The sequence below is a fragment of the Oncorhynchus clarkii genome, chromosome 6 (assembly GCF_045791955.1).
Source record: "Oncorhynchus clarkii lewisi isolate Uvic-CL-2024 chromosome 6, UVic_Ocla_1.0, whole genome shotgun sequence".
NCBI lineage: Eukaryota > Metazoa > Chordata > Actinopteri > Salmoniformes > Salmonidae > Oncorhynchus > Oncorhynchus clarkii.
The window spans coordinates 62,999,497-63,272,026 of NC_092152.1; the positions used below are offsets into that span (position 1 = coordinate 62,999,497).

Below are 272,530 nucleotides of genomic sequence, written 5' to 3' on the forward strand. Positions count from 1 at the left end.
TCTGAGAAATGAAGGCTATTCCATGCAAGAAATTGTCAAGAAACTGAAGATCTCGTACAACGCTGTGTACTGCTCCCTTCACAGAACAGCGCAAACTGTCTCTAACCACAATAGAAGGAGGAGTGGTGAGGCCCCGGTGCACAACTGAGCAAGAGGACAAGTAAATTAGAGTGTCTAGTTTGAGAAATAGATGCCTCACAAGTCCTCAACTGGTAGCTTCATTAAATAGTACCCGCAAAACATCAGTCTCATCATCAACAGTGAACAGTGAAGAGGTGACCCCGGGACCCCTGTTCTTCTAGGCAGATATGCAAAGAAAAAGTCATATCTCAGACTAGCCAATAAAAATAAAAGATTTAGATGGGCAAAAGAACACAGACACTGGACAGAGGAACTCTGCCTAGAAGGCCAGCATCCCGGAGTCACCTCTTCACATTGAGACTGGTGTTCTGCAGGTACTATTTAATGAAGCTGCCAGTTTAGGACTTGTAAGGCATCTGTTTCTCAAACTAGACACTCTAATGTACTTGTCCACTTGCAAAGTTGTGCACTATGGCCTCCCACCAGAGCCAGTTTGCCTCCAGACGTGACGCTTGGCATTCAGACCAAATTGTTTTTATTTAACTAGGCAAGTCAGTTATTTACAATGACAGCCTACCCCGGGCGACACTGGGCGACACTGGGCCAATTGTGCACTGCCCTATGTGACTCATAATCACAGCCAGATGTGATACAGCCTGGATTTGAACCAGGGACTGTAGAGACACCTCTTGCACTGAGCTGCAGTGCCTTAGGCCACTTCGCCACTCGGGAGCCCTAAGAGTTCAATCTTGGTTTCATCAGACCAGAGAATCTTGTTTCTCATGGTCTGTGAGTTTTTAGGTGGCTTTTGGCAAACTCCAAGGGGACTGTCATGTGCCTTTTTCTGAGGAATGGCTTCCGTCTGGCCACTCTACCTTAAAATGCCTGATTGGTGGAGTGCTGCAGAGGTGGTTGTCCTTCTGGAAGGTTCTCCCATCTCCACATAGGAACTCTTGAGCTCTCTCAGAGTGACCATCTGGTTCTTGCTCACAGCCCCGATTGCTCAATTTGGCCAGGTGGCCAGTTCTAGGAAGAGTCTTGTTGGTTCCAAACTTCTTTAATTTAAGAATGATGGAGGCCACTGTGTTCTTGGGGACCGTCAATGCTGCAGAAATGTATTGGTACCCTTCCCCAGATCTGTGCCTCAACACAAACCTGTCCCAGAGCTCTACGGACAATTTCTTCGACCTCATGGCTTGGTTTTTGCTCTGACATGCACTGTGAACTGTGGAACCTTATATAGACATTTCCAAATAACGTCCAATCAATTGAATTTACCACAGGTGGACTCCAATCAAGTTGTAAAAACATCTCAAGAATGATCAGTGGAAAAAGGACGCACCTGAGCTCAATTTTGAGTTTCATAGCAAAGGGTCTGAAAACTTACAGTGGGGCAAAAAAGTATTTAGTCAGCCACCAATTGTGCAGGTTCTTCCACTTAAAAAGATGAGAGAGGCCTGTAATTTTCATCATAGGTACACTTCAACTATGACAGATAAAATGAGGAAAATAAATCCAGAAAATCACATTGTAGGATTTTTAATGAATTTATTTGCAAATTATGGTGGAAAATAAGTATTTGGTCGCCTACAAACAAGCAAGAGTTCTGGTTCTCACAGACCTGTAACTTCTTCTTTAAGAGGCTCCTCTGTCCACTCCAATCGTTACCTGTATTAATGGAACCTGTTTGAACTTGTTATCAGTATAAAAGACACCTGTCCACAACCTCAAACAGTCACACTCCAAACTCCACTATGGCCAAGACCAAAGAGCTGCAAAGGACACCAGAAACAAAATTGTAGACCTGCACCAGGCTGGGAAGACTGAATCTGCAATAGGTAAGCCGCTTGGTTTGAAGAAATCAACTGTGGGAGCAATTATTAGGAAATGGAAGACATACAAGACCACTGATAATCTCCCTCGATCTGGGGCTCCACGCAAGATCTCACCCCGTGGGGTCAAAATGATCACAAGAACGGTGAGCAAAAATCCCAGAACCACACGGGGGGACCTAGTGAGTGACCTGCAGAGAGCTGGGACCAAAGTAACAAAGCCTACCATCAGTAACACACTACGCCGTCAGGGACTCAAATACTGCAGTGCCAGACGTGTCCCCCTGCTTAAGCCAGTACATGTCCAGGCCCGTCTGAAGTTTGCTAGAGAGCATTTGGATGATCCAGAAGAAGATTGGGAGAATGTCATATGGTCAGATGAAACCAAAATATATTTTTGGTAAAAACTCACCTCGTCGTGTTTGGAGGACAAAGAATGCTGAGTTGCATCCAAAGAACACCATACCTACTGTGAAGCATGGGGGTGGAAACATCATGCTTTGGGGCTGTTTTTCTGCAAAGGGACCAGGACGACTGATCCGTGTAAAGGAAAGATTGAATGGGGCCATGTATCGTGAGATTTTGAGTGAAAACCTCCTTCCATCAGCAAGGGCATTGAAGATGAAACGTGGCTGGGTCTTTCAGCATGACAATGATCCCAAACACACCGCCCGGGCAACGAAGGAGTGGCTTCGTAAGAAGCATTTCAAGGTCCTGGAGTGGCCTAGCCAGTCTCCAGATCTCAACCCCATAGAAAATCTTTGGAGGGAGTTGAAAGTCCGTGTTGCCCAGCAACAGCCTCAAAACATCACTGCTATAGAGAAGATCTGCATGGAGGAATGGGCCAAAATACCAGCAACAGTGTGTGAAAACCTTGTGAAGACTTACAGAAAACGTTTGACCTCTGTCATTGCCAACAAAGGGCATATAACAAAGTATTGAGAAACCTTTGTTATTGACCAAATACTTATTTTCCACCATCATTTGCAAAATAAATTCACTAAAAATCCTACAATGTGATTTTCTGGATTTTTTTTCTTCTCATTTTGTCTGTCATAGTTGAAGTGTACCGATGATGAAAATTACAGGCCTCTCTCATCTTTTTAAGTGGGAGAACATGCACAATTGGTGGCTGACTAAATACTTTTTTGCCCCACTGTATGGAAATAAGGTATTTCTGTTTTTAAATTTTTAATGAATTTGCAAAAATGTCAAAAAACCTGTTTTCGCTTTGTCATTATGGGGTATTATGTGTAGATTGGTGAAGATTTTTTATTTTTTTAATCAATTTTAGAATAAGGCTATAACGCAACAAAATATATTTGAATAGGTAATTGGCATTTTCTGAGAACTTTCCTTTTTCAAGGTATCATTTCTTTTGGAAAAGACAACAGCACTGAAAACAAATGGGCAAGATGCGGGATGACACTAGAGGCAAATGGTTTGAGGTTTGACAGCCCTGTGGCAATTTGTCAGTGTCATTTTCCACAAGTGTCTCTATGCTGTCCCCACAAACATTTCATACAGGAAATAATTCATCTGCATCCAGAAGAAAGGGCGAGAGAGCGCCATCGCTGAATTAGCTATGAGATATCTCCTCAATAACTTCTAATCAGACTGCTGCCGTTTCCTCCACTGTAAACAAAAGTAATTACAGTAGATGTGATGGAGGGAGAGAAGGAGACAGCTTCTGCATGCTCAGGACCAGTGTCGAGCTAGCTAGCTAGCTGGCACTGTAGAGCGGAACACTTTAATTAGGGCCAGACTAGCCCAGCACTACTGAATGAGCCTGACAATAGCACACGCTTCACTTTCTTAAATAAGGCCTGCTGTGCTGCAGTTGCTACTTTTTTTCTCATTTTGTCGCCCACCAATATTGGTCTTGAGATTCACTTCAACGAAAATGCAGAAACGCTGTTTGAGGAAAATCCTGTATCTTACCTGGTTTCATGTGATCATGATTAAGGTGAACTCAAAAAAAGAAATGTCCTCTCACTGTCAACTGCATTTCTTTTCAGCAAACTTAACATGTGTAAATATTTGTACGAACATAACAAGATTCAACAACTGAGACATAAACTGAACAAGTTCCACAGACATGTGACTAAGAGAAATGGACTAATGTGTTCCTGAACAGGGGTCAAAATCAAAAGTAGGAAATCACGCACAGAAAGAGCAGTATGGCTGGTGGCATTGTCATGCTGGAGGGTCATGTCAGGATGAGCCTGCAGGAAGGGTACCACATGAGGGAGGAGGATGTCTTCCCTGTAACACACAGCGTTAAGATTGCCTGCAATGACAACAAACTCAGTCCGATGATGCTGTGACACACCGCCCCCAGACCACAACGGACCCTCCACCTCCAAATCGATCCCGCTCCAGAGTACAGGGCTCAGTGTAACGGTCATTCCTTTGACGATAAACTTGAATCCAAACATCACCACTGGTGAGACAAAACAGCGACTCGTCAGTGAAGAGCACTTTTTGCCAGTCCTATCTGGTCCAGCGACGGTGGGTTTGTGCCCATAGGCGATGTTGTTGCCGGTGATGTCTGGTGAGGACCTGTCTTACAACAGGCCTACAAGCCCTCAGTCCAGCCTCTCTCAGCCTATTGCGGTCAGTCTGAGCACTGATGGAGGGTTTAAGTGTGCCTGGTGTAACTCGGGCAGTTGTTGTTGCCATTCTGTACCTGTCCCACAGGTGTGATGTTCGGATGTACCGATCCTGTGCAGGTGTTGTTACTGTGGTCTGCCACTGCGAGGACGATCAGCTGTCCGTCCTGTCTCCCAGTAGCGCTGTCTTAGGCGTCTCATAGTACGGACATTGCAATTTACTGCCCTGGCCATATCTGCAGTCCTCATGCCTCCTTGGAGCATGCTTAAGGCACGTTCACGCAGATGAGCAGGGACCCTGGGCATCTTTCTTTTGGTGTTTTTCAGAGTCATTAGAAAGGCCTCTTTAGTGTCCTAAATTTTCATAACTGTGACATTAATTGCCCTCCGTCTGTAAGCTGTTAGTGTCTTAACGACCGTTTGTAACGCTCGTCCTCTTCTTCTGACGAGGAGTCGCAAGGATCGGACCAAAGCGTTGCGTGGCACGTGTTCATGACGATATTTATTCAACTCAGAACACTAAAACAAAAATAACAACGAGAATGAAACGAAACAGTCCTGTCTGGTGACATACACAAAGACAGAAAATAAACACCCAAGAAACACAAGTGGGAAAAGGCTACCTAAGTATGATTCTCAATCAGAGACAACTAACGACACCTGCCTCTGATTGAGAACCATACCGGGCCAAACGCAAAAACAACATAGAAAACATAGACAACCCACCCAACTCACGGCCTGACCATACTAAAACAAAGACATAAATAAAATAACTAAGGTCAGAACGTGACAGTACCTACCACCCCAAAACCTAAACCTATAGGGGAGGGTCTGGCTGGGTGTCTGTCCGTGGTGGCGGCTCTGGCGTGGGACGTGGACCCCACTCCACCATAGTCCTTCTCCGCCTCTTTACCCGCCTCCGTGGCCTCTTTAACGCGGCAATCCTCACCGCCGACCTCGGACTGGGGACCCAAGCCACGGGTCCCGAATGGACGGGAGATTCTGGCATCACCGGACGGACGGGAGATTCCTGCAGCACCGGACAGGAGGGAGGCTCCGGCAGCTCCGGAGTGAAGGGCGATTCTGGCAGTTCCTGGCTGACGGACGGCTCTGGCAGCTCCTGGCTGACTGACGGCTCTGGCAGCTCCTGGCTGACTGACGGCTCTGGCAGCTCTGGCTGACTGGCGGCTCTGGCAGCTCCTGGCTGACTGCCGGCTCTGGCAGCTCAGGACAGACGGGCGACTCTGGCAGCTCAGGACAGACGGGAGACTCTGGCAGCTCAGGACAGACGGGCGACTCTGGCAGCTCAGGACAGACGGGAGATTCTGGCAGCTCAGGACAGGCGGGAGACTCTGGCAGCTCAGGACAGATGGGAGACTCTGGCAGCTCAGGACAGATGGGAGACTCTGGCAGCTCAGGACAGACGGGTGACTCTGGCAGCTCAGGACAGATGGGAGACTCTTGCAGCGCTGAGCAGGCGGGAGCACCTGTAGGAAGGAGATGGAGAGACAGCCTGGTGCGGGGGGCTGCCACCGGAGGGCTGGTGCGTGGAGGTGGCACCGGATAGACCGGACCGTGAAGGCGCACTGGAGCTCTCGAGCACCGAGCCTGCCCAACCTTACCTGGTTGAATGCTCCCCGTAGCCAGGCCAGTGCGGTGAGGTGGAATAGCCCGCACTGGGCTGTGCTGGTGAACCGGGGACACCTGGCATAAGGCTGGTGCCATGTACCCCGGCCCCAGGAGACGCACTGGAGACCAGATGCGCTGAGCCGGCTTCATGGTACCTGGCTCGATGCCCACTCTAGCCCGGCCGATACGAGGCGCTGCTATGCATCGCACCGGGCTATGCCTGCGCACCGGAGACACCGTGCGCCTCACGGCATAACACGGTGCCTGCCCGGTCCCTCTCTCTCCATGGTAAGCACGGGGAGTTGGCGCAGGTCTCCTACCTGACTTCGCCACACTCCCCGTGTGCCTCCCCCCAATAAATGTTTGGGGCTGCCTCTCGGGCTTCCAGCCGCGCTGCCGTGCTGCCTCCTCATAACGCCGCCTCTCAGCTTTCGCTGCCTCCAGCTCTGCCTTGGGGCGGCGATATTCTCCCGGCTGTACCCAGGGTCCCTTGCCATCCAAGATCTCCTCCCAAGTCCAGGAGTCTTGAACCCGCTGCTCCTGGGTACCACGCATCTTGGTCCGGTTGTGGTGGGTGTTTCTGTAACGCTCGTCCTCTTCTTCTGACGAGGAGTCGCAAGGATCGGACCAAAGCGCAGCGTGGTACGTGTTCATGACGATATTTATTCAACTCAGAACACTAAAGCAAAAATAACAACGAGAATGATACGAAATGAAACAGTCCTGTCTGGTGACATACACAAAGACAGAAAATAAACACCCACGAAACACAAGTAGGAAAAGGCTACCTAAGTATGATTCTCAATCAGAGACAACTAAGGACACCTGCCTCTGATTGAGAACCATACCAGGCCAAACGCAAACACAACATAGAAAACGGAACATAGACAACCCACCCAACTCACGCCCTGACCATACTAAAACAAAGACATAAATAAAATAACTAAGGTCAGAACGTGACATCGTTCCACATGTTCATTAATTGTTTATGGTTCATTGAACAAGGATGGGAAACAGTGTTTAACTCTTTTGGGATATGGGGCAGCATTTTCACTATTGAATGAATAGTGTTCCCAGAGTGAACTGCCTCCTACTCTGTCCCAGATGCTAATATATATGCATATTATTATTAGTATTGGATATAAAATACTCTGAAGTTTCTAAAACTGTTTGAATGATCTCTGTGAGCATAACAGAACTCATATGGCATGCAAAAACCTGAGAAGATTCCAACCAGGAAGTGGGACATCTGAGGTTTGTAGTTTTTCAAAGCCTGGCCAACCGAATACACATTGAGATATGGATAAAGTTGCACTTCCTATGGCTTCCACTAGATGTTATCCGTCTTTAGAAGCTTGAATGAGGATTCTACTATAAAGGAGGGGCTCATGAGACCTCTTTGAGTCAGTGGTATGGCAGAGAGCTTCGGTCTCCTGATGCGCGCTCCCGACAGAGTTACCTCTCGTTCCAATGCTTTTCTGAAGACAAAGGAATTCTCCGGTTGGAAAATGATTTATGTTTTATGTTAAAAACATCCTAACGATTGATTCCATACATCGTTTGACATGTTTCTAAAGGACTGTAACGGAACTTTTCGAGTTTTTGTCTGGATGAAATGCTTGCGCCTCATGAAGATGGATTACTGGGCTGAACACGCTAACAACAAGTATTGTCGAACTGGGATTCCTGGGGGTGCCTTCTGATGAAGATCATCAAAGGTAAGTTAATATTTATGGTGTAATTTCAAACTTGGTTGATTCCAAAATGGCGGATATTCCTCTGGCTGTTTTGGGCTTTGTGCGCCGTTCTCAGATTATGCTTTTTCCTTAAGGTTTTTTAAAAATTTGACACAGCGGTTGCAAAATCACTGGATGTTTTGGAATCAAAAAAAAAGGCGCCAATGTAAACTGAGATTTTTGGATATAAATATGCACATTATCGAACAAAACATACATGTATTGTGTAACATGATGTCCTATGAGTGTCATCTGATGAAGAACATCAAAGGTTAGTGATTAATTTATCTATATTTCTGCTTTTTGTGACTCCTATCTTTGGCTGGAAAAATGGCTGTGTTTTTTTGACTTGGCTATAACCTAACATAATCATATGTTGTGCTTTCACTGTAAAGCATTTTTTAAATCGAACATAATGGGTAGATTAACAAGATGTTTATCTTTCATTTGCTGTATTGGACTTGTTAATGTGTGAAAGTTACATATTTCAAAACATTTTTTTTGAATTTCATGCACTGCCTTTTCAGCGGAATGTTGTCGAGCCTGTGCTAGAAAGGTTAACAATTGACCACAGTGGGTAACCAATGTGTACAGCTTTCCCGACGCTCTGTCTAACTGCATCTAACCGTGTCTAATCACCTGGAAGTGCAATACAATTTCGGGAACATCGAAAAGTCTACTTTCATGTCACTGCAATGCACTTCCAGAGCTAATAGAAACTTGCGAGGGAACAAAAAAAACCTGTGGGCTCGAAGTTGTTACACAAAAAAACATTGGTGGAAATCTGTGGTAAAACAGCTAACAGTAAGTCTATCTTTTGTATTTGGAAAGTTATTTTTGGATGATTAATTAAGTTAGGTTGAGTGTTCAAGGTTTCCAAAAACGTATCACAATTAATGATCAATTCTTTATAGATAGAGCATTTCAAACTTGAATGATCACATCAGGTACTCAAAAAGGATGTAGAATGACTCCAATGCGGTATAATTTGGAGATATGAGAAGGCACTAGCCACTTATGCTTACTTTCACGTTAAATAGTCAGTCAGACAGGTAATGGAACAGCTAGACAGGCCTAAAATCCCAAGTAGACTTATTTGTAGACTGGCTAGTTGTTTTCCAAACACAATGTATAGGAGTCATAATGGACTGAACATTTTGATCTATTGCAATGGCTTCTTTTCTCCATTTCAGGATGTATTGCATCATTCTCAGTGATGCTGTGACTCCACTAAAGATCTTAGTAACACAAAGAAATTGGTCTCTGAATAGGATGTGTGTTGTATTCATCTTCAGCTGAGTACTCCCTACTCACACTGTAGCCATCTGTTCACTCTCCACCTCTAAACTGGTTCAACTACAGTAGCCACAAGTCAACTTCAACTCACTGGTCCTCCCTATTTGAACAATGAACAATCATATTGTTCCTAATTCAACTTGCTTTTTGTTTGTAAATGTTCTGTTTTGTTATTTTATTGTTGTTTGAACTGAATTAGTAAGTAATAGTAATTAGTACCAACTAAACTTAGCAAAAAAACAAACGTCCCTTTTTCAGGACCCTGTCTTTCAAAGATAATTCGTAAAAATCCAAATATGTCACGACTTCCGCTGAAGTTGGTGCCTCTCCTAGTTCGTTCGGCGGTCGTCGTCACCGGCTTTCTAGCTACCAATGATCCACGTTTCTTTTTCCATTTGTAATGTATTGATTGTACACACTTGGTTCCCATTACATTATTATTATTTCCCTATTTAACCCTCTGGTTCTCATTATGTTTTGTGCGTGATTGTTCCCGGTTCTGTGTTAGGCTGTTGTGTTAGGGTTCGTGATCCCTGCGTGGATTTATTTTTCTCAGATTATTTTTCCTGAGTAAAAGTACGTTATTTTACTCAGTTTTGTGTCCTGCGCCTGACTCCGTTCTCACCTCTGCACAACTAACACATGCCAAAATAACTTCAGATCTTCATTGTAAAGGGTTTAACCTTTTCATTGTAAAGCGGAACCCCTGCACAACATTCCGCTGAAAAGGCAGTGAGCGAAATACAAAAATATTTTTTAGAATGATGTAACTTTCACACATTAACTACAAACCTCAGATGTCCCACTTCCTGGTTGGATTTTTCTCAGGTTTTCGCCTGCCATATGAGTTCTGTTATACTCACAGACATAATTCAAACAGTTTTAGAAACTTCAGAGTGTTTTCTATCCAATACTAATAATAATATGCATATAATAGCATCTGGGACAGAGTAGGAGGCAGTTCACTCTGGGCACGCTATTCATCCAAAAGTGAAAATGCTGCCCCCTATCCCAAAAAGGTTCAACTGAGAACTCTATGGTTATATGGTTGTGTTCTCAAGAGCTGGCATGTTCCTAAGAAGACAGCCTACTTACCAGGATCCAGGGCGAGCTCTGTCCTGACTCTCTAGTCCATCAGCCCAAGCAGGTTGCAATGTTCCTAGATGGTGACCAAAATAATATTAATATACACAAAATAAAACAAAAAGGAAATCCATAGCAAAAAGGTATCAAACAAATAAGGTAAGACCCTGTTGGGCCAGAAGGCTCCTCAATCCACCTCTCCCTCAGCCATCACCTGCCAATCCCTACTCTCTCTAGACAGATGTGCCTCCCACAATGTACCAATCTTCCGGTTTGCATGTCACTGCCTACGTCACTGATTTATCCGCTTGTTGCCCACATCCCCAGAACACAAAATAGTAGCTATGAAGATGAAGATCACAGAGGTTATTTTTAATGAGTGAATTCTGCAAATGTCTGGTTTGCATCATCTACCTTCACTAAAACAATGCAAAGAACGCCTGCGAACTTTGGTTGTGAATTGCAGTGTTCTGGCATGTCTGCCTCGTGATTTGTTGGGGAAGTTGTCTGTCTGAAGAGGACCTCCCCCTGATTTTTTTTTGCCCCCTTCAAAGTTACCAAGAGTCTGTCTTTAATCCCAGACCCTAGTCACTGCTGTTGCCTAGGGTCTGGATTTCAGAGACTTGCCAATCCCCAACACATGAACAATCATTAAGTCCTGGATATCAAATCAAATCAAATTGTATTTGTCACATGCGCCAAATACAACATGTGTAGTAGACCTTACAGTGAAATGCTTACTTACATGCCCTTAACCAACAATGCAGTTTTAAGAAAATACCCCCCAAAAAGTAAAAGATAAGAATAACAAATATTTAAAGAGCAGAAGTAAATAACAATAGTGAGGCTATATACAGGGGGTACTGGTACAGAGTCAATGTGTCAATGTGCGGAGGCACCAGTGTCGAGGTAATTGAGGTAATTACATACATGTAGGTAGAGTTATTAAAATGGCTATGCATAGATATAATAGAGAATAGCAGCAGCGTGGTGGGGGGGGGGGGGGGCAATGCAAATAGTTTGGGTAGCCATTTGATTAGCTGTTCAGGAGTCTTATGGCTTGGGGGTTTAGAAGCCTCTTGGACGTAGACATGGCACTCCGGTACTGCTTGCCGTGCGGTAGCAGAGAGAACAGTCTAAGAATGGGGTGGCTGGAGTCTTTGACAATTTTTAGCGCCTTTCTCTGACACCTCCATGGTTTCTGGTTGTGGTATGTACTTACTGTCACTGTGGGGACGATGTCCATGATGCACTTATTGATAAAGCCAGTGACTGATGTGGTGTACTCCTCAATGCCATCGAAAGAATCCCGGAACATATTCCAGTCTGGAATAGCAAAATTCCTGCAGTTTAGCTTCTGCTTCATCTGACCACTTTTTTATAGACCGAGTCACGGGTGCTTCCTGCTTTAATTTTTGCTTGTAAGCAGGAATCAGGAGGATAGAGTTATGGTCAGATTTTCCAAATGGAGGGCGAGGGAGAGCTTTGTACGCGTCTCTGTGTGGGGAGTAAAGGTGGTCTAGAATTTGTTTCCCTCTGGTTGCACATTTAACATAGTGATAGAAATTAGGTAAAACTGATTTAACTTTCCCTGCATAAAAGTCCCCGGCCACTAAGGGGCGCCACCTCTGGATGAGCGTTTTCCTGTTTGCTTATGGCGGAATACAGCTCATTGAGTGCAGTTTTAGTTCCAGCCTCGGTCTGTGGTGGTATGTAGACAGCTACGAAAAGTACAGATGAAAACTCTCTAGGTAGATAGTGTGGTCTACAGCTTATCATGAGATACCTCAGGCAAGCAAAACCTTGAGACTACCTTAGATATTGTGCACCAGCTATTGTTTATTAATTTGCATAGGCCCCCGACCCATGTCTTACCAGATGCTGATGTTCTGTCCTGCTGATAAAGTGTATAACCCTCCAGCTGTATGTTCTTAATGTCGTTGTTCAGCCACGACTCGGTGAAACATAAGATATCACAATTTTTTATGTCCCGTTAGTAGGATATAGAGTATGTGATTTCAGTTCGTCCCATTTATTTTCCAGCGATTGAACGTTAGCTAGCAGAACGGAAGGCAAGGGCAGATTAGCCACTCGTCGCCTGATCCTCACAAGTCATCCTGATCTCTTTCCGCAAAACCTACGTTTCCTTTTCCTGCAAATCACGGGGATCTGGGCCTGGTCGGGTGTCTGTAGTATATCCCCCGCTTCCGACTGAACTCCTCGTCTAATTTGAGTTGAGTAATCCCAGTTCTGATGTCCATAAGCTCTTTTCGGTCATAAGAGACGGTAGCAGCAACATTATGTACATAACAAGTTTAGAAAATTGTGAAAAAACTAACAAAATAGCATGGCTGGTTAAGAACCAATAAGACGGCAGCCCTCACCTCTGCCGCCATCTTGTACAGTCTCTCTAGACAGATGTCTCAGCACCTGACCTGGTAGCTGCTGCCCCCTAGGGATGGGAGGTGTTCAGTGGTCTACTTAGGGTCTTCAATACTTACTGCATCTCTATCTCCGTGTGGTGTGAATAACCCAGTTTTATCAGGATCAACCATCCTTTAATATCTTACATAAAGACTTAGAAACAGTCACAGAATGTCTGGTATGGTTCTGGCATTGTGAAACTGATGAAGTTGTTGTTGGACATAGTGACAAGTAAACAAAGGCATCAAATAAAACAAAAGCTTTTGATCTTTACATTTACTGTTATTGAGAGGGACAGTAAAAACGCATGACATAAAATCATACACTTAAAAGGATATCCCATGGGTGTACTGCTTGGCAGCTAGAGTCAAGTGAAAGTAATACATTATTTTGATGCCAGATGAAATTGTATGCTTGACTCAATTATGATATGACATATCAACAGTAAAACATCTAGGAAAAGCTTTGATGCATTTATAAAAATGGGGGGAAAAAGATACATCAAAGGGATATAAAGACAAGCAAATCATCCTATGAGTGACAACTCTGCATTCCTTATGCTTACTTTATCCATGACACGCAATGAGCATTGATAAGGAGTCAAAGTTGCCGTATGTCGGCCTTTATAAATATGACTTTGTGTCCCTGGTCGGGCCCCTAATGTGACATATCTACAAACCTTTATGTCGATACATGAGTAAGCTCTTATTTCATTAGAAGCCAAACATGCTCAATGGAACATGGGCATATTTTACAAATTAGCTGATGCAATTGTTTGAAGTTCAAATATATATGAGGGTTTTTAAATGTAGAAAAAACACGTATGCATGAGTACAGATTCAGAACAAGTGAGACACATTTCATATGAACCGATATTTAGTGGCCAACTGGAAACAGTATAACGCTGAAATCTGTCACTGAACTCCCTCTCAGAATGGCTATCTTTACAGAGACAAAGCCTCTGGAACATGAATGCCACAACAAATCGGGACATTATTACGATTCCACATCTTTGTCAGAGAGCAAATGCTGCATTTCACAATACTCTCAGATCAAAATGCCAATTCAAATTAAATAATGGCAGTTTAGCCTCTTTTTATAATTGTAATCTCTGTGCCACTTCTTCCTTCCATCCCTGTCCTCTAAAAGCGAGGCTCTGTCATCTGTCTTCTGTAAAGCCTCGTGTCAACAGTACACGTCCAGTAAGCCTGCTTACCATTCAGAGGGGAACAGAGTAGTGTTAGCGATTCACAGGTGCTTTCAAACTTTTTTTCCTTCCCAGCATGATTACATACTGATGAGGAATATTTATCTGAGCCTCTATTGAAACTGTTTTGTCCTTCAAGATATACCGGCCCGGAGGTAAAACACTATGAAAGAACAAACTTTCCCTTTTGAAAATGGAAGCCTCTCTTCTCTGTGAGCATTTGGTAAACTGTGGAGTACCAATCTCTCCCTTGTGTGACCTGATCACCTTTCAAATGACAACAACATTGATCTACTCTGACAGTACAATTCAGGGGGAAGCGTTGCAACATAAACGTGCTTTCAAACCTTGTTTTCATGTTTTGATTGATGAGCAGCGTGTTCGATTCTGTATTTTTGCCCATCTCTTCCTCAGATCTGTCAATGTCTTGACAATCCTGACCATTTTCTCCATGTTTACTTATTTCCTAAAAAATGTAGAGGTCCAAAGGATGTTGATGGGTACTGTTTTCCCTTTTAAATTCCCATTACAACGTTTTAATAAATGTGCCTCTCTGTCATGAATAATTACCCAGAAAATCAAAAGTATCAAATCAAATTAAATCATAACTATTAAGTCAGTTCAAAAACTATGCTGGATAGTCAAGATTGGCTTTTGGAAATGAATCTTCACAAATAGTTGAATCGTGTGTTTTTCTCTGTCTAGCGGTGGGTATAACACCCTGGAGCATGGCTGCTACCAGTAGTTCTTCATCTATTATTGACTATATTGCGCTTTTTAAGCACCATGTGCTAAAGTTTCAAAGACACTTCTCTCGTCCCTTGGTTACCAACAGCTGTTTTATTGATTGCTTTCTTTCTCCATACTAAATACACAACTCAATCCCCCTGGTGAGAGGAGAACTATACAGTTTCAAATGTCGGCTGTGAGTTTTTCTCCATTGCTCAACAAACTGTGACATTCAGGTTAACTTTCCACTTATTCCAAACAACACAATAGAACAAAAAATCTGGCTACAGACTCCGGACTCTAGAAAAGCATTTAATGCAAATATGTTTACAGTGAGTAATCTTGATTTGAAAGTGTCTCTACAGTACAGTACCCACTGGGCACAGACATCCGTTCAATGTCTAACTTTGATTTGCATTTTGTTGAGTTGTTAACTAACGGGAATTCAGTGTGAAATCAACAACAACAAAAAATGTCATTCTATTTAGGTAAAAAATTGGGTTATGTGATGACTTTTTGCTAATCTAATTAGTTTTCCACGTTGATTCAACGTCATCAGATGGATTATTTTTTTTAGGTTGAAATGACATGGAAACAACGTTGATTCAACCAGTGTTTGCCCTGTGGGGTAGCTTCTCTGTTGGCACATTCAAAGAAACCTACTTCCCAATGAAAAGAGGCCAGACTCTGACATGATGAGTTATATACTTGAGGAGTGACTGGGAATCTACATCAATATGAAGGGAAGTGGATAATTTATAGGGCTAACAAGCCATTCTGATTTGCCAAAAATCACAGAACCTACAGAGTGGAAGTGAAAGTGATTTGAAATTACAGCATTGTGCTATGTGTGACAGTCTTCCAAATGAATGAGGGCTCGGCGTTTGGTCCACTTGTCTCGCTAGAATGATTTTTCAATCTCAAGGTGCAACAACAGTGTCTAAAGAAGCACTCAGTGACAGGACCAGTCATTGAGTCTGGTGTAGAGTTCATGCTCCATCTCAGCTTGATGGAATTGATGGGAGAAGGCCAAACTTACAGAGACATTGAAGTCTGAAGACGTTTGTATGAAATAAATAAATAAAAATGTATGAGTTTGGTTTCCGTTTCCCCTGTTCGTTACTCATTCTAGCACAGTAATCACCACATTCTATCTGCCCCCTATTCCTCACCTGTAAGATTTAGAACTCCTTGGAGACATCCTGAATTTAGGGAGGCCAGGCAACATATAGACTTTGAAGTAGAAACTGTTTCAAGGCTGGCATTTTCTTTCTTAAATCCCATGACATTTCCTCCCTGCTCCTGAATGGGAGAATGAGAGTGACACAGAGAGGGGGCAACCAAATAAACCCTTCCAAGGAGCTGAAGCCACTAATCTGTAATTTAATTTCAAGCGGGTGTCTGGGCCATGAGGACACATGGCAAGGTCAAGGGCTACTGTACAGAGAGCGAGAGAGAGATGTGGATTTGGAAGCACAGCCTTCAGTTTGATCAACAGCTTCATCCAGCTTAGAAGGAATAGTGATGGGTTGGGGGGGGGGGGGGGGTAACCCTTCCTTTCCTACCTCTCAGAGACAGCCAGCCTGTCTGTTCCACCAGCCCAACCGCAGCCACTTATTTCACACACGGCAGTAGCAAATACTCCTGGCGGAAATTCATTATTCAAACAACTAAGATGTTTGGGATGAATAAGCATCTGCAAGTCCCTAAGAACGTGAGAGCGTAACTGGCAATTTAACACGTCCGGCTAGATCCACATGTAAATTAAAGATTTGTATTACTTTTCACCATTATTCTTGTTTTCCTCATTATGTAGAGGAGTGTAGTCTGCAGATAAATCAGCTCTAATGGAGAAGTGGAGGTATGAATTGTGAGCAGTGTGGCTAATCCCATGGGTAAGGAGATATGTGTAATAGAGTGGACCTTGTTCTCCATGAACACACATGCAGTGGCCCTGGAAATGGACGCAATAATTACCAGTGACCGCTCGGGAACATTTTCACCATGTCTCTTTAATGCGAATCGGCACTGGGTTCTTTTATGGACGGCTTTGGCATTCATACGCACATTGACATTTGGCACAAGGACCTGCTCGAGTACCTGTATACTGTAACAGAACTTATACAATCACCCACCCACCCTCCATCTTGAATTCATAAAACATTCCACCTTGGCAGTCAAGAGTAGCTGAGAAGAGTCCATGTTCATTAAAAACCTTACATATAACGCTGCTGTCAGGTCACTGAGAGAACCAGGGTGTATCCCATGCACCATTTGCAGTTTGTTCGAGCTTAGCTGGCATTCAATTTCAATTCCCCCAAGTTATTGAATATACGAGAGCGGTAGACACTGACAGGTACAAGTTACTCCACGGGCAACCATTAATTAGTGAGTCGAGGAGTAAATGGAGAGTTACACAGCTACACTCTGTCTCTGGCAGGTAGGCAGCTAGGGAGACGCTGATGGCAGCCTCAGCTTGGTCATCTCTTAAGCTGTTCACTTCCTATTAGAAATGAGATTCTGGGCCTCTCAAACTTCCTACCCCGATACATAGTGAAGAGAAAATGTTGTCCAGGTTCGAGACAGGGAGCCTGTCAAATCCAATGGCCTTCAAGTGGAGCTTCTCTTTAGCCTATTGCATAGAAATGAATACGACTCCACACCCGCGTTCATATACTTTGTTAATTGAAGGAGTAGCAGGGGAAGGGAAATGTAGAGTGCTGTAATAGGATATGATGGGTTTATGTCTTTTTGGAAGCCCAGGAGGAAGTGGTCCTGTAGGGATGGGTATGATGGACTCATTGTCAGCTCAGTAAGGACTGGAAACTGTGTGGGTAGGAGCCAGTGGAACCAGTCTCTCCGTTGATGGATGGGTGTAGTGGGATTAAATATAAGACTCATCGCTGTCTCACCGTCTGCCTCCTCACTGCTGAAAAAATAAAATAAAAAAATATTGTGTTAGAGAGAGGGAGGTTGTCAGACCAAAACCTTATAGGGATTTGTGCTGTGGAGAAAAAACATTACCGAGACACTTTCTTATTCCAACAGGACAATATTACGGTTTGTTCCTTTTGATGACTGCAACATCCCAGTCTTTATCCACTTTACGTTGTTTTCCATATTACAGGTAACTCTTCTAAACTTTTAATGTATTTTACCCACTTCGGTCCCAATAGACCCCTCCACACCACTGCTAATGCTACCACAGCAAATTAAACTGCTCTCCCTGAATCATTAAACTGGTTCGAGAATTAACTCAGACACACAGGGTTTAGAATGGGGCGGCAGGTAGCCTAGCGGTTAGAGCGTTGGGCCAGTAATCGAAAGGTTGCTAGATTGAATCCCTGAGCTGACAAGGTAAAAATATGTCGTTCTGCCCCTGAACAAGGTAGTTGACCCACTGTTCCTAGGCCGTCGTTGTAAATAAGTATTTGTTCATAACTGACTTGCCTAGCTAAATAAAGGATAAATAAATAAAATAATGTCACACGTGAAGCTCTCCTAGTTTCAGATTTTAAAAAGCAATATAGCAGGGTATAACCGCAGAGGTTCAGTTTAGATATGTAAATAGAGTGGATTACCCAAAACTACCTGAAACATACTGCTCTGGATTTCCAATTGAAAAGAAAAGATTTCAAAAAAATTATAATTTGTTTACATTTTTCAGTAAAATTATAATTTAAAGATGTACATGAAAGGAAATATATATATATAAAAAAACAAAGTTTGAGGAAGAGGAATACTTAATGCATTATGACATTTTGCAGTAGCCTACATGCTCTTTGTTCCAGAAAGGCCTCATCTCTACTTCCTGTCCAAACCTGTCATGCTTATAAAGCTCCTTTTGATTCTGATCTGTCTGGAAGGACTGAGATTGCAGACCATCAGCAGATGTAATACTCTTACGCTGGTGGTGTATGCTGTCTTGGTTACTTTGGCTGGAAAAATGGCTGCTGCCACTGTTTGGAAACCTCTCTATCACTTCTTAATCATTACATATTTTCCTGTATCTGTGGCACGTGATATATCTCTATGAAGTGGCGAAACTGTAAATAAAACAACAGAGACGACTTGATGAATTATACAAGTCAAAGGATGTCAGACTGTTGACATCTGAGTCCTGCCAGTTTCCTAGAGGTCTCTGTAAACTCGGTGGCTCTGGATATCCATATATATTAAATAGCAGCTCTCCATTTGAAAACTCACTCCAGTTCCCACTTTCCTTGCCTCCTCTCAGAGGGCAGTGCAGCTTGCCTCCTCTCAGAGGGCAGTGCAGCTTGCCTCCTCACAAAGGGCAGTGCAGCTTGCCTCCTCACAAAGGGCAGTGCAGCTTGCCTCCTCACAAAGGGCAGTGCAGCTTGCATCCTCTCAGAGGGCAGTGCAGCTTGCCTCCTCTCAGAGGGCAGTGCAGCTTGCCTCCTCTCAGAGGGCAGTGCAGCTTGCCTCCTCTCAGAGGGCAGTGCAGCTTTCCTCCTCACAAAGGGCAGTGCAGCTTGCCTCCTCTCAGAGGGTAGTGCAGCTTGCCTCCTCTCAGAGGGCAGTGCAGCTTTCCTCCTCACAAAGGGCAGTGCAGCTTGCCTCCTCTCAGAGGGCAGTGCAGCTTGCCTCCTCTCAGAGGGCAGTGCAGCTTGCCTCCTCTCAGAGGGCAGTGCAGCTTGCCTCCTCTCAGAGGGCAGTGCAGCTTGCCTCCTCTCAGAGGGCAGTGCAGCTTGCCTCCACTCAGAGGGCAGTGCAGCTTGCCTCCTCTCAGAGGGCAGTGCAGCTTGCCTCCTCTCAGAGGGCAGTGCAGCTTTCCTCCTCACAAAGGGCAGTGCGGCTTGCCTCCTCTCAGAGGGTAGTGCAGCTTGCCTCCTCTCAGAGGGCAGTGCAGCTTTCCTCCTCACAAAGGGCAGTGCAGCTTGCCTCCTCTCAGAGGGCAGTGCAGCTTGCCTCCTCTCAGAGGGCAGTGCAGCTTGCCTCCTCTCAGAGGGCAGTGCAGCTTGCCTCCTCTCAGAGGGCAGTGCAGCTTGCCTCTTAATCCATCATAAAAATGAACACAACACAATATTTTCACACCTGCATGTTCTCATCGGATTCAAATCTACTTTCAGATATTCCCCCTTTGGAAATGCATGATGTGTGTGTTCAAACAGGGGGTCATTCTTATAGAGTCCAGGACAGCAGCATCCTGAAATGAATTTCAGAAATGAAAGACCACCCCAGACCTTTACCAAAGGCTATAGAGATTGTTTGGCTGTATATGCGACACGAGCATACACTAAAAAACTCTCATATCTTCACGTCAGACTCCTGACTGAATAGACTGGGAAGTTAACACAGACTATCCAAACTTGAAGAAAACTTTCTCTCTATCCAAGAGCTCCAGCAGACAGACATCAGGAGGACAGAACCATCCTATCCCACTTCTTCTTAGCAGGTTGAGACGCTGCATGCTGACGGACAGTTTCATTTACAGCCAGTGCAGGGGATTGCACACTAATTTACTCAGGCTATAGGAGACTGTTCACTTAAAGCAGCAGCGTGCTGGGTCCATTCTAATGAACCACTGTAAATCCACACTGCACTCATTTCAGTCCTCATTTGCATTGAAATGGAAGTGCCATATTTCATTCTCTTCCTTGGTAACCTTCCACCACTTATTTATATATTTGGAGAACCCTGTACAGGGAGCCACGGGCACGCTGTTTTCAGACATTGATGTAAATGACAACAATCTGAGTCATTATCAGAGAACAACTCCAGCTGGGGGGTTCTGACATAAACACAGACGTTTCCAGAAGTCAATATGCAGCTTTGGAGAGATCTTACAACGGTCAAGGTAAGACAGGTTGTCCATAAGGCATTATGAAATACACAGTGTCCTTATAAAAATGTATTGAACACTTCATTTGTATACTTTGTATACATTTGTATAATTTGTAAAAATGCATGTGGTTTATGCATTGTAACACTGCTGGTGGTAAGCACACCACAATGAAATATTACAGACATGACAATGATAAACAATGCTCAGAGTAAACCGTTCCGTCATACATACCCTCCAAGACGTCGCAGTCACAGCTTCACTGACTGTCACCTCAACGCAGCCTCACACATCGCACACACGCCAAATAAACGTCATATGTGCCCTTCCCCGTATTTTTATTATGTTGTGTGATTTCCACCCTCCAATTTCCTCCAAGCCCCCCCTGGTGTTAATTACCAGGCTTCTTTCCCCTAGAGCAGCACAGAGCTGTGGAAGTGCATTAATCTTGATTCTACACTCCAGTACAAAGCCTTGTTTGAAGAGACTCCTGTGGTAAGCCCCAAAGGCGGAGTGATTCAGAGTCAGAAGAAGAGAGAGGAGAGGGAGAAAGAAAAGAGTCGCAGATCGCTCTGTGTTTACACTGGGAAACCTGGCCGCCTGGCAAAGCAGCATGCAAACCATTTGTCCCCTTCTTCCTCAGTGTTATAATCATCATCTGTATGATGAATATCAAGCTGTGCGTCTGTGATGACATCAGAAGGGACCATGGGCTGTTATGGTTTATTGATTTGGTCTGTGGTGGAGTAATGAGGTCACTTTCATGTCATCATCCCATTCCCACTCAGTGGACTGATGGCTGCTGAGTGGACCTGTCGGTGTTCTGGGGACTAACTAGGAGCTCTACAATTAAATCTGACCCATTTCTATGTTCCAAAATTGTCTCTCCAGCCATGTAATTTAATGGTCTGCTCGCATTGCTTTAGTGTAATTACAAGGTTTTGAAAAACATGTTCCTTCGTTAAAAATGTAGTATATAGTGAGCCTTGTCCATGGATCCTGTGTAGTTAGTAATTGGCGGCGAATCAATGTTAGTGAATTTTTGAGGCTACTATACTGTTCTGTAGCTGCTGGTCTGCTGCTGGCTGGTCACTCTGCTCGCTCTCATCTAATATGTTATCCACATCATTGCACAGATACAGACAGAAGCACACTCTCTGACAGACACGTCTACCGCCCTCACCTAGGATTTTATTTTGAATTAACACAGGTCATTCCAGATATTTCCACCAATGGAAAGACAGAGATTGTATTACGATTTCCATTTCAGGAAGTTGTTTTAAGCCTGTGTCGGGTCAAATAATCATTAATTGCACTGTCATCACTGTGGCTGAGTGACAGAATTCATGAGAGCTCATTCATTTAAACAATCACAGTGTCTAGGTTGAGGAAGGTGATCATTTTTAAACCTTCTAGAACTGGAATTCAGAGGGCTTTTAATGGCAAAAAATGTTATGCCCTTGATTTCTTGTAAATCGTTAGTCCTCAGTTCTAGAATAGATTCTCATTATGAAATATAGTTCTACAGTATTGAAGCACTAAGCCAAGTTTGCCAACACAGTGATACACCTTTCAGCTCTGACGCCTTTCATTTGGAGCCATGCATTTTCTCCCTGAGATTTATAACACTGACTCACATAAAAATATATCTTAGGCTGCATTTACACAGGCAACCCAATTCAGATTTTTTTTCTCACTAATTGGTATTTTGACCAGTCAGATCAGCTCTGGAAAAAGATCTGATGTGAAAAGATCTGATGTGATTGGTCAAAAGACCAATTAGTGGAAATAATATCAGAATTGGGCTGACTGTAAACGCAGCCTCACAGTCTACAAATCCAGCATATTTGTGCCTATTCCCATTTGGGTATGCTAACTACTCTATTTACATTTCTGCCTTCTGTAATTCTCTTGATGTTGTCAACACACACCTTTCCTTTGCTGACAATAGTTTAGCAGTATGTATTTCATTTAGCCAATTTAAAAGAACAGTGTTTCAACACAATTATACCAGCTCATATTTGAGATTACATTTGTAAAAGCTGTAAAAATGTCTGAGGGTGTGTGCTACTGTGTACTGTATGCCAGTGGAGGCCTCTATAAAAGTCCCAACCCCAGTAGGACACCTCATGTGGCCAATGAGAGAAGAGACAACAGTGCAGGTGCCAGGCTCCCGGCCCTCTGCCCCGGCGGGGGTGATGGAGGACGTGATGAATGCTCTGGAGGAGTATCTCTCCATCCATGTAATGCAAGGGGGATTGGACAGTCAGGCCAGGGGCATCAGGACAGCAGCAGCGACCAAAGACCCTGAGCCAGGTATATTAAGTGTTGCTGACAGCCAGGTGACACCAGAGCTCTGTGTTTTGTTGACTGCACACGACTCAGTACCATGTCACCATGATGGAGAGATAAACAGCCTTCAGGATCCATAGATCACCTGAGACACTCCATATGTAATGTATATATGTACCTCTGCATGCATACCGCAGCCCACCGCACTGCACTGTCACGGGGCCCCAAGGCATAGAGTTGTAGTGAGGGAGGAGGGAAGGTGAGTGGTCTCCATGCTGTGTATTACATACCCAGGATGTAATTATGAGTAATCTGTGCTAGTTAATTGAGCCCAGAGGCAGTTGGTTTCAATGAAGGCTCCTGTATTTTTTTGGGGTGCAAAATAGAAGAAAAATATCTCTCAGAGGAGCGGGGCTCTCTGTCGAGAGGCAAACAGAGCAGAACTCCTGCCGTGTTCATTAGCTGTCATTGATCAGTGATTCAGTCCCCACACTCCCGCTGCCTGCCACTGCACACTGATATTACGAGTTCCTTGTCATGAAAATCGTTATTAAGGTCCAAAAAAAGTACAGCCAGCCCAGCAACTTTGGTCCTTGTATTTTATTTTTCACTGCACTATTATCTCCACTATTCTGATGCGTATGGCTCCGCGCCAATCCTCCCCAAGCAAAGCTACAAAATACTATGCAGTCAGTGATATTCTGAGCAGCACAACTATCCATCCTAGACCATCCTCCAATATCAATATGATGCAGTTTTCTGCACATCTCTTTATTGGCTTTTCCTCAGTGGTCATCATCAGGTATCTGGTGCTTGTCACTTGGAGAAATGTACAGTACAGTATTATACGCTTGTAGAGTCATTATCCTGATAAATGGCTGAGACAATAAGCTAAATAATGCACAGATGTGAGGATGAGGAGAGCGAGTCGGAGAGGGTGATTCCATAGCCAACACCTCCCAGGAGAGCTCTAGCCCAGCGTAAGTGTCCTGTCTGACATCATCAACATCAGACGAGCCTCGCCGCGGCGCTGAGACAACAGTAACCTGAGGAGCCGCGTCGCCTGGCGCCTGCCCTCTCCCCAGAAACACCCAAAGGTCACACCGACACGCCAAGCGAAGCTTATTCCTCACCTCACGCCAGCTCTCTTGCTCTCGCTGTCTCTCTCACTCTCAACGACGAGCCACGGCACAGCAGCTATACTTGAAATGCTCCAGGAACCATTTCCCATTTTTATATCTCACTTTATTTCTTCGCCTCGTTATCTCTTCCTCATTCTTATAAAAAAAGAGAAGAGTGCGGCTCCTCAAAGTGATGTGTCGTCTCTGCTCCCTAAAACAGGACAGAGACAGAATAAGCCCCTTGGCCAACACTGTAAAACATAACAATGAGATAGATTCTTAGAGTGACAGTCCAGAGTTTAAGTAGATATACAGGGGAGAATTAAATCAATATTTTAGAGCTCTAGTAGAAAAGAAGGTTGAGAGGGCCATTATCTAGAGCTAATTGTACCTATAGGGCCTGTCTTATTAGACATATTAATATCTACTCTCTCATTGGAATTCATTTGTGGTAGTCTACTGGCTGTTGCTGGATGACTAGGCCATATCTGCCTCTCTGCCTCCTCTCGCACATTCACACTCACAGGATTTTCTTTATTCACTTTATGTCTGGCCTTGACAATTCATCCTCCTTCCATTGGAAAATATAATATCAGGGCATGTGTGCTGCACCTCCCAGTACAATGGGACTCTGAAGTTCTCTATGCATGACTCATTTGGAGTGATATGTCCTCCTGATTAACATGGATCATTAAATTGTGTCAAACGTACACGTTTATACTGCATATCTCACCATGCTATAGCCGATAACAAACGCAATCAGGCTGTCTATTAGCATTTTCTGGTAAAAGCCTACTAGCAGACAAGGTGAGAGTCTCCACAATGAATGACACTTCCCTCAAGGACACACAGTCCTCTGTGAGGAATTACAGGAGATGCTTCACCATTGTTCAATGTTTCAGGGAGCACTCACTACGGCTAATTACTAACCATGGCAACAGCTCTCGATGTGAACACAGTATGGACACGCAAGGTGAGTGAATTCCATACCCAGTGGCCTGCAGTTGTTGTATGAAATATAAGAATGAAGCATAGAAAATAATAATGAATCACATACAAACAGATATATCAAGAAGGTGGTAAAAGGTTTTATGAAAACAAAAATGTCCCATGACACTAAAGCAAGATAATCAGATGCACTGAACTTACGTTATTTAATAAGACATGCTGCACTATGCATAAATGAGATAATCTATAAAAAAAATGTCCACAGAAATATTAAAATAATTGATTGGTGGTAATTCAGCAGGAGAATGTGGTTTACAGGATATTGGCCTGCGACAGTGATAGGACTGAACGTGAAGGTCACCCTATCCCCTATATAGTAATGTCAGATAACCTCACAGACAGTGGCGCAAATAGCACCCTATCCCCTATATAGTGCACTACTTTTTAGCAGGGCTTATAGGATTCTATAGGAAATAGGGTGCCCTTTTGGACTGAGAGTGACTCTTGGTGCCTCTACATTATTTGGGGAAGTTAGAGGAAACGAGTTCCTCTGCCCTCTGTCATCATGGTTGGCTGTCACAGCCGTCAAAAGAAGTAGACCAAAGTGCAGCGTGGTGAGCGTATATTTTCCTTTTATTTAAAATGTCGCCAACAAAACAACAAACAAAGAAACAACCGTGAAGCTTACAGGGCTAAACCTGAACCTATAGGGGAGGGTCTGGGTGGGCATCTATCCACGGTGGTGGCTCTGGTGCGGGACGTAGACCCCGCTCCACCTCTGGCTCACCCCACTTTGGTGGCGCCTCTGGTGTGAGGACCCTCTCTGCGGGCCCCGGACTGGGGACACTCTCTGTGGGCCCCGGACTGGGGACCCTCGTTGCAGGCCTCAGACTGGGGACCCTCGTTGCGGGCCTCAGACTGGGGACCCTCGTTGCGGGCCTCAGACTGGGGACCCTCGTTGCGGGCCTCAGACTGGGGACCCTCGTTGCAGGCCTCAGACTGGGGACCCTCGTTGCAGGCCTCAGACTGGGGACCCTCGTTGCGGGCCCCAGACTGGGCACCCTCGTTGCGGGCCCCAGACTGGGCGCCCATGGAGCAGGCACCGGACTGGCCCGTGGAGCAGGCAACGGACTGGGCACCCTCGCTGCGGGCCCCGGACTGGGCACCCTTGCCGTGGAGCAGGCACCGGACTCAAACCTACTGGAGGCCTGGTCCGTGGAGGAGACACGGGATGAACCAGGCTGGGGAGACCTACTGGAGGCCTGGTCCGTGGAGGAGTCACAGGATAGACCAGGCTGGGGAGACCTACTGGAGGCCTGGTCCGTGGAGGAGGCACAGGATAGACCGGGCTGTGGGGGGAGCACTGGAGATCTGGTGCGTAGCCTTGGCACCACTCTTGTGTCAGCACAGTTCTCATTATAGCTTCATGGTCGTTATTTGTTTATTGTTTTTGTATAGTTTGTATTCAGTGTTCAGTGCTTTCTTTTATTTAAAAAATCATCATGAACACATACCACGCTGCATTTTGGTCCGCTTCATACGACGATCGTGACATATACGCACAATAAAGATATTGATATCACTGTCTTGACACCAAATAACTTTGCTTTGCGTTTTTACAGCAAGAGAAACATCTGCATTATTTGCATAGTAACATAATATGTGTGCATTGACAAAGCGTGTGTCAGCTGAAATGCAGTGTCAGCTCCTTCACTCCAGCTGGCCCTTGTGATTATTCTCCAAATGTGATGAATATAATTATAGGGAAACTATCCCATCGTCTTATTAACAGATCCATGTCTTGAACCCCTAAACCTGCCCTATGAAATCTGGATGGAAGGAAAATAAAGAGGAAGCTCTCACACTGCATTCATTGCTTCCTTTAATGTGACAGGTTCAATCTTAGTTGGGTCAAAATTGATGGAAAGCTTCTGAAACGCCTCTAAAAATATCCACGAGCAATATCAAACATGCTCGTCATAATGAAAGAGGAAAATATAGATTTCACAGAAAACGCTGTTGTAACAAAAATGTGCTTGGCATTCATAACCTCCCTCTGTTAGCTAGTGAAGCTTTCCTAAAATAGTCAGAACACGGTACCCAAGCTGGGATTCCTGGCCTGGGCAGTCCTCTCCTTCAGGCCTAGGCAGGAAGAGTAGGACCAGGGGAGTGAGGTGGAGCCTGACACAGTCTCCCAATGCTTGGCCTGCCGATGGGCCAGCCCATCCCTCTCTAAAGACAGGCAGCAGACCAGGGGCCACACAGGCCAGGCTCCAGTCACTGGGTGATGGATGAGGCCTCACAGTCTGCCACTGCATTACTGGTGTGATCTGTGGATTGTCCACCTGACCCTCACTACAGAGAGACAGGCAGACAGACAGATAGATAGACAGAGAGTATACTGCACTGGGCTGTTCTGTTCTGGGAGAGGAAATACACCACACCACACCATCCAGACACTCCATAAGTCTCTCTAGACAGTGTTGTTACAGCTGCATGGTAGGTAACCATACTGTACATCCTTTTCAGATACCAAGCTGAATACTATAAACTGAACATCAGAGATATTTCTCCAATAGTTAGATAGCTAGCTATTTAGCGGCTTGCTTTTTGAGGAGTGTGTATGTCTACATGGCAGGCAGGGTTGGGTAGGTTACTTTCTAAATGTAATCCGTTACTGTTACTATTTACCTGTCCAAAATTGTAATCAGTAAAGTACATTTTGGATTACCCAAACTCAGTAGTATAATCGGATTACTTTCAGTTACTTTTGGATTACTTTCCCCTTAAGAGACATTACAAGAAGACAAACAGGATCCATAAAACGCATTTGGTGTGTCCTCATAGTGGCCTCTGGCTTGTGGTCAGAGAAAAAAATTAAACTTGCGTCTTTTCTCAATACTGAATTGAATGTCATAAAATAGAAAGGTGTCATAATGTATTTTTATTTATTTTCGCAAGATCCTTTCTGGATTTCAACATAATCCAATAAGTAATTATCTAGTTTTTCAAAAGTATCTATAATCTAATTACTGTTTAGAGTAACAGTTTTTTTGTGTAATCAGATTACATGTAACTGATTACATGTAATCATCAGTTACTCCCCAGCCCTGAAGGTAGTGTACTGTACTATAGATTGGTGGGCTGAGCCGACAAGCATCATCCCTCTAAATGATTTAAGCAGTCAAATTCCTCTCACTTTTTTTTAACGTGTTAGATAAATACAGTGAGCAAAAGATTGGCATAGTCGAATTCACTGAAGGGAGCAAATAAACTGTAAGAAACAGGTTATAAATAGGCTGACTTGTTGAGGTCACGAAGACTATTATCAACACCTACGTGTCTGTCTGGCTGGGAGAGAGAGAGAGAACGAGCGAGAGAACGAGAGACAGAGAGAAAGTTGATGCTTCTCACTTTACAACCAGCATTTCTATTTTTAACCTCCTCCTGTATTCTTGTGTCACTCACGTCTCCCACAGAGACACACAAACACACCTGGTGCTGGCAGGTTAATGAGTCATCGCTACAATGGTTATAGGTCCAATGCGGCCTCAATCTCAATATCAAATCATAACATGCTATAATTGAGGAAAATCACGTGTTTCACATTAATTGGGCTTTAAGGGGGGTTAGGAACGAGCTGGAATATTCAAAACCCACTTCTAATGACATTGCACAGAAATACATTTGTCATGGCAACCAATGACCCTGTGATTTTGAGAATCAAAATATCAAGACTTTTCCCAAATTCCTGATTGTCCTTCACAGAATGAATGCAGCCTGGGGCTCATTACAGAAGCAGTTACCCACAGCCTCTGCAGACCTTGGGGCCTCGAGAGCACGTACTGCCTCCTGAAAATACATTGCAATCGCTGGAGGGGGGAAATTAAATGCAAAGACAACCTGATATGACACACACACACACACACACACACACACACACACATGAAGGGTGTGTAATGACGTTGTCGTATGTGATTCTTACCTGTGTTCTTTTGTCTTTAGCTTTTCAGGGGGGTCATGGCTGAAAGACAGAACAACAGAGGAATATGAGCTTCGTAATGCCAGTAAGACAATTAGGATGATAGAACAATACAACATTGTACAGTAGAACTGTTGGCTATTAGCAGCAGAAAGTGGTTCCCAGTAGCATGGGATGTGAACATGTATGTAGCCAGCCTTCATACCTTCTTTGTAATCTGTGGGTAGGGCTGTTGTGGTGCCTGTATTACTGCCACACATGAGCCATGTGACTGTTGAGTCACGGTAATCTCCTTTTATGCACTCTGGACATGCACTAGTAGTACCCAACTTGCTAACGACCATCAGGTCGCTAATGGCCTGGTACTCAGGGCTCTATTGTCCCTCTAACCACTCTGACATTAATGCAAATTAAATAGAAAATCCCATCAAACACATCATCAAAACAGAACGTGCTTTTAAAACCTCACCTCACAATCACCTCACTGTGATTGATCAATTTGAAGAAAGAAGTTCAACAACAGGTTGAAACTGAGTGGAAAACATGGTCATTGTGGATGTTGTTTCAAAGCCTAACACAATTAAATGGGCAGTGCTTTGTAAGATGATGATTAATTCAAAACACCAATATGCATATTAGAGTTTATGCATACGCATAGGCCTGTGAGCCGAACCCAGACCCGCCCTCCAAAAAAACGGAATTAAAAGAATGATTGTGCCGTTTCTAGTCATCGCCTTCAAGTGTGGACAGTATTAAATCAAATCAAATCAAATTTTATTTGTCACATACACATGGTTAGCAGATGTTAATGTGAGTGTAGCGAAATGCTTGTGCTTCTAGTTCCGACAATGCAGTAATAACCAACAAGTAATCTAACTAACAATTCCAAAACTACTGTCTTGTACACAGTGTAAGGGGATAAAGAATATGTACATAAGGATATATGAATGAGTGATGGTACAGAGCAGCATAGGCAAGATACAGTAGATGGTATCGAGTACAGTATATACATACGAGATGAGTATGTAAACAGAGTGGCATAGTTAGTGGTTAGTGATACATGTATTACATAAGGATACAGTCGATGATATAGAGTACAGTATATACATACGTATGCATATGAGATGAATAATGTAGGGTAAGTAACATTATATAAGGTAGCATTGTTTAAAGTGGCTAGTGATATATTTACATAATTTCCCATCAATTCCCATTATTAAAGTGGCTGGAGTTGAGTCAGTGTCAGTGTGTTGGCAGCAGCCACTCAATGTTAGTGGTGGCTGTTTAACAGTCTGATGGCCTTGAGATAGAAGCTGTTTTTCAGTCTCTCGGTCCCAGCTTTGATGCACCTGTACTGACCTCGCCTTCTGGATGATAGCGGGGTGAACAGGCAGTGGCTCGGGTGGTTGATGTCCTTGATGATCTTTATGGCCTTCCTGTGACATCGGGTGGTGTAGGTGTCCTGGAGGGCAGGTAGTTTGCCCCCGGTGATGCGTTGTGCAGACCTCACTACCATCTGGAGAGCCTTACGGTTGAGGGCGGAGCAGTTGCCGTACCAGGCGGTGATACAGCCCGACAGGATGCTCTCGATTGTGCATCTGTAGAAGTTTGTGAGTGCTTTTGGTGACAAGCCGAATTTCTTCAGCCTCCTGAGGTTGAAGAGGCGCTGCTGCGCCTTCTTCACAATGCTGTCTGTGTGAGTGGACCAATTCAGTTTGTCTGTGATGTGTATGCCGAGGAACTTAAAACTTGCTACCCTCTCCACTACTGTTCCATCGATGTGGATAGGGGGGTGTTCCCTCTGCTGTTTCCTGAAGTCCACAATCATCTCCTTAGTTTTGTTGACGTTGAGTGTGAGGTTATTTTCCTGACACCACACTCCGAGGGCCCTCACCTCCTCCCTGTAGGCCGTCTCGTCGTTGTTGGTAATCAAGCCTACCACTGTTGTGTCGTCCGCAAACTTGATGATTGAGTTGGAGGCGTGCGTGGCCACGCAGTCGTGGGTGAACAGGGAGTACAGGAGAGGGCTCAGAACGCACCCTTGTGGGGCCCCAGTGTTGAGGATCAGCGGGGAGGAGATGTTGTTGCCTACCCTCACCACCTGGGGGCGGCCCGTCAGGAAGTCCAGTACCCAGTTGCACAGGGCGGGGTCGAGACCAAGGGTCTCGAGCTTCATGACGAGCTTGGAGGGTACTATGGTGTTGAATGCCGAGCTGTAGTCAATGAACAGCATTCTCACATAGGTATTCCTCTTGTCCAGATGGGTTAGGGCAGTGTGCAGTGTGGTTGAGATTGCATCGTCTGTGGACCTATTTGGGCGGTAAGCAAATTGGAGTGGGTCTAGGGTGTCAGGTAGGGTGGAGGTGATATGGTCCTTGACTAGTCTCTCAAAGCACTTCATGATGACGGAAGTGAGTGCTACGGGGCGGTAGTCGTTTAGCTCAGTTACCTTAGCTTTCTTGGGAACAGGAACAATGGTGGCCCTCTTGAAGCATGTGGGAACAGCAGACTGGTATAGGGATTGATTGAATATGTCCGTAAACACACCGGCCAGCTGGTCTGCGCATGCTCTGAGGGCGCGTGTTTTCGTTGCAGGCCGTGTCAGTGGCACTGTATTGTCCTCAAAGCGGGCAAAAAAGTTATTTAGTCTGCCTGGGAGCAGGACATCCTGGTCCGTGACTGGGCTGGATTTCTTCCTGTAGTCCGTGATTGACTGTAGACCCTGCCACATGCCTCTTGTGTCTGAGCCGTTGAATTGAGATTCTACTTTGTCTCTGTACTGACGCTTAGCTTGTTTGATAGCCTTGCGGAGGGAATAGCTGCACTGTTTGTATTCGGTCATGTTACCAGACACCTTGCCCTGATTAAAAGCAGTGGTTCGCGCTTTCAGTTTCACGCGAATGCTGCCATCAATCCACGGTTTCTGGTTAGGGAATGTTTTAATCGTTGCTATGGGAACGACATCTTCAACGCACGTTCTAATGAACTCGCACACCGAATCAGCGTATTCGTCAATGTTGTTGTCTGACGCAATACGAAACATGTCCCAGTCCACGTGATGGAAGCAGTCTTGGAGTGTGGAGTCAGCTTGGTCGGACCAGCGTTGGACAGACCTCAGCGTGGGAGCCTCTTGTTTTAGTTTCTGTCTGTAGGCAGGGATCAACAAAATGGAGTCGTGGTCAGCTTTTCCGAAAGGGGGACGGGGCAGGGCCTTATATGCGTCGCGGAAGTTAAAGTAACAATGATCCAAGGTCTTTCCACCCCTGGTTGCGCAATCGACATGCTGATAAAATTTAGGGAGTCTTGTTTTCAGATTAGCCTTGTTAAAATCCCCAGCTACAATGAGTGCAGCATCCGGATAAATTGTTTCCAGTTTGCAAAGAGTCAAATAAAGTTCATTCAGAGCCATCGATGTGTCTGCTTGGGGGGGGGATATATACGGCTGTGATTATAATCGAAGATAATTATCTTGGTAGATAATGCGGTCTACATTTGATTGTGAGGAATTCTAAATCAGGTGAACAGAAGGATTTGAGTTCCTGTATGTTTCTTTCATCACACCATGTCACGTTAGCCATAAGGCATACGCCCCCGCCCCTCTTCTTACCAGAAAGATGTTTGTTTCTGTCTGCGCGATGCGTGGAGAAACCCGTTGGCTGCACCGCCTCGGATAGCGTCTCTCCAGTGAGCCACGTTTCCGTGAAGCAAAGAACGTTACAGTCTCTGATGTCCCTCTGGAATGCTACCCTTGCTCGGATTTCATCAACCTTGTTGTCAATAGACTGGACATTGGCAAGAAGAATGCTAGGGAGTGGTGCACGGTGTGCCCGTCTCCGGAGTCTGACCAGAAGACCGCCTCGTTTCCCTCTTTTTCTGAGTCGTTTTTTTGGGTCGCTGCATGGGATCCACTCTGTTGTCCTGTTTGTAAGGCAGAACACAGGATCCGCGTCGCGAAAAACATATTCTTGGTCGTACTGATGGTGAGTTGACGCTGATCTTATATTCAGTAGTTCTTCTCGACTGTATGTAATGAAACCTAAGATGACCTGGGGTACTAATGTAAGAAATAACACGTAAAAAAACAAAAAACTGCATAGTTTCCTAGGAACGCGAAGCGAGGCGGCCATCTCTGTCGGCGGCGGAAGTATTTCTATGCATACTGGATGAACTAGTTACCTTATGCTAAGCACCAAACTTTCTATTCATGAATCAGGGAGAGAACGTACAGGCCTAGGCGACGCTGTTGGTTAATTGATTGTGCAGGACGGCTTACAGAGTTAGCCTACAATTAGGGTGAATTTGTATTCGATTTTGAATAGCCTAGTAATAGGGCATTTTTACTATCTAATTAATAGGCTTTACTTTTAGCTACAGAATAACTCACCACCGTGCATTTCCACCTCCTCTTCTCTCTCCTTCATTCCTTTATCCATCACGCAGAGAGAGGGGCTGTCAACAGTTTAATGAAATAAGTTTTGGTGTGAATACATGTTATTATCGATGTTCCTGATCCGATTTCACTAGGTTTCCCAAATGAAACACTTGGTAGCTGTAGGAACAGGGTTGGAGAGAGCATGGCATACAGAGTTTGGGCAGAATATCACCTGTCGCACAGCGAGAGGCTGCATGCTCCTCAAACAGTGTGTTGATGCATGGAGTGAAATTACCAGAGTAGCCTGAAAAACGAACCAGCGGGAAAACAGACTCCATTTGCTATTAAAACCTTTTGTGACTAGGGGGCAGTATTTTCATTTTTGGAAAAATAACGTTCCCATAGTAAACGGGATATTTTGTCAGGACAAGATGCTAGAATGTGCATATAATTGACAGTTTAGGATAGAAAACACTCTAAAGTTTCAAAAACTGTAAAAATATTGTCTGTGAGTATAACAGAACTGATATTGCAAGCGAAAGCCTGAGAAAAATCCAATCCGGAAGTGACTCATCTTTTGAAAGCTCTGCGTTCCAATGTGTCCCTATTGAGCAGTGAATGGGCTATCAACCAGATTACTGTCTACAGCATTGTGACGTAGTTTTACGCATTTACGTTGAAGAATACCCGTAAGCGGCTACATTGCGCAACTGGTCACCTGATGGCTCCCAGAGTGATTCTCGCGTAAAATACAGGAGGTAGCCATTATTCCAATCGGTCCTACTGAAAAACCAATTGTCCCGGTGGATATATTATCGAATAGATATTTGAAAAACACCTTGAGGATTGATTATAAACAACGTTTGCCATGTTTCTGTCGATATTATGGAGCTAATTTGAAATATTTTTTGGCGTTTTCGTGACTGCAATTTCCGGGCGATTTCTCAGCCAAACGTGAAGAACAAACGGAGCTATTTCGCCTACAAAAATAATATTTTTGGAAAAAAGGAACATTGGCTATCTAACTGGGAGTCTCGTGAGTGAAAACATCCGAAGCTCATCAAAGGTAAACGATTTAATTTGATTGCTTTTCTGATTTCCGTGACCAAGTTACCTGCTGCTAGCTGGACAAAATGCTATGCTAGGCTATCGATAAACTTACACAAATGCTTGTCTAGCTTTGGCTGTAAAGCATATTTTGAAAATCTGAGATGACAGGGTGATTAACAAAAGGCTAAGCTGTGTCTCAATATATTTCACTTGTGATTTTCATGAATAGGAATATTTATGTCCGTTGCGTTATGCTAATTAGTGTCAGTCGATGATTACGCTCCCGCATCAGGGATGGGGAGTCACTAGAGGTTAAAGTGCATATGGATGACCTGAACAGAGCGCAAGCCTTCTTTGCTACTTTCTCAAACATCAATAGCCTATAGTCAGTCGTATAATGCAGCGCCATATTTGATTTGATTTCTAAGACATTCTAAGGTTTGTATCATTCACAACTAAAGTTGCCAAATAACTCTAAATCTAGTGTATCTGACCTGTTTCAAATCACTTTTATGCTCAACATAGCCACTTCATATGCGCACACTCGCTCCAGAATGGGAAAAATATCCTTTCTATTTTATTCAGTTAAGTGAAATTATATTATTCTTTGTCACGCCCTGGTCTTTATATTTTGTGTTTTCTTTATTATTTTGGTCAGGCCAGGGTGTGACATGGGTTTATTTATGTGGTGTGTTTTGTCTTGGGGTTTTCATAGGTATTGGGATTGTGGCTTAGTGGGGTTCTCTAGCAAAGTCTATGGCTGTCTGGAGTGGTTCTCAATCAGAGGCAGGTGTTTATCGTTGTCTCTGATTGGGAACCATATTTAGGCAGCCATATTCTTTGAGTGTTTCGTGGGTGATTGTTCCTGTCTCTGTGTTAGTTTGCACCAGATAGGCTGTATAGGTTTTCACGGTACGTTTGTTGTTTTTGTATTGTTTGTTTTTTCGTCTTCATTAAACATGTTTCAAGAATACCATGCTGCATTTTGGTCCGACTCTCCTTCACCTAAAGAAAACCGTAACATTCTTACTATAAAAATATATAAAATAATGGCACAGGACTTATCAGCATATCTTGTCTGCTAGCCAGATAACATACAGTAGTCCAACTGTTCACAGTGTTTCTTTAGACCTGCCTAAATAATGGATTTATTGTGATGGTGTATATTCAATTTATTTTAGATTTGTTTTCATGAAGATGTTCCAAGAGCCACATCAGTGGCTGAGATGCATGGAGGCCTGGAGATGGTAAAAGTGTTTGTTAATTAGCGGTCAATTACCATGAGACCAGCAGACTTTTGCATGACAATAACCGGCAGACAAAATGTCATGAACGCCACAGTCCTATCTGTGGGGTTATAGGTCCAAAACATCAGACCACTCTGGAGGCTCTCACATTACTTTAGAGTATTTAGCCAACCTTATCATGACTCTCCCTAATGAACGAATGAGGAGGGATTACAATATAACGGTTGTCTCTCTCTTTAACCCCCCCGTCCCGGGCCACCGTCCCTCCCTCTCTCCTCTCCTCTCCTGTGTGTGTGTGTGTGCACCAACCTTGCCCAAGCTAACAGGAAGCAGAGGGCACAGTGCTTTATTTAATTAGCCACTGCAGCGGAGTGCTCATGTGGAACCGACGCGTGGCGCACTCTGGATCACTAAGGGGAGGCAGATCAGGGGAGTGAGATGGATTGACGACACGTCGCCCCCCCCCATGGGCGCTTCACTGGGCTGCAGGGGTATGGGTCACATGACAGGGAAGGGCCAGATGGCGTCTGTGGACAGGAATTCATCCTGGGAATGCTTGTTGCTGTCCCCTAAACCCTGCTTTACTAATGTAGAGCCCTGCCCCTTGATGTACTGTACACCTCTCTTCTCTTCTCCCAAAGACACATCCGATCTAGCACGCTCTATGAAATGACTTTAATATTACCCTAATATTCGGATCAGCGCTACATGCCCTCAATGGGCCTCCATGTTGTTGTGATGCAGAATGCTGCTGACTGCTTTCATTAGGTCTGACAGCGCTCATTATTCCATATGATTTAGGAGCAGCTATCCCTCCGTTATCTCTCTCATAGTGTGACAATGGCCTTCTCTTCCCGGACCAACAGATAACCCTTGAGAAGAGGCTAAACCCTGCTCAGTACGCAAAACACACACCATTAATAGTTCAAAGAGGAGAGAGGGAAATCCTCTAGCAACACACTACCTAACAGGATCTGGCCCAGTAGCACGGTAATATATGAAAAGACAATGAAACATCCAACACTGTAGGGACACAATTAGCAGAGTCAGGTGCTGGTCTTCTCAAGTGTTTTGATTATAGGAAAGGTCCCACCCACAAATTATTATTTGATCTTTATTTAACTAGGCAAGTCAGTTCAGAACAAATTCTGGGAACAGTTGGTCAACTGCCTTGTTCAGGGGCAGAACGACAGATTTTTACTTTGTCAGCTCAGAGATTTGATCCAGCAACCTTTCGGGTACTAACCCAAACGCTCTAACCACTAGGCTACCTGTTGCCCCAATTATGAATGAAAGTAGGACAGAATATTACAGTCCTCATTCCGATGCAATCGTCTTTTGACACCAAAACCCTATTCCCAGGATGCAGGTTGATAGTGTTGAAGTAAGCACCCTCTTGAGGAAGGAGTGTACTGTACTGTATTAAACCAGTGAGGAACACAAGCAGAAGCACACAAGTTATGCAGAGGAACACTTAGCCGTAGAGCACAGGGACGTCTGTTAATTAGCTCTCCTGAAGTTCTTCTGTGGCCCACATCCACTAATGAAGGAATCATAACGACTGTATTTACATATCTTTAAGCAGTAATATGTGACCACTGGGACAGCACATGAGAAGAGGAGCACCACAGACTACACTGGCTGCAGTGGATGTTTAAAGAGAGGCCTGTCGGGTTTGACTGGGGCTGGGGAGAGAGGCTGGGTCTGGGTCTGGGGAGAAAAGTGGGGACTGGGGAGAGAGACTTAGGCTGGGGAGAGAAGCGTGAGCTGGGGAGAGAGGCTGGGACTTGGGAGAGAAGCTGGGGCTGTGGAGAGAGACTTAGGCTGGGGAGAGAAGTGTGAGCTGGGAAGAGAGGGTGGGGCTGGGGAGAGAGGCTGGGGCTGGGGAGAGAGCCTTAGGCTGGGGAGAGAAGTGTGAGCTGGGGAGAGAGGCTGGGGCTGGGTAGAGAGGTTGGGGCTGGGGAGAGAGGGTGGGACTGGGGAGAGAGGCTGGGGAGAGAGGCTGGGGCTGGGGAAAGAGGATGAGGCTGGGGAGAGACTTAGGCTGGGGAGAGAAGCGGAGGCTGGGGAGAGAGGGTGGGGCTGGGGAGAGAGGCTGGGACTGGGGAGAGAGGCTGGGACTGGGGAGAAAGGGTGGGGCTGGGGAGAGAGGATGGGACTGGGGAGAGAGGGTGGGGCTGGGGAAAGAGGGTGGGGCTGGGGAGAGAGGGTGGGGCTGGGGAGAGAGGGTGGGGCTGGGGAGAGAGGGTGGGGCTGGGGAGAGAGGGTGGGGCTGGGGAGATTGGGTGGGGCTGGGGAGAGAGGGGGGGGCTGGCTCTCCTCTAGACTCCTCTCACCTTCTCCTCATCAGTATTACTGAGTAGATCAGTGAGGATTGCAGCTGGACTCCAGGGTTGAGCTGATGTGTGTTATAGGATACAGGGCTTCATTTTCATGACTTTGTCGTTCTCCTAATACCCATGGTCATGGGAATATGACTATTTCATGAAAGGACACAAAACAATGTGCAATCTTGGTTCCCTGAGGAAAGGGAGGGAGATGTAAGCCTAACGTGAGAGATGGAGATGTGAGAGTTTCTCTAGAAATCTCGTGTTCATGCCTTTTCCCTTTCGGAACGTGGTCGTTGAAGTTAACTTTTCAGGTTTGTCATGGTTGAAGAGATTAAACAGCTATCCCACTGAATTGTGGAGGCTCTTACAAACACTGCTATGGGAATACACCAACTCTGATGTGACTGAGTCTGAGGCAGCTGCCCTAGCCGTTTCCTGTGCAGTGTATTAAAATCATCAAGATATTTAGGTTGACGAGCTATTGCACCTGACGATTCAAGCGACCTAATGCGATTCAAGCGACTGTCATCCATCTTTCAGCTGTTGCCTTGGAGGATGCGTGACGTGGTCTCACTCCATGGTATCAGCATTATGGAGCATAACATTAGCTTGTCTTCAACCTTGACGGCAGGTAGACTAGCGGTTAGAGGGTTGGGCCAGAACCGAAAGGTTGCTGAATCGAATCCTCGAGCTGACAAGGTAAAAATCTTTCGTTCTGCCTCTGAACAAGGCAGTTAACCCACTGTTCCCCGGTAGGCCGTCAATGTAAATAAGAATTTGTTCTGAACTGACTTGCCTAGTTAAAATAAAAGGTTAAATTGACAGCACCTTGTCTCAGCAAGCCAGGTAGGAAGGTTAATTCACCTCACAAACCAGAGACCATTTTCACATCTCTCAGCCTCTTTCTGATGATGCTTCCCTCATGAAAGAACTGGGTCACGACGACGCACACTCTGCCAGTGCCCTGTTGCTAGGGCCTAGGCTAACTCCACAGAGCGCAGGATGCAGAGAGAGCAGAGCAGAGAGACAGACAGGAGCTAGTGGTGCAAAGAGAGAGATTGCAGCCCACTCCGAACAGTGTGCTGCTCTGGGATTACTGCAGCTAACTCTAAACTGCGCATCACGCTGAGATTACAAAACTAATTTCAGAAAAGAGGTGGGGGTTGGGGAATGTGTGTGTGTGTGTGTGTGTGTGTGTGTGTGTGTGTGTGTGTGTGTGTGTGTGTGTGTGTGTGTGTGTGTGTGTGTGTGTGTGTGTGTGTGTACTGTATGTGTGTGTGGAAGTAGAGGAGGGGGAATGGGTGTTGTTGGCTCTTCCAGCTGCAAGCATATCAAGGATTTCAGGCCAAGCATCTTGTTTGTAAAGCGGTACCCTGCTAGCTAGCTGCTCTAACACCGGTGAGGGGAACGCCTCGCCTTCCAAACGCAGAAGCCCAGGATGAGTCCAGGCTCCCAGTTATCACTGGTTATTGTTCCAATCAGGCTGGCTTTGAAAAGGGAGGCATGCTCTCCTCCGGACAGCTCATTAAGATAACACACAAATGCAGCTCCCCCATCATCCTGCATTTATTAAAGTGGCCTTCATTTCAGCTCCTTTGTCTCACACAGGAACCTCTCCCTTTGTCAGCACAATTGGAGCCAGATGGCAAAACAAAGCCACTGTCTGGAGTGTTTTAAAGAGGTACCTCAGACAACAGAAGAATGAGCTGCTGAGCCCCTCTTCAGCTCACGCCCACCACCGCACGCATGGTGCACCACCGCCCGCACAGGTGTGGCTTTTGAGGAAAAGAGAAAGGTGAGGGGGTTGTTGAGGGGTCAGGACAAAACAGTGGGTTGAGGTGGAGGGTCTTGGAGATCTTCCTGCTCCTAGCCAGTAAGGCAGCTGTAGGTATGGTGACCCTTCCAATGGCTGCAGAGTTCACTTTGAAACATTCATGAGACATGCATTAGGAAAAGGAGCCATTGTCTCCCTCCACTCTGCCCAGAGACCTTCCTTCATCTCTCAGCTTATTAAAATCACATAGTATTAACTGTGGCGTTCACAGGGAGGCTAAATAATTCAATCACACTAAAGAAGGAGTCAAATGAATAACTTTAAAGACATTATCGCTGGAGGGAGAGTCGTTCAGACCTGTGCCTGGTATCCACCATGGCCTTGACTCAGAGCACAGAACTTGCCCTGCTTGCTAATTAAAACATTTATTCAGGACACAATAATAAATATTATCTCACTACTGTGCTGAAAAACGTGCTTGGTGCTCAAACATTAGTACTGCATTTAGATATTGCACCGGAAGAAGCAGAAATCCATTCCATGTACGTTCTTGGCAATTTCTGAATTGAATTAGAATGGGGTATGCAGGAGTAATTAGCGTCTATGTGTATGGTGTAAAAATGTGGGGATGGTTGTTCCAGATGTGCCTTGGCTGACCTGTCTTAGACTGCTCCTCTTCCTGCAGCTCTTTGGCCTCTTCAAGCTCCTTGGCTGTGGAGAGAGAAGCCATCAGACCATTAAACACACAGATACACACACCAGGGAAAACATGCAGGCACGCAATGCACTGTTCCTCTGGCTTTCACAAGGCAGCAGCTCATTTAAACCTATGGTGTGCTCATCCTTCACGGCTCAGTCGGAGGCTGAGGCTGCATGGGGCACTGGACCACAGCTGCCCCCCTGGCCTGGCCCACTCACAAAGACAGTAATCACATTAAGCTATGGCCACTGGCTCTTCTCTCTGGAAACATACTGTCAACTGGGCCAGGCTGACAGGAAGCACAGTGATGATGGGCACACGGACGCAGACACAAACGTGCTCACACGCACACACACATACACACAAGCACACCTACACACATGCAGACACACTATAAAATAGACCAGAAACAGAGGAACCAGAGGACGGCTGATTTGAATTTTCTGACACCATCCTCAGCTCCATTGTGTTTGAGAGAGAGATGGCATTTTGTGTCAGACACTTACTGCATGACCCAGATTCAACTGATCATTGGTTCAAATTAAACACGAAGGCAACAATATTGTCTCTGAGTTTTTTTTGTACGTCTGCTGCAATTTACAAGACTGACGGAGAGAGAAAATCCTTGAAAAATCACAAAATCCCCATAATTGCAGCAGTAAAAAGATTGCCATGTTTCATTTAAATATATATGCTGCTTCTATTGTAATGTCCACAGTCCTTCATACATCGCACTATTCCATTTCCGTTCCACATTCCTTCAAGTCTATTTTGTATTCACATTTTGAAAACACCACACTCAGACAGTATGTGTATGCCCACAGGTTATAATTTCTCAGAGTGATTCATTCAAATCTCCAGCTTTTCAAGTGAGTTGTTTTCCCCCTTTCTTCGCATGGCACAGCTACCTATTTCTGGATCCCTCCTCAGAATGATTATCTGGGAGGATTTCACAGGAATCCATTTGAGAAGGTCACATATTTGAGCAGCTGCCCTCCTCTAAATTCTGGTGCCAAGAGGACATTTAGTTTAAACAAACATTCACTAGAAACTTTTACAGCATTTGTGTTTTTTATGATGAAGACAGAGGGAATAGAATCACCGACCTCCCTCTCTCTCTCTCTCTCTCTCTCTCTCTCTCTCTCTCAGCACTATGTCATCACACTCTAGCTCTAAAAGTTGGTTAGAAAATATCAAAAATGAATGTGGAGTGTAAATGTTCTGTGAGAGACCTTGAGCCGCCTCTCCTCAGTTAACGGCCAACACTTCCTGTCCTGACGGAACAACCTCTGACACTATGGGAAGAGCAGCCTCAAGGGACACTTCTACAGTACCAGGATGAAACAGGCCTTTCAGAGACGCCTCTATGTCAAAGTTAAAATGGTGGCTGCCATCCACTGAGTTTGAGTGAAATTTGCTCTGGCAAGGGGAAGCGGCCATCGTAAAACACTGAGATGGATTTCAGAGTTTAGGTCCAATATAAGAAGGTTATTTAAGTGATTAGTTACATCCCATACGCATGCAGGGATAAAAACAAGTTGAGTGCAGCAGCTGGATGAAGCACCTGGAAGATGGAAGCTCACAGAGGACAGATATCCCCTGTTCCCAGGGGAGTGAAATGTCCCCACGATGACCTTCATCTATCACAGAGGGCCATTCGTCCCATGTCACCGACACATAGCACACTCCACATAGCACACTCCACATAACACACTCCGAGGGTATGTCTGATTAAATCTCACGCTCATTTGAATGTAAAATGAGCTTCAGGAATATGGTACACTGGTCCATTTACAGCATATGTTGGACATGTATGGTATACACATTCATTATGCAAGAAAGGAAGGAAGGAAGGAAGGAAGGAAGGAAAAAGGAAGGCTGAAAGATGTGTACTGCAACAAATACTAGAATAAATTGAGCTTTCATCTCCCAGACTCCAATCCCACTTGCTGCTCTGCCCGGTTAGGATACACATCCACTGCTCCATATACATTATGACAGGGAAGAAAAATGACTTACTATGTTTTGGACTATTTTTGACCCCTCTACCCTCACTACCCAGAGTTTCAGAGGAGAGCGTCAACTTAAATCTGGCCAAACCCAAGAACACCATTAAAAGATAAGACAGCCTCAATTAGGTTGCGCTTTCCTTCTTCCTGCAGTTCCAGCAGCTGTGAATGTGCACTTCAACACATCTCCACATCTGTATTCATAAGGTATCAATTTATCTGGGTGTGTGAGTCTGCGTGCTACGTGAAGAAGTCCGTGTATGTTACTCTTCAACTTGGCAAACAGGGATCATGAAGAACTTGGAAACATCCACAGACAGGGAACAGAATGAGTCTTAACCTCTCATTTAGTTGAGTGGTGCACCGCCAGTTTATCAACGCTCTCTCTCTACTACTACTGGAGTAGCAGCCTGCTCCTCCTGGTTACTGGAGAACAGGTCTGCGACCCCACAAGACCTTTTGCTCATGGTATGGAATCAGTGTTTCCCCTAGGATTCTTTTCAGCAGCAGAGTGGTGGGTGGGTGGGGGTGGTGGGGGGGGGGTAGCGGCCATGAAATGAATATCAGGGAAACACTGGGAATGTATTGTAATACTCTCTCCCTCTCTCTTTCCGTTTCATTTTGATTTCATATGTTCCATCAAGCTATAATTATTCTTGCCTCTGAGTGTGAGTCAGTTCCAGATGTATTTTTAAACCCCAGGGACCAGTGCAGACACTGGCTGACCTTTATTTAAACGTCTCCTTCACTGGGGGCACATCTCATTACAGCCAGGCCACCGGCTCCCCACCATACATTCTCTCAGTCAGTCCCTGCTCTGCCTGCAAGCCGTCCCCAGCTATTCAGTAGCGCTAATTATCAGACTCTTCTAAATGAACTTCCTGCAGACAGACGGGGTCACAGCATCCCTCCACAGCAGCAGATTATCTCATATACATACAAACACTGTCTGGGTGTTAAGGTTCTGAACCAGTTGTCCAAGACACTGGCACCTCATGTTAACATGTCATCCCTGGTAACCACCACCATCCTCCCGCTGTCATCCCTGGTAACCACCACTCTCCTCCCGCTGTCATCCCTGGTAACCACCACTCTCCTCCCGCTGTCATCCCTGGTAACCACCACTCTCCTCCCGCTGTCATCCCTGGTAACCACCACTCTCCTCCCGCTGTCATCCCTGGTAACCACCACTCTCCTCCCGCTGTCATCCCTGTTAACCACCACTCTCCTCCCGCTGTCATCCCTGGTAACCACCACTTTCCTCCCGCTGTCATCCCTGGTAACCACCACTCTCCTCCCGCTGTCATCCCTGGTAACCATCACTCTCCTCCTGCTGTCATCCCTGGTAACCACCACTGTCCTCCCGCTGTCATCCCTGGTAACCACCACTCTCCTCCCGCTGTCATCCCTGGTAACCACCACTCTCCTCCCGCTGTCATCCCTGGTAACCACCACTCTCCTCCCACTGTCATCCCTGGTAACCACCACTCTCCTCCCGCTGTCATCCCTGGTAACCACCACACTCCTCCCGCTGTGTCTTCCACATAATCTGGGCGCCAGTTTCACTATTATATAGGTCTACTCTGTGAGGGTTTGGGAAAATCATTGGGACAGTCATTTTGCATTTGAACTAGTGTCCTCAGAAGGGTCTGAAAGCAGGACGGGTCTGTACATTATTCACCTCATCAACTCTACACACAATAGAACAATAAAAAAATAAAAAAATCTATAATAATCTCTATTTTAATGTCCAGGGGTATTATATCATCAATGTTTCTCTCTCACTTTCATCACTTTTGGCTCTAATAAAGTTCTCTCTAATCTTTATACTGTTATGCTTGTGCAAAGACGAAAGAAAGCACCCAATCACACCCTTCTTTAACCTTGGAAGATTCATGTGAGGCCGCCCAACTATCTCCATTGAAATGGGTGTTCAAGCGTAGTCTCTGCGTGTGTTTATGGAACGGCTCAGTGTGTGTTGCTGTGAAAAGTGTTGTTCAGAAAGACAACAGAGCGGTGCTGTTGAGACAGACTGCAGAGTTGAGTGGGCCTGCTCTGTCCACCTCACAGTTGTTCAGACAGACAGACATACATACAGACAGGTACCTGCTCTGTCCTCCTCACAGCTCTCCTTGATCTTCCTACGGCAGACTGCAGCCAGGGCGATGAGCAGACCCAGCAGACACACAGCCAGGCCCACCGTCACCCACAAAGCCACCGGGGGAAACACCATGTTCTGACCTGGGAGAGGGGGAGCGAGAGAGCGAGAAATGGGGAGGGAGGGAGATAGAGAAAAGGAGACTGTTACAGTTAGTAGAGAGGAAGGCACACAACATGGTCATCACCATGACTACCACCACCATCATCTTCACCAGTGCTATGGCTGCCTATCACCATCCCAATAACCATCACCATCATACAGTGCCTTGCGAAAGTATTCGGCCCCCTTGAACTTTGCGACCTTTTGCCACATTTCAGGCTTCAAACATAAAGATATAAAACTGTATTTTTTTGTGAAGAATCAACAACAAGTGGGACACAATCATGAAGTGGAACAACATTTATTGGATATTTCAAACTTTTTTAACAAATCAAAAACTGAAAAATTGGGCGTGCAAAATGATTCAGCCCCTTTCCTTTCAGTGCAGCAAACTCTCTCCAGAAGTTCAGTGAGGATCTCTGAATGATCCAATGTTGACCTAAATGACTAATGATGATAAATACAATCCACCTGTGTGTAATCAAGTCTCCGTATAAATGCACCTGCACTGTGATAGTCTCAGAGGTCCGTTAAAAGCGCAGAGAGCATCATGAAGAACAAGGAACACACCAGGCAGGTCCGAGATACTGTTGTGAAGAAGTTTAAAGCCGGATTTGGATACAAAAAGATTTCCCAAGCTTTAAACATCCCAAGGAGCACTGAGCGATAATATTGAAATGGAAGGAGTATCAGACCACTGCAAATCTACCAAGACCTGGCCGTCCCTCTAAACTTTCAGCTCATACAAGGAGAAGACTGATCAGAGATGCAGCCAAGAGGCCCATGATCACTCTGGATGAACTGCAGAGATCTACAGCTGAGGTGGGAGACTCTGTCCATAGAACAACAATCAGTCGTATATTGCACAAATCTGGCCTTTATGGAAGAGTGGCAAGAAGAAAGCCATTTCTTAAAGATATCCATAAAAAGTGTCAGTTAAAGTTTGCCACAAGCCACCTGGGAGACACACCAAACATGTGGAAGAAGGTGCTCTGATCAGATGAAACCAAAATTGAACTTTTTGGCAACAATGCAAAACGTTATATTTGGCGTAAAAGCAACACAGCTCATCACCCTGAACACACCATCCCCACTGTCAAACATGGTGGTGGCAGCATCATGGTTTGGGCCTGCTTTTCTTCAGCAGGGACAGGGAAGATGGTTAAAATTGATGGGAAGATGGATGGAGCCAAATACAGGACCATTCTGGAAGAAAACCTGATGGAGTCTGCAAAAGACCTGAGACTGGGACGGAGATTTGTCTTCCAACAAGACAATGATCCAAAACATAAAGCAAAATCTACAATGGAATGGTTCAAAAATAAACATATCCAGGTGTTAGAATGGCAATTTTGCAGTTTTTGATTTGTTAAAAAAGTTTGAAATATCCAATAAATGTCGTTCCACTTCATGATTGTGTCCCACTTGTTGTTGATTCTTCACAAAAAAATACAGTTTTATATCTTTATGTTTGAAGCCTGAAATGTGGCAAAAGGTCGCAAAGTTCAAGGGGGCCGAATACTTTCGCAAGGCACTGTATGTGCCCTAACCACATCATTATTGTCACTATATTACAGATTATTATCATCATCATCATCATCACCCTCCTTATATCATGTCTGTATCCTCTGTGCTTCAGGGAACATTTTCTGTATTTGAAATGAACAAGATGTGGTGATTCATCAAGATCCCTTTAACAAACACTGGAGTGTTAAAAACATGGCCAGATGGCAGAGATATCTCAGCAGTACTTTGTGTTGTCTTTTTTTTGCCCACCTCCTCTCTCTCTCTACCCAACAGCCTTGGCACTGCGAAAGAGGATGTGGGCACTAGGTATCCTCATGCCTTCTGCTGCATTCACTATCTGTCATCTGGAGTAATGATGCCCAATGACATCACTCAGTTTTATCCTGTTAATCATGTTACATTTGTATAATTCTGATGTTACACTGCCAACGTAAAAAGAAAAACAGAGGCGGAGCATTTCTCTGACGGTTGCGAGGATGACTGTCTATCAGACAGCTTAGCGCATAATTCACTCTAGAGAGACAATTAAATATCAAAGTGAGAGACAGCATCTTGACAAGATAAAACCGACAACAAACTGGTCAGCAAGACAAAGATATTGTAGACATCCCCACATTTCCCCAGGGCATTCCAATGTAACGGAATAAAGTTGAGATGGAAAAACAGCTTGAGACACTAAATAGCTTGAAGGCTGGCTATAATACAAACTGGCCTCCTTCAGAGAACCCACTCTGGGAAAATAATTGTAAAAAGTGTTGAAATTGACTAGCGTTGGGATGGAGAAATGAACAAGCATCTGTAAGGACTTGGCACAGGACAGACGGAGAGGACAGAGACACACTATTGCACAGCCAAGATGGAGGTCAATAGGAAGCCTCCTTCCTATTGAGAGAGAGAGAGAGAGAGAGAGAGAGAGAGAGAGAGAGAGAGAGAGAGAGAGAGAGAGAGAGAGAGAGAGACTGCTGTCCATTGCAGTGGATGAGGAGGGCCAGGAATGTGTCATAATGGTAGATGAGACAGGATGCAGTGAAATGGAGAGCTCTAGGGGTGGCATTCTCTGAGTAAGACAGAAAAGGTTATTTTTACTGAATTTCACCTCCTATCTGTTTGTTTACCTTTATTTGGCCAAGTAAGTTGAGTGTTTGAATCAAAACACGTTTTACCAGTATGTGGCCATGAGAGCCTTCATAAGTATGTGATTATTGGAACACATTATGGGAAGCAAGATTATGCTTAACCACGTAATCCTATTTATGATTAACCATATTACATGGCTATTGTATGACATGCCATGAAGAATCATAGGATATACACAATATATATTTTTGGCATATATTTATATATATGATGCATTCCGGGTGCAATATCCAATCCAAAACAATCAGAGTGACTGATATTGTTTAATATAAGGATGTTTGGGTGGACCATAATCATCGTTGAAATTTGACGTAAATGACTTTGCTGGATGTATTACTACAGATTGGCTTCTAATATCCTCTGTTCCAGTCCAAACCCATATCAACAGCAACATGTCATATAGAGAAAGGAGAAAACCTAGATAGTCCATCTTGTCATTTTGAAAAAGCAGTATATAGTTCCTTGGGCCAACCATGACTGATGGACTCCACTGCCTCTCTGTAGAGCTCTTTGCTCTGTGCTATTTAAAAGATGACCACTGTATCCATGTTAATACCAAATGCAAAGGCCAAATTACAGATGAATGCTAGGTAGTACCGTGCTCTGCTCGCTGTACTCTCTGATTCGTGCATGAAGTGTCCACATAGAGCTATAATAAGACAGAGAAGTAATGAACGTGTCTGGCACTTTGAAGCAGAGCGGAGCTGTGCTCTCAGCTTCTCCCTCTCTCTCACCCCTCGCTCCATTCTCTCAATCCCTAAGGGCAGGCTGATCAAGACAAATGTCGTAGTCGGCTATCATTTCAGCGCTGGGGCCCCAAAGGGCTGAGGGATCATATTTTTATTTTTCTCTTGTTTGATGATGTGATTTTGTTTTCTTCAGAAAGAGATTTGTCCCTAATGGCTCTGTTTACCTATCGTCTTCTTCCCCTCCTCCCATTCCTTCTCTGCTGGGGTGAGGATGGAGTGTTTTGGGCTGCCTGTCACATCATTGAATGTCGGGAGATTGCACAGCTGCAGTAATAGGGCCACAGAGGTGCAACTTCTGGGCTCTGCATTGAACTCAACACATACAGTTTATAGAAGCAAAACACAAGTCTATTTATGTAAACATCACTTTATAGCAATTACAGTGAGATGAGACTTGGAGTTTGGACCGGACTACAGCCCTTAAATATGATCAGGTAGGTCGACTTGGGTGTAGGTGTCGAAAGGAAGTGAAGGCATAAGGTAAAAATATATATATTTTTATGGGAGTGAATGGTAGTATGATTAAACACCACCTAGATATGGACTCTTAATAGAGGGCCTGTATGACCAAAAAATACATTTAAATCCCCATTCATTCTATAAGACACACAGGGGGCCTCACGCAGGCCAAGCTGAAGGTAAAAGCCCAGATTGACATTCATTTTCCTGGAGCCAGAGTGTTTTAAGTTCAGCCAGTGCCTACGGTGGAATAAAGTGCTCAGTCCTGGCCTGTCGTCTCAGATTGTCTCAGTTCTACAACGTCATGACAGACGAAGGATCAAAGCTGCTTTCTCTATCTGCGGGTGTCAGCTGAGTTTTACATGCTCAGGACAAAAAACACCTCCTTAACTGGGACCGAAGGAGAATAATGTCCCCTGACAGACAGACAGACAGACAGACAGACAGACAGACAGACAGACAGATAGACACCCCACCACAGGCTAACAGGAGCCCCAGGGCTCATTCCAGGCAGGCTGGGGAATGAGGAGGAGCATAGAGGGGGTCAATAAGCTTGCTCTTTCATTGTGAGGCTAAACCAAAGGCCTGGCAGCCCTGGCCTTCAGAGCTGCTCAGGGTTGGTGTGATGTGTGAGGATCAGGGGGCTGCAGACAGACAGTGGTTCAATGGGGATCACAGGGAGGCAGGGTGGACTGGGGGATAGCCCTAGGGTGGAGGGACACTGAGACCCACCCCTGCTGGAGGGCCTAAATACCCCAAGGGCCCAAAAAAAGAAGTCAAGGCCACACTACAGAGAGGAAGAGCAGGCATGAGAGGATGGAAAGAGAGCGCGAGAGAGAGAGAGCTCCACAGGACTGTTAAAAAGCATTCTGCATCTCTACAATGATGAGTGATGAGTCAGTTAAAGGGGCAGGAGAAATTCATTGCGTGATTACACAGTATAACACAAGAGACAATGAAGCCGTTGAAACGAACGCACGTAAAACCCATTGGGACAATAGCAGCTAGTCGACCTAAATCACATTCACAACCCAGTCTGCTGTGAATAATGTTCACACCTCGCTGGGAACAACAGCTCTGCAGTCACCAATCTACAATCAATCCATCAACAATAAGCTGTCTGGTGATTTAAAGCTTTATTTCCTTCCCTACATTTAGAAGTTGTGAGATCTGGGAGGACTGTGATAGACTGGCAGTCATAATAACAACACTGAAGGAAACAAGGAGCCTGAGCAGTGTCAGAGGTCAAGGCTCGGCCAGACTAGAAGACAGACAGAGAGAAGACAACATGATTTCCTTTTTTATATTATTTGGGGGAATAATTTAATTTAATGGCCGACTTTGAGTTTGTTTCAGACTCACACCCATTGTCACAGTTCATCACGGTCAGAGAAGGTGATCAAAACATTGCCATTACAGAATGAAAGGGCTAGCTGCTAGAGGTAGCGCTGCCTCTCTGCCGTCTGTCCTCTGACTGTCCCCGGGTGCATATCTCATAGAAAGGGAGGACAAGGAGGAGCTCACCTCACCTCACCGGGAGAGGAAAAACTTGGCAAACTGAGATGGATGAGCACAGCTTTCTGTCCTGTCAGCATCTTTGCACTGAGCATTCTCCCCCTTTTTTTTGAATTTCAATGAATTGCTTTTCGGGCTAGATACCACAGAGCTGTCTTATTGGCATGCAGGGAGGGTAACCACCCCCTCTCTAGAACAACCCAGCTCACATTTACTGACACAATTTGTCTGACATTATTGCCCTGATTTGATGCCGTGGTCTTATGGAAAAAACAAAAATATGACGCGCACACGGAGGCGCATTTTGGAAGAATGCTTTCTAACACCACTGGAGGTGTCGGGCGGTGTGTCGTGTGTGTGTGTGCACGTGTGTATGTGTATGCCTCTGTGTATGTGCGTTTGTTGTGTGTGTGTGTGCACGTGTGTATGTGTATGCCTCTGTGTATGTGCGTTTGTTGTGTGTGTGTGTGCACGTGTGTATGTGTATGCCTCTGTGCATGTGCGTTTGTTGTGTGTGTGTGTGCACGTGTGTATGTGTATGCCTCTGTGTATGTGCGTTTGTTGTGTGTGTGTGTGCACGTGTGTATGTGTATGCCTCTGTGTATGTGCGTTTGTTGTGTGTGTGTGTGCACGTGTGTATGTGTATGCCTCTGTGTATGTGCGTTTGTTGTGTGTGTGTGTGCACGTGTGTATGTGTATGCCTCTGTGTATGTGCGTTTGTTGTGTGTGTGTGTGCACGTGTGTATGTGTATGCCTCTGTGTATGTGCGTTTGTTGTGTGTGTGTGTGCACGTGTGTATGTGTATGCCTCTGTGTATGTGCGTTTGTTGTGTGTGTGTGTGCACGTGTGTATGTGTATGCCTCTGTGTATGTGCGTTTGTTGTGTGTGTGTGTGCACGTGTGTATGTGTATGCCTCTGTGTATGTGCGTTTGTTGTGTGTGTGTGTGCACGTGTGTATGTGTATGCCTCTGTGTATGTGCGTTTGTTGTGTGTGTGTGTGCACGTGTGTATGTGTATGCCTCTGTGTATGTGCGTTTGTTGTGTGTGTGTGTGCACGTGTGTATGTGTATGCCTCTGTGTATGTGCGTTTGTTGTGTGTGTGTGTGCACGTGTGTATGTGTATGCCTCTGTGTATGTGCGTTTGTTGTGTGTGTGTGTGCACGTGTGTATGTGTATGCCTCTGTGTATGTGCGTTTGTTGTGTGTGTGTGTGCACGTGTGTATGTGTATGCCTCTGTGTATGTGCGTTTGTTGTGTGTGTGTGTGCACGTGTGTATGTGTATGCCTCTGTGTATGTGCGTTTGTTGTGTGTGTGTGTGCACGTGTGTATGTGTATGCCTCTGTGTATGTGCGTTTGTTGTGTGTGTGTGTGCACGTGTGTATGTGTATGCCTCTGTGTATGTGCGTTTGTTGTGTGTGTGTGTGCACGTGTGTATGTGTATGCCTCTGTGTATGTGCGTTTGTTGTGTGTGTGTGTGCACGTGTGTATGTGTATGCCTCTGTGCATGTGCGTTTGTTGTGTGTGTGTGTGCACGTGTGTATGTGTATGCCTCTGTGTATGTGCGTTTGTTGTGTGTGTGTGTGCACGTGTGTATGTGTACGCCTCTGTGTATGTGCGTTTGTTGTGTGTGTGTGTGCACGTGTGTATGTGTATGCCTCTGTGCATGTGCGTTTGTTGTGTGTGTGTGTGCACGTGTGTATGTGTATGCCTCTGTGTATGTGCGTTTGTTGTGTGTGTGTGTGCACGTGTGTATGTGTATGCCTCTGTGTATGTGCGTTTGTTGTGTGTGTGTGTGCACGTGTGTATGTGTATGCCTCTGTGCATGTGCGTTTGTTGTGTGTGGTGGGTGTGAGTGACTGGGCTGGAATAGGAATAGGAATAAGGCCTGCATGCAGTACCATTAGCCCACTCTCAAACTCTAAGCTGTCTTTCATGCACATCAGGAAGTAGCTTGTGACCTTTCTCCTGGGATGGATGCTTGGCTCTAGGTTCCCTGCCTTTACTTCACCATTTAGCACAACTCGGCAGAGAGTTTAGAATAGTGAGTTGCAGTGGGAGGTCACATCCTCGCCGCAATGAGTTTGACTACTGATGTGATCGATCCAGAAGTGAATACCAGTCCAGTGGCCCTCCGACCCTCCCTGCAGCCTTGCACCTCAATGGTCATATTCCCTTGAGTCAGCCTGGATTGAACATGGAATGGCTGTGTTTGGGTTACAATTGTCTGATATTGCCTGTACTGAGCTAGACCTAGTCTCCACGTGTAGGCAAGTCACACATATTGAGACATTGTCCCTATGGGCCTCTAGATTAACTTCTCACTAAGACACTAGTGGCTCACCCTGCATAAAGACTAACCTACAGACAGAGTCAGAGCACTCATAATAATGAAAATGTACTTTCATCTCCCATCCGTTTCACTATAATTCAATACAATCTCTTTAAAAAATCCCTCCAGATAAATATCCAAAATGTCTGACTGTGCTATAAAACATTGCTTACAAATATAAAAAATAGGGCCATAAAGAAATTCCCAATCTTATCTAGCGCCTAGTGAAAACAAACTGTCGGCAACAGAGGTTTTGGTTTAATACTATGCTCTCACAGCTAGGAATAATTTTCAGTGTAACACATCCATATAAATACTGGTTTGGCCGTCCATTTAATCAGTGCGTGGGGAATCTAATCCCCAGGTAAATTCAGTGGGGTGATTTAAAATCTCATTCCAGCAAGGTTAACATGATTTTATCATTTACCGTGTACCAGAATCAGACTATATACCCAGTAGGATGGCTAATGAAGCATATTGGCATCCTAAGCATGTTCCAGACTGAGGGAGGGAGTGAATGTGTGGCGGTGGAGTTGACAAACACTAGCCTAGTATGAGAAGAACTGGGTCGACCAGCCCTAGCTCCTCACAGGTAGCCTAGCGGTTAGAGCGTTGGGTCAGTAACCGAAAGGTTGCTAGACCGAATCCCCGAGCTGCCAAGGTAAAAAATATATATATATGTCGTTCTGCCCCTGAACAAGGCAGTTAACCCACTGTTCCTAGGCTGTCATTGTAAATAAGAATTTGTTCTGAACTGGCTTGCCTAGCTAAATAAAGGTAAAATATAAACAGCTCCTCGCTGCTTGTCAGCTCTGCCGAGACCTCCATTAAAAACTCCTCTGACATCTCCTGCAGCTGACAGACTCCATCACTTCAGCATGCCCTCCTCTCAGGAGAGACTGGCATTAAGATGTCGGAAGAGGCAGAGTGGACTATCGATTTCTCACCACTTCCATTTCGTGCCTCCTTCGACCGTAACAGCTGAGGCAAACTTTAGGTTGCAATAATCAGTTTAACAAGTCTTGTTCTCTACATTTTTAATTTGTTTTTCAAACAAGGGTCTGACTACAAGAGGGCGGAAGATGTGTAGGAGGGAATCACTAGTGACAGCTATCAGCACCTCTGCCGACAATCTGCCGGGCTGATCGTGTCTGATATGAGTGGATAGGCTGAGAGCAAATAGACAAGGCCGCACTGCAGAGAGGAAGAGGAGGCAGGAGAGAGAGAGGGAGACCATTTGAATGGCTACTGTCAAGTACAGCCCTACTCCTAACCCTATAGCCTCAATGTTTTGCGGGAATAAACACTACCAAAAGCCACTCTGATTGGCTCTTCGGGCATGCAAGTTCTTTACCAGGATTTATTTAAAGGTGTGAGAGTTAACACACGACAGAGTTGACACCCCAGAGAATATCATCATCATCACAGACTCCACTATCTGATATAGTATAGCATGAAAGGTTGATGTGTTTACCCCCCCCCGCCACTCAGCAATATCAACATTTGTAGACACCCACAACATTAAAGATGTTCTTGCATCCATCCTAAACCCTCAGTTGAGTGAGTTTGTTCTTTAGTATGCCTTCTCCTCTCTGCAGTATCACTAGGAGAATATATAATGACAGGATTTCTTAAAAAGACATGCCTCTGTATATCTTTGCCTAAGGCTCTCATTATAAAACAACATTTCTCATTTTGCTCTGCTGCAGTCTTTGGTGGTTACTGAAGAGATGAATATTCTCAGAGCACTCAGGAGTAGCTAGCTACGGCCCTGCCACTGCCTCTGTATCAGGCCAGCTCTGTCTCCACCAACCACACAGCTGCACATCTTTAGGAAACAGCTACTTATTCTCACATTCACAATAAAAATAGTCTTAATAAGAATGATTTGAACCCAAACATAGTGGTGCAATCGGTTGTTTCTTGTTTCCATAGAAATGCAAAGCAATGCTTTGGAGTAAAACATGCTAATTGGTGACTTCTTCTACTGCATGACTAATTTCCTAGTCTTAAATACAGATTTTTGGGTGGGTGGTGATAATATGGATGTTTTCCTGAGCTGACAGGGACATAAGGTCCAAAAAAGGTAGATAACAGAAGCCTTAGTTTGTCAAATGTACTTAAATTCAATTTGTATGTGCGTATGAGAGAGAGAGAGAAAGAGAGAGAGAGAGAGAGAGAGAGAGAGAGAGGGGGAGAGGTAGAGGGAGAGAGGAAGAGAGAGGGAGAGAGACTTGAACTTCTTGGCAATTGACATGCAGTTTGGCTGTGGATGTGACTTCCTGGAGCCTCCGCTCCACTTAGATGGCAGAGTAAGGTGGAGGAGGTCTGTAACCTCCACGTCCACTCAGAGCATTACTACACTCACTTCTTCCTTCACCCTTCACTTAAAGAGCATGATGCTCCTGGCTGCTGCTTTAGAAGAGACCACAGTATGAATACCAACGTCAAGCTAAATGTATTTTAACACTCTCCAACATTTCAACTTTAAGACTGTATGCCATGAGACTACCCTGGTTTAAATCGTGTAAAAATGTCGTCAGTCAGCGGGTCCACCAGCGGGTGGTCTCTAAAACACAGCGTGCCGAACGATTGGCAGACGAACACCAGATCAACATATGGTGCAATGTGTGCGAGCCTTAATGAGGCCTTTTTCTCTGTCATACTGAACAAGAACCAATACTTTAATTCGAGAACAGACATTAGTAGCATACGGAAATATGGCAATGTGAAATCTGCTCAACACATAATCCCATTGACCATTATATTATGACCATAATGGTGAATTCTTGATTAATTCATGCTGATAAGTATGCCAATAAAAGGAGTAATCCTAACCTAACTGTTCAGACTGATGCTGTTCTGAAATGTTTTTCAGGGCCATAACAACCAATCATATTGCTGAGGCTTACAATGTATGGGCTAATCTTAAATAGTGTGTTACTGCTATTTTTCAGCGCCATTACCACAGTGTCTGATCATTAAGCTACTGTACGGCTTCTGGGAATCAGGGCCCCAGGCCTTTGAAGCCACTGGGAGGCGTTTTTTGTTCTCTCTCTCTCTCTCTGCACTTCTCTAAATAGAAATTAACTGTGTCTTATGCGATGTTCCATCTTAAACACATGCCCTCCAAATCCTTCATTAGCTATATAAATAGCACACTGCTCCTTACTGTTGCATTAACTACAAAATATACAAGTATGATCTATTACCATATCCAGGGGCGCAACTTTCACTGGGGATGGGGGGTCATGTCCCGCCTTCATTCCGAATTTTGGACTGTGGACACCACAGAGTGGGCTAACAGGCTGTGTGAAAGTAAAGCTTCTGGAAGGCTGGCTGGCTGGACCAGCACGGGAGAGTTGAGCATAGTTCAGTGTGTATGTGTTGTGCTGTTTCATCGAGTTGTAAAAGCAAGCAGAGTAGAAACAGGCTACTCTTTAGTGTACTGATGGGCTGGCAAGGTAAACTGAATACCATGCACTCATAAATGTAATTCCTCTGCTGGAGTTGTAAAACACAAAAAGGGACAGATTTGCCTATGTGTTTGTCTTGTGAAGGCTGGCTAATTTCTGGTATGTACTTTTATTTCAGCATGTCTACAGATTCTCCCTTCACTCCTGTTTTTGTTTGCTTGTAAATGTTGATACTGGTGACTAATATCTGGAGAAACTGTGTAACGAAGCTGTGTGGCTCAGTTGGTAGAGCATGGTACGTGCAACGCCAGGGTTGATGATTTGATTCCCATGGAGAACCAGTACAGAGAAGAAAGAAAACAAGTATGAAAATGTATTCACTTGCTACTTACTGTAAGTCGCTCTGGATAAGAGTGTCTATAAAACATGTATAGCTGCTAAGAAATTCATTGGGAGGTTGGTTATCCTCCCACGATGTCAAGTTATCTATCACCAGATTTGATTTATTACAAGATTAAAGGTATACTGGGCAACTCTCATAAGGTCGGGATGCCTTATATGGAACACAATATGACTAAAGGAGTCTGTATTGAAAACATGCCCACGTCTGAGGAGATACTTATTTAGGCAATCCTTAGCTACTGGGTTGCTCAGTCCTGGCCCTCAGGGTCTGCCGTCCTGGGAGTTGTCATTCTGGCCTTTTACGTAACACACACAAAACCAATCAATTAATGTTTCACTAATATCCAAAAGCTGAGTGGGGTGTGTTGGTTTGGGGTGCTGCAGGGCCGTAGACCCCAAGGGACAGGACGGGGGGACCCAGCTATATTGTTTGCAAGTAAAAAGAGCTTTACAGTACCATTAGGCCCATGATATTAATTATATGGAGGATTTGCGGTTTCTGTGTGTTAATGTATATTTGAGGTGTACAGTATGTGTTTTTTTGTTGATTCCAAACCTTTCCCTTGGGAATTAAAAAAAAATAAAGGTGGGAACTGGGAAGGAAATTGTGTTGGGAGAGAGTTGAGTTATTGACTAGACTGGTGGTGTCGGGCGTGCAGGTGGCTGGGCTGGCTGGTCGGTCTGGTAGAAATTTGATATAGTGGATGTTAATAAAGACAATCAAAAGTCTTAGTTTTGTTAGGCTATTGGTTAAAGGTGGAACACAATATGTATTATTGAATTAACTTTGATCTAGTTCAAGCTTATTAATCATTTAAACATATTTAATAATGTTCTCTTACCTAGTTTGTGTAAAAATGCAGGAAATGAGCTTTAGATGCACCAAAAAATTCTGGGGGAGGACCCCAGATCCCCCGCCAGGTTATGTCCCTTCCCCCACTTCTAAAACCAAAGTGGCCCCCCTGACCATATCCCTCAAGTAATTTTGAATCAAAAGGACATGGAAACATTTCCAAGTTAGTATAGCACAGCCATACTATAACTATCACAGTCTCAGGCAATATCATGGTTGCAGACGCATGACATGATGCATTTGACTCCTGAAGGAAGAAGTGTATCACCACTGCAGCCAGGACCTTCACCAAGACCACACTGAGTGCAAAAAACATTAAGAACAACTGCTCTTTCCATGACAAATACTTACCAGGTGAATCCAGGTGAAAGCTTTGATCCCTTATTGGTGTCACTTGTTAAATCCACTTCAATCAGGGAGGAGACAGGTTAAAGAAGGATTTTTAGCCTTAAAACAATTGACATGGATTGTGTATGTGTGCCATTCAGAGGGTGAACGGGCAAGACAAAAGATTGAAGTGCCTTTGAACGGAGTATGGTAGTAGGTGCCAGGTGCACCGGTTTGTGTCAAGAACTGCAACACTGCTCTTTTTTAGTTTTTTACACAACAGTTTCCTGTGTGTATCAAGAATGGTCCTCTACCCAAAGGACATTCAGCTTACTTGACACAACTGTGGGAAGCATTGGGTATCAACATGGGCCAGCATCCCTGTGGAACGCTTTCGACACCTTGTAGAGTCCATGCCCCGAAATGTAGGCTTTTCTGAGGGCAAAGGGGGGGATACAACTCAATATTAGGAAGGCGTTCCTAATGTTTGGTATACTCAGTATATGTGGCCATAATGTTGTATGTGCTTCCATGTGCTGTGACATAATGAACAGAGGGCCTCAGTCTTTACCTAGAAGTAATTTAGCAGAGGTGTAACTAATCACTACCAGTCATTTATCTCATCCCCATCTCTATAGCCAGCCAGCCAGCAGGCCAGCCAGGAGTCTAACAGAAGGCACAGCCTATGGCTAAAGCGCAGAGGACTTGACTTGGTTAGCATTTATCTCAGTTGGCATAGGGCTCAGATATATACTGGTTGCTCTGGAAAGTCTATCCGGAAATTGTCATGCTCTCTGTGTCTAATGTAGGATCATGCTGGAGCAGCAGTTTGAAATTCAAATGAAGTTGCATTAGTCCTTAAGCCTTGGGTTGGTTATTTTTCGTTACCAAAGATATTAAACTATCTTATTATGGATTTCAATATCATTTCGCTAGAATCGCTTTAATTTTATCTTGATATTTCTCTCAAAGCCATTTCTGCTACGGATGCCCGCGGTAATGTTTTTAAGGCAAACATAATGGAATTGCATCTTATTTGATAACGAGGGACGTCTACCGTACACGGTTGAGGCCCCAAATAACCACAGACGTAACAGAGCCATTGGAGGCAACAATGACACTAACAATGGCATCAGAAACCTTCACTACCGCAGTAGACTACAGCTTTGCTGCTCATCCCCCAGCAGTACAGTAAATGGCTGGAAGTAGGCAGACAGATACATTATAGATATGACAGGCAGTATAAGTCGTCATTTCCCTGTGGACAGTTTCTCTGTAATGAGGTGCAGGTTGTCATGCAGGCGTTTAGAGGCGTGGGGTTGGGGAGGGAGTCAGAGACAAAGGCAGGCATGGCTAAAGAAGACCAGCCAGACCAGCAGGAAGGAGATGTTAATGTGACCTGAAGGCGATCCTAGCCCTCACAGCTTCCCTCTTTCCACACCGGTCACATTTGGCTATGTCAAAGATGGCTGCCATGTTCTAATCAATGCTTCCATCACAAATGTAGGACCATAATATTTGGTTTCGAGAGTTAAAGGGCTGTGATGACACTGTCCCTGCAGATTAAGGCAGATGACTGCAGTACTAAATGTTGAGTCTACTCGAGTCATTTCAGTCACATTTACAGACAGTAAACAAACACTTTTGAGTCGTTTAAGTCCATGCTGCAGGGAGGGAAGTAAGAAAAGTCCTGGGCCAGTAACACACCTCTACAGGGAGACGGACACACTAGCTCCATGCTTAACTTTCATTCATTTCACACTTTGTAATCAATTACTGGTCTCTAGAGCTATCAGTGAGGTGAGCTACCTTTTCCAGGAACGGGCCCAAGTCTCTCAGCGCCTCCTAATTCAAAAGACATTACAACGCTAGACAATACTCTTTGTGTAGGGGTGGCCATTGATTTGGACTGTTTCAAGGCACCAGAACAAAGCGATTTACGGAGGTTGCAAAACATATTTTGTGGGACAACAATGCATGGTCTGATCTGGTGTAGAGTTTAAGCATAAAATAAATGGATATGAATAATTAAACGACCAAGCCTTTGAAGGTATGCCCAACCGTTTTCTCTGGGCTATTCTCTGCCCAATGTCTCTCAAAAGGCTGCACCTAATATGATTTGAAATCGTAAAGCAGAGGCTGACGCCAGGCCTCCAGAAACCAATCCCTCTTACAGGATAAAACAGCAACTGTGTGAAATGTACACTGCAGGCCCCTTGGCTCAACCCCACTGATAGTCAGTCCCCCCTCACTGTGACTCTGGGAGGGAAAATAAAAAATGAGCCTGATCAATGACAAAATAGGGCTTTTGCCCTTTTACTGCAGCCATAAATATCATCTGTCTTGAAGAAGAAAGAAAGCAGGAGAGGAGTACAGGGCGTAAAGAGACAGGTTCCCTTCAGGCTCTGGGCAGGCATAAAGATGTCACAGTACTCCACAGTGTGGAAAGGAGAGGAGAGGAGAGGAGAGGAGAGGAGAGGAGAGGAGAGGAGAGGAGAGGAGAGGAGAGGAGAGGAGGACGTGCCCAATGTCATGCCATGGTGGCCTGGGACTGGGGCCGTGGACACTTATAGAGTCATGTACTGGTGATGGCTCCCCTGTGGTGAGGGGGAGGACAGGACAGGACCACACAGCAGGCCCAAGCCCACACACGCACACAGACTACCAGACAGCCACTCACAGCAGAGGTAGTCAGGCCGCAACGCTCCAACATTGTATTTTCAACTGCAGACATAAAATACATTTTGACATTCAGCCATCGCATAGACCTTTTATGTCAAAAGGAGACAGTGAAGACGAAAACAGTGAACAGGAACAGGAAGGCATAAATCCCCAACACAATGAGAGGGAGCTCATTTTATCTCTGTGATTGTTGAGATGCTACAAGAGCAATGCAGTGAGCAGGAACTGGCCCGGCCCTAATCCCTCATTCAACCCAACAATCCCTCAGAGCTGCAAACGACAAGACTGAGAGCATGCCAAATAATACTGTGAATCCATAATACAGGGATAAAACGTCCCCATGTTGAAGGCAAGGGAGGGAGGAAAACATTCAAACAACTTAACAACTCAACATGGCAGTGACAGGAGCAAGTGGCCCCTGTTCATAATCCTGAGAGGAAATAATGTGCTTACAAAGATTGCCATTGGCCTACCTGAATTTGTTTTAGACTGCTCCCTCCATTACTCCATCTCTCTATTTGGTTGTTGTTGTGCTAGGGGGTCGTGATAAGATAGTGTGTATTCAGGGAGGGAGGGAGGTAAAGATAGAGAGGGAGAGAGAGGTAGAGAGAGAGAGAGAGAGAGAGAGAGAGAGAGAGAGAGAGAGAGAGAGAGAGAGAGAGAGAGAGAGAGAGAGACCCGTCTGTGCGTTTGGACAGTAATTAATACAGTGTTCCCCTCGCTGCTCTGCTGACAACGGATTCATTCATACTGCTGTTTTCCTCCTTTTCCAAAGGCTTCGTTAATTGCATTTAAATTAGCCCTGTAAAAAAGTTGAGTTGAGAACAAGGAGTAATACAGTGTTTTGTTTTTAGCTTGCTTTCGTTTGCTTACTTGTTTTTTTGGGCTTGCGTAAGCTTGGCAAGCAGGGCACTGGCAGGTACCAATTTAGACGACAACATATGTCAGGAACAAGCACCCAGAACAGGTAATAACACAGTCAGGGAAAAAGGGAAGAGGCTAGCACAAACGTAATGAAGGAAAAACACAGCAAAGCTTTATGCTGTCTGCTGCAAATGGAAAGGCTGTGCTAGGACTGCCCATTAGCACCTGTGTGACACTGTCTCTTCTGCCTATTAAGAGTCATGTTGGAGTGTGCATGGAGCTATTGAGGCGTGGATGTGAGTGTGAAAGGGAGCGAGGTGTAAAGTGTGTGTTTGAGAAAGAGGAAGAGAGAGAAACAGGGAGAGAGAGAAAACGTGAGGGATAAACAGGGAGAGAGAAACAGTGAGAGAGAGAGAGGCTGAGAGAGAGGGAGAGGCTGTGAGAGACAGAAACATGGAGAGAGAAACAGTGAGAGAGAGAGAGAGAGAGGCTGAGAGAGAGGGAGAAGCTGTGAGAGAGAGAAACATGGAGAGCGAGAGAGAGCGAAACAGTGGGGGAGGGAGCGATAGAGAGAGAGGCCGAGAGAGAGAGAGCGAGAGAGAGAAACATGGAGAGCGAGAGAGAGAGAGAGTATTGTACTGTAATTCTGGTGGAGAGTTGGTTCTTTCAGGAGCCGTGGATGAGGCCTCCCATGAAGTTGATGGAGCTGGCCAATCCTCTGGAGAGCAGAGCAAAGCAGATTGGACGAGCTCAGCAGCACAGCTTGGGCGATCTCCCTCTCTCCCTCCGTCTCCCTCCCTTCACCCATTTACATTACATTTACATTTTAGTCATTTAGCAGACGTTCCTATGCAGAGCAACTTGGAGTAAGTGCATTCATCTTAAGATAGCTAGGTGGGATAACCACATATCTCAGTCATAGTAAGTCAGTTTCTTCTCAATAAAGTAGCTATCAGCAAAGTCAGAGCTAGTAGGGGGAAAAAAGTCAAGTGAGTGTGTTTGTCCCTCCCTCCCTCCCTGTCAGTGACTCCATCTCCCTGCCTGCCTGTCAGGCCCTGGTGCCACGGCTCAGAGCTTAGCAAACACTCTCTGCTCTCGTCTCCATCTCCCTCTCTGTCATCAGCCCAAACCTCACTCCCCCTCTCTCCTCCCCTCTCTATCTCGATCTTATCCTGCTGCTGGGAGCTGCGGAGAGACAATGGTGCTCTCATCCGCTGAGCAGAGACAGAGGGCTTGGGCAGTGACAGGCCTAAACCCCCCACCGCCACCACAGCCATACTGCCATCTCTCAGCTCCCACAGTAGGGATACATATCTAAAGCTCTGCGTTCTGCCAGCGGCGCTAAAAATGATATTAGTCAGACAGCATGTCCATAAAGCTCAAAGGGCATTATTCTTTTTTGAGGACAGCAAAGTGGCAGAGAGGGTGGGCAGGGAGGGGGAGCAGAGGTGGGTTTAGTCTGTCTTAGACTGAGCTGCTCAAACTGCCTCTGCTGCTTTCAGCCAGGAGGATGGTAGTATAGCCGAGCAGGCTGGGGAGGCAGGGGAGGGAGAGGAGGCTGAGGAGGGAGAGAGGAGGCTGAGGAGGGAGAGAGGAGGCTGAGGAGGGAGATGAGGGAGAGGAGGCTTAGGAGGGAGACAGGAGGCTGAGGAGGGAGATGAGGGAGAGGAGGCTTAGGAGGGAGACAGGAGGCTGAGGAGGGAGATGAGGGAGAGGAGGCTGAGGAGGCAGAGAGGAGGCTGAGGAGGGAGGCAGCCTGCCAGCCTGCCTGGGTTCATACAAGGACTGCTGCAGCTGCTGCCTCTTGTCTTGTCCATGGACGTTGGATGCCAGGCATCTCTTTGTGTCTGTTCCAAGTTGGATCCTACTGTATCCTGCTGCTACATCCATCAATATCCTACTACCAACACACATTGTGGTCTCTCTCCCAACAGCTGTTGAACCAACACATGATACGGTCAGTCAGGGCTCAAGCGGGACATGACCTCTTCTAACCTGCATCGAGATAGTTCAGTTGTAAATGGCAGTATTGTGTATGCAGTATTTAGCCAGGCATGTGTTATGTCATGGGGGAGGTACTACTATTGACAGTGGTGCTAATGATGATGGCGTGGTTCACAAGCATAACTTCTTAACCCATACCGTCTCAACACATGGCTTCACACACACCCCACACACTGTTCTGTACAGTTAGAGGTTCATTGTCTCCAAATTAACCTTGTCAAACTATTTCTTTTCCCAGGGGAGAGTTGTATTACTATTGTAATTTTTCAATCAGAGATTGAGGAAAGTGTGAAATTTTCATGTGCTTGTTCTCCCTCCCTCCCTCCCTCCCTCCCTCCCTCCCTCCCTCCCTCCCTCCCTCCCTCTCTCTCCTATTGGGTGGGGAATAGTCCATTTGGAATCTTAAGGAGATTTCACCCCTCCCTATAATAGGATTCTCAGCCTGCCTCAGTCTGGTGTGCGGTGGGTGCAGTGCTGTGATTATCCAGTATATTTACTATATAAACTCTGCTCAGCACACACTCCAGAAGAGTTCTGCTAGGTCAAAATTAATTACAGAAGTTGTTAAGCATACAGCAGCTGTTGTAAACAAATGCAAATACATTTTCATATCAAACAAGCCCCTTGTATCCCGGCACACCAAAAATAAATCTGCCACTTGTTTACTAACAAGTTAGGCCATCATCAAGCTGTGCTGGTTAGAGTGAGATAAATGAATATTCTCCAACTAGCCCCAGAGCGCTCAGATCCTGGCCACTCCATGGCTTTAATCAAAAGCTTTGCAGCTTTGTCTCTGGGTTTGTTCCATCCTTTCTCTCTTTCGATCTCTCATTCTCTCTCTCATCCCTCGGTCTCTCTTTCTTCTTGGCTGGTCTATTCCCTTTCATAGGTTGGCTGTGTTATTCTCCGTAGCCTTGCCTGGTTTTTCTCTAGGACAGCTTCAGAGCGTGGGTAATTCCTTCCTTTCCACTGAGCTGAACAGATCACTTTTCGTTATCAGCAGGTTTCTGCGCTCGACACAAACTGCCTCTCTGTGGAGAACAAAGGCTTTCCACTAGTCTAACAGAACAGGTGCTCTGCTGGGTTTCGGGTTGGATGAGGAACAACTGCTCAGTCTGAGAGGAACTCTTCCTTGACACACCGACTGACGAAGATCACAACCATACCTAGTTCTCAGTCCTTTCATACTGCTTCAGATCATCGCTCCTATGTCCATTTCCTCCTCTGCTCTGTCAGGATTCACCTCTATCTTCCCCATCAACTCTATAGATCTGGACCACTGATATAACTCTATGATCTGAAACAGTTCACCGCCTGAGGCAACGTCTAGAATGCTTTAGACAGGCACCTAATCAGCCTTACGTTCTCTTTCAACAGAGAGAGCCTTTCTATGCATATCTATGTCCTTTACTAAAACTACAAGATGCAATAGTCTCCAGTAGTTCCATTTCTCGAAAGTCTACTGCAACATGTAAACAGTAATCATACTATGGTCTTAACGGCCATAGTTGTTGACTTGTTTGTTGTTGACTTGTTGACTTCTTCATGTCATGTCTCTTCCTACTGTGGATTTAGCAACATTGTAATACCCCGGAGGCCTTGTCATGACTGTAGAGTGTGGAGCTGTGGAATAGGCCATCAGGCTCAGGGCCCTGCTGGCCCCAGCAGCACGGAAACAGCAGTCATTTCCCAGCCCAGCGGAGCGGCACTTACTGACCTGACACACACAGCACACACACTCCCTGACCTGGGCGTAGGGTGTCCTCCCCCTCCCCAGCTCTGCTCCAGCCCAGAGAGCAGGTCCCGACCACCTCTTCTTATTTATGAGCCATTTCACACAGCACTGCTCCCATTAGAGAGCCAGCCTTGGCTGGTCAGACACACACTAAACACTCCAAACGCTAAACATTACGTACACCAGTAAGGCAGCCTGGGGACAGGGGGACAGGGACTGGGGATGGGACAGAGAAGATCCCAGGGCCACCACACAAAGCCACCACTCACACAGTCCAGGAAGAGAATACACCACTCACCCCAAAAGAGCAATGTAAACATATTGACCCACTTCCTGGTTGGCAGACCTTGTCTGTAGCTTCAGCTGAGAGACAGGCTAGAGCTGGGAGTCTGCTCTGTAGGCTGTACAGCTGCTGCACCACCATTACTTCCATTTAGCTCTAATATTATTGTATATCCTTTATCACCTTCTAGCATTACCAAATGTCAGATGAGTAGTTATTTTTGTTTCATAGGAATCATCTGGGAAATAATTACCCACTGATGTGATTTAACGATGTGTGGAAACTGATGGTTAGGCTTATTGGAGCATAATTGAACATTTCATTATTTCCCTTCAGTTCTGTGGCGCTCTGAACAGCTAGCTGAAAATTCAAGGCATAACATTTGACTGACGGATTGATTTACAAATGCATACAAGACTTTAATAGGCAGCTGTGCTCCTGTGTGACTGAAAACAAGATTATCCTGAACTGGCAACATTAAAACACTGTGGGAAGTCTCTGAATGTTAGCTTGTTAACTTTCCAGAAAGTAGGCTAGGGCCTTTGTTTGGGGAAGACAGACAGCAATGGGACACACAGACACACAGATACACATAGACACACTAACACACACACCTGTGATGGTGACGGAGGCGTGGCCGTCCTCGCCCAATAATGGGTTGGTCAGTCTGCAGCTGTAAGTGCTATTGGGCTCCAGGGTGACAGTCAGGACACTGAGCATGCTGAACAGCCCCTCCTCATTGGCCACCAGGGAGGTGGTGACGTTGTCTGTCAGGTTGTGCCCGCCCCCGTCCTGCCACAGTACGTCAGCCTCAGGGTAGCCACCGTACGCCACGCAGGTCAGCGCCACCTCGTCACCCGGCCGCAGGTTGGAGTCTGGCTCCAGGGTCACCAGAGGCTTGGAGTAGGGGGCTGAGGGGGGATAGAAAAGGGGACAAGAACAGACACACACAGAGTTTTAAGCCAAGTCGCCAGAAGCTTGGAGTAGGGGGCTGGATGGGGAGGGGGAGCAGAGACATACAGAGTTTTAGCCAGATTATCACCAGTGAGGGACACCCAGGGAACTGTTTGACATGATTCCCATTAAATTGTTAATTACATTTAGGGAGCTTAGCATAACATCGAGCTTAAGATCCCAGAGACATCATTTGCAGCATATCCTGGTGCTCCCTTCTGTCCTCCTTCATCTCCTCCCTGAAGAGAGCCACGGCTCTGAGCCAAGCCGCCTCACAATACAACGCAACCACCACAGCCTGGCCCGGCCCGGATGGCGAGCCTGGGGGAAATAGGCACGGCTCCGAGAATCTGGGACTGCTGTGCTCTGTTCAGGGGTTTGGCAGGAGGGGGCGGGCGGTGAGGAGGTGAGGGGGGTGAATCCTCAGCCTGGAATGAATTCACGGCTCTCCAATCCCCTGAGCTAAAACACAACCAGAGAGGCGGCGGGCAGAGAGAGGAGGCTGTATTCCCTGAGCCAATCAAAACACAGCAAACAATGGGGAGGACAGGGAGGGAGAAGAAGGAGATTAAATAACTTCATGCGAGTTGCCTTTTGAAAAGTGGACTCTCTCGCTCTCTCTCTCTCTCAGCACTAAGACGGAATGTCAGCCTGCCACTAACCTCCCTGGCTATCCATTTGACTGACAGGCAGATTTCCACAGAGACCCATCATTTTCTCAGAGCACTGTGGGAAGGGAGCTCTATGATGTTGACTGTAAATGCCAGCTAAAAATAATACATCTACGAATCGAATGCATGAAAAGGGGACAATTTGTCACTGTTTGAGCTACTGTGTCATTGTTTATCTTTTCTCTACCCAGACTAGCCAGCCAAAAGGAAACCTGTTGAACGTTAACACTGCTTAATGCACATAAATCCTTAGAGGAAAGGACCAATTTAACAACAAAACTTGGAAATTAGTGGTGAGGGAGGGAGGAGTTCACCAACACTGCGTGTGAAGCCATGAAGAATAATTATAAATAAAAGTGCAATCAGTTGTGATGATGGTCCTCTGATGGAACAACCACCTTCATCACCGAGCTGTTAGTAACAATCAATCTTGGCAGGAACTAATAATCAAAGCCAGTGATTGACCACAGCCAGAGGACCACAATCAGGAAGTATCGACCAATCATGTTATCGTGCATCCCTGACGGAACTAAGTGTTTCATGACCAATTTCTGTGTTGTGTTAGGCATCGATCCTAAAGGTCTCACATGATTACCAAAGAAGGGCCTGTGATGTGTGATCAAATTGCCCTCTAGTGGCCTCATGGATGGAATTATTTAATCATTTAATAATTGATAAACAGGAATAAAAAATAAAAAAAATAAAACGAAAATCCGGTGTTTCTATGTCAAACGGTTTTGTTATAATTCAGTCTTCTGTGACGTAAACTCAGCAAAAAAACAAAAGTCCCTTTTTCATCCCCTAACTTCACAGATCTTCATTGTAAAGGGTTTAGACACTGTTTCCCATGCTTGGTCAATGAACCATAAACAATTAATGGACATGCACCGGTGGAACAGTCGTTAAGACACTAACAGCTTACAGACGGTAGACAATTAAGGTCGCAGTTATGAAAACTTAAGGACACTAAAGAGGACTTTCTACTGACTCTGAAAAACACCAAAAGAAAGATGCCCAGGGTCCCTTCTCATCTGCGTGAACGTGCCTTAGGCATGCTGCAAGGAGGCATGAGGACTGCAGATGTGGCCAGGGCAATAAATTGCAATGTCCGTAATGTAAGACGCCTAAAACAGTGCTACTGGGAGACAGGACGGACAGCTGGTCGTCCTCGCAGTGGCAAACCACGTGTAACAACATCTGCATAGGATAGGTACTTCCGAACATCACACCTGCGGGACAGGCACAGGATGGCAACAACAACTGCCCGAGTTACACCAGGAACACATTATCCCTCCATCAGTGCCCAGACTGTCCGCAATAGGCTGAGAGAGGCTAGACTGAGGGCTTGTAGGCCTGTTGTAAGGCAGGTTCTCACCAGACATCAACGGCAACAACGTCACCTATGGGCACAAACCCACCATCGCTGGACCAGACAGGACTGGCAAAAAGTGCTCTTCACTGATGAGTCACGGTTTTGTCTCACCATGGGTGATGGTCGGATTTGCGTTTATCTTCAAAGGAATGAGCGTTACACCGAGGCCTGTACTCTGGAGCGGGATCGATTTGGAGGTGGAGGGTCCGTCCGGGTCTGGGGCGTTGTGTCACAGCATCCTTGGATTGAGCTTGTTGTCATTGCAGGCAATTTCAACGCTGTGCGTTACAGGGAAGACATCCTCCTCCCTCATGTGGTACCCTCCTGCAGGCTCATCCTGACATGACCCTCCAGCATGACAATGCCACCAGCCATACTGCTCATTCTGTGTGTAATTTCCTGCAAGACAGGAATGTCAGTGTTCTGCCATGGCCATGGCCAATTCCATTGAGCACGTCTGGGACATGTTGGATCGGAGGGTGAGGGCTAGGGCCATTCCCCCCCAGAAATGTTCGGGAACTTGCAGGTGCCTTGGTGGAAGAGTGAGGTGACATCTCACAGCAAGAACTGGCAAATCTGGTGCAGTCCATGAGGAGGAGATGCACTGCAGTACTTAATGCAGCTGGTGGCCACACCAGATACTGACTGTAACTTTTGATTTTGACCCCCCTATGTTCAGGGACACATTATACAATTTCTGTTTGTCACATGTCTGTGGAACTTGTTCAGTTTATGTCTCAGTTGTTGAATCTTGTTATGTTCATACAAATATTTACACATGTTAAGTTTGCTGAAAATAAACGCAGTTGACAGTGAGAGGACGTTTATTTTTTGCTGAGTTTAAATAAAGTGTAATATTGGGATGCAAACTAAAAATGGAATACATTTCAACTCTATATCTGACATGGTACAAGTGTCTTCTTTTTTTTGTTGTTGCCGATAACCATGTGTGAGAGGTGTATACTTTTGTTTCAAAGTAGATTTGTTTAAGACTTACCAAGAAACACTGTGTGACCCTGATTTATCCCACTGCAGTAAAAGGTTAAAGAGGGGACTCTACTTCCTGTATGTGAAGCCCTTGAGGTGTCTCCTTCTCCTCACCTTCTTTTCAACCGTATTGGAGGAGACGATCCAAGGTCCTCATCCTCTGACCTTCTTCTCCAATGTGTTTTGAGACAGGATTCGAGGAAAGATGTATCGAGAAAGATGTGGTAGCTATAGGCCAAGCATTGGTCCGGCTTTACCAGTCAGAGGTCGTTATTGTAAAACTTAAAAGAGAATGTGTTCTCAATGACTTACCTTGTTAAATAAAGGTAATAAATGAACAGACTCACCTGCTACCTGGAGCAGTAGGGCTGCACTGCCGTAGTCCTTCACCCTGACGAAGCAGGTGTAGCTACCCTCATCGGCCACCCGGACCCCTCTCAAGAGGAGCGAAGCGTTGCCCGCGCCCAGCTGAGAGGGGTACAGGCTGGTGCGGTTGGCGTAGCGCTCTCCCTGGTCTGCCAGCTGGTCCTGGCTAGCCCAGTAGCTGTGCACACTGCGCTTGGTGTCCGTCAGCTGCCAGAAGACACTGAGGTCAGACAGGTTGAAGGGAGAGGCGTGGCTGAAGGAACAGTTGAGGGTGGTGTCCATGCCATACAGCGCCACCACTGGCAGCTCTGGGACATACACTTCCAGGACAGCTAGATAGGAGAGAGAGGAGAGAGAGCGAGTATGTCAACAACAGCAAACATAGACCTGTGTGTTTAGCCATGTAGTGGAGAGAGATGTCTAAATAAGCTTTAGGGGGATGAATGAACTGCAATAAAGATGTAGCTCCTAAATATCCACTTGGAGACAGTGGTGAGTTAATAATCTAGATAGTGGTCTGTCTGAAAGAACACTCTCCATCTCTCTCCAGAGTGTTGTGTCTCCCTCAACAGAACACTGGGCTAAGTTGCTCAATGTTGAGTGTGATTTGTTTTGTTTTAAAGCGGAAACCCTCCTTAAGGCATCTGATCTCTAGACTGTCTAGACTGGACGCTTCTGTTCTCTCCTCTTCTCTCTTCTTCTGTTCTCTCCTCTTCTCTTCTCTCCTCCTCTCCTCTTCTCTCCTCCTCTCCCTTCCCCTCCCCTGTCCTCTCTGCAGCCAAGAGCAGGCTCTGCATAATCATTCTGGCTTAGTAGCCATCTCAGACACCACAGAGAGAGGCTACAGCTAAACTATTCTCAATTTATTCCTGTCTCCACTTCTACAGGTCTGATTGTGTGATGAACATCAGGACAGAAAAAGCCATTCCAACCCCTGAAATCCCCCTGAATCTAGTGTGATGCAGCCTGTACTTGACTGCTGCTATTCTTTATGAGAATCGCTTCTGTACTCATGTCTTTCAGATTTAATAACAATCACACACTTTTGCATGAAATAGTTGTGATTGAGGTGTAACAATTGATTTCCCCATTATCAACAAACAACAATTTCCTCCGAGTGCAATCCGTGGATGAGGATGCTCAGTCAAGGCAAAGATATTTTGGTAGACACCAAACCTCACAGGAGAGAGACCCCACATTCACCAATATCCCCCTGCACATCTATAGGCACACTGCCACCTGCTGGATCCTCATGTAACTACAGGCCAAAGGAAAACTTGGCAAACCATCCACCACATCCAGAAAACCATGGATACAGAAGAACAACAATCCCCAGTAACTAACTAATACAAGAATGTCATTCTAGGTGATGCACTACAGTTCCTCCCAACCCCTGTGAAAATCACAAAGCAGCTTTTAATTGACTGACATTAACACAGTGGTGTGATGTTTTTCTATAGCCCCATAATGTGACTACACTTCCTCTGCCGTGCCACAGCACAGTCGACAATCCAATCCAGTAATCATGACATACCATTACAGTAGCAGGGTTTATTGTAGGGCGGTATGGCTGTCTACCAGACTAACGTTCTAGTAGTTTGTGTGTGTGTGTGTTTTTGTAGTGCTTTCTGGGTAATGAATAGGCAACAGGCACTTTGGTAGGACTGTAGTGGAAGTGACGGCCCCCACAGAGGCATGCACACAGAGGAGGGAGGAGACACAGCAATTAGATCACTCCCGGAGCAGACCGGAATGACTCACTCCAATGGGTTCACAGAGGAGGAGAGAGAGGTGAGAGGGAGGTAGGGGGAGAGAATTGGAGAGGGGGAGAGAGGGAAGAGAGGGGGGAAATGATGGAATAGAGGGGAGAGGAAGGAGAGTGAGAGGGCAGCTTTGAGCGTGCACTTAAAGATAATATCAGGAAACAAGCCAGGAGGGGAGAGCACTGCAGCCCATCGCTAATCCCCTAACTCATGACAGGGCCCAAGTCAGGGAAGAGATAGGTACTCATCCCTCTCTCCTTCAATCTCTTTCTCCCTCTAACCAGTGACCCTTTTTCTGGTGCCGGTCTGGTAAGGGTGCAGCAGGACACTGGGGCAGCATGTTAACACACTGACAGACATTCACAGACAGACTGAGAGCAGCAGGAGAGCACAGCGTTTCACACCCACTTCACTGCACCCAGGGGGGAGGGGCTTTTAGCTCTGACGTCATGGAAACTGTGAGTAAGCATCTGATGTCCTATTCCTTCAGAGGTGAAACACGGGTTGGGAAAACTGGTATTGTTTCTGCTTTTAACTTCTAGAAATCTCCAACAAACACAAAACAGTTAGCACAAATACTGTAGTATTTGTGATAACTGCTTTGGGGGCGGCAGGCAGCCTAGTGGTTAGAGCGTTAGGCCAGTAACTAAAAGGACGCTGGATCAAATCCCAGAGCTGACAAGGTAAAAATCTGTTGTTCTGCCCCCGAACAAGGCAGTTAACCCACTGTTCCCCGGTTAGGCCGTCATTGTAAATAACAATTTGTTCTTAACTAACTTGCCTAGTTAAATAAAACATTTGGTCTAGGAGGTTGTGGTTGAAAAAGTGTATTGTGAGAGGTGGTGTCTCCCTATTTGAGGGAGGAGGGTTAAGGGCTCTCCCCGGCCCCCTGAGAGGTGATAAAGAGATGCTCAGAGCAGAGAGTGGTGGAGGGAGGGGACGGCAGGGCAGATTTACACCCTACTCTTTGTGTTTATGGGCCCGGCTCTGTTTGAGTGCCTGTGAGAGAGACAGAGCCGTGCACTTTCACAGCCGACATGAAATAAACTCATTAAAGCCCCGTGAGCGCTGGCTGGCACTCTTCCCTCAGAGCGGAGTGCCAGACATGCAGGCAGGGAGAAAGGAGGGCAGACATACAGGCAGGGAGGAAGAGGCAGGTAGGCAGGCAAGCTACAGTGGGGAGAACAAGTATTTGATACACTGCTGATTTTGCAGGATTTCCTACTTACAAAGCATGTAGAGGTCTGTAATTTTTATCATAGGTACACTTCAACTGTGAGAGACAATACAGAAAATCTCATTGTATGATTTTTAAGTAATTAATTAGCATTTTATTGCATGACATACTGTAAGTACAGTGCCTTGCGAAAGTATTCGGCCGCCTTGAACTTTGCGACCATTTGCCACATTTCAGGCTTCAGGCTTCAAACATAAAGATATATATATGTTATATAAGATATAACATATAAGATATAAGATATGTATTTTTTTGTGAAGAATCAACAACAAGTGGGACACAATCATGAAGTGGAACGACATTTATTGGATATTTCAAACTTTTTTAACAAATCAAAAACTGAAAAATTGGGCGTGCAAAATTATTCAGCCCCCTTAAGTTAATACTTTGTAGCGCCACCTTTTGCTGCGATTACAGCTGTAAGTCGCTTGGGGTATGTCTCTATCAGTTTTGCACATCGAGAGACTGACATTTTTCCCATTCCTCCTTGCAAAACAGCTCGAGCTCAGTGAGGTTGGATGGAGAGCATTTGTGAACAGCAGTTTTCAGTTCTTTCCACAGATTCTCGATTGGATTCAGGTCTGGACTTTGACTTGGCCATTCTAACACCTGGATATGTTTATTTTTGAACCATTCCATTGTAGATTTTGCTTTATGTTTTGGATCATTGTCTTGTTGGAAGACAAATCTCCGTCCCAGTCTCAGGTCTTTTGCAGACTCCATCAGGTTTTCTTCCAGAATGGTCCTGTATTTGGCTCCATCCATCTTCCCATCAATTTTAACCATCTTCCCTGTCCCTGCTGAAGAAAAGCAGGCCCAAACCATGATGCTGCCACCACCATGTTTGACAGTGGGGATGGTGTGTTCAGGGTGATGAGCTGTGTTGCTTTTACGCCAAACATAACGTTTTGCATTGTTGCCAAAAAGTTCAATTTTGGTTTCATCTGATCAGAGCACCTTCTTCCACATGTTTGGTGTGTCTCCCAGGTGGCTTGTGGCAAACTTTAAACAACACTTTTTATGGATATCTTTAAGAAATGGCTTTCTTCTTGCCACTCTTTCATAAAGGCCAGATTTGTGCAATATACGACTGATTGTTGTCCTATGGACAGAGTCTCCCACTTCAGCTGTAGATCTCTGCAGTTCATCCAGAGTGATCATGGGCCTCTTGGCTGCATCTCTGATCAGTCTTCTCCTTGTATGAGCTGAAAGTTTAGAGGGACGGCCAGGTCTTGGTAGATTTGCAGTGGTCTGATACTCCTTCCATTTCAATATTATCGCTTGCACAGTGCTCCTTGGGATGTTTAAAGCTTGGGAAATCTTTTTGTATCCAAATCCGGCTTTAAACTTCTTCACAACAGTATCTCGGACCTGCCTGGTGTGTTCCTTGTTCTTCATGATGCTCTCTGCGCTTTTGACGGACCTCTGAGACTATCACAGTGCAGGTGCATTTATACGGAGACTTGATTACACACAGGTGGATTGTATTTATCATCATTAGTCATTTAGGTCAACATTGGATCATTCAGAGATCCTCACTGAACTTCTGGAGAGAGTTTGCTGCACTGAAAGTAAAGGGGCTGAATAATTTTGCACGCCCAATTTTTCAGTTTTTGATTTGTTAAAAAAGTTTGAAATATCCAGTAAATGTCGTTCCGCTTCATGATTGTGTCCCACTTGTTGTTGATTCTTCACAAAAAAATACAGTTTTATATCTTTATGTTTGAAGCCTGAAATGTGGCAAAAGGTCGCAAAGTTCAAGGGGGCCGAATACTTTCGCAAGGCACTGTATTTGATATCCTCCCAACCAGTAAGAATTCCGACTCTCACAGACCTGTTAGTTTTTCTTTAAGAAGCCCTCCTGTTCTCCACTCATTACCTGTATTAACTGCACCTGTTTGAACTCGTTACCTGTATAAAAGACACACACACAATCAAACAGACTCCAACCTCTCCACAATGGCCAAGACCAGAGAGCTGTGTAAGGACATCAGAGATAAAATTGTAGACCTGCACAAGGCTGGGATGGACTACAGGACAATAGGCAAGCAGCTTGGTGAGAAGGCAACAACTGTTGGCGCAATTATTAGAAAATTGAAGAAATTCAAGATGACGGTCAATCCCCCTCGGTCTGGGGCTCCATGCAAGATCTCACCTCGTGGGCCATCAATGATCATGAAGAAGGTGAGGGATCAGCCGAGAACTACACGACAGGACCTGGTCAATGACCTAAAGAGAGCTGGGACCACAGTGTCAAAGAAAATCATTAGTAACATACTACGCCGTCATGGATTAAAATCCTGCAGCGCACGCAAGGTCCCCCTGCTCAAGCCAGCGCATGTCCAGGTCCGTCTGAAGTTTGCCAATGACCATCTGGATGATCCAGCGGAGGAATGGGAGAAGGTCATGTGTTCTGATGAGACAAAAATAGAGCTTTTTGGTCTAAACTCCACTCGCCGTGTTTGGAGGAAGAAGAAGGATGAGTACAACCCCAAGAACACCATCCCAACCGTGAAGCATAGAGGTGGAAACATCATTCTTTGGGGATGCTTTTCTGCAAAGGGGACAGGACGACTGCACCATATTGAGGGGAGGATGGATGGGGCCATGTATCACGAGATCTTGGCCAACAACCTCCTTCACTCAGTAAGAGCATTGAAGATGGGTCGTGGCTGGGTCTTCCAGCATGACAACGACCCGAAACACACAGCCAGGGCAACTAAGGAGTGGCTCCGTAAGAAGCATCTCAAGGTCCTGGAGTGGCCTAGCCAGTCTCCAGACCTGAACCCAATAGATAATCTTTGGAGAGAGCTGAAAGACCGTATTGCCCAGCGACAGCCCTGAAACCTGAAGGATCTGGAGAAGGTCTGTATGAAGGAGTGGGCCAAAATCCCTGTTGCAGTGTGTGTAAATCTGGTCAAGAACTACAGGAAACGTATGATCTCTGTAATTGCAAATAAAGGTTTCTGTACCAAATATTAAATTCTGCTTTTCTGATGTATCAAATACTTATGTCATGCAATAAAATGCAAATTAATTACTTAATCATACAATGTGATTTTCTGGATTTTTGTTTTAGATTCCGTCTCTCACAGTTGAAGTGTACCTATGATAAAAAATTACAGACCTCTACATGCTTTGTAAGTAGGAAAACCTGCAAAAACGGCAGTGTATCAAATACTCCCCACTGTAGCAATGGCCCTGTTGGATATTTACATCGCTCACTCCTCTCATCCCCTCCGCTCCCCTCATCCGTTCCCCTCATCCCCTCCGCTCCCATAATCCCTGGGCTGTCTCTTCAACCCCTACCTCAGCTCAAAATAACAGTGATGCTGTCACTGGGCCCTGGCTAGCCTAGTGCTAAGCTCACCAGTACAGATGCAGCCTCAAGAGTAGTGATGGGGTAACAGTTCACACAGTTCCATATCAGGATAGTAGTGTTTTCAGCACTTTTATTTCAAAACTATTTTTCACATGGTTCTCTCTCATACCTCTGCAGCAGACATGTGGTGAGCAATATGATTGGACCATGGAATCACAAAATCCCAGTATTGAATCGCAAAACATATAGAATCGTGAGAATCGCAATGCATATCGTATCGGCACCTAAGTATCGAGATAATATCGTATCGTGAGGTCCTTGGCAATTCCCAGACCTACTCGAGAGCCACCCGGAACTTGTGAGCTTAGATGAATGGTTCGCTGCACGGATATCCCTGCTAGTTCAGATTAGCCCCGGCTAGTGCTAAACTAAGCTATACAGATGAGTGGAGAAGAGGGGCTGAGGGGCCTGCTGAGTGTGAAGCAGCATGGCAGGCATGGCAGGCAGCAGGCTGACAGGGGCCGGAAGGAGAACCACAGGCTTCATACATAGGCAGCTGACAAGGTGACACAACATGGCTCTTGGTAAACAAATTCCTTAGCCACAGCGGCAGTGACATTTCACCTCCGTCCTCCAGATGCAGGCAGGTGCACACAAACACACACACACAGCCAGGCATACGCACACACACACACACACACATCCACAAGCAGAGGGCATTGTTATTCAGCTCAGTCCTGGCTCCTGACAGCTCCACAGCACTGTGAGAGTCAGTCTTAGACACAGGGCATTCTGACACTACAATATTCACTGTCATAGTACTGCTCCACAACAGACAGGTCCCAATCACCATGTTCAGTGACACCCACATACACACCTATACGCAGGCACACACAAACACATTAACATCTCACTCTGCTTGCGATCACTAAAATTGAATTCACTTGGTTCCATATAATGTACCCCCATATCCACATCTAGTAGAATGCAATACATAGCCTACACATTCAGTGTTGATGTTCCATTGCCATTCAGCTGACCCTGGTCAATGGAACACAACCCTAAACAGAAATACCTAAACCTGTAATAACCGGATCCCTTTAATAACCTGGGCTGTTAAACACAAGGGCTTCAATAAGACCACAACTTCCATCTCCCTCCAGCTTCTGATGCAATAACCCACACTGTTTAATAACCCTGGTTCATAACTGCTTCGCCAATAAAGGGGCGGCAGGTAGCCTAGTGGTTAGAACATTAGGCCAGTAACTGAAAGGACGCTGGATCAAATCCCAGAGCTGACAAGGTAAAAATCTGTTGTTCTGCCCCCGAACAAGGCAGTTAACCCACTGTTCCCTAGTAGGCTGTCATTGTAAATAAAAATGTGTTCTTAACTGACTTGCCTAGTTAAATTAAAAAAATAAAAAGACACAGTAGAACTCAGGGTCAAGTGAACTGTGCTTAATAACATTGAACAGCACATAGGTTATTACCTACTAGGCCAATAGGCACCTTACACAGAGGTTAAATTACCCCTGCTTGATAACAAATGGCAGAGCTACCAGTACTACTGTTCATTAGAAGATGTTAGGTGCACATGTTCAGAGATATGGTAAAGCCTCTTTGTCGAACACGGCATAAAGGAACAGCCATGATAAGAGTGCACAGACATACATACACTGGAAGGCAAATGGTGGCGGTAATATTGACTTAACTAAGTAAACACACACAGGCAGTGTAGTTAGTGTTCTGTCTGGCTGAGTAGTGAGCTGCTTAAAAAGCTGTGGCAATAATGCCCCCATTGGGTGGTAAACAGTACTGCAGCTACAGACATGTTGGTCTTTACACGAATGGCCCACCTGAATATCTAACGAACAGGAAGTTCACAGATGCTTATAGTGCCCTTTCACAACAGCTCTTCTTTCAGTAAATGCCGTTGTTCAAACATGCCAACTGAAGCCTTTCTTCAAAGCGTTTCTAAATCACACTGTCCAAAACCTTTCAAATACGTCCAGGGGAACACAAATAAAAACCAACATCTGGAATACATTGAGAAATGTAGTAGTATTTTAGACATGGTAAGCTTAACACTGCTCGGAATTAGCCCTCACGACACATAGGGAATCTATTCTAAAGCTGAGCCTTTCCTCCCCTCCTGAAAGAGAGACACAAAATGGAGGGGATTATGTAGGTCTCTGAGCCTTGAATAATGGGGTCACTCATGACATTTACCAATTTAACACTGTCTCCCCATATCTGGGCTACAGTCATCATAGTGTGAAAGCCATCTCTGTCTGTGAGAGATATATGAGGTGCAGATAGCTAGTGGAGCAGACAGGAGCTCAGGTTGCTTATTTTCAGCAACGTAATAAATCAAGATGCACCACACTTCCTTTCTCCTGACTCTGTCTGTCTATCTCTCGTTCTCCCTCTCTCTCTTGTCGTTTATGCTCTCTCCATCTTCTTCTCTCCACAGACAGGGCGGGTGGGTGCTTTATCAGGGGGAGCTGGTCTCATATCCTGTCAATAAGCTGTTAATGGGCTCTGACAGGCAGATAATGGGGGGCCAGTTGCAGAGGAGCTGCCTGGGAGATAAGGACAAGCCTAACCTTCTTCCACCACCTGCCTGAGAGAGAAGAGAGAGAACACAACCTTGGATGAGTATGAGGAGCGAGCCATAGGAGCAAATCCATCCCAGTAGGAGAGGGGGTGGGGTGGATTTGAGTTTGTGCAGCTTAATCCAAATGACTGGGGTTAAGGTGAGCCTATACGCTATGCATACGAGCCCAGCTAAGTTGATCAGAAAGCAAAACTGTATTATTGTAGGGGTGGCAAAGGTTTGGGTTCTAATCCCTCAGATAGACAAGTGTTTGACACCTACTGGCCCTGGTAATAACCAAAGCCATGTCTGGGAGGGCAGAGTCCTTGCTCAAATCTCAGGCTGCAATTTTGTTTTGCCTTATGAAGAGGTCGGGCAGCAGTGGATGTCTACATTAATGCAGGGGGTTAAGAGGTTAAAGGCTCAGTGGCTGGGGCTGTGTGTCTGGATGTTAACCTGAGCCCGTCTCCTCCTGAGACATAGTGACCTCACTCAGGGCCCTGTAACCATGGCAACACCTGACCCTGCCTCTCCTGAGACAGTGACCTCACTCAAGGCCCGGTAACCATGGCAACACCTGACCCCGCCTCTCCTGAGACACAGTGACCTCACTCATGGCCCTGTAACCATAGAAGCACCCGGTAACTGTGGTAACAACCTGTAGGTAAGTGTCTCCTCTCTCTGTGTGTCAGGTAAGGAAGCTTCTTACTCAGTCCCAGGAAATGATGCTGCTTTCCAGGCACAGATCAGAGCGGTGGTGGTGGGTCATTCATCCTGTTCATCACAGCCCACTAAACACAAAGATATTTGGCTCCAGGCCCCAGCAGCCCCGAGGCCCAGCTCAGCGCTCACTACGCAGAACTGCAATCTCCACACGTTACCCGCATCAATGTTTAAGCGATCCCACAAGATAGCTTTTTTAGGACTTGTTCAAATAATCATGAGGTGCTTGATGGGTAATGCACTCTGTTTAAATGGCTAGGCTACAGTGCAGAGTGAGCGGGGAGAGAGAGGGAGGGGCGAGCAGCTCAGTGCAGGAGCCAACCTGCTAGTAGACTGACTGGGCATTATGTATGCATCGCAGCGGAAGCAATCTTTGTCGAGCCTGTCCTCGATTGTTTTTAAAAGGATACTTCACTGGCCACAATCAAATTAGCAAGAACATCACTGATACGGGGTAATAACCCGAAATTGAATTTCTGCGCGGGCCAAAGAGTCCCCTCTCTACAGAATCAATTGCTGTGAAGAGAAAAGGAGGACAGGGAGAGGGCATTCCTAGTTAGCAGACCTCAAAGGGTACACCAGAGATGCGGGCGTGAGCAGGCTATTTACACGCTTCAGGGCCTTGCCATAACGTCTGCCGCTCTCTGACTGCCACACTAGATGTGATCTATTCAATTATGCTAATTCATTAGAATTTCCTCCTAGCTCTCGTCATTAAAACTGAATCCGGGTCAGCTTGCCATTTTAGCATTTGCATGAATACAATTTCCCTTTTAATGTGGAGATGCTAAGAGCGGGCAGGTGGGCGCGAGCAGCAGCAAATGGCAGAGGCCTGGCAGGCTGGTGGCACTGCTGACAGAACACAGAGCATGACAACAAGCAATTAGCCAGACAGCATCCTGTTAATGCTTCTGCTTTACACTACTGGCTCTACTGCCTCTCAGCTGCTAATGCTGCTTATGGAGCCTGGATGCTAGGCCTACTTACTGTCCTGGTGCTACTGCTGGTGCTTGCCTGTTACCTCAGAACAACCCCACTGAGAGTACTACTACTAGTCTAGTGCAATTCAGGGTTATTAACGGCCTCCAACTCAATCATCAAGTTTGCAGATGACAGTGGTAGGCTTGATAACCAACAATGACGCCCTCGGAGTGTGGTTCAGGAAAATAACCTCTCACTCAATGTCAGCAAAACAAAAGAGATGATCGTGGACTTCAGGAAACAGCAAAGGGAGCACCCCTCATCCACATCGACGGGACAGCAGTGGAGGTGGAAAGTTTTAAGTTCCTCTGTGTATATATCACCGACAAACTGAAATGGTACATGCACACAGACAGTGTAGTGAAGAAGGCACAACAGCGCCTCTTCAACCTCCTGAGGCTGCAAAAATGTGGCTTGTCACCGAAAACCCTCACTAAGTTTTACAGGTGCACAATCGAGAGCATCCTGTCGGACTGTTTCACCGCCTGGTACGGCAACTGCACCGCCCACAACCGCATGGCTCTCCAAAGGGTGGTGCAGTCTGCGCAACGCACCACCGGGGGCAAACTACCTGCCTTCCAGGACACCTACAACACCCAATGTCACAGGAAGGCCCAAGCCACTGCCTGTTCACCCCGCTTCCATCCAGAAGGTGAGGTCAGTACAGGTGCATCAAAGCTGGGACAGAGAGATTGAAAAACAGCTTCTATCTCAAGGCCATCAGATTGGTGAACAGCCACCACTAGCACAGCGAGATGGCTGCCTACCTACAGACTTGATATCATTGGCCACTTTAATAAATGGAACTCTTGTCACTTTAATAATGCCACTTTAAGAATGTTTACATAACTCGCATTACTGATCTCATATGTCTATACAGTATACTGTATCCTTCACTATCTATTCTATACTATCTTTTGCATCTTAGCAGCTCTGTCACTGTTAGATATTAGGTTTTGTTGTGGAATTGTTAGATATTACCTGTTAGATACTGCATCACTGTCGGATCTAGAAGCATAAGCATTCCGCTACACTCGCAATAACATCTGCTAACCATGTGTATGTGACCAATAAAAGTTGATTTTATTTGTATTAAAAGTACACTAAGTATAGCAAACATTAGGGACACCTTGTTTCCCAAATCGTCGGGGCATCGACTCTACAAGGTGTCGAAAGTGCTCCACAGGGATACTGGCCCATGTTGACTCCAATGCGTCCCACAGTTGTGTCAAGTTGGCTGGATGTCCTTTGGGTGGTGGACCATTCTTGATACACACGGGAAACCCAGAAGCATTGCAGTTCTTGACACAAACCGGTGCGCCCGGGCACCTACTACCATATCCCGTTCAAAGGCACTTGCATTTTGTGTCTTGCCCGTTCACCCTCTGAATGGCACACATACACAATATATTTCTCAATTGTCTCAAGGCTTAAAAATCCTTCTTTAACCTGTCTCCACCCCTTCATCTACACTGATTGATATGGATTTAACAAGTGACATCAATAAGGGATCATAGCTTTCACCTGGTCAGTTTATGTCATGTATACTCAGTGCATATGTATACTGAAACAAAGAAGCCTGTCACCGCCACATAAAGCAACAATTCCACTGGGGACGAGTACCTCTGCAGAAGAACTGACAACAGCTGTGCTAAGCAACATTTTCTTATTTTACGCACCAAGACAATGTTACACACCAACAGCTTAGACGGGGACTACCTCTGTACTCAACTAGAGGTTGTCTTGGGAGAGTGCATCGGCAGTGTGGCAGCCTCAGAGTGTAATCCTGTGTGGAGATAGGGGTATTTAATGGTGCAGCACAGGAGTGACACTGATACGGTTATTTAATGGCGAAGTAGAGGAGAGACACTGTAGAAGACAAGTGGGATTAGCAAGGACCTATAATCCTAATCAGAGACCTACTGGAGACAACAGGCCCAGAGGACCACAGGTCTCACACACAGATGCAGACACACACACATCAGCACATACACACGTGCACACCCACTCACTATTTCCACATGACAGTCTGTCTCTATCGAGAGATCCTTAATTCAACAGTAAATTCCAGTAAGTAAATAAAGGACAATCATATAGTTTGTGAGGCAAAAACATTATGAACTACAACTTAAAGAGATCAGTCCGAGACGCCTCCTTCCCTCCCTCCCAGTGAGAGGGCCGAGGCAGCCGCCACAGCCAGTAATGAGCAGGCCAGAGACCCATTAAGCTGGAACAGTACTAGGCCCTAATGAAGCCCTGCTCCTAGCTCTCTCACTCTCAGAGTCTCCGTCTAGCTGCTGACTCCAGCACACTGCCCTGAGCACTACAACAACCCTGCTGCCTAGTGCCCAGGCTACACCAACCACAACTCCCCCTTCTTACTGGAACATGAGAGGCTGACTCCCCCACCACACTCTCTGACTCACTGGAGAAAAACTACACTCGTTGCAAGTCTCTTCTCAGGCAGGACCTCACCCTACTAACTACCCCAGGGCTTCATTATAGCTCTGGCTAGAAAAGGACAAACCCAACCAATGTTCCTGTCCGTTAAGTCACAACGTTCTCAATGTTCCCATTCTGTAAGGTTTTCATTGTCTTCATTTTTTTTTGCACTGTTAAGGATATTCATTTGAGCTGTTGTTTTGTCTTCCTTGTCATTTATTTGAAGGGAATGACTAAAACCCCTGTTGAGCATATTGTTTAGATGGCGGTAGAATTACACTTGGTGGTAGCTTTGATCTCTGGGTAATGGTGAGCTGTGGAGGGGGACAGGGGGACACCACCCACCGAGAGCTTGCACAGCAAGCAGAGTGGGCAGCAGGAGGGACAGCATGGTCTTCCTGAGGGTCTCGGCAGCACGGGTCAGCCTCGTCAGACACAGCACTGTGGAAACAAACACAGAGGCATGATCCGATTCACTCTGGCCCAATTCATTTAAATATTACATTTCAGACAAGAAATCATCAAAAGAAAGACAGGGGAGTGCAAACAGCTACCGCTCATGTCAACTAAATCAAATGTCAACATTAAACCAGCGGTTGTGCTGTGGGAAATCCTGCAAGAGAGAGGGAAAGAGAGAGAGAGAGACAGAGAGAGAAAGATAAATAAAAGAGAGTGGGGAGAGTGAGGGAGAGAGAGAAAGGCAGAGAGAGAGAGAGAGAAAGAGAGAGAGAGATAGATTGTGACCTGTTGCCACAAGAAAAGTGCAACCATTGAAGAACAAATACCATTGTAAATACAACCCATATTTATTTTCTCCTTTGTACTTGAACTATTTGCACATAATATGACATTTGAAATGTGTTTATTATTTTCGAACTTTTGTGAGTGTAATGTTGGCAATGTTAACATCTGTTTCCCATGCCAATAAAGCCCTTAAATTGAAATTGAATTGATAGAGAGGGACAGATAGGGAGAGAGATAGGGAAGAGCGAGAGAGAGAGAGAGAGAGAGAGAGAGAGAGTAAGAGAGCAGTACACAGTACTAGGCATTTCTTTCAGGTCATTAGAGCTGAGTGAAGGGAACTTCCATTCTGACAGGAAACAGCCAAGTTATTCGTCTAGTGGCTTCAGGACGCCCACCAGTGGGAAAGCATTAGAACTCTACTGACTCCTACCACACAAAACTGTCTCCTGTCTTCCACCACTCTATTAGTGGGAGACGGCAGAGACACTGTGTGTGTGTGTGTGTGTGTGTGTGTGTGTGTGTGTGTGTGTGTGTGTGTGTGTGTCAGGGTTTCCGTTAGCCAGTAATAGCTGGCTTTTGGCCTTAAAAAAATAGAAAAGCCGAAAAAAAAAATATTTTTTATTTCTTCATCTTTGAAATGCAAGAGAAAGGCCATCATATAATATTGCAGTTTAGGAGCAATTTAGATTTTGTCCACTAGATGGCAGACGTGTGTGTGCAAAGTTTTAGAATGATCCAGTGAAGCATTGCAATACTAGACAATATTTTGTTTCAATTCCGCCAAATTGGTCAATTGATGATATGGTAATACAACCTTTAAGTTTACACACTCCCAGGAATGTCATACATGATGGAGCATTAGCTTATACAGTTCACTAACTTTCACACATCTAGATGGCCGGGCAGAGTGGGTATATTTAGTATTTGCTATTTTATTAGGAACCCCATTAGCTGTTGCTAAAGCAGCAGCTACTCTTCCTGGAGCCAGAGACAGCAGAGGTTCAAACTGTAGAACCCAGTTCCTACATTTGAATATAAAACTTGATTTTATCAAACAAAACTACACTACATTTTATCTCTGGGACCCTATGGATGAAAAATCAGAGCAAGATTACTGAATGTAAGTACATTATTTACCTTCAGAGGTGAATGTATATCAAAATAGTTGCCGTGATAAAAGTTTGTTGTTATTGTGCACTTTCCTCAAACAATAGCATGGTCTTTTATCACTGTAATAGCTACTGTAAATTGGACAGTGCAGTTAGTTGTTACTTACAACGTCATGCTAATCACATTAGCGCACGTTAGCTCAACCGTCCCGGTATAGGGACACCCGTAGTTAACATTCTGTTTTTGGACAATCATTTCTTCCTCCAGTTTAGATGGACGTCATAGTCTATTTGTGTCTCTGATTCTCATAGGCCAATTTTATGGACAACGTCACTTTTATTGATATGTTTGTCGGTGTCAGCAGAGTAGGCTACCCTGTAATTTGTCGTATTAAAAAAGATTCTGCTAATGTCTCCAGTCATATACATTAAAGTGTAGAAGAAATGCATTAAAAAAAAACGTTTTCACAACGGAAACCCTGGATTGTGTGTGTGTGTGTGTGTGCACTAACAATGACCCACATAAAATTGGGTAAGGAAAATGAGAAAAAACACTATAAAATGACAGCAGGGGCACAACAATCATGTGAATATAAACGTTTGGGGATACTGTACATAGACGGGACAGGTGGACACTGACCAACTAGTGAAATACTCCCATAAAGCCCCTGAAAGTACATGCAATATTAAAATGAAATACTACAACTATCCAGTATACTATAATAGCACAGACCTCACAGACTGGACAATACTGATTATGATTAAAAGGATACTGTCTACAAAAATTGAATTATGTGTATAGTTATTCTATTGCATATTGTTCCAGGTAAACAGAGATCTGTTTCCGCTCTGTTATTTAACTCCTCATTTCCCTTTGGCATATAGTATATCCTGTACTGTATTCTCCCTCAACACTCATGCCCTCTCCTGCCCGCTATTCTATCTACCTCCCTTCCTGAATCCTGACACAGCTAGCATACCCTGCTGACAATCCCCAGAGAGAGAGAGAGAGAGGCTGTGAGGGGAGAATAAGGACTATAAGGGGTAATGCCAACTGGGTTCAACATGACGGCATGGTATCAGGTGGCTTGTGGGTAGGCAGGCTACAACATAAGCAGACAGCACAAAAGGGAATGGTACACTAAGAGGTATGGTTAATGCAGCCTTCACCTATGGTGACCAGATTTGTCTGTCCACAAAGATGAAAAGTAGAAGCCTCTGACACTCACTTCGGTTTGTACTGCTATTAACAACGTTACTGAGATAGAACAAAACGAATCCCCACCAAATACTCCATCATAACCAATGTAAACATAGCCTACCTCTTACAGTTAGAGAGCTAAATGCATTTGTAATAAATTAATTACAAACAGTTTCCAACTATCCAGGTTTGTGCATTGCCAAATGTTCCGATTCACATCAACAGTGCTATGGTCACCAGCTTAATTCCTTGGCTTAGATGAAAACCTATGATTAAAGACTTTCCATGAAGTCTCCAGATGAGCTCAGCAGAAAGAAAGGATGTGGGAAGCAAGGTAACTTCCACACAAAGCTACTTCCATAATAGGACTGTTCCCTGGACCCTGGCTGTCTGTCAGTCTCTCTCTGGTCTGGACAGCTGTCCAGCAGGCAGCAGCAGCCAGCCCATAATTAATTTAGCACACTAGGACTAGGGAGCTCACCATCTAGAAATATTTGTCCTGTATGTGTCATAACATACACTCATGGCATGCATAGAAAACATTACAACAAACAGATGACATACCTAAGAGCTTTTCATAGTCACAAGTCAGATTTCCTGACACATTGTTCAGTTCCTGTATAATTCAGCCCATATGAACTCAGACATTCTTGAGTATGACTGGTACACAGTGTGAAAGACACTGTCTGTCGAGGCTGTCTGGTATTCCCATTTTTTGTATTGAATTACTCAACGTTATTTCCTTTCCCCTTGTCTACCTTCTACACCAGGACTGGTAAATTCCCCTTTTTCCTCACTCCCTGCACTACCCAGCTTATTTTGGCCAGCTTAATGTCAGAGGTCAGACAGATCAAACTAATTTGACCACACCTGCAGCATGAGACATGCATAAGGCAGGAATTATTTCAGCACACTAACGAGTGCAATAAATCTGTACTCTATCTTCACTCAGCAGATCCATTTACATTTGTTGTGGATATATAGGTTGTGGTATCACATACACAAATGGTATTACCTAAACTTAAGGTGTTTGCTGGAAAAGTCTGATATTGCTCATACTTTTCCCTCCATTTTAAGTATCAAGTATTTCTCTTGTCTTTCCCCAACGTCAGTTATCATTTCCTCTGTAGCCAGCTTAGTATCAAATATTATCGTATCTCTCCAGGATGCTGTACCTGCCAAGAAAGCCCAGCTGCTCTGCTCTGACAGTCATATGATAGACATCATCAGACCAGTGGTTCTGAAGCCCAGTCCTCTAACGCAGCATTGAACCACTGGTCTGATGATAACTCTATCCTCAAGGAGAAATGAAAAGCAAAGCCTTATATAGAAGTTTAGACATTGCGATATGAGTAAAGAAATTATAATTGCATTGTAACCCTCTGTAAAACAACAATGACATTACATCGGCTTGGTGAATGAACTTTTATTTGATAAAACCGATTCGAAGTGGGGAGAAAGTGACAAAGTAAAAGTACAAATTGTTGCTACAGGGAAATGAATGATAGGGTAGGTACAGTATGTCCTTGTTTGGGAGTCACTGAAAGTCCTAGACATCCAGGCAGATTGTGTCATTCTTGGTGGTGTTTACCTGTCATATTCTAGAACAGGGGTTCCCAAACCTTTTCACTCAGGCAGACCCCCCTTCCAGAATGTGGGAACACCCCTATTTGATCTGGACATTTCTAACAAGTTATAAATAGCTCTCTAAGGTCTGCAATGACTGACATGACAAGAGGAAAACTGATGATGCACTACCCAATTTCGAAATTGCACCTTGTATTTTCTACTATTAAAACAATCAGGAATAAGTTGAAAGCCGGACTAAGTTCATTAAACGCTCCACAGTTAAAGAACCTCTGTTCTAGAAGACCTTATCATATTTTATAATCCCCCAGGTTGTTTGCCCTATGTTGCCCTGGGCCTGAACCTTTTCCCCCCCTCCCATCTCTGTGATGGGGTAATGCTGCTGTGTGTTCCAAGTTCCAACCACAACGGTCCCAACAAATAGGAGACCACCCACTGGGCACAGATGTCAAATCAAATCAAATTTGATCAGTCACATGCTCCAAATACAACAGGTGTAGTAGACCTTACAGTGAGCCCCTAACCAACAATGCAGTTAAAAAAAAATACTGATAAAAGTAACAAGTAATTAAAGAGCAGCAGTAAAAGAACAATAGCGAGACTATATAGAGGGGGGCACCGATACAGAGTCAATGTGCGGGGGCACCAGTTAGTTGAGGTAGTATGTACATGTAGGTAGTAGAGATGAAACGGTATGAACATTTCATTTCACGATTATAGTGACCAAAATTATCACGGTTATCAGTATTATCCAGGTGTTGTTAAAATGTGCTGGAAATTGTCAAAAAGTACTGATGCACACACTGAAATCAAGTTTTATACTGAAATCCAACAAACAACAAATAAAATTATTAGCACTATGCACTTTTTGTGTGCATAAACATTAAAATAATAGCATAAACATTAAAGATGGCACCATGTGGCCATGGGAGGTAAAAGTTTCCCTAGTGCAGCTTTAAATGAATACAACCTTAAGTAAGCAAATCAAATAAACAAACAGCACGGCAACCTTCCTCAGCCGCAGAAAGCCAGGCCTCTCAACAATTTGAAATGGCATCATGTCCTTTGCGATGTAATATGAAAGGGTTGCAGTGAGGTCTTGAGCATTTTTTGATGTGGGCGCATAAATGCTGCCTTTTTAAATGCTTGATCGAGTGTGTCACAACTGTAGATGAGGAGCGACCAGTAGCATCACTGGGTTTGCCTGCTGCACGCCCACTCTGTAAACAAGGGAATAGCAAATGTATTATTATTATTATTATTATTATTAGTGTTGTTACATTATAATTATAATTATTCACTTACACACACACAGTCTATCTTCTGTGTTGCATTGAGTATATGCAATGACCCCATGCATAAATACAAATGAGTCTTAAGAAGGCAGTGATAGTAATTGCAACGAGCCCAACAATTGACATTAATAGAGGAGTCTTGAATAGGAGTCTATAGTGTTTCTCCTGTTGGAACACTTTAAACACCATGTCGACGTCTACCGGATTTGAATTGAACATAATATTTAGCTAGGGTGACTAAACTACATAACGTGGTATTGTGTGCTCTGGGCGAAGAGTCCGCAGACTCACAACGCATACATCAGCAGAATAACGTGCAGTGTTTTTACAAGAGTAGGTAACACTGAAAGCTTCAGTTTACATTATTGACAAGCTATTAGCAAGTTAAACAGACAAACCATGACATTTTCCCCCATTCCAAAGTCCCCACATCATGCATTGAGCTAAAAGTGAACTTACCTTGCATTCACTATAAAGTAGTGCGTGGTGGTCACGAAGCTGACTCAAGAGATTTGAAGTGTTGCCCACTTTCGCAGTGATTTTTTTTTGCATGTTCTGCAGACAGGGTGACCATCTTCAATTAAGTTTCCCTCAGCACTCTTGTAAAACCCAAAATACGACCACACTTCCGATTTGGTCCTCTTAGAAGGCTGAAAAAACTCCCGAGCACTGTCAATGCCCTCTGTTGTGTTTTCACAGTAATACGGTAATACTAATCGCTGGGAATTTGACTGTGGTTTATCGTGAAACCGGTAACCGTTTCATCCCTAGTAGGTAGAGTTATTAAAGTGACTATGCATAGATGACAACAGAGTAGCAGTGGTGTAAAGAGGGAGATGCATATAGTCTAGGTAATTGACTAAATGTTCAGGAGTCTTATGGCTTGGGGGTAGAAGCTGTTTAGAAGCCTCTTGGACCTAGACCTGGAGCTCCGTTACCACTTGCCGTGCGGTAGCAGAGAGAACAGTCTATGAATAGGGTGGCTGGAGTCTTTGACACATTTTAGGGCCTTCCTCTGGTCCTGGATGGTAGGAAGCTTGGCCCCAGTGATGTACTGGGCCACTCACACTACCCTTTGTTGTGCCTTGCGGTCGGAAGACGAGCAGTTGCCATACCAGGCAGTGATGCAACCAGGATGCTCTCGATGGTGCAGCTATAGAACCTTTTGAGGATCTCAGGACCCATGGCAAATCTTTTTAGTTTCCTGGGGGGGGTAAGGATTTGTTGTGCCCTCTTCACGACTGTCTTGGTGTTTTTGGACCATTCTAGTTTGTTGGTGATGTGGACACCAAGGAACTTGAAGCTCTCAACCTGCTCCACTACAGCCCTGTCGATGAGAATGGGGGCGTGCTCGGTCCTCCTTTTCCTGTAGTCCACAATCATTTCCTTAGTCTTGGTTAAATTGAGGGATAGGTTGTTATTCTGGCACCACACGGCCAGGTCTCTGACCTCTTCCCTATAGGCTGTCTCATTGTTGTCTGTGATCAGGCCTACCTTGTGTTGTCTGCAAACTTAATGGAGTCGTGCCTGGCCATGCAGTCGTGGGTGAATAGGGAGTACAGGAGGGGCCTGAGCACGCACCCCTGTGGAGCTCCAGTGTTGAGGATCAGTGTGGCAGATGTGTTGCGACCTACCCTCAGCACCTGGGGGCGGCCCATCAGGAAGTCCAGGATCAAATTGCAGAGGGAGGTGTTTAGTCCCAGGGTCCTTAACTTAGTGATGAGCTTTGAGGGTACTATGGTGTTGAACGCTGAGCTGTAGTCAATGAATAGCATTCTCTCATAAGTGTTCGTTTTGTCCAGGTGGGAAAGTGCAGTGTGTAGTGCAATAGAGATTGCGTCATCTGTGGATCTGTTTGGGCGGTATGCAAATTGGAGTGGGTCTAGGGTTTCTGGGATAATGGTGTTGATGTGAGCCATTACCAACCTTTCAACGCACTTTATGGCTACGGACGTGAGTACTATGGGTCTGTAGTCATTTAGGCAGGTTGCCTTTGTGTTCTTGGGCACAGGGATTATAGTGGTCTGCTTGAAACATGTTGGTCTTACAGACTCAATCAGGGACATCTTGAAAATGGCAGTGAAGACACCTGCCAGTTGGTCAGCACATGCCCGGAGCACACGCCATGGTAATCCGTCTGGCCCCGCAGCCTTGTGTATGTTGACCTGTTTAAAGGTCTTACTCACGTCGGCTACGGAGAGCGTGATCACACAGTCGTCCGGAACAGCTGATGCTCTCGTGCATACTTCAGTGTTGCTTGTCTCGAAGCGAACATAGAAGTGATCTAGCTCGTCTGGTAGGCACGTGTCACTGGGCAGCTCGCAGCTGTGCTTCCCTTTGTAGTCTGTAATAGTTTGCAAGCCCTGCCACATAAGACGAGCGTCGGAGTCGGTGTCGTATGATTCAATCTTAGCCCTGTATTGACGCTTTGTCTGTTTGATGGTTCGTCGCAAGGCATAGCAGGATTTCTTGTAAGCTTCCGGGTTAGAGTCCCGTACCTTGAAAGCAGCAGCTCTACCCTTTAACTCAGTGTGAATGTTTCCTGTAATCCATGACTTCTGGTTGGGGTATGTACATACAGTCACTCGATGCACTTATTGATAAAGCCAGTGACTGGTGTACTCCTCAATGCCATCGGAAGAATCCCAGAACATGTTCCAGTCTGTGGTAGCAAAACAGTCCTGTAGTTTAGCATCTGCTTCATCTGACCACTTTTTTATAGCCACTGGTGCTTCCTGCTTTAATTTTTGGTTGTTAGCAGGAATCAGGAGGATAGAGTTTTGGTCGGATTTACCAAATGGAGGCCGAGGGAGAGCTTTGTACGCGTCTCTGTGTGGGGGGTACAGGTGATCTAGATTTTTTTTCCCTCTGGTTGCACATTTAATATGTTGATTGAAATCTGGTAGAACTGATTTAAGTTTACCTTAATTAAAGTGTCTGGCCACTACGAGCGCCGCCTCTGGGTGAGTGGTTTTCTGTTTGCTTATTTCCTTATACAGCTGACTGAGTGCGGTCTTAGTGCCAGCATCTGTCTTTGGTGGTAAATAAACAGCCACGAAAAGTATAGCTGTAAACTCTCTAGGCAAGTAGTGTGGCCTGCAATTTATCACAATATACTCTACTTCAGGCGAGCAAAATCTAGAGACTTCCTTAGATTTCGTGCACCAGCTGTTGTTTACAAATATGCACAGACCGCCCCCCTCGTCTGCTATTCTGTCTTGCCGGTGCAGCATATATCCCACTAGCTGAATATCCATGTTGTCATTCAGCCACAATTCCGTGAAACATATGATATTACAGTTTTTGATGTCCTGTTGGTAGGATATTTGTGATCGTACCCCGTCTAATTTATTGCCCAATGATTGCACGTTGGCGAGTAGTATTTACGGTAACGGCAGCTTTCCCAGTCGCCTTCTCTAGGTCCTCTGTCCTCTGTACCTGCATCGCTTTCTCTTGCAAATAACGGGGATGTCAGTCCTGTGGTGTGTTTGGAGAAAATCTTGTGCGTCGTCTCTGTTGTAGAAAAAATCTTTGTCTAATCCGAGGTGAGTGATCGCTGTCCTGAAATCCAGAAGCTCTTTTTTGCCGTAAGATACGGTTGCAGAAACATTATGTACAAAATAAGTTACAAATAACGCGTAAAAAAACCCACATATAATAGCACAATTGGTTGGGCGCCCGTAAAACTGCTGCCATTTCTTCTGGCGCCAGTTTCAAGCTTTACAGTCCATAATTACGTTTGGAGCAGTGGGTGCTCCTCAGAGGAGGAAGGGGAGGTCCATCCTACTCAGTGAATTTCAGATAAATAAAATAGTGAAACATTAAAAAGTTATTATTTTTTAGATACAACTATACTAAATATATTCAAGTTACCAAATTACTGATGAAAAACACAATGAAGGTCTACAATAGCCTCATAAGCACTCTCAGGGGTAGCACCACGGTGTAGCCGTAGGACAGCTATTTCCTCCTACTCTGGGTACATTGACTTCAGTACAAAACCTAGGAGGCTTAAGGTTCTCACCACCTTCTATAGACTTACAGGACAGAGTAGAGGTCGGAAATCTGTATTTTTGGACACCGATTTGGCCGATATTTTTTATTTTTTTACACCTTTATTTAACTTGGCAAGTCAGTTAAGAACACATTCTTATTTTCAATGACGGACTAGGAACAGTGGGTTAACTGCCTGTTCAGGGGCAAAACGACAGATTTTAACCTTGTCAGCTCCGGGATTCAATCATGCAATCTTACAGTTAACTAGTCCAACTCTCTAACTACCTGCCTCTCATTGCACTCCACGAGGAGCCTGCCTGTTACACGAATGCAGTAAGGAGCCAAGGTAAGTTGCTAGCTAGCATTAAACTTATCTTATAATCAATCAATCAATCATAATCACTAGTTAACAACACATGGATGATGATATTACTAGTTTATCTAGCTTATCCTGCATTGCATATAATCGATGCAATGCAGGGGGATGATTTAACAAAAGTGCATTTGTGAAAAAAGCACAATCGTTGCATGACTGTACCTAACCATAAACACCATTGCCTTTCTCAAAATCAATACACAGAAGAATATATTTTTTAACCTGCATATTTAGCTAAAAGAAATCCAGTTTGCAGGCAATATTCGCCAGGTGAAATTGTGTCACTTCTCTTGCAGAGTCACGCAGAGTCAGGGTATATGCAACAGTTTGGGCAGCCTGGCTCATTGCGAACTAATTTGCCAGAATATTACGTAATTATGACATAACATTGAAAGTTGTGCAATGTAACAGGAATATTTAGACTTATGGATGCCAACCGTTAGATAAAATACCAAACAGTTCCGTATTTCACTGAAATAATAAACGTTTTGTTTTCTAAATGAGAGTTTCATGCATTATTGCATTATTTAAACCAAATTGAACATGTTTCATTATTTATTTGAGGCTAAATTGATTTTTATTGATGTATTATATTAAGTTAAAATAAGTGTTCATTCAGTATTGTTGTAATTGTCATTATTACAAATAAATAAATAAAAATTGTCCGATTAATCGGAATCGGCTTTTTTTGGTCCTCCAATAATCGGTATCGGAATCAGCGTTGAAAAATCATAATCGGTCGACCTCTAGTACACAGTTATTATGACAACTTGCGGAGAATGTCCTTCAACCTATCAGAGCTCTTGCAGCATGAACTGACCTGTTGTCCACTCAATCAAAGAATCAGAAAATGAATCTAGTACTGAAATCATAAGGTACCGCTAGCTAGCAGTGCAGTGAAAAAAATGTGGTGAGTAGTTGACTCAAAGAGAGCAATAAAGACAATAGTTGAACAGTTTTGACCAAATTAATTTCTTAAAAAATTAAGAAAGAGCATCAGAGAGAGATACCTATATTTCGTTGTATTTTTTCACCTGCACTTTCACTTACTTAGCTAGCTAATACAGCTAGCTAGTTTAGCCTACTCAAACACCCGGCTCTAACAGAGCAATGGTATTTATGTTACCTAGCTAGCTATGGCTATCCAACACTGGAACTCTTCCAAGTCAAGGTATGCTTTCGGTTTTGCGGGTTTACTAGTAGCTATGTTGACTATGACGTTAGCTAATATGGTGACAACGAAGTAGGCTGTGTGTAGCGGTTAGCGGTTATGGTTTGGCTTGGAAAGGTTTTATTGCCTGGTCACAGACAGCTGTTGTGTTGTGCACGGAAGTCCACAAGCAAAGGGAAAAGATGAGAGGAGGAGAGTGGGTAGATGCGAGAAGGAATTATACAATGAGCAAAGTAATGATGCTGTTTGTATGTGGCTGCTATGAAAGTGAACTGTGTGTGTGGGTGATGAGAGGTGTACTCATTCCGCCAATTAAGTTGAAAAACATTTCTTAAACGGAAGCAAGTTGAACGAAATGGGGATAAATCTACCTGAATTTGTCTGTTTCATTTAAGAAGAGATGCTTTGGTAAGTGCTTTGGTAAAATGTGATATACAAAACCGCCATTGGGACATTAACTTACTGAGACTTAAATCAAAGTTACTTAACAGTGTATTAATTGTTAATGAGTTTCTTAAACGAGTCTATTGTCTTTTGTTCGAATAAGATACAGTAGTAGTCATATATCCAATCATGCGGCGTTTCTGCTTCATTCACTCCAGCTGTTGCTTACATCTATCTGCAAGCACAACGAAATGTTCGTGGCTCATTCTCAAAATCAACAGAAAATCGAAACGAGGCGTTATTACATGGTTACTACACCACGTTTCACTTAATTTTCTCTGACTAATGTAAATAAAAAAATTGTGTGAAAACTTACCATGTTAGGGGAACGCAACTTATGAATCACCAACCATCCAGCGGCAGTGATTTGTTCGACAAAATAAGCGCTAATAGTGTTCCCTTAAACCTTTTTGACTTGACAAAGTAATAGTTCGGCTACAGGAATTGAAAAACCTTACATTCAGCAGGATTCATTCGATTCTAAAAAACCACTCCCATACGGTGCTTTGTCCAGTATGATGTCACGCGTACGACAAAAGTGTTTGCCCCCCGACCCCCACCACGGGTAATGTTAACCCTTTATTTAAATGTTGTATTATTTAACCTTTATTTAACCCTTTAAGTTGAAGGCAAGCATACAGTATATTAAACACCTGTGGTGCTCGTCAATTTTCGTATTCTATAATATTTTGTACATCTCAAATTCTTCATACACAACTATATCGTTTTGAATATACTAAGGCTAATAATAATACGTGTGATACCTTGATTACACATTTTTGTCTGGTGAAGGGTCATATGCTTTGATGAAAATAAACTGGATAGGCAATAGTGTTGTATGAACTAGATGCCATTGTTGAACTGGACGTTTGCAATAAATGTCACTACAACAAAGAGAGCTGGTTTTACACTGCAAGAATATTCACTCTTTGTCCCAGACATGAAGGCTGGATAGCTGTGTTGGAAAGAACATCCTGAGCCAATGCATTCAGCAGGAAAAGTAATCTGGGTATTTTGAGACATTAAGGTTTCCTGTTTTTCTCCTCAACAGCTCCTCTGTTATTATTACGTTTTGATACTCCAAGAACACATTAGACACTATCACTTCAAAGGATGTTATTTCGCTACACCCGCAATAACATCTGCTAAATATGTGTATGTGACCAATAAAATTTGATATGATTTGATTTTGATTTGATGGGCTCTGCTGATCTCAGCTGTTTGAGAAATGATGCTGGATGCAAATAATGAACCCTTCTGCACCTAAATGAATAACACAATCTTACATCTGAATCCTGTCTGACTCCTGATGCTTCACACCTTCCTGACAAGACCTTACAAATTGTTACTTTCGTTTTCAATATCACATTTAATTGTTATTTCCTAACAACAACAAGGAACATTTTTATTTCAAATTATGTTTTGATAAAAGCCTAAAAATCATTCAGTTTTTTTGTTTAATCTTGGGGGCAAAATGACTCCAGCTGGTAATAATCATGTAAAATATGTTGGAAGTTTGAGGGTTGAAATAATTTGATAATGGCATAGAAAAGTTGGAAAGTTTGGAAGTAGGATTTGCGGCCCAATAACGGACCTAATGTGCAACAAGGGGTGTGGAGGGTCTTGAAATTGCTGTAGAAAATGTATAGTAAGTTAGAATTGCTACATCTACATTGCAGTTGTTGCATTTTGCTTCAGAAAGGACCGTGATAGCAGATAAATTATACATTCGCCATCAGATTTGCCACCAATGCTCCTTATGGGACACATCACTGCACTCTATACTCCACTGTAATCTGGTCATCTCTGTGTACCTGTCACAAGACACACTGTTTGATGCTTATTTATACAAATCCTCTTAGGCCTCACTCCCCCATATCTGAGATATCTGCTGTAGCCTTCATCCTCCACACACAACACCCGTTCTGCCAGTCACATTCTGTTAAAGGTTCCCAAAGCACACACATCCCTGGGTCGCTCTGCAACAAACAAGCTGCAACAACAAACGAGCTGCGACAAACACTCAAACTAGGCGGTTTTATCTCAATCTCTTCATTCAATCATGGTCAGTTGACAGCTGTGGCTGCTTTGTATGATGTATTGTTATCTCTACCTTCTTGCCCTTTGTGCTATTGTCTCTTCCCAATAATGTGTGTACCATGTTTTGTGCTGCTATCATGTTGGGTTGCTACCATGTTGTTGTTATGTTGTGTTGCTACCATGCTGTGTTGTCATGTGTTGCTGCCTTGCTATGTTGTTACCATAGGTCTCTCTTTATGTAGTGTTGTGTTGTCTCTCTTGTTGTGATGCGTGTTTTGTCCTATATTTATATTGTATTCATTTTTTATTTTAAATCCCAGGCCCGTCCCCGCAGGAGGTCGTCATTGTAAATAAGAATTTGTAAATAAGAATCTTAACTGACTTGCCTAGTTAAATAAAGGTTCCATAAAATAAAAAATACATTTGTTGCCATCATGTATATTCCATTACTTCCGCTTTGGTCAGCTTGATTGTGGACCACGTGAATAACACGGAAGCAGATCGTGTCAACAAAGCAAATCGTGAGTCTGCAGTACAATTTTGCAATGAGTTTCATGTAAATCCATTCGTGGATTTCATACGTTTTAGTGGATGCCATACGAACGTTATTTTTAAAAACTTAATCCAAACGGTCTTTACTTGCTAAAAATGTTCATGCCTAATGTTAGTGGCATTATAGAAGCGATAGCTAGCTTGCTAGCTTAATGGCTAATAGCTAACGTTAGCTGTGCATATCAGAAGATTAGACATTACTTATCCAAACTTTAGCTAGTTTTAGATTCGTGAATGTGGTGCTGACTTCACTATGTTACCAATGTAGATTGTCGTTGTTCCTGTCTAGCAACAACTCATGATGTCGGAGTGGCACCTGTCATTGAAGCTGGTGGATCAGCCCAAATCCACCTTCCACTTCCCTGAGACGATGCCTGGAGACGTGTCTCCCGGCGGGTACCGAGTCTCTACTCTGAAACAGCTCGTTGCAGCACAGCTTCCTGATTCCCTACCGGACCCCGAACTCATAGGTTTGCATTGCATAAGTGAACAACTCACATGTCAACTAACTTAGCTAACTTCTGTTCTGTATTTATGATTTGTGTCTAAAAGTGTTTTATTTATTTAATATGTCAGAGCTGGTACACTGTGGTCGCAAGTTGAAGGACGACCTGACTTTAGACTCCTGTGGGATCCAGCCTGGATCCACCCTGCACATCCTCAAAAGGACCTGGCCTGAACCAGAAATCAATCCAGGTGGGTTTTGGCAGACTAACTCTAACCCTCTTAGAAGCGCCATGTCACTAGACATTTTCATGTATAAGGTTACTTCTATAAAGAACCATAGTCATTTATCTATCCTGTCTTTCTCCCTTTGTCTGTAGAGCCAGTGAACAGGACGACTGCAGCCAGGGAGTTCCGTGTGCTGCAGGCAGCCCTCCACTCCAACTCCACCTATAGAGACTCGGTAATAACATTGTTATGGTGTTGCGAATGAAAATGTTGGGTCCAAAACGATTGACAACCTTGATAAAGATGAGCAATAATGAATTTATAAAATACACTGAACAAAAATATAAACACAACATGTAAAGTGTTGGTTTCATGAGCTGAAATAAAAGATCCCAGAAATGTTCCATATGCACAAAAAGCTTATTCCTCAAATGTTGTGAACAAATTTGTTTACATCCCTGTTAGTGAGCATTTCTCCTTTGCCAAGATAATCCATCCACCTGACAGGTGTGGCATGGCAAGAAGCTGATTAAACAGCAAGATCATTACACAGGTGCACCTTGTGCTGGGGACAATAAATGGCCACTCTAAAATGTGCAGTTGTCACACAACCCAATCCGACATAATGCTCTGCCCCATGTCGCAAGGATCTGTACACAATTCCTGAAAGCTGAAAATGTCCCAGTTCTTTCATGGCCTGCATACTCACCTTGCATACTCACCAGACATGTCACCCATTGAGCGTGTTTGGGATACTCTCGATCGACGTGTAAGACAGTGTGTTCCAGTTCCCGCCAATATCCAGCAACTTCGCACAATCATTGAAGAGGAGTGAGACAACATTCCACAAGCCACAATCAACAACCTGATCAACTCTGTGTTATGCTGCATGAGGCAAATGGTGGTTACAACAGATAGTGACTGGTTTTCTGAGCCAAGCCCCTACCTTTTTTTAAGATATCTGTGACCAACAGATGCATATCTGTATTCCCAGTCATATGAAATCCATAAACTCATTAGGCTCTGATCTATTTCAATTGACTAATGTCCTTATATGAACTGTAACTCAGTAAAATATTTGAAATTGTTGAGTGTTGGGTTTATATTTTTGTTCAGTATAAATAATTAAAATACTGAGCTATATTTTATGCTCAAAAGAATGGGAAAGTTATTATTTTATACAAATACAATTGGTCAGAGAAAGATAGTTTGTTGAATTAGTAATACTTTTTTTCTCAAAAGGTAGTGTTCAAAATTATTGACACCCCTAAAAATTTTTATAAATAAAGTAGTCAAAGGTGTAGTATTTGGTCCCATATTCCTAGCTCGCAATGACTATATCAAGCTTGTGACTATACACACGTGTTTAATGCATTTGCAGTTTGTTTTGGTTGTGTTTTAGAGTATTTTGTGCCCATTTGCAATGAATGGTAAATAATGTATTGTGTCATTATGGAGTCACTTTTTTATTGTAAATAAGAATAGAATATGTTTCTAAACACCTCTACATTAATGTGGATTATACCATGATTACCGATAATCCTGAATGAATTGTGAATAGTTATGAGTGAGAAAGTTACACAGGGTCAAAGATCATACCCCCAGGACATGCTAACCTTCACCATTGCCAATAACAGTGGAGGTTAGCATGTCTTGGGGGTAAGATCTTTGACCCTCTGTAACTTTCTCACTCATAACTATTCACAATTCATTCAGGATTACCCGTAATCATGATGATCCGTAATCATCTCATCATTATTCATGATTGTTACTTGTTAAATAAGAATATATTTATCTAGGCAATTGTATTAGTATAAAACAATATAATTTCAGCATTTTTTATTTAGCATACAATATAGCTCAGTATTTGAATGATTTACTTTATACGGTCATTATTGCTCTTCTTCATCAAGGGTGTCAATAATTTCGGACCCCACTGTATATAACGTCATTTGCTTCCCCAGGTGTTTAAGATGCTGACTAATAAGGAGTCTCTAGATCAGATCATTGTGGCCACGCCAGGGCTGAGATCTGACCCGGTAGCGCTAGGCAAGTACTGATTAGCTCTGCCCGTTATGACATCATCCCTAACCATGTCACCAAGGAGGTTATGTCTTACAATGCTATTCTTCTGAATCTTGCAGGAGTGCTCCAAGACAAAGATCTATTTGTGCAATTCACAGACCCGAACATGCTGGATGTGTAAGTGTTTTTGTTCCATATACTGTAGAATGACTGTCATACCATGTTGTGAATGAGTAACTATACTGTGGATTTGTAACATTAGGGATAATACAAAGTATTAAATGTTTTGCCTTGCAGGTTGATCAGTTCTCACCCAGCCTTGGTCAATGCCATCATCCTGGTACTCCACTCAGTGGCTGGCAGCATGCCTGCTCAGTCCAGCGCCGGCTCCTCCCGCAACGTCTCCTCCAGCTCATACAGTGACATGCCAGGTGAGTATCACATTGGTGGACACTACAGGGTCGTGTTCAATAGGGCAGACCGTAAAAAAAAATGGTTTGCAACGGGAAACAAAAATCTCTGATCTTATTGGACAAGGTTCAGGTAGCACCTATCTGTTTCATTCTTTTTCAAAACGTTTAGTCCCTACTGAACACGACACAGTAATGGCCACATCGGTCTGTCACTCACCATCACAAAGACTGGAACATGTATGACATTCGCTTTGTCTTGTCTGCAGGAGGGTTTATGTTTGAGGGCATGTCTGATGACGATGAAGATTTCCAATCGGTGAGTCAATCTAGCTGGATTGAGATTTCAAATGTAAATATAGATGGAGTATAGCTAACACCATTGCTATGCGTGTAACTAGGGAAATCCGGCAGGCCCATCCAACCGAACCGGGGGCCCAGCAGGAATGCGGCCTGTGTCCCTTGGCCATAGTGGAGCTACAGGCCCTCGACCCATAACACAGAGTGAGCTGGCCACTGCCCTGGCCCTGGCCAGTACTCCTGAGAGCAGTGCTGTTACTCCCACTGCAGGGGCTCAGGTAAAGAATGGCCCATAATCCTCCCTCAACACATACAAACACACTCCTCTACCAGTGACACAGAGCAGACACTTTCGCTTCTAGCTGCGTGCCCTTTGTTCTGTGTTGCAGCAGGACCCCTCATCTGGAGTGCCTCCCATGCCAGCAGGGACTCCTGTCAGCAATGACCTTTTCAGCCAGGCACTGCAACAGGCTCTACAGGCCTCCAGCATGTCCGGCATGTCCTCTCTGCAGGTCAGTCTCTTCTCCTTTCCCCCTCTCCTCTACTCTCTCATTCTCTCCTTTCCCTCTCCTCTCACTGTGCTACAGGAGCCGCGAGGACAGACCAGATCCACAGGTCTCGACCTTTAAAGGACAACACTGTGGATAGAAGCTGTGCTGTTAATCATAATGCCTGGAGCAATGGCACTTGCTGCGTTTCTATTTGGTCTCTCTCTAGCTGGAGTAATGACGGCCTAAACCTCAATGTCTCTGACTGTCTGTTTGCCAGTAGTTTTAAGGCTAGCTTTGTTCTACTGTCTTATAGGGGCGTTGGCAGTCCCAGCTGCAGCAGCTGAGAGACATGGGGATCCAGGATGAGGAGCTGATGTTACGGGCGCTGCAGGCTACAGACGGGGACATCCAGTCAGCTCTGGAGCTCATCTTCGCTGGAGGTCCAGGACTCTGAGCCAAGCCAGGGCCCTGAGAGAGGAGAGTGCAGGGGGAAATGTCTCTACACAGACCCAAGCTGATGGCTCTGGTCATTCTGCCATTAGGCTGTGATATGGATACTTATATGGACACAATGCTTCAGACATGAAGACCTCATTACTACTCCTCTACCCTTTCATACACAGCCTAAATGTAACAACCTTTAAATGGCTGGCAAAACATTTCTTATTTTTGTTTTGGACTTGTAATAAAGATAAACATGTACCTTATCTACCCCTGAATCTGACTGACTCATAAAGGAGGGTTTGTGTTAGCCCCTGAAGGCCTTAATCTCATCGCGGTGTGAATACATACATAATCAAAGAGGGCTGTGTTCTACCAGAAATCTTTGTTTTGTTTTAGATACTAACATTGACTCAGATCTGCTATAAAATATGCATTGGAAGAAAGCAGTGTTGCGACTACCCCTTGAGTCTAACTGTAATTCATACAGTTGTACACTAGGTGGCAATGTATAACCACTTACCATAGTTCCTTTAAAATTCCATTCAATAGAGAAATAAGGAGTAGAAATTTGACAAATATGGCTAGCTAATGTTTGAACTGATTCTGAAACTGTTTCAGTTGGTCTGCCAGATCAATAAACACATAATACAAATACTACTATTTGACTTTTGTGGTTTTATATAATTCTAAGCTCATCCAACAGTTATAAGATTTATTAAATGTTTACCAGCTGACATTATGCAAACATTGTACTGTAGAAGGATGTTATTGTGTCTGAGCTGAACATGGTCTCTACAAGCAAATGGGTTTGCTCTTTAAATGACCAGACCCATTTTGTGAACTGGTTTGTCTCATTGTCTCCCATTGGGGTGCTGTGGAAGAAGATGACAAATTGTGTGCCCCCTCACCCTACCATTCTCAATCTTCAGTAATTGCCCTGCTTAGTTTTAGAACTGCATCTTGGTGCATGCGGCTGCTCAATCAGTGAACGGCCCTTTCATGAGCGCAGCACCCAAACAGTGCTTTGTGTCTTTCCCGTCCCAATTACCATTTTACATGCAATGCACACCTGCTGGCAATTTCCCTCTGAATATCTCCTACAGAGTTTCAAAAGTGAGGTCTCTCCCTGGACTCTTCAGAACTACTTCAAATTATGTTGAGTCTTCAATTGGTTAATACAACATTTGATTGCCTTTCAAGCTAATTTAAGTAAATAATGATGCACCATAGGAATTGATTTACTGTAGGCTTATTAGACAATATATTGGTGTTCTTTGTTTGATAGATCACGTTAAAAGCATTGCAGTAATGGTAGAGGTATTGTGATTATAAAACAGAAACCGTTTATTCTGCTGGTCGTTGCCATGTCAGACCTATCCTCTTAACTGCAGCAAGCATCACATCCTCAAACCTCCAACAATATACCGTCACAACATCCAGGGAAGTTGCCATGGAGATGCATTTATCTGATTCAGATGTGCAATGTGATTACACATCCCCATCTTCACACAATGCTGTCATTGCCCTACATTTAGGTTACAAACATTCTTTCTCTTTTTTTTCTCCACTCGGAGGACAATGCAAAGAAGATGAAACGCCTTCCTCATCTGCCCCCTGTGCTGCTGACATCAAAATGGAGGTGGAAGAAGGTGCTGTCCAGACAGATCTGTTCAGTTTGTACCTGTGGCTGTATAGTGACCTCTCTCCCCCTTCTGTCCATGCAGACAGGCTTGTGTGGGACCTAGGGACCCTAGGGACCCTGCAAATAGGGTGTTATTTGTGGATGAAGGCAATGTCTTGTCTGGGTAGGAAACTGCACTTAATCAGTAGAGTCACTAATGTTTGACAAACTGTAGAGGGACAGAATAAATGCAGGGAAATAGGGGAGGACAGTCCTTCCTCTCCCCATTACCCCTGTCCCCCAGAGTCTTAGGTCATTATAGCTCCTCTTCTCTCATGTATTCTGCTGCTCTGTGAATGCCTGACTATATGCAGACTGCAGACACAGCGACTCAACCCAGGTTCATTGCGGGTTCACATGACCCTGAGAAGAAAAGTACCTTTCATGAGTACAGCAGCTCCAAGCTCTGCACCACTCTGCTCCAGCTCTCTTTCATCTAAACCACTGTTACGACAACATAGTTGGTTGGAAGAAGCTGTAATTCAAAAAGGAGGACAATAAATTACATAGAAAAACCCAGCCACCAGTCTCTGAGTATAGTGGCTTTGCTCTGCAGCAGACAGAACTATCCACATTGTCCAGCACAACTATCCACATTGTCCAACACAACTATCCACATTGTCCAGCACAACTATCCACATTGTCCAGCACAACTATCCACATTGTCCAACACAACTATCCACATTGTCCAACACAACTATCCACATTGTCCAGCACAACTATCCACATTGTCCAGCACAACTATCCACATTGTCCAGCACAACTATCCACATTGTCCAGCACAATTATCCACATTGTCCAGCACAACTATCCACATTGTCCAACACAACTATCCACATTGTCCAGCACAACTATCCACATTGTCCAACACAACTATCCACATTGTCCAACACAACTATCCACATTGTCCAGCACAACTATCCACATTGTCCAACACAACTATCCACATTGTCCAGCACAACTATCCACATTGTCCAACACAACTATCCACATTGTCCAGCACAACTATCCACATTGTCCAACACAACTATCCACATTGTCCAGCACAACTATCCACATTGTCCAGCACAACTATCCACATTGTCCAGCACAACTATCCACATTGTCCAGCACAACTATCCACATTGTCCAGCACAACTATCCACATTGTCCAACACAACTATCCACATTGTCCAGCACAACTATCCACATTGTCCAACACAACTATCCACATTGTCCAGCACAACTATCCACATTGTCCAGCACAACTATCCACATTGTCCAGCACAACTATCCACATTGTCCAGCACAACTATCCACATTGTCCAACACAACTATCCACATTGTCCAACACAACTATCCACATTGTCCAGCACAACTATCCACATTGTCCAGCACAACTATCCACATTGTCCAGCACAACTATCCACATTGTCCAGCACAACTATCCACATTGTCCAACAAAACATTGACCTGTAGATTCAGGGATGGATTAGGACAGTCCTACTTAATTATACTCTATGATTACACAGTGGAAAACTCTGCAGCCATAATAGACCATTTAAAGCAGAGTAAAAGCTAAATTAATCTAACTGCCAGAGACTGCAGAATAATAACAGGTTTCACTTCGGGTCACCTCCTCACACGTGTCAGAAGGGAATTGGAGGGGAGTTGCTTTATTGTCTCCCCATTTTGTTTTTGTCTTTTTAAATGATGCAGTTCATGTGTTATTAGCATCAAGTCTGTTTACCTGAGCTTGCTTTCTGTCAGGCATGACTGGGCTGAATATGAAATGAGTTGGTGATGGACAAGGGCCATTTTTTCTATCCGTCTGCGTTCATTGCTGCTTTCAAGCCATGTCTTTCAGGCCTGTGGATGCTCTTTTGTCCACCAAAGGACGCTTTGATGCATTTCCTCTCAGGTGTTTTAACCCTTGGTGGGTGTTTTAACCCTTGGTGGGTTTCTAATCCCTGGGAGAGGGTGATATCGCAGCAGTGGGAGAAAGGTTAGAAATGACACATCTCTCCAGAGCAGCTGGAAGGACCACCATGAAGCTGCTGTGTGGTAGCGAACGATAAGAGTGTCTGAATAAGATTTAGACGTTCATCTAAACAAAACAGCAATACCCTAAATCACCTTGGATGGATTCTCAGGAGAGTATATGAACACACTTCTGTTCAAGTATCAACAAACTAGTTCATTGCAGTTATGTCAACTTTGCGTGGAAAATATTTCTCCACACTTTCACGAAAGAGGTGGATCACACATTCCCTGCCTTCTCTTTATTGCTTTTGGTTGTCGGTGGTAACATCCATCTGTCTGTCCTCTGTCTCTTCATACAAGCTGTGTGTAATAGGAAACACTGCAGACTTTATAGGCCAGCTTGGCTCCATTGTGAGGCTCTGAAAGGATGTTTACACATTGATCTAGCCTCACCTACTAACAGAAGGCAACAGGAGGAGAGCTGGGGAGAGGAGCATGCTAACACTGCTTCCCTTTCAGGAGCAGAAACACTGAGCATTCAGACAGACATATATGGGCCTGTGTTCTCCAACAGTAGAGCATCAAAGCCACGTGGCCCGAATCCCCAGGCCGTCTGGTCTGCTTGTTAAAGCCACGCTGTGCGCTTGTGTTTAAATGAAGGATTCTCTAGCACCATCACCATCAAAGCCCAGGGTGTGTTCTCTGTAATCTCAACCGCTGTTCTCTGTCTCTCAGAGCTCTCCTGTAGTTGTTTATTCATACATGAATTAAGTATGCTCTCGAAGAAAGACGCTAGAGACCGACTCAGACCGTGTTTGGCATACACAGCAATTAATACATTTCCTCTGTACAGATCTTGGGTTAGTTAATTAAATCAAATAAATTGAAATTTCACCAGTCACATGCGCCGAATACAGTGAAATGCTTACTTACGAGCCCCTAACCAACAATGCAGTTTAAAAAAAAATATGGGTTTAGAATAATAAATAAAAGTAACAAATAATTAAAGAAAAGCAGTAAAATAACAATAGTGGGACTATATACAGGGGGGTACCGGTACAGAGTCAATGTGCGGGGACACCGGTTAGTTGAGGTAATATGTACACTACCATTCAAAATTTTGGGTTCACTTAGAAAGGCCATATCTCAGACTGGCCAATAAAAAGAAAAGATTAAGATGGGCAAAAGAACACAGACACTGGACAGATGAACTCTGCCTAGAAGGCCAGCACCCCGGAGTCACCTCTTCACTGTTGACGTTGAGACTGATATTTTGCGGGTACTATTTAATGAAGCTGCCAGTTGGGGACTTGTGAGGCGTCTGTTTCTCAAACTAGACACTCTAATGTACTTGTCCTCTTGCTCAGTTGTGCACCGGGGCCTCACACTCCTCTTTCTATTCTGGTTAGAACCAGTTTGCACTGTTCTGTGAAGGGAGTAGTACACAGTGTTGTATGAAATCTTCAGTTTCTTGGCAATTTCTCGCATGGAATAGCCTTAATTTCTGAGAACAAGAATAGACTGACGAGTTTCAGAAGAAAGAGTTCTTTATTTCTGACCATTTTGAGCCTATAATCGAACCTACAAATGCTCCAGATACTCAACTAGTCTAAAGAAGGCCAGTTTTATTGTTTCTTTGATCAGCACAACCGTTTTCAGTTGTGCTAACATAATTGCAAAAGGGTTTTCTAATTATTAATTAGCCTTTTAAAATGATAAACTTGGATTAGCTAACACAACGTGCCATTGGAACACAGGAGTGATGGGTGCTGATAATGGGCCTCTGTACGCCTATGTAGATATTCCATTAAAAATCAGCCGTTTCCAGCAATGTCTACACTCTATTTCTGATCAATTTGATGTCACTTTAATGGACAAAAAAAAAAGTACATTTCTAAGTGACCCCAATCTTTTGAATGGTAGTGTACATGTAGGTAGTTATTAAAGTGGCTATGCATAGATGATAACATGGAGTATCAGCTGTGTAAAAGAGGAGGGGGGGATGAAAATAGTCTGGGTAGCCATTTGATTAGAAGATATCACTATAATATCACGGCCGGCCGGTGTGCAGTGAGAACTGGGTTGGGATCGTGTGGTGGAGCAGATGACCATTCACTACTAGGTTGACGGCAGTGACTTTATCCTCTTTTACTATTCTTGCAATACCCCATCCTTGACTCAACCAACAGAGAGAGGCTCTATGGCACTTACCATTGAATAGACCTTTAACATGGTAACTGGTAATCACAACGGTATTGAGTTATTTACCAAATACCGTTTGGATGCAACTTTTTTGGGTGACATTTTTGTCGCAGCATCAAGAAAGAGACAAAAGACTGAGGGTTTGGACTCAAACTCTACTTTATTTAGGTTGAAACTTGATGCCTCTATGTCCCCATACAATACATTCAGTATATACATTTGGCAATGAGGGACTGTACAGATATGTTATAGTAGTGAATACATACACGGGAAGAAAATGTACACAAAAGCATTAAAACCACTTGACCTCAGTGGCTAGAGAGACACCGAGTAAGTCTATGGCTGATGGCAACACGCACACACTTCTCTGAGGGTGAGAAGGACTATTCCAGGTTCCCAGAGAGACATAATGTGAAGAGTGAGTCTGCTGATTGAGACAAAGCTCCTTCTCTGCCTTCCAGAATCACCTCCCTTCCTCCCTCCTAGTCAGGCGAGGGGACTTCCTCCGTGCAGCGTGGACAACGTACGTGGGACCTTGCCTACAGTAACATGCATCTGTCAGCAGCCCTGAATAAAGATCCTCCTCTTCTTTATGTTTCATCTCTGCCACACAGGAACATTAAGACATATAGTGCATTCGTAAAGTATTTAGACCACTTGACTTTTTCCAAATTTTGTTACATTATAGCCTTATTCTAAACTGGATTAAATCGTTTTTTTCCCTCATCAAATTTACACACAATACCCCATAACGACAAAGCAAAAACAAATTTAGACATTTTTGCAAATTAAAAAAACATGAAAATATCACATTTACATAAGTATTCTGACGCGCCACTCGGAACTTTGTTGAAGAACCTTGGCAGAGAATAGTCTTGAGTCTTCTTGGGTATGACACTACAAGCTTGGTACACCTGTATTTAGGGAGTTTCTCCCATTTTTTTATGAAGATCCTCTCAAGCTCTGTTAGGTTAGATGGGGGGCGTCGCTGCACAGTCATTTTCAGGTCTCTCCAGAGATGTCTGATCAGCCACTCAAGGACATTCAGAGACTTGTCCCGAAGCCACTCCTGCGTTGTCTTGGCTGTGTGAGTCTTCGCCAAAGAGTTCAATGTTGGGTTTATCAGACCAAAGAATCTTGTTTCTTACGGTCTGAGAGTCTTTGGGTGCCTTTTGGCAAACTCCAAACGGGCTGTCATGTGCCTTTTACTGAGGAGTGGCTTCAGTCTGGCCACTCTATCACAAAGGCCTGATTGGTTGAGTACTGTGTAGATGGTTGTCCTTCTGTAAGGTTCTCCCATCTCCACAGATTAACTCTGGAGCTCTTTCAGAGTGACCATCGGGTTCTTGGTCACCTCCCTGACCAAGGCTCTTCTCCACCGATTGCTCAGTTTGGCTGGGCGGCCCAGCTCTAGGAAGAGTCTTGGTTGTTTCAAACTTGTTCCATTTAAGAATGATGGAGGCCACTGTGTTCTTGGGGACCTTCAACGCTACAGAATTTTTTTGGTATCCTTCCCTCTGTGCCTTGACACAATCCTGTTTCATAGCTCTATGGACAATTCCTTCAACCTCATGGCTTGGTGTTTGCTCTGAAATACACTGTCAACTATGGGACCTTACATAGACCTGTGTGTGCCTTGCCAAATCATGTCCAAACAATTTAATTTACCACAAATGGACTCCAATCAAGGTGTTGAAACATCAAGGATGATCAATGGAAACAGGCTGCACCTGAGCTCAATTTCGAGTCTCAAAGCAAAGGGTCTGAAAACTTATAAGACCTTATAAGGTCTGTTAATTTTTTATAAATGTGCAAAAATGAAAAAACTTTTCACTTTGTCATTATGGGGTATTGTGTGTAGATTGTTATGAATAAATTATTTAATCCGTTTTAGAACAAGGCTGTAACGTAACAATTTTTAACAAAGGGGTCTGAATACACACACACACACACACACACACACACACACACTCGTGGCCAAAAGTTTTGAGAATGACACAAATACACATTTCCAAAAAGTTTGCTTCTTCAGTGTCTAGATATATTTGTCAGATGTTACTATGGAATACTGAAGTATAATTACAAGCATTTCATAAGTGTCAAAGGCTTTTATTGACAATTACATGAAGTTGATGCAAAGAGTCAATATTTGCAGTGTTGACCCTTCTTTTTAAAGACCTCTGCAATCCGCCCTGGCATCTGTCAATTAACTTCTGGGCCACATCCTGACTGATGGCAGCCCATTCTTGCATAATCAATGCTTGGAGTTTGTCAGAAATTGTGGGTTTTTGTTTGTCCACCCGCCTCTTGAGGATTGACCACAAGTTCTCAAAGTGATTAAGGTCTGGGGAGTTTCCTGGCCATGGACACAAAATATTGATGTTTTGTTCCCTGAGTCACTTCGTTATCACTTTTGCCTTATGGCAAGGTGCTCCATCATGCTGGAAAAGGCATTGTTCGATACCAAACTGTGGATGGTTGGGAGAAGTTTCTCTCGGAGGATGTGTTGGTACCATTCTTTATTCATGGCTGTGTTCTTAGGCAAAATTGTGAGTGAGCCCACTCCCTTGGCTGAGAAGTAACCCCGCACATGAATGGTCTCAGGATGGTTTACTGTTGGCATGACACAGGACTGATGGTAGCGCTCACCTTGTCTTCTCCGGACAAGCTTTTTTCTGGATGCCCCAAACAATCAGAAAGGGGATTCATCAGAGAAAATGACTTTACCCCAGTCCTCAGCAGTCCAATCCCTGTACCTTTTGCAGAATATCAGTCTGTCCCTGATGTTTTTCCTGGAGAGAAGTGGCTTCTTTGCTGCCCTTCTTGACACCAGTCCATCCTCCAAAAGTCTTCACCTCACTGTGCGTGCAGATGCACTCACACCTGCCTGCTGCCATTCCTGAGAAAGCTCTGTACTGGTGGTGCCCCGAGCCCGCAGCTGAATCAACTTTATGAGACAGTCCTGGCGCTCGCTGGACTTTCTTGGGTGCCCTGAAGCCTGCAGAAATGCAGTGGAATTTTTTTGGGGGGGATTTGCATGGCAAATAGGGACTTTGCAATTAATTGCAATTCATCTGATCACTCTTCATAACATTCTGAAGTATATGCAAATTGCCATCATCCAAACTGAGGCAGCAGACTTTGTGAAAATTAATATTTGTCATTCTCAAAACTTTTGGCCACGACTGTGTGTGTGTGTAATTATATATATATATATATATATATATACACACACACACACACACACACACAGTCAAAAGTTTGGACACACCTACTCATTCAAGGATTTTTCTTTATTTTTACTATTTTCTACATTGTAGAATAATAGTGAAGACATCAAAACTATGAAATAACACATATGGAATCACGAAATAACCAAAAAAAGTGTTAAACAAATCAAAATATATTTTATATTTGAGATTCTTCAAATAGCCACCCTTTGCCTTAATGACAGCTTTGCACATGCTTGGCATTCTCTCAACCAGCTTCATGAAGTAGTCACCTGGAATGCATTTCAATTAATAGGTCTGCCTTAATTTGTGGAATTTCTTTCCTTCTTAATGCGTTTGAGCCAATCAGTTGTGTTGTGACAAGGTAGGGGTGGTATACAGAAGATGGTCTTTCACCAAATAGGGTCCATATTATGGCAAGAACATCTCAAATAAGCAAAGAGAAATGACAGTCCATTATTACTTTACGACATGAAGGTCAGTCAATGCAGAACTTTTCAAGAACTTTGAAAGTTTCTTCAAGTGCAGTCGCAACAACCATCAAGCGGTATGATGAAACTGGTTCTCATGAGGACCGCCACAGGAATGAAAGACCAGAGTTACCTCTGCTGCAGTGGATAAATTCATTAAAGTTAACTGCACATCAGATTGCAGCCCAAATAAATGCTTCACAGAGTTCAAGTAACAGACACAACTCAACATCAACTGTTCAGAGGAGACTGTGTGAATCAGGCCCTCATGGTCGAATTGCTGCAAAGTAACCACTACTAAAGGACACAAATAAGAAGAATAGACTTGCTTGGGTCAAGAAACACGAGCAATGGACATTAGACCGGTAGAAATCTGTCCTTTGGTTTGATGAGTTCAAATTTGAGACTTTTGGTTCCAACAGCTGTCTCTTTGAGAGACCCAGAGTAGGTGAATGGATGATCTTCACATGTGTGGATCCCACCGTGAAGCATGGAGGAGGATGTGTGATGCTTTGCTGGTGACCCTGTCTGTGATTTATTTAGAATTCAAGGCACACTTAACAAGCATGGCTACCACAACATTCTGCAGCGATACGTCATCTGGTTTGCACTTAGTGGGACAATAATTTGTTATTCAACAGGACAATGACCTAAAACACACCTCCAAGCTGTGTAAGGACTACTTGACCAAGAAGGAGAGTGATGGCGTACTGAATCACCTGACCTCAGCCCAATTGAGATGGTTTGAGTTGGACCACAGAGTGAAGGAAAAGCATCCAACAAGTGCTCAGCATATGTGGGAACTACTTCAAGACTGTTGAAAAAGCATTCCTCATGAAGCTGGTTGAGAGAATGCCAAGAGTGTGCAAAGCTGTCAAGGCAAAGGGTGGCTACTTTGAAGAATCTCAAATATATTTAGATTTGTTTAACACTTTTTTGGTTACTACATAATTCTATATGTGTCATTTCATAGTTGATGTCTTCACTATTATTCTACAATGTAGAAAAGAGTAAAAAATAAAGAAAAACCCTTGAATGAGTAGGTGTGTCCAAACTTTTGACTGGTACTGATATATTTATTTAATTAATAAAATGTGAGCAGAATTTCCCTCCATTACATACAATGGCCCTCTTCGTCAACATCAGTTACCTCATGAAGGTGTGGGATAGTCTAATCATGACATTGACAAACTCCTAAACCTGCCATGAAGAGTCATATACTGTATGCCAGTGGTTCACAACCATGGGTACTAGGACCCCTGGAGGGTACTTGGTCTATCCACAGGGGGTACCTTGAGAAGACTCATGAGACCATAGACCATAGGGTACTTCAGGTGTACTCCGGGCAGAGTAAAATTCAGTTGGTGGTACGGTAACCAAAAAAGTTTGGGAACCATTGCTGCTGTATGCAACCCTACTTGACTTGTTCCCTTATCTTACCAACAGAATCAATTCACCTCCAGCAAACACTCATAATTCCCTGGAAATGCCAATTGGAGGACATACTTTGATTTTCACATCTGCAATGATGCCACCTACTGGCTATGGGATTGCATAGCATGCTTCAGCACTCTCCTTATTAACATTTAGATGTTAAAGGACACGTCAGTCCCTCTGGTTCAGGGGAGAAGTCAAGGTGTGTATTAAATAATTCCAACAAATAGATGGGTTATGACAGACTGGAGGTCTGAGTTCATCCAGGAAAATGGAATCCTCCGATTGGTCCATGGGGCTTCTACAGACAGTCTTTATGTGAGGCTGGACAATCCCATTGGTCACGAGACACCATTACTCATCAGTGTCTCAGAGTCAAGAGTCAGGCCACAGAGGCAGTTGGACACATGAAGCAGAACTGCCTAAAACACAAATCGAAGCACCACAATATATGAGACCAGGTCCGGGGTGTTCAAGCTCTTGCCAAACACGATCACATGGCAGAGAATAGTGAGGGCTGGATGCCACGAGGCAGGCCTTCACAGAGAGGAGTAACATCTGTAATAAGAAGAATTACCCCAGAATAAATTACAGTCACAGAACAATCGTTGAAAGAAGCAGAACTCTAGAAATCAACGGATCTAATCCGACTGATTCAACCCATGCATTATAAGGCATTAACCAAACATTTGTTACGGACATCACACAATTTCATAGTGACTATACATACAAATGCTGATCTGTAAAATGTAGTTTTTAAAAAATAAACAAAAACATTATCTGATTGACTGGTTTATGCAAAAACATATTCTTAAACCATAGATGCAATTTGTTGGGAATCGGAGTTGCATGGTGGGGGTTGGATCAATATCTGCAATCCCATTGTACCTATTGATCTGCAGATTCACGAATGAAATTGATTTTCTGAGGTAGACAATGCAGGCATATTCCATTCTACCCATACAAAGATGATGGCAGATTGGGAAGGTAATTTAGCCCATTTTGAGACTAGGCACCCATCTCTGGCTCATTTAGCCAATGGTGCTACTGCTGTGTAACATAGTTATCCATCTATCAGTCTGCTGACTGTCAAACCAGAGCTGTACTTACACTGTCCTACCAATGGGACACCCGTGGTGAAGGATATCAGAAATTACAGTCCCGGGAATAGACAGAGACGTCAGTCTGTAGACCTTATAGCACTTAAACACTAAACTGTTGTTGCACTGATGGGGAAAGTATTCACACAGGGCAGGTTTATTGAGTTTGCCGGCCACTGTAGAGTGCCCATATATAACCCAACTCCAATACATTAATGTGCCTTCCCCACTTCCTTTATAAAGGACATTACAATCTTTAGCTTCCCCTCACTAAATAAACACTTTCAGCATAACATGGAGCCAAATCCAATACGAACAGGTCTTGTGTGGAGGAGATTGGTACAGAGTGGTACTGTTGAGGAAGCAGCTGTGGGATCAGTGAAACAATGCTCGTCAGCAGATAATGTGTCAGTCAATGATGCAATGATAATGTTGTAGCAAGTACAAACAAAAAGTTAATAGCTGGTCTGGGATCAGGTGGGTGATGACAGGTGAGCTGTGTTATCATCATCATCATCATCATCCCTGCCTCTTCCGCCAACTTGAACTCTGTCCTTCAGACCAATCAGACAGAAGGAGAAAGGCAGAGCGACAGGATTTCCCATGGGAGGTGGCAGGAGAGGGCATCTGACCCCTGACCCCTGTGTGACCTTTGGGGAAGGACGTGTCACTATAGTGTCCTGATGGCCACGGGGTAGAGCAGGGACATGTGCTCGGCCCCCTTGATGGGCAGCTTGCGGCTGGAGTAGAAGTGGATGATCTCGGGGACACTGTCGAAGGGACAGCTGTTCTGACCCAGGATGTACTTGTTCTCCTTCGTCCTCGACAGCTTCATGTGCATGAAGCCCTGGCTGCTCCTAGAAGGAGAGAGAAAACATTATTTCAGCTCCAAAAACGATGAATGCTTTATCTCCCAGCGGTACAGTGTGACAGATCATTCCCAGCCAATGCAGTACAGTAGGGCTGGTTTAGAACCCAGGTCACATACTGCGTGCTCATACGTACAGTAAGTAGAGAGTGCTACAAGTCTAATGAGCAGCCAGGAAGAATCACTTAGGCTACACCAGTTAATAAATGCAGAGCAAATGAAAAGCTCCCTGGGCTGTGCTCCCTTCGGTATTTCTAGGGCTGAGCCGGAGCCTTGGATCTGTGTGCTTTACAGCTCTTAAGTAATCTCCTGCTCTGGAGCCTTGTCTTAATGAGAAATGTGGCTGTATAAAACCCATTATGCTGCACTAGACAGAAGCTGCAGGGAGAAGGGCAGTGACACAGGCCTTTGATCACATAGAAGGAGAAGGAGAGGAGGAGTGGAGAAGAGGAAGAGAGAGGGATGAGAGAGAGAGAGAGAGAGAGAGAGAGAGAGAGAAGGAGAGTGAGAGAAAGAGGGACATGATGAGGTAGAGGGGAGAAAGAGAGAGAGGAAGAGGGGGAGAGGAGGAAAAGGGAGAGAGAGAAGAAGAGGTAGATGGTGAGGTAGAGGGGGAGAGTGGGTAGCGGAAAAGTCCTCAGGAGACCATTTATCAGAAAACTTTTTTTTTCTTTTTTTTCTTTCTTTTTTTTAAACACAGATTCATGGTCCCAGAGAAAGTTTTTTTTTCTGTTTGCATTGTGCAATGCCAAAGATACTGCAGAATCAGCTCACCCGGAGGATTTACACAGTTAGGAAAAATATACAATATTTAGCAGAGCAGGTGTCACCTCTCCTGTCAACAGAAGAAAAAAAAAACTGTGGAATAAAGGCGAGACAGTGATGGACTGCAATGACTTCCTTTTCCCATAAGAGGGGAGTGGCATTCAAAGATGGAAATATGTTTTCTTATCCATTCTGTCTCTGCTGGTTGGTGTATGCGTGTGCATTATCAGCAGAAAGCACAAATTGCTGGGCATCTTAAATGAGATGTCCATACTTCCCTTATCTTATAAATTAATATGGCTTCAGGCTTTCCAAATTTATCTCACTAAGACACCAGCAGAAACAAAGCCATGAAGAGAACTTTAGGATCAAGGGGAAATTTAACAGGTTCAATTACAGGACAATAACCATTAAAAATGACATTTCTCAAAACATCAGAGGCAAATACTTACTGTAAGTCAAATCTTTCATCAGTTCATGAACCAAGAGACAAAACCTTAGTGTGACACGGTGAAACTAGTAAGGACCAATGCAGATGAAGGACAGTCAACAAGAATTCTCTCATATCTTCTCTTCAACACATTGCTGCTGTAAGACTGGCAAGTCACAGCCTTGACATGTATAGTTTCTGCACTAAAAGTATGGTTAGAGAGGGGGAGATCGAAGGAGAGAGGAGTCGGAGAGGGGGGGGGACAGAGACCCTAAAAGAAACGAGGGAGATTGAGAGCATCTAGCGTGAGGAGAGGTGGATGATCGTTTTATAAGAGAGCTGAGGGAGACTGCAGGGTTTCTCTGCTGCTATAAAAGTGAAGTAAATACAGCTAGTTTCAGCCTCCTCCATCACTGAGCCTGATCAGCCAGCCAGCTCCTCCAGTTGAATACGTCTCTGTCATTACTAGGATGTTCATCAAATCAAAGTTTATTGGTTGGAGTAGATGAGGACAGATATCTCTAGTCACACAGCCTGTTCACTGCCTACATACCAAAATACACCCTGTTCCCCATTTAGGGCTTAGGCCAAAAGTAGTGCACTATATAGGGAATTAGGGTGCCAATTTGGGATGCAGTCACTGTGTTGCTGCTTCTTAAGCTGGGCCAGGAGAGGAGAGGCCACTCTGAAGGCAAAGTGTATTTGATTTATCAACAGCTTGAGGAGATAGGCCTTGGGTTACATGAGCACACCACTTAAAAAGCTAAACACATCAATAGGAACATTTTAAAAATCCCCCTAAGATTTTCTTCCCCGTCAGCGTTTAGCTACGCTTATCGCGTTTCAGCTCCGTGGAGACTCAGAGACAATGGCGCAATAGACCACTACTCACTGCTGTCTGATAACAGAAATGTAGGGCTATTTTTGACAAGACTGGGCCTTTTGTGTTTGTTATCGTATCCTATTTAGTTGTGCACTTTTATTGTCTAATCGGGATTAATTTCCCTCTGGAGGTCTGGTGTCCTGTTCACCGGGGTCTATGACTTTCACTTGAACCCTCTCATCCTCACAGCAGAGAAATAGGCTGACAGCCATCATCGTTTATCTCTACCTACCTCTCTACAAATATTAGACTGCACCACGAATGATGCTTCAATGTAATAAATCCATGGCTTCAGAGAAGCCAAAACTAACCCAACAGAAGATAATGATCCAGAAAGAAAGCCATGACCTTATGAAGCATTGTGGGACAGGAAATGTCCTGAATAGCTATTCTTCTGGTTTAATACATACTGTGGCAGCCACAAACACAGCTTGTCTGACTGGAAGGATTACAGACATGATCAGGACATGACCACACCTGTTCCTCATGACCACACCTGTTCCTCGTGGTTGAGAGTGACTATAGAAACAAGAATGTGGTTGGTTCTGATCATTATAGGTCAACTATAATGTACATAACACAAAGCTGTGTTGTTGTCGTGTTTCATTTGGGAACCGTTCCAATTGGGGTAATATCCAGGAAGAAAACAAGCATTAATAAAACGCACTGAACTGTGCACTGAACTGCACGCACACTGAACTGCACACTCCACAACAAACTGGGAGAAACTGTCTCTCACAAGAAAGACAAAGAGACGTATGGCCCCATGAATATCTCTCACGAGAAAGACAAAGAGAAGACACTTTCCTGAGACACTTTTGCCTCTCCTGACATGAGTTCAACTGCCAACACGGAGAGCTTTTGTTGTTCTTTCTACAACTCCAAGGCTTTCTAGTTTCTCATGTGTTGTAGCATCAACACATTTTGTTGCATAAATCTTTGTTTTCCTCTTTCATCAACGGTTTATTTTCTACCTCAGTCAGCCCGTAAACCCGGCTGTGTAAAAACCCTCCCTGGGGGAGGAGGGAGAGCTACGGCTCTCAGAGACCAGTGAAAGGCTAAATGTGTTTTATGCACCTAGAAGACCACTCATCTTCAGCGAGAGGAGGAGAGAGAGAGAGAGAGAGAGGAAGAGAGACAAACAAGGTACCCTCTCTCCCTGTCAAAAGGCTCTCAGGACTTGTGGTTAGTGAAAGTCTGGGCCTTCATCAATGATGCAAAGCACAAACGTGTCGCCAAATTGGCCCCATGAATATTTCAGCAGCTCCAGACATGGAGTATCTAAACACAGGGTCTTCTAGCCTCTGCCACAGAGGTTTCAGCATCTGCCAACATGGAGTATCTGGCCTACACATTGGGTTTCCAGCCTCTGCCACAGAGGTTTCAGCATCTGCCAACATGGAGTATCTGGCCTACACATTGGGTTTCCAGCCTCTGCCACAGAGGTTTCAGCAACTGAACTCTATGTCACCCCCTCCCCACTGCCGGCTCCATGAATCAACCCGCTGATTGTTCACTGGGTTGATCTGAATGACCCTACAACCTCCTCTGCTTCCTACCAGTACTGCACAACTAACACAGTCACGCTGGCAGGACACAGGCACATGATCCACCACACACACCAGAGCGGTTTAGAAATATCTGCCTTCCTGCCTTTGCCCTCTGTCCTGTGTGGATGACATCTCCACTGATCTGTGCAGGAGGTCCAACAAAGAGTGTGTTGTAAACAGCCTTTTACACAACTATGATGTATGGTTCAAAAGCACACAGACATTCTGGGATTGACATTGGTGGTCCTAGACACACTCAGAAGTCTACGTGTTTGACCTTTGAACTCAGAGTCAATATGACTTTCTACTACAGTGACTGGCCATGGAGGCAGCCGGACTGACAGGGTCAGAGGTTCAGTGCTGCTGGCTGAGGGGTCACAGTTCGTGGGCTCTAGCTGAGAAGGAAAGCTGCTACTGGAGATCAACAACACTCCTCTCCTCCACCCCCTCAGACACAGCATGGGACGTGTCCTAGTGACCTTCCGAGTGACACAGCGGTCTGAGGCACTGCATCTCAGTGCAAGAGGCATCACTACAGTCCCTGGTTCGAATCTAGGATGTATCACATCCGGCCATGATTGGCAGTCTCATAGGTTTCCGCACAATTGGCCCAGCGTCGTCCGGGTGTGGCCGGGATAGGCCGTCATTGTAAATAAGAATTTGTTCTTAACTGACTTGCCTAGTTAAATAAAGTCACCCCAAACAACCCCAGCCCCGTCTATCCAATAAGGCCTACCAGCCTACTGCACCAGACAGTCCAGCCAATGGCCCAGCACTGTCTGTCCAATCAAGCCCACCAGTCTAATTCCCTGTGTGTGTCCCCTGGCAGGGCAGAGCAGAGTCCCAGAGTTCTGGTAATGAAATGAGCAGTCAGTCAGTGTGAGAAGCAGTGGAGCAGCTCTGGACAGCATCATCTCCTCCTGCCAGCAGAGATGAGCCTAAAGCAGACGGACGAGGAGCATCCTCGGGCCCAGCAACGGTTTTTCCTCCTGCTGCAACGTATCTAATCTATCGCTGACTTTATCGACAGATATGTGCTTTATTGTGAATAACAAAAGAGCACAAATGTCAGTTTCTATCTGAAGAAAGGTGACAATAATACTGTACAACTGTCTTCCATGGCCATAACTCGAGCGGTTATCCTCTCTGCGGCTCATATCAGAGGCACTTTCTCTGCCCCTGTGGTGAAATGTTTTTCTCAGCCAGGTATTGCTGTGTGCTGGTGAAATGGCAGCCCGCTGACACTCATCAGTTGGCTGGCTCCCTGCGGTAGTGTGAGCCCTCAGAGCCTTCGGAGTCGATGGGATGTGACTGCCCTGTGGAGGTGAATGCCAGCTGTGCAGCGAGACCCTTTAAGCTACCCTCCAGCTAAATGTCAGACCAGACTAAACCAACCAGGGCCTGTCCCCTGGATCCTCCGCTGGCCTGGAGACAGGTCACAGTCAGGGGGCAGAGGTCAGCTAGGGGGGCATTATGAATTCAGTTCTGGGCAATTCCGCGGGGCTAGAGATGTTACCTGGTGGAGGTGGGAGGGCATCATGTAGGAAGGACAGGATTCTTAAAGAAGACTCCTGGAGGCAGAATAATGGTGCTGTACTGTGTGTTGACCTGGTACTCTATCTATTGAACTCTACTCTATGATAACCTGTGAACACGCACACTTCACTGAGGGTGTGTGTGTGTGTGTGTGTGTCATACTGTATATAGTGCCTTCAGAAAGTATTCATACCCCTCGACTTATTCCACATTTTGTCGTGTTACAGCCTGAATTCAAAATGGATTAAGTCGATTTTTTTTCTCACCCATCTACACATAATACCCCATAATGACAAAGTCAAAACATGTTTTTAGAAATGCACATTTATTGAAAATGAAACCTCTAATTTACATAAAGTCAATACTTTGTAGAAGCACCTTTCATCTTTCCACAGATTTTCAATGTGATTCAAGTCTCGGCCTTGGCTGGGCCACTCAAGGACTTTCACATTCTTGTTCTGAAACCATTCCACCGTTGCTTTGGTTGTATGCTTGTGGTCATTGTACTGTTAGAATGTCATTTTTTTGCGTTTTTGCAAATTCTAGGTGTGCTGTCATGTGCCTTTTTCTCAGTAGCGGCTTCCGTCTGACCACGCTACCATAAAACCCAGATTGGTGAAGTACTGTAGAGACTTTTGTCCCTCTGACAGGTTCTCCCATCTCAGCCAAGAAACTCTGAAGTTCACTGACAGAACTTCAGAGTTTCTTGGCTGAGATAGGAGAACCTGTCAGAAGGACAACAGTCTCCACAGTACTTCACCAATCTTGGTCACCTCCCTGACCAAGGTCCATGTTGCCCGGTTGCTCAGTTCGGTCGGACAGTCAGCTCTAGGCAGAGTCTGGGTAGTGCCATATTTTTTCAATTTCCCGATGATGGAGACCACTGTGCTATTGGAAACCTTCAACACTAGAAATTGTTTTATACCCTTCCCCAGATATATACCTCATCACAATTCGATCTCGGAGATCTATGGACAGCTCTGACACGCACTGTCAACTGTGGGACCTTATACAGAGAGGTGTGTTACCTTCTAAATTATGTCCAAACAATTGAATTGGCCACAGGTGGACTCCAATCAAGTTGTAGCGACAGCTCAAGGATGATCAAAGGAAATTGGATGCACCTGAGCTCAATTTGGAGTGTCATAGCGCAGGGGTATGAATACTTATGTAAATGAGATATTTCCGTATTTCATGTTCAATAAGTTTGCAAACGTTTAAAAAAACATGTTTTCACTTTGTTATTATGGGATATTATGTGGATTAAATCAAAATGGATTAAATCTAAATAATAAATGTTGAATTCAGGCTGTAACAACAAAATATGGAATAAGTCAAAAGAGGTATGAATACTTCGGAAGTCACAGCAGGTGCTGGATATTCTCTAGTGTGTGTGAGGGTGTCATCAACTGTACACAGATTACTTGTGTGTAGTGGACAGTATGTATGGGAAGGGTCTTACTTAAGTGAGAGGGAGAAGTCGTTCTTGCTGGTCTCACTGTTCCTCACCAGGTAGCTGGCCTCTTTACACAGCCTCAGCAGAGACTCCGCATCTGTCCTGCTGATCGCTCCATGGTACCAGCTACAGGGTGGAGAGAAGAGGGAGGATATAGCAGAGTTTCAAGTGGAGAAGGTGTCTTATCTAACATCAAAAGACAATCAAATATCTCCACAGCTCTACCTCAGAAGCACCAACACAAAATAACCAAATCCATAGAGAGAATCACAGGAATAGAATGACTAGTCATTATAATTCTGTGGATAGAAAGACGATAGGGGAGGATAACTTACAATTGGCTCTCCAGGGACATGGAGGGGTCAATGCGTTCCCCCAGAGCAGCACTGCAGTGGTCCAGAGAGCTCATCTTGGTGTTGACCAGACAGCAACTGGAGTGGATGCGGGGCGGACGCCCTCCTTTACCCTCCCTGGTGGGCGACATTCTGGACTTCTCCGCCCCTTCAAACTGGACTTTAAATGAAGGAGACACAGCCAGATATGAGCATCACAATGCAACAGCATCTCAATTAGAGGCCTTCCTGGAGACATTTCAAATATCAGCCTTGGAACACTGGACACCCCGCCTCCGTTTTTGTATAAAGCTAAGGGACGGGCCTCGAGAAATGTAACCACTCAAATTCATAGAGCTATGGATGCAAGGACAGACCATCTATGATATCATAATTACAGTTTTAACCATGTTTTGAGGCTATTCAGTGTTTGTTTACATAGTTTGTAAACCGAGTAAAAAACAAGCTGATATTTTGAAGACTGATGGGGCACGACAGTTGAACTAAGCTCATGACACATTTACAAGTTATATTGTTCAAGAATCAATGGGTATATCTCATGACATTATAAGTCTAAAATGGAAGTAGCAACTAAGGACTCTAGCTTCAACAATCTGACCATTGAAATCCATCTTGTGTTTCCTGCACTCATCAATTATAAGCAATGCAATTAAAGTGGCGTTGAGTTCAGAGAAGCATGTGTTCAAAACATCAGGCATATCTGTGAAACACTGGGCTGCTGTGACTTCATTTTCATGATTCCTCCTGGTCTTTCCCGGCTTGTATGCGCTGTCCTGCAGTGAGACGTGTTAATGAGAGGAGACAGCCATGCCTCAGTGTTTAAACACACACCGCACCACTCTGCACAACACATCCCCCTCAAGGAACTTCACAGATGAAGGCAGAGCGAGACAGAAATCAATCCAGCCACACTGTGTACACAATGCCAGACGGGAGGGAAAACACAACATGCACAAACTAGTCCAGGTTAATCATTGAGCCAGGCCTTGAAAAGTGCCCAGGTCACCAACTAGAGAATAGACAGGCTCCTTTTGAAGTTGGCACTTCTCAGGGCTTTTCTGTTCGGCCTGATGGGGGATCGGAGGTGATCCATCCAAATCGTGACACGACCCTGACAGAGTTAGAGGTCAGAGATGTGCTTTTAGACCAAACAGAAACAAGCTACTCAATCTCCCTATTTACACAGTCTGATGTGAGATCAGAGGGTGGGAGGGGACCAGGAGTAGAAGTTGAAACCTCAGAACTTCCTGGTAGTGGTCAGTGGTCAGAGACACTGACACAGGAGAGTGAGCTGTTTTACTCCACAGGTCATTTCTGTAGTTGATGTCACACCATCCTTTGGAAAGAGCCCCATTTCCAGTTGCCTTGGCTTGCTACCCCCAGCAATAAACTGAGGTCACCCTTTAACATCAAACACATTACCAGTCTGTCACTGACAGAATGTTGAAGACCGCTTTAGGGCTTCAAGAGGAGTGGAGCAACATCAAATGTTGAGCCTCTGATGGAAGCAGTTCATTTAGCATACTCTTAGTTGTGATTGCATGCCCCCCGCCACCACTCATCTCAAGGGCTAATCTCACTCCAGGCCTGGGTTTAACTTCACTGAGTGGACATAGCTCCTCCAGACAGACAGACAAGAGCCGCTGGAATCACAACATATCAATGGAGAGGGGTGGAATAAGCTTGTCTAGTCTAGACCACACCTCCCGTCAAAGGCTAGCGTTTCACTATATATATTCACAGCTATTGTAACATTGAGAGTCCTTACAGTCCTTCCACCATTATACACTGAACAAATGTATCAAACGCAACATGTAAAGTGCTGTTCCCATGTTTCATGAGCTGAAATAAAAGATCCCAGAAATGTTCCATATGCACAAAAAGCTTATTTCTCTCAAATGTTGAGCACAAATTTGTTTACATCCCTGTTAGTGGCCATTTCTCCTTTGCCAAGATAATCCATCCACCTGACAAGTGTGGCATATCAAGAAGCTGATTGAACAGCATGATCATTACACAGGTACACCTTGTGCTGGGGGCAATAAAAGGCTACTGTGCAGTTTTGTCACACAGCAAAAGTCTCAAGTTTTGAGAGACTGTGCAATTGGCATGCTGACTGCAGGAATGTCCACCAGAGCTGTTTCCAGTGAATTTAATGTTAATTTCTCTACAACAAGCCACCTCCTATTTCATTTTAGAGAATTTGGCAGTACGTTCAACCGGCCTCACAACCACAGACCACGTGCAATCACGCCAGTCCAGGACCTCCACATGTGGCTTCTTCACCTGCGGGATCGTCTGAGACCAACCACCTGGACAGCTGATTAAACTGTGGGTTTGCACAACCAAATAATTTCTGAAAAAACTTTCAGAAACCGTCTCAAGGAAGCTCATCTCATCATCCTCACCAGGGTCTTGACTTGACTGCAGTTCGCTGTCGTAACCGACTTCAGTGGACAACTGCTCACATTCGATGGCCACTGGCACGCTTCATGGCTGAATCCCAGTTTCAACTTTACCAGGCACATGACCGACCGCGTTTATGGCGTTGTGTGGGCGTTGTGTGGGCCAGCGGTTTGCTGATATCAACGTTGTGAACAGAGTGCCCCATAGTGGGAGTGGGGTTATGGTATGGGCGACGCACAACAAACAATTGTATTTTATCGATGTCAATTTGAATGCTCAGAGATACCGTGACGAGATCCTGAGGCCTATTGTCGTGCCATTCATCCGCCGCTATCACTTCATGTTTCAACATGACAATGCACAGACCCATGTCGTAAGAATCTGTACATCATTTCTGGAAGCTGAAAATGTCCCAGTTCTTCCATGGTCTGCATATTCACAAGACATTGGCACGTTTGGGATGCTCTGGATCGACGTGCACGACAGCATGCTCCAGTTCCCGCCAATATCCAGCAATTTCGCACAGCCATTGAAGAGGAGTGGGACAACATTCCATAGGCCACAATCAACAGCCTGATCAACTCTATGCAAATTAGATGTGTCGCGCTGCATGTGGCAAATGGTGTTCACACCAGACACTGACTGGTTTCCTGATCCATGACCCTACTTTTATTTTAGGTGTCTTTGACCAACTGATGCATATCTGCATTCCCAGTCATGTGAAATCCATAGATAAGGGCCTAATGAATGTATTTAATTTGACTGATTTCCTTATATGATCTGTAACTCAGTAAAATCGTTGAAATTGTTGCATGTTGCATTTGTTTATATTTTATGAATCAATAAATGTAGATGTCTTCTAGAAAACAACCTCATGTAAATGCCTGACATGCACAACTAGAAGCAATTAACTCTGTCTGATGCTAAGCTACATACTGAACAGCAGAAACCTATTCTGAGCATCCCTGAAGCATGCACAGCATGTGCTTACCACTGGAAAAAGCTACATCATACATAAATGATCATGTTGTTCCACCAGTGACCACCAGGGGCTCCCCTTAACTTAATTTCTATTGTTCATGTGAATAAGTATTTATTTTATTTAATTAAACTAAGGCTTCGTTTACACAGGCAGCTCAATTCTCATGTTTTGCCCAGATAATTGGCTAAAGATCTGACTGGTCAAAATACCAATTTGTGCCAAAAAATAATAATAATCTGAATTGGGCTGCCTGTGTAAACACAGTTCCATGGCTTGGCTATACAAAATGATAATGATACAGTTTATAGCACTAATACATAGTTGAGTCTAAAGGTGACACACATTGTACAGTATAAATGAGGCTAAATGATTTGCTTTGCTATTCTCCGTTGTTAAATAAAAGTCAAATATGGAGGATACATTCTCACAAATCGGTTTCAGTAAACCGTACAAGTCTGATCCATATATGTTTAATGTATGTGAGAGAGATAGGGTTTCCATGGAGACTGACCGGGTGGGAAAAGATGCGTGTTTGCAGCCCCTCACCCTGTCAGCCAGGACACAGCCAATCTGTAGCTCTGCAGCAAACCTTCCCCTGAGTGTACGTCTGTGCAATAATGTCACAGGAGGAGACAGCAGGAGAGGGACTGCTGTAGTCTATATATTGTATTTCCTCTTTAATGAAACAAAACCCTATCTCTATTAAAAAAAATAACAATGTCCGCTGTATCTCTGAAACAGTGGAGGCTACAGAGGGGAGGATGGCTCATAATAAATGGCCGGAACGGCATCAAACACCTGGAAGCCATGTGTTTGATACCATTCCACTAATTCCGCTCCAGGCTTTACCATGAGCCCACCCTCCCCAATTAAGGTGCCACCAGCCTCCTGTGCTCTGAACGTATAAGTGTGTGTGTTGGTGTGTGCTATATGAGTGCGTCAGTATGTGTTTGTGAATGTGAGAGTATTATCAGAACACGAGGAGTTCCCATTTGAGGAAACTTTCAGTCAGCTATTTGTCATCACTGTGGCAGACAGAACACGTTCTTGATGCTATCAGCTATCACATACCAGTACATGACATTGGCAAATGTCTGTCTCCATTCCAGGTCTACGGCTATGAAGGAATATGAACCAACACTAAAGTCTGTTATTATTGGTTTGATGGTGATAGTTTAGACTGACGTTCACCTGAGCCCTATTCAGAGCTCGCAATCCCACTGTAATTATGCCTAATACTAATTCCTAAACACCTCAATTAAACTCTGACATCTACAGTAACATCAGATCCACAAGGAACCAGCTCAGTGTGATTAAACAATTGTTCTTCTTGCTTTAGACTCCACCTAGGCAGAGTGAATGGCTATCCTCAGCGGCGTTCACCACTCAACCTCTACCGTCAGAACAGGCCTTTTCAGAGGCAACGCAGATAGCTTCAAAGAGGCATTACTAAGGAGTGAGCCACTAACGACAACAAAAAAAGCGACCATTTTATTTGTTTGAGGGTGAAGAGCCTGTGTCTTCTATGATTGCCAACCGTCTCCCCCACAATAGCTGGAGCTGCAGTGGTATTATAGTTTGGCTGATTCCTGGCAATACGTAGCCCAAACTCATTCCCTTTCATTCTCCACCGCTCACACTCAGGACAGACAAGAGGGGATTGAAGAGAGGATTGGCACACAGGTAATGAGCCCTGGGGGGCAGTTAGAGTGATGGAAGGACCCACGCGGACGCACACACACGCCATTCTGTGTGTGTGTCTGCCAGCCTGTCTACACGACCTGTATTGTGGCGTGTAAAGCAGAGCAAATGGAATCTCGGTATCAGATTGAACCGTCAGTCAGACGGTGATGGATGGTTGAAGGGCCCACCCTCTCCAGCCTTCCACCTATCTCTACAGGCTCCCAACAAAACACAGGCTGCAGGGATGGAGGGAGGGGGATGGAGGTATAGAGGGAGCTGATTGGCCACAAAGGGTCAAAGGGACATCTAGAGGACCAGAACATGCCTAGAGAAAAGCCGAGCAGAGAGAGAGCGACAAAGGAATCCAGCAAGCTGAAAACCACTCACTACTGCCTCCTCTCACTGAGACAACCACCCACCTTCCACACAGCACATTTACTAATTAAGCCAGCTAATTAATTCTCATTTACTAATGGTACTTCCATCAAAAGAGTGAGTTCACTGGTCAGTGGGGAAAGCTGGAGATCTACTGCTGTATTATAGGGTTACAATTAAGATTTCCAGCTTGACGTGTGAAATGATTAACAGGTTTGAAGGCTCATTGAAATGCATGGCACATTGTGAGCATCAAACCATAAAACCATACAAGGCCATGGGAGAGAACGAGCAGCTTGTAAAACCACTGCTTTCTGTTGACATCCAGGGGAAGTCGAATAGGATCTGCTGAAAGGATTATATAGAAACACATTTGCTGAGCCCACTGGTCTTATTCTCTGACGAGTTCAACATCAAGGCACGTTATTTTTCTATGTAATCCCAAAACGTATTCCGACGAGTTTTCCCAAAAACAAAGGAACAATCCTCCAAAGGCTTAAAAGCCCGCAGATTCCTTGAACAAAAATGAAATCTGGATATCTTTTAATTACATTGTTTTGTATTCCAGTGAGACAAAGGGACGAGAAGGTAAGAGAATGGCCTGAACACCCAGAAAATCAATTCACATCATAAAACAAAGGCAAAAGCTCTTCATTACATCCAGACAAAGGACTGTCTTCTATTTATATGCAGATGTAATATCTTTACTGTCACGGCTGTCAGACAATATTTAAATATGATAATGATGTTGAACTGGTGAGACATTGGTTCTGTTCGGCTGTACTGGGCACTGTTCCATCCAGGTCCATAATCACACAGCTAATCATAATGGCCCTGGTAACACTTGTAACCTGGAGACCTGGTTACGGCCAGGAGGAGCAATGGCTTTTGCCCCTAACAACAGTTCTAGGATCAGATGAATTACCCTACACTCAACTTGAACCATTAGGAGGATGTCAAAACATCCGACCCTGTGGCAGTGGTAAGGAACAACTTCTACCTACTCTGTCCTCCTGTTTGAGTGGAGGCCTGCCTGTAGCCAGAGGCGACAGGAGGTGAGAGGCCTGCAATTGTACTCACAGGAAGGTCAGAGAGCCCTCCACCCCCAGTCTCTATATCCAACATCTGACCCATGTGATGTGGTGGGAGTTCAGACAGAGAGAGGATCCTCTTTCAGCCAGACGCCACACTAAAACCCACTCATATCCCATGCATGGGGGAAGTGGAGCCATTCCCAAGGCATTATGGGGCATAAATCAGACATCTGCCCTGTCCTCGCCCTCAGAACACAGCCAGCTCATTTTACAGGCACGCTCTCTGGTGGAGGATGGCTCATTGTACTGGTTGGAATGGATAGAACAGTATGAAGGACAAACACATTTCCAATTTAAACCCCAGTCTCCATTGGTCTCTCTACAGTAGTACACCCCCTCTACACTACCAGGGGAGTACAGAGCCTCAGCCTGAGTATAAGTTCTGCTACACATGGCCCCTCTCCTCTCTCTCTCCCTGGATAATTAGTTACTGATTGTAGAGCTGTGGAAAAGCTGCAAACATTGGCAAACACACAGAGGCTTCATAATAGGAAATGGACCAAGACACTATTAACGGAATCACAAGCAAGTCTCAAGTCACAAGGTCCATGTCTCAAGTGAGTCTCAAGTAGAATGGGTCGAGTCTCGAGTCAAGCCCAAGTCGTGCATTCTAAGAGGAAGTCAAGTTGACACGTTTAAAAAAAAAGTCAAGTTAAAAATGCATCTATACATGCAATGACTGCAAATCTTTGTTTATTAACGGAGGCTACCAGGCAGCCCTTTTAATAAATTTGTCTACAACACATGATGTAATTGTAAAATAGGGATCTTGTAGCAGTCGTCAGGGCGTGACATCAGCAGAATGCAAGGCAGGTTGACGTGCTCAGAGGGTAGATTTATTTTACAGGTCTCAGCGTTCCAATGGTGAAAGCCCATATCATACAAATACACAAGTAGAGTTACCAAATATACACAGTCCAAAAGGAAATAGCTTCTGTATGAGGCATAAGCTGTCCTATCTGAACGAACATAGGTAGCGGGCAAGACAGTACAGCCTCCCCTTGAGAAACCAAATCGAATCCATCTAACAGGAGCTCAAACAGGTAAGCACTTGACCACTCCCAGGACCACACAATTACCCAATTGGCAATTACAACCAATAAACTGGTTCTACAATGTAAAAAGCAATTTCCACACCCATTCTAACATTTGTACATTTGTTTTAATCAGACTTGATGATTATTAATTTCATCACCATTCATACATGAGAAAATAATGCATCTTATTCAACGTACTGTCTCCATAGCTTGGCGCGCAGGCCACGTAGCCTTTTCCATGCGCACTGGGGCACGCTCCTATTGCACACAACCAGAATGGACAGAGACATACAGTAGGACACACACGGAACTCGGACATAACGCAAGAAATATGAACAAAAGAATCCATACATTGAATTAAATAAACAGAACTTCTACCACAGGAGTCTTGCGAACGTTCATGTGCACAATAAACATTGCGCCCACTCAGAGGGTAAGAAATGGTTTGACAAATGAAAATGGCTCGTATCAAACAAGTGTAGAAATAAACAGTACAAGACGGAATGATGAAACGCCAGCAAACACAGTAGGATTATATTTGAAATACAGATTTAGCACATATGCATTTAAACGTGTGAAAGCAAGAAAACAATGGAGAGCTCAAGTGGAGAGACTATAGTGTATCCTCGCCACAGTAATCATTTTTTTAACAAATTACAAATGCAAGCTTGAAAAGTAAAATTATCAATGTCAAGCAATTTTGACATAACCAAATGGCCAGTAGGCCTATACTAGTCGGTCTAATTGTTGCCCGATGCCCCATTCCTGGTGCGCTTGCAAAGTAAACAGTCAATATTCTTGATCACCAAACAATTTATTATGGCAATCCTCTTTCTACAATTTGATGTTTGTGCTGCACTCGATTTTATAGCTGTACAGCAAATCAGAAATATGTTCACTAGTGCACCCGACCTGTGTTGATTGACAGTTTGCTGGTCCAATCAGAGGGCCAAGTGTGCGTTTCACTAGACAATCTGTTGCACGTTTTTTTTTTTTTGCAAGGCCGATGCTGCGGTTACTGTCTCTTGCTGAGTGTTGCCATAAAATGAGTGACAACACGTTACAAAACCTGGCCAGATCATTTCAAGTCATCAGTCTCAAGTCAAAGTCGAGTCCCGAGTCATGTGACTCAAGTCCAGAAGTCTGGAAATGGGGTTGTTATTTGGTCACAGAGCATTAGAAGAACAAGGTCAGACACTTTGTGCTACATGGAGGTTCTCACCAACAGTAGTAAACTTTGGGATTTGAATGGGTTCTTAATCAAGGGTTTGAGAGAATGATCTATAAAGAGCAGTGGGCAAGGGGATGCTTACCTTGGAACAGTTATGCCTATGTTGACAGAGGCATTATGGTTCACCTACACTTCCAATTACCCATTCAGAAGGCAATTCAGCACCATTAAAAGTAATGAGCCTTCGTCCACACAACCTGGCTAGTAATAGTGATTTTCTGCCCTATGTAATCCAGATGGAAAAGGGCAGTTATTACAGAGATAATGTGAACCGTCAAACTGATTTAAAGATACTGTAGAGCTGATCAATCACTTCCTCCTCACTCGATGAGGTCACACAGTAAACTGGCTGTTACTGTCTTCATATGTTGTCATAGTGAATGGAATGCTGTCTTACAACTGTATGGTATGTTGTCGCCCATGCAATTTCTCTACTTTGACAGACAATGACAGTTCACCAGTACAGTACCCTATCAGGGAACAGGAGGAAGAGGAGGATGAGCCATGGAAATTAGATATGGTTATGGATATGGCAAGAGAGAGAGGCAAGGGGACATTGTTGATGAGGGGTAAGGGGCGCTGGGTGAGCCTCTCTGAGGGTGGTGCGATGGACAGACAGGACAGGGACAACAAAACCCACCATGGTGGTGCTGGTCACAGGCAGTGTGTCCAGGGGAGTGCTGGGCTGGCTGGGGGGGCAGAGCGGGGGGTGGCTCCACCCCCTCCAGCAGGACCAGGGCAGGACTGTGGTTGAGCTGACCGACAGGAGGGGGCCACGGCAGATCCTTGATTACTTTAATCTCTACTGCAGGCAGCCCAGGTCACCAGGACGGGAGCAAGAGGGAAGGAGTGGAAGAGAGGGAGGTAGAGCGAGAGGGAGAAGAGAGAAAACGCGAGAGAGATAAAGGGATAGAGGTAGAGAAAGATCAAGAGAGAGATGAGGGGGAAAGGGGAAAACAGAAGAGAGCAGAGTAAGAAAAATGCTGGACAGTAACAGGTACAGGTCAGGTTAGTATACCACAGCATAGTCAATAGAACAGCAGGGAAAACCAGGAGAGAGCAAGACTGAAAAGGAAGGAGTATTAGTTTACCTGAGAGAGACAGACTCTGCTCTTTGACCTCTCCCCTTTGCCTTTACATGTTTCTTTGACGTTTTACAAGGAGTCAACCAGTGGAATTTTCAACTGCAGGTCAGAGTCATTAATTACGCTCCAGGTTTAGCATGGAAAGTGGCTGAAGAGAGCTACTAATGAGGCTTTTAAAACACAGAATCAAAGACCTGAGCATGACTTGGCTCGTGTCAATAGCCTCACGGACAACACAAGCTCTGGTATGGCTCATAACTGAGTTACAAACTCTGAAACTGCCTCCACAATAAGATAAAGGGCAACATACAAGATTCTCTACTGGTGCTTGACACAGTGGAATCCATTGTACTGTAATGGCGGGGGGCACCCCGCAGACCTAGCCCCTCAGTAATGTATCGCTCATGTCCAGATGGGGGTATTACCAGAGTAAATTGAGTGCTGGTGCGCCGGCCCATCTTTCACTGGGAATGGCCCACTTGTTTAATAGCACAGGAGGCTCGATAAATAAGGGGACGGGAAGGGGAGTGCATTTCCCTATCCACCAGCGAGCTGCTGGTCTGTTTGCTGCAGTGGCTAATAAAGTAACCGGGAAACAGGACTGGCTGTGCAGGAGGGAGTTCTACAGCTAGGAATGACATGTTGCCTGTCAAGTCTCATCCTTCTCTGGATAAACAAATAGAGTCCTGATGTTATGTTTCATCATTGAATTGCCCTCATAAAATAGTAGTAGAAGCAGTAAGATGTATTGTTGAAAGTAGAAAAAAAAACACAAATGCCTAGCTCAAATACATTCCGGTCTAACCATTGTCTCAAAAACAATGACATTCAACCCCTATTCCAATGAATTCTTTACTATCCTCATGCCAAGTAAGTCATTAGATGGAGTGACTGCTATTTCCACTGCTGATGAAAAAAACAAAAAGGCTGGGAGTTTGCTCACTCACACGTGTCTATTGCCAGGTTTTATAGGCTGCTAAACTAGCTTTTATTCTGTGAGTTGAACGGACACATTATGGACTTGTCCTTGTTCTGGCCTGCAGGAAAAAGCTGGGGTGCAGAACATGCTAATGAGGAGGGGGGAAATCATCTCTGCAGATGAAGAGGGAAAACAGAATATTATTTTGGACAAGCAATGAAATACCTCAGCCTTAGTGCTGTTGTGGCAGGGTGAGAGTAATGTGGCTGCAGGACTGTTGATATGACAAGGGCTCACATGAGGATGGAGTCCTTACTATGAATGGTGTTCTCGGAATGAAGTTTCCTTACTTTAATGGTGTCCTCACCAAGGATGGTGTCCTTTCCTCACTATGACAGCCAATAGGAGAGAGAGTTATCCCTGGTTCTCAGACTAAGGCAAATAAGACAGCGGTATAGGGTTGGGACAAAGGTCAGAGCACTAGCAGCTAATATAATAACTTCCTGCTTTGGGATGCCTCACCGCTGAGCGATTAAAAGTCTAATTCTCATTTCAGGTTAGCATGTAATTGTTTTGGGAGTAGCAGGCGTTGCGGTGTTACGCAGCCTTGCTCTGGGGATGAAAAGCCCACTCTTACAGGTCGGTCTCAGCTTAGCTCTACACTGTGCAATAGTGTAGGTGAGCGGTCACACAGCCACTTCTAAAATAAAGGTAAACTGATTCAAGTGGCAGAAGTACAGTGGCAGTCTTCAAACCTCCAGGTGTCTGATTCTCCCTTACCCTATAACCTGTTTCAATTTGCTGTCAGCCCAAGGGGCCTTTTCTGAATACATTTTGACTTGGATGTTATGTTGCGGCACGGATGAGTGCATCTTAAGGCCTCGACGCGTTGCTCTGAGACACAGTGTGAAGTGACCTGCCTGGGACTGGGGAGCAATGAGGGCAAATTCTTCATCCTAATTTTTCAGGCTGAGGTGATGAGAGAGGCTGAAACACAGCAGAGAATGCACAAAGACATTTGCACTCAAACATCTCTGGAGCCTCTATCCACAGCCTATCCAAGTCACACATACTGCGCAGTACTGTGTGCCAGATTGAACGGTCTGTGTGTGTATGACTGGGCTGGCACAGACAGGCATCAGGTCCTTTAGTTGGCACTGCCTCACCTTTGACATGTCCCCACAGTGATCCATGTGTTTTGCTTTGGGAAGAGGTGAATCATGAGTAGAAGGTTGCTCTCTTACTCAGTATGACATCCCGTGGGACTCCGTGACAGTGGAGGTGCCTTGAGCATTATGAGGAAGATAAAGAGCCCAGCTCACCCCATTCTTACAAACCCCCCTGGGGTTTACTCTGCTCTACGCTGTCTCTCACAGAGTCTCTCTACAACTATACAGTCCATTCTACTAATTTTCAGGACCTTATCTCTCAGTCAGGATGAATGTTGATTTCTCCAGGGCATATTGGATAGAAGCAGCAGACCCACATGAAAAAAATACTATAGTATAAAAATACTATAGTATTCACTGTAGTGTTTTTGCTGACAAATGTAGTATTCACTTTAGTTAACTGTAAATACTACAGTACACTATAGTATAAATGCCAGTTAACTATAGTATAAATACTGTAGTAAAATAACTGTAGTATATACTAAAGCAATTAATGTAGTGTTTTTGCAGATGCTTGAGGAAACCTACTGAGCAAATGTTCCATAACCTGTAGGTAGGTTGTATTGAGGTCTGAACGGATAGTTCAAGCTTCTGCTCTTTTCTGTCACCTGTAGGGAACAGAATATATGGTCTATACTTGGCATGTACGTTTCTCACTTATTGGTGGCACAAATTGGGATATGAGGGAGGGGAATGAGCAGGGTATATGCAAATTAAACACTGTAGTATATAGTAAATATCCTTGCACAAGCATTGGCCAGTCGTAATGGCTCATGGGAGCAGGAGCATGAGGCAGCTTGATGTACAAGTACACCTCCTGGACAGGACACTAGTCGCAGGGCCTTACTCCCAATCTATCTCCTTAATGCTGAGTGTCAAGCAGAGACGCATCGGGTACCATTTTTAAAGTCTTTGGTATCACTCGGGCCAGGGATCAAACTCCCAACCTTCCAATCTCAGGGCGCACACTCGAACCACAAGGCTACTGAATTGCAGTATAGTTTTAAAAAACTGTAGTGTTTTTGTGAACATTACTATAGTATTGGCTACAGTGTTTTTTTGTTGTTGTTGCAGAGAATGCTGTAGTACTACAGTTCACTACAAAATGCCATAGTAAGTATTACACATGATTGAGGGATACCACGGTGTATAGTATTCCACAGTATACTACAGTTTATTATAGAAAGCTATAGTAAGTACTGTAGTATATTTTAGCCTAGTAAACTAGTATTTTTTCATGTGGGTATGCACATGGGTTAAATTGTGCCGGGTCCTACCGAGACCTTCAACGTTCTAAATGAAGTCGCGGGGGGAAACAAAAAACAGCCTTTGAAAGCAGTTGATGGCCACTGTTAAAAGAGGAGCATCACTGAGCTTTCTAGTGTTAGTAGGCTACACTTGTTTCTCAAATCCAATAAATGAGTAAAATGCACCGTTATAGGACCAGAGTTTTGAGCAGATGGATGGTTTATGTGCGTTAGCGAGCAGATGGATGGTTTATGTGCGTTAGCGAGCAGATGGATGGTTTATGTGCGTTAGCGAGCAGATGGATGGTTTATGTGCGTTAGCGAGCAGATGGATGGTTTATGTGCGTTAGAGAGCAGATGGATGGTTTATGTGCGTTAGCGAGCAGATGGATGGTTTATGTGCGTTAGCGAGCAGATGGATGGTTTATGTGCGTTAGCCAGCAGATGGATGGTTTATGTGCGTTAGCGAGCAGATGGATGGTTTATGTGCGTTAGCGAGCAGTTGGATGGTTTATGTGCGTTAGCGGGCAGATGGATGGTTTATACGCGTTAGCGAGCATCAAATGGCATTGAATGCATAGGGAAGGGCGGGGCTAAATGTAACACGGGTTAGGTGTAATAGGTAGGTCGACATTATATTCACAGTACATCATCCTTGTTTGTCTGAGTGACAGTAGAATGTTTTGGGGGGGGACATTCAAGTCATAATGTTGCTATAACTAGCAACAAGATAGCCTAATGTTTAGACGCAACATGCAACAATTTCTAAGATTTTGCTGAGTTACAGTTTATATAGAGAAATCAGTCAATTGAAAAAAAATCATTAGGCCCTAATCTATAGATTTCACAACACTGGGAAGGGGCGCAGCCACATGTGGACTTGGAAGTGCATAGGCCCACCCACTGGGAAGCCAGGCCCAGCCAATCAGATTTTTTTTTTTCCCACAAAAGTGCTTTATTACAGACAGAAATACCTCCCTCCCACCTGTCAGGTGAATGGATTAACTCGATTAACCCCCCCCCAAATACCAATTTAACCACTAGGTATACCATACACACAGATCATCATGACTACTGTATGTACAGGACTTGTCGATATCTCTACATGACTGGTGTTTAAGAGGTATTTCACCAATACACCATCCGTCTATTACATAAGCTTTGCCCATGTCGGTACACAAAACATTCTGTTGACACACAGAGGGAAAGAGCATTTTAGGAGGGAAGTTAACCTGTTGGGTGCAATCCCATTCTAAATCCCCAAAGCTTCAAACATCCAATTGACTGAACATTGGCCAGAGCCAGGACTTGTTGGACTCTCAGAATATAACAGCGATGACAGGAACAGAAAGACACAATGACATAGCTTCCTGTGACATCATCCTGCCCTGACAGCGCTGTGGTGTGTGGATTTCTGACAAGTCATGTGACATTCTGGTACTGTGTCACGTGGTGTGTTCGGCCTTGTGCCAGTTTTGACTGGTGATAAAGAGAGTGAGAAACAGAGATGGAGAGAAAGAGAGAGAGAGAGAGCCCAAAGACATTCCATAAAGCTCTAGACAACTTTTTTTTTTAAACGTCTCTACAACATTTGTTTACCTTGTTCTTTTAATTAGGCAGCACTACTTCATCAGTGTAAACAGCAATGCCACATAAATCACTGGCCCACTTGTGCCATTTCATTTAGTTCTGCTTAATTTGCCCTGCTAATTGCATGCATATTCAAAATAAGTTGGTAGATTACAATATTTATGGCATTTATTAGGAGCTGGAGGAGAGCTCAGAAAAACAAAAATTGCTTTTGCAGATGCTCTCATATCACCATTACCAGAAGCTACTAGTTCACGGCTCATTGTGGAAGAAACCGGCAAATGCCACCTCATAGGAAATGCACGTTGTATCCATCGCATCACCATCCACCTCCCTCTATCCCAACACTTATCCGTTGTGAAGAAGAGAATCTGTTCCTATTAAATATGAAAGTGGAGGTGAGCGAGCCGAGTGATGGGGGGGAGATGACAGCGTGCCCGTTCTGCCTAGACTCACAGCTGGCCATCCAGTGGGGCTCCCAGGGGAGAGCAGAGCTACGGTCAGGTTGGCAGAGCGCCCGCTCTGTGCAGGGGGAGAGGAGGTGGGGGTTAGGGTTGGGTGGCCAACGTGTGTGAGTGAAAGATAACAGGCAGCGTGCTGCACATTCAAAGGCAGTGGAGCCATTTGAGGCTCATGAAAGAGGCCTGTCAGGGAGGTTATCAGCGGTGGTGCAGCGGAGGGAAGGCCAGACCGGGGGGGGATGAAGCACTGTGGAGTGACAGGCCATCACAGGGGACAGGTCTTTCACAGAGAGAGACAGAACCATGGGGCCACGGCATGGATCAGGCTCACCAACAACTCTTCACTCCTCTTTAAACACACTGCAGCAATTACTACTGGAACTAAACTGATTCACTGATTTACTTAAGAATAGAAGAGTTTTGCGCTTCAGATTTCTCTGGGTCATTAAGTCCTTGAAGAGTGATTAAAAACCCATAAAGCGGTGTGTTGCTGCTCAGGACCTGGCTCAGTGCTCTGACAGCATCTCCTGTTATCTCGCCTGCAGTAAGTGCACTGGGTTACGCTGGCTAGCAGCCAACTTAATGGTGTTTAACAGCCAGCAACAGGGCCTACAGATTAAGTACAGGCTCTCGAGACAGACACAATGAGGCACTACTCAGATTTCCAATGGCTGCCTGTTCAACGTCTGGGTTTATTAGTGTGTGTGGTGTGCATATTAAACATGGATACACACACACACACTGTACATACACATGCAAGTGTGTATACCCGCACCCCCACAAGCCCTCGCCGCACAAAATCCCCCACCACACACCAACACCGATCACACAGAGGCTCTCTTCATATGGTCACATTTTAATGGATCTTCCTCACTCCTCAACCCTCCGTCTCATCCATCACAAAGTCCCCCTTCCCGAGGGGGAAGGGGGAAGGAGCAGCGAGGATGAGTGATTAACCGAACGGCATGTACACAACCTCCCAACACAAACAAGGGAGGGAATTTACATTCCATTGCATATCTGTCAAGAGATAACCCAACAGTGAATAAGAAGCGAGGACCTGTAAAACCAACAACATGTACTGTATGTGTGGATGCACTAGGCAGTGAGGCAGTGAGGCAGGCAGCCCCACGCGGTAGGGACAGCTAAGGAGAGGAGGTGGTTTATATACAGGCAGCATTACAGGTCTGTCCTTTAGAAAGCTCTAATGAAGAAAAACAGTGCTTTATTCAGATGACAGTGTTCAGCTAGAGACAGATAAAAGGTATCTACATTCTGGGTCTGGTTTAATATGACTTGTACACCCACTCTCCACTATTTGTGGGGGGGTGCATTTTTCTTCATTAAACATTAATATTTCATGCTGACACTTTAATTCTGCATACAAACGTCTAAATATAAACAGCATCTATGTGGCATCTTCAAGCGGGCTGGAAACCACGAGGAAATCTGAAGTGAACAATATCATTATTCATCTATGCAAATGGGAGTTAAATGCAAACAATTTAACTTCACCAACAGAATATAAAACACATCATATACACAATATCTGAAGCTAGGTGGAAAGTACCTTCCTAACACACCCAATGGTCTGATGGTAACAGATGACAAGTCATTAAGGTGACAGCCAAAAGAAAGGGACTGTCCATTGTCCCGACCCTTGGCCTGGGTCGATGCCCTGTGGCTGAGCATGAGGAACTGGCTCATTCAACCTGTCCATCTGCAGTCGCCAGGGTCGCATAATGACGAAACACTTATTACAGTGCTCTGACAATGATGAGCTCATCTTCAAACAGCCTGGATATTGAAGATAACGCGTAAGACCTAAAGTCTACCAGAGCAGTCACCTTTAAGACCTAGGTCTATAGACAGTGTTAGAGCTGGGGGCCCTTTTATATAACGTTCTTGAGCTTTTTGATGATCAAGACGTCTGGAACAGAGCCAGTTCGCAGCCAGGTCTTCACACGCTAAGAGAAAGAGAGAAGGAAGGCATTCTTCTTTCAGAAAGCTCTGTTTTATGACAGATTGTCAGAGGAGAAGTCTCTCTCTACCAAACACTGGGATATCATTATGGGCTGAATGGAACAGAAAAAGGCTGAAGACATGCAATAAATCAAAGCAACTCCAGTCTTCCTCTTTGAAGGATAACTTCAGCGCTCTTCTCTCTGTTCTCGCACAGCAGAAATCACTTTGACATCCCGGGCAAATGAAATGAATTACCATCAAAAGGAAATAATGTAAGAGGAGTGTTTGTAAATAGCATCCTAAATAAACTCGTCTTAGTGCTGGATGAAAGACAAAATAACGAGGGGAAAGACATGAATGAAAGAAAGAAAGAAACATCCGTTTTTCCTAACAGCTGAAAGAGACCGCACACATTTACTGCAGTATGAAACAGAGAAACGTAGACGAAGTAAACACGGACTGATAGAAACAGAGGGACAGAGACAGACCAGCCCGGGCGGTGTGTGTTAGTGGTACCTGTGAGGGATTTAGAGGTGTTGTCCATCCTTGTCTCTGGTTCTGATCCACTGCCACTTACAGAGCCCTTGTAGCTAATGCAGTCAGAACAGAGCAGAGCTGTTCAAAGAATACAAAAAAGGTAAAGAAAAAAGGAGGAAGATGTAAAGAAAAAAACCTTTTAAAGGATTTTTAAAAAAATATTTGGTATAGTATAGTTTCAAATCGAGGAAAGGTGTTGGTTTTTCCACCAATCTTTTTGTTTGTCTTGGAACGGCCCTGTTCAGTTATGGCTGTGTTAGCTACGCTGGAGCTCTCTAAACCACAGTCAACATGCAGTAACATTGAGAGACATTGAGACAGAAAGATGCACACATACACTTCATGACCAGAAGTATGTGGACACCGGCTTGTCGAACATCGCATTACAAAATCATGGGCATAAATATGGAGTTGGTCCCTCCCTTTGCTGCTATAACAGCCTCTACTCTTCTGGGAAGGCTTTTCACTCGATGTTGGAACATTGCTGCTGGGACTTGCTTCCATTCAGCCACAAGAGCATTAGTGAGGTCGGGTACTGATGTTGGGCGATTAGACCTGGCTCGCAGTCGGCGTTCCAATTCAACCCAAAAGGAGTTTGATGGGGTTGAGGTCATGGTTCTGTGCCGGCCAGTCAAGTTTTTCCACACCGATCTCGACAAACCATTTCTGTATGGACCTTGCTTTGTGCACAGTGGCATTGTCACACTGAAACAGGAAAGGGCCTCCCCCAAAAGCACAGAATTGACTAGAATGTCATTGTGTGCTATAGTGTTCAGATTTCTCTTGACTGGAACCTTACAGTTGGCACTATGCATTCGGACAGGAAGCCTTATCGTAGCGTTCTCCAAACCCAGATTCCTCCGTTGGACTGCCAGATGGTGAAGCGTGATTCATCACTCCAGAGAACGCATTTCCACTGCGCCGACTCTTGGCATTGCGCATGGTGATTTTAGGTGATCTTCAAGAAGGCTATTCTATTGCCAATGTTTGTCTATGGAAATTGCATGGCGGTGTGCTCGATTTTATACACCGGTCAGCAACGGGTGTGGCTGAAATAGCCAAATCGACTCATTTGAAAGACTGTCCACATACTTTTGTATATGTAGTGTATACTGTATATGAACGCATGAGAACACACAAACACAGTCATGCTCCCCTAACTACCATACACCATAGGTCTCTCCCAAGCTGCAGGTTGACATTTATTGTCATGAATCTTCCCCTGGAACTGATAGATTTCCGCTAGACGGTACAGCTGCAAAGTCAAAATTGGATATATTGTAAAAATGTATGAAAACTGAAATGAGCTTTTTGGTCTTAACCACACTGTCAACTGGACATTTTAGTTAAGGTTAGAGGAAAGGTTAGGGTTATGTTTAAAATCAGATGGTATGACTTTGGTCACTAGCTGGCACAGCCACACTCTGCAGAGCTGCCTCCAGGGCAAGATTCATGACAATAAATGCCAAAGACTAGACAGACACCAAGAAAAAGGCCCCACTCAGCAGAAGAGACACCTGCAAATTAACTTGATGTTATGCTTCACGAGGGGGAAGGAACTTAAAATTAACAATGCCTTTCTGAAGATAAGATACCGGGAAACCACGAAAGAAGCAGTAATCACATTGGTTAGTGCTGGAAAAGGGTACCTGGTCAATTAGTGGGATGGAGAGGGACAGCAGAACAGACACAGAGTGACAGTAATGTAGGGGACGTAGAGCAGGAGGAGAGGAGTGTTACATACGTGCTCTCGTACCTGCGAAAGCCTTGGAGATGCGCTCTTTCTTCCACTCCCAGGGCTGGTCATACTCCTCCGGGGGCCTCTCGTCGTCCTGCGGTAGCCGACTCTCTCTGGGGCAGCGGGGACGCTCGCCGTCCGAGTCCCCTCCGTTCTCAGCTGGCTCGTAGGGCGTGTCATACAGGGGCAGCGATCTCAGTGACCCCTCCTTAAGCCCCCGGCCACCGCGGATCTCTGGCAAAAGAGAAGAGGGAGAGGAGGGTTAGATTTAATAGACTGTCAATGTGGATGTAAAGGTAAAACGATAGGAAGGGACTGTATATGTGAATATTTATGTTAACAATCCAACCAACAGTTTTCATCAGCAGTTTCACTTCCAAAATATAATTTTCTCTACATACAACAAACACTAAGACAGCCATGTTCCAAGGTAGGCTAAATCCAGCTATCCTTGGGCAGTGAGATCCAGCTGTCTCTTTACATACCTACCCCCTGAGACCCAGGAGAGGGAGAAGAACCAAACATGGGACACCAACAGCCATGTTAATTATTGCTGTGTGGATCCTAATCAAACTCTATACCTGCTAACAGGGATTAGCATAGCCAAGCAGCACACACATGATCAGGAGAGGCAGCTACAGATGCCTATGTGTGATGGAGGCAGGTCTATAAGTATTAGGGCTGGGTGATATGGCCATGTATCCATGTATCATATCATATGGTATTTTTCAATTTTTTTGATGGTATTTTCTGTTTTTGATGAAGAAAAGTTGAAAATGTTCTTTATGAGTAGTGCGTGACCCTAGGGAGGCAACACATATATTCTACATTATTTCAATGGGTCTGTCTCCATTCTGACTTTTATTCTTTTCAATTAAACTTCAACCTAAAATAATTTCCTGCACTAATTTGAGATCATTTCCACACTGCCACGATATGGGCAAAAATACTAAGCCTTATTTTTAACCAAATGTTGCAATTGCAATTTAGATCAAAACACTTGGGTGAACTTTTGGAATCATGGAAATGTTTATTGTAATTCTATAGTTAGAATAAATAATTGTGGCCACTTTGAATACAGTGTTGTTTGGCATGACAACGAATGAAAATGCCATGGACGAGTTATTGTGACAGGATAGGAACCAAAGTGTTCCGTGTTTCCTAGGGGACCCTATAATCTTTGGCTACATTCAATCTTTATTCGTATAGCCAACATATTCATGCTTCGCCTATTCCTCTTTGATTTAGAAGATACTGTTGCACAAACAACATGATGGATTTAGGCCTCCACCAGCACTTGTATCAGGCTTTATTAGCTAGCTACATTTGCTCCGACTCAGTACTACCCAGCTAACTAGCGATTAGCATTAGTGGCTAACACGATTTAGCTTAATTAACTTGCTATGAAAATACAAACTAATATTGTAATTATAAATGCTTGTGGATTTATATTAAGGAGCAATAAAAAAATAACAATATATAGGGGGGTGCCGGTACAGAGTCAATGTGTGGGGCACCTGTTAGTTGAGGTAGTATGTACATGTAGGTAGAGTTAATTAAAGTGACTATACATCGATGACAACAGAGAGTGGCAATGTGAATAGTCTGGGTAGCCATTTGATTAAATGTTCAGGAGGCTTATGGCTTGGGGGTAGAAGCTGTTTAGAAGCCTCTTGGACCTAGACTTGGCGCTCCGGTACCGCTTGCCGTGTGGTAGCAGGGAGAACAGTCTATGAATAGGGTGGCTGGAGTCTTTGACAATTTGCAGGGCCTTCCTCTGACACCGCCTGGTATAGAGGTCCTGGATGGCAGGAAGCTTGGCCCCAAGTGATGTACTGGGCCGTTCGCACTACCCTCTGTAGTGCCTTGCGGTCAGAGGCCGAGCAGTTGCCATACCAGGCAGTGATGCAACCAGTCATGCTCTCGATGGTGCAGCTGTAGAACCTTTTGAGGATCTGAGGACCCATGCTAAATCTTTTCAGTCTCCTTAAAATACTGTTATAGAAGGTAAACTAAAAACCCAAACCGGTCCGTGCATCAGTATATAGTAAAATACAGTATACCGCCCAGCCCTAATAGGTATCTGTGAGTCTGTATGTTGATCACCCTCTGGCTTCATAATGTTAAAGCTCTAGTCTCAGACTATGACCCATAGTGAGTAGCAGTAGCTCCAGGTTTAGAGCTATAGGAGGTGTAGCAGGGCCTCCTGTGTGCATGTTGGGAGCTGGGTGTGATGAAAGCCTACTCTAGCTGATGATGAGCTGACAGCGTTTGGAGAGGAAGAGAGAGGAGAGAAGCCTGGGGGCCTGAGCACCTGTGACTATGCACGGCGTAGCCTGCCTGACTGACTGGCTGGCTGTCTGCAGAGCGGGGTCATCATCACCAAAGCTATAAACAGCCTCGCCTGGGGCACCACACACACCACGGAACAGAACGACAGGAGAACGCCCTTCCCCATCTTCTCACCTATATATCCCTCCCTCACCCTCTTAGCGCCACTCCATTACTCTCGACATTCTCCATTCCTCTCTGTATCTTTCCCTCGCTCTCTGAGACATTTATGAATGACATAAGGCAGGGTATAAATGCAAATTCTATGCAGTGCTGAATAGTGTTCCCACCTATCCAGTGAGTAAAGAGAGCAGCCCATCATGCCCTTGAGAAGTCTCCCTCCTCTCTCTTACCCCCCCCCCCCCCCCCCGTCTCATCCCATCTCCATGTCTTTCCAGTAGCAGGACGATGTTAGCAACCAGCTCCCTTCCTCCTGGGCCGTATGAAGCTGTTAGCAGCAAACTCCATCATAGAGTAACGCAATGTGAGGAGAATGAAATACTATGCCACACCACTGCATAATTGCCTTGCAGCCCAGGGGAGCTCTTGCGGAAAAATGAGAGAAGCATGGAGCCTAATGGGGCTACCCGGTGGGGGTTGCCAGAAATCTCCAATGTAATCGTGCGCTAGGCAAACTCTCACCCTCTTTGATCTCACAGTTAAAAGTCTTGGCATTGTGAGATCCTAGAGCGATGAGTGCCCACCTCCTGCCAGAAGAATCAACAGCGATAGAAAGGAAAGGAAAGGGAGGAAGGAGAAAAGTGGGAAGGAGAGGTGGCTGCCGGAGGACTGAGGGAGGATGGGGGAGTGTAATGTTTAGGGGTTTGGTGGGGAGTAAATCTTGCTTGAAGGACCCTATAATTGGGAGCGTGCTGCCTTGGATAAACTGCCGAAGGGGAATTAAGACTCCCCACCAGGCCCATGAACAAGGCTTACGACTACTCTGCGTGGGGTTGGGAGGGGGGGCTGCGGAAACCAGCAGTAGCCTTCTGACATGTTGCCTCAGTGCTTTCCCAGCAGGACTGCATCCCTCCCACCTCCCTCTCGCCTTCCTTCTTTCCCTCTTCCCCCCCTCCCTTCATCCTTGTTGAGGCATGCTTTGTGAGCTGGGAGGGGTAACATCTGTCTATTTATATTACCGTGATTAGCTTGATGGTGGAACAGAGCTACAAGTTGTTACACAGCTGGAGCATAGCTACCTCTGCCCTCTGACATCACTGCCTCCGCTCAGGGTCAGGGGTCAGCCACCACACCCCCACTCCCCTTCTCCTCCCTGGATGTGAGAGTTCCACTCCAGATGGCACTTCCTCCTGACCTCCTCCTGTCGGTCTGAGACCACTCTCACTACTAGGTAGTCCAGAATTGACCTTTGACACCCTACATTCACCCAGTAGTAAACTGACTAGACTAGAGGACAAGTTGCTGTGTAGCGAACTCACTAAGGAGAACAGAGGACACATCTAACTCAGGGAGATTAATAACCATGCACTGCTGACTGCACAGACAACAAAATGCTAAGGTCAAAGGTTGGTTAAATGTCTCAACTCAGGTTCAGAGCTAGTGACATATGGAGCGAGAGGGAGAGAGGGTGGAGGGTGAGATAGCAGAATCTTCCTTCCTTTCTCTATCATCTCTGGTTCGTGAAATAAAGGGATTCATTCTATTGGAAAGAGATCAAGATATTGCTCGTCATAAATCCAAGGAGGCTCCTCTTCAACTTACTGAAGGAGGAACCCTCTGGGCATATTAGCATGGCTGTACGTGGGGAACGGGTGGGAGCTTGTGGGAGCGGGGACGCTGCTCTGGATTAAATCAAAGCTATTATCTTAAACCAGCCTGGCAACCAGGAGACCTGACCCATCACCTCCCCACCGCACCCCCACCCCCCTTCCCTCCACACTCTCTCCAACCTGAGGCCGTGAATACATTAGACAGGAGAGGATTTTAGAAAGCTAGCTACCACAGCATATTTTTCTCAAAGAACCAGGGCATCATATCATCACATAAAAAAGGAAGGAGCAAACAGCCAATAATCTCTGGGTGACTATTGGCTGACTACTGCCTGGACCGCCCACTCCTATAGCTCCAGAGAGGATTTGCTGCTATGAAGCGCTTGGAAGGGCACAGTCTATAACAGTCTATCTGGACTTAATTGAAAGGATTTCTCTGCACAAGTGAGGGATTAAATGTGATTGACTTTACACCCCTGGAAAACAATGGAGCGGAAGTAACCATGCTTCAAGGATTTAGTCTTTCGGCTCCTCCAAAGAATCATCCATAAAGAAGTCTGATAGTACATCGCCTGGACTAGGATGTTTGCTGTACTACCCACTAGTTACATTGCACAGTGTGTTCATTGCTTTAATCGTCTGACATTCCAGAGCAAGCCGATACTATTCAGTACGCATGGGGATGAGTATTGTTAGGTCAGCAGACAGTCTTCACTAAGCAAGATTCTGCTGTCCCCCATTGAAGAGGCTAGTCAAGATGAAAGTGGTACCAGAGTAACATACATATTGTAGCCAACTCCGGTTGTTTTAAAGCAAGACGTATGGAGCTGGGAGGAAACGGCTTTCTCTTCCCAACAAGCCATTATTTCAGTCAAGTCTTGGCGTTCAGCTGCTTATGAATGCGAAGGAAGGCTACTGAAGACTTGCCACCTGTAACAAAGCATTCAGTCGAGCTTGTTTAGTGACAAAGAGACAGCGAGAGAGAGGTTGATTAACAAAGCTCCCGTGCCAAGACGTGTCTCTATCTAACCGTAGCCAGCGGATTTTCTACCCCGTTTAATTTCTGTTTTTCATATTGACGTGGCCTAGCTGTGAATGCGGAGCAGAGTAGCGGACTATCAAGTGCCGGCAGTGGCACCGAGGGCTTTGAGTTATCTGTGTGTCACCCAGAGGTATTGTGTGTCAGGCTGAGAGCTGGCTGACAATTGGAGGTGTATGCTCCCTGACCCATGTCGGCACACTGCTGTGAGCAGGGCTGTGCTAGGAGGTCTCACTGCCTTTTGTTCCCCAGACCCCATAGAGAATAGGCACATAATGGAGTCAGTCTGGTTGGAATGGAACCTGAGACTGGAATGATATGGAGGGAACATGGGCAGGGGGGGGGGGGTACAAGGGTTCAGTTGAAGAGGCAATGCATTACAACGCTTATAATGTTATACCAATTTGACTATAATTTCATATATCTCTCATGATGTGGAATTACTGCAAATTATACATTGTCTTTGTCATACGGTCTGATATACCTGTCAGCCAAATCAGCATTCAGGGCTCGACCACCCAGTTTATAATGTATATCTCCATGAATCTCTCCACAAGGCTGCTTTTCAATGTGCTGAGCGAAATCAGACATGTCACAAATGAGCACGACTTGAACTTCAATCAACTTGCAACAGCCAACTACATGATATTCCATATCATATTGTGTGAAGAAGTGTGACCTCTGTGGCCAGCCCCTCTCGGTTTTAAAGGACCTCTTTATGTAGGTGGTCACTTCTCTACACTTCACTGCCCTTGGGATACAATAGGAACACTTGCTAGACATGTAATCAGTACAAAAGAAAGAGTGGAATTGGAGTCGAAAATGTTTGTTCGTGTCTCTCAGAGAAGCAGAAATATATTCAATATTTCAAAATGTATTTTCTTCTTGATTCCAAATTTGGAAACGCTTCTGAAATCGATAAGCTGTGAGTCACTGCTCCATCGGTGCCTGTCGGTCTTTCAGTCAATGTGGGTGCATGTGTGTCTCTGTCGGTCTATCAGTCAATGTGGGTGCATGTGTGTCTCTGTCGGTCTATCAGTCAATGTGTGTGCGTGTGTGTGTCTGTCGGTCTTTCAGTCAATGTGTGTGTGTGTGTGTGTCTGTCGGTCTATCAGTCAATGTGGGTGCATGTGTGTCTCTGTCGGTCTATCAGTCAATGTGGGTGCATGTGTGTCTCTGTCGGTCTTTCAGTCAATGTGGGTGCATGTGTGTCTCTGTCGGTCTATCAGTCAATGTGGGTGCATGTGTGTCTCTGTCGGTCTTTCAGTCAATGTGTGTGTGTGTGTGTGTCTGTCGGTCTATCAGTCAATGTGGGTGCATGTGTGTCTCTGTCGGTCTATCAGTCAATGTGGGTGCATGTGTGTCTCTGTCGGTCTATCAGTCAATGTGGGTGCATGTGTGTCTCTGTCGGTCTTTCAGTCAATGTGTGTGTGTGTGTGTGTCTGTCGGTCTATCAGTCAATGTGGGTGCATGTGTGTCTCTGTCGGTCTTTCAGTCAATGTGTGTGTGTGTGTGTCTGTCGGTCTTTCAGTCAATGTGTGTGTGTGGGTGTGTGTCTGTCGGTCTTTCATGCAATGTGTGTGTGTGTGTGTCTGTCGGTCTTTCATGCAATGTGTGTGCATCTCTGTCGTTATTTCAGTCAATGTGTGTGCATCTCTGTCGTTATTTCAGTCAATGTGTGTGCATCTCTGTCGTTATTTCAGTCAATGTGTGTGCATCTCTGTCGTTATTTCAGTCAATGTGTGTGCATCTCTGTCGTTATTTCAGTGAATGTGTGTGCATCTCTGTCATTATTTCAGTCAATGTGTGTGCATCTCTGTCGTTATTTCAGTCAATGTGTGTGCATCTCTGTCGTTATTTCAGTCAATGTGTGTGCATCTCTGTCGTTATTTCAGTCAATGTGTGTGCGTGTGTGTTCATCTGCCAGTCAATGTGTGTGTCTCGGCCGGTCTTTCCGGCAATGTGTATGTGTGTCTCTCTGTCGGTCTATCAGTCAATGTGTGTGTGTGTGTGTGTGTGTGTGTGTGTGTGTGTGTGTGTGTGTGTGTGTGTGTGTGTGTGTGTGTGTCCGTCTTTCAGTCAATGTGTGTGTGTGTGTCTCTGTCCGTCTACCAGTCAATGTGTGTGTGTGTGTGTCTCTGTCCGTCTACCAGTCAATGTGTGTGTGTGTGTCTCTGTCCGTCTACCAGTCAATGTGTGTGTGTGTGTCTCTGTCCGTCTACCAGTCAATGTGTGTGTGTGTGTCTCTGTCCGTCTACCAGTCAATGTGTGTGTGTGTGTCTCTGTCCGTCTACCAGTCAATGTGTGTGTGTGTGTCTCTGTCCGTCTACCAGTCAATGTGTGTGTGTGTGTGTCTCTGTCCGTCTACCAGTCAATGTGTGTGTGTGTGTCTCTGTCCGTCTACCAGTCAGTGTGTGTGTGTGTGTCTCTGTCCGTCTACCAGTCAGTGTGTGTGTGTGTGTCTCTGTCCGTCTACCAGTCAGTGTGTGTGTGTGTGTGTCTCTGTCCGTCTACCAGTCAGTGTGTGTGTGTCTCTGTCCGTCTACCACTCAGCTAGTGTGTCTCTGTCCGTCTACCACTCAGCTAGTGTGTCTCTTTCCGTCTCCCACTCAGCTAGTGTGTCTCTGTCCGTCTACCACTCAGCTAGTGTGTCTCTGTCCGTCTACCACTCTGCTAGTGTGTCTCTGTCCGTCTACCACTCTGCTAGTGTGTCTCTGTCCGTCTACCACTCTGCTAGTGTCTCTGTCCGTCTACCACTCAGCTAGTGTGTCTCTGTCCGTCTACCACTCAGCTAGTGTGTCTCTTTCCGTCTCCCACTCAGCTAGTGTGTCTCTTTCCGTCTCCCACTCAGCTAGTGTGTCTCTGTCCGTCTACCACTCAGCTAGTGTGTCTCTGTCCGTCTACCACTCAGCTAGTGTGTCTCTGTCCGTCTACCACTCAGCTAGTGTGTCTCTGTCCGTCTACCACTCAGCTAGTGTGTCTCTGTCCGTCTCCCACTCAGCTAGTGTGTCTCTGTCCGTCTCCCACTCAGCTAGTGTGTCTCTGTCCGTCTCCCACTCAGCTAGTGTGTCTCTGTCCGTCTACCACTCAGCTAGTGTGTCTCTGTCCGTCTACCACTCAGCTAGTGTGTCTCTGTCCGTCTACCACTCAGCTAGTGTGTCTCTGTCCGTCTACCACTCAGCTAGTGTGTCTCTGTCCGTCTACCAGTCAGTGTGTGTGTGTGTGTCTCTGTCCGTCTACCAGTCAGTGTGTGTGTGTGTGTGTGTCTCTGTCCGTCTACCAGTCAGTGTGTGTGTGTCTCTGTCCGTCTACCACTCAGCTAGTGTGTCTCTGTCCGTCTACCACTCAGCTAGTGTGTCTCTTTCCGTCTCCCACTCAGCTAGTGTGTCTCTTTCCGTCTCCCACTCAGCTAGTGTGTCTCTGTCCGTCTACCACTCAGCTAGTGTGTCTCTGTCCGTCTACCACTCAGCTAGTGTGTCTCTGTCCGTCTACCACTCAGCTAGTGTGTCTCTGTCCGTCTACCACTCAGCTAGTGTGTCTCTGTCCGTCTACCACTCTGCTAGTGTGTCTCTGTCCGTCTACCACTCTGCTAGTGTCTCTGTCCGTCTACCACTCAGCTAGTGTGTCTCTGTCCGTCTACCACTCAGCTAGTGTGTCTCTGTCCGTCTACAACTCTGCTAGTGTCTCTGTCTGTCTACCACTCTGCTAGTGTGTCTCTGTCCGTCTACCACTCTGCTAGTGTCACTGTCCGTCTACCACTCAGCTAGTGTGTTTCTGTCCGTCTCCCACTCAGCTAGTGTGTCTCTGTCCGTCTCCCACTCAGCTAGTGTGTCTCTGTCCGTCTACCACTCAGCTAGTGTGTCTCTGTCCGTCTACCACTCAGCTAGTGTGTCTCCTTTATCTGCCTCCTGCAGAAGGAACAAAAGCAGCCATGCTGTCCATGCTCCCTCTGCTCCTCCCTCAAACTGTGCCAAGCTTGTGGTGGGTAGCCTACTCAGAGCCCCTGCCAGTGCCTCAGACACACTTTTGGGAAGGCTGGAGGCAGTTTGAATCAAGCGTCCTATTCATTATTGGCCTGGAGAGGAGTGAGTATTTTGGGTCTTGCTGCTCTTTCGTTGTGCTGTTTGCTTCCTTGTAAACATGCCTTGCTGCAACTGGAAGCCGTGGCCATTCGTGTTTCAGCCGGAATATTATGGAATCTTCACTTGGCAATGACAGTTTTGGACAGAGAACTGCTTAGCTAGAGTCAACTGTTTACTCACAGATAGGATATAGGCATTCAGGATGATGACACATTATGCCTATAATGAACCTTTGGCTTAACCACAGCTGGTAACATACCATGCACCTTATAGGGTGCTGGTGGGGAAAACAAATCATAACACGGTCATTTGAATGTGGGTTAAATGAAGAATGGCACAGGCAGTCACAGATAATACCCTCTCTTTTTTTGCGAGTGTGTACTTGTGTTTATTTTCTGCTTCCCAGGCCGGCCAGGGGGAAGGTAAGAGATGCTGAGGAGGAGATGTCTTCTCCCTGAACGCACTGACATGCATATGGATTCACTGGCCTGGAGATGTACACAGAGAAGAAAATGACAGGGGGGGGGGGGGGGGGGGGGGGAGAGAGACCGAGTTGGAGAGAAAGAGAAAAACAGTGAAGGACTCACGGTGTTCCACCAGTACATGAGCAGCCGTCACCTGAAGGCTCAACACAACACTGATGAAAACAAATGCGGAATTACTTTGGTTTTTAAAGCAATATCAGGCTACTGTCTCTTCTACTAAGTTGGCCCAAAGACAAAACATCTCTCCCAGCGCATACAACGGAGTGCTTACTGAGGTAAAAGTGAAGTTTCTTTCATATCCTAAAAGTACAAGACTATACTATATCATCCTACAAAGGCATGAAAACAGCCATTTGTAATCCCTAAGGAACCTTTATTTGTATTTATAGACTGTTGTGTACCCTCAAACTGTTAATTCACCAAATACATCAGAGGACAAATAAAACCCAGGAGGGTTCACACAGCACTGACTGTCCAACGTAACACACTGCTGTAATCTGCTGCACTGTTTCTCATCTAAAATCCTAACATCACAATCCATCCAGCAGCAACAGAAACCACCGTCAGGTCAAATCCCCAACACAATACAGACAAGCCAAAATGAAGCGTCCAATTACAATGAAAGGATTGTTAGTCTTATTACGAAGCAATGGCATCAATCAGTAATTAGCTCAATCTGGGGTTAAGCATGGGATGGTGAATGTCAGAAGTACAGAGCTGCTTGGTGGGGAAGACAACAGAACAGAACTGATCTACTGATGCCTCCATGGCCTGTTTAACAGTCTGTCCCTAGCCCCCTTTATGCAAATGACTGTCCAGTCTCCGGCCACAGCACAGACAGCAGCATTGATTCCTACACAGGGCACAGCAGCGACTACAGCTCGTTAGGACTGTGGTGAAGGCTCATTAACATGAGATGGATGGGATCCTGGGCTTGGAAAGGTGCCCTGTTTAGTCTACCTACATCAGGGCTCCCCTACTGGTGTCCTACGGGTCGTGGTTTCACCCCTCCTCATGTATTCTGAGCAAATGACTAAAAAAACTTTTTTTTTTTTACATTGTTGGACATAAAAGACTAAACACCAGGAATTCAACTCCAAGTGAATTTATTTTTGGAAATCGGTTCCCAAGTATTCCCACGCATAGAGACACACATATGATCGCATACAAATGTAAGCAGTTTGATACGATTATGTTTTAGTCAAATATTATATCTGTTTGGGATTATTATGGTCAATTTGCAGTCTACAAATGATTTGTAATTATTTTCGGGTCCCCGACCAGCCGCTCAACAAAAAAAATTGGCTTCTGGCTACATGACATACACACCCGCAGGCATACAACCGCCAGATAGACTTTACTGTTCATCACGCTATGGACAAAACAGTAGCATGTACTGTGGTACCCTGACTTGTTTTCATTGGGTTCATTGCCGTTGATTTTACTTGCCTCATCCACATCAAAAATGGATTACATTTTGATGCCAGGCGGGTTTACAGGGATTGAGAAACCAGGATTTATAGAGTCAGTGACAACCAGTCTGAGCACTGGGGCAGCCTGCCTGACACCACACTTTGGGCTCTACAGTAGCTGGAGTCATTTTGTAAAATTCTCCATTCTGAATAGCTGCAGGGGCTGCCTGCTGCTCTCTCTGTGTGTCTATTGTTCCTGAGCTGAGATAAGACTGGCTCAGGATTAGAGGAGAGTGCACCCAGAGTTCAGCTCCTGTGAGAAGGCTGGGGTGGGACAAGGGAGCAGAGTAGAGGAGAGTGGCAGAGGAGTAGCCATTGGATAAGAGCAGTGTGAAGGCCAGATGTGGTTTTGTTTGCTAATCTTTCCCTGGGATCAGCCAGAGGAGGAGAGGCCAGATGATGACACGTGGACATTGCTGTGATAAATAGCCACTCGACCTGCCCCTCCCGCCGCCCCCTGCTGGGGGTCAACAGCCCATTAGTGGTGATGGCCGGGTCTCCAGCAGCAGACCGTCAGCCCCTCCCCCCAAAAAGAGAAAGAGTGGGTGGGTGAGGAAGAGGTCTCTTCTAGCCCCAATCTCTAACGACTTCCTTTGACAATCATCTGCATCGTTCATAGCCAAATTAACCCAAACCCCAGCTGGACTCTAAATGGGAGTCTCTCTCTCTATCCTGGTCTCTGGCTGTTGCCAGGAAATGGCTATTCTTTAGCAATTGGCAAATTAAATATCTTTCTCCTTATTGCGCGTTAATCCGATAATCTCTGCCTCCAGCACAACAAAGCAGGGAGCAGTGGAGAAATCTGTTGGAGATTAAGCTTCATCACCTCGGTACTGTGGCGAGCGGACAGACAGAGATTGACAGTGTTGTCCTCCTCAGGCTGCCTGTCTCTCAGTGTAGAAGCACTGCCACTCTTTACACTCTCACAATCACACACCCGCTGCTAGTACCCGTGGCAACAGAGGAACGGAACCACACCACCACCTTTCTCGTGACAACAGAACAAGACTGACCTCCAGTCAGCTGTAATAATTAGGTACCTCAGATATAATGGCCCATACACACCACATGAGATGAAAATAGACCACTGCCACGCCTCCATTCATGCCATTTCTGAATGCTATTTCTCATGCTATCACACTCATTGTCCACAACAACATTAGAACCGAATTGTAACAAATCAGAAAAGTAACACCGGTGTCTTGTTCATTAGGCCACACCGTAGCAAAACGTTTTAATGTTCGTAACAGAATTTCTGTTAGTTTCAGAGCTTTTTCTTCCATTTTACCTACTGAACATAGCCCACTTCAACATTTAGGCCCACAATGAACCAGAAAACAGGAGCAGCAGAACCCTGGAGGCAGATATAAACACTGCATGGTATTGATCCCTCCCATTTATTGGAAAAGGCTCTTAGTAAACAACAAGTCAACAGTGAGACCTGTTTACCAATACTTCCCCTGTAGATTGATACAGGACATGGACGCCCTCAGGGGAACATGGATTAACAGAGTTCTCTGACAATACAAATAGTTACACAGCCAGCCATTCAGCCAATGACCTCACTCTAGGCTGAGTCGACCTTCAGCAGGTCATTTAAATACTGTGGAGGTGGATAACCACGGTAAGCTTCTTGCTGTGTTTCCATCATGATGTGATCTCCTTTGCCCTTCCCGGTATTAAACAAAACATTACCGTAGACTCACAGATAACCCCTGATACTATTCCTAGGGTTCTGTATCGGTCTGTTCTAGATTATAGCTTTGGTTCCTCTCCATCAACAGTGGACCATACCACCTTCATCTTTATAAATGATAGATAACATGCTGCCAGTCAAATGCCTCTCCATGTTATTTTGGCGGCCGACAAGGGCCTGTCTTTTATCTGGATCCAGTGGTGGTGGAGGTGGTGTTGTCCCCTTCTGCTCCCATTAGATCAGGCCTGGCCTGGGGGGAGGATGGGGGAGCCAGGGCCCAGCTACTCATCTCAGCCCAGCCTGATTGCACTTGACAGAGGATAAAGTCTCAACCAGGACTACAGTACACAGGTGATTCACGGGTCTGGTACATTTGTACCACCAAACACTCAGACAATTATAGAAGGCAGATAAGAGTGGTCCCAGCATAAACCAAATGATGCCACACAAGTAAGATAAAGACATTGTAATCACAGAGGATAAGAAGCTACAAGAAAATCACTGACTGATGTTGATAATAAATCAGAGAGCTTTAGGCCTTTTAGATTGCGTGGGGGAAAATGAATTCATCAGTTACTGTTGTGCAACTCCCTCCTGTGGAGCAAACCAAACAAAAACAATTAAAAGGAGGAATGTTTTTTCTTTTGAAAAGTAGTGAAAGCAATTCAGGACTCCTGACAGTCACTCAAGAATGAATAAGATTTTTGTTATTGTTCTCCTTGGTGAGAGACCAGAACACAGTGACTCAGTTTGTTTGTAAATCAGCTTGGGAATGGTGATTGAGAAGTGACGGTAGACTACAACTGAATTCAAAAAGAGCCAACAACATGTCAGTCAAGTTCATAAAGGATGCCTAACCCCCAGATGAACCTCCTTCCTCCTCCCACTTACATATTCACGCTATTTACATATTGTCGGAATGAGAACATAAAAGAGAGCTCATTTCCCTTAATGAGTAAAACACAAAGCAAAAGTCAAGGAGTGTAAACAAAATGCTAAATCGCTCCCGAGGGTTCTCTATGCACAGAATGGGCTCTTCTTGTAAACAAAAGTAATCAACCAACAAATACAAGGCAAGTCCTACGTAAATATGAACATTTAACTTGACTTTTACCCAATTAAATAGTATAGGCTAGACCTAACCCTTCACTATACTGTTGTAGTTGGTGTGACATAATGCATGTTTGTATAGTTCAATATACATTAGTGCAGGAGCAGTCCAGAGGTAGTTGATTGATGGGCTTGAGTACTGTACAGCCCAAATGACAGGGATTATAGTTGAAGATTTGTCTTATTCCTCTGTGACCAGGGTCAAGTCACTTCCCGTCACCGCCATGCCAATCTGAGCCCCAAATGAAAAAGTCGTTAGCATTAGCATATTTAATTCAGCAGCCCAGAAAGTCATAGCTCTGCTTGGAAATAGGATCTTACTCTTCATTTCCTCTATTAAATAGAAATCTATTAATAGAGGCTATGTAAAGCAGAGCAGGTTTACATTCACAAAGGCACTGTTAATCACAGAGCTGAGCCTTAGCAAAAAAAATGTTTTATCCATTGTGTGATAGGATCTCATGTCAAAAAGCATAACTTTCTTCTAGTATCATATAAATCCTACCAAGGCTGTAATAATGAGCTAACAGAGTGCAGAAGCTATAGTATTAACAGGTCTGCCTGCCAGGCTGTTAAACCCCATGCTTGTGTATTTTATAATGCCTCTCTGCCTAGCTGGCTGGACACCATGGCTGCCACGTGGGCTTTGTCCTCCACACTACACCAGCAGGCTGGAGCTTGGCATGGAGAGCTCAGCCATTCCCAGCTCCCCCAAAAGCACTACTAGTGAAAGTATGGGCCATTTAGGTCGGGTCGACTCTGTTCTGCTCTGCTGGCCCATTGTTTTTGGAAAGGCAGTGTCACTCGGCACCCTCATTAACATCCGCCACATCCATTACCATCAGGAGTTCTGAGTCACAGGGTGTCAGGAAAATCAGCCCCCTTAGAGGACCAATGAATCCCAAACCAATAAAACAGGAACCCAATAAACATGAACGATGCTGAGTGAATAACCTCCATCCCATCCATTATTTACAATGCGGAAAAACACTGAGGGAGATGGGAAGAACGGGACACAACCGATGCGGAGATGTAACGTCAACGATATCATGGAGGTTGTTAGTGATGCCATTCATGGGTAGGATCAGGTAGCGTCATGGGTCAGGACCCGTTCTGTTCGTGAACAGTATTTCCCTTCACCTCAATGGAAGTCATCCTACTTCTGTACGCTGTCAGTAACACACACTTCCCTAACCGGTCTCTCTCAGCCACTGCAGATGTCACTGTGGTAAATATGCGCAGCTGTTAGAAAAAGTACTCTCCGGAGAACGCTGACCTTACAAACTGAATCAGAATCGATCGTCTCATTGCGGTGTAAACCTGTCATTGAGACTGAACATGTAGAGTAGTCAGGGAGGAGAGCAGTAGTTGGAGCCGATCAGGAATGGACTGGAACTGCAGTCAACAATGATGCAGAGACTAATCACAAGACTTTGGGAAAAGAGATGGTAAACTGACAGGAGTTATGTACCCAACCAGGTCTCTCTCCCTCTCCCACTGTATACACTGCTTGTAGCAGCAGTACAATCATCCTGCATGTGGTTTGGCCCGCTCCTTCACTTCAACAGGAATGTCTCCATCTGTGCCAAACTGCCTTTCACAAAATGTAGATACAAGCAGAACCAAAAGAAAGACAGGATGAATAGAGTTTTGGTTGAGAGAGTACGGTGGTTGAGTAAGGGAATGCACATTTTGATTGAAGCTGCCTGCTGCCTACGTCATGATACGAACAGAATACCACATGCCATGATACTACACACCATATCATATCATAATAAACTAACCCTAAATACACACACACACATGATAAACCCTTCCATTAGAGGGTTCTAAAATACCATGCCATTGCCCTGTTGTCCTGACCTCAGAGAGGCAGGCTGTATCTGCTACTCGCCTGGTATTCAGTGAATGAGAGGAGTGGCAGATGGAGGGGGTGTTTTGGATTCCTCACCAGTAGGTCTGGGCATCTATTCTCAGCTGGCCAAGCTCCCGGTCAAACAACCCCACTACAACCACACACACAGCTGGAAAGGCAAACACACATGCAATCACACATACTTGCTCAATCTTGGTGCACACACACACACGCCCTCCCCATTTCTCCTCCCACAGTGTGCCAGGGGAGGGCTGACAAGACCCATCCCGCTCAGAGCTGCTTACTAACACATTCTTCTACCTGACGTCTCCCTTTCTCCCTCACTCATATTATCTCGTTCATTTATTTTCTTCGGGGGATGCAATGAATTCCATACTGGTGAGATGGCATAATATCTAATGTTCCTAATCAGAGCAGAGTGGCATGTACAGTTGTGGTTCTAACTATTGACCCATGTAATCCGAACTATGTTCTCTCATTCCATAAATGTATAAACCACATTTCACTGCGAGAAGGTCTCAAGTAGCAGAGAGGAAATTATTTTTGATATAAATACAAGTAGTAGCAGAACGCAGTACTAAGGAAGCTCTGTGTGCCAGGAAGCATGTGCTTTTGATTCATGGCGAGCATGTATGACAACGAATGTGCTTACTAGAGTGCAGTTTTCACATTTCACCGGTTTAGGTGTGTGTGTTGTGTGTCTGTAGAGTGGGCTGGGCTACCAGTCCTGTGGGTGTGTAGATGAAAGACTCCACTGACTTCTTGCACTTCCTGCTGAGACACAGGAAGCTCCCAGTTTCCTGTCAGGAAGGGGAGGAGCCAAACTCTCATGAATCCCAACTTAGATTCTCTCGCTGTATTCCAACAAACCCCTGTTAAAGAAAATGGTTCTTGCACCTTTGAGCACACAGAGAAACTTTTTGTGAAACAGGTTAAACCTTTTACACAGTGTACCATCGGCGTTAAATCTCTCAGAGGAGGTGCAGAGAGCCCTTGCCATCTGATTATCACGCTCCTTGTGTAATGACATTTTCCTCTCCTGTTGTCTGAATTCCTGTGGACACACAGCAAAGGATGTGGCCCCAGCAAACACAGTCGTAGCTGCTGAATGATGGCTGACCTTTATCCAGGCAATATTTGAGACATGAAGCCTCAGGACAGATGAAAGGGAAGGACTAGAGTGGCAAATATCACTGGAAGTATTGATGATTTGACCAGCCAGTGCTTCTCCTGAACAATAGCATGGATCAAAAGATGTGTGGTTCAGGTCGGGGTCTATTCTCTCTGCATAAAGCGTTTTTTTGTTCCGTAAAAAAGAGCCTGGTCTGAATGGCTGTCTGGTTGGAGTCCCCCTGCACATTAATAACCTTCCATAGCTATTCAGGGTCCATTTGTGCAGAGTGAAGACTGAAAATCCGCCGTCCCCTCTGGGTGAAGCACTGATACACTCACATGTAATGCAAACAGGGCAATTCAATTAAGGCAAAAGCATTTGATCACTTTGAACGAAGAGGGTGGCAAGATCTGAAAGGCACATTTATCACCATCAAGGACTGTCCTGTGACAATGGGGGAATTTGGTATCCTGACTGTTTCCAAGAGGTGACGCATCACAGCTTCCTGAAAAGATGAGTCATGAAGCAGATTAGAAACAGTAAATGTGTCTTTCCTCGAGAAGAAGTTATGCATCATAAGATAACAGAGATGACTTTACTTTTTACTATTTCCTCATTGAGCGGGCCCAAGAGGGTAAGCAATGCCCTTCATACCATAGGAGATCCTGTTGTCTCATGACTGAGAGAAGGAGGAGTCTAGCTACATTTCCTTCTCAATCCAGCTCTAAGAATTGTTTCAGATTCAATACAACCGTTCTGTCACTGTACAAAGACAAGAACAATCATGTTTTGTCTCCACTCCAGATTAAATTTGTACTGATGGAGACAGTGCCAGTAGACAGAAGGACGGGAGAGAAAAGGAGCGAGAGAAAAGGAGACAGAGCGAGAGCGAAGGAGCGAGACAGAGAGAAGGAACGAGACAGAGCGAAGGAACGAGACAGAGCGAAGGAACGAGAGAGAGCGAAGGAACGAGAGAGAGAGCGCGAGCAAAGGAGCGAGAGAGAGCGCGAGCGAAGGAGCGAGAGAGAGAGCGCGAGCGAAGAAGCGAGAGAGAGAGCGCGAGCGAAGGAGCGAGAGAGAGAGCGCGAGCGAAGGAGCGAGAGAGAACGCGAGCGAAGGAGCGAGAGAGAGCGCAAGAGCGAAGGTGCGAGAGGGAGCGCAAGAGCGAAGGCGCGAGACAGAGCGAAGGAGCGAGACAGAGCGAAGGAGCGAGAGAGCAAAGGAGCAAGACAGAGGGAGAGAGCGAAGGAGCAAGAGAGCGAGAGAGCGAAGGAGCGAGAGAGCGAAGGAGCGAGAGAGCGAAGGAGCGAGCAAAGGAAGGAGCGAGAGAGCGAAGAAGCGAGACAGAGCGAAGGAGCGAGGCAGAGCGTGAGCGAAGGAGAAAGCGAAGGAGTGAGACAGAGCGCGAATGAAGGAGCGAGACAGAGCAAGAGCAAAGGAGCGAGACAGAGCGAAGGAGTGAGACAGAGCGAAGGAGCGAGACAGAGCGCAGGAACGAGACATAGCGCAGGAACGAGACAGAGCGCAGGAACGAGACAGAGCGCAGGAACGAGACAGAGCGCAGGAACGAGACAGAGCGCAGGAACGAGACAGAGCAAAGGAGCGAGACAGAGCGAGAGCGAAGGAGAAAGCGAAGGAGCGAGACAGAGCGCGAGCGAAGGAGAAAGTGAAGGAGCGACACAGAGCGCGAGCGAAGGAGAGAGCAAAGGAGCTAGACAGAGCGAAGGAGCGAGACAAAGCACGAGTGAAGGAGCGAGAAAGCGCGAAGGATCGAGAAAGCGCGAAGGAGCGTGACAGAGAGAAGGAACGAGACAGAGCGAAGGAACGAGACAGAGCGAAGGAACGAGAGAGAGCGAAGGAACGAGAGAGAGAGCGCGAGCAAAGGAGCGAGAGAGAGCGCGAGCGAAGGAGCGAGAGAGAGAGCGCGAGCGAAGGAGCGAGAGAGAGAGCGCGAGCGAAGGAGCGAGAGAGAGAGCGCGAGCGAAGGAGCGAGAGAGAACGCGAGCGAAGGAGCGAGAGAGAGCGCAAGAGCGAAGGTGCGAGAGGGAGCGCAAGAGCGAAGGCGCGAGACAGAGCGAAGGAGCGAGACAGAGCGAAGGAGCGAGAGAGCAAAGGAGCAAGACAGAGGGAGAGAGCGAAGGAGCAAGAGAGCGAGAGAGCGAAGGAGCGAGAGAGCGAAGGAGCGAGAGAGCGAAGGAGCGAGCAAAGGAAGGAGCGAGAGAGCGAAGAAGCGAGACAGAGCGAAGGAGCGAGGCAGAGCGTGAGCGAAGGAGAAAGCGAAGGAGTGAGACAGAGCGCGAATGAAGGAGCGAGACAGAGCAAGAGCAAAGGAGCGAGACAGAGCGAAGGAGTGAGACAGAGCGAAGGAGCGAGACAGAGCGCAGGAACGAGACATAGCGCAGGAACGAGACAGAGCGCAGGAACGAGACAGAGCGCAGGAACGAGACAGAGCGCAGGAACGAGACAGAGCGCAGGAACGAGACAGAGCAAAGGAGCGAGACAGAGCAAAGGAGCGAGACAGAGCGAGAGCGAAGGAGAAAGCGAAGGAGCGAGACAGAGCGCGAGCGAAGGAGAAAGTGAAGGAGCGACACAGAGCGCGAGCGAAGGAGAGAGCAAAGGAGCTAGACAGAGCGAAGGAGCGAGACAAAGCCCGAGCGAAGGAGCGAGAAAGCGCGAAGGATCGAGAAAGCGCGAAGGAGCGTGACAGAGTGAAGGAGCGAGAAAGCGCGAGCGAATGAGCGAGACAGAGCGAAGGAACGAGACAGAGCGAAGGAACGAGACAGAGCGAAGGAACGAGACAGAGCGAAGGAACGAGACAGAGCGCAACAAAGCGAGATTAATGGAGCAAGAGCGGAGGAGCGAGAGCGAAGGAGCGAGGACGAAAGAGCGAGAGCGAAGGAACGAGACAGAGCGAAGGAACGATAAAGAGCGAAGGAACGAGACAGAGCGAAGGAAAGAGAGAGCGAAGGAAAGCGATATTAATGTAGCAAGAGCAGAGGAGCGAGAGCGAAGGAGTGAGACAGAGCGAAGGAACGAGACAGAGCGAGAGCGAAGGAGTGAGACAGAGCGAAGGAGCGAGACAGAGAAGGAGCGAAGGAGCAAGACAGAGCGAAGGAGCGAGACAGAGCGAAGGAGCGAGACAGAGCGAAGGAGCGAGACAGAGCGAAGGAGCGAGACAGAGCGAAGGAGCGAGACAGAGCGAAGGAGCGAGACAGAGCGCGAGCGAAGGAGCGAGAGAGCGCGAGCGAAGGAGCGAGACAGAGCGCGAGCGAAGGAGCGAGAAAGAGCGCGAGCGAAGGAGAAATGGAAGGAGCGAGACAGAGTGCGAGCGAAGGAGAGAGCGAAGGAGCGAGACAGAGCGCGAATGAAGGAGCAAGACAGAGCAAGAGTTAAGGAGCGAGAGAGAGCGAAGGAGCAAGACAAAGCGTGAGGGAAGGAGAAAGCGAAGGAGCGAGACAGAGCGTGAATGAAGGAGCGAGACAGAGCGAGAGCGAAGGAGTGAGACAGAGCGAAGGAGCGAGACAGAGAAGGAGCGAGACAGAGAAGGAGCGAGACAAAGCGTGAGCGAAGGAGCAAGACAGAGCGAAGGAGCGAGACAGAGCGAAGGAGCGAGACAGAGCGAAGGAGCGAGACAGAGCGAAGGAGCGAGACAGAGCGCGAGCGAAGGAGCAAGACAGAGCGCGAGCGAAGGAGCGAAACAAAGCACGAGCGAAGGAGAGAGCGAAGGAGCAAGACAGAGCGCGAATGAAGGAGCAAGACAGAGCGAGAGCGAAGGAGCGAGACAGAGCGCGAATGAAGGAGCGAGACAGAGCGCGAATGAAGGTGTGAGACAGAGCAAGAGCGAAGGAGCGAGACAGAGCGCGAGCGAAGGAGAGTGAAGGAGCGAGATGGACAAGAGCAGTGGAGCAAGAGCAGAGGAGCGAGAGCGAAGGAGCGAGAACGAAAGAGCGAGAACGAAAGAGCGAGAACGAAAGAGCGAGACAGAGCGCGAGCGAAGGAGCGAGACAGAACGCGAGCGAAGGAGCAAGAGAGCGCGAGAGAAAGAGCAAGAGAGCGCGAGCGAAGGAGCAAGAGAGCGCGAGCGAAGGAGCGCGAGCGAAGGAGCGCGAGCGAAGGAGCGCGAGCGAAGGAGCGCGAGCGAAGGAGCGAGAGAGCGCGAGCGAAGGAGCGCGAGCGAAGGAGCGATAGAGCGCGAGCGAGAGAGCGCGAGCGAAGGAGCGAGACAGAGTGCGTGCGAAGGAGTGCGAGCGAAGGAGCAAGACAGAGCGCAAATGAAGGAGCAAGACAGAGCCAGAGCGAAGGAGCGAGACAGAGCGTGAATGAAGGAGCGAGACAGAGCGCGAATGAAGGTGTGAGACAGAGCGAGAGCGAAGGAGCGAGACAGAGCGCGAGCCAAGGAGAGAGCGAAGGAGCGAGACAGAGCGCGAATGAAGGAGCAAGACAGAGCGAGAGCGAAGGAGTGAGAGAACGAGAGCGAAGGAGCGAGACAGAGCGAGAGCGAAGGAGAGAGTGAAGGAGTGAGATGGACCAAGAGAGCGCGAGCGAAGGAGCAAGAGAGTGCGAGCAAAGGAGCGAGACAGAGCGAGCAAAGGAGCGAGACAGAGAGAAGGAACGAGACAGAGCGAAGGAACGAGACAGAGCGAAGGAGCGAGAGAGAGAGCGCGAGCGAAGGAGCGAGAAAGAGAGCGCGAGCGAAGGAGCGAGAGAGAGAGCGCGAGCGAAGGAGCGAGAGAGAGAGCGCGAGCGAAGGAGCGAGAGAGAGAGCGTGAGCGAAGGAGCGAGAGAGAGAGCGCGAGCGAAGGAGCGAGAGAGAGAGCGCGAGCGAAGGAGCGAGAGAGAACGCGAGCGAAGGAGCGAGAGAGAGCGCGAGCGAAGGTGCGAGAGGGAGCGCAAGAGCGAAGGCGCGAGAGAGTGAAGGCGCGAGAGAGAGCGAAGTCGCGAGAGAGAGCAAAGGCGTGAGAAAGAGCAAAGGCGCGAGAGAGAGCGAAGGAGCGAGAGAGAGAGCGAAGGCATGAGAGAGAGTGAAGGAGCGAGAGAGAGCGAAGGAGCGAGAGAGAGCGAAGGAGGGCGAGAGAGCGAAGAAGCGAGACAGAGCGCGAGCGAAGGAGCGAGAGAGAGAGCGCGAGCGAAGGAGCGAGAGAGAACACGAGCGAAGGAGCGAGAGAGAGCGCAAGAGCGAAGGTGCGAGAGGGAGCGCAAGAGCGAAGGCGCGAGACAGAGCGAAGGAGCGAGACAGAGCGAAGGAGCGAGAGAGCGAAGGAGCAAGACAGAGGGAGAGAGCGAAGGAGCAAGAGAGCGAGAGAGCGAAGGAGCGAGAGAGCGAAGGAGCGAGAGAGCGAAGGAGCGAGCAAAGGAAGGAGCGAGAGAGCGAAGAAGCGAGACAGAGCGAAGGAGCGAGGCAGAGCGTGAGCGAAGGAGAAAGCGAAGGAGTGAGACAGAGCGCGAATGAAGGAGCGAGACAGAGCGAGAGCAAAGGAGCGAGACAGAGCGAAGGAGTGAGACAGAGCGAAGGAGCGAGACAGAGCGCAGGAACGAGACATAGCGCAGGAACGAGACAGAGCGCAGGAACGAGACAGAGTGCAGGAACGAGACAGAGCGCAGGAACGAGACAGAGCGCAGGAACGAGACAGAGCAAAGGAGCGAGACAGAGCGAGAGCGAAGGAGAAAGCGAAGGAGCGAGACAGAGCGCGAGCGAAGGAGAAAGTGAAGGAGCGACACAGAGCGCGAGCGAAGGAGAGAGCAAAGGAGCTAGACAGAGCGAAGGAGCGAGACAAAGCCCGAGCGAAGGAGCGAGAAAGCGCGAAGGATCGAGAAAGCGCGAAGGAGCGTGACAGAGTGAAGGAGCGAGAAAGCGCGAGCGAATGAGCGAGACAGAGCGAAGGAACGAGACAGAGCGAAGGAACGAGACAGAGCGAAGGAACGAGACAGAGCGAAGGAACGAGACAGAGCGCAACAAAGCGAGATTAATGGAGCAAGAGCGGAGGAGCGAGAGCGAAGGAGCGAGGACGAAAGAGCGAGAGCGAAGGAACGAGACAGAGCGAAGGAACGATAAAGAGCGAAGGAACGAGACAGAGCGAAGGAAAGAGAGAGCGAAGGAAAGCGATATTAATGTAGCAAGAGCAGAGGAGCGAGAGCGAAGGAGTGAGACAGAGCGAAGGAACGAGACAGAGCGAGAGCGAAGGAGTGAGACAGAGCGAAGGAGCGAGACAGAGAAGGAGCGAAGGAGCAAGACAGAGCGAAGGAGCGAGACAGAGCGAAGGAGCGAGACAGAGCGAAGGAGCGAGACAGAGCGAAGGAGCGAGACAGAGCGAAGGAGCGAGACAGAGCGAAGGAGCGAGACAGAGCGAAGGAGCGAGACAGAGCGCGAGCGAAGGAGCGAGAGAGCGCGAGCGAAGGAGCGAGACAGAGCGCGAGCGAAGGAGCGAGAAAGAGCGCGAGCGAAGGAGAAATGGAAGGAGCGAGACAGAGTGCGAGCGAAGGAGAGAGCGAAGGAGCGAGACAGAGCGCGAATGAAGGAGCAAGACAGAGCAAGAGTTAAGGAGCGAGAGAGAGCGAAGGAGCAAGACAAAGCGTGAGGGAAGGAGAAAGCGAAGGAGCGAGACAGAGCGTGAATGAAGGAGCGAGACAGAGCGAGAGCGAAGGAGTGAGACAGAGCGAAGGAGCGAGACAGAGAAGGAGCGAGACAGAGAAGGAGCGAGACAAAGCGTGAGCGAAGGAGCAAGACAGAGCGAAGGAGCGAGACAGAGCGAAGGAGCGAGACAGAGCGAAGGAGCGAGACAGAGCGAAGGAGCGAGACAGAGCGCGAGCGAAGGAGCAAGACAGAGCGCGAGCGAAGGAGCGAAACAAAGCACGAGCGAAGGAGAGAGCGAAGGAGCAAGACAGAGCGCGAATGAAGGAGCAAGACAGAGCGAGAGCGAAGGAGCGAGACAGAGCGCGAATGAAGGAGCGAGACAGAGCGCGAATGAAGGTGTGAGACAGAGCAAGAGCGAAGGAGCGAGACAGAGCGCGAGCGAAGGAGAGTGAAGGAGCGAGATGGACAAGAGCAGTGGAGCAAGAGCAGAGGAGCGAGAGCGAAGGAGCGAGAACGAAAGAGCGAGAACGAAAGAGCGAGACAGAGCGCGAGCGAAGGAGCGAGACAGAACGCGAGCGAAGGAGCAAGAGAGCGCGAGAGAAAGAGCAAGAGAGCGCGAGCGAAGGAGCAAGAGAGCGCGAGCGAAGGAGCGCGAGCGAAGGAGCGCGAGCGAAGGAGCGCGAGCGAAGGAGCGAGAGAGCGCGAGCGAAGGAGCGCGAGCGAAGGAGCGATAGAGCGCGAGCGAGAGAGCGCGAGCGAAGGAGCGAGACAGAGTGCGTGCGAAGGAGTGCGAGCGAAGGAGCAAGACAGAGCGCAAATGAAGGAGCAAGACAGAGCCAGAGCGAAGGAGCGAGACAGAGCGTGAATGAAGGAGCGAGACAGAGCGCGAATGAAGGTGTGAGAGAGCGAGAGCGAAGGAGCGAGACAGAGCGCGAGCCAAGGAGAGAGCGAAGGAGCGAGACAGAGCGCGAATGAAGGAGCAAGACAGAGCGAGAGCGAAGGAGTGAGAGAACGAGAGCGAAGGAGCGAGACAGAGCGAGAGCGAAGGAGTGAGATGGACCAAGAGAGCGCGAGCGAAGGAGCGAGAGAGTGCGAGCAAAGGAGCGAGACAGAGCGAGCAAAGGAGCGAGACAGAGAGAAGGAACGAGACAGAGCGAAGGAACGAGACAGAGCGAAGGAGCGAGAGAGAGAGCGCGAGCGAAGGAGCGAGAAAGAGAGCGCGAGCGAAGGAGCGAGAGAGAGAGCGCGAGCGAAGGAGCGAGAGAGAGAGCGCGAGCGAAGGAGCGAGAGAGAGAGCGCGAGCGAAGGAGCGAGAGAGAGAGCGCGAGCGAAGGAGCGAGAGAGAGAGCGCGAGCGAAGGAGCGAGAGAGAACGCGAGCGAAGGAGCGAGAGAGAGAGCGCGAGCGAAGGAGCGAGAGAGAACGCGAGCGAAGGAGCGAGAGAGAACGCGAGCGAAGGAGCGAGAGAGAGCGCGAGCGAAGGTGCGAGAGGGAGCGCAAGAGCGAAGGCGCGAGAGAGTGAAGGCGCGAGAGAGAGCGAAGGCGCGAGAGAGAGCAAAGGCGTGAGAAAGAGCAAAGGCGCGAGAGAGAGCGAAGGAGCGAGAGAGAGAGCGAAGGCATGAGAGAGAGTGAAGGAGCGAGAGAGAGCGAAGGAGCGAGAGAGAGCGAAGGAGCGCGAGAGAGCGAAGGAGCCAGACAGAGCGCGAGCGAAGGAGCGAGAGAGAGAGCGCGAGCGAAGGAGCGAGAGAGAACGCGAGCGAAGGAGCGAGAGAGAGCGCAAGAGCCAAGGTGCGAGAGGGAGCGCAAGAGCGAAGGCGCGAGACAGAGCGAAGGAGCGAGACAGAGCGAAGGAGCGAGAGAGCGAAGGAGCAAGACAGAGGGAGAGAGCGAAGGAGCAAGAGAGCGAGAGAGCGAAGGAGCGAGAGAGCGAAGGAGTGAGAGAGCGAAGGAGCGAGCAAAGGAAGGAGCGAGAGAGCGAAGAAGCGAGACAGAGCGAAGGAGCGAGGCAGAGCGTGAGCGAAGGAGAAAGCGAAGGAGTGAGACAGAGCGCGAATGAAGGAGCGAGACAGAGCGAGAGCAAAGGAGCGAGACAGAGCGAAGGAGTGAGACAGAGCGAAGGAGCGAGACAGAGCGCAGGAACGAGACATAGCGCAGGAACGAGACAGAGCGCAGGAACGAGACAGAGTGCAGGAACGAGACAGAGCGCAGGAACGAGACAGAGCGCAGGAACGAGACAGAGCGCAGGAACGAGACAGAGCGCAGGAACGAGACAGAGCGCAGGAGCGAGACAGAGCGAGAGCAAAGGAGCGAGACAGAGCGAAGGAGCGAGACAGAGCGAAGGAGCGAGACAGAGCGCAGGAACGAGACATAGCGCAGGAACGAGACAGAGCGCAGGAACGAGACAGAGCGCAGGAACGAGACAGAGCGCAGGAACGAGACAGAGCGCAGGAACGAGACAGAGCAAAGGAGCGAGACAGAGCGAGAGCGAAGGAGAAAGCGAAGGAGCGAGACAGAGCGCGAGCGAAGGAGAAAGTGAAGGAGCGACACAGAGCGCGAGCGAAGGAGAGAGCAAAGGAGCTAGACAGAGCGAAGGAGCGAGACAAAGCCCGAGCGAAGGAGCGAGAAAGCGCGAAGGATCGAGAAAGCGCGAAGGAGCGTGACAGAGTGAAGGAGCGAGAAAGCGCGAGCGAATGAGCGAGACAGAGCGAAGGAACGAGACAGAGCGAAGGAACGAGACAGAGCGAAGGAACGAGACAGAGCGAAGGAACGAGACAGAGCGCAACAAAGCGAGATTAATGGAGCAAGAGCGGAGGAGCGAGAGCGAAGGAGCGAGGACGAAAGAGCGAGAGCGAAGGAACGAGACAGAGCGAAGGAACGATACAGAGCGAAGGAACGAGACAGAGCGAAGGAAAGAGAGAGCGAAGGAAAGCGATATTAATGGAGCAAGAGCAGAGGAGCGAGAGCGAAGGAGTGAGACAGAGCGAAGGAGCGAGACAGAGCGAGAGCGAAGGAGTGAGACAGAGCGAAGGAGCGAGACAGAGAAGGAGCGAAGGAGCGAGACAGAGCGAAGGAGCGAGACAGAGCGAAGGAGCGAGACAGAGCGAAGGAGCGAGACAGAGCGAAGGAGCGAGACAGAGCGAAGGAGCGAGACAGAGCGAAGGAGCGAGACAGAGCGCGAGCGAAGGAGCGAGACAGAGCGCGAGCGAAGGAGCGAGACAGAGCGCGAGCGAAGGAGCGAGACAGAGCGCGAGCGAAGGAGCGAGACAGAGCGCGAGCGAAGGAGCGAGAAAGAGCGCGAGCGAAGGAGAAATGGAAGGAGCGAGACAGAGTGCGAGCGAAGGAGAGAGCGAAGGAGCGAGACAGAGCGCGAATGAAGGAGCGAGACAGAGCGAGAGTTAAGGAGCGAGAGAGAGCGAAGGAGCAAGACAAAGCGTGAGGGAAGGAGAAAGCGAAGGAGCGAGACAGAGCGCAAGCGAAGGAGAGAGCGAAGGAGCGAGACAGAGCGTGAATGAAGGAGCGAGACAGAGCGAGAGCGAAGGAGTGAGACAGAGCAAAGGAGCGAGACAGAGAAGGAGCGAGACAGAGAAGGAGCGAGACAAAGCGTGAGCGAAGGAGCAAGACAGAGCGAAGGAGCGAGACAGAGCGAAGGAGCGAGACAGAGCGAAGGAGCGAGACAGAGCGAAGGAGCGAGACAGAGCGCGAGCGAAGGAGCAAGACAGAGCGCGAGCGAAGGAGCGAGACAGAGCGCGACCGAAGGAGCGAAACAAAGCACGAGCGAAGGAGAGAGCGAAGGAGCAAGACAGAGCGCGAATGAAGGAGCAAGACAGAGCGAGAGCGAAGGAGCGAGACAGAGCGCGAATGAAGGAGCGAGACAGAGCGCGAATGAAGGTGTGAGACAGAGCAAGAGCGAAGGAGCGAGACAGAGCGCGAGCGATGGAGAGTGAAGGAGCGAGATGGACAAGAGCAGTGGAGCAAGAGCAGAGGAGCGAGAGCGAAGGAGCGAGAACGAAAGAGTGAGAACGAAAGAGCGAGACAGAGCGCGAAGGAGCGAGACAGAGCGCGAGCGAAGGAGCAAGAGAGCGCGAGAGAAAGAGCAAGAGAGCGCGAGCGAAGGAGCAAGAGAGCGCGAGCGAAGGAGCGCGAGCGAAGGAGCGAGAGAGCGCAAGCGAAGGAGCGCGAGCGAAGGAGCGATAGAGCGCGAGCGAGAGAGCGCGAGCGAAGGAGCGAGACAGAGTGCGTGCGAAGGAGTGCGAGCGAAGGAGCAAGACAGAGCGCAAATGAAGGAGCAAGACAGAGCCAGAGCGAAGGAGCGAGACAGAGCGCGAATGAAGGAGCGAGACAGAGCGCGAATGAAGGTGTGAGAGAGCGAGAGCGAAGGAGCGAGACAGAGCGCGAGCCAAGGAGAGAGCGAAGGAGCGAGACAGAGCGCGAATGAAGGAGCAAGACAGAGCGAGAGCGAAGGAGTGAGAGAACGAGAGCGAAGGAGCGAGACAGAGCGAGAGCGAAGGAGAGAGTGAAGGAGTGAGATGGACCAAGAGAGCGCGAGCGAAGGAGCGAGACAGAGCGAGCAAAGGAGCGAGACAGAGAGAAGGAACGAGACAGAGCGAAGGAACGAGACAGAGCGAAGGAACGAGAGAGAGAGCGCGAGCGAAGGAGCGAGAGAGAGCGCGAGCGAAGGAGCGAGAGAGAGAGCGCGAGCGAAGGAGCGAGAGAGAGAGCGCGAGCGAAGGAGCGAGAGAGAGAGCGCGAGCGAAGGAGCGAGAGAGAGAGCGCGAGCGAAGGAGCGAGAGAGAGAGCGCGAGCGAAGGAGCGAGAGAGAGAGCGCGAGCGAAGGAGCGAGAGAGAGAGCGCGAGCGAAGGAGCGAGAGAGAGAGCGCGAGCGAAGGAGCGAGAGCGCGAGCGAAGGAGCGAGAGAGAGAGCGCGAGCAAAGGAGCGAGAGAGAGAGCGCGAGCGAAGGAGCGAGAGAGAGAGCGCGAGCGAAGGAGCGAGACAGAGAGTGCGAGCGAAGGAGCGAGAGAGAGAGCGCGAGCGAAGGAGCGAGAGAGAACGCGAGCGAAGGAGCGAGAGAGAGCGCGAGCGAAGGTGCGAGAGGGAGCGCAAGAGCGAAGGCGCGAGAGAGTGAAGGCGCGAGAGAGAGCGAAGGCGCGAGAGAGAGAAAAGGCGTGAGAAAGAGCAAAGGCGCGAGAGAGAGCGAAGGAGCGAGAGAGAGCGAAGGCATGAGAGAGAGTGAAGGAGCGAGAGAGAGCGAAGGAGCGAAGGAGCGCGAGAGAGCGAATGAGCGCGAGAGCGAAGGAGCGAGACAGAGCGCAAGCGAAGGAGAGAGACAGAGCACGAGCGAAGGAGAGAGCGAAGGAGCGAGACAGAGCGCGAATGAAGGAGCAAGACAGAGCGAGAGCGAAGGAGTGAGAGAACGAGAGCGAAGGAGCGAGACAGAGCGAAGGAGCGAGACAGAGCGAAGGAACGACACAGAGCGCGAGCAATGGAGCAAGAGCAGAGGAGCGAGAGCGAAGGAGCGAGAACGAAAGAGCGAGACAGAGCGAAGGAGCGAGACAGAGCGCGAACGAAGGAGCGAGACAGAGCGCGAGCGAAGGAGCGAGACAGAGCGCAAGCGAAGGAGCGAGACAGAGCGCGAGCGAAGGAGCGAGACAGAGCGCGAGCGAAGGAGCGAGACAGAGCGCGAGCGAAGGAGCGAGACAGAGCGCGAGCGAAGGAGCGAGACAGAGCGCGAAGGAGCGAGACAGAGCGCGAAGGAGCGAGACAGAGCGCGAAGGAGCGAGACAGAGCGCGAGCGCGAGCGAAGGAGCGCGAGCGAAGGAGCGCGAGCGAAGGAGCGCGAGAGCGCGAGCGAAGGAGCGAGAGAGCGCGAGCGAAGGAGCGAGAGAGCGCGAGCGAAGGAGCGAGACAGAGCGGGAGTGAAGGAGCGAGACAGAGCGCGCGCGAAGGAGCGAGACAGAGCAAAGGAGAAAGACAGAGCGCGACAGAGCGAGAGCAATGGAGCAAGAGCGAAGGATCTAGAGTGTAGGCGCGTGACAGAGCGAGAGCGAAGGAGCGAGACAGAGCGAGAGAGGAGCGAGAGCGAAGGAGCGAGACAGAGCGAGAGAGTAGCGAGAGCGGGCGAAGGCGCGAGAGAGAGCGAAGGCGCGAGAGAGAGCAAAGGAGCGAGAGAGAGCAAAGGAGCGAGAGAGAGCAAAGGAGCGAGAGAGAGCAAAGGAGCGAGAGAGAGCAAAGGAGCGAGAGAGAGCGAAGGAGCGAGAGAGAGCGAAGGAGCGAGAGAGCGAGAGCGCGAAGGAGCGAGAGCGAAGGAGCGAGAGCGAGAGAGCGAAGGAGCGAGAGAGCGAAGGAGCGAGAGAGAGAGAGCGAAGGAGCGAGAGAGAGAGAGCGAAGGAGCGAGAGAGAGAGAGAGCGAAGGAGCGAGAGAGAGAGAGAGAGAGCGAAGGAGCGAGAGAGAGAGAGAGAGAGAGCGAAGGAGCGAGAGAGAGAGAGCGAAGGAGCGAGAGAGAGAGAGCGTGAAGGAGCGAGAGAGAAAGCGAAGGAGCGAGAGAGAAAGCGAAGGAGCGAGTGAGCGAGTGAAGGAGCGAGTGAGCGAGCGAAGGAGCGAGAGTGAGCGAGTGAAGGAACGAGTGAGCGAGCGAAGGAGCGAGAGTGAGCGAGCGAAGAAGCGAAAGTGAGCAAGCGAAGGAGCGAAAGTGAGCGAGCGCGAAGGAGCGAGAGCGAGAGAAGGAGCGAGAGCGAGAGAAGGAGCGAGAGAAGGAGCGAGACTGAACGAGAGCAAAGAAGCGAGACTGAGCGCGAGCAAAGGAGCAAAGGAGCGAGACTGAGTGAGAGCAAAGGAGCAAAGGAGCGAGACTGAGCGAGAGCAAAGGAGCAAAGGAGCGAGACTGAGCGAGAGCAAAGGAGCAAAGAAGCGAGACTGAGCGAGAGCAAAGGAGCAAAGAAGCGAGACTGAGCGAGAGCAAAGGAGCGAGCGAGAGAGAGGGAGAGAGCACAGAGCACGCGAGAGAGGGAGAGAGAGCACAGAGCACGCGAGAGAGGGAGAGAGAGCACACGAGAGAGGGAGAGAGAGCACGCAAGAGAGGGAGAGAGAGCACTCAAGAGAGCACGCGAGAGTGAGGGAGAGAGTGAAGCCTTCCATATTGAGCAGTCCTCTGCCAATTGACCCACTGGCTCCCATTCTGGACTGTGACTGTGGCCCTCCGCTGCTCTCAACAGTACACAGGCACACAGGGTGATCTTGGGTAATTTGGTTGCTTGTTTGTATAATCCACCATCTGCCACACTGTGGGCTCTCAAACTACACACCAAACCATATGAGCACAGATTACCATGAAGCTGATTCAAACAGACAGAAATAACAGAAGAACATTCATCTGCAGGTAAACAATTATATGAACACAGAAGGTTTAGAGTCTTAGCTACAAGACACTTGATGATAACTAGGCCTCATACATACTGTAAAAGCTGTATAATTTAACATAGTCATAAGTGAGCTCCTGTTATGAGACTGGCGTATCTGCTTAATAGGCTTCCTTCACCATGTCATTATATCAGTATAGGACATGTGTATCGGTGTGATCCAACAGCACTCTCTTTCTCTCTTTATGCTGTATGTGGAGCCCAATAACACTCCACCATCGTCTCTTTTACAAGCAGCATATCACATAGTTAAAGATGGAAAGTCTATATGAAGATCTCTCTCACACACACACACACAACTCTTTACAACCTGCCGTCAGTCAGTCAGCCGCTGCTAATTTCACACCCTGCTAAAGTGCCAATTAAATGTGTATAACATTATTGCTAAATATAGAAGCTGCACTCACTGGAGCTGCTCTTCTTCCATCTGATAAAAATGACAATTACGCTTGTGGGTTTCCTGCGACAGGAAGACATGGCTGTCTGCCAGGATGAAATCACCAGTGACGAGAGTGATACCCTGGTATTGTTAGTTCCTTTCACTCATGTCCCTCTCCTTCACTTCTATCCCCAATTAACATTAACATGTCCTCTCCCACAGGGTTTCTGGAGCAGTATGGAACATGCCATCAGGCACACACACACAGGTCTAATGCAACCTTACTAAAAGGATATTTGGAAACCCGCTGCAGAATTGCAGGAAGTCAAACGTTGACTGGTGAGTTAAAAATGTGACACGGTAATGTGAGAGTGCAGTATCACTTCTGAAACGTAGAGCGCTTTGATCTCATCATTTCCACTGGGCCTACCTATACATATCCTGTTTGCCCACCCATCCATTACTGACTGTAGACAATTAACACAGCCTGTCTCTTTAATCCATCCCCTTTAAAAATCATCAAACACTGCCTTCATCCTTTGATAATGTAACAACAGCTTCAAACTTCCACTGATGATCAGGAGAAGAAAAAAAAAAACTGAGGAATTAGTCAGAGCAGTTTAATGGAACTAAGTATGTACAATGTTTATAATAGATATGGTGGCTCAATTAAAGGGTAGCTAAGCCACCTTGCCAAACCCAGTCATTTTTCTCTTCTACTGCAAAGGTCAACTCAGCATGCTCACCACAGAAGTTCATTGTTGATTATCATACCATGGGAAAATCCATCTCAAACTTCCGCCCTGCAATTCAGTGGTCATATATCATGAATCATATGTTTGATTTGTTGCTTGTTTATGCCCGGGGTCAGTTATACCAGTCACATGGGAAGAGTCCCATTTTGAGTTATTGGATTTTTTTTTAAGGGACCTTTAACAATTCGGGAAATAACGTTAGGATTCAGAATAACCTTGTGGGAATACTGAATACTGAATGATCAAGTGTAGGGGGGGGGGGGGGGGTCTGTGTGAGAGGGAGAGAGTCTATAGGTAAGAGCAGAAGTCCACCAGACAGCTTTCATCTTCCCAAGACTACGTGATGGGACCCATTTCACACACAGACAGAGGGCCAGAGAGGTGAAGCACACACTTACAGTTCATAATGCTATACATGAGGTCCTCCCAACTTCTCCTCTATTGTGTTCCATTCTATACACTCTGTGGCTGAGAGCACTCTTTTCCTGGGAAGTGTGCTTTCAAAGAAGGCTTTGAAGTGTTCTTGAAAGTCCCCATGAGAGGGCAGGGGAGGTACAGTATTGTATAAAAGAAGGAAGTGATCTGTCCCAGTCACAGGTCAGTGCTGTGAATAAGCCTGGAGATGATGACAGCACAGGGGGCTGAGGGGTGAGTAATAGGGAAGGAGGGTGGAGGGTGTTGCCAGGCTGCCTGGCTGAGAACCACAATACTGCCACCAAGACCAGTCATGTAGAACACCATGTAGCCACGACCTCAATCTAATGACAATGACGTCTTAATAACAATGTCTAGAGAAATTCGGGTCATTTTTTTTATGACCGCTACATCTAAAACAGGTATTTGAGAAATTACATTTACATATTCAGAAAGTTTGATGTGTTTGAGTCATGATTGAGTTGAGGGCTTCGCTAGCGCTGTAGGCTACTTCAGGGACTAATTTAACACAGCTTGGACCAGCGCAGAACGAGCATCTACAGAATAATGCTAACACAATCTCCTGAATGCTGGAGTGCAAATTGCTGTAATGAAGCTATTTCATTACCGAGACGGCAAGCATTGCTGAATAAACAGGAAAAACAACTCGTAGTGCTTCATGAGCCATCTGTGGAGGTGCTTTGGCAAAGAGTGCCGCAGTGTTTACAACACTGATTGCAGGAGGGACACAGAGGATGTCTACTAGAGTGGAATAACGTGCCGATCCAACATCCCCTAAACTTACAACGTCATTACCGCAATGTAATGCACAGTAGGGGTGGGAGTTTGACAATATATTTTTTAAATGCAGATACTGGATTAAGGCTAGATACTGGATTAAGGCTAGATACTGGATTAAGGCTAGATACTGGATTCATATATGTTCCAAGACAGAGATTTGCAGTAACCTGTTGCTCCTAATTCCTTGCATTTACCATAAACACTAACAGAGAGACACCTCATTCTGTCATCTGAATAACATGACATGGTTTGACCTTTTATGTTTTATATTTAACCTTTAACTGGGCAAGTCAGTTAAAATCAAATTCTTAATTACAATGACGGCCTACCCCGGCCAAACCCTAACGACGCCGGGCCGATTGTGATACAGCCTGGAATCGAACCAGGCTCTGTAGTGACGCCTCTAGCACCGAGATGCAGTGCCTTAGAACGCTGCGCCACTCGACAGTACATAAAGACCAAACATAACCTCAGCATCTACACACAATGGACTTCAGGTACGAGACGTCATCTAGTTAGGGAACACTATAGTTTTGAGAGAGTTCACCTACACCTCTGTAGAGAAAGGGAGCCTGTCCAGACACATTAGTTAGGTATAATATATCTGCTGCAGTGTGCTGGATCATGTCCTCTGTGAGTAGATAGATACTTCCCAGCAGGCAGCTGAAACGCTGCTAATGCTTGTAAAAAATAAACTGACTTCCTCAGCATGAAACAAAGCCAAGGTTTCTTCTTAAAACAGGAAGCAAAAAGAATCGAAAAGCCCCAAACTTCTGACATGTCTGAAATACACACTCACACAGCACACACGACAGAGGTAGATTCGTGACTCCAGAACTCCAACAGATGTCCTTTGATAATTCAACAGAGAAAGCAGCCTTCATCTATCTGATCAAGTTGAAAACCTTGGGCTGACAAGCTACAAGAAAAGCTAAAGTACAGATTGAAAAATAAAAACATGCTCTGCTGGGTTTGGGGACTTTGCAGAGAGAGAAGGAAACAGGCCTGAAAAGCTGGCCTACTTACAGCCCGTCTTCCATGAAGCTATGTTTGAACAGAGGCCAAGGGAGCCTTAAAAGTGTATAATAATTTCCTTTACGGTGAGTGAATGCAGTTCATACACTATGTTCAGACTGATGTAAAGGACATCTTTAAGAGGTGTGAGACGTGTGTAACTTGTAATATTGCGAAATTGAGGCAGCCCCTTTTCCTCGAGCTCTGACAATGACAAAGGATATGCCAGGCATTCACAAGAGTTATGGCGTCGAGTTTGACATCAGAGGGAGAAGAATTGTCAGCCAATTTAGCCCGCTAGCAGGAAGCAATCCACATTGTTGCGCTGAAAGGAGAAAGGGCCATGTCTGACTGACATCTACTGCAGAAAGACTGAATGACAGCCTTGGGACCAGACATGAACAGCTAAAACTACGCAAGTATTTTTCCATCTTTATATGTAGCATGAGTACGAGTCATACAGCGATACACGTGTTCAAAATGATGAAAGCAATACATTCCCTATTTCATATTAGCTACTATTGTTCTCGGTAATACTACAGATTTGCTCATTTTCATGCAGTGAATTACTTGAATGACGAAATCAGCACCAGACATGTCATAATGACTTGTCTCCTGACATTCATTAAGTGACAGGCTGATTTTCCTCCTCCTTCAATTGGGCCTAATTGACCGCTTTTAAAAGCCAAGCTAGTTCCTCTATTAGAACAAAGCAGATGGCTAATTGCATCAGAAATGAAAAAGTGTGTGTGTGATTTTCGGAAATGTTGATTGCGGTAATGGACTTGGGCAGCTTGTCTCATCCAAGCTGCCATCCCAGTCAGACTGATGGAAACCAGACTGTGGTGTGGCTGGGCACTCAAGCCCTTATATCCCTCTCTCACGCCTAATGATCCAACTGCACACATTACACCATTCTGTCCAACACTGAAGAATTATGTTAATTCACTAAGAAATGGGAGGACCGATACGGTTCTGTGTGATGCTAAGAGAGTAAATGAGTGACAATCAAAATGCAATGCTAAATCTAAAAAAGCACCCTTTGGTTAAGTTTATTGCAGTTGCATTTTTCTGTGTTAGAATTCTGAGGGGAATATCACTTACTTGACTGTCATCACTTAGTCTATCTGCAGTTTCAGTAGACTGATTGTTCCCATGGGTCTGTAGAAGAGGCTGACTAGGAAACCAGCAGGAGGGCTAGTGTCCACACTCCACAGGGCAGGTCTCTGCTAGGTTAAACGTCTGACTGGTGCCTGTAGGCTTCTTATTCACATGCCAGGCCAGGGACTGAGGGTGAGCTCCTGATCTCCATGCCACCTGCAGCTCTCTAGGAGCAGACAAGCTGCTCTCCCCTCCCAGCACGTCCTAATCAGAGTAGATGAGCATCATAGAGGAGAGGACTAGCATTGACACACAATTATCCTTTAAAACTAGAATAGAACAGAGTGAGGTTCAATGAAGGGAGCCATGGGAAATTAGAACCCACTGACAAAGTCCCTCTCAAGCCATGTTGGGCAGAGGACTGTACTTCAATGGGCACAGTGCTGGTAGTGAGTAGTCCAACATGAATAGATCCATAGGCTCTGTTGATAACCTGTTTTTAACCAACCATAAATAATTGTATTGGTGTGAATTCAACAATCAAAATGCACTTGTGGGTTAGGTGAATTATATTGCATCCTCGTTAGAGACCGAGACATTCCCTTCAAAATAGTTAATAGTTCTGCTTTTACAAGCCAATAAAAGAGAATGTAAATATTCCCGTTGTGGGAAAGAAGAGTTTAAATCAGGAACACATTTCCCTCTTTGGGCAGAACGGTTGGTAGAGCTGTAGTGGAATGAGAAATACCAGTGAGGCTGACTGAGGCCAGCCTGGCCATCATTTCCCCAAATGAGTCTGCTTTAATCTGTCAGTTTCATGGTGTTTAAATACTGATTAGGTCCAGAGACCCAATTCTGTGACACATCTGATTTAGACAACCCTCACCCAGATGATGGTAAAAGCCACTAATACTTTGTTTTGCCAGCAGGGGCCACGGGCCGCTGCTTCTCTCCCCTCCACACGAGTTCAGACTCCAAGAGAGCAGAAACTCAATCTCATTCATTTTAACTCATCTCTCCGTTTTGTTCAGGATCCTATTGTTCATTCAGAGCACTTGACCAGTCATAAAGCGTATTAAAATGTCATTTTCACTGTAATAAAATCCGAAACATTTTAATGAAAATGTCAATTCACTAGATAGGTGCTTGTCATTAGAATGTTAAGTAGCTGGGTTTCCGTAACTTCTCTCAGACAAGGTAATTGGAGTTTTAATTGACCAGGGGTTGATGCTGTGGAAGGATGGAGGGACTGCACTTTTCTCTCCTACCATGGCCTCTTAACATCCCACCTCAATTACCCCTCTGAGGCTTGGCCTACAGAGTATTAACATCCTACAGAGTATTAATCTCCAAATACATTTCTGCTCTATACATTTCTGCTCTATACATACATACTAGCTATATATATATATATCATTTCTAAATACAGCCACGTGTCGTATAAAGTTTAGAGGGGATTCAGAGGACGAGTGTAGATTAGTGTCATATGGAGGCCCTAGACAGCGATTTGTAGCATTACACTGTCAGTTCCCTGTTGCATTTTGTGGCAAAGCCAGTGAAAATGTGAATTATCAGTCAGTTGAGGGTTGTGCCTATTTTTTTTGCTTGCTACATGACCAATATGTTTTTCAGTGGCATACGACTCGATGAAGCAGAGTCAATGACATGCTATGCTTTTCAAGTTGACTTTACAAGCCCTTCAGCAGAGCTGGCAAGGTCAAACTCTCCCTGATATGAAGAGATTGTTCCTACAGGCAGCGCTCTGGAGCAGATCTCCTGTGTTGGTTTGGGGTCATTGCCAGCTCCTGCATTCGGGGGGAGAGTTTTGTTTGTGTTGACACGTGTGATAGACAGCGTACCTCTCACAGTTGGAGAGAGCTGTGAGCTCAGGATAGATACGTTTCAGAGAGAGCAGGAAGACATCAACACCAAAAGACTCTGCAATGCAGCTCCCTAGGAGTCTGACACAGTAGGGATGGTTTCAGGCAAGGAAAACTGGTTTCTTTCTCTCTCTGTGTATATAATGTCCCTAGCAGTACACACAGAGAGATAAGTGAAAACAAGTAGGCAATCATTAACAAGAGAGACCACAAAGCATTTTGCACTCTTTTTCAATGGTTACAATGCTTCCTTGTTCTTACAATGGCAATTACATGTAAAGCTACAAAAGGGACTGCTATCTAAATTGTGTTTATGAATCTAAAACACATCAATCACATACAGCTTCCCTTCAAGACAAACACACAGAAATTAAACATGAAAATATAAAGGTCAGGTGACTGGAGCTCAGCAGAGTAGACTATGTATATAAAGTTGAAGTCGGAAGTTTACACACACTTTGGTTGGAGTCGTTAAAACTTGTTTTTCAACCACTCCACAAACTATAGTTTTGGCAAGTCGGTTAGGACATCTACTTTGTGCATGACACAAGTAATTGTTCCAACAAATGTTTAGACAGATTATTTAACTTAAAATTCACTGAATCACAATTCCAGTAGGTCAAAAGTTTACATACACTCAACTTAGTGTGTCTTTAAACAACTTGGAAAATTCCAGAAAATAATGTCATGGCTTTAGAAGCTTCTGATAGGCTAATTGATATCATCTAAGTCAATTGGAGGTGTACCTGTGGACGTATTTCAAGGTCTACCTTCAATCTCAGAGCCTCTTTGCTTGACATCATGAGAAATTCAAAAGAAATCAGCCAAGACCACAGAAAATAAATTGTAGACCTCCACAAGTCTGGTTCATCCTTGGGAGCAATGTCCAAATGCCTGAAGGTACCACGTTCATCTGTACAAACAATAGTACGCAAGTATAAACATAAACACCATGGGACCACGGAGCCGTCATACCACTCAGGAAGGAGACGCGTTCTGTCTCCTAGAAATGAACGTACTTTGGTGCGAAAAGTGCAAATCAATCCCAGAACAACAGCAAAGGACCCTGTGAAGATGATGGAGGAAACAGGTACAACAATATCTATATCCACAGTAAAAACGAGTCCAATATTGACATAACCTGAAAGGCCGCTCAGCAAGGAAGAAGCCACTGCTTCAAAACCGCCATAAAAAAGCCAGACTACGGTTTGCAACTGCACATGGGGACAAAGATCGTACTTTTTGGAGAAATGTACTCTGGTCTGATGAAATAAAAATATAACTGTTTGGCCATAATGACCATCGTTATGTTAGGAGGAAAAAGGGGGAGGCTGGAGTGGCCATCACAAAGCCCTGACCTCAATTCCATAGAAAATGGTTACACCAGCTCCGTCAGGAGGAACGGGCCAAAATTCACCCAACTTATTGTGGGAAGCTTGTGGAAGGCTACTCAAAACGTTTTACCAAGTTAAACAATTTAAAGGCAATGCTACCAAATACTAATTGAGTGTATGTAAACTTCTGACCACTGGGAATATGATGAAAGAAATACAAGCTGAAATTAATAATTCTCTACTCTACTATTCTCTACTATTATTCTGACATTTCACATTCTTAAAATAAAGTGGTGATCCTAACTGACCTAAGACAGGGAATTTGTACTAGGATTAAATGTCAGCAATTGTGAAAAACTGAGTTTAATTGTATTTGGCTAAGGTGTATGTAAACTTCCGAATTCAACTGTACATCTGAAGTGAGGGAAGCTGCTGCCTGGCCAAGCAGCTGTACATTTAGCCAGGTAAGGTAGGGATGTGCAGACCATGTGCCCTCTCTCACACAAAGCAGCAGGAATGAGTGTGTGTGTGGTGAATTACTTCGTAATCTCACACTATATTCGGCTTGTGGGACCTACCTTGAGTCTCAACCCCTGTGCTTTATCTGCTTTTGGACATTATCATAGGGAAGCTAGTCACCATTTCCCCCCCTCTTCCTTCAATGTTGATATTTTCGTGAGACAATGAAACTCAAGGCCAGCGGTATTAGGTATCGTCTTAGAAGACTGCAATTCAGCCCCATGAGCACACTGTCTGAATCATAATAGCTGAGCCTGTTGATCTGAGAGAGACAGACAGCCCTGTCAGGTACTGAGCCCTGTACACTGAGACTGAGGCAAAGAGGGAGAGACAGGAGCAAAAGCATCGGCCCACTTGCCCCCATTTCACATCTGAACTCTACCTTTCTCCACCTCCCTTTCTTTAGAGTACTGCCAACATTTCAGCAAGACAAGCATTTTCCTCAGAGCTCCATGCAACTCTGATTGAACACTTTGCAGGAGCCGCCTTTAGATGTTAATTATGCATTAACTAGTGATCAAAGACAACTAATTGGCAGATCAGCCTTTTGACTTATAACCTCGTAGGCCCCCGTTTTCTCCTGAATAAATCATGTCTCTGTTGGATCTTGTGTGCCGTGCTGCTGTCCGGTGTTGTGTGTAGAGACTAATAGGACTGCTGCGTGGACTATTGTCTACACTAAAATGCACCTGCCCTCTGGTCTCTGTGGACCTCAGTCTGCAGCCCTGCACTAGCTGCAGTACCCACATCCCAGAAGACCTGCCATCAGCTTCTCCAGATCCCGTGCCACTCAGGTCATGCTGCCAGTCTCCGGGCAACCCTATTAGTGCACATCAGTCAGTGTGTTGGCAGAGATATAGTGCTCAGGTCAGGATATACCAGGAAGACCATCACACGCATGCCCTGGACTCTAAAAGCCAACGTGGATGAGAGGTTATTCTGAGAAGGAGAAGGCTAGATGGATACATCCAATATTGTGGAACAAATGCTTTGGTTGTACATCACTATCAGTTAGGCCCTTCTTAAAATGTGTTATAGGGTTGTGTCTCAAAACAGTCAAAATGTTTAGAGTGCATGGTGTATTGCACAGTGTCCTAATTGCAACACCTGTCGTCTCCACTCACACTAGCTACTTACATTGATACATACACAGTATACACATCATTAGAGAACCTGGGAAGATAATGTGCACACAAACACATTACAAGAACACATAACGCAGCTCTGACTTTTCTACCACGCAAATATACCCAATATTCTGCTTTCACTGCACCATGGTTCAGTGCTCTTGTTGTTTAGGTTTCTACACAAGGGAGCAATTTATTGCACATTATTTCAGCAGCTCCTGTTCAGGTCCACATAAAGCGCCTCTGGCAATGTAACTCTGTTAAGGTTGAAAAGAAGTACCTCGCCAGAATCATTACAGGGACTTTAGAGACAGGCTGTATGTCAAACTCTCCTCTTACACATTGTTTTAAGAACCTGACCTATTTCCTCCACTGGCTTCCCTGTACATTTAGTTCTCTTTCCGCTGGTACATTTCCCTGCTTTCACAGAACAGGGACCCAGAAATGGGAGTTTTCACCCCGGATCTTCTTTTCAATTAAACTACCACTTGCCAGAAGAGGTCTAGCTAGTGCTTATGTAATCACAAGAACAGGGAAGGTACGTGGCACAGAGACACACAGACAGAGACACACAGACAGAGAGAGAGAGAGACAGACAAAGAGACAGAGACAGTCAGAGCGAGAGATAAATGGAGAGGAATGAAAAGAGAGCGAGTGGGAGGGAGGGAGGGCTAGTCCTTAGATGCGTCTGGCTCCGTCTGACTTTGTGAGTGTGCTTTCTTTATCAGGAAACCGAGGGGGGCGGGGGCCTCTGCCTCTACCCGCCTGTGCCTTCAGCCTCTATTGACACGCTCACCGACACAGGGACACAGTCGCCTGGCCTCACGCCTCCACACAGCCCAGTAAATGGTGCCATTCAGCTGGTTAATAAACACTCTGCCCACCTGACGTCACAGCCCCATGCATTTCAATGGGCACTCAGGTGGATCCCTTGCAACAGTCACACTTTCCATCTCCTCACGGCTACGGAGGCCAGGCGGGGAGATGTGAGTGAGATAAAAGTCGGCCACGGCTGGAAAACTCAGAGAACACGTTGATAAATATAGGACAATATTGAGCTCTCCAAGGAGGCTAGAGTGGAAATACAGAACAAAGGAGAGCCAATAGGTCTGCAAATATACTGCAGTGGCTGAATGTAGACAAACCCTCTTCTTCCACCCCCTCCCATCCCCATCCTCAAAATACACAGCCTCGGCTTAAAATAGTAGGTCATCCAGCCTTATACAGGCTTGAGGCTGAAGGCTGGAGACAAGAGTGGTGGTTTGTTACAGTGTGGCACATCATCATTCACGTCCCAGAGAGTCCAATTACAGTACTCTCCAATGCTTTTGCATGCTCCTTAGATTGGTAAGGGACTATAACCTAGACATGTCTGCACTAACAAATACGGGCAGCCCTCTTTGTTGAACTCCAAAATAGATGTAGATATATCGATATCAAAAACAAGTTACAGTTACCGCAATGATAAACTGAAAAGAGTAACTGCCCCAACCTGAAATGTCTAAGAAGGGAGTCATGCCTGAACCTTCCAAGAACAGTAGTGCCATAGAACTGAGACATAGGCATCTCACTGTGGGTTGGCTGCAGTACAGTGGCTGCCTAATCCCTCTACACACACACAGACACATTGTCTCTACTGTTAGCCTGCGATATTCGGCATAATCCCTACCTCCATAAATATCTCTAGTCTAGCGGGAGAGCAAGCAGGAGTTGCTGTTGCCAGAGAGAACAAGCTTCTAAGTATTCTGTGTGTTTCAACTAATAGGAAGGTGGTGGAGGGAGTGTAACGTTCTGTAAAGCACCTCTCCATTTCCTAGACATGCATTAATGATACAATACGTGCTGTATTCTCCTGCAACTCCAAGCTACAGGATTTTGAGATATACATGTCATGTTCTGCTAAACCTGATTATACAGGTCCTATCTTTGAAACGGCTTTAAGTGAAGTTATTGAGTAGAATTTGTGCAGAGCTGTGAATGACGATTTCACAACGTACCAATACTCATCAAATCCCCTTCCCACCCAAACCCTCCCAAAGTCCTCCCCCACAGAGCTGCTATAAACCCTATCCTGATGTGGCTGTAACCTCCTGGCCAATCTCCCAGCGTGCTTACTCACACTGAACAGTACAATGGTGTTAATGTCCTGGCCAATGGTGTTTATGTTCTTTATTATTTTAATAATTTACAGGCTCTCTGAGGAGCACTACTAACATGGGCTGAGAGCTTATTGTCATGCTAATGACTCAGTAGCAGTAGCAGCAGTAAGGCTGATCACACACACTACTCAGACCAGGAAAGAACCCACTTGGGGCAATCAGACAGCTTACTGTGTTTGGGCCTTGCTGTAGTCTATAGAACGGGACCTTAATGAGGAGGAGCTGTGAGCCTCGAGTGGATCCGACCCGTGGCCATTCAGTGGACCCCTCAGGGGTCTGCAGCCTGCCTGACATCCTCTCTCCAGACCCCATCGCAACATGGCTCAATGCACCACCGTGGCTCTGTGATCTGCTGAGTGTACTCTGGCACGTTAGGGACAGGACTGGAGATGAGGTAGGACAATGTACATTAAAGGGGTCAACACAGAATAAGCAAACAGGGCCAATGGAGCGAAGCGCTGTGTTGAAAATGTTGTTTGTCGTCACAACAGGGGCGGCTCCTTGTAAAACGCTCTGTCATTCGAATACGTTTTTTTCTACCTGGAAATTGAGAACCGACAAATCATCCTTCCTTGCGAAGACTGAGGGGCAGTATGTGTGAGTTTTGAAACAGAAGTCCCACCCCTGTGTCTTTACATCCCATCTTTTCTGGGATCCCTTGTGGTATAAACACAGAAGATTAGGACGTTCTGATACTTGATAGGTGCAATTATGTCTATGCTCGGTTCAGTTTTGAGGAGCATCACACGAGAACCTTAACCCTTTACTGAGGTTATATTCGGACAAGCGAGCAAAAGACAACATCAGGAGGGAGATATCACAACATTTGAACACCGAGACTGATAAAGAAACATGGAGAAAAGGGTGCCGGAGATGAGGCAGAGGGCTGCCGCGATTGTCCGACAACTGGATTGGCTTTGTGTTTGCGCGAAACATCGTCAGACCGACACCCATCATTTGCCAGATGCGGTACGTACTCGTGATGCAGCCGAGTCCTTTTGCACGGTGTGTGTGATCCTGTTCACAGGTGTAGTTAGAACATTGTGAGTGGGACATATTCAGTGCAAGTGTTGTTCTAATGATTAGCCGGGTAGGTTCAAACATCTGAAAACAGGCGCTGTGGTGTGTGTGCGCTAATTAGACTGAGATGTTTGTGAAATCAGTTGTTTTGAGTAAAGCACTAACTCAAAAAGGAGCCCATGGAGATATTTTATGATGTCTTACAATTTACTCGCCATCTACTTGTGGGTGTTGGGGGGCGTGGGGGGGACAGCCCCGAGACAGATCTGAGCCCTGAGGGCCGATCTACAGGTGGTTATTTGCCCCTTGGTTCATCATCACTCTCCCGGGCCTGGTTCATCACCTCCTCGGCCCCTCTTACCAACACCTAACTCTGGAAGAGAGTTGGAAGAGGAAGACAGCTGAGGATCCTTTGGACACTGACATTGTGCAGCAGGTGGATGACTTAAAGAAACAGCAGAAGTTAAAAACAGTAGCTGTGTCCAGTACAGGCTGTCCACGACATCATGGTACCACGGACGGTGTTTATTCCTGCTGATCAATGTCTCCCGTTTGTCAGTGGCACGATGATGTACTTTCGCAGGACCATCGATCAGTGCTCCGTCCACTCTCCAGTGAGTCCTCTACACAGAGCCCTGTCTCACCCCAAATATGGGTTCCCCAGCAAGCACGCTGTCCTTGGTAGCAGCAGCTGGACTACAATGAGTTGGGAGCCGAACTTGCTCCCACGTTGAAGCCCATTTTGCCACGGAGGAATAAGCAACGAAATCCTCCACCATGACATTACATTTAGAGTGGCATACTTCTGTGACGATGGCACAAACTGTCAAGATTCCGAGCTTATAACTTACAGCGATGCTTTGCGGCGTCTGCCACTCGCAAAAAACCGAAGGGTCACAGACAGCCTTCCTGCAGCAATTAGAGGCGAGCTTCGAGTTCTCTCGTGCGAGATTGTGAGGGGAAAGCCGTTGAAGCAAGTCGTCAAATCTGGCAACAGACATCCGAAAGTATTGAAAATGCCTGTCCTCGTCAATGCGTCACATAGGTCGGACAAGACACGTGTATTCTCCATTGTCCCCTCTTGTAGTGTTCAGTGAATTAACTTTTTCATTTTCTCATCCTCCCCCCTTCTACTCCTCAGTAGTAAGAGCAGTTTAACTACAACTACAGCAATTGCCTTTCATAAAGAGACATGTTTGTTTCTGCTTCTGTTGCAAAAAAAGTTGTGTTGTAAAGAATATAAAACCAGATTAACCTGACATGTAGCCAGCTAGCTAGCTAGTATTTGTAAACAGAAATAAAACACTATATACAGAAATTCAAATGTCGTTGCTAGCTACAGTCAAAAACAGCGGCTTGGCAAGCTACTCTGGCTCCCCAAGAGGATATGCACTACACAAGACAGACTTCCTCTCTGGGTGTAATGAAATGAAAAGAGTCTGCTGCCCCAAAAAACAAACTCCACCCACGCACGTAGATCTACGAAAGTAAACCGTACACACACACACACACACACAGTTCTTGTCCAGATGCTGTAATCGTATTTACAAAAGCATATGAAAGAGGAGCGGCGGCCCAGCCCCTCAATCTCTCCCCTAGTCTGAACACACTAATCACATCACCCTCCCTCCCGTTTCACTGGTGCTTTAACTACCACACACCCTCCCCCCTCTATAAACCACACCAGATGCTGACGGATTGTCCTCTTAAAGTTTCCTCTGATAACTTCTGAGAAGTCCAGTACGCAATCACACAAACTTGAAAAACCTTTCAGTCAAAACAAAAAAGTTTGTGGTTCTAGATATTGAGGTATGTTCTGTCATCTTATCCAGTGTGAGGACTTTGTTGACTGTGTCTTTCCCTCTCCCACTGCTTCTCTCTGTTCCATCTCTCCAAGCTGGGGAGTAGCCTGGGGATAGCAGGCGGAGGAAAGAGAAGGGGACGCTGGGTTAAGTCTCCATGCCTCTGTGTGAGGGGCGGAGGTGGCTGATGGGAGAAGAGGGCTTCATGCAGGCGGACAGTCTGTTCTGAATAGGCCAGCTGTTGGCTCCAGCTCTCCTCCACACTGCCCACTGAGTGACCAGGCCTGGGCTACCAGAGGAGGGCTACTGCTCCACCCCTACAGCACACATGACCAACAAAGGCTTCTTTGTGGGGGCACCATTCAGGAGGTAACTCATTCACTTCAGACGACCACAGGGACCATATGCTCCAGCCAGGCTAGGGCTCCGGCAGTGGTCATCCTGAATGCTAACTCCCAACCGGACCACACAGTCCGGCTCCACACGACCCTGGGGCGACCCCAGCAAGGGAATGTTCCTAGTGAGGGAATACCTGAACACTTTTATTTTCCATTGCAAAATGCTTTGCTACAGTGTGCCCTAAGGAACACGACCCTGGCTGCAGCCCTGGCAGTCCGCAGGTGAGCTGTGAGCCCCTGGGAGGTGTTGATGGTGTTGCAAGGCCTGGTGACAGTAGTGACATGTGGGCCTGCTGATGGAGTACTGGGGGAACTGGGAGGCTGGGTGCACACTGCGACTGCTGCTGCCTAGACATCTGTGGCCCTGCGTGGGTTAGCTAGGGCTGGGGGGGGGGGGGGGGGTGCAGCAGACAGACATATAGACATGGTTTAAGAATGTGTGGACCTCTGGACATTAACAAGATAATCATTCACTTTTATAAATGGTCTATTCAACTAAATGTTTTACTCTCTAGTGGCTCAAAACGTTGAGAATAGAATTGTTGAATATAAATGTGTCTTTTTTTATTTTTATTAACCTTCACTTCAAACTGTAATAAAAAAAACTAGTCAAGCAGTCAGTGTAGGAGCTGATATCACTACCAGTGTCCATACAGAAGACTGTGGATCATTTAAGCATGAAGTGACACTGCATTGAGTAAACAAGTGAGTCAATCATTAATGACTTACCTTGAATTACCTTTTTATTGCAAGTCTAATGAACAGAAAGTTCTTTATCTTTACCAGGCACCCATATTATAGGAGAACCAGATAGTACTCTGTACTGTAGCAATGGCCAACATCTCACGGAGCCAAGGAAAAGCCTGGCAACACATACATGCATGGCAGCATACCGCAACACACTGCCAGCACAATGCCTACATATCATCTGAATTTGAATACAAAAAAAAGACTGGCAACACATGCAGAAACACATACAGTATATTAAACGCACACAAGCTTAAAGTCCTACTGCACCCCCCCCCAGTAGACTATCAACTGCCTGTCTGTCGGCTCCTGCTAACAGTGGTCACTTCAGTGTAAAGCAGTCAGTCATAGGCGTGATATTTCTCTGCTATCACTGAGAGCACATAGTGGACATGTCCCCAGTTCAGCTGCTGTGATATTTAACGTCCAGCCTTCACTTGTGTTCCTATCAATTCCCCAGAGTTCTGTGTGCTTGCCAAGACGGCCACTGTCTGCTCCGCCCACGGCCAAATATAATCCGGTCTGACAGTGCTGCTCAACGCAAATACGCTCCGACGTTAATGCAGAGCAGAATGGCTTCATGTTCCTCCTGTTCCAGGACTCTTCATTGTGTTTGTGTGCACAGTCCTGCTTGCTCAGCTGCCAGCTTAAGTGGCGAGGTCCCATGTCCATTCACTCGATGACTCAGCCAATAGACACCGTTTCTCTGATTTCACACGGCCAAACACATACACGATGTCAAACTGAACCATGTTTTCAACATGTGGAGTGCTCACATCCGGAGGGTGGTACACAGTTTTGTTTGTTTATCATATGCTCTCTCTCTCTCTCTCTCTCTCTCTCTCTCTCTCTCTCTCTCTCTCTCTCTCTCTCTCTCTCTCTCTCTCTCTCTCTCTCTCTCTCTCTCTCTCTCTCTCTCTCTCTCTCTCTCTCTCTCTCTCTCTCTCTCTCTCTCTCTCTCTCTCTCTCTCTCTCTCTCTCTCTCTCTCTCTCTCTCTCTCTCTCTCTCTCTCTCTCTCTCTCTCTCTCTCTCTCTCTCTCTCTCTCTCTCTCTCTCAAAAATCAATACAGTCTCTTTTTAGAAAGCCTGTCAGAAGTTATTATCTGCCTGAGTCTGGAAGGCTCCCCAGCACCACGGTGGTCTGGGTCTGCTGCCAGCCCCCTGGGTGGGGGTACAGGGAGAGCAGAGGATCCAAAAGACAGAGGGCTCCTAGAGGAAAACCAGCTTTCGCACTCAGTCACTAACCCCCAGACTCTCTCCTTCCCCCCCACTCAGGGAGGGAGAAGCTAGGCTACAGCCTTCCAAATCCACCATGACAGTCCAGTCACCAGTCATTCCCGTCACTATCAGACAAGAACAGTAGAAGATGGACAGAGAGAGACCCCTAACCATGACCTGCTCCCTCCCCACAGAATCAATATGGCCAGTGACATTTCCCTGGTTTGACTGATGTGTGGCCAGTGTTGGCGGTGGCCAAGAACAGGTTCATCCAGGGCAGGTCGCTCTGTGAGGTCCCCAGCCCACCTCCAGGAGGCTGACACTGGGCTCCAGTCTGGGCAGGGCATCCTTAATCACTTCAACCAGAAAGTCAATACTGTGCATGAGTCAATTACCCAGAAAGGGGCCTGGAACCACGTGACCTGGGAGTCTCTCCTCCCTCCCTTATCCAGACAACCAGTCTCTCAGACAGTCAAATCATATGCAGTTTATTAGATTCCAACCAGCAGGAGATCTTTACATTAATAACTTATGCTGCTCCCCGTGGCTTTGTCTCGCTCTCCAACCTTCATGTGTCTCTTTCTCTCAGTACTAGCCATTTTTTTTTTAAACACACACCGGTGCCCAGTAGGGGCAAATGCAATGTTTGCATGGCTTGATAACCACTCTCCTCTGTTACTGCAGTTATTTCTCCCTCCCTCCCTCCCTCCCTCCCTCCCTCCCTCCCTCCCTCCCTCCCTCCCTCCCTCCATGTTCTGGTCTAGTGGTGACAGAGTTTTGGTGCACTCTCTCTGCTCCTGTCCCCTAATGACCCCCTCTGTCACACCATATACAATTAACAGTCGCTGTGCAGAAAGCAATTACAGATCAGCCCCACCAGCCAGGCCCAGGCAGCCTGCGCCTCACCACGCCGCACGGCCCGGCATGCAGACTCACTCCACAGCTATTGATTGATAAGATGTTTGCAAAACACAGCGGAATGACTACTTGACTACTTCCTGGTCTCATTCTTGCTGGCATCAAAAGTTTAAAAAGTATTAATAGGAGACAGAATGCGATCAGACCACCATCTAATTTGCCTCCAAATAACTCACAGAATTTTCACGTGGACAGGGATATTGGAAATGTTATCAAAGCCTACTGGATGACAATTTGTTCTTAACTAAGATCAAATAATACATAGGTACAGCATATCTCCTTGTTGTACGGGACAGGTTTAAAATGTACGTTTAGAGGCCATTCAATACAATACTCACCATTAAACAAAAGCAGTTTAGGTCAAAAGAGAAGACTAATAAAGGAAAGAGGAAATAACAGTGCAGGTAGATGGTAATAAAAAACTGTACTAGAGGCACAAAATAGGTTAGAGGAAAAACAAAAAGGATTGGAGGAACTTATTCAAGAACGATCAAGTGTAATTTATTACAAAAATAAAGCGACTTGGATGGAACATTTTGAAAAATGCACTACATTTGTCTCGAATCTTCAACATAGAAATGCTACCAAAAAGATTGGACAGAAACTCATCCACGATTCACCAAATTATATTTTGAAAGAGGAAGCTAAATATTTGAAGCATCCGTTTTCTTTTCAGTCTCCTCCATCGCCACTGAATGATGTTAACTGCAAGGATTTATTTCCTAGTATAATAAATGTAAAATTAACAAAACATACAGAATAGACCTGTGTGAAGGACAACTTAGAGGAGGAACTTCTTGAGGCAATTCAAATCTTTTCAGTGTGAAGGTATACCAGTAGAGGTATATCAGACCTTTTTTGATGTACTCAAAGAACCATTATTAGCATGTTTGAATTATTCCTATAAAAATAATAGACGTTCAGCTAAATCAACAAGGTTTGATTCCATTACTACTGAAACAGGACCCATGTGGAAAGTCTAAACATCCAGGCCTCTTACACTTCAATGTTGTGATGCGAAAATTCCCGCGAAATGCATAGCACATAGAATTTAAAAAAATATTTGACTAGATATTGTTCATCCTGATCAGACAGGTTTTTTACATGGATGATATATTGGAGATAATATACGACAATTACTTGAAACAATTGAACATTAAAAGATCAAAGATACCAGACCTGGTCATCATAGCAGATTTTGAAAAGATATTTGATAAAATAGGACTAGAATGACTTTAACCCATTGTATAAGAGATTCACCGAAATTAAAGTTATGTACAGCAAACCAGGTGCAAAGTAGTAAATGTTTACTTCTCGGAAAGTAGAGCTTTTAAGAGTAAAAGAACGCTGTCCATTGTCTCCATATCAATTTATTATGGCCATCGAAATTCTAGCTATTAAAATGAGATACAACCAGAACATCAGAGGGTTAGAAACAAAAGTGTCAATGTATGCTGAAGACTCCCGTTTTTTTTGTTAAGTCCACAATCTGGATCCCTGCACACAGTCTCATTGAACATCTTGATCACTTTTCTAGCCTCTCTGGACTAAAACCTAATTATGACAAGTGTACCATATTACCTACTGGATCGTAAAAAAACAAAAACATGTTTACACTACCTTGTAGTTTACCAATAAAATGGGCGTATGGTGATGTAGACATACTTGGTATTCATATCTCAATATGAATTTACCACAACCAATTTCAATAGAAAGTTAGCAAAAATAAATAAGACTGAAACCATGGAGAGGTGAAATACGGAAAAATCAATGATTAACTCTTTGGTCCTGACAGATAACTTACTTATTGTGCTGCCTACTCCAGATGACTCGTTTTTTTAAATCATATGAGCAAAAAATATCTCACTTGATTTGGAATGCTAAACAAGACTAAATTAAACGTGCATATTTATATAATGAATATGAGTTTTTGGAGGGCTACATTTTATAAATATTAAAGCATTAAATATCTCACTAAAAGCTTCACTCATACATCAATTATACTTAATCTGCTGGAGAACCATTTTGGGTTTAAGAAAGGCTCATCCTTTTTTCAAAAATGGACGTTTTGCTTTTATACAGATTACAACATCTCATTTCCAACTAATTGAAAATAAAACTTTGTTTAAAGTATAGCCCTTTCTTAAACAAGCCATAGAAAGCTGGTTACAATTTCAATTTTATCCTCCAGAAAAGGTCGAACAAATATTACAACCAATATTATGGTTAATATTATGGGGTGGTCCAGTGTGGCTCAGTTGGTAGAGCATGGTGCTTGCCACACCAGAGTTGTGGGTTCAATTTCCACAGGGGACCAGTACGAAAAAAGAAAAAAAAAAAAAAGAAAGATATTACGTCACATATGCAGCTATCGAAAATATTTGGGAATGTCTGCTCAATCCAAAGTTACAACCAAGTGACTGCAGCATTACCACAAAAATGGAGGAGGCAAGTGGAAGAGGGAGAAGGTAGGGAACGTGTTTATCTACCATATATTAAAATATACAAATTGGCTGAAAAGGATTGGCATAAATTGGAAAAGAATGGCAGTTTCATTTGAGGAGAAAAAAGACTGATGCGCCATACAGGTTGCAAAATAAATGGGAAGAGATGTTCGATGTGCCAATTTCACGGCACATAGCATATGAACTGATAAAAACAACACTTCGAGTTTTTCTATTTAAATTATAGAAAATTCTTGCCACCAACAGAATGCTATATATGGGGCATACAACAATTTCAGCTCTGTAGATTTTATTGCGAAGAGAATCACTAGATAATTTATTCTGGAATTGCCCCTATGTAGCTTGTTCCTGGTCACAGGTTCAGCAAAGATTAACTTTAAATGAACCTTAAAAATAGTAGCGTTGGACGATTTGGAAAGCCATAGTCAATCAAGCAGTAATATAACAACACTCGTAGGAAAGGTTTTCATCTTTAGCTCACAATCTGTGGATATTATGCAATTAGAAAGGTTCCAAAGGAATGTAAAACATCACAGCACAGTTGAAAAATACAGTCGTGGCCAAAAGTTTTGAGAATGACAAATATTAACTTTCAAAGTCTGCTGCTTCAGTGTCTTTAGATATTTTTGTCAGATGTTACTATGGAATACTGAAGTATAATTACAAGCACTTCATATGTGTTAAAGGCTTTTATTGACAATTACATAAAGTTGATGCAAAGAGTCAATATTTGCAGTGTGGACCCTTCTTTTTCAAGACCTCTGCAATCCGCCCTGGCATGCTGTCAATTAACTTCTGGGTCACGTTCTGACTGATGGCAGCCCATTCTTGCATAATCAATGCTTGGAGTTTGTCAGAAATTGTGGGTTTTTGTTTGTCCACCCGCGTCTTGAGGATTGACAACAAGTTCTCAATGTGATTAAGATCTGGGGAGTTTCCTGGCCATGGACCCAAAATATTGATGTTTTGTTCAACGAGCCACTTCGTTATCACTTTTGCCTCATGGCAAGGTGCTCCATCATGCTGGAAAAGGCATTGTTTTTCACCAAACTGTTCCTGGATGGTTGGGAGAAGTTGCTCTAGAAGGATGTGTTGGTGTCATTCTTTATTCATGGCTGTGTTCTTAAGCAAAATTGTGAGTGAGCCCTCTCCCTTGGCTGAGAAGCAACCCCACACATGGTCTCAGGATGCTTTACTGTTGGCATGACACAGGACTGATGGTAGCGCTCACCTGGTCTTCTCCGGACAAGCTTTTTTACGGATGCCCCAAACAATCGGAAAGGGGATTCATCAGAGAAAATGACTTTACCCCAGTCCTCAGCAGTCCAGTCCCTGTACCTTTTGCAGAATATCAGTCTGTCCCTGATGTTTTTCCTGGAGAGAAGTGGCTTCTTTGCTGCCCTTCTTGACACCAGGCTAACCTCCAAAAGTCTTCACCTCACTGTGCGTGCAGATGCATTCACAACTGCCTGCTGCCATTCCTGAGCAAGCTCTGTACAGGTGGTGCCCCGATCTCGCAGCTTAATCAACCTTAAGAGACGGTCCCTGGCGCTTGCTGGACTGTCTTGGGCGCCCTGAAGCCTTCTTCACAACAATTGAACCGCTCTCCTTGAGGTTCTTGATGATCCGATAAATGGTTGATTTAGGTGCAATCTTACTGGCAGAAATATCCTTGCCTGTGAAGCCCTTTTTGTGCAAAGCAATGATGACGACATGTGTTTCCTTGCAGGTAACCATGATTGACAGAGGAAGAACAATGATTCCAAGCACCACCCTCCTTTTGAATCTTCCAGTCTCTCATTCAAACTCAATCAGAATTCAGACGGAGTGATCTCCAGCCTTGTCCTCGTCAACACTCACACCTGTGTTAACGAGAGAATCACTGACATGATGTCAGCTGGTCCTTTTGTGGCAGGGCTGAAATGCAGTGGAAATGTTTTTTTGGCATTCAGTTCATTTGCATGTGGGACTTTGCAATTAATTGAAATTCATCTGATCACTCTTCATAACATTCTGGAGTATATGCAAATTGCCATCATACAAACTGAGGCAGCAGACTTTGAACATTTATATTTGTGTCATTCTCAAAACGTTTGGCCACGACTGTATATATGGCACATGGAAAACAAGTGAGGGTGGTCTATGGTGATCGGTGGGATGGGCTGAGAGTGTCTGGGATTAAAGAGCTCATGTTCAGTAATGTATTATCGCTATGTGATTGCTGTATATAGAGGTGCCATGTACATGAAATCTTTATGTAAAATGTGTGTATATGTAGATGAAAAGCAGTAAAAACTAAAGAAAAAAGGTGTCCTCCGAAGATAAAAACACAGCGGAATAAGGACACAGATAGATGGAGAAAACTGGTAGAGAGAGAGAGAGACTGAACCAAACCCCACGGCACCCACACACTAACAGCGAGGATACACTCAACTGAGTTGTTATTTAGCCTTCAGAAGTCAGTCAAACTTTCCACCATTTAATTATTTCTGATGGAAAACGCAATGAGGGGACAAAGGCCATGAATTACTAATACACACACTGTGCATGATGCTATGAGTCACTGCTTATTGCCCAACTGCTCCTAGTCATTGAAGTATACAGCTCCAGTAGAGTTGTAATCTCCTCTGCACTCACACAGTAGGCTTTCACTGAGCTGATTCATTAGCTAGCAGAATGCTCAGCATGTCATTGCCTTACTAGTATGACTAGTGGCTTGTCGCTTCAGGAGGACAGAGATATAAGACCAATGAGACATACACATATAAATGTGTGCGTGTCATTTATGTTCAATGAGTGGTACTGTCAGCAATAGATTGTTACATTGTGTGTGTGTGTGTGTGTGTGTGTGTGTGTGTGTGTGTGTGTGTGTGTGTGTGTGTGTGTGTGTGTACACGTGTGTTATTGTTCATTGTAGAGATGCCTATAGAGAAGAGAGAAGGGTATATGTTTAAAACTACAGTTGAAGTCGGAAGTTAACATACACCTAGGTTGGAGTCATTAAAACTAGTTTTTCACCCAGTCCACAAATTTCTTGTTAACAAACTATAGTTTTGGCAAGTCAGTTAGGACATCTACTTTGTGCATGACAAGTCATTTTTTGTTTACAGACAGATTATTTCACTGTATAACAATTCCAGTGGGTCAGAAGTTTACATACACTAAGTTGACTGTGCCTTTAAACAGCTTGGAAAATTCCAGAAAATAATGTCATGGCTATTAAAGCTTCTGATAGGCTAATTGACATAATTTGAGTCAATTGGAGGTGAACCTGTGGATGTAGTTCAAGGCCTACCTTTAAACTCAGTGCATCTTTGCTTGACATCATGAGAAAATCAAAAGAAATCAGCCAAGACCTCAGAAAAAAATTGTAGACCTCCATAAGTCTGGTTCATCCTTGGGAGCAATATCCAAACGCCTGAAGGTACCACGGTCATCTGTACAAACAATAGTACGCAAGTATAAACACCATGGGACCACGCAGCCGTCATACCACTCAGGAAGGAGACGCGTTCGGTCTCCTAGAGATGAACGTACTTTGGTGCGAAAAGTGCAAATCAATCCCAGAACAGCAGCAAAGGACCTTGTTAAGATGCTGGAGGAAACAGTTACAAAAGTATCTATATCCACAGTAAAACGAGTCCTATATTGACATAACCTGAAAGGCCGCTCAACAAGGAAGAAGCCACTGCTCCAAAACCACCATTAAAAAAAAACAGAATATGGTTTGCAACTGCACATGGGAACCAAGATCATACTTTTTGGAGAAATATCCTCTGGTCTGATGAAAAAATATATAACTGTTTGGCCATAATGACCATCGTTATGTTTGGAGGAAAAAGGGGGAGGGCTTGCAAGCCGAAGAACACCATCCCAACTGTGAAGCACAGGGGTGGCAGCATCCTGTTGTGGGGGTGCTTTGCTGCAGGAGGGACTGGTGCACTTCACAAAATAGATGGCATCATGAGGTAGGACAATTATGTGGATATTTTGAAGCAACATCTCAATAAATCAGTCAGGAAGCTTGGTCGCAAATGGGTCTTCCAAATGGACATTGACCCCGAGCATACTTCCAAAGCTGTGGCAAAATGGCTTAAGGACAACAAAGTCAAGGTATTGGAGTGGCCATCACAAAGCCCTGACCTCAATCCCATAGAAAATTTGTGGGCAGAACTGAAAAAGCGTGTGCGAGCAAGGAGGCCTACAAACCTGACTCAGTTACTCCAGCTCCGTCAGGAGGAATGTGCCAAAATTCACCAAACGTATTGTGGGAAGCTTGTGGAAGGTTACCCAAAACATTTGACCCAAGTTAAACAATTTAAAGACAATGCTACCAAATACTAATTGATTGTTTGTAAACTTCTGACCCACTGGGAATGTGATGAAAGAAATAAAAGCTGAAATAAATCATTCTCTCTACTATTATTCTGACATTTCACATTCTTAAAATAAAGTAGTGATCCTAACTGACCTAAGACAGGGCATTTTTACTAGGATTGAAATGTCAGGAATTGTGAAAAACTGAGTTTAAACGTATTTGGCTAAGGTGTATGTAAACTTCCGACTTCAATTGTAGTTGTGTTTAGATTTGTGATAGAGAGAGAGCAGAAGGCAAACAGAGAGAAGGTCAATAAATGTCATGGATACATTTGCTCTGGGAGGGAGAAAGGGCCTATTGGATTATTTTACAAGACAACAAGTCATTCTATCACAGCAAGCCTATCACTCTCTGGCTCCTGTACAGAGTGAGTGAATGAGTGTTAGAGAGAGGAGAGAGAACGAGATGGGGGTAAGGGTGGGGGTGGAGAGAAGTACAGAGAGAGAAACAGGAAGAGAGTGAGCGAGAGAGAGAGAAAGGGAGAAAGAGAAGGATTGCGAGAGAGGGAGAGGAGAAGGATAGAGAGAAAGAGGGATTGGGAGAGAGAGAGGAGAAGAATAGAGAGATGGTTCAGGGTTATGATGACAGCTTCATCAGTGTGTTTGACCCTCAGACCCACCTCAACCAGCCCTGCAGCTAGACTGCTCTTTCTGCTGCATTACGCAGACAGACATGCTGACAGACACACAGGCATGCAGACAGACACACAGCCACTACAGTTCACTCACCACTCCAGCCCTGAGCCCCATCACACACACGGGGGTCCCCAAAGCACAAAGGGTGAAGTGAGGGGATCAAATTTGGGTTATGATAGTCAAAGGCAGCGTCTTGGACTTAAATGGATCCAGGGATGAAATTGATCCTATGTCTTGCTTTTAGAGTGCCTATTGCAGACTGAGATGCAGTAAAAGTTGCAGTAATGGTGTAGTTCTGCCGTAACGCTGGCAGAGAGCCCAGCACACTCTCAGATGTCTGGAGAGAGCACGGTTCTGCATTACCTCCGTCTGTCGCTCTCATGGTGCTCAACAACTGTAGCTCTCTCTAGCCTTCTCCAACACAGTCACACCTAATAGAGTTTGCTCTCACACCAGAGTGCCAACAGCACAGATTTCCTGTGTGCGTATGCAGCTCGACCACCACCACCGCCGCAGAAACACAGCACTCCATTCAAACCAACCAGAACAAACCAGCTCCTTCACTCAGCAGCTCAGCCTGCCAGATCTGACCAAACCACCCCATCAAGTCAACTATCTGACTGCAGGAAACCCGCAGACTGGGATGACTGTGGGCCCATCAGTATGACAGAATGGGGAAATTGATACTTGACACATCAAATGACCTGCAGCTTCTCTTTCAGACTATTTTGTCTTTTAAAAGCATGACTGAATAAATTCACATTGTCTGTGAGGCTGGCAGGCAGGCAGGGCAGACAGGCAGGGCAGGCTGATCTGCTGAGATAACAGAGAGGAGACAGTAAATAGCGAGTGTAAATCCTGCAGGAGGCCATCCTCTCCTCTCCTCCACAGTGGCCCCGACAGGGATTAATGGAGCCATTCATCTTAGAGAAGAAATGAATGACTTAAAAGACCACCAACCTGCGCTGGAGTTGCTGCCGGTCCCACCTAGCACTGTCTCTGCCCACCCAGGCATGACGAAAGGTTGCCCAGCCTGCCAACCCATGCATCCATCCCTTGCACCTGGCACAGTCTGCCTGCCTCACAAAACACAGCGGGGCCTTTTTATATATTTTTTCAATTGTTTTATTTAACCTTTATTTAACTGTTACAGTTGGCTACCCACCACTTCCTCTCCTCTACTCCCATCCTGGTATTACAGCTCAGTGCCAGCCCCAGTGTGTGAGTGTGTGTGTAGTGTGAGTGTGTGCGTGTCCTAGCCAGTGTAAATTCACAGTGCCACCAGAACCTAGTCAGGGAGAGAGGCTGCGTTTACATCCTGTGGACAGGGAGTGAAGGGGAGGAGGAGAAGAGGAAGGGGGAGGAGGGATGGGGAAGGTAGGGCCTGTAACCAGCACTCTGTGGTTTGGGGCTGTGGTAGAGAGAGGCCACATGGTGCTAGGCTGGTGAGGGGGCATGCCTCTGGTAGGAGTGGCAAAGCATGGCTTGCAGTAGTCAGATGAGGCTTAACTCTCCCCAGCAGTTAGTGAAACCAGACACAGTAGTCCAAACTAGGGCTGTTACGGCGACCGTATTACCACCACACCGGCGGTCACGAGTCATGACCACAGTCAAATCCACGTGACCATTTAGTCACGGTAACTAGACTCTGATGCTGCTGATGGTTATTAGTAGCCTACCAAACTTGCTGACTGCCTGGTACTCCGCACTCAATTGTCCCTCTAACATCAATGCAAACGTAATCAAAAATCAAATCAAAGACTTTACGAGCCTATGAGCTCATGTTGCACAACATTTCTATAGGCTATGCAATTGCGTGAGTTGATGGCCTCTATTAAAAAGAGGAGGATCCAATCAGCTTTCTATAGGCTAGGCCTACTATATTTATTTCTCAACTTTCCTAATATTAACCACATTGCTTTACAACAGGAGTATAGCCTACCTGTCTGGCATGAAAATTAACCACGGGAAAATACTCCTCCATACGCTATTTAAGTGTATTGATGACATGTATTTTTTTTGCCCCTGTTCCGAGACAGGTGCATGATAATGGTCCATTCTAAATTCAAAATAATTTGACACATACATGTAAAGACAATACTAAATTAAGAATAGTCTGGCAGGTGACAATATTAGCCTATTTAGAATAGTCTGGCAGGTGACAATATTAGCCTATCACTTGTGAATGATGCCCAGCGTGTGCAGTAAGGCAAGAAACAGCGCATTACTTTTTCAAATCATAGTTGCAAACCATAGTTGCAAGGCCTATTTGTTTTTTTTAATGTTTTAATAAGATTTGTTTAACAACTAAAGTAGCCAAATTACTCCTTAAAATGAAGCACAATAATCCGCTTTACAACCGGTGTTGAGCCTAACTGGCATACATAGGCAACGCGTGAGTTTCAAGTTTGGTGAAGATACTTTTCACCATAAAAACGCAGCTTTATAATAAAGAATTACGTGCATAATCGCATTTGAGGTCACTTTTGAGAATGGTGTTCTCTCACTAATTGATTACATTTCAGAACATTTGCGCCTACTGCCATGTGCACATTGCTGCCCTTATAATGTGAAGAAATAGCCTTATAGTTTATCAACATTTTAAGCTAAACATTCGGATCTGTTGCATCAGCCTCATTGCTGTTAAAAGATGTGATGCGAGTAGTTGTATTAATTTGGGATCTATAGCTTCCCACAACATGTTTGGGATAATTATCTTGCACAGAAGGACAAGTTGACCAATGGAATAGGTACATGTTTGTATTATGGGGGATAGTAGATTGACATAAGCTAGTGCTTTTGCTGTTCATTAGGCCTACTCATCTTGTTGGCTGACGAAAAGTAAATGTGGACAGTTCTTCTAACATCATCCCCGATGTGTCGGTCTTCACTTGTAGCCTACTTAGCTGAGACGCTGGTGGGAAGGACCCGATCACGTGACAGGCATTGGCTAATAAGAATGGAGATATCTGAGCGAGCCATGTGAATGATAGCTGCTTCGGAGCACGGTGATTAGCAGCTGGGAGAAGGGAATTATAATTATTATACACAGTCCAATGGCCACTAGCCGCAAAAGGCATGGATTTTTTTAGGGGGCATTACGGCCACACAAGGGGTACCGCTGGGAAATTCGAGGCATTATCAAGTGACGGTCAAATTATGAATGAGAGACTGATGAAGTGTGTGCAGCCTGCGCATTAAACAAAGCAGGCTCATGCCTTTCATGTGACCTTTTTCAAATCATCATTAGAGTCTCAACATGCAGCCTTAGAATGTACTAAAAATCAAAACATATAGCCCGACGTTTGTATCACAACTATTTTTTTGTTAACCGCTCAACATAGAATAGCCACACGTGCGGACTCCCTCATAAATCGTTTGGAGAAAATATCCTTTCAATTTTGATTCAGCTATGTTCAATTGTTTTCTTCATACACTAAAATAATGTCACGGAATTCTAAGCAAAATCTTATCTGCTAAATGAACTAGTGTAGCCCACAGCCATATGGCATAGCTAGATCAGGGCCTAACATAAGGACAACTCATAGTATGCTATTCTGTTCTTCTGAAATAGACTACATTTTCTTCATGTCATGTTTCTTTAGACCTTTCTAAAATAAATAATGGATTTATTGTGATGGTGTAGCCTATACTACATGGATTTATTAGACTTTTTAAAATGTAGATGTTCGTAAGGTCTGCGTGGCTTGTAGGCTATGCGTGGACGCCAGGAGATGCTAAACGTGTTTATGTTAATTAACAATCAATTACTGTGAGAGCAGCAGTTATTTGCTTGACAATCACAGCCCTAGTCCAAACCAACAAATCCACTCTAGGCAACATTACAGGACTTGCCGTTTGAACACATGCAGGTGTAGATGGAACTTGTGGAAATCCACAGAACCTGACGGAAACCTACACCCTTCATTACCAAGAGACTACCACTATAATGTCATCTCTCCAACTATGGCATCAGGATTCAACGTAAATGCCATGGTGGGTATTAAAATGAGTGGACAGCCGTGTATAAAATCATAGAACAGCACATTGAGCCAGCGACAGTAAGTGAGTGGGTGGGGCTGGGGGGTTAACGGCTTGCCTGTCAGCGCGAGACCTCTCATCGCATCAATAAATCGTCAGTCCTTCTGCCTCGACGTCGCTCTGCCCCCCCAACTTCCGCCTCCCGCGCTTCCTGTTCCCTGGCCTTACTAAATTACCCCTAAGCACCAAGGCCACAGAACGGTGGACTACACAGACACAGCAGCAGTAACCCTTTCTACACTACAGGTCTAGTCTGAAACCAGGAAGAGAGAAAACCTTGTATTTGTGACAGCTGTGTACTTTAAGTACCAGGGCCTCTGTACCGGCAGGACGATTATCCTGACAAGCTCTCAACATTTTGCATGACACACATCAAAAGACCGCAATGTCAAACTCTGGAGGAGAGGATCATGACAAAATAACACCATGAAATCAGAAAACAAGGATACACTCAAATCCCCACTACCATACAATCAGAACACATAGTGCAAAGCTGAGAAAATCCCCCATTCAAGAGTTTAGCACTGTCTGTACATGTCCAGGATATACCTCAAGTTTCAGCTCGGAGCAAAACCAGCTTACGGGCCAAGAAATGTGCCGGCACATGTACTAGTCTAGCTCTCATAGCCCTGAGTCAGTTTCCCCCCATATGAAAAAGCTAATGGAAACCACTCTGCATAGCGCTCTTTCTGTCTCTCCCCTGTAAGTGGCCCAATAAATAAAGCCACAGGTAGAGATGACCTGTGGGGAAACACCCAGCAATGTGCAGGTATCCCAGTCTGACATATTGCCATGCCAGCAATATCTCTGGCTGTAAAACAGTGCCCTCCTCCTCCATAGAGCTGAGTGGGTAGTAGTGAGCCACGCCATCGTGTGGGTGTGTAGTGAGTAATTGGATTAATAACCCACAGTAGGAACCACAACACATCTGGTTGGCATGGAACGCGCTTGTGCCAGCATTAGGAAACTTTTCCCAGCAGCACTGAGTGAGCGATTGCGCATGTTCCAGTTGGAGATTTATGAGCAGTAGGCGAAAGCAGGTGGAAAAAGCCAACGTTTCTGCTGCATTCACAATGTCCACTAGATAACTAGGTGGGTATGACTGGGAAGTGAGGATGATACTATCCGGAAAGACACACCATACAGTGAGGCTGCTTTGGTTGACACAGAGTGTGGTAAATTCACCACAGAGACGTAAACTTTTTCACACCTGAGGGAACAGTTCTGTCAAGTCCCTCAGGCCTGGGGGCTCGGTTTCCCCTCACCTGAGGTGATGTGGCTTGGCCCTGTAGCAGCCCAGGGTTCGGGTGGTGGTGGGTACTGGTCACGTCTGCCTGTGTTTGCTCATCACAGCCCAGTCATGCCGGTTGTTTGCACAACGCCTCCCACACGCTGTGGGAAAAATCTCATATGACTGATATGGCTGGGAAGGATGGGCCCCTGTGTGTGAGGGTTGGGGGTGTTGAGTGTGTGTGTGTGTGAGAGAGTGAGAGTGTGTCTGCCCACACACTCAGGGAGTGTCACGTCTATTACTGGAGCCATTGAGAAATGGCCTGAAGAGTACAGCCCTGCAGTATAGACCCAGCCTTCTCTGTCTGCATGGCCCTTACTGCAAGTCTCAACAAATACAACAATGTAGAGAGGAAAGGAGAGAGGAAAAGAGAGAGGAAGGGAGTGGAAGAGAGAGAATCCGCAATTCCATCTTCCGGCAGCCCCATCTGTAATTAGCTGGTGCTGGGGTACGTGAAGAATGGCCCAGCTGACAGCTTAGAACGCCTGTGTGTGTGTGTGTGTGTGTGGGGGGGGGGGGGGGGGGGGGGGGGGGGTCTGCTGCACGGCTTGTCCATCCACTCACACACGAGTCCAACATAAATAAGCGTGGCTGAACAGCCAGGAAACACCAGCACATTCCAACAAGTCAACGTCTCAGAGAGCCACACACTGCAAACACACGCCTCTGCAGACGCAACACACACAGAGGCAATGTGATACACAGTATCGCTGCAGACTTCCACAGGCCCTGCTGTAAGCCAAGCCAGTAAAAACAGAGAGGAGATTATGGCTCAGGCTTTACAGGTTAGTAAGCCGTGACAAGCACCTCCAGCAGGTTCATAAATCAGATGGGCTGGGGGCACAGAAGGGGAGACTCCAGGGAGAGGGCTGGATTCTGGATTACACCTTACTACACACACACACACACACACACACACACACACACACACACACACACACACACACACACACACACACACACACACACACACACACACACACACACACACACACACACACACACACACACACACACACACACACACACACACACACACACACACACACACAGCGTAACCGTTAGAAAAATGCCTGTGTAATAACCTACTCTTCATCCAAGGCCGCACATCATACATTTCACACGGTGTGTGTGTTGCGCAAGTCAAACATAAGGATTATGGCATTACAAATCAAGCAAACTACTATTTCTTATTAGCCCACTTCAAATGAGTCAATACCATTTTACCCAAAACCCATGAAATCACAAACTAAAGACAATCTACTAAAACAAGGACTGTAATGTACACTCACTCCTACAGTGGTTTTAACAAACAATCACTTGAGGCAAACAAATGACTTTGCTCAGTGTTTTAGGCTACGCAATTATCAATCTGATTCCTAAAGGCTAAACAATCAACAACTGATGAGACCATTAAAATGTACATGTTTTGGTCTCGCCGTCTGTTGTAGACCATAGAGGTTAAAACTACTTATCCTGCAGCAGAAATACAACCATTTAAAATAATAGGCCTGACAAAGGGAGCCAGAGAGAGAGTGCGCATATGAATGCGTCGAGGATGGCTGTTGTCGATGTGTTCCTGGTTCGAGCCCAGGTAGGGGCGAGGAGAGGGACAGAAGCTATACTGTTACACTACAATACTAAAGTGCCTATAAGAACATCCAATAGTCAAAGGTATATGAAATACAAATGGTATAGAGAGAAATAGTCCTAGAATTCCTTTAATAACTACAACCTAAAACTTCTTACCTGGGAATATTGAAGACTCATGTTAAAAGAAACCACCAGCTTTCATATGTTCTCATGTTCTGAGCAAGGAACTTAAACGTTAACGTTCTTACATGGCACATATTGCACTTTTACTTTCTTCTCGCATTATTTAAACCAAATTGAACATGTTTCATTATTTATTTGAGGCTAAATTGATTTTATTGATGTATTATATTAAGTTAAAATAAGTGTTCATTCAGTATTGTTGTAATTGTCATTATTACAAATAAATAAATTAAACCGCCCGATTAATCGGTTTCGGCTTATTTTGGTCCTCCAATAATCGGTATCGGCATTGAAAAATCATAAATCGGTCGACCTCTAGTTCAGACTGGCTGCTTTGTGTCTTGGGTTGATGTGCATCCTACAAGCTACTCTCAATATCACCCTGCGTCTCCTCTACAGAGACTCGCTACATCAACATGACCAAAGTAAAATACCAGTTACAGGTTGAGAGAGATGGTCTCCAGACAGAGCTCCCTGTACTGGGGTTGAACAACCCTGGGATGGAGGCGTTTTAAATCCAGTTTGTACTACATCTCTACTGAGAAGAGAAACTGGGAGGAGAGGAGCTGGTGGTCAGAAAACAGCAGAGGAACAGGTATTTGTCAACGGATTCTGGGAAGTCTGGATTTGTCTGACGGACAGAGATGAAGAGGGGGTCTGGAATTGGGTGGATGGCACACCGCTTACCACTGGGTACTAGGCATGTCGACAGCCTAATAGTCATCTAAGATGGCGCTGAGCAATGGCCATGTCCTTCTTCTGTAGAAAAAGCTGGCATGATGCACCATGCAGCGAAGTGCATTTCTGGTCCGATGAGAAATCGGCCGAGACGTAACTAAAACTTGAAACCCAACTAAAGTTCAACTACTCTCGACCAGTACATCATTAACAAAGACATCAGTGCTAGTGCTTAATTACACAAATTAATAATGCAAATGAATTGTGCTTAAACATTTTCTGTCGTGTTCATTTACAGTAATGTTTATGTTCTCCTTTTGTAGTAATTGTGTGTCAAAACTGTCATTTTCAAGTTGAATGAATAAAATGGTACAGACAAATTCAATCTATGGAGAAACCTGAGACTGCAAAGAGGCTGGTGTCGACAAGCAGAGAGAGAAAGGGAGGGGAGCAATAAACCAATACTAATAGAAATTAATCAGATTTATCAATGATCCAGTGTCTCTAATTAATTAGAACCACATTTTATATGAAACTACGATTCACACGCCTCTGAAGGTTTAAACATTACAGTCGCTTTTATGTGGAGAGAAGCCCAATGCTCTTGTCACATATGGTCCCTCTCCGGCCTCTAGGTCACCAGGCTGCTCGTTAGGGCGCACACCTGTCACCGGCGTTACACGCATAATGACACTCAACTGGACTCGATCACCTCCTTGATTACCTCCCTTTGGTTTCTTCCCTAGTCGTCATTGTTTCTGTTTCATGTCGGTGCACTGATTGTGTTTCTTGTTTTGTTCATTTATTAATTAAATGTTTTCACTCCCTGAGCTTGCTTCCTGACACTCAGCGTACATCGTTACAGCTCTTCAACAGTCTATAGAAATGTGGTCGGTGTGAAGTAAAAATGTGCTCTGACAGAAAACCATAAATAAGCCTCCCGGGTGGCGCTGGTCGCGCTGGTCGCTGTCGTAACCGGCCGCGACCGGGAGGTCCGTGGGGCGACGCACAATTGGCCTAGCGTCGTCCGGTTTAGTTAGGCTCCTGTGGCGGGCCGGGCGCAGTGCGCGCTAACCAAGGTTGCCAGGTGCACGGTGTTTCCTCTGACACATTGGTGCGGCTGGCTTCCGGGTTGGATGCGCGCTGTGTTAAGAAGCAGTGCGGCTTGGTTGGGTTGTGCATCGGAGGACGCATGACTTTCAACCTTCGTCTATCCCGAGCCCGTACGGGAGTTGTAGCAATGAGACAAGATAGTAGCTACTAACAATTGGATACCACGAAATTGGGGAGAAAAAGGGGTCAAATTAAATTTAAAAAAGAATAATAGAAAAAAAAAGAAAGCAATAAATAGGAGAACTCCAGTTGTTGTTTTGGGTATTACAGCCAATCGATGCACATCAGTGAGGTCCAGTACCAGTGGGCTGAGCCTGTACAGCATCACAGATACAACAGCTTCTCCTTAGCTAGCATTCAGATCAGAGCAGAGCTGGGAGATGACAGAGAGAAAGTCAGGCTCTGCGGTTGATAACAATGCAGTGGGTCACACTGCCAGGGAAAACCTATTTCAGCCTGGACACACACACAGAGAGACACAGAGAGAGAGAGAGAGAGAGAGAGAGAGAATTTCTGACCAGGCCTCACTCCAGTAAATCCCTCCACTGCCACATGACAGAGGTCTGGGCAGTGGCTCGTCTCCCTCTCCTTCCTCTCTCGCCACAGAATTGTAGGACGCTAGCCTGACAAATATGCTCAACACTGCCAGTGCCAGAGCCTTGGCAGGACATTGGTCAATCAGGGGGAACACAGTAATTACACTGTCCATAGAAAGAATACAAGGAATGGGGCCAATACAGCCATCCAGTGTGTGTGTGTGTGTGTGTGTGTGTGTGTAAATCAAAGTGTACTATTTGACACTTGCTTGATGAAACAATCAGCATGAATCTGTCCTTCAGTGCTCTGCTAGTTTACTGTGGATATCAACAGGATGGCAGAAGTGGGCTGAATAAATCCACAGAACAGCACCATTCCAAATGTTCCCTGACAGCGCAGTCAAAACAACAGCAAAACTAGAATTGGCAATCAATAGAATAAACTACAAGGAATATGCCAGTCTCTGAACACAGCAGAAATAGACATGGCCGTCAGTAAAACTGTATGATCCTTACAGACAGGGAGCTTTATTACTCAAGTGATATCTTCTCATGATGAATGAGAAAATATAAAATGTTGGACTAGTAAAATGTACGTTGAAAAGAGCTCCAATCTTATGCAGATCTAATGATGGACATTCAAACAGATATTTACTGATGTAAAGTTTATTCACGCTGCGTTATTATGTCTTACTATGTGATTGCTCGCAATCCACATTCCTATCAACCTTGCTGTTTGGCAATAAAGGTTCCTGATTTAAATGCAACAAAAAATGGAATTTATAGCTAAACCCTGTCAGGGTTATGACCCTGTTTTATTATGGTCCTCTTAAGCTTCATCCACATGGGTAGGAAAGACCATAAACCAGAAGTCTCTGGTCACATTAAACCTTAATATTCAGCAGTGAGAGAAAAGGCCAGGGTCCTAGCTTGTCGTCAAGGTATGGATCAGAAGAGAAGATGGCGACAGTAAAGCCATTACACTGTGGAGAGAGGGCGGCTGAGGGGAGGGCGATGAAGATGGAAGCCAACATGAAAGGTCAGGACCTTCTAATCTCTTATAACAAAATTTAAAAAACGCCCCGTCTTCTGAGCCTTGACATCCCTAATGGAACAGACCACAGGTGACTGGTCCAAAGCTCCAGAATGTTCATTTAGTGAGGGAATGTGCTAACCGCAAGATTCTCCATTAAATATCTTGGAATTCTGTGTTTGTTTTCTTCATTCTTTGTCGATGTTGTTCTGTCTTTGCACACTGCATAATCATGTTCATTTTGACAAAGTTGTGGTGAGTAGGGTTTCTGCTGAATCCTAGCGTTAGCAGAGCTATTGTTGTCTCAAATCCATGTCTTCCTTCACAGCAGTACGGTTGTCACCAAACATGACTAGCTCAAAGAATAAATCAAATCTAAAGGTCTGTCTTTCCTGAATATGTATTTAAAGTTAAATGACCTATCTGCTAGTATAATTTATTCTCTGTCTACTTAAAAGAGCAAAACAACTGCTTTCAATCGTATTTCTGATACCCAGCTCTCCACAGAGATCATTTGTGGTCTACCGCATCCGTCATGTAGCACGCCATGTGGCCATCTGACCAAGTTAATTAGTGGCAAGCCAACAAACATAAGGTCAAGTGACATGCTAATTAATTGTCAACAAAGAAGCAGCTTCCATAGGCAGACATAATGAAGGCTAAGAGGCATTACTAGACCTGTAATTCCACAGAGAGGCTGAGGTTGAATGGAAGGCTAATCCAAGATATCAGACAGTTGACCAACAAATAAGGTCTGGCAGTAGTCATATTAAAACGCCACACTAAACCCAACCAGAGAGGTGAGTTAGCGTGAGTTAGTAAGAGGTAGCATTGCTTTGCTCTGCCTTGCATATTACCTCAGAGAGTGACGCCTCTGCCCTCAGGCTCAGCTGGCTCTGGCTGACAGCACCCGATTAGGGCCCCCACCCAGGGTTACGAGAAAATTTAGGGTAGACTGGGATCTCTGACGGGCAGGCAGTCACTCCAATTACAAAGCCACAAGTCTTCAACGGCTGACCAGGGGGATGCAGGAATCCCATCACCCAAACGTCTGGAAAGACGAATGAAGGTGGCAACTGATAACTGACGAAATTGTATGCACTCACTACTCACTCTGGACAAGAGCATCTGCTAAATGACTAAAATGTCAAATGTAATGTGCCAAGGTTTGAAGAGCCCAGGGGCGAACAGAGTATTGATCTACCTGCCATCATCTTCTGGGCCTCATAGGGCTCCATGTAGCCATCGTTCTCTGTGCTGGCCTGAGTCACCTTCTCTGTGGTGGCCTGGGTCCCCCCGTCCTGCTCCGCATCAAACGGGTCTGCATAGTCATCCAGGATAATGAGCTAGAGAGAGGGAGGGAGGGAGGGAATGAGAGTAGGTGAGAAAAGATTAGAATACATTTTACTGCTCTGTTTAAAACCACAACACATTCCGGAGCCCAGAGAGTTACATTGCAGAGGCAAGAGATGAGGAGAAAATGTAACTGGAACCTTAGGAGAGGAGTGGAGGTGACAGTATTAGTGATAGTACCAGTCTGGGCTCTGCAGGAACATGTGACGTGTGGAGATCACAACACCGACAGAAAAGAAAAAGAAAGAAAGACATAAATAACAGCATCTTTCTCCGTGTGCCTCAGTTCCACCATCTCCTCTTTAGACTTCATGCTCCCTGCTACGTCTAATTATACCATGGTACTCTGACAGTGCCTGCTTTTCAAAGAGCGAGGAGAAAAAGAGGACAGCCCACAACTGGTAAACTGTCTTAAAGAGAAACAATTCTACAGATTTACAGGGATTTGGCAGCGAGACATGGCTAATTGCAGTCTTGCTCTCTTTACTAAGAATGTCTTGCAGAAGCTGACAATTAAGTGGACATCCTGTCCTAAACCCCAGAAATACAGCCAACTCTTAGGGTATCAAAATGACTGTCCACACACAGTCTCAGCATCTCTGGCCAGAGCAATTTCCTGAGCACCAAGAAAACTGCTCCCCTTCACATACATAATTCTCTTCCAGATAAAGTAAATATTTAAAGTTCTCTTCCATCTGCCATGTTGGACAGGGACTCCAAAGAGAAAATCTGACTAGAGGGGGTTTGGACTGGCTACTACCAGTACCAGGAGGTGAACATACATGGGCTATCTTCAGTTGGGACTCTAGAGAATCAATAGTGGTGCCAGTCTGTTCACCCAGCGGGCAGACAGACGGACTGGAGGAGTGTGTGTGTGTGTGTGTGTGTGTGTGTGTGTGGGGGGGGGGGGGTGTCCAAAATCTGGGAAACAACTCAATGGAGACCTACCATGATTAAGTCAACACACACACACACAAAATGTGCAGACATGCATACTGTACACTGACAAGCACACACAGGACACATTCGCACAGACAATCACACACATGCAGTCAAGCACACACACGCAGACACACACACAGGAAAGGAGTCAATTAGCACTACACCCCATGAGTCATACTTTAGCAGGAAGGGGTTTGGTGTCATTCTACATAAGCTCTTCAGTCATCTAGTGGACAGAGCTGGGCAATCCTAGGGTGAACTAGACTACTGCATGCCATGGCTGTACCGGGCCAACCAACTGTCCTTAAACACAACCACAGCCCTTCCTCCACACCCTTCTCAGAAATACAGCCCACAGGGGAAGACACCTGCCAAGCCTCCCAGGCGGGGACTTTAAGGGGGAACAGAGGAATCCAGTACAGTACGATCCATGTCTAAAGCATTTCCCCAACTCCAGGCTTTCACACCACCTGGGAAAGCACCGTCCTTCTTCTGATCCAGTTTTGATTTCACTGAACAAGATAAGATACGATATACAAAACTGAAACCTTTCAGTGTGCATAGCAGTAAAGAGTGAAAAGTTCACCTTGGATGATGCGAATGCTGCGTAGGGTAAGAGGAGCCGATGATTTTACAGGAGGAAGGTGGCATATACAGTCGTGGACAAAAGTTGAGAATGACACAAATATAAATGTTCAAAGTCTGCTGCCTCAGTTTGTATGATGGCAATTTGCATATGCACCAGAATGTTATGAAGAGTGATCAGATGAAGTGCAATTAATTCCAAATTCCCTCTTCGCCATGCAAATGAACTGAATCCCCCAAAAAACATTTCAGCCCTGTCACAAAAGGACCAGCTGACATGTCAGTGATTCTCTAGTTAACACAGGTGTGAGTGTTGACGAGGACACGCCTGGAGATCACTCTCATGCTGATTGAGTTTGAATAACAGACTGTAAGCTTCAAAAGGAGGGTGGTGCTTGGAATCATTGTTCTTCCTCTGTCAACCATGGTTACCTGCAAGGAAACACATGCCGTCATCATTGCTTTGCACAAAAAAGGGCTTCACAGGCAAGGATATTTCTGCCAGTAAGATTGCACCTAAATCAACCATTTATCAGATCGTCAAGAACTTGGAGAGTGGTTCAATTGTTGTGAAGAAGGCTTCAGGGTGCCCAAGAAAGTCCAGCAAGTGCCAAGACCATCTCCTAAAGTTGATTCAGTTGCGGGATCGGGGCACCACCAGTACAGAGCTTGCTCAGGAATGACAGCAGGCAGGTGTGAGTGCATCTGCACGCACAGTGAGGCGAAGACTTTTGGAGGATGGCCTGGTGTCAAGAAGGGCAGCAAAGAAGCCACTCTCCAGGAAAAACATCAGGGACAGACTAATATTCGGCAAAAGGTACAGGGATTGGACTGCTGCGGACTGGGGTAAAGTCATTTTCTCTGATGAATCCCCTTTCCGATTGTTTGGGGCATCCATAAAAAAGCTTGTTCGGAGAAGACAAGGTGAGCGCTACCATCAGTCCTGTGTCATGCCAACAGTAAAGCATCCTGAGACCACTCATGTGTGGTGTTGCTTCTCAGCCAAGGGAGTGGGCTCACTCACAATTTTGCCTAAGAACACAGCCATGAATAAAGAATGGTACCAACACATCCTCCGAGAGCAACTTCTCCCAACCATCCAGGAACAGTTTGGTGACGAACAATGCCTTTTCCAGCACGATGGAGCACCTTGCCATAAGGCAAAAGTGATAATGAAGTGGGTGGGGGAACAAAACATCGATATTTTGGGTCCATGGCCAGGAAACTCCCCAGATCTTAATACCATTGAGAACTTGTGGTCAGTCCTCAAGAGGCGGGTGGACAAACAAAACCCCACAAATTCTGACAAACTCCAAGCATGGATTATGCAAGAATGGGCTGCCATCAGTCAGGATGTGGCCCAGAAGATAATTGACAGCATGCCACGGTAGATTGCAGAGGTCTTGAAAAAGAAGGGTCCACACTGCAAATATTGACTCTTTGCATCAACTTCATGTAATTGTCAGTAAAAGCCTTTGACACTTGCTTGTAATTATACTTCAGTATTTCATAGTAACATCTGACAAAAATATCCAAAGACACTGAGGCAGCAAACTTTGTGGAAATTAATATTTGTGTTATTCTCAAAACTTTTGGCCACGACTGAATATGCTCCAACAGATCACCTACACACAAATTGGTAGATTAGGTACTAGACAGGTTTTTTTTTTAAAGACCCTTAAATGTGCTTCATACTGGCTATCATGTATTATACACCGATGGCCTGCCTCCTGCTCTTCCATCCGTTTTCGGGACATAATATAACTAGGACTAGTTTGCCACAGTGTAATTATGGGTTTTCCTCCTCTGTTTTTCTTCTGTGATATTAAAAGAGGAAATGCATCCAATGCAAACACTCTTTGGCCTTGTTTTTCTACCACAAATAGAATACATCTCCCGCAAAACTTTAATTAAATTCAGCCAGTCAGGTTTCAGATGTTCCTGTTCCTGACACTGAAGTATTCAACAGTTACAAATGGCATTTTACCTCTCACATGGAGTATGTTTATCCACTTCACACGATATATCACCTTGGGTCTGTGTCCATCTGGAAACAGTAGCACAGCCCAAACCAGATACTAAGTCATCTTGACTAAAACAGAGGAGTGTACTTACAGCCAGCCCAGAGCACTGGCAACCCATTCTGACTGAACACATTCCACATGGGAGAGAGAAAGGGAGAGAACCTCAGTGCATTAAGCTGCAGCAGTGTATGCCAGGAGCCATCTGTGTGTCCACGTGGTGAACAGAGAAAGCCTGGTTTAGTAATTAAAGGAAACTGTGCCTTATGACTGGCATGCCTTCAACCCCATACTTACTATATCTTAGTGTATATGAAAGTAGATATTCAACGACTCATGTCAGTGCCCTCCTCAGAAAGGGCACGATACCTGACAGTAGGACAATTCTACCGTACGTCCTCATTCTACACCTTCCCCTTGTTAGTGTTCTGCCACAAAGCTGTAGCTAGCTTGACGACGGATGGCTGCTGTGCCCACAAACATTATATTGGATTGTGTGGTCCTGTCATCAAACAGCAGGGACCAAAAAATGGAAAAGAACATTGCAATCAAGCCAGACATACTGTATATTTAGCCCTGTGACGGGTCTTGTTCGCTCAATCATTTTTCACAGTCAGCAAATGAAAGCTCTTTTTAGCACCTGGTAATGTTGCTGCTGCTGAGGGAGAGAGGAGAGCCATTCTGCTTGTCCTCTGGAGCCTGAAGCTGAGGTTGATACTGAGGCCTGTTCTGGATGGCAGCTTCCTGCCTCCCACCACCTCTCCTTATCACTTAGTACTAGCTACCCCACCAGATTTTCATATTTTATAACTATTTTTCCCCAGAGATTTTCATTTATGTGTCGACAGCAATTTCTCTGCCTAAGATACCAAGAAACAGTCTTAAAAACGTACAAAAGCAATGGAATGGACAAACTACATTCCATTTGATACATCAATCTAACAGTTCCATATCCATTATTCAGAGAAAATGAATTTAGGGAAACAAGCAAACAACTCAGTGCAAGTAAAAGTTGGCATTTACCACACTACTTGGGTGTTGACTTTCCCCTGCCTTGGGCCACATCTAACACCAGTATTTGGTAGGAGGGGATCAATTAGTCGGAGTGTTTTGGGGAGCTATCCCTTCTCTGTGGTCCTGCCACACTGCACTAATGCTACCCAGCTGGAGGAGTCGGGGAACATGGAGAGAGGGGAACGTCAGAGACGAGGCTCTGCCTGTCTGCTTCCCTACCTGCCTTCCTGGGGCCTCCCTGCCCGCCTGCCTACCAGCTTCCCTGCCTGCCTCCCTGCCTCTCTGCCAGCCCGCCTCCCTCCCTCCCTGCCTGGCGGGCCTGCTTGCCTGGGGACCCACCATCTGTCTGCTGGCATGTCAGGGTGTGTCAGAACCACAGCCAAGCCACCACACTTGTCATGAAAGTCAAATTCACCCACAGTGAGTGCAATACTGCAGTGCTTCTATATAGAGTGCTATACTGTATGTGAGCTTTTCTAAGCAGAGATGTAAGCTGTGAGTAGCCTCACAAAGTAACCTTTTAGGCTTATACCCTCTCGCCCCCCTGGAAGCAGTCAGGACATATCCCTACACTGCAACAGCACAGTGAGATCATACTTAAATAACTCCCAGCCTGGTGTCGTGCTGAGCTACCAGGTTCACCATGTCTTACACCTGCAGCTGCTTAGATAGCCAGGCAGCCATAGTAGGAGAAATATCCACTCACTGCTTAAAAATACATTGCAGCTCTCAAGGAATGAAGTCTATTTCGAATCAGTGTGAGCCTAGTGAGAGCATTAGCTAAGAAGAGAGAGTGTAACAGGCACCTGCCACTTGGCATTCCACACAGTTAGCACAGAGAGTGCTTCTGAGATTACAATTCAATTGGGCTGCAGTCCTCCATTAGAACTAGGAAAATACACAATCCTCCTTCTCCCACACCATCACATGCAGACCAAGTGGATCTAACAGGCAATTATCATATAGAGCATCTGGGGCCATAAAAGGGAGAACATTAAAGTCTTAGTTTGTGGTCATCGTATAGGATGATAGGGTTTTGGCAGTATGCTGCACCAATTTATAGCTTTCCCCCACGTCCAAACTATTTAGTTAAATATGCCATTCCGTCATTGACATCCCATAAGCAAAATCCAACTCCTCAAACTATAAACACTAAAAAACAAATAATAATACAAGTAAACTGCTGCTGGATGCACCAGATAGTCATGTGTGTGCACGCGTGCATGTCTAATACGACAGCCAGCCCCCCTGCCAGCCATCTGAGTAGCCACCTGAACGACTGGTGACAGTAATGTAATGTGGAGACGTTACACAGAAATGTGACAAATGTCACAGCTGGTCCAGAAAGGATGAGGGATGTCAGAGCTATTGGGGGCTGAAGCCTACCCCACCTCTCCCCCTACCAGGCCACCACAAGAGTCAATGGGGGGGGGGGGGGGGGGGGCAGGAGGAATGGAGGGAAAGGGAGAAAAAAGGGAATGGCATTTGTGATTTATGTCTCCACGTCACAGGGGATTTGAGCCACTGATAACCTAATACAACTCAGGGCTTAGCTGCTCGATTGAATTAGGGCGTTTCAAAGGGCTCTTTTTTGCTGCCATGGCTCTTTTGTTCTTACGTTTTTTTTAAATGATATCAGATCTAATGAAAACCATCTTAGAGAGGGGGATAAGGAGGGGAGAGGAATAGACTGCCCAGCATATGTTTACGCTCCTGTTTAGACAAATATTAATTTAAAAAAGGAAAATTGAACAACAGATAACATCACACTGCCTGTTGCTGAATTCTGACTGCTCCAACTTACCTTCAACTCGAAATACAGGGCACATGCACTCAGCTCAGTTCCAGTCATCTGAAGCTAACAGCTTGCCATCAAACATTGCCACAAGGCAATTTACTAAAGCAGAACCAATTGCAACCTCCGTTGTTGACACAATGCAGCCACTATCAATACGATACTTGTATGATTCACAGATGAGAGAAGAAATCTGGTTAGGACTCAAATGGAACCCGATTGTGAAGCATGATTCCATCTGGGGGCTATGTTCCTCTGAAAAGACTGTATAGATGGAGCTTTACCACAATACAGCTCTGACATTAATGAAACTTTATTACGACATCTCCTAACAGACAGGGGTTGTTGGCCTGGGAATCAGCCTGTGGCTCTATGGGCCTCAACAAGGACGTGGCAACGCCAGCCCTGAATGCCTACTTAAGAGCCAGGGAAGATAGCTGCTAGCTAATCAAATTATGTTTTCCATGAGCGCCCATTGTTTTCAATCAGTCACAAGCAATAGAAGCTAGAGCAACGCTAAATGGAGGAGAGCACTTCTCATAAGTAAAGCGAAATCATGTTTGTCTTCTTGCAGCTGGATGAATTTGTCAGCTTTGCTTTTAGCCTTATTAAAGCCCTCTCAAAGTCAATGTTCCGTGGATAAAGCATGTTGCTTGATTAGGACAGACAGGAAATAAAGAGACAAATATTAATGGCTAGGGAAGACCTGTAGAGAAACAATTTAGAGATAAAAGCACAATCAGCGTTCAAGAATCTACTCAGCTGTTCAGATTATAGATAATTAGTACATGTGGTGACACTGGGTACAAAAGAAAACATATTAAGACCGCCATTCTACCCTACATCGCCCAAACATGCATTTCCCCAGTCATAGATGACTTGCTTTGAAGGGAGTGAGGATTTAGGAAAGAGTGCAACACATGCTACTTCAACCAGCATGCTCCCTGTGGCAAGGGGATAATTTCTAGCATCCAATGTGTTCAGCCATCTCTCTCAGTCTTTCCCCCAGTCAGACATCTGTGTTGTTCAAAGCACAGCTCACACTTTTCCATGTTAACCTATTTGTTTGGTCTCCTTAAAGAATCCCGACCACATAAAATAGGCTTCTTTAGATCTCTGGGCTGCTGCACATGTGGGGTGGCTTTTGACACGCCAGTCGGGAAAAGCCCACTCATTTGGCACATGGAGAAGTGGTTTAGTGCGTCATTGGTCATATCCTTTGCATGGGAACACTTCCAAAACGCAACGACAGTGACACGGATACCCTGTAACACGGGTCAGTGTTACAGCGAGAAAAACATCAGAGCTGCATTATAAATGGGAGAAAAGAGGCACTTGACACTTCACCTTGAGCTAAAAAGAGTTACATCACACAGCTGTGTGCAGTGTGCCCCTCCTACACTTGTGAGTGGGATATAGGTTATGCAGCAGGCAGAGCTATTCAGGCCTCACAGCAGTCATGTTTTCCCACACCCACACTACAGTCACACCAACACAAGGTTTAAGGGAGCACTAAATCCTACTGATCACCTACGGAGGGATGACACGCTCGTGATAATCACAGACCTAGCTTCTACTGAAGGTCTGTACTTTCACGGCATGTTGTGCTGATGATCCCTTGAGAAAAAACAGGATTGAGAACAATGCATTCTACATTTGTGAGGATGTTTTACCACTGCCGTTGAAAGTTAGTGACAAAAGAATGTTACACTGCCAGTCTGCCACAGTATCAGCTTTATGTATTTTCTCTTTATCTCTGAAGTGAGACTCAAGGTCGCAGGTCGTTTCTCTGACAACGCCATATGGATCCTCAACAATGTTACGAGGGAGCTGCTGCACAAACTTGCTCTGTATTCATTTTATTTATTTTTTAAAAGCACTTTCTATTCTCATTCCAAGGTTCTAGAAACCCGAGTGACACAAAACATATTGCGTAACGCCGAGCCAAGAGGCACGCAGCACTTTGGACAGTAGAGCAGCAGGCTTCTCACTGAGGCGGAGCCTTTTCTTTCGTTTTATAAACCATTTATTTCATTTGAGCTTACTGGGCCTGAACAGGTGCTTCTCTGCTTCTAATGTAATATCACCTAACGTCAGGCCAGTAACCCAAGCACAATGCGTCACCATCCTCCTAGTCTCACAGGAATACCTTCTGTACTCTACCTTTTCCGTATGATCCCCTATTTCATTCCCTTTTTTAGCCGATCATCCCTTTCTTTGAAAGAATGTCTCTTTTCGACTCTTGCAGTTCCCTGTGCACTCAAGTGGGACCAAGTCCCACCTTCTCCCCAGAGAGCCCTTATAGCACACGGAGGACCTCGGCTGGAGGGTGGCTGGTCCACATTCAGGCACTCTTCATATTCAACAGATATTCAAGATTAGCACTTGAGGATACGCTTGACAAAATCCAATTTCCTTTCTCTGCTCTCTTTCCCTCTGAAATAGATGTATGACTCTTTGAATGTAAGGAAGAGGGAGTAGTGGTTAAGTTGTGAGGAGGAATGGGCTTGTTGTTGGTCCACTAGATGCATAAAAGGCTGAGGCACACAACTGCAGAAGTTGTGTTTGGGAGAAACAGCCTTAGATCAAGTTTTTTTTTAATTAAACATGTAGGCCAGTTGAGAACAAGTTCTCATTTACAACTGAGTCCTGGCCAAGATAAAGCAAAGCAGTGTGACAAAAAACAACAGAGTTACACATGGGATAAACAAACGTACAGTCAATAACACAATAGAAAAATCTATATACAGTGTGTGCAAATAAAGTAAGATTGGGGAGGTAGTAAGGCAATAAATAGGCCATAGTGGCAAAATAATTACAATTTAGCATTAACACTTGATAGATGTGCAGATGATGTGCAAGTAGAGATACTGGGGTGCAAACAATTAAAAAAAATAACAATATGGGGATAAGGTAGTTGGGTGGGCTATTTACAGATGGGCTGTGTACAGATGCAGTGATCAGTGTGTGGTTTGCTATGCTAGAGAAAGGAGACAAAAATGACAACTACGAAAAGTAGGGCTTGATATAAAAACAACAATGTGAATCCAGTGAGTATGACCTTTTGATTTGGGTGTGTGATTTATAGACAGTAAGGAAAACAAAATGAGGCAGGCCCAGGAGCCAGCTGTACATAAACAAAGCAGGGAAGTTTGATTTGACGAGGATGACTTGATTGGGGTCGGAAGCGACATGGCCTCAGATAGCCTTTGTGTGGTGAGCGTGTACACAGAACGCAGCACGTCAAACCCAACAGCTCCGAGACTGACAATAGAACTTGCAGGCAAGCAGGGTGGAGTCTTATGTCACCCTGCCATCGCTACGGGGCTTTCCACCTCCCATAGTAGGAGAGGGAGAGAGGGAAGGAGTCTTGACCTGATTAGGAGGTCACTAACAGAACATGACACCACAGCTTTGTATTGACACAGTACAATGTCACAATCACAAAGCCCTTGCCAGTTTGCTCAAGCTGCAACATGAGGAAATATTAACCTGCCTGGTTATATTTTAGCACAGATGTGAGAGCAGAGTCAACATTCCCAGACTGTTTGAGAGTGGCGAGCTAGCGTAGACTTGCCCAGCCCCAGTCAAAAGGGAACGTCACCAAGTTGTAAACACTTCCCGTCAGGAAGGGAGCACTTCCTTAATCCTGGAGCAACCCTCTTGTTTCTTATTTTCCACCAAACAAAAGCAGACAGTCAGTGGCCTGGTTGCTTTACCTTTGGTCCAATCACTGCACCAAGCAATTTATATGGTGGCTGAACTATATTAGGCCTACACCTAGAGACAGAGTAATAAAACAGTGTTACATGTCATACAGTAGTAACTATAGGGTATTACGAAAGGGAAAACAGCAGGGCACACTCTCGAACCCTACACTCTCGAACCCTACTCAACCCTACTCAAGATCTGTGTCCTACGAAGCCTAGAGAGACATCAGTGCCCATCCAGTCTATAATGAGAGGTACGGCCAGTTCCCCAGTGGTGCCCGTGTCTATGGAGACCACGACCCCACTGGCAGACACACACACACACTCCAGCCTCAGCACCTGTCAGTGAGCACAGGTCATAGGTCAGCTCCACTGTGAAGGAAGGGCACAGACCTTAAAGAGCTCCACTCTACCTCCCGGATAGTAAATACAGAAACAGCGCAGCTTAACTCCCCTCTACACTATATCTAAAATACCATGGGATAATTCCTATGTTCTACACACAGAAAACCCAGCATAGGTCAGATATGGCCAACTACGTGGGGAGAGCAGCAGTGTTTGGTGTACTCAGAGTTGAGGTTAAGGGCCGTCCTACTGTTAGCTATCAGTGGGGCGGTTAAAAATACCAGTGCTTCACGCAGGCTTTCTGTACATGCCCTGGATGGCATGAAACCTCAGGGCTCAATTTGTTTCCTTTTAATCCGTGTCTGATGATGTGCTCGCCAACCAGGGCTTCCCTTACAGGTTCTACTACACTGTGTTATTAAACAAAACAGTGCCATGTGGCCACAGACAACTGTCCTGACTACAGTGGCCAATAACTGCCTGCATACAGGGCTGGTATTATGTGACCTGTTGGGTTCACATGAGCCATACAGGTTGTACAGCTAAAAGCCTAGAGAAATACACAGTGGAACAGCTACAGTAACCCTCTTTAGGAAAAACAAAGAGAAGGGAATGTTTTAATGCAACTGTTTCCACATCTCAGGACTAGAATTGTACATGGGGGTTAATTCATTAAAAACTTTGTCATCGTGTTAAATTGGTTAACAATTCGTCGTCCGCCCTCCAAATAAAAATTGCAACAAAATGTTTTGTGACTGACAACAAATAGGTGCAGTGAAATGTGTTGTTTTACAGGATTAGCCATAGTAGAACGGAGCCCCTGGATAAAATTAGGGTTAAGTTCCTTGCTCAAGGGAACAGATTTTTCATCTGGTCAGTTTGGGTATTCGAACCAGCGACTGCTTGGTTACTGGCCCAACGCTCTAACCGCTAAAAAGAAGGTGAAGACTCCTCTTAACCCATTGCAAACCTCTAGTCATACACCATATGCTACTCAGTATTTTCAGTATTAGGTATGCTATGCATCATTCAGCTTTCAAAAACACCCAATGTCATTACAAAGTTGTATAAACCTCTATAAACAGTCCACTTCAATATCAATGCATAATCTCTTTCCTGACCAGATCAAAATTCCACATCTGAGTTTTGTCTCATGTGATTCCTCCATGTCGAAGTGTAGTCATCTTCCCCATGCAGAATGACATCATCCTGGTGGGTTGAGGCGGGGTGTAAATAAAGTCAGCTTTGTTGGCCCAGCACCAGCAGAGGTTCCTTCCTCCTAAAGAGCTCTTCCAGGATTCCTGCCTGGGCCATAGGAATTTAGAACTAACTAACTAACTAACTGATTCCCTGTGCAACTGTTAAGGACAGAATATGATAAACCCATAAAACACCACAGAAAGGTATTGTTTGGAGAAAGAAAAAAAAAACACATGGCTGCCCAGTCCACCTGGAAATGCTTGACAATCTGTTGCTGGAAAACAATAGTGCCAGTTGCCAGGGCAGCTGGGATACCTTGAAGAGTTCAACAAATGGATGGCCCTCTTGGACACTTCAGAGAACAATAATATGATTGATAACTACCCAAGTCCTCAAACTGGACTACAAGGAGATGCTGCGCCAAAGCAATCATCTTAGACCAGGCTCAGCTGTAATTATGGGGAAGTGTATCCATAGCAACCAACAACTTAAAAATTAAATATTATCATAATGTGGAAAGTGTTCATTTCCTTGTGAAACACACCCATTGAAAATAACAAATGTTTTGATAATCTTTAAATAAAATCAAAATGTTGTCCCCTGCCATTGGACCTAACTAACTTTAAATTCTACATAGTATCGCTATCTAGGCTCTATGGTAGGGATGCACGATATATCGGTGACCATAACGGAATTGGACGATATCAGCTAAAACTGCCAACATCGATATCGGCCGATGTCTAGTTTAACGCTGAGGTGCAAAAGCAAGGTCAAAGCTGACGTGTATATCTATATGCACGTCATGACGGCATGTAAAATGCACGTCATGACGGCATGTAAAAAAAAAAATCCTAAACTTGCCCACAATGTCTGCTGTGTGGATCGAGCAGTCATCAAGTCGAGCAGTCATTTGAAAGAGTAGGAACCTTTCAGCGAGACAACTCCATTGCGAAATCCATTAAAGCCAAGATAACGGAATTCATTACACTTGACAATCAACCGTTCTCTGAGCACCGGTACACACTACCACGTAAGCTATTTTTCAGATGTTGCCCTACAGGAGTGATAAAGGAATTTATATGTTTAAAGTAATGACTAAAGCATTCCACCCTGAAATTATATAATTGTATGAAAAGTGTTTGAGTAATAATTCCATAATGTGTGTGACTAGACCATTGTGTTACTATTTCGCAATATGAGCTGGGCAGAGTTGAGACATTCAAGGCCAACTGAACTGTCGACTGAAACAGGAAAGAGGGCCCTTCCAAGGCTCTTTGACTTCAGAGTACTCTCTAAATAAAGAACTAACATTTTACAGAATTCTGAGACTTTGTCAAATTCTTCTATTAACCAGGGTCTTACAAACGTCTGGGAATTGGTCAAAGCTATAGTGATAGTCGAGTTCAACCATTGGGATAAAAATTCTCGTGACACAGAGTTACACAGTAATAGCGTCACTACTATTAGCGTCACGACATACATACAGTTGAAGTCGGAAATTTACATGCACTTAAGTTGGACTCATTAAAACTCGTTTTTCAACCACTCCACACATTTCTTGTTAACAAACTATAGTTTTGGCAAGTCAGTTAGGACATCTACTTTGTGCATGACACAATACATTTTTCCAACAATTGTTTACAGACATTATTTCACTGTATCACAATTTCAGCGGGTCAGAAGTTTACATACACTAAGTTGACTGTGCCTTTAAACAGCTTGGAAAACTCCAGAAAATAATGTCATGGCTTTAGAAGCTTCTGATAGGCTAATTGATATCATCTAAGTCAATTGGAGGTGTACCTGTGGACGTATTTCAAGGCCTACCTTCAATCTCAGAGCCTCTTTGTTTGACATCATGAGAAAATCAAAAGAAATCAGCCAAGACCTCAGAAAAAAAATTGTAGACCTCCACAAGTCTGGTTCATCCTTGGGAGCAATGTCCAAACACCTGAAGGTACCACGTTCATCTGTACAAACAATAGTACGCAAGTATAAACACCCTGGGACCACACAGCCGTCATAGCGCTCAGGAAGGAGATGCGTTCTGTCTCCTCGAGATGAACGTACGTTGGTGCGAAAAGTGCAAATCAATCCCAGAACAACAGCAAAGGACCTTGTGAAGATGCTGGAGAAAACGGGTACAAAAGTATATTTTTCCACAGTAAAACTATTCCAATATTGACATAACCTGAAAGGACGCTCAGCAAGGAAGAAGCCTCTGCTCAAAAACTGCCATAAAAAAGCCAGACTACGGTTTGCAACTGCACATGGAGAAAATATTGTACTTTTTGGAGAAATGTCCTCTGGTCTGATGAAACAAATAGAACTGTTTGGCAATAATGACCATTGATATGTTTGGAGGAAAAAGGGGGTGGCTTGCAAGCCGAAGAACACTATCCCAACCGTGAAGCACGGGAGTGACCCCAAGCATACTTCCAAAGTTGTGGCAAAATGGCTTAAGGACAACAAAGTCAAGGTATTGGAGTGGCCATCACAAAGCCCTGACCTCACTCCTATAGAAAATGTGTGGGCAGAACTGAAAAAGTGTGTGCGAGCAAGGAGGCCTACAAACCTGTCTCTGTTACACCAGCTCTGTCAGGAGGAATGGGCCAACATTCACCCAACTCATTGTGGGAAGTTTGTGGAAGGTTACCCGAAGCATTTGACCCAAGTTAAACATAAAGGCAATGCTACCAAATACTAATTGAGTGTATGTAAACTTCTGACTACTGGGAATGTGGTGAAAGAAATAAGCTGAAATAAATAATTCTCTACAATTATTCTTTCATTTCACATTCTTCAAATAAAGTGGTGACCCTAACTGACCTAAGAAAGGATTTTTTTACTAGGATTAAATGTCAGGAATTGTGAAAAACTGAGTTTAAATGTAATTGGCTACGGTGTATATAAACTTCAACTGTACATACATACTATTGTTGTTTGGGTCTTTGCATGTCAAAAAAGATACACTGTCAAAGCCGTACAAAAAGTCTGCAAACAAGCAAACACGAACAGTGTTTACGATACCGCGTTGGTAATAAAGCATAATTGTTCGACTGCAACTTCTGAAGTAGCTAGCTTTTGCTTGGTACCTAGCTAGCTCCAAATACAACCAACCTGAAAACAATGACCAGTAAAAACTGCAGTCATTTTCATTATTCTTAGCAATGATTTAGGAATCCTTGTGAGCTAGGTTGCTAGCTAGGTTGCCACTTGTGGTTCCCCTATTGAAATTGAACTTCAGTTCTTGAAAATAAAAAGCTAGCCAGCTACTTAACCCTGTTGCCCAAAACTAACGTTATAAGCAATAGTAATATAACAATAGTTGAATTTGCGGTAATATTCAGGTTCTGATTGGTCAACAAGCTTATTTGACACATCAAATAGTATATTTTTTTGACACGCAAAGACCCAAACTGCGTCCCATAGAAATCGAGGTTGAGAATGAAACGACTGAACAACAAAACAGCACAGCAAATAAAGTGAAGAAATAGGTTTTGATTATGTTTTACTGGTAATGGGGACATACTTAAAATGCCAACAAAATACATTTTTGGTCTGTGTGTGTGAGTAACCTTTATTTAACAAGGCAAGTAAGTTAAGGCAAGTCAGTTTACAATGACGGCCTACCCCAGCCTCTAACTGTACTAAAATGCTTAGAAAGGCCTTTAAAATGTTAAATATCGGTATCGTGTTTTTTTGGCAAGGAAAATATCAGATATCGGTATCGGCCAAAAATGTCATATCGGTGCATCACTACTTTCTGGTCATCATGAACTCAATTTTTTAACTGTATAGTTATTTACTGTATAGTGTAGTTACTCTGGTAAGCATTAAAATAGTAAAGGGTCAGCATGTTTTAACTCCTACTCTATAGGCCCACTGTACTCTGTGCCTCTACTCTGTTTGCCTGGACCATATTCCATGTGTACCAGAAATAAGAATGAAAGAGAACATTTAACCTACCATGGGTGTTACATCTGGAAATGACTTTCACATAGCAGACAATTAAGCAGCAATTACAAACCCTTTCAGGTGACACTTACAAAGCAATTCCTTTCAGACGTCTTCCTTGGTGATACAGTGTAAGTAAACAGGCGTGTGTTTGTGTGGAGGTGGGAGTGGGAGGAGAACTGCACTTCCTGTAATGCTCTGACATTCAGCTAAAGCCAGCTATCAGAACCTGTCAGCTTCCATCTGATAGTAAGACAGGTATGAGACTGCTCATACGTCTAGAGACACCCACGTGTCACATGATGGATTCTGGTGCCCATCCACCAGGAGGTCAGATGCCCCGGTAGTGTTTACTTCTGACATTTCTCCTATCACTACAAGGACAGAGAGGAGCAGAGTAGAAAACAGAACAACAAAGAGCTAGGCACATCCCCCTGAAGAGAGGATTGCCAGAGTCAAGGCTTTAAAGCAAGACTGAGATAGTGAGGGAATGAAGATGAGGAAAGTTCAGAACCCCAAGCACTGCTAATCTATAGGCCAGTCAAACAGCCTTGATTTATCCACACCAAGAGACTGCTGCTGGAGGGAAAAATCACTGTAAGAACACACACACACACACACACACAAAATCAGATTGGAACAGAAAGCCAAAGAAAAATGGATGCACGGTAAAGTCCCTTCAATGACTTGGCTAAACAACACCTGATTGGCTCACAGCGCCTGCTCTGATTCCATTATCTGAGAAGTGATCTGGGCTGGAGAGGCTCAGGCAGCTGAGATGTGATCTGGGCTGGGGAGTGTTGGGGTGGCTCAGGCAGCTGAGATGTGATCTGGGCTGGGGAGTATTGGGGAGGCTCAGGCAGCTGAGATGTGATCTGGGCTGGGGGTGTTGGGGAGGCTCAGGCAGCTGAGATGTGATCTGGGCTGGGGGTGTTGGGGAGGCTCAGGCAGCTGAGATGTGATCTGGGCTGGGGGTGTTGGGGAGGCTCAGGCAGCTGAGATGTGATCTGGGCTGGGGGTGTTGGGGAGGCTCAGGCAGCTGAGATGTGATCTGGGCTGGGGGTGTTGGGGAGGCTCAGGCAGCTGATGCCCACTTGTAGCAGTCATCATTCCAACACGCTCAAATATACATGTAGAGTAGAGAAACACCATGCGTATGCAGGGAAAGACAAAGCATAGAAACAAAAGAATGAGTGAAAATGGGATTTTGAGATGCACAACCGAGAATGGCAATTGAGACAGGAATCGGTCTCAAGGACAGGAACAAAACATGTTAATGACAAAACAAATAAGCCATGGTCTCCCCGGCTGCTAATGCATCACTTGACTTCATGAACCGCTGAGTCAAAGGCTGTTAAAAAGGTACATGGAGGCCTCCCGGGTGGCGCAGTGGTTAAGGGCGCTGTACTGCAGCGCCAGCTGTGCCATCAGAGTCCTGGGTTCGCGCCCAGGCTCTGTCGTAACCGGCCGCGACCGGGAGGTCCGTGGGGCGACGCACAATTGGCCTAGCGTCGCCCGGGTTAGGGAGGGCTTGGTCGGTAGGGGTGTCCTTGTCTCGCGCACCAGCGACTCCTGTGGCGGGCTGGGCGCAGTGTACGCTAGCCAAGGTGGCCAGGTGCACGGTGTTTCCTCCGGCGCATTGGTGCGGCTGGCTTCCGGGTTGGATGTGCGCTGTGTTAAAGAAGCAGCGGCTTGGTTGGTTGTGTATCGGAGGACGCATGACTTTCAACCTTCGTCTCTCCCGAGCCCGTATGGGAGTTGTAGCGATGAGACAAGATAGTAGCTACTACAACAATTGGATACTATGAAATTGGGGAGAAAAAGGGGTAAAATTCAACAAAAAAATATATATAATAAAAAGGTACATGGAAGGAAAAGAGGGAAACAACCATGAAATAAATCTGTCAAATCTAATGTCTCCGCTGGCTGTGGGACTGTATTGTGTTCATGATCCTATACTGCGTGATTCTACACAGTGTACGGAAACTGGCTTATGGACTCAGAGGCCCCATTCACTCAACTGCTTCCGTGGACCATGGTGGGTACTATAACATGGCTCAAACACTGCTGCATAGGGTCTCAAGGCCAGAGCAACCCTGGTGTCTAGGACAGTTTATGAATTCATAAAGCCACACAGCAATATATTTAGCCACATGATTTTACAAGGGAGACTTATGCACTATCACTGTTGTTTACACATTTCACAAGTTGTGCATGTCGTCACTTTCATGTGTCCTTGAGAAGTTAGTGCCGAGGCGAGTAGGCGAGACCATGCCAGGGGGAAGAGCGATGATCATTTAAATTAGCTGGATAATAATTGATCATCTCCCTCTACCATGAAGGTCTTGTCGTTATAAAACAGGAAAACATATTTTTTTTAAACAATCAAGCTGGTGCTCTTATCTGTGGCTGGCTCCTACGTGCTCGTCGTTATAAAATAAAGTCCATAATAGAGTCCATCAGGATGGACAATAATGGGGGAGGCCTAAGTTTCATGTAATCACCATACTGTACATTGTATCATTGATGAACTAAGGCTATCACCCCCCCCTCCCTCCCCCAATTTAACTGAATGAAAAAGCTTTGGAGGGTTAAGATTAGACAAAACACTAGACGGCATAGACTCTGCTATTGGCAGCACAAGCATTAGGTAAGCAGTTATATAATTAGCATCCACTAGTCAAGTAATTAAAATATCAATGGGGTTCAGGCTGTAACAAGACAGTGGTGTGGTCCTCTCTTCCTAGCTCTCTCTCTCTCCCTATAGTCAGCATTCAAACACTTCACTCCAGCCAGTACAATTGACTAGCCGATTCAGTTCCTGTATAGTGTCCATAACTTGTGAGGTCTACAATAGATCATGTTCAGTGGAATAAATGGAATTAAGATCAGAATCCAAGCATTCTTTGATAAGCTGTAGGCCTAAACTAAGAATAATACATGCCTTGATATGCCACTACGTTACAAACTGTGAAATATCTTTATAAATAACATCTCATGTCAGAACAAGACTGTTTGGAAATTCAGAATCATCAGATGAAACTGCCTGACACTCAAGGCCTGTCTACACCACCCCTCCTCTGTATTGGAACAGAGAACACATACCGTTTTACTGAGAAACCAGCTGAAAATCATATGTTCTCACAGTAAGGGTGCAGCTAGGATTTCACATATCTGGTTGTTGGTAAAGGACAATTCCACAGTAACAGGGTGATGCTGAGACTCCGATTTTTCACGTTGACATGTATGTCAAACAAAAACCAATGATATCAAAGTTACACAAACCATAAAACTATGCAAAAGGACTACTTTGAACAATTGACTGAACATTTTACAAAAACACATTTACTTGAAGTACAGTGCTTACTAAGTTTGCTAACAGTGACGGTTTGTTTTGTAAAGCCGTTACCAAACATTGAAGAACAGTCATATTATCAGCTGCATTTTGACAAGGGCAGAGGCTAGTGGTATTATATTAGAAAATCCTCACCGTGACAACCTCCAAAACTGATACAAATTATGATGACCGTCTATGAAAAACAAATCCACAACAAGTGGAATACATACAGTGTAATACCTGATAAGCCTATTTGCTTCTACAGGTAGTTCTACTGGAAAAGGAATAGGCTATTCTACATGTCTGTTCATAACCATCAGACTTGGGGTCTCTCACTACACCAATATCAGTTGGGGTCTAAACAATAGATCCTTCTGGAACAGTACCTGACAACATTACCTTGGCCTGTCTGTCGGAAAAGCCAGCATGTGTAAGGTTGAAGGCCTGTGTTTAGCCGAGTGATCAAACTCTTGTGGGGATGGTCTGCTCTCATTATTACTTACACCCCCCCCCCCCCTCCCATTTGACCACAGAACTAAATGAAAATCTAGTCTTCTGAATCAGAATCCCTCTAACTCACCCAACCCTCACATGAATGTACAATTTCAGCATATTATTATGTTCATGTTCGGGAGTGCAACATTTTAAAACCATTTTACTGAATAACCTGCCTGGCTGCCTGCTCCTCCAACATGTGCCCAGTGCACTGCCTGCAACAACAAAAAAAGGTGGGGGCGGGGGGGACAGCGGCAAGAGTATTTCTCTGCTTGAGAATTCCATCCCTAATTGACTACCAAGATCAAAATAAGCCCCAATTAACAGGAGACAGCGGTAATCCGTTTAATTAGCCAATAGCAGTCAGTTGCTGTGAGGAAACAATCTTCAGTTTCCAATTATTTAAAATTTGGTCAGCTCTGGAACATTGTTTATCATAAAATTCCAAAAACCTTACATTGTTGAATGTGATGTCAACTGCATACGAGAAACTAAAAGACAATTTCTGAATACACTAATTACTGTACAATTACTATATGGAGGTTTTCAAGCTTTTAAATGGCTTGCCAATTGCCATGTTCCTTTGGTGCGCGACACTGCTTACTGGTATATTTTAATGACCACTAGTTGAACTGAAATAGAAAAACTCCTATGGAATGGCAGGCAGGCACCCTCAACACTAAACAGACTGCACCTTACAACAGGTGTGAAAAGAGGAAGTAACCTGTTTAAGGGACTAAGGAATTTCATAACAGAATTGTAAACGTGCAGCACTACTTTGCATACTTGCATAAGGTTTTGGCTGTGCTCTAACTAAACTACTATGATATTGTCTGATGTAGTAAGCTTGAGTAAACAAATACCTGGCAACAGGTGATTAGTTAGTGCTTCAGAACAGGGACTAGCAGACTGAGTTATGCAGTATGGGTGTTGTCAATGTTGAGAAATATTTACGCACTTTTACTCTCACACACACTTATCCTTTTCCTGGGTCTACCTCCCCTGCCTGCGCTGGAGGGAGAGGCATGTACATTCATAAACAGAATCACGCTCTTCCTTAACCTCACTGACATTGAATGTCTCAGGTTTCTTCAAGTGTGTGTTCCTAAAAAGCAGTAGGCTTCAAGGCACGTGGTGTACACTGACTGCACAAGCATTCTTCTCATCGGTCTCCAGTCCACACACTATCTGTTGATGACAGGGACAGAGTAGACTAGGGTACAGAGATGACAGAGTTGTAAAAGTGTAGGTTTTGCTTGGTGAGCAGAGAGTTGAATGAACCTGGTCTGGATTATTTGAAAATGTGCATTTGGGCACCTTCACACAGGCCCAGTTCAAAGGTGTGAGAGAACAGTGAAATATACACTGTGTAGTTCTGCCCGTTTCAACAATCAATTTCCTGTTTAAATAAGTCCCTACATGATGGAACGTGGTCTGATCCACCGCTTTCAATGGTAACCAATGCATTTGAATAGTGAAAATGCCAACATCACACACCTATTGAACCATCTCTTTAATTGAACCTAGGTGGAGAGATTGTAATATCTTAAATTTAAGGAACTGTACCGGCATATGGCAGAAAGCGTATGACATCGTGTGGTAGAGCGGTTTGCTTCAAAGTTGTGAACAGAGTGCACCATGGTGGCGGTGGAGTTACGGTATGGGCAGGCATAAGCTACGGACATCGAACACAATTGTATTTTATTGATTTGAATGCACAGAGATACAGTGACGAGGTCCTGAGCCCCATTGTCGTGCCATTCAACCCCGGCCATCATGTTTCAGCATGATAATGCACGACCCCATGTCGCAAGGATCTGTACACACTTCCTGGAAGCTTAAAATGCCCCAGTTCTTCCATGGCCTGCATACCTACCAGACATGCACCGATTCAGTGTATTTGGGATGCTATGGATGGACAGCATGTTCCAGTTCCCGCAACTTCGCACCGCCATTGAAGAGTAGGGCAACATTCCACAATCAACAGCCTGATCATCTCCATGCGTTGGAGATAAATTACGCTGCATGAGGTAACAATGGTAGTCACACTAGATACTGACAGGTTCTGAGCTACAACCCAAATTTTTTTTAAGGCATCGGTGACCAACAGATGCATATCTGTATTCCCAGTAAAATCCATAGATTAGGGCCCAATTAATTTATTTCAATTGACGGGTTTCCTTACACGAACTGTAACTCAGTAAAATCTTAGAAATTGTTGCATGTTGAATTTATATTTTTGTTCAGTGTACTTGAAGTAGGCTATTTTGCTTAGGGTAAATAAAATAAATGGTTTTGGCCAATTTGTACTCCCATTTTATGGCATTGGAATGTTTTCATAATGGAAGCAGAGACCGTGTAAATAAGAATTTGTTCTTAACTGACTTGCATAGTTAAATAAAGGTTCAAAAAATAAATGGGATCCACATGTTCATCCGACTGTGGGGAAAAAGATGATTAAGGGCTTCTTTGCCAACATACAGAACTATCCATTTCACTGAAAGGTTAGAGTTTAAAATATTGTAATAAACTTCATGCTTGAAGACAGCATGTATCTTCCTTTCACCTACCGACATGCAGGCTACTACACTTCTTTATCCAATGTGTCAGTAAAGATTTCTGAGCTAGAGTCCTCATGTACTGTGCAGCTGTTGTCTGTCTGACTGACCCAGCCATTGACAAACACCTGAAAATAACTACACTGAACAAAAATACAAAAACGCAGTGTTGGACCCATGTTTCATGAGCTAAAATAAAGGATACTAGAAATGTTCCATACACACAAAAATGTAAACAAATGTATTTTACATCCCTTAGTGTGCATTTCTCCTTTGCCAAGATAATCCATCCACCTGACAGGTGTGGCTTGTCAAGAAGCTGATTAAACAGCATGATCATTACACAGGTGCAACTTGTGCTGGGGACAAAAGGGCATTCTAAAATATGCAGTTTTGTAACAACGCCACAGATGTCTCAAGTTGAGGGAGCGTGTAATTGGCATTCTGACTGCAGGAATGTCCATCAGAGTGGTTGCCAGAGAATTGAATGTTAATTTCGCGACCATAAGCTGCATCCGTAGTTTTAGAGAATTTGTCAATATGTCCAACCGGCCTCACAATCACACACTGCGTGTATGGTGTCATGTGGGTGTGGTTTGCTAATGTCAATGTTGTGAACAGAGTGCCCTATGGTGATCGATGGGGTTACGGTATGGGCAGGCATAAGCGACGGACAACGAACACAATTGCATTTTATTGATGGCAATTTGAACGCACCGAGATACCATGACAAGATCCTGAGGCCCATTGTTGTGACATTCATCCACCCACCATTTTCTCATGTTTCAGCATGATAATGCACGACCCCATGTCAAAGATCTATACACACCTCCTGGAAAGGGAAAATGGCATGCACACTCAGACATGTCACTCAGTGAGCAAGCTTGGGATGCTCTGGATTGACATGTATGACAGCGTGTTCCAGTTCCCACCAATATCCTGAAACTTCACACAGCCATTGAAGAGTTGTTGAACAACAATCAACAGCCTGATCAACTCGAATGAAATGTGTCATGCTGCAAATGGTTACACCAGATACTGACTGGTTTTCTGATCTATGCCCCCATTGTTTTAAAAGCCATCTGTATTCCCAGTCAATTGAAATCCATAGATTAGGGACAACTGAATCTGTTAAATTATTTCCTTATATGAACTCTGTCAAATCTTTTGTTGTATGTCACATTTTTTTCAGTGTAGTCCTGCCGGTTTCAATGATCCCTTCCCTGTTTGAGTAAGTCCTCACGACAGTAACATGATCTGATCCACCACTTTCAATGGTAACCAATGCGTTTGAATAGTGAAAATGACCACATCACATAACAATTGAACCATCTCTTGATGAACCTAGGTGGATAGATTGTAACATCTTACATTAAAAACAAATCTATGAAGCAATTTAGACTTGTTCAAAGTTGTGCAGGCTATGACGCCGCATAGGCTACACTGTTACTGGTGTGGGATATTGGAGGCTAAGGGCAAAAAAAACGTACCTTTTCTTTATTCTCATTTTCAGGAGGCGGTGACGTGGGAGATTTAACGTTCCCAACAGCAACAGCTTGGGCTATGATACCGCTGCCCGGAGCAGAGTTGCTTTTCTCGATTGTTTCTACCTTTATAAGCCGGTGCTTTGGTGACACATACTTTATGTCCGGCGACCCCCCAGAGCCCAGACCAGTTCCAAACGAAATATTTCCTCCTCCCGTGTACGGATCTTCGAAGTCCAGTTCCTTTTGTAGTTTGTAAGCAGCAAGAATGTCCGGCTGTGCGGGGCTTGGATAGAGAGAGGTGGCCCCGGAGCTTGGTTGTTGGTAGCCAAGCGTACCGGTCACAGCGGCGTGACAATATCTGTAGTCTGGTTTCGGGGGCGCCGGAGGTGGTGCTTTGGTAGTTTTGAATCCTAGGTGTTCCCTGAACCATCTGGCCATGCTGCCAGTGCATTGCTCACAAGTCTATTTAAATATTTCGTTGCACCTTTCCTGACAATAACCTCCTGTTTTCTTGTGCGTTGTTTTTCAATAGGTCACCTCGACTGGCTTCTGAAATGTTTATCCAGCTCCTACTCCTCTTGGTCAGCGCAGTGTCCACTGACGAACGCAGCCACATGCACTTTCTGAGCTACCGCAACTCTGACACTTTCGCTCTCACAGCAGAGCGCTCTTTGGCTGTGGCGAGTCCTCTCTGCTACGCAACATGGGAGAGCGCTTTTGCAAGCGTGGGATACGTTTCCCTGTCCTCATACCGGAGAACAATCACTGCCACCTACCGGATTGTTAATTTAGCCTACTAAATGCTTGGTTTTACTTGTAATATCCCTGAGGTCATTACATTTTCCTTATTTGTTCCCCAATAACATGCCGTTGTAGTGGATAACTTAGTCAAAAGTCCCTGAGCCACTAACAAGTGGTATTACAAATGTTTAAAATGCGTGCAAAGCTGATATTTAGTGGTAGATATTGGATGGGTCTTTTGCCCATTTAAAAGAGAAAAAATATAATTTAAAAATCAATTTCATACAGGCAGACCTGATTACTGTAGGAGCATATAATTGTTCAAAGGTGCAAACAGCGAGCATACTAAGAACTGCATACCTGTGCATTCCTACTTGGATTTATAATGTGGATGAGAATCATGTGAAGTACAGGTAGGCTGCCTTCATTCAGTACCATGGGAGTTCCTTGTCCCTCTTAGTGTCTCTTATGCAAGACCAAGGATTGTTCAATTACAGTAGTTGGACTTAAGGGTAAAATTCCCTGCTCATGCAAACTACACCACTTTCATCTCCAGATGGTCATTGAAGCATTGCAAATGCATTGCAAATTAACAGTGAGGAGAGAGGTTAGTGCAGGCACACATCTCTCCACAAATCCCTCCCTTACAGAAAAGTTTAGAGAAGAGTATTGGGCTATGCTCCCACAGAGGGGAAAATCTGTAATGAATATAATCTATAAGAACCCATATTTAATGAAAACTTTAACTCCGACACTATCACACTTTGTAAATTGCATTCTGTGTGTACTTGTCTGGAACTGCATTGCCAAAAGATCACTGCCGCTAACTCACGTTCCAACCAAGATGGATGAATTGCGGAGCAGACCGAAGTATAGGGGCGATTCAGCATTACTTGGAGGACAATGGAATGAATGGAACTGCATCACGACAAACAGGCAGAGAGAGAAGAAAACTAAGTCTCTCCAAGGTCTGCTCCCCCATCAGAGGGACATTGAGATCATGTAGTAAACTAATTGACTTTGCAATCAGAGCGCAGACAAGTCTTATTTCCTTTAGATGGAGACACATCACAGCCCACATTAGCAGTATTTTTTTTTACCAATACCATGACAACATATCACATATTAATCTTGCTTTTTAAAATCAAGACAAACCATTGAAAACTAAAGACTTAAACACTTTTTTTTTTTAAAAGAGCTAAAAACATGGGGTAAATAATGTGTCAACAGTGACAGTTGGCCAGTTAATGTAGGTGTAAGCCCTGGTAGATGCCAGCTCTGGGAGACAGCTGACCCGGAGTAGCTTGACGTTTTCATACTTCTGCTTAATTGACTTGAGAAAAAAAAGGGGTTTCAGTTAAACATTGCTGTGTGGCCCTACAGTACATCGCTGGGCTAGAAGTCATCTAAAGGCTGGGCTCACCAACTGTTTCATGTTGCCATCATTCAAGCACTCCAGCATCTTGGCAATGCATTGCATCACAGGTAGCAGAGAGACCTCTGTGTAGCCCATGTAGTGCTGCAGGGCTGGGGTCTATGGGGCAAACATTAATGAATTCAGTGACAACTTAAACACTGTTCTGTTGAGACACAGCACTCCATAACTGTACCTTTATCAGGAATCATAACCCAAAGAAATCGAATGACTACGGGTTAAAATAAGTCTAGTTTCATACACTTCACATAAGTCTAAATATTCATTGCGCATAACTGACCCATTCATAACCAGCAGAATCATGAAGGTAAGGGATGGTGAACTGAGGCATAGTCCAGAAGGGTCAGCACCAGCAGGTATTTAGCCAGCCCATAACCAACAGGCAGAAGCTGGAAGAAATTGTCCTGGCATGCAATATCATTTGTTGCCATATGGCTCTGAAACAATGGTAACTTTTAAATAGCTGGTTAGCAAGTACAATTAAGCAATACAAAAAAACAAGGCGGTCAGTTACAGCATGAAGCAAATTGGGTGAGTTCACTTCAGTAGAGCTAACCAATGTGTATTACATTTTCAAATGTAAAAATTCACCTTCAACCTTGGCGGCTCTCCTTAAAAAGTGAACTGGTGGTGGTCATCCCAATTCATAGTTCAAGGCTTTCAGAATGGTCATTTCCATCAAGCGTATCTCAGCACAGGAATATGTGAAATCTGTTGTATGGGCAAAGTCCTCCACCATGGGAGGAGCAATTTCCTCGTACTTGTAAGCGATGAGCCTCGTAGTGACACCAACCAGTTGCAGAGACTTCTTTGGCACTGGATAGTCTCGAGCAGAAGAGAAAACACTTTTTTTTAAGTAATAAATGTATCTGACCATCAGAGGAAAAACAAGCCATACCTGGTGAAAGCTGATGATGATGCCAACAGTGCAGTCAACTGCCTCTGGACATGTACCAGCCAGTCAACTAGAATACTCCACATGCTCCCAGTCACATCACAACCCTCCAGATAGGGTTGATAGCCATGGCAACCGGTCAGACATTAAGAGAGGGGTCTGGGGCAAGACACACGATCTTGAATAATAATGGTTAACGTAGTGAAAAAGAGTAACAGGTGTTGATGCTTCTTGACAACCCAAATAAATAAAAATCACATTAAATTTAATTAGGCTCAGAACAAGAGAGTTGAGATGAGTCCAATTTAAAAACCTTCAGTTTCCAAGATAAGCGTAAAAGTCCTTCACATAGTCACTGCACAGCGAGGAGGCGCCTGCATCTGCAGAGTCCACATCTGGGATGTTGAGCAGGGCATGTGAGAAGGCCTGTGGCACATTGAGCCCCTCGACCCAAGTGGTCTCTTGGCTCTGAGGCTACTCAGGGGCAGCTGGAATGGGCTTGGCCTAAAGAACAACATGATATAGAGAAGTGGATGGAATTCTCTGTGAAAACTAGTGCACAACATCCATGAAGAATATGACAACTCAGATTTGAGCATATTGGATTAACGTGAGACATTTACATAGAGTATTGATGCATATGACTACAGCCAAGCCCGGCTTCAACCTTCTCTCCTTAAAATCTCACCTGTCTGACAAGATCACAGTTGCCAGCCCCAGTGCTCTCCTTGTCCTTCTTTGAAATAACATGGTCACTTTAAGTAGCGCTCTGCTTACATTGAGCTGGTTTGACATGGACACCCATCTGTTTCTCAGGGAAAATAAAACAATTATTCAAAGATGCACCAAAAACTGAACCACACTGCAGTAATGAAAATGTAATTGAAAAAATAAATATTTACATTTGTTTAATTCCTTTGGCGTTGTTCAGTTTGTTTGCTGCATTTCCCAAAGGCACCCTGGACCTCAGGCTATACGAGGTGGCAGGTTTTCCTGGTAAGGAAACATTATTCTCTGACTTGGTCTGGACCTTCAATTCAACATTTAAAAGCACAATTGAGAATTTATTTCAGCCCAACAGTAGCCAGTCACTTGGTTTGTTATAAAGTATATTTACAAATACTGAAATGGCAGTTTATATTTTGGATGAAGATGTGGAAGACGAGGCATTGAGAATATTCTTCAATACCCAATGGGCATAAATTAAGTGAAATGTCTACTGAACATAAGTAAATATCCTAGCTCTTGAGAACCCAAGACATAAAGGGCTAGAAATATCCCAGTGTGTGCCTTCACAGTAGCCAAATAAGAATGTTTGATTACCTCAACAAGAGACTGCCACATGAATGACAATATTCTTGTACCCCAGTAAAACCAATGACAGGTCACAATTAGCCTTCCATAAATATCAAAGCATCAGTCATAACTTTACCTTGGGAACTGCACATTTTCTGATAGGTAGGATTGGTAACGGGCAATTTGGACCTAAAGTTGTAAGCCATTGAGACAACAGGTTTTGCAATAATAATAATAATAATAATAATAATCTCTTCAGAACTAACTACGCTGTACCCGTAGGCTAATCAGTGACCTGGACTCAGGAGTAGATAACGATATCGAAAATCCATCCATTTAGCATGTTTAATTTGGTATGTAACGTTCTTAAATTGTTGGCTGTCCATCCATTTCGTACAATGGTACGTATTCCCAACACGTTACACATTTTTTTTAAAGGAAAAAAACCTACAGGGTTAACATTAGCTATGCGGCTAACGCTATGTTAGCTAGGCTAGGAGTTAGGTTTATGGGTTAAGGTTAGTTAACATGCTAATTAGATTTTTTTTAAAAGTTAGTTGTCCATGAGATTCAAATTTCGCAACCATTGGGTTGCTAGACATTACCACACACACACACTCCATACAATTTTGCTTTAAGTAAGCTTGTTTTACGTAACCATACCAAAACGTAACATATCATACTAATTTCAGTGTCCCGGATTTACGTTTACTATGGTACAGCAGGCAGAAACCATTAGTAGTAAACTGGCAGTGGCCTACTGCAGCCAAATCTGTGATTTATAAATCATTCACTGTAGGGTACCTGTGTTATTCTAGAAGCCACGAGAAACAATAACCCTGCAAAAGAACAGTGAGAGCTGTTTCAACTTCACTGATATTCAATGACATTTACAGCTGCCATGTAGTGAGTTCACAGCAACAGCTGTGTTCAATGACATTGATTGGAAATGGTCAGACTCATGCTGTGTTCGTGTAATCAAGTGGGAATTTACCACATACGTCTGGGAAAGATCCCACTTGAACGGCCCTCCAACTGGTAATTACTAGTGGGATGCCGCGTTCAAGTACTAGTCGGAACTAGGAAACTCTAAAATGTTCAACCTGCTAACTGGTTGTAGTTATACACGTGCCGTGTTCAACCAGTCAGCAAATCAGGGATTTCTGAGTTTTTCTAGTTGGGACTTGCACATGAACGTGGCATGAGCTCCCACTTCTCCCATATGCAGACCTCTGGCATCACCTATTAAGGAAATTACCGCAATAATATCATTTTCGGCAGTTAAATGCAACAACAAAACATTATTTATGAAAAGCAATCTATTTAAAACAATTATGTTAACACTTATTTATTTACAATCATGATAGCTGTACTTTTAGTTTTCTGGTTTATGCAGCTGGTTGGCCATTAGCCAATTGACATTTCTCAAATAGTTCAAAGCACGCGATTGCATTTACGACTTCACAACTGGTAAATTTCCACCCACCAATTTTTTACGAATGCAGCATAAACCCATAATAAAAAAAATCAAGTATCTAGGGCTATACTACTTCAACTGCGCTTAGACAAGCAGTCCAATACTGATCTTTCTTCCACTAATTTGTCTTTTGGCATCAGATATTTTTCAGAGCTGATCTGATTGAACAAATTTGGCCAATTAGTGAAAGAAATATCAGAATTGGGCTGCCTGTCTAAATGCTGTCTAAATGATAACCCATCAAAATATAGTGGGCTAGTTTATGAAAATTAGATCATTAATATGATTCACAGTTTCATAGAGTATATTTGAGTATTTCAGAGATATTTTCAGACCCCCTATAAATCATTAAAAACATGTTTTTGATTGCCCTATAATTTCTACCACAGCATATTTGCATTACTCATAGGTTCCCTGTAACACTTGAAACGTGTAATGAATGGGTTTACATTTAGATGGTTTAAAAATGGATCAAAATGAAAATCAATGGTCTTGAGCTATTGATTCATTCCAGACAGAGCCATTCTGACACACAATTTATGCTTTTGTTCTTAAGCTCGTCTGTGAAGCCCCAGTGTTCACACAGATGTGAAGGTATAGTAAGTGTTTGGAGAAGTCAGAGGGAGAGGGAGATTACAGTACAGAGCCTGCTTTATGTTGATAGGCTTTATATCTCCTGCTACGAGAACACACAGGCATGCAGGCACACACACAGACACACAAACACACACACTGAATATCAGACTGTTTTCCTACCTACAGTACCTGGGGTATTGTTGCTGGCAATTCAGTTTCAAGTCATGCAACAACATACTCTCATTTAGTAAACTGAGCTCTTTGAGAAACATCAATAATTCATAAACATTTCTATATCAGGTAAACACTGAAGCCTACAAATCTCACTCCACCCTCCACTGGTCTGACTGCATTCATACAAACAAGTAATGAGTACTGGGTCAAGTAAGGCACTGGCCACCAATACCTACAACTACTAAGCCTACCCAGAGGCCACGAGGTCTTGACCAGTCTTAGCAACAGTCTCAGTCAGCTACTTATCATTCTCACTCCAAGATCTGTAACCAGCTTTAATTATGTAATACAATAATGTAAGCTGCTTAGCAGATGCTTTTATCCAAAGTGACGTATTGTGCAGTGAGTACTTACATGTGTACTATGTGTTTGTGGTCCCAGCGGGATTTGAACCCATGACCTCTGCGTAGCTAGCCCCCCACTCTAAACATCAGTCATGGAGAGGAGGGCAGCATCTGGACAGTCTACATTCTCCAGCTGTGCATATTCTCCATATTCTATATATTCTCTGTACAAAGTCTGCCACATCAATCAAGTCAGGCGACTAAGGCTATGAATATAAACATGATATAAACCTGTGGTTCCAACTTCCAACCTAGCACAACATACATAGAGATGTAAGAGTGTCATGTCTCTTTGTCCACTGTTTCTCCAGTAAAGCATCAATATTGCAGTGCAGTTCATGTCTTACTTGATCCTGTTGCACGCGGATAGGTCCCACAAGTCCGCTTTCGCTGTTTGATTGCATTGCTTTGTTTGCTATCCCATACCTGTCAATCACCGTGGAGACCAGAGAAACACAGACCATCACAAGCTAAGGGCAGAGGCCGGTGGCTCCAGCAGTTCATTCAACATCACAGTGGCTGTCACCTGCAGCCACTAGTTCCATAGAGCCACCTAGCAGGTGAGATGAAATGCAGTATTAATGTTTCCTGTTCCGTGAGGGCGGACAGGGAAAGATTACTACTCTGATTCATGTGTTGTTCTCTAACTGGGCCTAGCTGTACATAGGTACGAGGAATGAGATACGAGTATATTCATATATAGTTTATTATGGAGTCATCTCAGATGTGTTCTATATACAATGAAAATAGGTGTTGCTTGGCTTGACCTTCTTGAGAAAGTCTTTATGTTACTTCAATGTGAAATAATGGTATCAAATTGAACTGTCTGTACATGTAGCTTGAGTGTTATTCCACTTGTTAGTCAGTTTTTCTTTGTTCTCAATGTGTACTCTGTTTTCATTGGAGGGCCTGTTGGAGGGCCTGTTGTCCGAACCTCTGGCAGTCTCTATGGGGGTGCCACAGGGTTCCATTCTCGGGCCGACTCTTTTCTCTGTATACAGCAGCACTTGCTGCTGGTGATTCTCTGATCCACCTCTACGCAGACGACACCATTCTGTATACTTTTGGCCCGTCTTTGGACACTGTGTTAACAAACTTCCAGATGAGCTTCAATGCCATACAACATTCCTTCCATGGCCTCCAACTGCTCTTAAATGCGAGAAAAACGAAATGCATGCTATTCAACTGATCGGTGCCCGCATCTGTCCGCCCATCTAGCATCACTACTCTGGACGGTTCTGACTTATGAATATGTGGACAACTACAAATACCTAGGTGTCTGGTTAGACTGTAAACTCTCCTTCCAGACCCACATTAAGCATCTCCAATCCAAAATGTAATCTAGAATCAGCTTCCTATTTCGCAACAAAGCATCCTTCCCTCATGCTGCCAAACATACACTTGTAAAACTGACTATCCTACCGATCCTTGAATTCAGCAATGTTATTTACAAAATAGCCTCCAACACCCTACTCAGCTAATTGCATGTAGTCTATCACAGTGCCATCCATTTTGTCACCAAAGCCCCATATACTACCCACCACTGCGACCTGTATGCTCTTGTTGGCTTGCCCTGGCTTCATATTTGTCGCCAAACCCACTGGCTCCAGGTCATCTATAAGTCTTTGCTATTTAAAGCCCCACCTTATCTGAGCTCACTGGTTACCATAGCAGCACCCACCTGTAGCACACACTCCAGCAGGGATATTTCACTGGTCATCCCCAAAGCCAACTCCTCCTTTGGTCACCTTTCCATACAGTTCTCTGCTGCCAGTGACTGGAACAAATGGCAAAAATCACTGAAGCTGTAGACTTATATTTCCCTCACTAACTTTAAGCATCAGCTGTCAGAGCAGCTTACCGATCATTGCACCTGTACAGTACACAGCCCATCAGTAAATAACCCACCCAACGACCTCATCCCCATATTGTTTTGTTTTTTTGCTCCTTTGCACCCCAGTATCTCTACTTGCACATTCATCTTCTGCACATCTATCACTCCAGTGTTTAATTGCTAAATTGTAATTATTTTGCCACCATTACCTATTTATTGCCTTACCTCCCTAATCTTACTACATTTGCACACACTGTCTATATATTTTTCTATTGTGTTATTGACTGTATGTTTGTTTATCCCATGTGTAACTCTGTGTTGTTTGTGTCCCACTGCTTTGATTTTTCTTGGCCAGGTTGCAGTTGTAAATAAGAACTTGTTCTCAACTGACCTACCTGTCACACCCTGACCGTAGAGAGCTTTTTATGTCTCTATTTTGGTTTGGTCAGGGTGTGATTTGGGTGGGCATTCTATGTTCTTTTTTCTATGGTTTTGTATTTCTTTGTTTTGGCCGGGTATGTTCTCAATCAGGGACAGCTGTCTATTGTTGTCTCTGATTGGGAACCATACTTAGGTAGCTTTTACCCACAGAGTTTTTGTGGGTAGTTATTTTCCGTATTAGTGTTTGCACCTTACGGGACTGGTTCGGTTTAATTTAGTCTCTTGTTATTTTGTATTAGTGTTCAGGTCAATAAAAAAACATGAACACTTACCACGCTGCGCTTTGGTCCGACTACTCTTCCTCATCCGATGACGAAAGCCGTTACACTACCTGGTTAAATAAAAAGTAAAAATAAATTGGGCCACATCACAGTGCCAAAACATTATTTTAGGTGGACCGTCTGAGATGCACACCATTCTGACCCAATGAATCATTGCTGGCCCACGATGTCTGTCTCTCAGTTTGCCTCTCAGCCCTGTCAGTGTTTTATCCCATTTAACCTGATGGCTTATTCACATTTATGAAGGCCAGCTGGTTAATGGGGGTCTATATTTAGATACTGCTCTGATTATGGTTATTAATCATGTTCTCACCACTATCTGTGAGGTTCAATATCCTCCAAAGGCACACAATGCTCTAATAACAAAATCCTCTCCCATCTTCAATAAGGCTCCTCTCTTGAAGATTTGCGTGAGAAATCTCCCTCACAGTCAAATATAATTCCTGAGCCTCTCTGCAATCTAAAATGCTTCAGATGTTTGCTTTTTGAAGTGATAATCCCATACGTTAGACCTAAGTAGAACACTAAGGCTACCTGATGGGATGGCCTACTTTTTCTTAGGGGTATTAGGGTGCTTCTCAAACCCCCTCAAAAATCATATAGGCCCTATCATATGAAAGGAGTACAGATCATAAAACAGTGTTATTTTAAGGTAGAATCCACAGTGTGACTCACTAAGGGGGGGTGGCTCTCCATTTGCTTGTGTGACGTTGTGCAGGTTTGACTCTCCCTCTGCGGCAGCTCATCCTCCCCCAGCATCACTCTCTGTTCTAGTTTTGTCTTGTGATCCCATTGGTCACTCACTCACTCACTCACTCACTCACTCACTCACTCTCAATTCAATTCAAAGGGCTTTATCTGCATGTGAAACACATGTTTACATTGCCAAAGCAACTGAAATACATAAACAAAAGTGAAATAAACAATCAAATGTGAACAGTAAACATTTCAAATGTCATATGTCTATATACAGTGTTGTAGGGATGTGCAACTACAAAAGGGAAAATAAATAAATATGGGTTGTATTTACAGTGATGTTTGTACTTCACTGGTTGCCCTTTTCTTGTGGCAACAGGTCACACATTTGCTGCTGTGATTGCACACTGTGCTATTTCACCCAATAGATATGGGAGTTTATCAAAATTGGATTGGTTTTTGAATTCTTTGTGGGTCTGTGTAATCTGAGGGAAATATGTGTCTCTAATATGGTCATACATTTGGCAGGAGGTTAGGGAGTGCAGCTCAGTTTCCACCTCGTTTGTGGGCAGCGTGCACATAGTCTGTCTTCTCTTGAGAGCCAGGTCTGCCTACGGCAACCTTTCTCAATAGCAATGCTCACTGAGTCTGTACATAGTCAAAACTTTCCTTAATTTTGGGTCAGTCACAGTGGTCAGGTATTCTGCCACTCTGTATTCTCTGTTCTAAAGGCATTCTAGTTTGCTCTGTTTTTTTTGTCAATTCTTTCCAATGTGTCAGGTAATTATATATATATTTTTTCTTGATTTGGTTGGGTCTAATTGGGTTACTGTCCTGGGGATCTGTGGGGTCTGTTTGTGTTTGTGAACAGAGCCCCAGGACCAGCTTTGCTTAGGGGACTCTTCTCCAGGTTCATCTCTCTGTAGGTGATGGCTTTGTTATGGAAGGTTTGGGAATCGCTTCCTTTTAGGTGGTTGTAGAATTTAACATCTGTTTTCTGGATTTTGATAATGAGCGTGTATCGGACTAATTCTGATCTGCATGCATTATTTGGTGTTTTACGTTGTACACAGAGGATATATTTGTGAAGTCTTGGTTGGTGAGCAGACCCCGGACCTCACAACCATAAAGTGCAATGGGTTCTAGAACTGATTCAAGATTTGTTTTTCCAGATTGTAATTGGCATGTCAAACTTTATGTTCCTTTTGGTGGAATAGAAGGCCCTTCTTGCCTTGTCTCTCAGATCGTTCACAGCTTTGTGGAAGTTACCTGTGGCTCTGAGGTTTAGGCCAAGGTATGTATATTTTTTTGTGTTCTCTAGGGCAACGGTGTCCAGGTGGAATTTGTATTCATGGTCCTGGCAACTGGACCTTTTTTGGAAAACCATTATTTTTGTCTTACTGAGATTTACTGTCAGGGCTCAGGTCTGACAGAATCTGTGCAGAAGATTTAAATGCTGCTGTAGGCCCTCCTTGGTTGGGGACAGAAGCACCAGATCATCAGTAGACAGTAGACATTTGACTTCAGATTCTAGTCGGGTGAGGCCAGGGGTTTGTAGACTGTTCTAGTGCCCTCGCCAATTCGTTGATATATATGTTGAAGACGGTGGGGCTTAAGCTGCCTCCTTGTCTCACCCCATGGCCCTGTGGAAAGAAATGTGTGTGTTCTTTGCCAATTTTAACCCCACACTTGTTGTTGGTGTACATGGATTTTATCATGTTCTGTTTTTTCCCCCAACACCACGTTCCGTCAATTTGTACAGCAGACCCAAATTGGGTCAAAAGCTTTTTTGAAGTCAACAAAGCATGAGAAGACTTTGCCTTTGTTTTGGTTTGTTTGTTTGTCAATAAGGGTGTGCAGGGTGAGTACGTGATCTGTCGTACGGTAATTTGGTAAAAAGCCAATTTGACATTTGCTCAGTACATTGTTTTCACCGAGGAAATGTACACGTTTGCTGTTAATAATAATGCAGAGGATTTTCCCAAGGTTGCTCTTGACTCATATCCCACAGTAGTTATTGAGGTCAAATTTGTCTCCACTTTTGTGGATTGGGGTTATCAGTCCTTGGTTCTAAATATTGGGGAGATACTAGAGGTATGATGTTAAAGAGTTTAAGTATAACCAATTGAAATTTGTTGTCTGTATATTTTATCATTTCATGTAGGATACCATCAACACCACAGGCCTTTTTGGGTTGGAGGGTTTGTACCTTGACCTGTAGTTAATTCAATGTATTTGGAGAATCCAGTGGGTTCTGGAAGTCTTTAATAGCTGATTCTAAGATTTGTAATTGATCATGTATATGTTTTTGCTGTTTGTTCTTTGCTATAGATTCCAAAAGATTGGAGAAGTGGTTTATCCACACATCTCTGTTTTGGATAGATATCTCTTCGTGTGGTTGTTTGTTGAGTGTGTTCCAATGTTTCCAGAATTGGTTAGATTCTATGGATTCTTCAAGCTGATTTCTGATGTTCTGTTCCATCATTTTCCGTAGTGTATTTCGGGTATTGTTTTAGTGAATCACCATAGTGTTCACACCCTGATCTGTTTCACCTGTTTCTGTTATTGTCTCCACCCCCTCCAGGTGTCGCTTGTTTTCCCCAGTGTATTTATCCCTGTTTCCTGTCTCTCTGTGCCAGTTCGTCTTGTATGTTTCCAAGTCAACCAGCGGTTTTCCCGTTCTCCTGTTTTTTTTTGCATTCGTCTTTTTCTAGTCCTCCTGGTTTTGACCCTTGCCTGTTTCTGGACTTTGTACCCGCCTGCCTGACCATTCTGCCTGCCTTGACCACCAGCCTGTCTGCCACTCTGTACCTCCTGGACTCTGATCTGGTTTTGACCTTTTTACCTGTCCACGACCATTCTCTTGCCTACCTCTTTGGATTAATAAACATTGTAAGACTAATCATCTGCCTCCTGTGTCTGCATTTGGATCTCGCCTTGTGCCTTGATAATAGTGAAGGCGTGGACTCTGTTTGAAGGCGTGGTCTATGTTTTTGGTTGGATAGGTTTCTCAATTTCTTTCTTAGGGTTTTGTATTCTTCGTCAAATCATTTGTCATTGTTGCTCATTTTCCTAGATTTGATAGGGAAGCTGAAAGGTCAAATATACTGTTAGGCTTTCTACTGCCAAGTGTATACCTTCCCTATTACAGGGAAATGTTTTGTCAATGAAGTTGTCTAAAATGGATTGAATTTGTTGCCTAATTGTTTTTTAGTAGGTTTCTAGACTACTTAACCTCCATCTATAGCATTTCTTAATAGTGTGCAGTTCCTTTGGCTTTAATGCCTCCTGATTGAGTATTGCTTTGTTCAGGCAGACTATGATTTTGCTGTTCTCATAGGGGTGTTAGTGGGCTGACTGTGAACATTCACTTACTCACTCACACTCTCTTACCCTCTTTACATATCAGATGACAGCAGCAGTGTCACAGTACAACTTCAATCTAGTCAATTATTTAGATGTCTCTCTATTGACTGATCATCGTGCCACTAGACGTGTGCCAGGCATCTATTCTCCCAGGCACATGCAACACAGAGGTTGACGTGTTACCTATTGAACCCTCCTAAGTATGTCACCCATTTCCACAGGATTCAGACAGCAGACATATCTCCCTGTCAGTAGTTTCTCAGCTGTGTGGTTTACAGGCTGGCAAACATTTTTGGAGCATTGGGAAATGTGGTATCTGTGTTTCTGAAGAGCTGAAATGACAAGTACAGTAGTCCATTTGAATATAACCTGCTCCAAGAAGTCCGTGGCTCTTAGATGTACTCAGCATCTATCTTTGGATAGAGAACATTGACCTGGCTTGAGTGACCCGAGTGTAACTCTTGGCTGATGCTACCATATGTCTGTGTATTTCTGTGGGAGCTCCTGATGCAGCTGTGAGGGTCCACAGCCCTGCCTCCCCACTCAGCCTGACAGAGTCAATAGCCACTGACAAATGAAAGTTTACAGGCAGCTCAGATCTCTCTTCTGTTCTGTTACGCCTCCTTGCTCATTCTCTAATGCACGGCTGGTATGAGTCACCATATTTACACACCATACGGGGGTCAAAGCTATGCTCATCTCTTTGAACCTGCTAATGGCTTTGCTAGCTTTGCATAATCTCCATCACTTGTTTTTACTCTCTCTCTCCCATGTTCATATCAACAAAATTATCATTATGTCGGTCATGCCCCACCTTGAGCACAATTTTATTTATTCAGAAGCGTAATTATCAAAGTCAGAATTGCCATTGGGTTGGTTAAATTCATGTTGATTGTCTTGCAAGACAGACACTGTGCTGAAGTGAACCACCCTCTTTCCCTCTTCCTCTTCATTCTCTTTCAGCTTAATTTGCTGTAATGCATTTTTAATGATGGCAACAGTTCCTGACAGACAGTCCAGGTAAACTGCACTGTGTCTTTTTAAATATCATTTCAAATCGTCAGTCTTTACTGCCAGTCTGTACACACTCACAGCAGAGTTACAGCACCACCAGCCTATCTGATATGTTAACTTTGTTCTGGGGGATGCAGGAAAAGTATTTAGTGTAATAGATGCTCATATGGAAAGCTGTAGAGGGCCAATATGGAGTGTCTCAGTTGGCTTTTCTAGGAAATGGGCTCCAGCTTCTGCTGTTTTGGGGCAATAGAAAATGAGAAATGTGACCCTGTTGTTTTGTCTCAGTCATATCTCTGTTTTTGTCATGCTAATGCATCTGCAGTGTCCCTGCACGTGCCACGGCGGACTGGGCTGATTGGGGTCTTCAAACGCTGTTGATATCAAAAGCCATTAAAAGAGAGTGTAGTACTTTCCATTCCCTTGAGACTGAGATCTCTTCACCCTAATGTCAACCTATTTCCTTCCCTGGGTGTACTTCTGTTGGAATGGAGGCTGGAGTGGGGAATGGAGTGTTCATGACTCTGATGTTGCTGAGACATGTGGACCATCCCCTCCCAGCCCCTCCCATCAGTCCCCACGTGGGTGTGAGGCTGACAGGATGATGGCAGAGCCAGTGATAAGCAGCATCAGAACTGACACAAGTTTGGAAGGCTTTCCATCCCCTTTAGAATTAAGTTAGCTTTTTGGTTGAGTCCAAATCCTGTACCTAACCAATATCTGACAAATTATGTAACATTATATGGGGGGAAAACATTTGGTTTTTGACTGTGAGGTTGGCCACGGGGGGTTAGGGATTGCTTACTCTGGTCTGTGATCTTATTAATTATATATTGATTTCTCACTTGTGTTTTCAATGTCCTGGTTGACCGATTCTCAGCAGTCTTTAGTATACTATCAATACCTTGTTTGTCTTTTAATTGCATATTGATTCAGTGCATTTAATGAGGCTGTTAGTCTTATTTTCTTTCGGCAAAACCACCAGTTAGACTGAAAGTAGACCATTGCAATCTTCATTTTCCTTCCAAGGTAAATGAAAGCATTGATAACCTTCCGGGGTAGAGAAATATTATTGGGTGAACAGCAACAAGTTGATTCTTAACTCTATGAAACAGACCCTATTTGATGCTGCCGGTAGAAATTTGAGACATTTGCTATAACTTCCCTCATTTTCCTGTTCCAAAGTTCCAGAGAATTATGTGTTGAAAACATTTGTGTTGAGATTTCATGTGCCACCCAGGCTTCTTGGGTACCTCTACCAACTATCCAGACAGCCCAGCAGTATTCAATGGGCCTCACCCCTGGGAAATGATCAAGGCAACGTTTTGTGTTACAAGGAGAAACTGAAAGAATAAAAAAAAAAAAGAAAAGAATTCTGAGACCCCATCTAAAGACTAAGAGAGACAGCGAGTTCTCAGTAATCACTCAGCCGTGAATGATAAATAAGTCATTTCCTTGCGGGTTTGTCAACGCACGGGAGCGGATCTCTGAGACTCCATAGAAGTGTCGTTTTTGGAGGGAAAATTAGTTGCTGAGGATAATGGATGTGTGAAGTGTGATCTGGGAGACAGGGGGATGTCGGGGATGTCCGGGCCTCTCGGTGGCTGATGCCTCGCCACTAGTGACCATAGCGACAGGCTCATTACACACACTAAACTTTGTATCTTATGACTTGCACAGCAGATAGGTGATTTCACTAGTCCTGCTCAATTTATCACCAACTATCACAGGCCACCCATTAGATAGAAACACCTAGGTTTGAAAATGTGTTTTAAAAAATGATGTAGCTTCCTGAACATGTATATCTGATGGCATGTCATGTGTAGAATACCAAGTAGGATGTTTGTCAGGTGTACAGTTGATAAGTGTTTTAAACCATGCGATTTTATGCTTCACTGAACTCACTCATTTACAAATGAAATGGGCTCCAATGATGTTACAAAAGCCAGCATTTACAGCAGTTTATACAGATGTGCAATAAAAGAGTAGCCACTGGTATGGTAACATTGAGAATTAAAGTGTCTTGCTGTAAAACAGCGTACTGCTTATGCAGTGAGGAAACGTACCCTGTCAATTAATCTCTGGCAACTCAGGAACCTCTCAGAGGAACATAGCCAGTAGCTTTTTAGGACTATCGACTTTACTTCCCAGAATTGTTGGAGAGTCTTTGGAACAGAGAGTGGAAACCTGTTATGTGGTGGAGTAAAGACATTATTTCTGTGAAACTTTGAGATGAACCAGGCACCTTTTCTTGATGACTGAAATCCAGAGGCAGTGACCTGTGTCTAACTGCTGACCCTCACCGACCGGAGAGTATTTGCTCAGGAGGCTATTAGATAGATAGATGACTGACTGACTGACTGACTGACTGACTGACTGACTGACTGACTGACTGACTGACTGACTGACTGACTGACTGACTGACTGACTGACTGACTGACTGACTGACAGACTGACAGACTGACAGACTGACAGACTGACAGACTGACAGACTGACAGACTGACAGACAGACTGACAGACTGACAGACTGACAGACTGACAGACTGACAGACAGGCAGACAGACAGACAGACAGACAGACAGACAGACAGACAGACAGACAGACAGACAGACAGACAGACAGACAGACACCTGAGTAAAACCTATTTCTATACTGTTTATGTGTGGATGCCTGTTGCCTGAAAACACATGAACACACATTCATTGCTCTTTCCTCACTGCAAACTAGGTCTAGTTTTACTGGGGAACAGCCACCTCAGCCATAACTTGCAGCATTTATTAGACGTGAACAGTAAAGACCACAGAGCTCCAGGCAGATCTCACCAGTGACTGAGCTTTGCCTCAGACTCACATTTCTCTCTGAATACTGACTAGGGGCTGCTGTAATTCTAGGCCTGTTACACCTAGTCGGAGGATAACAGAATATGTTCTATGTCAGCACTCTGAGTTTCATAGTTACAGTTTACAATTGTACCCATTTATCTATTACAAGTGCTTTTCCATAGAGGAGACCAAGCATAGAAAGTGTCAGAAGCTGTATATAAAACGAACCTGCAGAGAATCCTTTCATGTAATTACATCACGTATTCCACCTATTATAGCTAATTACAGCAGCAGACATTCTGGATTTTACTAAAGGTAATACTCAGCTTCAGTTCAAGGACTGTGTGTGACTTTACATAATAATAACCCATGGTAAAGTGTGTGAGGAAAAGAGCAAGATGAAGACCACAAATGTGTGTTGACTGGCTTGACCTTCACACAAGACAGTTAGACAGACCGTTACACAGAGAGAAGGACAAAAACATGTCCTCTTCCCCCAGGAACTAATCTATGTGACAGATAGTTCCCCATACTATAGTTCTGTGAGACCATTGTCTGAACCTCCACTATTAAACACTGAAACAGTCCTCAAGGGAGGGAGAGAGAGAGAGAGAGAGAGAGAGAGAGAGAGAGAGAGAGAGGAGAAGAGAGAAAGAGATAGAGCCTATTTGCTTGTTTGTTTGTTCATCCAGCACCAACTAACCTCATGATTGTATCCATATAGTATGCCCTCCATAGGGAGCATAGACCCTTTACTTCACTCACTCAGTAGAATACTCCACTGCCTTTGAGAACAGAGCCAACCTGCTGTCCTGAGGACACAACCCCCGTCCTCTCTGAGTGAGCACAATTAGCACTCTGTGATAAAAATTATCCCCAAGGGAGCTATCCATGCACAATATATTTAAGTTAACTAAATTAAATAAGGGGATAAATTAAATGTGAGAAATACTGAGCTTCCCGGAAAAAAAAAAGAGTTAAATCATACACTATTATAAAGGCACAGTCGTTTGCTTTTGAACATTCATCAGATAATGGGTCGAAGCATCGGGGACAAAGTGTGGGAATTATACGGCCACTCTCTCTGACAATGGCCTGTGTGTCTGTCTGCATGTTAATGAACTCTCTTTCTCTATGTGTCAGACTGTACCTGGTCCGCTGGGCTTCCTTCAGCCCGGCCTGCTCTCTCTACTCTACTGACAGACCATCACAAAGGTCATGACCTTTCCAGACAGGGCACTGGCATGTTGTTTCACTGCTACACTGTGAGTTCACCGCACTGCACCTGCTAGGAGTGCACAGACCTACATGGACACACACAAACAGACACAAACACACATACACACCCACACGGATTTGCTCACAGGTGCACGCATGGAAACACATCCACACATTTTCACACTCGAATACACTCGGCATTGAATACACTCGGCCTGCTGCCCTGGCCACCACCCTGCTTCCACCTCTCCCTCCCTGTGAGCTCCTAATGCTTTCTTAGTCTCACACCACTAGGCCTCACCACTCCAGCTACACAGCTGTCTGATGTACCCATATTTACACCTACACTCCTCTCAACATCTTATCACATTTCTCTGAAGCATGGAGTGTAAGTGCCCTAACTATAATACGATTTAGATATGTTTAAGCAACTTAAGGTTTATTTTTAGAGCTCTGCTACTAGATCAATAGTCTAGCTTTGATATAATTTACAGCACCAGTGAAAGGTTTGGACACACCTACTCATTCAAGGGTTTTTCTTTATTTTACTATTTTCTATGTTGTAGAATTATAGTGAAGACATCGAAAGTATGAAATAACACGTGGAATCATGTAGTAACCAAAAAAGTGTTGAACAAATCCAAATAGATTTTAGATTCTTCAAGGTAGCCAACCTTTGCCTTGATGACAGCTTTGCACACTCTTGGCATTCTCTCAACCAGCTTCATGAGGTAGTCACCTGGAATGCTTGAAGGAGTTACCACATATGCTGAGCACTTGTTGGCTGCTTTTCTTTCACTCTGCGGTCCAACTCATCTCAAACCATCTCAATTTGGTTGAGGTTGGGTGATTGTGGAGGCCAGGTCATCTGATGCAGGACTCCATCACTCTCCTTCTTGGTCAAATAGCCCTTACACAGCCTGGATGTGTTTTTTGGGTCATTGTCCTGTTGAAAAACAAATCATAGTCCCACTAAGCACAAACCAGATGGGATGGCACATCGCCGCAGAATGCTGTGGTAGCCATGATGGTTAAGTGTGCCTTGAATTCTAAATAAATCACTGACAGTGTCACCAGCAAAACACCCCCACACCATCACACCTCCTCTTCTGTGCTTCACGGCGGGAACCACACATGCGGAGATCATCCGTTCACCCACACTGCATCTCACAAAGACACGGCGGTTGGAACCAAAAAATCTCATATTTGGACGTCAGACCAAAGGACAGATTTCCACTGGTCTAATGTCCATTGCTCATGTTTCTTGGCCCAAGCAAGTTTCTTATTATTATTGGTGTCCTTTAGTAGTGGTTTCTTTGCAGCAATTCGACCATGAAGGCGTGATTCACGCAGTCTCCTCTGAACAGTTGATGCTGAGATGTGTCTGTTACTTAGCATTTATTTGGGCTGCAATTTCTGAGGCTTGTAACTCTAATGAACTTATCCTCTGCAGCAGAGGTAACTCTGGGTCTTCCTTTCCTGTGGCGGTCCTCATGAGAGCCAGTTTCATCATAGCACTTGATGTTTTTTGCAACTGCACTTGAAGAAACTTTCAAAGTTCTTGACATTTTCCGTATTGACTGACCTTTATGTCTTAAAGTAATGATGGACTGTCGCTTCTCTTTGCTTATTTGAGCTGTTCTTGCCATAATATGTACTTGGTCTTTTACCAAATAGGGCTATCTTCTGTATGCCACTCCTTCCTTGTCACAACACAACTGATTGGCTGAAACGCATTAAGAAGGAAAGAAATTCCACAAATTAACTATTAACAAGGCACACCCGTTAATTGAAATGAATTCCAGGTGACTACCTCATGAAGCTGGTTGAGAGAATGATTTGTTTTAACAATTCCATATCTGTTATTTCATAGTTGTGATGTCTTCACTATTATTCTACAATGTAGAAAATAGTAAAAATGAAGAAAAACCCTTGAATGAGTAGGAGTGTCCAAACTTTTGACTGGTACTGTACATTGTCCACTTCTGAGGCTAGTGTGAGGTCCTGTTCATCAGTGATGGGGTCATTGTACGAAGAGCTCCATTTAAAAGAGTGATAAAAGACTAGTGAACAGCAGAGGATGAGCGGGTGTCTATTAGTATGAATATTGACCTGTGAGTCATTCAGGACAGTCATCAGCTAAATGGGTTAATGTAGGCCTACTATAAATCCTTAATTTACATGCTGAGAATGATGTAAATTCTCCTTGGTACAAATGATTTAGTTAATGGTTTGTCCTTATTATAGAACATTTATGTTCTGCTTTTATTCCAGGTCAGTGCACCTACCACCTGCTACTTGTCTCAAACATCAAGTTTAACGACTCTATCATTATTTATTCAACACATGCAAAATAGCAACGGTCATCAAAATTGCTAAAAGGTATGTATAATACATACAGTGGGGAGAACAAGTATTTGATCCACTGCCGATTTTGCAGGTTTTCCTACTTACAAAGCATGTAAAGGTCTGTACTTTTTTTTTTATCATAGGTACACTTCAACTGTGAGAGACGGAATCTAAAACAAAAATCCAGAAAATCACATTGTATGATTTTTAAGTAACTCATTTGCATTTTATTGCATGACATAAGTATTTGATCACCTAGCAACCAGTAAGAATTACGGCTCTCACAGACCTGTTAGTTTTTCTTTAAGAAGCCCTCCTGTTCTCCACTCATTACCTGTATTAACTGCACCTGTTTGAACTCTTTACCTGTATAAAAGACACCTGTCCACACACTCAATCAAACACACTCCAACCTCTCCACAATGGCCAAGACCAGAGAGCTGTGTAAGGACACCAGGGGAGAAATTGTAGACCTGCACAAGGCTGGGATGGGCTACAGGACAACAGGCAAGCAGCTTGGTGAGAAGGCAACAACTGTTGGCGCAATTATTAGAAAATGGAAGAAGTTGACGGTCAATCACCCTCGGTCTGTGGCTCCATGCAAGATCTCACCTCGTGGGGCATCAATGATCATGAGGAAGGTGAGGGATCAGCCCAGAACTACACGGCAGGACCTGGTCAATGACCTGAAGAGATCTGGGACCACAGTCTCAAAGAAAACCATTAGTAACACACTACGCCGTCATGGATTAAAATCCTGCAGCGCACGCAAGGTCCCCCTGCTCAAGCCAGCGCATGTCCAGGCCCGTCTGAAGTTTGCCAATGACCATCTGGATGATCCAGAGGAGGAATGGGAGAAGGTCATGTGGTCTGATTAGACAAAAAAATAGAGCTTTTTGGTCTAAACTCCACTCACCGTGTTTGGAGGAAGAAGAAGGATGAGTACAACCCCAAGAACCCCATCCCAACCGTGAAGCATGGAGGTGGAAACATCATTCTTTGGGGATGCTTTTCTGCAAAGGGGACAGGACGACTGCACTGTATTGAGGGGAGGATGGATGGGGCCATGTATCGCGAGATCTTGGCCAACAACCTCCTTCCCTCAGTAAGAGCATTGAAGATGGGTCGTGGCTGGGTCTTCCAGCATGACAACGACCCGAAACACACAGCCAGGGCAACTAAGGAGTGGCTCCGTAAGAAGCATCTCAAGGTCCTGGAGTGGCCTAGCCAGTCTCCAGACCTGAACCCAATAGAAAATCTTCGGAGGGAGCTGAAAGTCCGTATTGCCCAGCGACAGCCCCGAAACCTGAAGGATCTGGAGAAGGTCTGTATGGAAGAGTGGGCCAAAATCCCTGCTGCAGTGTGTGCAAACCTGGTCAAGAACTACAGGAAACGTATGATCTCTGTAATTGCAAACAAAGGTTTCTGTACCAAATATTAAGTTCTGCTTTTCTGATGTATCAACTACTTATGTCATGCAATAAAATGCAAATTAATTACTTAAAAATCATACAATGTGATTTTCTGGATTTGTTTTAGATTCCGTCTCTCACAGTTGAAGTGTACCTATGATCAAAATTACAGACCTCTACATGCTTTGTAAGTAGGGAAACCTGCAAAATCGGCAGTGGATCAAATACTTGTTCTTCCCACTGAATGTGTATTGTTTACATCAAGAAAATTATACAGTGCTTTCGGAAAGTATTCAGACCTCTTCACTTGTTCCACATTTGTTACGTTACAGCCTTATTCTAAAATGAACAAAAAATAATAATAATTCTCACCACAATACCCCAAAAAACTGAAATACCTTTTAAGATCCTTTGCTATGAGAATCAAAATTGAGCTCAGGTGCATCCTGTTTCTGTTGATCATCCCTGAGATGTTTCTACAACTTGACTGGAGTCCACCTTTGGTAAATTCAATTGATTGGGCATTATTTGGAAAGGAACACACCTGTCTATATAACGTCTAACAGTTGACAGATAAAAACCAAGCCATGAGGTTGAAGGAATTGTCCGAAAGGTACCTGAAGAACTCTCAGACATTGAGAAAAAAGATTCTTTGGTCTGATGAAACCAAGATTGAACTCTTTGGCCTGAATGCCAAGCATCACATCTGGAGGAAACCTGGCACCATCCCTATAGTGAAGTATGGTGGTGGCAGCATCATGCTGTGGGGATGTTTTTCAGCAGCAAGGACTGGGAGGCTAGTTAGGAACAAGGGAAAGATGAACAGAGCAAAGTACAGAGAGATCCTCGATGAAAACCTTCTCCAGAGCACTCAGGACCTCAGACTGGAGCGAAGGTTCACCTTCCAACAGGCCAGCGACCCTAAGCGCACAGCCAAGACAAAGCAGGAGTGGCTTCGGGACGAGTCTCTGAATGTCCTTGAGTGGCCCAGCCAGAGCCGACTTGAACCCATCTAACATCTCTGGAGATACCTGAAAATAACTGTGCAGCAACGCTCCCCAACCAACCTGACAGAGCTTGAGAGGATCTGCAGAGAAGAATGGGAGAAACTCCCCTAATACAGGTGTGCCAAGCTGGTAGCGTCATACCCAAGAAGACTCAAGGCTGTAATCACTGCCAAAGGTGCTTCAACAAAGTACTGAGTAAAAGGTCTGAATATTTTATGTTTTAGTTTTACATTTTTTATACATTTGCAAACATTTCTAAAAATCTGTTTTTGCTTTGTCATTAGGGCGTATTATGTGTTAATTGATGAGGGAAAAAACGATTCCATCCATTTTAGAATAAGGTTGTAACAGAACAAAATGTGGAAAAAGTCAAAGGGTCTGAATACTTTCCAAATGCACTGTATGAGCCTCGTTTGCATAAACACACTAGTGTATTTGCATATATAAATAATTTAACATAATGGGGGTGAACAAGGCTTCAACCACCAAACACTTGCTCTGTCTACCCTACCAGCACTCAATTGCGCTGTCAAGACTGCCTCATTAATTACTGTTGTTGTCACGTTCTCTGGGATAATTCAACAAGTGTGTCAATAGCAGGATACCCTCAGATAAAAAATCTAAACCCTTGGCTCTAGATTACACCTATCTAAACATACTTTACATTGTTTGCAAGATCATACATAATATTATTATCATCCGAGTGTTCATTTTATAAAGTTTATTTCATTTCAGCGCATCTTATTTGTAATCAGTTCAATTGTATTAAATTCATACTTTTGTTCAATTCCACAAAACATGGACACACATCAAAACAAAGTGATCTTTCTTGTGACGTGAGCGTTGAAACAGTGCTCTAAATCTCGTACTAAGCTTTAGCCTTCTTATAAATGCAATGGAATGCCAATGTATCCAATTGATCCCATTTCAGCCATTACCGGTGTGTGTTTGACAGGTCATTACTAACATTTCCTCGTCGTAATGTTAACGGGAGAAAACGACAGGCACAAGCAAGAGTATGAAAGAGTCACAAAAGTCAAATTAAAGCAATCAATCCAGCGAGCTTTAAGTGGCAAGTAGATCTTGCACCGCTCAAACCAGTGGAGGCTCCTCAATGATTTTTATAAACATTTAAACAACAAAACTAAAAAGTATCCTTTTTAGATAAAACTATACTAAATATATTAAATTCTCCAATTTTGACTTCAATACAAAACTTAGAAAGGCTCATGGTTCTCACTTCCTTCCATAGACTTACACAGTAATTATGACAACTTCTGGAGCACGTCCTCCAACCAGAGCTCTTGTAGTATGAACTTACATGTTGTCGGCCCAATCAAAGGATCTAGAGAATTAATCTAGTACTGAAAGCATAAGCTACATATGGCTAGCACAGCAGTGCATAAAATGTGGTAATTAGTTGACTCAAAGAGAAAAAGACAATAGCTGAACAGTGTTGAACAAATTAATTTCTTTAAAAATTAAGTTGAAGCAAGAGAGAGAGAAAGCTAGCTATATTTTGTTCAATTTGTTTCACATTCACTTAACTAGCGACTGCAACTAGCTAGTTTAGCCTACTTAAACACTTGGCTCAAACAGAGAGGGATGCTATGTTAGCTAGCTGCGTATGGCTATCCAACACTGGAACACTTCCAAGTCAAGGGAAGCTTTTTGTTTTATTAATTTATTGCCACAGGTGTAACTGCTATACTGCTTGCTGGCTGTCCAATGTACTGCATGATTGTAGCGCATTTATTAATGGTTTAGTTCTAGTAGCTATGTTGACTATGGCGTTAGCTAATAAGGTGACAACAATGTAGGCTGTGTGTAGTGGTTAGCGGTTATGATATGAAGGTTTGGCTTGGAAAGGTTTTTTTGTTTTTTGTGCAATGAAGTCCAGAAGCAAATGGAAAATGTGAGAGGAGGAGATTGTATATATGCAAGAAGGAATTATACAACGAGAAAAGTGATCATGCTGTTTGTATATGGCTACTATGAAAGTGAACTTGCATGTGATCAGGGGTGAATTGATTTAGCTATGGTATATTAATGCCGCAGATTATTTTCTTAAATGGAAGCAAATTAAAAGAAACTCGGATTAACATGCCTGAATTTGTCTAATAGAAACTTGTTTGCAACTGTTGGACTAATGATTACACCTTAGACCAGCTAGATGCAGGCAAGAGTGTGCAAGGTTGTATTGAATGTGTCACTGTCTGTCACCTTGATTACTCACATTTTTCTCTCGACCTGTGCACCTATGTTGTAAACTGTTATTCATAGGCTAGTTTGTAGCAACCTCATGATGGGTATAGGGTTTAGTAGCCTAAACCTATTGATGTTACATTGATCTGGGTGAATGGAATATGAATGACAGTCATCCATTATGTTGTAATAGAAATAAGGCCATGCTCATAAAAAAATCCTCACCAACCGCCACTGGCTCAAATACAGGAAATAGATGGCTGAAAAAGACAGATCCTCATGTGGGAGGGGCATGTGCATTGCTACGCAAACACACACACACGCACAATTTGCGCACGCACACAAACAGACCAAAAGATGTGGAGTGAGATACCACAGTAGCATTGTGTCTTTGATTTCATCACCTCCAGAGCCCTGCCAAAGCCCCGCTGTGTCTCACACTGCCGTCCCCCCACCTTTCCTCACCCTGTCACAGGCGAGAGAGGAATACAAATGCCCCCGTCCCTGAAGCACAGCCCAGACCGCCTCCCACCCCTCTCCCACAGCCCACAACGCCCCCTGCTTCCTGTCCTCCACCTGCCTCCCTCCATCCCTGACTGCTCACTGCTCTCTTCCAAGGACAGGCAAAGACATCCCCTTTGGTCAGAGGAGAGTGATTTCCACCAACACAGACTTGACGGAGCACTTCAGCTCAGAGGGCGGATGGTGGAGGTGGAGGGGTTGTGTGATTGAGACTTAAATGCATATGTTTGACTCCCCCCACTGCACCACAGAGACACTTCATACTGAAAGCCATCCATATTGGCCATTCTGCATTAGTGACTTCTGTCAGACACTCTAAGGTCTAAAGAACACATATGCCAATGGGGATGGGAGACAGTTGTCACAACAGCCATGCTGTCCAGGCTGAAAACTGGAGAACAGACAGGCCTATTGTCAGCTTGTAAACAGCATGGATGGATCATGGAAACAACGGGAATCACTGTCAATGTGTGTGCATGTGTTGAGATTTCATCAATGTTCATGAATTTTGTTTGGTTGTAAGATGTTAAAGTGTGTGTGTGTGTGTATATATGCATGCTTGCCTCTGTCTGGGTGCGTCAGACAGCCAGGTATTCCTGCACAGGGCACGTATGGGCTTTATGACCCTTGTCTATGAAGTGATTTGGCTCCAGAAGGACAAAGCTGAGAGAGGTGATTAAAAAGCTGAATGGGATGTCACACCTAATGTATACAGAGAGGGAGTCACAGGAAATAGAAAGAGAGAGAGGGAGAGGGAAAAAGAGAGAGGGAGAGGGAAAAAGAGGGAAAGAGAGAGAGGGATAGGGAAAAAGAGAGAGGGATAGGGAAAAAGAGAGAAGGAGAGGGAAAAAGAGGAAAAGAGAGAGAGGGAGAGGGAAAAAGAGAGAAGGAGAGGGAAAGAGAGAGAGGGAGAGGGAAAAAGAGAGAGGGAGAGGGAAAAAGAGAGAGGAAAATGAGAAAAAGGGAACCGAACAGAGGTAGTATAAAGAGGTGATGGTGTGTGTGTGTGTGTGCTCGTGCATGTGGTGAAATTGGGGTATGAGGGAGTAAATATCTTGGTTCCCCCAATTCCAGGTGTAATTACCAGACCTGGTGATGGGAGGTAAATGAAGCTGACACAAGCCTCCTGTTCTGTAACACTCCGCCTCATACCTCACAGACCACCACACTACAGTACAGACAGCCAAGGACACATGGACACAGGGCTTTATATGCCTCCTCATTTCAACAGACAATACAACAGAAAATAGATATTTGTGGAGGAGGCAAAGTGAGTGACAATGTTAACACAGTTTCATAAGAAACATAGACAATGTACTGTTTCCAGCTCGAAAGGAGACACTCACATTAGATTCACACTGTGTTTGGCTGGTATGCATTGTAAGTATGAGACATCACAGGGCAGGCATTAGAGACATGTCTAGTTTGGTATCTCTCTCACCCAAGACCACGTGGGCTAGCTGGTCCCTCTGTGTGACTCCTCATTGTCTTGCCTGCTCATGATAGTTCTGGTCTGTGGCATTTGAAAAGTGGTGTGCAGAGTGGTGTCTAAATGCAGGCAGACATGTTTTATTGCATGACCTTCTCCACAGACATTCCCATCTCCCCTCCTATATCACTCTGTTTCCTCGCTCACCCCCTCTTTCCCTCCTCTCCTCCCCTCCCTTTGCTTAGACAACTCCGAGGCGCTGTTGGTTGGAGGTTTGCACGCATGCACGCACATACACACATACACACACACACATTCACGTCCAGTTGGTGGTGTGGTGTGGTGCAGTCAGAAGAGCAGACGCCTGCTGTAGTCTGGACTTCTCTGTGTCCTGGGGGAAGGGGGGTATGAAAGAGAGCCGAGGTGGGCAGGCACAGCCAGCGGAGCCAGGAGGAAAATAAGCATATTATATTCCCTTACTTTGAAAAATACATGGAATAAATACTGAAATACATGACTGTAGACTGTTTGTACCTGACAGGTGTGTGAATGGAGAAAGATTACATTCTGGCTAAGCCCTTCATATGAGGCATATCGCTCTGTTTGAACTGGTCTCTCTTTGGTCTCTGTAACCACATAGGGAAGAATCACAGGGGGTCTGGCACCAGGGCTGAGCTAGACACACAGCTTGTATGTCTCAGATCTGGTGTTGGCAACTACACTCTTAGAAAAAAAGGGTTCCAAAGGGGTCTCTGCGGCTTTCTCCATAGCAGAACCGTTTTTGGTTCCAGGTAGAACACTTTTGGGTTCCATATACAGTTGAAGTCAGAAGTTTACATACACTTAGGTTGAAGTCATTAAACCTTGTTTTTCAACCACTCCACAAATTTCTTTAGAAGATTTAGAAGATTCTGATAGGCTAATTGACATAATTTGAGTCAGTTGGAGGTGTACCTGTGGATGTATTTCAAGGCCTACCTTCAAACTCAGTACCTCTCTGCTTGGCATCATGGGAAAATCAAAGTCAAGGTATTGAAGTGGCCATCACAAAGCCCTGACTTCAACCCTATAGAAAATGTGTGGGCAGAACTGAAAAAGCTTGTGCGAGCAAGGAGGCCTTAAAAACCTGACTCAGTTACACCAGCTCTGTCAGGAGGAATGGGCCAAAATTCACCCAACTTATTGTGGGAAGCTATCTAAAACGTTTGACCCAAGGGACAGCAGAATACCCTTATTTTTCCAGGTAAGTTGACTAAGAACACAATCTCTTTTACAGCAACAACCTGGGGAATAGTTACAGGGGAGAGGAGGAGGGATGAATGAGCAAATTGGAAGCTGGGGATGATTAGGTGGCCATGACGGTATGAGGGACAGATTGGGAATTAGCCAGGAAACCAGGGTTAACACCCCTACTCTTACAACAAGTGCCATGGGAGCTTTAGTGACCACAGAGTCAGGACATCCGTGTAACATCCCATCCGAATGACGGCAACCTACACAGGGCAATGTCCCCAATCACTGCCCTAGGGAATTTTTATATATTTTTTCGACCAGAGGAAAGACTGCCTCCTACTGGCCCTCCAACACCACTTCCGGCAGCATCTGGATTTCCATCTAGGGACCGACCAGAACCAACGCAGCTTAGCCTAGCTTCAAAGGATAAGCCAGCAGTGGGCTGCAGGGTGGTATGCTGCTGGATAGCACCGTTTTTCTAAGAGTGTGGCTCTGTGTCCTTGTTTCTTCTCTGTGAAGGAGACAAGTCTTAAAGAATATATTAGGCAGGTGGAGGAACAGCAACTGCACCTGCATGTACAGCATGTGTTTGCAGACAGCATCCACCTGACTGTGTCACTGTGGGCTGTTACATACAGATGTTCTGCATGTTGAGTAGACCCATTCAGTGACCCTAACCTATTCCAACCTCCATCCTCTTCCATTCTTTCAAGCAAACACCGGAACAATGTAAATAAGTTACTTTGTATTGATCTGGTTAGCATGCTAGTACCCGTATGAAATATAAGCAGTGTCAAAGCGTATCAGCTAAAAAAAAAGGGTCAACACTTGATTTAGTTGAGCGAATTTAAGGTTTTTGTCATTCAGTGGCCAGTTCTCCTAATAGTTTTTACCATCTTATCCTCCAGAGTCAGCATTTCTACCCAGGCAGGGAAACCCAGCCATTACCAACAGGTCAGCAGGTTGCTGTTTTATAATCCATTTTGGACCATGGCGAGTTGGATGTTCTGCAGCAAAGTGATTCCCATAGTGACTGTTACCATTATATTGCAAGGAGGGCAATCAATTTTATCATCCTCCTGACTACAGGGGCTCTGGTGGCATTGTGGCTCTGAAAGTTATGAGCCCAGGATAGTGGTGACATTGGGCTATACTGAGAGGTAGCTTCCTGCTTTTTCCCCTGTGTGCCGTGCAACTACCTCCCGTTGTCCCCACACAGATCTCCATTACGGATCCACGCCCCTTGACTGCTTCGGTCTCATTACGAGCCACTCCAGACAGCCATCAAATCATACTAACACCAATATGCCTTATCTGACTCCTGCTCCTCTGGTGGGGAAATAGAAATGTCATTATCCTCACAGGCTGCTCTGAGAGATTGTTATTGCGTCATGTCACACAACACAGTGGGACAAGGGGAAGATATGAACAGAACAGAGGCTCAGCTTCCACAGGGATAATAGATGCAGAGAATGACATACAGTATGAATTAAACACAAAACGTCACATTTCCCCATTATAACAAGACAAGTGATGCAGTATTTCTGAGGACTGACCAATATCAAATGAAAGCAGGGCATACAAAGGACTTTCATTGCATTGATTCAGTCCAGTGGAATAATGGCCAACCCAGTGGATAACGAGTGATGTAATGCATGCTTTGACAGGGCCTATCAATAATGATATACAGTATATTCATCACAGCCTTCTGTACCCTTTTCTTTTTTTTATGTATTAAGTCCTTCCTTTTTTATTAGCAATCTCATAAATGTGACTCTTTGAAATTGGGAATTGACTAAACAGTCAGGGCATCAGGTTTTTCATCTGGCGTAAAAGCCCATTCAGAACATATAAATCAGCTTGCATGCATGATGTCATAAGCAACATCAGAGGACAGCGTCACTCTTCTTCACATAAGTGCAGTGTAATTAGCTCTGCCTACCTATTCTAAAATGAATAAGGTAGCAATTATCTGGGGTTCGATAATCTGACACCCTTGTTAAATGACATGAATAGGTATGCTTCCCTCTGTCTCCTGTAATTACTGGGCCGCAAAGTCATCTCACCATCCCAAAGACAGAGCAGGCCCCTCTCCATCTTCCTCTGCTGCTCTACTCTATAGGCCTGTCTCCCACTCCTCTCTCCCTGCCTACCTGAGGGAGGACACATAGCAGTGGTCACTCATTTGCACCAGGGGAGGGAGAGCTCTCTGTTAATCATCAATCTTTAACTAGCACACATGCCCACACACACACACACACATATATATATATATATATATACAATGCAACACTGGGAGATTGGTCTACACAACACAAACAGTTTCCTTTTCTCACCTTCTCACAAAGGCATACATGATACACGCCATGTAACTTACATGCACATACACTCACTTCTCACTTGAAGAACCCAGGTTTGTTGTTAGCGTGTGAAGCCAGGCCACACAAACAACTACTAATAGATCTTTTCACACACACTCCCACCCATTTTCCTGTGCGTGCATCCGGCGCTGGTGGGGCTGTGTCCAGTCATCACTCTTTGAGCCCTGTGTTTGGCCAATCAGAGCTGCCCATTGTCTCGTCTGTGTGTGTGTGTGTCCCATGGCCCTTATTTATTCAAAATCCTTTCTCTCCACTGAACACACACTCCACAGACCCAATGATGCAAACTGACACCTGAAATATAGCTGATTGAAAGGTCTGATGATGCTTCATTCTATTTGACAACAAATCAATGTTTTTTTTTTCCTCCCATACTCCACAATGTAAACTCTGAAACAAAATGTCTCTCTGAAAGAGACCTGCTCAAGGTATTTAAAGATCAATCATAAAACGCCCTCCAGCTTCCCATTACAGAGAAGGTCATTTATGACTGACAAGATAGTGCATATTGCTAGTTTGTCTGTTTGATGCTCAGTAAATTGAACATGAAAACCTGAGTGATGCCCAGAATGAGTCTGTTTTCATTTTGTTCAATTCTTTTTAGCAGTATTACTTTAGTGCCTTGTGGCAAACAGGATGCATGTTTTAGAATATTTGTATATATTTTTTTACAGGCTTCCTTCTTTTCACTCTGTCAGATAGGTTGGTATTGTGGAGTGACTACAATGTTGTTGATCCATCCTCAGTTTTCCACAGCCATTAAACTCTGTAACTGTTTTAAAATCACCATTGGCCTCATGGTGAAATCCCTGAGCGGTTTCCTTCCTTTCCGGCAACATAGTTACAATGGACGCCTGTATCTTTTTTGTGACTGGGTGCATTGATACACCAACCAAAGTGTAATTAATAACTTCACCATGCTAAAAGGGATATTCAGTGTCAGATTTTTGACATTTTTACCCATCTACCAATAGGTGCCCGTCTTTGCGAGGCATTGGAAAACCTCCCTGGTCTTTGTGGTTGAGTCTGTGTTTGAAATTAACTGCTCGTCTGAGGGACCTTACAATTATCTGTATGTGTGGGGAACGGAGATGAGGTAGTCATTCAAAAATCATGTTAAACACTATTATAGCACACAGATTGAGTCCATGCTACTTATTATGTGACTTACTAAGACAATACTCCTGAACTTTAGGCTTGCCATAACAAAGGGGTTCAATACCTATTTGACTGAAGACATTTCAGCTTTTCATGTTTTATTTAATCTGTACAAATTTCATAAAACATCATTCCAATTTGACATTATGGGGTATTGTGTGTAGACCAGTGACAGAAATCTCAATTTAATTCATTTTAAATTCAGGCTATAACACAACAAAATGTGGAAATAGTCAAGGGGTGTGAATACTTTCTGAAGGAACTGTACCATCTACAAGTGATAGGTGGATTTCCCTACATGTACTGTACTATTTTCACTTAACACCCAAACAGTGACCCTCTTAACCTCAACCATCAGAGGACTGTGGAGGGAATGTATTCTCCTAATAAGTGGGCCGATCCTACAAAGCCTCTCTGTCCGTGGTGTGTCACTGTCATGCTAGGTGGTGTAATCCTCCTATCTCGACAAGCCAGATCACGGAATGAATAGTACTCTCTGAGCATTACACTGGAACCTCTTCCACAAATGAGGTTTAACAAAGTCCCCTCTGTAATTTTGTAAGCATTCCCCTCTTCACCACTCTTCCCAGGCATAACTGCTGCCCAACGGAGGTGCCCCCTAGCCCCCATCGCTGCCACAGCGCATCCCAGGCCCACCCTGTACCCCACCTCCTGGAAATCAAATACACTTAATGGGGAGATGAAACAATATGGCTGTAATCGAATCTGGAGCAGGATACGTTTATCTCTGTTCACCGCTTATCCCCACATATCAGGTCTGAGAGAGAGGGAAGGGGTGCAGGATGGTGGAAGCATGGTCAATAATCAGTGTCATCTAGATAGAGCTATAGAGCTGCTTTCACTGTCTGTGCCTCCCACTACTATTCATTCCTGTGTGTGTGTGTCTGTCCCCCAGTCCACGCAGGCACACACGCACGCGCACACACACACACACACACACACACATCCATCCACTGATAGCCCGTATGGGTCATGACAGGAAATGGAGTGCATGGCCAGTGGATCAGGTTCTCTATGTGATGGAGGAGAGAGAGGGAAAGCTGCATAGTGGAAGCTCATACTGTAGGTGCTCCACTCACCACAACCAAGCTCTACTTTCAGGGGGACATATGCTGCGTCCAGAGGGCAACCTCAAGGTGAAAGAGCTGACAGCTAACTGCATTAACAACACTGTGTATGCAGTAAAGTCATGGCTGAAAACAGCATCAGAGAGAAAGCCATATCCAGGATGGGATTACAGCACGTTTTAAAGAGAGTTACTACAGTACTTTACTACGTCCGCTAACTGGTTTCCTATATCTCTGTTACACATGTACAGAGGTGACTGGCTGTACCTCTCTGTCTACACCAGTCATTCAGCATGGTGGTGTCAGTGGCACTATCTCCTCATCAGTGCAGCACATTAATACATTAGCCATAAATAATGTGGAAATCCATTAGAACAGACTTTGCATATAGATAGCCTACTTAAGAAGGAACTGGTCATTAACACAACTTGCGGGGGGGAGGGGGGGGGGAGTCATTAGACTGCTCTTCCAACTTCTTGCCACGCCAAGAGGGAGACCATGGTGGCAGCGGGATGGTGGGCACACACATGACTGAGGCATGTTGTCCACACACCCCTCACGTCTCACGCCTCTCCACGACATAGAGAAGTCCCTGTTCCTCATAGGCAACAGTTGTGCAGGGCTTTGAGCACCAGATATCCAGCAGGCCTGCTCTGCTCTTGATGGAATAGCAACGAGTTCCAGATGAATCATGGATGGAATGGTAGCAGTCAGAGTGGGCACGACCCAGGATGTGAGACATAAACGACCAAGCCATAGTGGGCAACAAGCTGGATCTGTCAGGTGGTAATTTAAAAGAAATATGATAATGTTTTATTGTCACACATCACACAAGGGCACATCGACAGGTTTTTCATCTTGTCGGCTCAGGTATTCAAACTAACAACGTTTTTGTTACGGGCCCAACGCTCTAACCACTCGACGCCCTGTCTGGTTCTGTCTGTTTGGATGTCAAAGATCAAACCACAGACTAACATAAACTGACATAGACCCAGTGGGTCCTGTGGTATAGACAGTGATGATTTTAGCATGTAAATCTTGGTGGGGGGAAAAAAAAACGTGGGACGCATGACAGCAAAGCAACTACATCACACAACTCTAAACAATACATGAATTGCACTATAACAGTGACAAACGGTGCCCACAAACTGTCAGGGTCTTACATAAGTCCCAACAGCAGAGTCCCAACACCTTACCTGTCACACCCTGATCTGTTTCACCTGTCCTTGTTATTGTCTACACCCCCTCCAGGTGTCGCTTGTTTTCCCCAGTGTATTTATCCCTGTTTCCTGTCTCTCTGTGCCAGTTCGTCTTGTATGTTCCAAGTCAACCAGCGTTTCTTCCCATTCTCCTGTCTTTGCTCCCAGTTTTGACCCTTGCCTGTTTCTGGACTCTGTGCCCGCCTGCCTGACCATTCTGCCTGCCTTGACATCGAGCTTGTCTGCCACTCTGGACCTCAACTGGTTTTGACCATTTGCCTGTCCACGACCTTTCTCTTGCCTACTCCTTTTTGGATTATTAAACATCTTAGACTCCAACCATCTGACTCCGGTGTCTGCATCTAGGTCTCGCCTTGTGAAATGATATTACCACTGCTACACCTGGCTATAAGCTGAGCCTTGTCTGGCAGCGAAACAGTTCATTCTGCCTCAGTTACTGCCTTTAAAAAAACAGAGCTGATATGGGTGACTTGCTTAAACAAATGTGGTTTCTACTGACAATTGAGATTTACAAAATATGGCATAATGGGACGACAATCAGATAGGAGGCAATCTGTAATTTTGATAAAGTCATTAATGAGCGAGCTAGGACGGACGTAGTCAATATAACTATTTGTTCAGCGCTTTTGAAATGTACAGCGACAGAATTCAGAACATGGGTCATTCTTAGTGTTCTCCCTGTACACCAAGTAAGAACCGTAGGACAAATAAAGGGGGCATATAAGCAGACAATGAAAGCTCTTACAATATTCAATGATTACATTTCTCAAAAACAGTTTATAGGCTACATGTGCAAAATTAAGAGGGGAAAATATACCAAATTACTAGGGTGAGGCACATGGGCTACTAACAGCTTACTACACAACATACGCTTAGTATTACTTTCTTAGCTACAGTATACATATCTCCCTGACATATTACATCATTTATCCAGCTGCATAGAAGACATTTTTGGACTCACCTTGTTGTTCTGTGCTCACTTGAACAGGAAGGTAGCGCAGCAGTCTTTCGTGGGCAAATTTTGTTATCAGTCTGTCATTCTCTGGATTTATGGTGCTTTCAAGACAACTGGGAAAAAAGGGGAAAATCATGATGATGTCAGTGATCTTCAGTTCGTAGTTCTTAGAAAGAGGTCTTACAATTCCGAGTTGGATGAAAGTTCAAAATGTTTTTTTCCCAGTCGTAGCTCGTTTTCCCCGAGTTCTTGAACTCACAGTTAGCCACTGATTCTTTCCAAACCACTCATTGTTGAATTTGCAATTTCCCGTGGTGTAAAGTACTTAAATAAAAATACTTTAAAGTACTACTTACAGTGGGGAGAACAAGTATTTGACACACTGCCGATTTTGCAGGTTTTCCTACTTACAAAGCATGTAGAGGTCTGTAATTTTTTTATCATAGGTACACTTCAACTGTGAGAGACGGAAAATAAAAAAAAAATCCAGAAAATCACATTGTATGATTTTTAAGTAATTAATTTGCATTTTATTGCATGACATAAGTATTTGATCACCTACCAACCAGTAAGAATTCCGGCTCTCACAGACCTGTTAGTTTTTCTTTAAGAAGCCCTCCTGTTCTCCACTCATTACCTGTATTAACTGCACCTCTTTGAACTCGTTACCTGTATAAAAGACACCTGTCCACACACTCAATCAAACACACTCCAATCTCTCCACAATGGCCAAGACCAAAGAGCTGTGTAAGGACATCAGGGGATAAATTGTAGACCTGCACAAGGCTGGGATGGGCTACAGGACAATAGGCAAGCAGCTTGGTGAGAAGGCAACAACTGTTGGCGCAATTATTAGAAAATGGAAGAAGTTCAAGATGACGGTCAATCACCCTCGGTCTGGGGCTCCATGCAAGATCTCACCTTGTGGGGCATCAATGATCATGAGGAAGGAGAGGGATCAGCCCGGAACTACACGGCAGGACCTGGTCAATGACCTGAAGAGATCTGGGACCACAGTCTCAAAGAAAACCATTAGTAACACACTACGCCGTCATGGATTAAAATCCCGCAGCGCACGCAAGGTCCCCCTGCTCAAGCCAGCGCATGTCCAGGCCCATCTGAAGTTTGCCAATGACCATCTGGATGATCCAGAGGAGGAATGGGAGAAGGTCATGTGATCTGATGAGACAAAAATAGAGCTTTTTGGTCTAAACTCCACTCGCCGTGTTGGAGGAAGAAGAAGGATGAGTACAACCCCAATAACACCATCCCAACCGTGAAGCATGGAGGTGGAAACATCATTCTTTGGGGATGCTTTTCTGCAAAGGGGACAGGACGACTGCACCGTATTGAGGGGAGGATGGATGGGGCCATGTATCACAAGATCTTGGCCAACAACCTCCTTCCCTCAGTAAGAGCATTGAAGATGGGTCGTGGCTGGGTCTTCCAGCATGACAACGACCCAAAACACACAGCCAGGGCAACTAAGGAGTGGCTCCATAAGAAGCATCTCAAGGTCCTGGAGTGGCCTAGCCAGTCTCCAGACCTGAACCCAATAGAAAATCTTTGGAGGGAGCTGAAAGTCCATATTGCCCAGCGACAGCCCCGAAACCTGAAGGATCTGGAGAAGGTCTGTATGGAGGAGTGGGCCAAAATCCCTGCTGCAGTGTGTGCAAACCTGGTCAAGAACTACAGGAAACGCATGATCTCTGTAATTGCAAACAAAGGTTTCTGTACCAAATATTAAGTTCTGCTTTTCTGATGTATCAAATACTTATGTCATGCAATAAAATGCAAATTAATTACTTAAAAATCATACAATGTGATTTTCTGGATTTGTTTTAGATTCCGTCTCTCAAAGTTGAAGTGTACCTATGATCAAAATTACAGACCTCTACATGCTTTGTAAGTAGGAAAACCTGCAAAATCGTCAGTGTATCAAATACTTGTTCTCCCCACTGTATCTGTACTTTATTTTACTATTTATATTGTTGACTTTTACTTCACTACATTACTAAAGAATATATTATACTGTTTACACCATACATTTTCCCTGACAACCAAAAGTACTCATTATATTTTGAATGCTTAGCGGGACAGGAAAATTATTTTTACCTTTGATACTTAAGTATATTTTAGCAATTACATTTACTTTTGATACTTAAGTGTATTTAAAACCAAATACTTTTAGAATTTTACTCAGGTAGTTATTTACTGGCTGACTTTCCCTTTTACTTGAGTAACTTTCTATTAAGTGGGCTGCTAGTGAGTGAGCGAGCTACATCCATTCAATGCCTGCTACTGGCCATTATTTACTGCTTAACTCACAATGTATCAAACTCTACGAACTAAGGGCATCCCTGCCATCTTATAAAACCCAGCCTCCCACATTGTTGTGAAATGGGACAATCTATGGTTTCCATTGCATTGGGCTGATGGATCTGCATGAGTTCCACCCTGCTGAAGGGAGTGGGGATGGCAGGGGCCTGATGGATGACACAGTAACGCACATGATGTTAGATTTATCCTATATTTAATGACCCGCTCATAGTGATTTGTATAATTAGCTGAGTGCAGGCTAATTCCTGCCTCTGCCGTCCGAGGATTGGCAGTTCATCTGTCTTCCGACAGAGCCCTGTGGGTGCTGAGGTGATTTAGTGTCAGAGCTGGCCTCTCCTCTCTCTCGTCTGCCTGCCTGCCTGTTTGGACACAAAGCAAAGTGCTCTCATAGGTAGATACAGCGTTTAGCCTCATCTATACCTCAGAACGCAGTGGATCACTGAGAACCTGTATCTATACCCAGTGGCGACCCGTCCTTCAGGGCACTGAGCCCCACATTTTTTGGGGCATGTTATTTTGGCATTAATACGTGTCACATATCAGTTTGCAAACAATGTAAAAAAAAATATATATCATTGAGTTAATAAAGCTGCATACAAACATGATCTCTTTTTTGTTTTCTTGGGTAAGGGAGCTCCAAAATGCAGGTGTTTCAACCTAGCTCAGTGCTTTCTGTGGTGGTGGGGCAAGCTAGCAGAAAATATGGAGCATTTCACCGTGATTGGTTGGCTCTGTGTTCTATCACTCATGGGCACACTACGTCACCGCCAAGTCTACGGGGTCTGCCATAGAATTACATTAGAAGTGCCCATCCAAGAAGGCTTAAGGTCATTGGCCACAGATAACAATGTCAAATGACGTTATATCTACAGTAGCTTTGATTGGATTGATCATGTCAACATCATACTTTCAAAATCTTAGCTAGCAGTCATCATCATGAATCAAGTCAAAAATGTAATGGCAAATACTTTTTAATCCTTGTCAAGAGAAATAATGATGAGATATTTTAGATAAAAGGTATCGGTGCTCATCAGCCATTGGACAAGTTGTAAATCGCCAGTGGTGGAAAAAGTACACAATTTTCATACTAGTCAAAGTATAGATACTTTTAAAGATCTGCCCCTTTTTTCAATTTTAGCCTAAAATGTCATACCCAAATCTAACTGCAAGTAGCTCAGGACCTGAAGCAAGGATATGCATATTATTGATACCATTTGAAAGGAAACACTTTGAAGTTTATGGAAATGTTAAATTAATGTAGGAGAATATAACACATTAGATCTTGTAAAAGATAATACAAAGAAAAAAAAAGTGTGTTTTTTTGTACCATCACCATTGAAATGCAAGAGAAAGGCCATAATGTATCATTCCGGCCCAAACCAATTTAGATTTTGGCCACTAGATGGCAGTAGTGTATGTGCAAAGTTTTAGGCTGATCCAATGAACCATTGCATATCTGTTAAACATGTTGTGTTAAGACTGCCCAAATGTGCCTAATTGGTTTATTAATAACTTTTCAAGTTCATAACTGTGCTCTCTCCTCAAACAATAGCATGGTATCATTTCACTGTAATAGCTACTGTAAATTGGAAAGTGTAGTTAGATATGTCTATGTCCTTGAAAATGTTCCTGTTACTTACAACCTCATGCTAATCACATTAGCTTACATTAGCTCAACCACCCTGCGGAGGGAACACCGATCCTGTAGAGTTAAAAAGAACCTCCACCTCTCCTCTCACAATGGGGGCCATCAAGGGACGCGAGCTAGGCAGCAATCCATCCTAAAAGCAGTCAGGAACCAGGGAGGAGGGGTAGAAACACTGCAGGCAATCTCTCCATCCTCTCTCCTTCCTTCTCCTCAGAAAGAAAGTCTGCACTGCACATGCTCAACATCACCACATCTACCATAACCTTTGCTACATCCTCTCCCAAAGACAGCTGTTGGAGTTGTTACTTGTTGAGTGATATTTTGGAAGTGGCTTTTGGAATGTCTTGTTGATTGAAGTTGCAATAGTTGTGCAATGGTGGAGGCATTCTAATGGCTGAATTGTTGAATGAACACACACACATATTGTACTGGATGACGAGTGAGAACGTGCGTCACTGTTAGAGCACCTTGAATTTGCTTGCGGTTACTCAACTGTGCTATTTTCACACCTTGACGTCTAACTAACTAAAAATGCATCTTCACCAGCAGCCTTGCGTGGCCTTAAGGGAAAAGCGACAGGAGAAAAGTTATGCATGTCAGAGCCATAGATGGATGATATATGACTCTGATGCATGTGTGCCTGATCCTCACGATACCATCTGTCAGTCATGACACATTTTCAAGTCACTGGGCTTGTCGAATCCGCCTCCAAGTCATGCTATCCAAGAGATGGCGAAATCATCCAAGGCAGTCCGGTAACATGTGCGATAGAGTAGACGCGTTCGCTTTACGCCACAGGGACCTTTATTTAAGGTTCTATGTGTCCTGTGGTGATTGTATCACAGATGCTGAAGAGATCTGTGGTGAGACACATTGCATGGCTTATTTTGCAATGTGTCATCTATTATACAGTTATATGCCATCTTATCTTCATAATTGGTGTCCCCGGTTACTCTATTTTCAGGATTCTACTTCCAGTAGGTGGTGGATGTAACGGGATGAATAGATAGAGCCATACAGACCCCTTGGTGTTAAAAACAGCAGGCTTCTGAGCATTAGCATCCCTAACAAGCCACTGTTTCCATGACAACCCAGTTAGCTAATGTCAAAGAGATGCACTCGACAGCTGGAGATTTTAATGGGATTGTTCTT

General features: G+C 45.0%; 4 protein-coding genes across 10 annotated transcripts; 2 read left to right on the forward strand and 2 right to left on the reverse strand.

Annotated features, from left to right (window-relative positions):
* Positions 1–12,805: 12,805 nt before the first annotated feature.
* LOC139411411 (CD276 antigen-like) lies at positions 12,806–94,669 on the reverse strand. The gene is made up of 8 exons (XM_071157740.1): positions 94,453–94,669; positions 82,559–82,654; positions 69,131–69,481; positions 65,414–65,710; positions 44,364–44,498; positions 40,206–40,259; positions 28,779–28,817; positions 12,806–17,558 (listed from the first exon to the last, which is right to left on the reverse strand). Exons 2-7 carry the CDS (start codon positions 82,602–82,604, stop codon positions 28,795–28,797), a joined length of 906 nt encoding a protein of 301 aa, XP_071013841.1. The 5' UTR covers positions 82,605–82,654; positions 94,453–94,669; the 3' UTR covers positions 12,806–17,558; positions 28,779–28,794.
* A 1,969-nt stretch (positions 94,670–96,638) lies between these two features.
* Positions 96,639–101,727, forward strand: LOC139411412 (ubiquitin-like protein 7). Of its 4 annotated transcripts, none has more exons than XM_071157741.1 (11): positions 96,639–96,697; positions 97,018–97,198; positions 97,305–97,424; positions 97,553–97,635; positions 99,365–99,449; positions 99,545–99,602; positions 99,723–99,856; positions 100,105–100,154; positions 100,237–100,413; positions 100,525–100,647; positions 100,940–101,727. In XM_071157741.1, exons 2-11 carry the CDS (start codon positions 97,027–97,029, stop codon positions 101,078–101,080), a joined length of 1,143 nt encoding a protein of 380 aa, XP_071013842.1. In that variant the 5' UTR covers positions 96,639–96,697; positions 97,018–97,026; the 3' UTR covers positions 101,081–101,727. The 4 variants fall into 4 exon arrangements, with proteins under 4 accessions (XP_071013842.1, XP_071013844.1, XP_071013843.1 ...); XM_071157743.1 differs by having other exon boundaries at positions 100,528–100,647; XM_071157742.1 differs by having other exon boundaries at positions 96,652–96,697; positions 96,997–97,198.
* Positions 101,728–111,670: 9,943 nt separating this feature from the next.
* Positions 111,671–232,380, reverse strand: LOC139411413 (SH2 domain-containing adapter protein F-like). 4 transcript variants are annotated; one of them, XM_071157745.1, is made up of 7 exons: positions 231,764–232,380; positions 208,166–208,307; positions 140,528–140,743; positions 130,439–130,600; positions 120,973–121,150; positions 120,644–120,763; positions 111,671–114,006 (listed from the first exon to the last, which is right to left on the reverse strand). In XM_071157745.1, the coding sequence occupies exons 1-7, from the start codon at positions 232,196–232,198 to the stop codon at positions 113,820–113,822; spliced, it is 1,440 nt and encodes a 479-aa protein (XP_071013846.1). In that variant the 5' UTR covers positions 232,199–232,380; the 3' UTR covers positions 111,671–113,819. The 4 variants fall into 4 exon arrangements, with proteins under 4 accessions (XP_071013846.1, XP_071013847.1, XP_071013849.1 ...); XM_071157746.1 differs by lacking the exon at positions 130,439–130,600 and adding an exon at positions 138,751–138,849 and having other exon boundaries at positions 111,945–114,006; XM_071157748.1 differs by lacking the exon at positions 130,439–130,600 and having other exon boundaries at positions 111,945–114,006.
* On the forward strand, positions 155,432–170,683 carry LOC139411805 (octapeptide-repeat protein T2-like). Its single transcript, XM_071158549.1, has 5 exons — positions 155,432–155,532; positions 169,308–169,381; positions 169,713–169,831; positions 170,236–170,325; positions 170,588–170,683. Exons 1-5 carry the CDS (start codon positions 155,432–155,434, stop codon positions 170,681–170,683), a joined length of 480 nt encoding a protein of 159 aa, XP_071014650.1.
* Positions 232,381–272,530: the final 40,150 nt, after the last annotated feature.

Coding starts and splice junctions, on each gene's coding strand:
- LOC139411412 (XM_071157741.1), top strand. CDS start 97,027: ATGATGTCGGAGTGGCACCTGTCATTGAAGCTGGTGGATCAGCCCAAA. Junction 99,857..100,104: donor CTCATACAGTGACATGCCAG/GTGAGTATCACA, acceptor TCTTGTCTGCAG/GAGGGTTTATGTTTGAGGGC. Junction 100,155..100,236: donor ACGATGAAGATTTCCAATCG/GTGAGTCAATCT, acceptor GCGTGTAACTAG/GGAAATCCGGCAGGCCCATC.
- LOC139411413 (XM_071157745.1), bottom strand. CDS start 232,198: ATGGCCAGATGGTTCAGGGAACACCTAGGATTCAAAACTACCAAAGCA. Junction 208,308..231,763: donor AAAATGAGAATAAAGAAAAG/GTACGTTTTTTT, acceptor CCCTCTCTCTAG/CTCATTATCCTGGATGACTA. Junction 120,764..120,972: donor ATGTCCCTGGAGAGCCAATT/GTAAGTTATCCT, acceptor TCCACCCTGTAG/CTGGTACCATGGAGCGATCA.
- LOC139411805 (XM_071158549.1), top strand. CDS start 155,432: ATGCGGAAAAACACTGAGGGAGATGGGAAGAACGGGACACAACCGATG. Junction 169,832..170,235: donor GAAGGAGCGCGAGCGAAGGA/GCGCGAGCGAAG, acceptor AGGAGCGAGAGA/GAGCAAAGGAGCGAGAGAGA. Junction 170,326..170,587: donor GCGAGAGCGAAGGAGCGAGA/GCGAGAGAGCGA, acceptor GAGCGAGTGAAG/GAGCGAGTGAGCGAGCGAAG.
- LOC139411411 (XM_071157740.1), bottom strand. CDS start 82,604: ATGCTGTCCCTCCTGCTGCCCACTCTGCTTGCTGTGCAAGCTCTCG. Junction 44,499..65,413: donor CGCCTCCGTCACCATCACAG/GTGTGTGTGTTA, acceptor CCCCTCTCCCAG/GTCAGAACATGGTGTTTCCC. Junction 28,818..40,205: donor AGAGGAGCAGTCTAAGACAG/GTCAGCCAAGGC, acceptor TCTGTCTTTCAG/CCATGACCCCCCTGAAAAGC.